General features: G+C 41.4%; 4 protein-coding genes across 11 annotated transcripts; 2 read left to right on the top strand and 2 right to left on the bottom strand.

Moving 5' to 3' along the window:
• Positions 1-1,598: 1,598 nt before the first annotated feature.
• Positions 1,599-22,435, bottom strand: CASP8AP2 (caspase 8 associated protein 2). 2 transcript variants are annotated; one of them, XM_075706642.1, is made up of 10 exons: positions 22,409-22,435; positions 21,947-22,022; positions 21,486-21,566; positions 19,359-19,459; positions 19,080-19,154; positions 17,741-17,856; positions 12,098-14,604; positions 6,548-9,512; positions 4,601-4,700; positions 1,599-2,664 (listed from the first exon to the last, which is right to left on the bottom strand). In XM_075706642.1, the coding sequence occupies exons 2-10, from the start codon at positions 21,993-21,995 to the stop codon at positions 2,608-2,610; spliced, it is 6,051 nt and encodes a 2,016-aa protein (XP_075562757.1). In that variant the 5' UTR covers positions 21,996-22,022; positions 22,409-22,435; the 3' UTR covers positions 1,599-2,607. The 2 variants fall into 2 exon arrangements, with proteins under 2 accessions (XP_075562757.1, XP_075562758.1); XM_075706643.1 differs by lacking the exons at positions 1,599-2,664; positions 4,601-4,700 and adding an exon at positions 5,962-5,996.
• A 2,157-nt stretch (positions 22,436-24,592) lies between these two features.
• Positions 24,593-134,496, top strand: MDN1 (midasin AAA ATPase 1). Of its 4 annotated transcripts, XM_075706638.1 has the most exons (102): positions 24,593-24,691; positions 30,380-30,606; positions 31,225-31,449; positions 33,015-33,122; positions 33,202-33,394; positions 35,402-35,614; positions 36,912-37,043; positions 38,538-38,641; positions 40,339-40,453; positions 42,251-42,444; positions 44,121-44,202; positions 44,902-44,997; positions 46,081-46,193; positions 46,746-46,894; positions 46,995-47,055; positions 47,591-47,802; positions 49,164-49,267; positions 51,017-51,161; positions 52,590-52,686; positions 54,240-54,353; positions 55,004-55,151; positions 55,324-55,434; positions 56,256-56,407; positions 56,905-57,083; positions 57,454-57,662; positions 58,771-58,917; positions 59,680-59,821; positions 59,950-60,084; positions 60,162-60,300; positions 61,249-61,387; positions 61,476-61,606; positions 67,988-68,132; positions 69,253-69,382; positions 69,986-70,219; positions 71,540-71,737; positions 73,171-73,379; positions 73,917-74,039; positions 75,067-75,264; positions 75,356-75,463; positions 76,560-76,748; positions 77,862-77,951; positions 78,061-78,321; positions 78,469-78,739; positions 79,466-79,625; positions 79,928-80,044; positions 81,276-81,484; positions 82,054-82,199; positions 83,093-83,295; positions 84,367-84,587; positions 86,756-86,869; positions 87,627-87,759; positions 88,429-88,538; positions 89,217-89,350; positions 90,055-90,215; positions 90,573-90,693; positions 91,782-91,992; positions 92,135-92,366; positions 94,128-94,254; positions 95,115-95,285; positions 95,432-95,646; positions 95,743-96,124; positions 96,330-96,439; positions 97,566-98,262; positions 99,250-99,411; positions 100,248-100,521; positions 101,544-101,779; positions 102,443-102,538; positions 102,794-102,888; positions 103,534-103,658; positions 104,804-104,950; positions 105,225-105,334; positions 105,781-105,854; positions 106,044-106,239; positions 107,747-107,906; positions 108,078-108,224; positions 110,159-110,285; positions 111,197-111,302; positions 112,401-112,516; positions 113,779-114,258; positions 114,810-115,036; positions 115,392-115,538; positions 115,767-115,939; positions 116,313-116,474; positions 116,609-116,746; positions 116,966-117,107; positions 118,066-118,235; positions 118,468-118,611; positions 119,316-119,451; positions 120,622-120,944; positions 121,216-121,377; positions 121,756-121,857; positions 122,039-122,240; positions 122,917-123,090; positions 124,588-124,745; positions 126,612-126,701; positions 127,650-127,765; positions 128,476-128,650; positions 129,299-129,372; positions 129,468-129,582; positions 130,565-130,628; positions 131,990-132,132; positions 133,480-134,496. In XM_075706638.1, the coding sequence occupies exons 1-102, from the start codon at positions 24,593-24,595 to the stop codon at positions 133,666-133,668; spliced, it is 16,722 nt and encodes a 5,573-aa protein (XP_075562753.1). In that variant the 3' UTR covers positions 133,669-134,496. The 4 variants fall into 4 exon arrangements, with proteins under 4 accessions (XP_075562753.1, XP_075562754.1, XP_075562755.1 ...); XM_075706639.1 differs by lacking the exon at positions 24,593-24,691 and having other exon boundaries at positions 30,528-30,606; positions 116,609-116,750; positions 116,970-117,107; positions 120,622-120,951; positions 121,220-121,377; XM_075706640.1 differs by lacking the exons at positions 24,593-24,691; positions 77,862-77,951 and having other exon boundaries at positions 30,528-30,606; positions 116,609-116,750; positions 116,970-117,107; positions 120,622-120,951; positions 121,220-121,377.
• A 1,611-nt stretch (positions 134,497-136,107) lies between these two features.
• On the top strand, positions 136,108-138,050 carry LYRM2 (LYR motif containing 2). The gene is made up of 3 exons (XM_075707157.1): positions 136,108-136,239; positions 136,574-136,714; positions 137,879-138,050. The coding sequence occupies exons 1-3, from the start codon at positions 136,108-136,110 to the stop codon at positions 137,957-137,959; spliced, it is 354 nt and encodes a 117-aa protein (XP_075563272.1). The 3' UTR covers positions 137,960-138,050.
• Positions 138,051-142,006: 3,956 nt separating this feature from the next.
• ANKRD6 (ankyrin repeat domain 6) lies at positions 142,007-178,156 on the bottom strand. 4 transcript variants are annotated; one of them, XM_075707159.1, is made up of 15 exons: positions 178,037-178,156; positions 167,256-167,354; positions 158,757-158,855; positions 158,100-158,198; positions 154,446-154,544; positions 153,310-153,408; positions 151,475-151,573; positions 150,769-150,846; positions 149,845-149,949; positions 149,458-149,595; positions 148,916-149,092; positions 146,716-146,868; positions 146,031-146,144; positions 144,185-144,296; positions 142,007-142,722 (listed from the first exon to the last, which is right to left on the bottom strand). In XM_075707159.1, the coding sequence occupies exons 1-15, from the start codon at positions 178,154-178,156 to the stop codon at positions 142,151-142,153; spliced, it is 2,163 nt and encodes a 720-aa protein (XP_075563274.1). In that variant the 3' UTR covers positions 142,007-142,150. The 4 variants fall into 4 exon arrangements, with proteins under 4 accessions (XP_075563274.1, XP_075563273.1, XP_075563275.1 ...); XM_075707158.1 differs by having other exon boundaries at positions 142,007-142,730; positions 144,178-144,296; XM_075707160.1 differs by lacking the exon at positions 149,845-149,949 and having other exon boundaries at positions 142,007-142,730; positions 144,178-144,296.
• Positions 178,157-266,082: the final 87,926 nt, after the last annotated feature.

Raw genomic sequence — 266,082 nt, forward strand, 5'->3', positions numbered from 1 at the left:
TTAAAAAAATCATCTTTGGCTAAACAAAGCTCTATTTTTATACATATATTTACATATATACAAACATCAGCTATTTTACATGACCATGTAGGAACCTGTACACCTACTTACAATAGACAGAACATCAAAAAAAGTTTCATAATTTACAAAAAAGGAATCCAAGTCAGAACCAAAACAGTCAAAGCCCGCCCCCCCCACACCTGTACAGATAAGAAAGTAAATAAACACAGACAAGGAATAAACATCTTTGTAATAAAATACTGCCTGCTTTTTTGAGGCAGAGAGGAAGCACTTAAGTGGAGAGAAGCTATGTCCCTCAGTGCCTTCAGTACTGTGCACGTTTTGATCTCAAAGGATATGGTGAGAAGAATACTCTTAGTAGAGTCTGACTTTTCCACAAACATGAACGCTACTCTGCACACTGACTATTCTGAGAACAGATTCAGTTAGATTTAAATCTCCAATAAGTAAACAATTGTCACAAATGTTTGTAAAGAACAAGCATGGGTAGGTATAACCAATCCCCCACTGAAATCACTAGCTGCTGCTGGCACAGCATGGAAGATGACACTTGATCATCAAAAGCAAACATTTTAGAAGCAAGCACGTAAGATGGAAGACTGCCAGAACTGACATCATCACCTACTTCAGTCACTCCTTGTAACGGTTTTCAGAGCACTGCCTAAAATGAGGATGATCTGCTGTTTGGCAGCATGACAATCCATTCCATAGGTCACGGTTACAATACTCCAAAGGTGTCAGTGGCAACTTCACCGACAAATTATCTGGTGGTTTATTAGAATGAGAAGTCTGTCTCCATTGGTTGGGGAGGGAACAAAAAACCATTATGCTGAAATGGAAGAAGCGGTCATCAGATTCTGAAAAAAAGCCAATTTAATCCAATTTGAAAGGCAATGCACTTAGGTGGGGCTCTTAAATGAAGTCTAACTAAACTCAGCAGATGTTCTGACGGAATAAAGACTACAGCAATTCCGATCCTCAATAAAGAATAAAGCTTCAAACATCCATGAATTGATAATACAAAAACCTGTGCAACTTCCAGGAATGCTTCTTAGGGGGAAGAAAAAACACCCCCAAACACCAACTTCTTTGAAATTTGGGATAAAGCAGCAATATACGAGATGTGTGTGTATACATATATACACACACACTTTTAGTATGCACTAGTAAAACTGGAAGCAGTTATAAGAGTTCTTTAAAATAGAACATAATGAATTTCTGATGTACTAAACAATTTGGAAAGAGAGATACAATTGCTGTCAAAACACGCCAAGTTGACAAGCTTTTGAAACTGCTTCTTTTTACAGAAAAGTTCTTCTCCTGGTTAGTAAGTATAAAGTCACATTTTATAAAACTGTAAAGGTCTGTCTCTAAGTTAATTTTAAAAATAAAATAATTTGTCAATTTTTTTTTTTTAACAAAACAGAATGTTCATGATGTTGAAGACCTAACTTAAGTACCTTTCCCAGATGTAATTTTGAGCAGAAAAATGTATTAGCCTTTTCCAAAGGAAATAAAGAAAAAAATTGAAAAAAATTCCAATGTATTTTTCATGGACTGCCCCCCCGCCCCCCCCCACAACTATTCAAAATTCAATACTAAGTCTTTTTAAATAGCATCAGAACAGCAAAACGTTTTTAACTGCAAGACAGTTCTTTGTGAATGAATATTCATTACAGCAGTTCACAATTTAAAAGAAGCTGAAAACCTGGTCATTGCATTAATGACTGGCTTCACTCTCTCAGAGAGCTTGGGACTCATTTTATTTGACTTCAAAGATCAGAAAGTTAGGGGTTTAGACTAGACAATTGGCTTAGATTTTCTCCATTGTCAATGACGATAGATGGGCAGTCTCAAAGATAAATTCATTCATCTCTGTTGAACACTGGAGTCATCAAGAAATGGCTTAGTTAATGTGCTTAAAGTTGAAGACAAACTCCACACTCGGTGCCAGATTCCCTCCTTGAAACCCACTATGAGCAACCGACAAAGAAGCAAGAACCACCTATTTCTTACCATCAGAATCCAATTACTAGATAAGCAGCTTTTGGAATTACTGCTATCATTGCCCTACCTTATTTTAAAAGAAAAAAAGGCCTAACTTCTTAAAATATGTTTCAAGGTAACCAAGATGACGTACCTGTCATTTTCCAGGATTATCTACCAACTGGATTCCAAAGCACTTTTACTTCTTAAAATGATAGTTCAACATCACCATGTGCAGTACTTCCAACAACTTAAGCAAGAGCCACCATTTTCACTTGACTGCATGCCCTTGTCTTTGCTTATAGAATGCATTTAACCAACAGGAGATGTCACCCCCTTGAAATGATACTGCTTCATTTGTACGTGCACATTCTTTCCTAGCCAGTTTGTTTGTAAAGTTCCCTCTGTGTTACTCTGATAAAACACTTCAGAGGAAACATGGACAGGGAAGTAAGCAATTAACAGTGCATCAGATTTACCAAATTTAGTATTCTGACTTGGATACCTCCCACTAATCCCACCATATGAATGCAGTGGTTGTAGTCCATCGTTGCTGGTAACAGCTAAACCCTGTAACCACGAAGCAACTTGGTGGTAAGTTTACTTGCACTTGGATTTCTTGAACAGCTTCATTAACTGCTTGAATCTTTCCGAAACCTAATGGAGGACAAAAAAAAGACACATCATTGAGGCCCCAGATTTCCATACCTACCAACACAGACTGATCTGACAGCATAAAGTTTTTTTAAAAAGACCACTATTTTGGTTTTTTATTTGCTTCCAATAAATTTTAGAAGTAGAATTTTAGGAACACTATTAACATGTTAATTGGATGTAGGAAGTCTTCCTATACCTTTGACATCTGAAATAGCCTCCAGTTAATCACAGAGAGCTAGAGCCAACTACTGGTTTAACACAGGTTTACTTACAACCAGGAGGAAAAAAATGAAGTCTTCAAGTCAATTAGACTTGAATTTTGCCAGGTATAACTGTGAGGAAGATTCAAATGTAAGCACAAAAGCTTATTTTGTACTCCACAAAGAGCACACTGGTCATGGTTTAGCCCCAGCCAGCAACTAAGCACCACGCAACCGCTCGCTCACTCCCCCTACCCCGATGGGATAGGGGAGAGAATCGGAGGAGTAAGAGTGAGAAACACTCCTGGGTTGAGATAAGAACAGTTTAATAATTGAAATAAAGTAAAATAGTAATGATAATAGTAACAGTATAATAATGATAATAATAATAGTGATATACAAAGCAAGTGATGCACAATGCAATTGCTCACCACCCACCGACCGATACCCAGACAGTTCCCGAGCAGCGATCGCTGCTCCCCGGCCAACCCCCCCCCCAGTTTATATACTGAGCATGACGTCATATGGTATGGAATAGCCCTTTGGTCAGTTTGGATCAACTATTTTGGCTGTGCCCCCTCCCAGTTTCTCGTGCACCTGGCAGAGCATGGGAAGCTGAAAAGTCCTTGACTAGCATAAGCAGTACTCAGCAACAACTAAAAACATGAGCGTGTTATCAACGTTCTTCTACTAAATCCCAAACACAGCACTGTGCCTGCTACTAGGAAGAAAATTAACTCTATCCCAGCCGAAACCAGGACAACACTTTATTGCTTATTTTCTAGCCTCTTGTGTAACTGTTGCTTCAGGTATTTATGGCTTACCATAGAATAATCTGCCTACTAGGGATTTTACAAAACTGGTCTGTAGATGGGAGTCAAACATGTTTTTGTTGAACATGGCTACAGCTTACATAGTTACCTCATTGAATTGTAAGTTAGTACTTGTTATCACTATATGCATATTGCTATAGCGTATCTATCATCCACCAAATAGCTCACTGCGAAGAGCAGCATAAATGCACAGATAACACTGTTTTATCCAACCATCCACCCCAACAGCTTCTAAACCCCGCAAAGACTCTGTAACCATACAACACAACATCCTAAAAACCAAATCCTGAGCACGCATGATTTCCTAACTTACTCAAATGGATGCTTCTCCCCAGTTTCGATTTGCAGGATGGAGATTAAGATAGCAATTCAAGACAAGTACAAAGTTATATGCAAACCTCTGGAAATGTTCTACATCAATTTGACATCCATATCTTTTGAAGTTTCTCAATTAAAAAGTGAAAGAAAAAAGGAAACATTTTCATGAAAAACGTCCCTTCTGCAAAATCCTGGTATTTTTTTCCAGCTCTAATTTTAATCCTTTTCTAATTTATTAAATGTGTGCAAAGGCTTTGAGCCTCTCCAAATTACCCGTCTTTAGCTAAGTGCTGATCCAACAATAGAAACAATCCTGTTGTCCCTGGCTTATGCTTGGACGCAGCAGTTTCAAGGTATGATTCAAACAGGTACTGAAGATCCCTGGACCGTAATATCCCTATAATGTATATTTTTAAAAAGTAACAACTGGGATAATCTAAGGTTCTTTTTTCAAGAACTCCCCAACAAAAGACATGAGGAAAAAACAACTCCAAGTTAGCAGAAAATCTCCAAAGGTTTTTGTTCAGCTGCAATCATAAATGTAGCAACATAGTTATTATCAAGTGTAAGAATGATATCACCTACCTGATTTGGGCTTTTGTTCAGCTTAGTGGCTAAGGAAACAAAGGTTTTGCTTGATGGTCCTTTTCTCTGGCATTCCAGTAAAATTTCTCGGTCATCATTTCTATAGCAAAAATGCATTTTAAAAATATTAATACATATATATGTGTACAAGCACACAAAAAAAATACGTACAGGCATATATAAAATTCTGAGTATTTCCAAACTACGGAACATGAGTTCAAACAGCAGCAATGAACTTACGGAGGTTCCTCCCCTCCACCAGCACAGAGTAACAGAATCAGTACAAACAAGTGGTAGTGGAGATTATGCTACCTTATTAGGAAGGGCAGGATTATCACAATAGCGTTAGCCCAAAACCAGAGTCATCAAAAAGAGTTTTAAGCTCCTAAAGCAGACATTTAAACTTGAATTGAAAAGAACTCATAAATTCAACAGGGGCTGGCAGTTCTAGGTGGACTTGCCTCAGTTTGCATGGCTAGGCAGTGGCTTTCACCTCAGGCCCACTGATGTTCAAGGATTAAACAGAGAGGTGTCTGACTTCTGTAAGCAGCCTAACATAACAAACACACTCAGAGCACATCTACTGTTCACATGGGCATAAAGGACCAGGAGTCTATTCTTAAGTGTATCACCGATTTGCTGTTTGTGTCATTAATAAATTTAGGTATATGTAAAATGCATATAGAGACAGTCATTATGTAGTAGCCACTACGTATTTTTGGTTGAAACATGCCATATTCCAATAAATTATGTTTAACTTCCTCCATTTCAAAGAAAAATGTAACGACTAGTTATTTCAATAAACTTCTTTTTTTAGGTATAGTTCAAAGAGGTACAAAGACTGCGACACAAAAAACCTAATTGTATTCATAAGGAAAACTAATAATCTCTTCCTATCTCACTGGCTTGCGTGTTAAAAATCGTATTAGCTTTCACAGACTTTTTTCCATGAAGAAGCTGATTTTCTTTTAAAATGCTACCTAGAAACTTACTTTATATCTGAACAGATAAGAAAAGTCTGTCCTGAAAATTTTAGGAGCCCCTTTATAAAGTGTTGATTGTATCAAGTTGTAGCGAGAACAGCATCACCTGCTAACTATAGTTTCTTAAGGGTAAGAATACACCACAAGAACTTTGCACGTATCTTTGTCACATACAGTCACCTCATTTGTCACTCAAATCCTACTAACTGGAATATATGGGCTGAATGGTTGACTAGTACATTTCTGGAGATTGAGCAGTGTAGACCCCAAAACAGAGAACTGTTTGCTCTCATGCCTTCTCTCAGCAGGGGAAATCTTTAGCTGCTCTCCTTTATCCAGCCACCAATGCTTCCAGGCCTTGTAGAAACATCAAAGACTTCTATCCCCTACCAAGCCTGGCTGGAAATTTTGGACTGGAAAGGAAATGGCAGGGAAAACATAAATTATAGACAGTGCAATATAGTAGGTCTTGTCACCTTAGCATATAAGCTTTAAAAACAAAAGCAGAAGGTACTCTTGTTTTGGGAGATGTGGGTAAGTGATGGAATTAGTTATGACTATAGAAGCCACCTTCTTTAGGGCAAATCTGATTTAAACTACCTAAGAAATGACTAAAAATTGTTCTCATCCAAAGGCTGCTGCTGCTAACAGGATTACATGAAATCAGTTCATCACTTAAATTTGTTTTACCCTGGACAACTGTTATTAAAAAAAAAAAAAAAAAAAAGACTTTGGCACCTTTCAGTGGTACTCTAAGAGAAGACATCTGTCTCGTAAAGTCATCCTGCATAGATAGGAGGGTCCCACTCCACTCTTTACAGAAGGATGTAGAGCCAGCAAATAACTTCAGCCATCAACTAAATATCCTTTTCTTCCCACATTTCAGTGTATCATGTAGTTAAACCTCCCCCCCCCCCCCCCCCCCCCAAACTAAAACAATCAAACAGATCAAATCAGAAATTACCTTGTCCAGGAAACTACTACTTCTCCCTTCTTTTTAATGATGTTTTTGGCATACAGACTAGGTGATGATGCAGACGAAGCCAAAGGAGAAGAGTCTTTGTTCTGTGGCAACTCATTCTTCTTACCAGAACATCGTTTGAGTGCTGAATTTACCTCTTCAGGTTTCACATCACTTGCATCGCCCCCTTCACCCGCTGATTCAGTTTCTTTTCGTTGTCTTTTTGAGTTAGAATTCTCTCTGACAGCGGCCTCCTTTTTCCTTTTTTTACTAGTTTTATCATCTATACTTATCTGACATCCTACAGCAGTGTTCGAAGTGGATTTTGTTTCAAGATTACATTCACGCGCTGCAGTCTCATTGGAAAGCTCTTCCGTCAAGTCTATAAATGCATCAGAGCACTCTTCCAGTTCTTCCTTTTTATCACTGTTTTCCGAGTTAGCTGTAGAAGTTTCACAAGTCCTCTTATCTGCAGTGGATTCCACTGCAAGACATGAAGTTTCACTAACAATATCATCTGTTAAGTCTATGTATGACTCTACACTGCATCCAGCAGGAAAAGAAGCTTGAGATCTAACACCCATTTCATTTACTTTTTCAGATACTTTCAATTTGTGTGTCTGAGATTGCTCAGAGCCTTCATCTGGGCTTTCAATGTCATGGCTCTGTGTGTGTGAAGATTTTCTACAGGGTCCAAGCAACACAGTAGTTTCTTCCTTTCCAATACTATTATGTGACTCCTTTAGAGGCTGAGGTAAGGCAGGATTTTGTCCTTGCTCAGTGCTAACATGAGGCAACTGATCCGTCTTAACCAGCTCTGGTTTGACAGTTTCCTGCACAGTGGCTGCTGGGGCACTCTGACTATCCCTTTCTTTTTCCCCACTTCTCATTTCTTCTTTTTCATTCTTGGTTGAGGATGCCCGTGCTTCCTTCACTGAAGCCATTTGATCAGCTGCTGGTGAGGTAGATGGCACTGCACGCCTAATCTTTACAATAAAATGATCATTGGATTTCTCCATGATTACTGCTTGCATTGGTAGGCTGGGGCGACACTGAAAACCAGGAGCAACAGGACGACTTGTCCATGATGAAGAACAACTTGATTTACTGCTTGAGTTATCAGATTCTAAAGCCAAATGAATGTCTTGTTCAGTGGCATCCTCCTCTTCAAGAAGTGCATCTTCACTGTAATGTGCACTGAGAACACCCTCGGGAGTTGAGCTAGAATTATTCTCAGGTTTTAGGAAGCTGAGGTGAGCATCTGATTTCAAAGGTGATGGAATAGTTAAGGAAACAGCCAAATCTTCAAGGAGGATAGAAGAAACAAATGGCTTATTCTTTTGTAAACTGCATTCATCTTCTTTGCATGAAGCGGCATTTGTAGGAACCTCAAACATACAGCTTTCATCTAGTACGTCTGGGTCAACAGACATCTGAAGCCTAGATGTTAAAGAAGGAGCTCTTACAGGTGAAACAATAGGCCAGTTAATATCCCCTACTGGTCGAGATTCCATGCAAGCCTCCTTTGGAGCAATCTCTTGCACCAGTCCAGCCGTATTACCTCTGCATTTATGACTGTCTAAAAACTGTTTTTCCGGTGTCCTGAATTCCCACTCATGTCTGTCGATATTGCCACCATTTTTTTCCAAGAGATCCGAACCTTGCAATAAACTTTTGAAAATTTCACCCATTTGAGCATCACTTACAAGATTAAACGTAAGACTGGACGCTTGTTGTTCTGTGAGAAGCTCATAACTAAGATCAGACTTGTTAGCATCTCTGGATAGCTGGAATCCTTCCTTTTCGTATTTTACACCCTTCAATGGAGTGAGAGTGCCTTGCAAATTATTGTCTTTGGAGAGGTGCAGTTTGGTTTGGGAATTCCTCGTGTTATCAATGGAGTTAAGACATTTTGTAAAGGCAATTTTTGGTGCATCTGTTTTATTTTTCTCATGGTAACACTTAGGTCGTTGATAATCCACAATTTGCTTCGAAAGGATATATTCTTCAGGCTTTTGAGATCTGGCTTTCAGGGACTTTTTTCTAGATCTTTGCATATCATTTTTATGACTGATTTTGTGTTTTTGCTTTCCTGCTCTTTCAAACTTCCTTTCCTCACTCTCATTTCCCACATTTACTACATCACAGAGTTTTATTATAATTCTCCTTATCTTTTCAAATAAGTAATCAAGCTGTTCATCTACAAATTTCCATAACTGTTTTTTCATATCTGATACCTGTTGCTCAAAAAGACGGTCCACTATTGCATTCTTTTTAACTTGCTTAAGTTTGGACTCTATAATATCACAGATATTCAATTTTAATGTCTCACCTAATGTAGACATCTTAGAAAAGCTCAAGTTTTTTATTAACGATGTAAAATTTATGATACCAGATTCTATAATTCTGTGAAAGTGCTGAACTGGAAAGTGTACCTTGAACTTCATATAATTTTTCCTCATCTGCTTTCGTATAGCTCTTAGCATCTGCATGATTTCTTGTACATTTGAAGGTTCAACAATAACATGAACTATTTTCTCAAGACAAGCAATGCTCACAGTTTTATTTTTCTTCATATCCTTTGAAGATCTGAAAGTCTGATTTTTATGCCTCTCTCTATTCTTCTTTGTACTTACTTTCACAGAAACAAATTTTCCATTATCTTCATTGCAACGCACAGTTTTGCTCTTTTGATTCTGCGGACTGCTGGTCAAATTTCGTGTGTCAGGAGAAACTTTTGGTCTTGACTTTTTTGTCTTTTCAGAGCATCTTTCTGGTTTAGATTTTTCTTCATCTTCATCACTACTTACGATTTCTCCTTCTTCTATTTCATCTGAAGAGATACTCAGCTGGGACTCCATCTCTAAGTGTTCATCAGACATGCTAACTGGCTTTTGATTTTCTTTGTTTACCTCCTTTGACAAATTCTTTGAGGGACAGACGACAACTGTACTTTCAGGAACTAAATCTATAAAAAGAAAACAGTTTGCTAATCACCATAAAAAATGCAATCATAAACAGACATTTGCAGAAAAACCTGGAAGATTCTCTTGTGTAAAGCGACAGTTCAGAACAGTTTGTTTGAAACGGCCAAGGACAACTCAGGAAGTTTCAGCTATAAAAAGTTGGGGCAGTTTGCTTCAGCAGCTGCTAATTTAATGGGATTTTTCTGAGCTTCAAAGGGCAAATAAGACCTCAACATTTCACCAAAAACATGGTGATGTATCTCATGAATATATCCATTGAAAACAGAAAAATCCAACAGTTTGGGTCAGTTTTGAATTTCTTTCCATTCACTTTAACAAGTTTTCTGAACACTGCACAAACTGAATTTTAACTTTAACATCATTATGGACTAACATTTACATACAATAGTTGGGGGTTTTTTAGCAGTTTCACAATGAAAACAAAATGAGCAGTACAAATGACCGATTAATGTTTGCATTCAACTATCTTTTCCAGGGCTGATAAAAAGGTTCTACTTAAATCATCAAGTCTTTCAATAAACTAACTTACTAAACAAAAAGAGGACTAGGCACTGTACAGATGATTATATCCTATTTCAGTTTTTGACGCATTTAAAATTACCAGCAATGTAATTAAGCACCACAGCATAAAAAGGTTTTTTTCCTCAGAAATTTTGGAGAAAGCCTTCAGTTCAGGTTCCTGAATGGTAAGTATATGGACTGAGATATGCGAGAGGAAAGGCTAAAGTTCTGCCAAATGTAGTATGCCTTACTTTGTCTCACAAATAAGTTTATTAAATGTTTTATATTTTTGAGATATCATTAAATATAGATTCAATCATTCTTTAAAATTCAAACCAAATGCTATTTTGTTAAGAAAAATAAGCAATTACAATCAGCTACAAAGCAGTATGTTACAAAAGATGAAAAAGCAAGCCCATTTCCATTGTACAAAAATTCCACTGAAGTGTGTATGTATTGATTAATGAGATTTGCAGTTAATTTTAGGCTTGCTGAGCACCCTAGTTAATAAAACACTCTCATGTTCACTCGCACACGGATTAGACTGCTTAATGACATCTAACAAACATTTAATGTCATAAAAGAACATATCTAAATTGCTCTCCATAGAAAATGAACTTGTGATTAACACTTTAAAGCAACATTTGAAAATGTGTACTCTTTACAGATTCTACAGGAGCACAAACCTACCCCACCACTGCCTCCATCTCAGTTTTTCAAGGATCAATATCTTCTCAAACTAATCACTTCAATATTTTGACAAACCAAAGTATAAAATGAAAGTGGTCAAATTATAGTATTAGCATATGTACCCCTGTCCTGCAGAACAGCACAAAGGCAAGTACTGAATTTCAAAGCCAAGAGAAACCATAGCCTCCTGTCAATTTAACAGATGCAGAACATTTGACACGCGTATCATTAGTCAGATCACAAAGACAACTAGGCATCACTTCAGAGCTGAAAATCACTGCTTTATAATTTAGTAGCAAGTTCTGGACAGGATGGATTCCTCTAATGAGTAACTCAGGGAAACACTACAAAATCAGAAAAATACTTTTATTTGATGTTCATCTACTCTGATCCCAAAGCTCTTGTGTTCCCCCAGATATTTCAAAGAACATAAACTGCTGTAGGAATGAAATATAATCTGCTGAAAGAATTCACACTTAAGAGAGTAGCTGTCTCAAGCAGAAGAGACAGAATTCCAGAGTACACCACACTAAGATTTGCAAAAAGACAGAAGGATTATGCTCCAAAACATAAGAACAGGGATTTAAATGTCACCCTACCATTCCTCTTCTAGCAGAAAAAATAAATTTCAAAAAACACTTTTTGTTAGTTGCAGCATGACATGACAGGAAGAGTCACATTCACACAAGTAAAAGATTTAAACTTTGGGTCACCTATTTTCTCTTCCTGTGAGTGCTGTCACCATGTTTTATCTCCTTGACATCTTATTTAGGAGTTGGACCTTCTTCATTAATGAAAAATCCTAATGTTGTTGTATTTGTTCTACTTTTTTCCCCCACCGACTGACTCACAATTATTTTTTTTATATATATATATATATATATATATACAAAAATAAAAATTCACACTGAAATTAATTCAGAGGGAGAACACAGCTTTCTCTTAGCTGACATTCCTAGAAACTGTCTCGGGTACTCTCTCCAGCTTTCTCACAAATAAATACTTGAAAGAATATGATCCTGAATAACTTTTGCCTCTACAATTTAAGAGAACCACCTAATGAGATCTACTCAGAACTAACCACAATTAAGAAACCTATATGTATTTTTTTTAGAAGTTTTTACATAACTCTTATTTCAACCACTTATCTGTCAGCAATGACAAACTCCAATTTTTATAGCACTAATGTTCAATTGGCTACAATCTTGACTGCACTGTTAAACAGTTCCCCTATAAATAAAAATGACCGCTATGACTCACATAGCTAAAGAAGAAACAATTTGTGCTTTTGAGAAAGCAGTTAAAGGCATTTCTGCTTTCCATGAATGGATCTTCTAAGCCTTTATGTAGAAAAGAAATTTGAATACACAAATACCTTTGCTGTAACTCTTCACAAGACTTTTGCAGGGACTTTCCATCTTAAGTGCTTTAGCCAAAGGGCGCATTGGACTGTTCAGTGGGCTGATTGCCTTTGGAATATACCTCAAGTGATTGAGATCAATGCTCAGTATTGAGCTGTCATCATCAACAGGAACTGGGTTAGTTTCTCTCTCTTTAGTTCTAGGATACATCTCACCACTAAGAGAAGATGCTGCAGTACTGATTTCAGTTAGGTCTGGCTCCAGATCACAAGCATTCTGGTCAACTAATGGTTCATCCTTATCAGTTAACATAGTTCTGCCAGGTGACTGAGATGTACTCGTATTAATTTCACAGATACCCTTTTCCTCAACGGGACACTCAACATTTTCTGCAGCCAAGTGATCATCGTCTTTCACTACTTCCGTGAAAGAGTCTGGTTTTGTTTCACTAATATCATCTGTGACATCACAGGACTCCGGGTCACGAGAACTTTTGGCTTCTGAGTCATCTAAGACAAGGTTTTGAGAGTCACATTGGTCTGTTGCTATGTCAGCAGCTAGACATATTTTATCTTCCTCTTTCTTCTCTGCTGCTGACTCTGGAAGGGCTCCCATACTTTCACCAGCAGGTTCAGATTGTGCCATTTCTGCTGCTGGTACATTACCGTCCTGCATCACACCCACCGTCACAGGCAAGTTTTCACACTCTGCCACACTCTCCGCCACCTCCAGGGGCAAAGGTTCAGGGTGATTCAGATCCGTCACTGACGCTGCTGGTGCTGAGGTTTCCGATTCAACCAGATCACAAGCCTCTGCTAGAGCTGACAAGGTTTCAGCCTGCCTCTCATCAGGAACCAGTACCTCTGCTGCTCCTGGCAAGGCTTGGGGCTGTACCTGACCCACTTCTGCTTCTGGTAAGGTGTCCGAGCTCGGTTCACCGGTTGCCACTGCTGGCAATGCCTCAGATTGTGCTGGATCTGCTGCTGCTACTTTCAAGGCTTCATTTTCAGAATTGACAGAAACAGGCAGTGCTGGTTCCACATCGCTTGGAGCTGCACTGTCCAGAACTTGTAGTGTTGAATTAGCTTGCTCTGCGGGACCAGATTTAACAGGGTGGGCAGAGTCTAACATTTCTGCCTGCAGCGTGAGCTCTGTAATTCCCTCATCAGCGGCCTTTTGGGAAGGTGTTTTAAGTCCATCTGTTGGAGAAAGACATTGTTTCTTAGCAGGAGAAAGAGTTAAATTTAGCTTTTCCATAAAGCTAAGTTTTAAGTCTTTGCTTTTTGTCCCAGTGTGATCATCTTTAGTTTTGGAGATTTTATGGTCTTTTAAGCTTTCTTCTAGCTTATAGGACTTGTTTCTCTCACTTTTTGTAACATCTGTACCTTTCTTGGATTCTTTTCCAGATTGGTGAGAAATCTCTTTTGCAACTTTTCTTTCATTTCTAAAATGTCTATTTTCATCCTGATTCTCTCTTTCTCTTTTCCTTTTTTCTTCAGTTCTGTGTCTTTCTGATTTGGAATGTGCTGTTTCCCATTCATATCTACTACTATTTTCCTTCAAGCGTGCGTATTTATGCTCTCTGCTGTTGGAACTAGAAGGTGAAGTCCTTCCTTCTCGAGAGGTATGATCATTTGTTCCCCTGTCCCTCTTGCAGTCAATGTCTCTTCCTTTTCTAGACTCTTCCACGCGACATTTACGTGATTCATGAAGACTCTTTGAATGTTCATTCTTTGAGTGTGGACTGCTCCCTCTACCAGACCTCCTTGGTTGCTCTTGTAGCTTTTCACTTAGTTTATTTTTTTGGCCAGCGTTTTTTTCATCTTTATCATGTGTTTTAATGTCTTTTTTTAATAAATTTTGTGATCTCTCATCAGCATACAAATCACCTCTTGTTTGAAATCTGTCTTTACTGGTAGTTTGTTTCTCCCAGGAAGAAACACCCCTTTCTACTCTTCTTTCTACACTTGGACTGCATTTGAGTTTTATGCTCTGACTTTTTTGTTGCAACTCATTTCTACTAGCCTTCTCTGAAAGGGTTTTCAGCTTTTGCTGAGGATCTGAATTCCCCTCTTCACTGTCACCATTGTTACAGTTCCCATTGTTTCCAGTGCTCTGATGTACTTCTCTTTTGTATTTGTTGACATTTCCCCTACTATACTGTTCATTACTTTTAATTTCTTTTCTTTCCTTTCTGTTATCCTTGTTGGAACTATGGTCATAGTTCGATGTATGAGTACCATCGTTGCAAAGCTCTTCGGGAGGGTATCTCAGTAAATATGGAGTGTTTCTTTTGTCGGAGCTAGACTTCCCATTGTCCGTATTATGAGATGAGTAACTGTGGTATGTATCTTTTGAACAGTCATTTTTCATTCTATGCTCCATCTTTATACTGTCACCTAAATCAGAAGGTCTGAATTTGGAATCTTTTGTTTTACACATCTCAGAGCACCTTCCATTAGTTGATCCTGGAAGGTATGTTCTGGTGAAGCTACTTCGATGATTGGGAAATTCTGATAGCCTGTTTACAAAAAGAAAAAAAAGCCATGTTAGTTTTGAAATTTATTTAAACATAACTAAAGCCAAATTGCAGTGAATCCATATCTCTCAAAATTGTTCATAGTTTCTTTCAGCTTCAAGTTGAAAAAATGTGGGATAAAAATAGAAGTGAAATAATTTCCATTAGCACATATAATTTGTATACGTACTTTCCAAATCAAATTCGTCTAAAGAAAAAGCAAGATCTGTGGAAAAATACTGTACTGCGTCTAATTAACAAATACAGTAATTCAAATTAGTATTTCATCGTCCAGCAATAAAGAGAGCCTTCCCCTAGGAAAAAAAAAGTTGTTCTTTAAAGCATTAGTGATTTAAGGTGTCATGGTTTAACCCCGGCCAGCAACTAAGCACCACGCAGCTGCCCACTCACTCCCCCTGCCCTGATGGGACAGGGGAGAGAATCGGAAGAGTGAGAAACACTCCTGGGTTGAGATAGAATAGTTTAATAATTGAAATAAAATAAAGTAAAATAGTAGTAGTAATAATAACAATATAAAAACAACAGTAATAATAGTATACAAAGCAAGTGATGCACAATGCAATTGCCACCACCCGCCGACCGATACCCAGACAGTTCCCAAGCAGTGATCCCCGCCCCCCAGCCAACTTCCCGCAGCTTATATACTGAGCATGACGTCATACGGTATGGAACAGCCCCTTGGTCAGTTTGGATCAACTCTTCTGCCTGTGCCCCCTCCCAGTTTCTTGTGCACCTGGCAGAGCATGGGAAGCTGAAAAGTCCTTGACTAGCAGAAGCAGTACTTAGCAACAACTAAAACATCAGTGTGTTATCAGCATTATTCTCATACTAAATCCAAAACACAGCACTATGCCTGCTACTAGGAAGAAAATTAACTCTATCCCAGCTGAAACCAGGACATGATGAAATAACAATAATAGAAAAAGAGCGATTTAGTAGCTCACTATTTGGTAAACTGGCAACCAAAAGAATAGGTATAATGTGATTGTGCTTACTCTACCCAATAAACAAATAAACTACCATGTTTGGAACTTGTTGCAAGCTACAGAAAACAGGCAGTAAATTACAGTAATCAAGCCTCATCAAGGCCACATGCTACTGCTGCAAAGTCATCACAATAAAAAGAAAAAAAAGTAAATTGAAAAGGGCACATGTAGCCTATATAGCCTGAACTCATTACTGATAGAGCTCAAAGTACCTCACCAAAAAAAAAAAAAACCAACCCAACAAAAAAACCCCCGACAGACACTTTTCTGCCATATTCAACAAAACATTTCATTAAAATGACATGGTTAAAGGCAATGGCAACTTTCTTAAATGCTTTCCAGAATCTCAAAAGAATGATTGTGTCTAACCGATGCAGAAGTAAACAGAAGCCAACAAATGATGGAAGCAAACCACCAAATGTATGGCTCCTTCTTAGGGAGAGAAGGATGAAGGGCTGTTACACACAGACATTTGGTTTTGGCCTGAAATTCTATGTTGATTCAGTGTCCGGTTGTAAGGAATCAGTTCGAGTGTAAAATAATTCTGTATTTATCTCCAATACAAAATGGGGTTGGTTTTGCTTTATAAAACTGAACACTTCCCATGGGCTGATACAGTAAATTTAAATATGTAACCATCAGCTTATACAACTGGCTCTGCTCCAAAAAAGTGACATTGTGATGTGAACTGAACATTGAACTACAACAATGCTGCAGCTGCTGTAATCCAAACCCCTTTCCTATATTTCTGTTTAATTTTGAATTATACTGACAAGTTTTCACTGTGCTTTAGGCTGACTATTAAATCTGCATACATGTGTGATAAATGTAATTGTATCCAAGTGGGGTTTTTGTTTGGTTTAGTTTTTGTTTGGGTGTTTTTGGGGTTGTTTTTTTTTTTGAGATAAGCACTAACAATTTCCCACAAAGGTATTAACTTTTAAGTAGTCTTTACAGATAGGTAGATTCCTTAAGATGAGCTTATTTATTATAGACCATGCAGCAGCCAAGGTCTATAGAGGTCTAAGACCTCAAAGTGCCACTTTCCCCACAATTTTCCGTGATGGATGTCTCCAAAATACCTAGATCAAATACGTTGTTCATAAATTTTCATCACCATCAGAAGGTATTGCAACAGAGTTTGTAAACTCTTTAATGAGGGTGAGTATTCAAAACAAGAAAATATTTTTCAAACAATTTAATTTAAAACCCAGAATACTACACTCAAAGGTGTGGAAAATGACAGCTATTGTGTCAAAGCCAATCAACTGAAAGAGTTGCATGTCTTAAAACCTCTCAACCTCCATCAGATAACATCTGGTCACTTTCAGTATTTAGGAAAAAAAAAAAAAATCACATAGTTAATATGCATATAGCCTCTAGCACAGTAACATCAAATGAACCTTCCTTATGTCATCTTTTGGTGCAAGAAAATACCAAATGGTCAAACAGAAACACAAACAAAGCAATAATATGGCTGATGTCACACAAGTGACAAGCAGGTGACCTTGTGATAAACTAGGGGTCCTGAATCTTGGACCCCTGCTCTGGTTTCAAGCAGTTCAGAAACCTTAAACTCAGCTACTCTCCCATCCATACTTTAATATTTTCAACTCCTTGCAGTAAGATTAGTAGTACACAGAAATTACCAAAAATCCTCTAGGTGCTATCCCCCACCACTGGAGACAGGGCTTTCATATCTGGCCGTGAAAACATTATATAGTCTCTTTATTTATTTTGATTTGTCGTCTGAAAAGTTCCATGGAATTCATGCCTGAGACCATAAAATACGACTCATTCTGAAGCTGAACTGTGTAAAGTAATACCTGCTTTGAAACATGCAAGATAGTTAGATAACCCACCAGGAATGGGTGATTAAACAAAACAAACAAAAATGAATTCAGGCAAATGGTCACCCTTTGGATTCCTCCTAGTTTTCTCAATTAGAAACCAAAGACCTCACCAAGCAAAGAAGATACATACCTATTTCCTCTGATTGTACCAGTACACAATTACTTACTAAGTAATGATTTTCTTCATTAGTTTTACTTAAAATACACACAAACTTTCTTACAAGTATATAAACATGATCAGACAAAAAGCATGTTTTCAGTTCCACTGTCTAGCTGTACCTTTGATGGAGATTACTGATTTCTTCATCCTTACGGTTAATTTCCACTCTTGCTGTTTTGATAAGTGCTGAAATATTCTTTTTGAGAGCTTGGTTTTCATTCTGTAGAATGACATTCTATTTTAAACATATACAAAAAAGAGAGCAAGAGAGAAAAGGTGGAGAGAGGGGGGGGAAAAAAAAAAAAGAGTATTAGCTTGTGTATCCAAACAGCTAATGAAAAACAGTGCAAGACAACCATTAGAAAGAGTCCCATCATATGCAAACTGACAGTAGAACATAACAGAAACTGTTTTTGAGAAGTCAGAATTAAGTCAGAATTATTGAGATCCAACGGAGCTTTTTTTTTTTAAAAAGCATCACTCGCGTTTATGCTCCTGTTTGGGTTCCTGGTAATTATTTAAGATGTTTTAAGCATACAATTTATTAGCACTGAAATGTGCCATAACCAAGTAACCATAGAGCTAAAAAATGATAATCTGCCGTTTTGTTTCCTTCTTTTACTCAATTTCCTGGTCACTGTGTCAAATGAGAGACGTAGCTTTTAAGCACTTTCAGAGAAAGAGGGTAACTATTTCTTTCAAGGTATCAAAACTTTGGGTGCTCTATCATTCTAACATTTCTAAATATGTTGTTCTAGAATCCTATCTGTCAATCCTGAGATAGCCTCTTCTCTTAATAATTGTCCTCAGCAAAGTCTGCTCAGAAAGGCAGACAAGTTTTGCAGAAAAACAATACGTAAGTTCACAGGGCAGAAGCTGCTTACCATTTCAAAGCATAGAACCTTTGGGACTTATCTGTAATACACAGTACAGCATGTTGCAGAGTTCCCCAACATAATCTAGCTATTTAGAAGGGCACAGCATGGGGATACTAGCTCAAGTTGAAGAGCAGTTCAGCCTTATCAAAATGGCACTATGCTGGAAGCAACACAGACATCCTCTTCCAGTTCTAATGACAGCTCAGGTACCTTCGCAACCTTCTCCCTAGTGCATTAAAGACCTATTTTTTAAAAAACAAGAGAACTGGATACCTTTCTGATAACTATTCATTTGACACGCTTATTTTCTAATTGAGGAGATAGAAGATAGCTTTTAAGCAACTAAAGTCTTACCGCATGCAACACTGTGAAACAAGTGAATTTACCTACCGTTTTTGTCAGTAGGCTATCCTAGCAACTATCCTAGGCAGAACAAGCTCTGAGCACCTACAGAGGTGCTTTGCAAACCATCCATGCAATGGCTTAATTCTGGAAAGCGCATGAAATTAACTCTCTCTCAAAGCAGTATCTAGTTTGCTTTACATAAGTCTTGACAATGTTGCCCTTTGAACTACAGTACCTGTGCCTGTATTTCCTTAAATTTCTTCATCAACTCTTTAATTTGCTGCTGACATTTTCCGTATTCTGCCTGCAACTGTTGAAGAGAGAAGAATTCACAGCACAGAAGTGGACTTGATTACACAGGAAAGTTACTCCTCTAGATTTATAGTTAGTTAACACAGTAATGTATATTACAAACATTAATTAATATTACAACATTTTTTGCATTTTACACAAGGAAATTTGAAAGAAAAAACCTCCAAAACACCAGAATGATTTTTGTCACATTAATACACACCTCGTTGTAGGATGCTTCCTTTGCAGTCCCTTCTTCAATTAATATCTCATCAAATAAATTTAAGCTGTTTCCAGCTGGTGTAGAATTTGGAGCAGAATTGTCTGTAGAAAGAAAATCAATTACATAAAGAAAAAGGTATTTTTCTAGCCAGGTCGCATTGTGCCACTGAGGAAAACACATGACCTTATCCGGAGAAATTTGTATCCTGAATTTCAACATCTATGTTATTTTTATTGGAAATACTTGATCCAATTTACATCAACATAAAAGATAACAATGACAATTAAAGTTCAACTGGAAACATTGTGTTAGAAAAACTGAGAGACATACAGGACACCTAACAACAAAGATGGGTGCATTTTATGGCTGTCTAATAAGTTGTTTTAAGTCAAAGGAGAGCTAACATGCAATAAATCTACCTAATTTACAAAGCAAGAAGGGCTACACCTTAGCAGTGATCTGAGGTTCTGATATTCCAGAGCCAACAGACAGCAGAAAGCTAGAATAAATATGTGCATCCTACAACTCATTCAGCTTTTGGCCAGACTTCACCTTGGAAACATTTGCAGCTGAAAAAAAATTATTGAGAAAAAGAACACCTACATGTTCACAAACATGGATCAGTTGATCAGAATCAAATGGAGTTACTGTAGAGTTGGTATGGGGTTGAATACCATGCTTCTTGTGTTGAATAAATGTCCTTTGCTGCTTTATATTCCCTCACAAATTTAAACTCCCTAGCTTTAGTTCCAAAGAAATGAAAGGAAAAAAAAAGAAACAAAAAACAACCCAACACCCAAACACCCCCATTATTTAGATAACAGTACTTTTTCCTGAAATCAACCTGTGTGCTCTGTTCATCAAATACGCATTACTGACAGGACCCGACTTATGACACCTCTGAAATACAGATTAATTTGCGGACAAATAAATGAAGTTAGCTATCAAAGCTGCGCTTCAATCCTTTGGACAATACCATAATGCAAAGACTATTATTAACACAACGTAAAGAGTATTATTAACACAATGCAAGATGACATGCAAAAATCTCACCAATCCTCTTTTCAAATTTAAAAAAAAAAAAGATCCCTCAGAACTAGACTATATCAAATGTTTGCACTGTGTTCAATTATTCCTCCTTGCATCTTTTACATTTACTAAACAATGCATCTCAGTATGTGAAATATAGACTTAGAGAATACTCCTATATGCTCTAACAAATACAAAATGGAAAGCGAGAAAAAGATGTATAGATGCTTTTTTGTCTGTAGGATGTAGTAGAGCCCTCCCATAAAAATTCAATGGCCTTACAGTAGTAAGGTCAGTAGAGAAAAACTTGTTAAAAGGATCTACTGAATATGTTGTATACACAGAAGGAATATTTTGGAACTCTCACTGGGGATTTAGTGATCATTGACTGTTGGTTCTGCTCCTGATGCTGCTTAAAAACCACAGAATAAAGGTGCTTTTTCCAAGCTAAAATGTCCTACATCAAGGCACAGATAGAATAGCTAAGGTTTCTCTGCACCGCCTTATATGGCCAAGTCTCTTAAAATAGGCAGTATCACATGAAAACTATCTTATAATCATTCAGCTAATATATTCAAGAATTCTCTGATGTATTTATACAGACTGTAACATATATGGACAAGAAAACAGAATCATACTGGAACTGCACAGAGAAGTGTGACCCAGATGTCTTTATAGGGAAATTCTTACAAACTCTGGAAGAATCAAATACCCAAACATATTCGGTGCTCCTTCCTTCATTTTCTCTTAAATGTCTTTCCAACCTTAATGATTCTTTTCTGTTTTACTTTCATTAAAAAATAATCCAGCCACCAAGCCAGGAAACATGAAATTAATTATTACTCTACCCTTAACTGGTTTAGTGGTGAACTTGGTAGTCTAAGGTTAATGGTTGGACTGGATGATCTTAAAGGTCTTTTCCAACCTAAACAAATCTATGATTCTATGTCTTGAATTTAAACAAGTAGCTCATTGAAGCATATATTACACCAGCTCAACGTAAACTTAAAGGTAACTGTTGTTTTACTTGAAACCAGCCTAAGCAGCACAGAGACTCTATAATGCTCCAAGCCAAGCAGCAAGATACAATCAACCTACCAGGAACTGTCAAGCTGTTGTCCAAGCCATCGTAAATATCCACTGAACTCTCATCACCTTCCTTGAAGGGGGAAGCTTCAGCTTAAGCAAAAAAAAAAAAAAAGCAAAAAAAAAAAAAAAAAAAAAAGACATGACAAAGTAAACATTTAGTAAACTCCAACTTCCACCTTTCCCATAAAGTAAGTATAGCTGTGATCCTAGACCAGTAGAGAGTAGTGAAAGTAGTAGTACAAACTAGTAAAAGACAGGGGAATTTTACGCAGCAAGTTACTGCTACTGTGGAGAAAAGATATGGCTTACAATGATACTGTGCCACAGCCACTTAATTATGGTTGAAGCTCATCAATATTTGTCCCAACTTCAGTTGTTTCCATTTTGTTTTCTAAGTTATTTTTGGACCTATTTTCGTAAGACTGCTTGTTATCTCACTGCAAAACAGAAAGTAACCTAACACAGCTTACCACCATAGCGGATATCAAACAGTCCCAGTCCATCCTCATCTGTTGCCATGATACAAACTCCCTATGGCTTCCCCATCTATGAGCGAAATATCAGAGGGAAGATAACAGATTAATTGACAATTTCAGAACAGCATCATAAAACAGAAGCATCTTGAAATAAGTCAATTACACCTGAGCTACTTTGCTCTTCGACAAAACCCAATACTAGGATGAGAAAACTTTTACAACAAGATAACAAATGTAGAACTCTGTCAAGAAAAGTAAGAAATAATCTGTACTGTAAATAAGCATTCTGAAGATGATCTTCAGCTGTATCTTTTTTTCATATGTATCAAATAAAGATCCTATAAAGAAATTTTGCTACGAAAGCAAGCACTGCATTCTACGAACAGGTTATCTGAACGTGTATCTTAACCAGTTAAAATAATCCGATTTGCTAATTTGGAGTTCTTCTCTGCTGACCATTTAGGAGCAAGTTTCCCCCATCTGCCACCACCAGCCACACCAATAATGAGCGGCAGCAGGCACGGAACGTTTCGCCTGCCAAGGCACAGAGCAGTGCTGGGCCACAGGACACACAGGACCCGCCACAACAGCTACTGCAGAATGCCTTTACAAGCACGCACGTTTGTGGCACTGTCACACAAGCACCTCTGAGGCGAGAGCAGCAGCCTGCAACAGCGAGGAAAAGAAGAGCAGAGGGGAAAAGCTCGGGTGCCGGGGCAAGCGGAGGCGCTGCCCAGCGCCGAGCAGCAGCCTGCCAGTTCAGAGGCAGCGGCCCTCACCCCCTCCCCAGGCCTCGCCCTCCCTACACGGGCGGGAAGGGGCTCCCGCCCGCCCCAATTCCTGTCACGGCGGATGCGCCCAAGACCTCTCGGGGGTCAGGGCGGGAGAGCCGCCGATCGCGGCCCGGGAGCGGCACCCCAGCTGCCGCCGTACGGGTGGCACCCCGCAACCGCCGGGCGGGCGGGCGGGCTGCGCCCGGGGGGAGGCGCCGGCGGGGCGCGGGGAGAACCGGGCCGGACAAGGCCGGGGCGGGGCGGGGCGGGGCGGGGCGGGCGGCGGGGTCCGCACGGGGCTGGTGGGGGAGGGGAGCGGCACCCGTGCGGGGCGAGGCGGCGCCCAGCCTCCCGCCGGGCCGGCGGAGGAGGGGAGGGGAAGGGAGGGAAAGGGAAGGGACGGGAGGGGAAGGAAGGGAGGGAGGCCCCGCTCAGCGGCCCGCCGCGGCCCTCACCCACCGGTCAGCCGCCGCGCCGCGGCCCGCCGCCCCCGGCCCGCGACAGCCCGCAGGTCACCGCCACCGCCGCTGCCGCCGCCGCTGGTCCCGCAGGCCGGGCGCCGAGGAGGCGGGGCTCCCGGTCGCGGCAGCCAACGGCAGCAGACGCACGGCACGTCCCCGGCCGCGACGTCAGCAAAACCCGCCCCCCGGCCTGAAGCAGTTGGCGCCAAAGCGAAGAGCGCGAGGCAGCCGCGCCCCGCCCCCTCGCCATCGCCCCGCCCCCTTAGCCACGCCCCTCCCCGGGTGCGCGCCCCCGGCCCGGCCCGACCCCGGCCCCAGCCGCCTCCGCTCGGCCCCGAGCGCGGGAAGCCGCGCTGCTCCCGGGGCTCTCGGCGGGGGCGGAGGGGCTCCGGCGCAGAAGTGACCGCGCTGGTCACGCCGCCTGGTGCTGCGTCCGCCGGGCCCGCTCCTTGTAAAGCCCGTGGCGGTTGGAGAGGGGCGGCTGCAGGAGGCTGCCTGGGCTGCGCTGACCGGCACAGCGGCGGGAGCGACGCGCTGGCTCACCTGGTGCGAGTTGGGCGCGGAGGGCCGAGCCCTGCGGCTGCCGTGGGGTGGGCGTGAGGCGGCTCCGACGGCTCTCCCGGGAAGCCCGAGGTTTAAGTCCGGCTCCTGCTCTCAGCGGGCCTGCCGTCAAACCCCTCTGGAAACATCGTTAGTGCCTTAGATCCGCACTCGGGCTTCGTGAGCTGGCTGCGGCCGGCGAGGGGAGTCGGGGAGGGTGACGTGGAAATACCAGCGTAATGCCGGCCTTCTTCCTCCCGAGCCTGAACCACCTGTTTGGGCTAGTCACCGCCCGCGCTCGCCCTCGGCCAGGACTCCCTGACTGAGACCGCGACCCAGATGTGAGAGGCTTGGGGGCAAGCACCGCGGCTTGCGGCCCTTGACCAGGCCCGTCGCGGCGGTGGCAGTTAACTCCGTGGGAAGTGGGGAACAGGGCAGGACGAGGACGCAGCAAAAGCGGCCCTGCCCGCGCTGTGAGAGAGCGGCAGAGGCTGGCACCGCTCCCGAGCGCAGCCATCCCCGGCGGGCGGGGCGGCGGCAGCGGGGAGGGGGTGGAACTACACCTCCCGGCATGCAGCGGGCGCCCCCGGTGCGGGCGGCCGTGCGCCGCGCGGAGCGGTGCATGCTGGGAGCTGTAGTTTAGCCCGGGCGCCGTCACGTGAGAGGCGGAGGGGCGCGGCTGCGCTTCCCTTTTGCCTGCGACGTCGCGGGCGGGTGACGTCGCCCGGCGGAGCGGAAGCTGCTGCTGAGCTGCCGCCTGCGCCCCGCGCCCCACGTGCCGCCCGGCCCGCGCTGCTGGGCGCGCGGCCCCTTCCCGCCGCTCTCCTCAGGCGCTGCCCGCGCTCCGGCGGCGGCGGCGGCGGGGGATGGCGGACCTGCGGTTCCGCCTGGCCGAGCCGCTGCAGCTGGTGGCGCGCAGGAACGAGAAGAGCAGCGCGGAGCTGAGCAGGTTCCTGGCGAAGCAGGTGAGCGGGCGGCGCGGGGCTCGGCGGCAGCCCCCGGGCGCCCGCCTCTCCTCCCTCCGGCCGGGCCTCGCCATGGCCCGCCAGGGAGGGAAGGGGACAGGCCGCGCTGCACGCACCCCACCCCCACCCCCTTCCCACCCCCGCCCCGGGCCGCCATCTCCTCCCGGCAGCTTTGTCTGCTGCCCGCGCCGCCCCCACCCCCCCGTCCCGTCCCCGGGCGGCCGGCGGAGCCGCTCTCCCCTCTCCGCTCGCTTTCTGTGGGCGCTTGTTGCGGCTGCCTCCCCTCCCCGCGCCTTTCGGGGTTGTGCGAGTGCACCCCTGTGAGGTCGGTCTTCTCCTGTCCCCCTCCTATATCGCTTCCTCAGGAGGCATTTTGCCACGCAGTTAAAGTCTTCGGTATCTTCCCCGTCCTTTAAGGTGACTCTGAAAGCATGATAGCGAGAGGTGGCACGTTGTTAGCAAGCACCGAGGCAGTATCTAGTCCCTTAGCTGCAGCATGTTACCCTCATGCTATTTGCATGTCTTCTTTAATTGCCTTAAAACACCATGTAGGGTAAAAAGACAGAGGACTGGATTTTCTAGCGTTTGCTTCTTTTTTTTTTAATCGCAGCGATGCTGGAAACGTGTTCATATTTTCACTGGTGCCGTGCTTTGGCGACCTTAACTCTGAAAAGCACACCTGCCTTCTAGGAGAGTTGAGGCCTAGCTCATTTCTGTCTCTGAAATACTTGAAGACATGTAATAGCAGGATATCAACACATCAGATGTCATATTATTACTACTTTTCATGATAGAGCTTTCGAAGCCCCTTATTGTGTACGTACTTTGGGGCTCAGAATCCATAGTTTGAGTGTCTAGGAAATGTCCCAGGTTTTTTTTGAGATGAAAAGTCTAAATCTTTTTTCAGAATATTGGCTTTCAGTCGGAATTACTGTCTCAGTTATGTTTGGGGAAAGCTTTCATACTGGTCGTCAAGGTTCTCTGTTGGTAGACAGATGGCTTTTTCTTCCATCGCTACAAATCATAGGATCAAAGTAAAATTGACATGAATGTATATTCCTGTGTTGGAGAGTTGATGCTAATTGGTGGGAAGCAGTGCTGAAGAGAAAAAGAAACAGCTGGGAAATGGAGATGGGGATGATGCGGATAGGTGATGTAGCAGACAGATGGAGCAGTGAAACAGAAGTGAGTCACCGAGATCTGAAACTGGGAAAAAGACTGTGCCCTTTCCCTTCTGGTGACTGTTTTGAGATATACTTCAGGTTTAAAACCCTTGCCTCGGTGGAAATTATTAAAGGCCGATTACATGCAGAAAGCCTGGAACAGCACATTAATGAAAAATTACACGTTCTTTTGAAAACTGAATTGCTATTTCCAAGCTTGGAAGCTACAGATCTAGGAGTATGTTAGGCTTATCTTGCCACTAAACAACCACTGGCTCCAGTCATCATACCTTATTTCCTACCAGTTGCTTTGTATGTAACTTAGGAAGCATGCATTCTGGAAATCCAGAGCTCTCTTTGCTCTGCAGCTGCACTATATCTTTCTGGTGACTTTTTTCTTCAGTATTCCATAATGGAATGGAACTTGCCCACAACTGCTAAGTGAGGAACAGTCTTATGAGATTCACAGTAAGGCACCATTTATGTGGTGATGGAAGATCTTGTTCCCTGTGCTTCAGTATGTAACAGAAATAGAGCCTTTTCTGTAGAGTATTTGTATACCACTAACTCTGCAAAGGTACAGAAAATTTCTGTGTTCTTAATGAGGAAATTGGGATGAAAAGCTCTCTAAAACAGTCTTTGTTTCCTGCCTTTCTATTTTCTTGGATAATTTAAGCAAACTGTATAAGCAGTAGGGCTCTACAAGCTGCTGGAATGTGCTTTTGGTTCTGTGTGTTACCAAAGGTCTGTTTGAATCGGAACACCTTCCTGTGTAGAATTCCAAATGCAGATTTTGTGCAAATGCATGTATTTTGGCTCCCTGTGATGGTGTAATTTCAGTAGAGAAGTTCATTAATGTGAAGGTTAAAATGCTCGCAGAAATGGAACTTTAGTGCAAAAATAATCCTTATTTGTTTCTCCCCTTCACATCTGCCACTGTGCATATATAGAAAGACATAAATAAAAAAACCTGACTCTTTTGAATATTTCCTCTATGTAGTCTAAGATAGAACCATCTTAAGTGAACTGGAGATCTCTTCTGTATCTCCTATTCTGTTGGTGTTCAGTTTGGCATCCTTCACTTTGCCTTTCATTTTAATATATGGGAATGAAAATTGTTTTAATATAACTCCAGGCTCTTATTTATAGCCCTTCGGTCTTTGTATTTGATGTTGAGAAGCGCCTTTATTCCTTTTTTTCAATAAATGTAGGAAAAAAGAGGTGACCTAGTTGTCCCAAATTCACCCAGCTACTCATTGGCTGTCAGAAAAATGTCCTGACATCCTGGTAACTAAGGCAGATTATTTTTTTCCTAAGAAGTGACTTCAGCTTTTTAATTGAAAGATTAATTAGGCTTTATAGCATGTAGCATTATAAATAAGGGAAGGTATGTTGCACTTTTGCTTCCATTCTGGAATGTATTTTCATCTCCTTCTGCTTCTAGTTTTTGAAGAGCTGTGATTTTTGGGAGACAGTATGTTAATAAATACACTGATACAAAGTCAAAGAGAACATTCTTGCTATCCCTGAAGGAGCAGTCTGTCCAACTCTATCAAATATGACTTGCTGGAGGTGGTGTAGGAAGTTCTAGCTTGTTCTGCAGGTAGTTGAGGTTATCTTGTTCTCCTTGTGAGACTGCGTATCCTCCTGCCTTTTTAAATTTTCTTCTTGAAGCATGTGCATTATTATAAGAAGAGTGCAGGCTCATGTTTTGCTTTGTCTTACTGAACTGGACAGCTACCAAAAAGAGTGGTCCTACTCTGTTTTCTTTTTGCCTATTCCCAAGGCCAAGACACACCTTTCTGTTGCTTCTCTTATCCTGAACCTAGTGAGTGTGCTGATGTGGAAAATCCGTTCAACTTTCCCACACAGAGGAAGACTTTGGAAGAATTAATTTGGTCATCTTGCCAAATTGATTGCTGCACAGTCACACAACGGTAGAGCTGTCGTGTGAGGGAACGGAGCCGAGAACATGTGTTCCTGTGTTGGAGGGGAAGAAGGGTTTCCCATGTGTGGCCCTTATGCCCTCCCACCCTTCAGAAGTATCCAATTGTTAAATCTGTGTGTGGTGTAACATTCTGTGCAAACACCTGTGAGCCACGATCAGAAATTTGCTTTCACGTGGGCCCAGTTGTTCCTTGCTGTGATCCTTTTTCTTAGCAATCTTGGGTTGTGGATTAAGCCGGTTCTTAATAAAGATTTTTGTACTTTGTGAGCACTGAGTAAATGTACTGTGCAAGCTGGGAAGGAGGTGTCCAGCACGCTCCTAAAGGAGCATCTGGGATCATCTTTAACTCCAGGTCTCAATCCTAGCTGTGCTTCTGTTTAATGTCTTTCATTAATAATACACAATAATAATAAAAGGGACAGTCTTTTGTGATACTTTCTTAAAGCTGTGAGTGCAGATTTACTACCCCAGATTTAAACACTGGAATTAAACACTTTTAATCAGCTGTCCTTTGCTCCTGCTTGAGAAAGTTGGGTATTTCACACAGACACCTTTAGTTAAAAACCCCATCTGACAGTATTCTTCTTTTCCGTAACATTTTTAATTTAGATTCTGAAATCAAACAGACGGTCTCTTTGTAGAATGAGAATGTTGCCACTGTGATTTTTGAACAGTTTTATGTGTCCTAAGGGTACTACGCACAGTGATTAAAAAACTGCTTGCTCTCGTGAAATTGCTAATAGAATGGATTTGTTGTACAGTAGTCATGTAACTACAGAATTTTACTGTCAGTCACATTATTTGTTTACTATCTTATTGTTAACTGTTCCTTTTATGTGATATTGAAATCTCTGGTTAATAAATTAAGCACCCTGTTGTGCCTTGTTTGGGTAGCCAAAGATGTAATTGATTTGGAAACTGAAGGTACTTTTTATTTTTTACAGTGGAGTTTGTCTCCAGTTCTTTTGAGTCTGCTGCCTTTGAACAGCTTGTCAATCATTTTGCCACTCAGAATCTGATCCCCTGTAATGAACAGTGTCTTGCTTGCTCTGTGATGGATGGAGACCTTAAGCTCCATTTTTAAAATAATTTTTGATGCTGCTCTCATAGATGAGAGGAAGATAAACTTATAGTATGGTTTGTAAAAACAAACACAAAGCATGTAAGAAACTGCTTGCAATTAACGTGATGGTTTTGATGTTTATAGTGTATATACTGCAGTTTCTCTGATTTCTTACATGCTATTAGGGAATGAATGTCTTTTCAAATTCAGAGGGAGACCTAAGGAACTTGAACAAGTATTCTAGAATGATGTCGACTGTGGTATAACCTTAGGAGGTCACCCTTTCAAAGGCAACATGTTGGACCTCTGCAGTCTATTTATCTTGTAACAATGAAACCACCGCACCTGCAGACCCAGGAGCAGGTTCTACCTGAGTAACAAAAGTCCAGGAGAAGCAGAAATTGGCTGCACATGTTGCTAAAACAAAAGACTACCTGAATCACAGAATATTTCTGTAGGAGTTTAGTAAGTGCTTGTTTTGTTTGGAAAGCTGCCTTTGCCAGCTGTATTTACGACTGTTTGCTAAGAAAGATAAAATTGTTTTGATAGGATAAGGGTTCACTCAGCAAGGGAGGGGAGAGTGGAGCGTCAAAGTTAAGAGCAAAACCGCTATGGTGCAAATTCATAATTGTGATTTTTCATAAATCAAATTTGCTTATACTGCATTATATGCTAAACATCACAGAAGTGGAGAGATGCTTGGATAATAACATGAGCTCAAAGACCAGAGAAATTTAAGCATAAGACACAAGAAATGGGTTGTGGTTCTTCAGTAACAGAGTTGGGAAGGTTGGGGGGATGTGAGGAGGGGTGTGTGGTTTTTTTGTGGTTTTTTTTTCTTTTTTTCCTAGCAGATGTGAACATGTTTTCCATCTATTCTAAAGCCTAATATTTTGTTTTGCACTAAAGGACCATTTTTATATAAAAGTAAGGGAAAAAAAAATCTCAACTTCAAAAAGCGTGCAGATACACACTGCTTCTTGTCTGCAGCATTGCTTGCTATAGTTACTATCAGAAATATAGAATTAAGGCTGTAGTCATGATTGAATACTTCATTTTTGAAAAGAGAGAGTAAACATGATGCAACTCAAACTTTTAAGACCTTGAATTCTTAAATGTTTTGTGGCTCTCTTGAGACTGAGCTGTTGAGATCAGTGGGAATTCTATTAACAAAGATGTATTAGTTGTTGTAACATTTTCCCACTTTTTTTCTTTAAAAAAATATTTAAAATTACTTTATCTTTCAGCTGTAAAATATAATTTAGGATTTTGGGACTTCTTTGTGATTCCTATTTAGTGTGTCATTCTGCATGTCACTCATTCTGTTTCTCAGTTTTTTTTTAAATATGGAGAGCTGTGTCAAGTAAGTACCTCCACTGGGAATTTTGGACTCCCTTCTGTTTTTTGAAAGATTTGTTCCTGTAAAATTCACTATGAATCCTGCATGAATAGTTCTGAGGTTAAAAGTCCAAATCATTTCGCATTTAAACTGTTCTTACTTTCCATTCCTCTAGATTTGGACTCAGCAGGATCGTCAATGCATCCTCGATACTTTAGCGCAGTTATTACTGGATAAAGAATGTACCCTATTGATTGGCCGTCAAGTTCGGCCGATCTTGTTGGATTTGTTGGAAAGAAATGCAGAAGCCATTAAAGCTGGTGGCCAACTCAACCATGACAGGCATGAAAGACTGTGTGTAGCAATGAGCAAGCTGGTTGCTGACCATCCTGATGTTTTGCCGTGAGTAATGTGATGTCTCTTTTTGCAGTGTTTGAACTTAGGGAGTATATGCTTGTCGGTGTTCACTGGTGATGAGAGCTGATGTTACAATTTGGATTGTCTCCCACAATAACAAATGTATTTTGAATTGAAAGGATGATTTAGAAAACATGAGTCTTAAACACAGTTTACTTAAATTGTAGGATCTAATGTGATTTTTATCTTAATGATCAAAAGAAAAGCAAAACAGCTGGCATGAAAATTGCTCACAACCGAAATCTCTGCATTTAAGATTAGACCTGTAGGCTAGTAGAATACAAAGTTACCTAAGTAGGAATCAGTATTGCTTTTTCAGTAAACAAGGGCAATCGAAGAGATTTCATCAAAGGCAGTACTGTTTCCCCTTGATAATTAACTAATGATTTCTAATAAGGTAAAGTATCTGTTGTCAGCTGATTGTTGAAGTGGTTGTTTTTCCCAAGTTTGGACAAAGTTAAATGTAGGCCTTAGTTCTCAGTGTACCGTCAATTACTGTCTCAGGGCCGCTGTCCTGACATTTTTATTAGTGGCTGTTTTCCTTTCCTCTGGCTTAGATGTCTGTGTTACATCTCTTTCTCTCTCTCTCTCTTTCTTCTAAAGATTTGCTTTAAGATATTTTAAAAATACATCGCCAGTTTTCCAGAGGCTTTTTTTGGAGAGCTCAGATGCAAACACAGTCCGGTATGGGCGCAGACGAATGAAGTTACGGGACCTCATGGAGGCAGCCTATAGATTCTTACAAAAGGAGCAATCAGTTTTCCGGGAATTATGGGACTGGAGTGTGTGTATTCCACTCCTAAGGAGTCATGACACTTTAGTCCGTTGGTAAGTTAAACCCCCCAGATCTTCTCCATTGAAAAGATGTATCTGTGTCTTGAATTGTATTTAAAAATGTTCACATGCAAGTAGAAAAGAATCTTCAAATAATACCAGAAAAATCTGTACTGATGGTATCTGTGTCTGTGCGTCTTCCCTGATCTTTTGAAAGCTATAGTGATCTATCACAGAGTGAAACTTAGGCTAGTCCTTAGTCATGCTTGAAGCTATGGTGTGGAGAATCTTTTCAAATAACTTCAGTTTACCCAAGTTGGATTCATGGGAGATGCTGAATTTATCACTTCACCTCTACTGTAGGCCTGTTGGTGTATTGCATGCATTCTAGCATGTTATCCTAGAAAAAAGTAGGGATGGATCTACTCTCACTCCAACTTACATTATGATGATATATTATGCTGTTCTGCATTGCTAGGCTATTAACGAGTTGCGTTTTTTTCTGTTGCGTGTATATAGACATCTGAGTCACTGTAAAGCTTGGCTTATTTAAGCTACACTTCCTAATTGGCCTTGTTGCAGACTTTGCATGTGGTTTTGGTCAGACGTTTCATGTTAGGTGTCTGCCCTGCAGGGCTTCAACCTAGTCACATGATCTACCTTATTTATGTGAGGAATAGGATTGATAGTGCCTTTTATTTATTTAAGAAAAGGTCTTTAACAGTCTTCCATTTCTTTTTTTAAACATAAATTCAGGATTACGTTAGTAACACATAATTTTAAAATAAGGTGTGTAATTTAGGAAGGGCAGGGACAAGAGTGTTGTCAAATCTGTCAGCCATTTATGAAGCTCTTCAGGATGACATACACTTAGATCGTCTTAGAAAAAGAAATAGAATTTCTGATTCATTGACTGGAGTTGGTTACCTGGTGTTCAGCTAATAATCTTAAGTAAGTGAATGAGCTGACTTTTAAATTTTGTCCTGAACCAATCCTCTGGCAACCTTTTTTTTTGTCCGTCTGTTTGTCCCTGCCTGCCCTGCTCATTGAAAGCTTTGTTCTTGGAAGGTAAAAACAGTGGTATAATAAATGAAAAGTGGTTTATGATTTCTGTTAAAGCTGTCCTTTGTTGCGAGACAGCTTTATGCAGTAATGAAGTCAAGACTTGGGAGTTGTTGGCTTCTTTTGGCACTGAGTCTTGAGTTCATTGTGTTAGGGTTATTTTAGAAATAGCATTAAATAGAAGACAATTTTAAAAGGGAAATGGAAAGAGGAGAAGAAAAAATCAGGCAGAGAAAACCTGATTTTCATTGTCTTGTATGTTTGCCTTAATTTATTTGGGAAAGTGCTCTGCTTTATTATATTTCTGTTGATCATCCAGAGAAAGGTTAGCTAGTTGGTGTATGAATGAAAGTATGCCGTGATAGAATTGCTTTTCTCAGTTCTGAGATATTTCTCTAATCTTAAAGAATGTTAAGCATAGTGCTAAAATAATTTCTATGAAGAAAGTTTTCTGCATGTTTTTCCAAACTTGATATTTCGGTTTGCAATCGACAGTTGTCAAACTAAATTTCTTAAGACTATGTTTTGACATGTTTTATTCTAAATATAATTTTTAGGTATACTTCAAACTGTCTTGCTCTGGTTACATGCATGAATGATGAGCATAAATTATCTTTCCTGAAGAAGATATTCAATCCTGAGGAGCTGATACATTTCAGACTGAAGTAAGAACTTTCAAAATCTTGAATGCTATTTGTTTTTGTTGATGGCTTTCAGTTGAGTTAATAAACATGGATTTCACAGGCTACTAGAAGAATCTCAGCTGCAGAATGTGGAACAAGCCCTTGTTTTGGCCAATCCAGACTCCTCATTTTGGCAAAAGGAGAAAGAACTGCAATATACGCAAGGACATATTGTATCGGGCGACCTCTCTGCAAATGTAGTAGCTGTATGTGGTATTGTGCTGCCTAGACTACAGCTTGTTTCTGAAGAGCAGGTATGTAACCCAGGGTTAAGTATGTACCCTTTTTTTGTGGGGGTTTGGTTTTTGTTTTGTTTTTTAAGAATCCCTAAGTGCAGCAAACTGACTTTGTTTCCTGCTTAAATGGTATTGAGATACTGCGGGTAATACGTGTATCTTTAGCTTTCTTGATGTGTGCTGTTAGCTAGTGTTGCATAATACGGACACTGAAAAGAAACTCTGCAGTGGAATGAAGCAATGAAGACATAATAGTGCTGTTCACTTTATCTTTATGTAGCGTTTCTTATGAACATACTAGAAAAGAATATTCAGCCTTACATAGTATCTCCAGCCCAAGTTAGGGTGATATTCTATAGCTGAATAAAGCTAGGGTCTGGCATGGTTATTTTTACTTGCATGAGGTAGTTCTTTGTGCTATACACATATCTTATAAACAGCCTTTCTCCAAACATATTCTTAGTTCTTCTCTTAAAAGAAAATGAAGCTGCTCCTTACTCTTCTAGAAGGCAGAAAAAGGGGAGAGGAAGTGAGCAAGAACTCACTTTCTCTACTTGAGTGAATGCAGAATGTAGTGCCTCATAGTCTTAGGAAGTCCATCGAAGGCATAAACATTTTTGAGCAAGCAGTATTTAACCTTTTTCCTCTTGAGATGCTGTTTATCTTGAACTGTTCAGGTTCTTTTTTATAGCTGCAGCCAATATTCTTGACTGTTTTTCTCATTTACGTACAGTCTTAGCTCTTAGCTGATTGTTTCTATTTAATTTTGTGACACTGGTCTACAAATGAAGGACAAAGAAATGAATGAAGACTACCAATGTCCAGAATTTCTTGAGTAACAGAAGCAAGGAAAGAGGAATTTCCTTCCAAATTCTTCCCCATCCCTGAACTTCTGTAGTTGAATTTGCTGTATTCTAGCTTTTTTTATAGGATCGAGGCTGTGGCTCAAAATTAATTGCAGCAGGGGAAACTGCAGAGCTGTTCAAAGAGATTCTTACTCCTAGGCCAGTGTCATTGCTGCTGCAGCTGTGCTGAAGCTAGGCCATCCTATAAACTGGATTGCTGAAAGGATGCTCTTTGTCTATGAGGGAGGAGAGAACTTCCCCAAAAGGCACGCTTTTATTTTTTAATAGCCACAGGTATTTCACTGATCTGGTATACAGTGTAGTTCCAGTTACGCTGGGGAGGTTCCAGTTAGGGCTGAGGAGGTGTGATGAAGAGGTAGGAGCAAACTGTGAGGGAAAGCAGGTACTCTTTCAAACTGGCACTGTTAGAAGAGAAGTACATGAAACTGTATCTGAAAAGAAGATCAAACTTAAATACAAGACACTTGTTTCGGTGCAGCATGTACTCTGATTTCTTTTCTCTCTACCTTTTGGCAGGAAATCACTAATTTTTGTGCCATATACTGATATATAAATGACTGTAGGAGAGTCAAAATATTTGGAGGGTATCTGTAGCACTGATTAATTACCATTCAATAAACTACATTTTTATTTTACTCCAAATGCAGTAAATGTTAACTGAATTAACTTTTTTTTTTTAATGCACTGAATTTAATGATCTTGTACTTTGGGTGTGCAGAAAGAAATAAATGCAGCTGTTAATATTCATACTTCCATCATCTGAATCTAACTGCTATTTGATTTGTCCTGTGATTTGGATCCATTCTGATGACTTAATTCACTTATATTGCAAATTGTATTTGATTGGCATGTGTTATGATTGAATTTTTACTGTGCCTGTACTGACAACTTAGTGTGAACTCCTTTTGGGAACAAATTGTACGTATACTTTATTAAGTGTTTCACCTGTGATGGGTTTTTGATGAAATCTATTTTAATATCTGTCATTAAATACTGCTTTAGAATCCTTTATTTTATTTGATATGTGTTGACAGATCAGCAGGCCAAAATTTTCTAGTTGTCAGACTCGCTTTCTTAATTGTTCTGTGTTGTACAACCTGTTTAAAAAAAAAAAAAGTAACAATTTCAGTGTAGTAACTCAAATTTTATGTTTAAACAGGAAAATAATACTAGCCATTTTGTTTTGGTTGAATCTGCCTTCACAAATCTTCAAAACCTTGCTATGGCTGTAGCATATCAGAGTCCCGTTTTACTAGAAGGACCAATAGGATGTGGCAAAACTTCTTTAATTGAATATTTAGCAGCTGTTACAGGAAGAGCAAAGCCGCCTCATATTTTGAAAGTCCAACTTGGGGATCAAACTGATAGTAAGGTAACTGATGTTGTTGTTTTATGGTTGGATGATCAGACATAATTTTTACTGAAAGCATGGGCTTAATTTTCTAATAAGATAATGTTTAACTTTTTACCCAAAGACCCCACAACCCCCAACTCTGTAGTATTGGTCTTACTATTGATGAGAATAAACAAATGTGAAGAAAAATCACAGTTAAATTTCAGTAGGTTTAAAATTCTGTGTGTAATTGTGCTGTATCTGTTTCATTCAAATTATGTTTTATTGGGGTTTTTCTATGTGGAAGAGCCCTACTGATTTTTTTAATTAAAAAATTATTTGTATTAGAAAAAAAATATTCTAAAATGACTCAAGCTGGTGCCGAAGGCTGTATGGACACTTTTATTTCAGTTGAAGTAAGCTAATGTCAGTTTAATCTGATTCTGGGGGTTTTTTTGTGGTAAAAGTGAGATGAAGTAAGATCCAGTGATGTTGAGGGTGCTTGCACTTACATAATAGTGATCTAGCTCTACCTGTAGAGATAAAACCAGAGGTGAAGATAATTTCATGTTCTTCTGGTTTTGCATATGTAACTTTTGAGCTTGAATTGATTTATGTTGTTTGGCTCAATTTATATTTAGTTTTCTAAAGTGGTTAGTATATACAGCAGAAGTGCTACCTGCAGGGTTTTATTAGCATGCATAAGCACCTCCTTTACTTGCATAGAACAGCTGATTTCACCATCTCACAACTATTCTCTACAAGAGTATCTTTTCATATATGTGAGTAAGACTACTATATTAAGAAAAAGTGAGAAATTTCAAAGTACAGCTACAAAGTAGTAGTGAAACCATAAACTTATTTATTTAAGGAATGTTTAAATGTAGAAGTTACAGCTTTACGGAGAAGCAATGCTTGACTGGTTTTGTATCTTTGAATAACTTGCTTTACAGTTCCTCTTACTAGGTTAGTCACAGACTTTTCAAAACTGTAAAATAGAGTTCAGTGCAACCCAAGACAGTTTGGTATGTTATACTGTTGATTATTTGTTAATTATAGTGGCACAGCTCTGTAAATTTGCTTCCAATTACCTGGTTCATTTTAATTACTATGTTTCAGTTAGGTTATCATAGATGTGGAGGGGTGAAACTTTTTTTTCTTAATTAAAAAAAGAGTGTAATGCTGGGCACAGATTACCCGATGGATTGTTTAGTAATGTGGAGTCTAAGTAAATGTTACTTATATACCAACTTTGGTCATTTTTGTAAGTTTTTCCTGTGAGTTTTTAAGGGATGTAGCGAACAGGTCTCTAATTTACTGATTGTTTCCGTCATAGACGCTGCTTGGTATGTACCGTTGTACAGATGTACCAGGAGAGTTTGTGTGGCAACCTGGAACCTTGACACAAGCTGTTACCAAAGGTCACTGGATACTTCTGGAGGATATTGATTATGCTCCTCTGGATGTGGTATGTATTAGGTTCATATTTGCTGTAAGGTACTGGTTTTAAGGCCCATGCTAGCAATTTCTGGAGTCTAATCACCATGACTTCTGAAAATGCTGCCCCTTTAAAAGGGGTTAGAAAGAGTTAACCTGTCTGTCTTTGTTCATGTATTAGCACACCGCATTAGTTTTTGTCATTGAGAGTAGTCATGACAGTGCCACTACCAACTTTCAGTCTGAAGATTTGAATTGACACTGATGAGCTATGTGTCTTTTAAATCATGTTTTAATGTTTGAAAACAAATGTGGCCCCAAACACCACAGAATATCATCATTGTGTTAGAGTGATGCTGTTAATAAGTTTGGTTGGGTTTTTTTTAGCGTTGTGTGGGTTTTTTCTGGTTTGGGTTGGTTTTTTTTTTTTCCCCCCTTACAGATTTCTTACCTCTGGCTTGGATATTGAAAATGTGTTGTTACATTAAGCAGTATAGGTTTTAATAGATTTCCTGGTTTTAGCTCCAGAATGACTAGTTAGGCTGTCATCCTTCCCTGTTGAAGTAATGGGGGCTGAAAGCATATCTTCTGCAAGAACAATGTCATAGAGATGTTTTGCTGTGTAGGCCTGCTGGACATTCTGCAGACAGTTCTTTTCTTTCATATATGTTCTGTAAAGCATCCTTTGTGTGACTAAATAACCTGACAGCTTGTTTATTGGGTTCTAGGCTTCTGAAATATAAGGAATTTATAAGAAAGCCAAGAAATACTATTTGTATATACTAGACAGTTTTTCACTGCCAGAGGGTCATGCACTTATTTGCTTCAGTGGACTTGGCTCATTGCACTCATCATAACCATGCCTTGAGTAGTATCCTGCATTCATCTCCCTTTCTTCAGGTCCTCCCTGTGGGCATCCCGTCTCCCTTCTCCATATCAAAGTCTCCATGTTTGCCTCCCTCTGCACTGAGGGATCATTGTGCTCCTACCTCCCTTTTTTCCTTCCACCATTATTGCTGTACTTCTGCATGGAAGGATAGATTCTTTAAATAGGTACCAAATTCTCTTGGGGGTAGCAGGGTATACACTGAATAATGTTGATGTTTGAGAGTGACATCTTTGAGATGCAGGTCATCTTTGTTCAAGCAGATAAAGAAAATAAGGCTTCTGACACGAAAGTGTCTAATAATTCAATTGCCAATTCAAAATAAATAGTTTTGATTTAGACTTGCAGCGTAAAGACTGGCATTTCCGTTCTCTTACCATTAAATCTGGATACAGAAGAAAGAAGATAGGGAAACATTATACCTGTGACTTCCACTGCTGATTAAAATTACCAGGGACTCTGCAATACCTGTTAGTGTCACTTGGAAGTGCAATCTGCAGGAACAGCAGTTGGTGACAATGTAGTGGTGCTCGGTGGAAGTGCTTTAGCATCTCAAGTGTGAAATGAGTATGGATGAGTGTGCTGTCTGTAACAGTTTCACAAAAAAAATTGGTTTATAAATTTTCTTCTCTCCTGCAGATCTCTGTGCTGATTCCTCTTTTGGAAAAAAGAGAGTTGCTAATTCCTGGTCGTGGTGACTGTTTAAAAGTAGCATCGGGATTCCAGTTTTTTGCAACCAGGAGGTAGGCTTGTAAAGTTAAATGAGGTTAAGGGCATGGATATCCTATTTTTGTCAAAGACAGCAAGTGCAAGGTATTTGGTCAGGAGTATTTTAGCAATTCCCATTCACAAGCATTAGAAGCCATAGAAGTTGTGAAAGGAATTTTTTCACTTTAGAGCAGCCTTATATTACTACTGGGTGAATCCAGTCTTTATACAGAAGAGTCACTTCAACAAGGCTGAAGGAATGAAACTTGCTGGGGGGGAAACCCTGCAAAACCAACCCCCCATTAAAACAAAATACCACTCTCAGCAATTACTGTGTGAAAAAGGTTTATGATTGGTATCTGTAAGGTGTCTTGACTTGCTAGTTTTAACAGCACCTGTGTAAAATATTTCTTAGTTTTGCTGATCTTGGGGTAGTTGGTAGTCTGACTACTGAATGTGTCTAGTTTTCTGGGTTTTGTTTTTTATTTCACCTTCTCCTTGAGCAGTTGTATACATGTGTTCCCTGGAAGGTATTTTTTAAGAGTTTCATAAATAATTTTAACTGAACCCTGCATCTATAGTAAGATAAAGTTATTTGGGAATAATAAAAAAAAATAGAAGAAAAAAAATTCAAAAAATCTGATTTCTGAAAGTCTTGTGTCAGTATAGAGGTTTGTAAGTTTTCTAACCAGAAGATTTAGGGTACCCTCCCTCATGGTTTCACTGTAGTAATGGCTCATGCATCAGGTATCAAAGTGTCTTCTTGTATATTAAGATATAATATTGTATAAAGATAAAGGTTAAGATATCTAGAAGGGGAGTGGTTACATGGTTTTCAAATGTTTTGAAGTTTACTTCAAAGTGTTTAACAAATTTTCCTGGTTTGTCTTCCTTCCATAGTCTTTGACTTATCTGATCTATTTTTTTCTGGAATTGAATCTTTTTGATTCAACTCTCTTTTTGGTTGCCTCATCTCCCAAGATTTTCTTCTTTGCTATACTTGGTCAATAGTTTGTGTAGCAGCAAATTATAGTCTCTGTTGGGCTAGTTAGAGCAGATTCAGTAAGTCTGTTACAGTTTCCAGCTATGGAATATTACTAAAAAAAAAAAAAAAACCCACAACAAAAAACCAAAACAAAACAAAACCCTAAAAACCAAACCACAAAACCAATATCTAATGCTTTGCATGTGCAAGGCTACTTCCACAGTGGGTGCATAGTTATATGTGCAGTAAAAAAAAAAGGTGTTGGGAACAAAATATATGATGGAAAGGACTGTGAGCCTGAAGAATGAGGAAAAAAAATCAGGAAAGACTGGAGGGGTCAAGGACTGGAGATGCTTTTCCTGCATCTCTGCAGTAGAGCACAAATCCTTTAGGATCTGTGGAAGATATTTCCCAGGCCACTTCTGTCGGGCTCCTCTCTTTACAAAGGATTCTATATGTTTTTGATAGACTTAACTTATTGTCATTTGTCTTTCTGCAAGTATCTCTAAGGAGATTTTGCACTACAGGGGGGAAAAACGTGATAAAAGAGCAAGTAATTTGGAAAGCAGAGATAGGCAAGGTAGGGTACGTGACAGTACAGTGACAAGCAGTGGGTGATCTAGGCATCCACATTATGCTGTAGCAGCAGTATGTAACATGTTCTTTGGTGCACAGGAATGTAGTGAAAATGTTGACTTCTTCAGCAAGACACAATATACTCTGTTCCTTCATGTTGTTTTGATTTAGGATATTCAGTTGTGGCGGAGGTTGGTACAGACAGCAAAGCAGCCATGCTGCTCTTTTGGACAAATATTGGACCAAAATACATCTGGATAACATGACCAAAGGAGAGCTCAAGGAGGTATGGTGTGTGTTGCTCTATTGTGGCATGTCAATAATTGTTTCAATTAAGGGTAATAAATGTTTTTCAGTAATAAACTTGATCCTTATTTTTATCTCCAAGTTCCACAATACACCCTTATCACTTCAGATCTGTGCTGCTGGATTTGAAGTAAATGGACAGTTTGTCAGGAAAATTTGAAGTGAATTGGACAAAGATTCCTGGGACTTGCCTTGGCAAATACAGTTCCGCTTTGAGTGGGTCTAAGAATCAAATTCCAAATTACTTTGCCATTTTGTAGCCCACAGATTTAAAAACAGGGAGAAAAGGGGGGGGGGGGGGGGGGAGAGGAACCAACTTGGGATTAGAGTAAGGTCAAATCTAAGCTTTGAGATTAAAAGTAGTTGGTCAGTTATCAATGACAAATTAATGTTTCTGTTGATATTTTTTGTTAGTCTCTTTAGGGAATGTTTCCTTCATGTAGTCCTTCAAAAAATTAAAGGAGCCTGGGACCTAAATGAATGTAGAGTTCTCTAGAGATTCTCCTTGTGATACAGAGCTCAGAATAGGTTCTGATTTTAAAAGAGCCTTGCCTAAGGGGAAAAGAGGGTGAATAGTCTCTAGTGGAAGAGTTGAGGAGAAAGTTCTGAATTTTCTAGGATGAAGAAGATAGTTTTTCGGTAGGATTCATTCACTCCTTGGAACTCGTTCAGCAGCCAGTTATGGGTGACTGTAAATATCTGCGTGTTTTTCCATTTTGTCATTTGTCAGCTAATTGTTAGGAATGGGGCAAGAACAGCACTTATTTCAGACTTGCAGATTTTGTTGCGGGGGAAGCAAGTAGATGCACTGGGAGGCCTCTGCAGACAGTTTGCTGGAGATACGCATGCTTGTGTGCTGTAGCTGCTTCTACTACGAATAGATTCATCTGGGCAGGAATTCTAGGAAGCTCACAGCTGCAGTATTAGAAAGGGCTCTCTGGCCAAACTGATGTCAAAGATGACCTCCAGAAAGCACCAATATTCAAGTAAAACTTGGCTGTCAAAACCTTAAGAAAAAAGGAGGCTTTAGTGCTAAATGTGTCACTTACCACTAGGTTCTTTCTGTTCTTTTTTGTAACTTTGTAGCTCAAGTCACAAGAATATTAAATCAAACACTGTGTAAGGTTCTCTAGTAGTAGAAGAAGAGATAGTGTTAGAAAACACCCACTTTCTTGCCTTGAAAATAGACGCATATTCTTCTGGTTAATCTTAAAAGTCAGTTTGGCAGGGTAGGACCAGTGTTCCTGGCCTGTATCTGTGAAAAGTTTATTTTGGGAAGCAATAATTTTGGTTGGCAAGCTTTAGTGGAGAGAACTGAGCTGAAAGGAAATTACAGAAGAAAAATTAGCCCCTTAATGTGTCTTTGTCAGCACAGTGATTAGACAACTTGAATGCTCAAAAAAATGCAGTCATTAACAAAAATTCTTACTCCTGTCCTTCTTTTATCAGTTGTAGTTATACGTTCATGATTTGAGTTCAGATGGGGTTAAATGTACCTTTTGCTCTTCCTCTTGGTATTTGTGCAAATGTATTAAATAAATTGGAATAGAGTTGAGTTGGCAAAATTCACTTCTGGCATCCAAATCGGTTATGATACAAGTCACAATGACTTCTACTTTCTTCAGATGAGAGATTCCACGAGAGCGGTTTTGTGTAGCTTGCTAGCTTGAATATCTATTGAAGTGTATCCTATTAAAATTTGGGGGGCTAGTGGTTTCCTTCCAATGCTAAAGATTTTTTTTTCCTGTTTGGGTGTGTTTTTCCCCCCTTTTTTCAGGTTCTTCAAAAGAGATACCCCAACCTTGCTCTTGTAACTGATCACTTGCTAGACATTTACATTCACCTTACGGGAGACAAGTATCAGGCATCCGAAAACAGTGCTTCTGGCTCCAGGCACATATCAGAAGACTCATCGGAATCCAGATCAGAAAATAAGAAACCAAATCTGGAAGGACGAGAACTATCTCTAAGGTTGTGTTTTCTTATATGTTTATTAGAAGGAAATTTAGTCAGCTAGCTGCAGAGACAGAAGATTTTATCTTTGTTATTTTTCTTAATTTTTAAAAAACAGTGATAAAAGTTTGAATAATTGAACTGGAATTTCATAAAAACTGAAAAAATCCATTTTTAATTTTAAAATAATGATTAATTTATCTTAAAAAAACCCCCCTTAATCTGAATTATTTAGGACTTTTTATTTGATATACTTTTTTTTGTGAGGAAAAACCGTAGGTTTTGTCATATGTGGTGCTGAGTTGGTATCAAGCCATATGGATTACCTCTCAATCCATTTTAACATAAAATATCAGTTCTAGTTAAGAACTGTTGACTGAAATGTACTGTATAATGTTCTCACAATAACTAGTAGATAGTGTTCTCGGCAATTGTGTATATTTGCTTTTCTAGATAATCTCGTATTAGATACTCAGTGTTCTAACTTACAGATGACTGAAAATAACCAGATCTGTAGTGTACTATTAATTCCAGAATTTTTATGATGAAATGCAGTTTGATGTTCAATTATTTCTGCCTCTCATACCAAATGTCAATTCTACTCATGTTGAATTTCTGTAACCAATACTGCTTTGTGAATTAGTCAGTAAATACTAGGTGTGGGTAGTACCTAATGTTTTTGTGAAGCACAAGAATGCCGCTAATTTTAAAACAGCAGTTGTTTTTCTAGAATTAGATGTGTTCCTTTTCTTACCATTCAGAAGATTTTGTTGTTGATAAGGAAGCAGTATCTTGAAAAAATAGGGGTTTTTTTATACCTTTCTGGATAAAAGGCTTGCTGCTTTTCATTTTTTTGATTTTATAATTACTTTATGGTTTAATAGAGTATGTATTACTGTCCTGGTTTCGGCTGGGATAGAGTTAATTTTCTTCCTAGCAGCAGGCATAGTGCTGTGTTTTGGATTTAGTAGGAGAAGAATGTTGATAACATGCTGATGTTTTTAGTTGTTGCTGAGTACTGCTTATGCTAGTCAAGGACTTTTTCAGCTTCCCATGCTCTGCCAGGCGCACAAGAAACTGGGAGGGGGCACAGCCAGAAGAGTTGATCCAAACTGACCAAAGGGCTATTCCATACCATATGACGTCATGCTCAGTATATAAACTGGGGGGGGGTGGCCGGGGAGCAGCGATCGCTGCTCGGGAACTGTCTGGGTATCGGTCGGTGGGTGGTGAGCAATTGCATTGTGCATCACTTGCTTTGTGTATCATTATTATTATTATCATTATTATACTGTTACTATTATCATTACTATTTTGCTTTATTTCAATTATTAAACTGTTCTTATCTCAACCCAGGAGTGTTTCTCACTCTTACTCCTCCGATTCTCTCCCCCATCCCATCGGGGTAGGGGGAGTGAGCGAGCGGCTGCGTGGGGCTTAGTTGCTGGCTGGGGCTAAACCACGACAATTACCTATTTCTAAGCAACGTATCTGAGAGCAACACTGTTGGTCTTTATGTGCTCAGCTACTCTTTAGAATTAGCATCCTATTTATATGTGTCTTCCCGTGTACAGCTTGCACAACAACTAAATGTGCAATTACCAGAAGATGACATAGTGACCTAAGCTGAACACGAAAGAAGGTGCTGTGCGTTTTGGCTTGATTGTACCAAATATTCTAATTTTTCTTTTTAGAGACTTACTGAATTGGTGCAGCAGGATTGCTTACAACTTCGACAGTAATTCTTCAGCCATGGCAGTGAATATTTTTCAGGAGGTGCGGTAAGACTTGATCCAGAAATCACTTACCCAAATTTTAGCATTGTCTCACAAACCTTAAAATACACTATTTGGGAATGTGAGATGAGAATTTACATTTAGTTTTATCTGAAGCAATTGGACTGTAGTTGGAATGTTTGTGATCCATCTATCAGAGGCTTTCCTTAGTACTAGGAAAATTGTTTGTAGTAATGTGCTGAAAGCCAGTCCAGACTTAGTACTGTCATACAAGCAGCATGCTGCAACATAATTTTAACTGATGTGAGCTGGGATTGCACATGACTGAGAGCAAAAGTTTTTAAGATCTTTTCTTTTTCTTGTGATATGAGGCTTCTTCCCTATGCATAATTTACCTTCCAAGTTTGGAATTTTTTGAGTGTGTATCAGTCAGAGGTAGTTTTAAGATGCGAGATCTTACAGTGTTACTTCCTTCTGCATTTTGATCCATTCATCTGAAAATAGCTTCTGTGACTGGGCACTGAAAAGTTTTTACCTTCAGTAGATACCCACTATACTACAGATTTTAGAAGTTCTTATTACAACCTTTTGAACTCAATTGTTTGACTTGATCTGTGGACAATGAAATAATTTTATTTACCATGGCTGGACTGGATTCAGGCTGATGTAAATTGGTGCTTGTCAGATCATATCATACAAAATTTGTATTGAAGAAGTTGGTTTGTTTTCCCCTTGGCAGGCACTGGACTGTTTCACAGCTATGCTGTCCAACCAAGGGAGCAGACAGAAAATGGCAAAAGTTATTGGTAGTAAACTAAACATTTCCAAGAAAAAGGTATGTTAGGCTATAATTAACATGATGTTTATTGGTAATATTCTATAACTTGCAACTTTTCTAGTGATAAATTTAAATGTGTTCTGCTATTTTTCTTAAAAATTATGCCCATCTCTCTGTCCCAAACACTTTTTTTGCTCTCTGTACTATGCCGGGATCTACATTTTTGTCCTGTTTTACTTTCAGCTGTGTTGTGGGGTTTTGGTGGGGTTTTTTTTTCCCTCTGAAAGTTCCAGTGACCCTGTTTCAGAGCAGATTGCAAATGGCCTCATCATGTAAAAGAAGGATCACACAGCTGGAACAGCACAGTTGCCTAAGCACATGATACTGCTAGATGCACAGAGTAGTAAAGAATGTGTTTTTTCTTTGGTGGTTACAGTGAAATTTAATCACGTAAATGAAGAGATCAGAGAGAAACATAATCTTCCTTACTACTTGTTCTGTAATCTTTATTCCATAATCAAGTACCTCTCTAGAGGCTAGTAACTCTCCATATATTAATTGTGTGTTATATAAATGGCTGAGTTAGACAAAATCATTACTTTGTCAGCTATTTCTGACTATAGAGGTTTGATTGCGAAGAAAATTCCCTCCTTTGTTACTTTAAGATGGAAAAACTTGCCAGGTGGGTGGACAGATGGATCCCTGAAACTTCTACTGATTTTTCTGTTTCTCCTTCTTCCTTTGCATTATTTCAATACAGAAATGTATTATTCTCTGCCAATGGCAGAATATCCTTGTTTACACAGAGGTATTCACCAAGGTTTTTTTGAGGGGAGGTTGTTTATTATGAGTTAGGATAACTGTGTCCAGGCTCAAGTTTATGTAGTTGAACTGCCGTGGAAGTAGATGAAGTAGAAATATTGCCAAGTTGTTAAATGGAAAGACGTTGGCTGTAGAGGCAATAACGCTTCTGAGGTCCTTCAGTATTTTAGGTGATGAGTATGTAAAACCTGCAAATTATAAAATACTGTCATGAAAAATTAGCTTGCTGCAAAGTAACACTGGTAGCATAGCATGGGTGTTCTTAGTGTGATGTTGTAGGCAACACTAGTATTGGAAATGTTGTTGCTTTCTTCATAGGTAGAGTTCTTTTGTGAACTCTATAAACCAGAAATTCTAATACGGGAACAAGAAGTCTCTGTTGGAAGAGTGCATCTCGTGAAGAAACAAACCCAGACTCTCACTGTACAAAGGTAGAATATCTTGTAGTTTTCATGTGAATTGAAATATTTGATGGTGGAATAGAATAGGTTGGAAGTCACAGGATTAAAAAAAAATGCAAATTGTATATTCTCATTCTAATGAAAGGAATGTGATGAGTTCTTTGTCTTGTGATCTGAGTTTTACCTTGTGTATCTTTAATGCTGTCTGTATCATACTTCTGGCAGCCAAAGCATCGAGATTTTTCAGCTTCTTTTGAACTAAGTTTCTTCAAAGCAGTGTGGATCCACAGCTGTATAATAAGATTTTGATGAATTTATCTTTGTAAAGGGAGATTTTTGTAGTATGTGGCACTAACTCCACTGGCCAAGAAGTTCTTTGGAAACCCTGAACTTCTAGGTTGTATCTTGAGAAAAATAAGTACATTACAAAGGTATCTTGGAACATTTTTTCCAAACCTAGATTTTTAATTAAAAAAAAAAAAATCCTAAATTCAACCACTCATCTAAAAAAACAATTAAAGTAAAATTTAAATGAATTCCTTGATAAATCTTGGTTTTGAGTTGCTTCCCTTGTTTTTTCAGAGTAAAACAAACCTTTGCTGCCACACGGCCATCTGCAGTATTGATTGAACAGCTTGCAGTTTGTGTTGTCAAAGGAGAGCCTGTGCTTTTGGTTGGCGAAACAGGAACTGGCAAAACCTCAACTGTTCAGTACCTTGCTTATATTACAGGTAAATAAAGTGTGAAGACTAACTTATATGAAGATGATTTTAAAAAACAACAAACAAAAAACCCCTACAAGTTCATGGTGCTTTCTATTTCTGTTTCAAGGACACCATTTGAGGGTTATCAACATGAACCAACAAAGTGACACGGCAGATCTATTAGGGGGGTGAGTCTGTCCTGCATAACAAATCAGCAGTATCAGAACAAGCTTCTAATGCAAGTATAGTTGTGTTGTCAAATAATTGTTTTTAGACACATATCTGTTTCATAGTAGAATAAATATCTTAAGAAACGTGTTTGCATGCAGAAACCTTGTTGTCCTTGCTGAAGAACAGAGGCAGTTTCAATGAATTGTGTGCATATCTGTACGTGATGAAGTCATTTAAAAGCACAACCAAATGTCTCTTTAAAAATGGCCAAGCTGTTCAGTATAAATATGATATAATATTCACTGGACATACTGGTTGGTAGTAGTAAAAATATTTTACTTGTCAGAGTGGTCCTATCTTTATAAAATTGCCTCAAGGTGCATTTAAATATGTGCAATTTTACTTTACTTTTTAGTTGAGTAGAAAAACTATGGAAACCAGGGTTCCTTCATGCACAGTGTTGTTGTTTTAGTAACTGGTTTTGCTAGTTCACAGATGCTGGTTCCTGTTCATGTGTCACAAATAAGTAACTACTCTTTTGATTCTCTTCAGTTACAAGCCTGTGGATAACAAGCTGATCTGGCTACCTCTGCGAGAGTCTTTTGAAGAACTCTTCTCTCAGACATTTTCTAGAAAGAAAAATCAGACATTCTTGGGACACATTCAGACCTGCTACAGGCAGAAACGTTGGCATGATCTTCTAAAACTAATGCAGCATATTCATAAATCTGCTGTTAGTAAGGAAGCAAAAGAAAATGCATCTGGTGAGAATGCAGACTGATCAAACACACATCATTAGCGGTGAACCATTGCAGAGAGTAGATAAATAGTGGTGAAATTTTTGTTTGTTGATTTTTGGGGTTTTTTTGTTCCTTTCATCCCTCTATTACTTTCTTCTGGTTTTGAAAAATGCGATCTCTGGCTATGTCTGACAGAGTGAAGGTTGATTTGTCTGACATATGGTGCCCTTGATATCTGATCTCCACTCAGCACTTACTTGTTTACTGTGTTGGTGAACAATCCTAGTTTTCCCTGTGGCAGTCTTCCATATGAATGCATTCATACTTTTTTTCAGTCCTGGAACCTCATTAGGTCTCACAAATATATCCTATTTTAGAAACAAAGCAAAACAAAACAACAGGGGGAAAAAAAAAACCCAAACCCAAAGTAATAGCTCTCTTAAGGTACTAATGACTTTCTAAGCTTGCTAAGAGCTTGCTGATGACTTTGGTTTCACTGCCAGTGATGCTGACTTGCCTAGTTCTTTATGTTGTTTCATTGTGGTTTTGCCTCCAAATAACAGTTTTTCTTGTTTCATACTTCACAACCCAGTTGGGACAGAGGCAGTATTCATACTTTGCCTTGCATGGAGTGGTTTCTGGTTCTAGATCTGATGGACAAGTGAAGTGGCAGCTTTCACTCAGTATGGGCTGAGTAAACTTAATTATGAACCTTGTCTCCCCTTCTCTCTTAACTAGTTCTTCTGAATATGCAGATATTAAAATAAATACCCACAAATGTGAAAAAAGATGAGTTTTTAAAGACCACTTGTTGCAAGTATTGACAATCCTAAAATAAAGACAAGCTGAAGTCTGTAACTTGCAAAGCTAGCAACTTAAGTCATTATGATGCTGTATATACCTCATGCTGTGACTTTAACTGAAATAAGTGCAATAGTAAATAATGTCGTAACTGATAAGCAACACTGCTTTTACTGATACTGAAGTGTTCATTTTTAATCTGTTCTGTCATAAGGTTTGTAAATTTGGTTTTATTTTTCTGACATGCCCCTCTCTGTCTCTGGGAATTGGAGAGTGGTAACAGTCATATTGGAACCAAGTGAATTGCCAGCATAAGTATTTGTTACTAAGCTAGGACATACTGGAATGAATAGCAAATTATCTGTACCCATATGTCAATAGTGTTCAGCTAAATTAAAAAAAAAATTAGCAAATTTTTTTTTTATAAATTCATGAGATGTCATCTGTAGAACTTGAATGTTTTCGTTGCTTAGCCAAGCTTACTCTTGTATCTGTGCTTGAAACAACTTGATTAAAATACTGTTGTTAAACATGTTTTGTGCTATTGTTCTGATGGTACAAGCTTAAATTTGTTTTGCTTACAGGCTCACTGCTGAAGGAAAAGTGGGAGGCATTTGGTCTTAAACTGAATCACGCTCATCAACAGATGAAGATGACGGAAAATGCTCTTCTCTTTGCATTTGTTGAGGTATTTAGAGATTTACATTTTGATGCTGGGAAGAAAAAGGAGGAGCATTAAAAGACTTTGCAATTAGTATTATATAAATAACTTCCTGGCAAGAATCTTGCTGTGAAGTAAAACTTGTTCCATGATAACTGTGGAATGAAGTGTGCTACTGTCCTGGTTTCGGCAGGGATAGAGTTAATTTTCTTCCTAGTAGCAGGCATAGTGCTGTGTTTCAGATTTAGTAGGAGAAGAATGTTGATAACATGCTGATGTTTTTAGTTGTTGCTGAGTACTGCTTATGCTAGTCAAGGACTTTTCAGCTTCCCATGCTCTGCCAGGTACACGAGAAACTGGGAGGGGGCACAGCCAGAACAGTTGATCCAAACTGACCAAAGGGCTATTCCATACCATATGACGTCATGCTCAGTATATAAATTGGGGGGGGTTGGCCAGGGAGCAGTGATCGCTGCTTGGAAGCTATCTGGGTATCGGTCGGTGGGTGGTAAGCAATTGCATTGTGCATCACTTGCTTTGTTTATTGTTATTATTATTATTATTATCATTATTGACCAGCCGGGTTAGCTCAGTTGGTTAGAGTGTGGTGCTAATAACGCCAAGGTCACGGGTTCAATCCCTGCTCACTGCAGGGGGGGGTTGGGCTAGATGATCTCTCAAGGTCCCTTCCAACCCAAAAGCATTCTGTGATTCTATGATTATTATATTGTTATTATCATCATTACTATTTTACTTTATTTCAGTTATTAAACTGTTCTTATCTCAACCCAGGAGTGTTTCTCACTCTTACTTCTCCCATTCTCTCCCCCATCCCATTGGGGTAGGGGGAGTGAGCGAGCAGCTGCGTAGTGCTTAGTTGCTGGCTGGGGCTAAACCACAACAGCTACTTAAAGGAGGTGGTGGTTAGATGAGGGGTGGGGTCAGAGAATGTTTTGTGGTAACACATTAATTCATTGCTGTATAATAGGAATTAGGACTGGTATGATAAATGACTATCAGCAGTATGTCATATCATCTTTTCAAGTGTATGAGATTATAAAAAACATGTTGACTAGTCTCCAGTAGGACATGCTCCTGCTTAGGAATTCCTGTGAAGGATTTAATACTAAGAATCGGTGCTGTTTATCTAGAAGTGACTTTTTGAAATGTTTCAAACCCATGGTATAATACTCTAATGACATCAAGTGTGATTAGGGGAAACTATGATAGTTTATGCATGTTTGTTCCTTGTCATCCTGTTAGTCTGACTATATGCTCTCAAATTTTATGTAAAGTGCATAAAATGTTGAGCAGTCCTCTTTCTAAAAAATTACTATATAAACAGTTGGAGAACCTTTGACCTCAGTATAATTTTAATTAAGAAGTTATAGTTCCCTGAGGAACATATTATTGCTTGTGTCTTTGGATTTCTTTAGATAAACTGTCTTTATTCTCATAGTGGTGTCTGAAGTTTATGCACCACAGTGATGGATATCACTGACAGGCAGCATTGCACAAATGTGAGAGCTTAATTCTGTTATATATGAGCCAATCTTAATGGTAGCTGATAATGGTGTTGACTGACTGACTTCTGTGACTTGCAAAATAATTGCTGTTACTGAGGGAGAGCAGTAAAACTGCTATTGCTGTAAAAGGTCTGGAATTGCATTTGTCTAATCAACTCGTGGGCTGCAAAACAAGTATTTGCAGTATACGGATGCTTTAGTTGATGTATCACTGCTGGTGACACAATTAACAAATTGATCTCATTTTTAGGGTACTCTGGCACAAGCAGTAAAAAAAGGAGAGTGGATTTTATTGGACGAGATTAACTTGGCTGCAGCAGAGACTTTAGAGTGCCTGAGCGGTTTATTGGAAGGATCATCTGGGTCAGTGGTGTTACTAGACAGAGGAGATACAGGTACTATTTCTGTGCTTGCTTATGCTGTATCTTGCTGTCCAGTTTGTTGAATTCCCTATCCTATATGGCTCAAAATAAACTGAGAACATTTACTGTTAAAATGAATACGTGCAAAAGAGAACAATGTGTTCTTTCTAGACTTCATACTTTTATGCAAGAGGTGGCAGTTATAATTCACTATGGTTCAGGAGATTTCAGCATGCAGAAATTGTTGTAGCTTTTGCCTTTTTGGATTCTACAAGGAGCAGATCTCTCTAGTGGCCTTAGTAAGCATTGCTGTCTCTAAAGACTCTTCAGGGAGTGTCATTTTTTTTTTTTTTATAAAGATGAGATAGTTTGATGGCTAAGGGCATGGCACATGAGGTTTAGTTGCTGCTGTAGTAATTGCCTTTCACTGATCCTGAGAATATATTTGTTCTCCAGCTAGAAATACATGGACAAGGCCTTTGATTTTTCTGAGTCCTTCTTGTGCTTTGACCCTCGCCAGCAGCTAAGCGCCCATACAGTCACTCCTTCCAGGAGTGCTCACTCACTCCTTCCACCCCCCAGCAGGATAGGAGAGAGAATAGGAAGAGCAAAAGCAAAAAAAAATTATGTGAAACAAGTGATGCAAAGGCAGTCAATAACCAGCTCCCAGAAGCAGACCGAAGTCCAGCCAGTCTCTAAGCAACAGCCACATTAGAAGACAAAAATCACCACCCCGTTCTTCCTCTACTCCAATTCTTACTGCTCAGCATGATGTTGTATGGTAGGGAATATCACTTTGGCCAATTTGGGTCAGCTGTCCCAACAGTGTCCCCTCCCAGCTTTTTGCTCACTCCCAGCCTAGTCACTGGGGGAAGGAGGGCAGAGTGGGGAAAAGAGGAAGCCTTGATGTTGTGCCAGCACAGTTCAGCAATAGCCAAAACATTGGTGTGCTCTCAACAGCACCATAGGAGCTGCAGTGAAGAAAGTTAACTCCTTCCCAGCCAGACCCAGTAAAAAGGTAAAAGTAAAAAAAAAAAAATGCAATTGCTGAATATTGTTTTCTGGAGCTACAGATAGAGACAAATGTTGTATGTGCTTCCTAGGCTGGGTTTTCTTCCTGGCTGAGGGAAGCACTGCCCATTGTTCTGAAAGAGACACAAGGAGTGTTCCAAGCTTAGGGCTTATATATCTTTTTTGTTTTAAATATTCAGTGTTGTTAAAACATCCTGCTGCACACAAATAAAAGTCAGTTTCGCTTGCCTGTGGCAGTTGTAAAGATGCAGAGAAACTTCTGATAAAATTACATGGGGTTATTCTCTGAAAACTTTCACCCTGGCATTTTAAGAATACATAGTAGTGCAGTAATAGAAAACTGGCTTAGAAGAAATATACCTCATTTAAAATAATAAGTATCCTGGGTTTAGCATTAACCTTATGTCTCTTATTTCTGTTTTCCTTTAGAGCCTCTTGTCCGTCACCCTGATTTTCGCTTGTTTGCATGCATGAATCCAGCTACAGATGTTGGAAAGAGAAATCTTCCTCCAGGAATAAGAAACAGGTAGGAAATAATGATTCTGTGTCAAAATACTTGTTAAGGTCTTTTTCAGAGTTTAACTAGCTTTCAAAGTTGACCCAGTGAAGAATACCCAAGGATATGAGTCTGAACTCAAGTTCCTGCGAGGGGCGTGTTCCACATCATGGTGAAGGTTTTTCATGAAATAGCATCAGGAAAATACTTCTGTAAAGTAGCTGAGCATGAACAAATGGTATAGAAGTAGTGTAGAGTGGTGTCACTGGGGGCAGGGGAATGATCATTCTTTACAGTTAGCTGTCAGTGCCTGGGAATGCCACTGCAGGGGTTTATGGTCCTGATGGGGATGATAAAGACAAGTGCTTTGTGTCTGTTTAGCAGCCTTTCTCTTGATAGCTCAGAAGTGTTGATGATTGTTGCAAAAAGCTGTATATCCAGCCTTGTTCACTGAGAAGGAAGGTGGTTTGCATGGTGGAGAGGATGTGTGATATTCAAATCCATTCTTCAGCACTACCTGTTCCTGAATGCAAAGATCTTCTGCTTGTGTTTGATGCAGTTTCCCTCATGAGTGCCAAAAGTCGCACATGTAGTCCCTTAGTAGAGTCATAAACACTGTGCAGGACTGTAGAGCTGTGCTTACTATATGTAAATAGTCATGTGCAGTTATTAGTGGCAAAGTAAGGTTTTATAGCTATTAGCTCTCCTGGCTTAGTAGTTGAAAGGAAAGAAAGTGAGTGTAATACAGAAGAAAGGATGCTTCAGCATGGCTTGTTAAGTTTAAATGAATTTATATTTGCATTTGTCAAACATATCCACCCCTCTGAAGTTGATGGTTGTTTTCGGTTTGCTGTGGTGTGTTCTGAGCTATTGTTTGCAGTTTTAATGCATGGTATGGAAGGGCTGTAGACTCACATTCAATACCCAGTGCGAAATATACTGGACTAACTAATGGTTAGAAAATATGTTCATTAGCTAGAGCTGCCAATGTAGTCTACCAAATATAAAACACTGTTGGCATAACTTAAGATACTCAACTTCACTGAGGGCATGTTTTGCTCCTAATTTTCCTTTGCTTATTGTCAAATTTTCTCATTTTATCATTGCTGAGGTGGATATTTGTAAAAGTAGAAAACAACCTGGATATGCTACTCAACACAAAATTAGACTAAGTCATATCTCGTAAGTGTTCACTCTTTAAAACAGACATCATTAGAGAGTCCACTTTGAAAAGTGCTCCTGCTGTGTCAGTGCTCCAGTGTTCAGGTCATAGTGTTTGGATATCTATTGCAAATTGTTTAAAATTTTAATTTTCAAAAATACAGTCCCATAGTTAATTTTCAGTCTACTAAGTTAAAATAATTCAGATAAATTATTTAGAAATGAGGTATTACTAATACTTTCTTTTTAATTACTCTGGTTCTTGAGTCTGTCTGTAGGTAGTTTGATAAGTCAATATTCTGCTGCTTACAAAATGTTAAATGTTATATACGATGAGAATCATATATAACATGATTCTTTTTTTTTTTTTTTTAAATATTGTCAGATGTCTTGAGTGTTATGGATTGATTTGATTCTTGTAGGTTTACTGAACTTTATGTAGAAGAATTGAGAAATGAAGGAGACTTGCAAGTTCTTATCATGGATTATCTGAGAGGCTTGAATGTGAACAAAAATACAGTACAAGGAATTGTGAAGTAAGTCGGTTGTAAACTCTTGAAATCCTTGATGGAATAAGTAACAAAAAGAAAGTATGTGACTCTAGTCTGTGGTTAGACTGGTTTGGGAAACACTATAATGCTCCCTATGCAGCAGTTTGCATAGCCTTAGGAAACAAGAGGGTAGACATCCATCCTCTTCATTCTGAAGGTTTCTGTACTTGTGTGGATGAGATTCACTTTTTCTTATTCAGAAATACTTTGTTGGTGGCACCAGTTAAAGCATTGTTGTTTCTTCCCCATCTGAGAGATTAAAATGTTTTTTTTTTTTTCTGTAGATCATACCAATGAAAGTCTTATGTGTTTATCGTTACCTTTCTTTCCCCTAGTTTAAGGTGTATTTCTCACCTGAAGAACTGTTACATGTTTAGAATACTTTGAGTTTGTAGTCATTCTCTGTATATCAAGCTCACTCAGAAACATGGTTCTAAAATATTCTGTTGCTTTGCTTCACTGACTCTACAGATGGCAGAGTTTGGCATGGCTTTCCTAACCTGGAGCTTTTAGAAAAAGTGACAGTTGGAGATAAGCTGAAATGTTCATACTTTTGGGTTTAATTTCTTAGAGCAATGCTCTGATCAGTAACAGCACTATGTAACTGGAAGTGGTTTCACTCTTTATTTTTGCAGCTTTTATTTATCTGTGAGAAAGGAAGCAGAAGCAAAGCTGGTGGATGGAACTGGCCACAGACCTCACTACAGTCTCCGTACACTTTGCAGGGCATTGAGATTTGCAGCATCTAATCCATGTAGCAGCATACCACGCTCACTGTATGAGGTGATTAGCTATGCTGGGGTTTGTTTCAGTGTGTATTCACTACAAAGACTGTTTGGGTAAAGGAAAATCCTCTCTTCTAAGTGTAGTATTGAACAGAAATGATTGTTTAATCTCTACCTTTTTTTTCATAATGATTTTTCATTTTATCACTGAAAATAACTCTTCTTCTTAGGGCTTCTGTTTGAGTTTCCTGACACAGCTTGACAGAGTGTCTCACCCAGTAGTTCAAAAGCTAATTTGCCAGCATATAGTCTCTGGCAACATCAAAAGCCTTCTCAAGCAGGTAGGTAACTAAGCCTATATAAAACGGTTTAGTATTCAGAGTAGAATTTATTTTGAGTTGCCTTCTCCTGCCTTTTTCTTTCACATTTCCTTCTTGCAGTCTTGTTTTTCATCTTACAAAGAACTAAAGAAAAAAAAATTAATACTGTTTCTTTGTAATTTTTTACTTCTGCTTGAAATGCCCATGTGTTAGCTAGTTTATTTGTTAATTTGAAAAAATGTGAAAGTCTGAATAATTACCGCATTGTGGAGTGTGGGCAGCTTAATACAGTGACTGCAACTGTAAAGCTTTCACAGACTTTTGAGGAGCTTTCACAGGCTTTTTATTTTTAGGCTCTGAATGCAGAAGATATGGATACAAAGCAAACATCTGTGCTTTGTCTCCAGTGGGAAAGGAAGAATCTCACTAGTTCTGGGAGTGCAGCATGAGTTTGCATGGGGGACTAGGCAGGTGGGATGGGGAAGCCAGTTGTAAGAGATATATATTTGTTTCAGAATAAACCCATTCATATTAGGTAAAAAGATAAAAGCCAATTTCCTGCTTGGAAATGTATTTCAAAATTCTGTGCTAGGACTCCTGAGACATTTTTATCTTTATGGCACTGGCAAAGATTCCTGCTTCATGACCTTGAAATAATCTGGTCAGGCATTTCCTGTAATTTGCATTCTGTGACAAGGGGACAGTGCTTACTGCAGGAGTGTTCAGGGATTAATTTAAAATGACTTCTTAAAGATTATGTTGCAGTGGCGTAACAGTAGTTGTCTTCATTAGCAAATTGAAACTCGTATGTATAATCTGTTATTTCTGTCATGTCTCCTTAGCAAATACCAAAACCTCAAGGAGGGAGATTTATTCTTATAGAAGGATACTGGATTTCAGCTGGGGATAAGGAACCCACTGTAGATGAGACTTATGTGCTAACCCCTTCAGTTAAGCTTAATCTGAAAGACATTGCCAGAGTTGTGTCTGCAGGGTATGTCTGTTTCAATTTTTCCATTAAAAAATGAAGTTAAAGATGTTTATTTGGGCCTCAAGTGTTGGTGCCTGTCTAGCCTTTATTGTTGGGCGTAAGTAATGCCCATTTTCCTTCTATGTTATAGTTAACTTTTCATTATACAGAGACTTGAACTTATACATGTATTTCTTGTCTCTTTAAGCCATCTTACTGCCATACCTAGTTTCATTTAAATGACAATCTTGAAAATTTTGGTTAGGATAACCTGCTTATTTCATACTGCCATGTAAAGCCTCATGGGTAGCAGTTAGCATTCAGGGGTAAAGTCACTTATGTTCCCCTGTTAGTGTATGATCTTGGATACTCTGAGTGAGTTAAGTAGTGTAATTTTGGTGCATTTTGGTAATGTAGTTTGCTAATGTAGATATGTGAAAGTTTCAAATAACGTTGCTATCTCATATATGAGAAAGAGATGACTTGTGCTTCTAAACCACTATTTTGATTATCCGTTTTAGGACTCATCCAGTACTGATTCAAGGAGAGACCTCTGTTGGTAAAACCAGTTTAATTCGCTGGTTGGCTGCTGCTACTGGGAACCATTGTGTAAGGATTAACAATCATGAGCATACTGACATCCAGGAATATATTGGCTGTTATACATCAGATGCGTCTGGGAAGTTGGTATTTAAGGAAGGTGGGTGGGCATATTGTATTTACTGCAAATTTCTGTCTCACTTCACTACCTTTCTTTTTTTTCTTTTCTGCCTAACTTGTCTCTTTTATTACCATGGAGAGATGATCTGTCATAAAGTTAGTAGTTGCATATTAATGATAATCACTTCTGTGAATTTCAGTGAATTCTTAAGAGTTTATGTTTGTCTCATCATACTTGTCCTATTGGACATAAAGAAAAGAATTCAACACCTTAGGCAATACTGTTGCTTCCTTCTCTGGATTAGCATTTATACTGAGTGAAAGGTGGTTGCTGAAAGTATCTGAATGCATGCTTCCATTAGATTTAGTTTGTTAGATTTTTGACTAGAACTTTTTCTTTTCCCTCCAAGGCATCCTCATAGATGCAATGAGAAAGGGTTACTGGATTGTTCTAGATGAACTGAATTTGGCTCCCACTGATGTTCTGGAGGCTCTCAACCGTTTGTTGGATGATAACAGGGAGCTGTTCGTTACTGAGACTCAGGAAGTTGTCAAAGCTCACTCTCGCTTCATGCTGTTTGCTACACAGAATCCTCCAGGACTCTATGGTGGCAGAAAGGTCTGTATGATCTCTTCCTTTGAGTAGCTACGACTCTAGGGAATTAATTTCTCTTGTATATAGAAGTGTGATTTGAAAAGTTCCTGATGCGTAACACAGAATTAACATGAAACTCTCAAGAGGTGGAGAGTTGAGGTGGCTGTGGACTAACTTCTGGTACAGCTGGGTTCTGTTTAGGTTGGTTGGTTGTTTTGCAGATAATAAATTTCTAAATCATTTTCAGTAGTTGAGATTTTAAGTGCTTTACTGAACTGGAGTTCATGTGTTATATTTGACTCAGCATTTCTTGTGCAAGAGCACTGGAGAAGAGACTTGACATAGGCTACTGGTGTCCATTTTGTACCGGTTTTGGCTGGAATAGTTAATTTTCTTCATAGTGACTGGTATGGTGCTATGTTTTGGATCTGTGACCAAAACAGTGTTGATAAGCACTGCTCAGCAATGGCTAAAACATCGCTGTGTTATACAGCCTCAAGCCCTTTTCTGTTTCTCACGCTGCACCACCAGCAAGTAGGCTGGAGGTACACAAGAGGTTGGGAGGGGACACAGCTGGGGACAGCTGACCCCAGCTGATCAGATGGATATCCCATACCATATCATGTCATGCTTGGCAATAAAAACTGGGGGGACAGGGAGGAAGAGGGGGATGTTTGGTGTTTGTCTCCCGAAATAACCGTGGTGCATGATGAAGTCCTGATTTCCTGGGAATGGCTGAACACCCGCCTGGCTCATGGGAAGTGGTGAATGAATTCCTAATTTTGCTTTGCTTGTGCACGCACATTTTGCTTTACCTATGAAACGGTCTTTGTCTCAACCCACGAATCTTCTCACTTTTATCCTTCCGATTCTCTCCCCTATCCCATTGTAGGAGGAGTAAGCAAGTGGCTGTTTGGTGCTTAGCTGCCTACCGCAGTTAAAACACAACACGTTTTAAAGCTTTTGTCCTCATCTGGGCTGTCTCTTATGTTTTCTTGCAATGTTTATGAGTATGTGCTAATTTGTATGCTATGACACTATCCATATTTCCTTTGGATGTCTAAGGGAAGATATATAACATGAGGAATACCAAAGGAAAAAATTCAAGCAATAGTATGTTCTCATATTTTAGGTTTTGTCCAGAGCCTTCAGAAACCGTTTTGTGGAACTGCATTTTGATGAACTGCCAAGTGCTGAATTGGAAACCATCCTGCACAAGCGATGCAGTTTGCCGCCTTCTTATTGCAGCAAGCTTGTCAAAGTCATGTTAGACCTGCAAGTATGAGATTCTTTCTTGTTTTTGTAGAAGACATGCAAACATATTTCAGCACAAAGTAATAGAAATTCCTTTGTGGGGGAAATGTTGCTAACTGGCAGATATTTAAAAACCTAAACCATAATTGATGGAAGAGAACCCACCAAAGTACTTGGTTCAGTGGCCAAGATAGAAAATAGGGAAGGTGATGTCAGATTTGAGAGAAAGCTAGCAGCAAAAAAATCAATAACCAAAGCCCTTGGGATTTGATGTGTAGAATAATCCCTTGCCCTGGATCCAAAGTACAGTGTTGGATTTGTAGCTGCCTCCAGGTCATGCTAAATTTGGCATTATTTCGAAGCAATAATTTTGGATGTGTTCTGACACTCTGTGTTTAACAGGCATTTAACACTTAGTGTGTAGTTAAAACTATCTTGTATTTAAAAGCAATTGCAGCAGCAGAAACCAGAGCATGCTTCAAAGTGTTAGCATAGATTTTGCTGTAGAACCTAATCTTTTGCTTGGATCTTGTTTTATTCCAGGTACATATTTTCTTCTTAGTATTTTTATTTTTTATTATCTGTATTATTTTGCTCCTGGTACCTATCAAATACCTGCTTAAAGGTAATTCTAGTTTGGGAGTCGTGACTGTACTAGACTTCCTACCCCCATCCCCCCCATCCAGTTTGTTTGAAGAAATGTCACATCAGAGAGCTCTGATTAGCTTTGCTTTAAGTATTTGGACAGGTTCGTGAAAAAATGGCTCATGTTTTGTTCTTATGACAGTCTTACCGCAGAGGTTCAACGGTGTTTGCTGGGAAGCACGGGTTCATTACCCTGCGGGATCTGTTTCGTTGGGCTGAAAGGTACAGATTGGCAGAACAGCTGGAGAAGGAGTATGACTGGCTCCAGCACTTAGCAAATGATGGTAAGCCCTGCTACCTCAGGTTTTTAGAGTGCCTGTAGAATTACTTTCTAAGTCTAGTTCTTCAGTATAAGTTTTTGTTGCTGATTAACCAGGTAGTAATTGCTTTCTGTATTCCTCTGTTTTTATAGGTTTTATGCTTCTGGCAGGCAGAGTCAGGAAACAGGAGGAGGTGGATGTTATTCAGGGTGTCCTTGAAAAACACTTCAAGAAAAAAATATATCCTGAGTCTCTCTTCTCAGGGGAAAGCGTCAAAAAGCTACTGGGTGAGTTTCCTGGAAGGGACCACACTGGTAGTTCTCTAGATGTGACTGAAGCTGATGGATTGCTTTGTGTTGTGCAGCTAAATCCTCCACGCAGAAGTCAGTCATGGATGGAGATTTTAACCATATTGTCTGGACTCAAGGGATGAGGAGACTTGCCATTTTGGTGGGACGAGCCCTGGAGTTTGGTGAACCAGTACTGCTGGTGGGAGACACTGGGTAACCTTGCTTTTTACGATGCAGTTCTTTGTAGTGCTGCACCAGCCACTGAGTTGGACACAAAATGGTTGTGTGGGCTTCAGTGCTTCTTTGATCTGGGACATTTAATCCTCTGTCATGGCAGACTTGCAACTGCTGTTTTTCACAGTTCTCTCTTGAGGGGAAGCAATTGCATCTCTTTCAGCACAAGTCTTTAATGGGATTATCTGCATTATGTATAACTCCATAGAAATTATATAGAAAGTAGTAAAATTGAGGTGAGCTGACTTGTCCCCACCTTTCACAAGGTGCCCTGTAGAATCTTACTGTGTCTCACTGGAGAGGCTGCTTTTGGGGAATTCTGACGTTTTTCTGTTTGAGAGCACATTCACTTCACGTGTTTTAAAAGCGAGAATATAGCCTTGCTACTGCTTCTCCCCACCACCACTGCCTTGTATGCGGTAAAGGAGGTCATGGAAGGAGATGCTCTCTGCTCCTGTGCTGGTTATAAGTTTGGAGAGTAAACTTTTGTAGGAGAGAAGGGAAGAAAAACGCAAGAAAAGGGAGAAGTAAAATTATTTAGCTAATAAATGAGAACTCTAGGTACTCAGCAGTTTATTCCCTCGTACTTAGGCTTGGTCTGGACACATAGCATCTCCAGTTTAGTGAAATGTTAGGCTAGTTGAGTACCTGTAGGGGCAGGCTGAAATAAGTTGACTTTGAACCTGCAGAAATCCATCAATGCAGATACTGTTTTAAATTTAATTAAAGGCATCTTGTGCAAGTCAGCAACAGTTGTTGTGCCAAATATGGCTTCACTTTGCAAACATTTCTTTCAAGGAAAGGAGCAGAAGGAAATTTGCATGCTGGGCCTTTGCCTCATAGCTCTTCAATGAAAGTATGAATCCTGTCTCAAGTGAGCTGGTTTTTTTTTTTTTCTTCCCTTTCAATTAAATTACTTTGTTGCAGGTGTGGTAAAACTACCATTTGTCAGATCTTTGCAGCATTAACAAATCAGAAGCTATACTCAGTGAATTGCCACTTGCATATGGAGACTTCAGACTTCCTGGGAGGACTGCGACCAGTCAGACAGAGGTCGAAAGACCAGGTTTGTCTTGCATTAGTAGTAGTTTGGATAATGTGACCGTGGAAGCAAAAAGTAGCAATTATTAATTACTTCATTTTCCATTTCTTAGGAGGAATCTGATGGTTCTAGACTCTTTGAGTGGTGTGATGGACCTCTTGTTTTAGCAATGAAAGAGGAGGGGTTTTTTCTCCTTGATGAGATTTCTTTAGCGGATGATTCTGTACTAGAGCGACTTAACAGGTATGTCTTAAATGCATTAGCATTAAGTATCCTGAATGTGTCTATTCATTATACAAATGTGACAGGGTAAATCTAGCTTCTTTTAGGCACGTTTGTTTCTTGGCGTGGGTGAGCTGCTCTCTTAATCATGTAGTTCTTGAGGAAGGAATGAATGACCCAAATAACTCAAGCCTGTACATGTTTCAACTTCTGTGCCGGTTTGCTTTGTTTTTCTAATTGTCATCCATCTGACAGAGGTGCTAGTTTTAATCATAGTAATTCTTAGACAATTTTTGCTGTTTGAAATTCTAATTACAGCTAGGGGAAAGGATAGTAAGGTAAGACCAGATGAAACTGCCTTGTCTTGCCTAAGTCTTGATGTCTTAACTTACCTGGAAAAATAAAAGGTACTTGGATTGGAAAGCAGATATGTATATGCTTGCTTGACATGTGTCGGTACACTGATTATGTTGGGTTTGAATGCTTTGGTTAGTGTCATTACTTTCCATTTGGCTTTATAGAACTGTTACAGACTGATCTGCACTCAAATTGCTTTATTTGTTTCATGGACAAAAATAAGATGATGAAAGGATTTGCTTTATTCAATAGCGTATGTCCCTGGATAAACAAATTAAGAACATAACCCCTAGTTTAGTTGAAACAGTTTATACAGTATCTAAAGACAGTTTACAGCATGAGTCAAGTTGGAAAATAAATCTACAAGTAAAATCATAGAATTGTAGAATAACAGGTTGGAAGGACCTCAAGGATCCAACCTTTCTTGGCAAAAGCATGGTCTAGACAAGATGGCCCAGATCTTTAAAGTGTCCTATGTTGGGGAATCCACCACTTCCCTGGGGAGAGTACTCCAATGGCTGATTGTTCTCATTGTGAAAATTTTTCCTCTTGTGTTCAGTTGGCATCTCCCCAGGAGTAACTTGTACCCATTACCCCTTGTCTTTTCCGTGTGACTCCCTGTAAAAAGGGAGTCTCCATCTTCTTTGTAGCCACCCTTTAAATACTGGAACATGATGATAAGGTCTCTCCTAAGCCTTCATTTCTCAAGGCTGAACAAACTGAATTCTCTCAGCCTTTCCTCATATGGCAGGCTTCCCAGTCCTTTGATCATCTTTGTGGCCCTTCTCTGGACCCTCTCTAGGCTGTCCGCGTCTTTTTTTTGTATCACGGGGACCACAAGTGAGCACAGTATTCCAGGTGTGGCATGACAAGCGCTGAGTAGAGTGGGATAATGACTTTATCTCTGCTGGTGATGCCCTTGTTGATGCAACCCAGCATCCTGTTGGCTTTCTTTGCCACAGCAGCACACTGTTCACTCATATTGAGCTTGTTGTCCACCAGGACCCCAGGTCCCTTTCCACAGAGCTGCTCCCCAGCTGGGTAGATCCCAGCCTGTGCCACACTCCTGGATTATGTTTTTCCAGGTGCAAGAACTTACATCTGTCTTTGTTGAACTTCATAAGGTTCTTGTTAGCCCACTCTTCCAGCCTATGCAGGTTTTCCTGCAGGGTGGCTCTCCCTTCCAAAGTGTCCGCTTCCCCACTCAGTATCATTAGCAAACTTCATCAGGGTACACTTGATCCCATCATCCAGATCACTTATGAAGATATTAAACAGCGTTGGGCCCAATATCGATCCCTGGGGAACTCCACTTGTGACAGGTTGCCAGTTTGAAAAGGAGATATTTACCACCACCATGGGTGTGGCCTGTAGCCAGTTCCCCACCTGCTGCACAGGCCACTTGTCTAGACTGTAATGCATCAGTTTCTCTAGGAGGAGGCTGTGGGAAATGGTATCGAAAGCCTTGGAGAAATTCAGGTAGGCAACATCCACTGCTCACCCCACGTCAACCAAACAGGTTACTTTGGCGTAGAAGGTGATCAGGTTTGTCAAGCATGATTTGCCCTTAGTGAATCTGTGCTGGCTTTTCCCAATCACATGCTTCATTTAACTTGTGATAGCCCCCAGGAGGATTTGCTCCATAACTTTCCCAGGGACTGAAGTAAGACTGATGGGCCTGTAATTTCCTAGCCCTTGTTTAAGCCCTTCTTATAGATGGCGGTGACATTAGCCTTCTTCCAGTCTTCTGGGACATCCCCCGATCTCCACGACTCTCAAAGAGAGCGGCCTTGCAACGATGTGAGCCAGCTCTCTTAACACGCTCGGGTGGATAATGTCAGGGCCCATCGATTTGTAGGGGTCAAGCTCCTGTAATAGTTCGCATACCAACTCTTCCTTCACTGACAGTGGGTCTGTGTTTGCATCAACCTGGATTTTTGTTCCCAAGGCCTGGGGCCCAACAGTGCTGGTAAAGACAAAGCTGAAGAAAGTGTTGAGGACTTCTGCCTTCTCAGCATTGTTGGTGACTAATTTGCCTCTCCTGCTTAACAGTGTGCCAATATTTTCCTTCTGTTTCTGCTTGTTGTTTACGTACCTGAAGAACTCTCTCTTGTAGTTTTTGACATCTCTGGCCAATTTCAATTGGAGCTGAGCTTTTGCTTTTCTAACTGCATCTTTGCAAGCCCTGGCCATGTCCTTGTAGTTCTCAGTGGGTTTTTGTCTGCTTTTCCATCTCTGGTACGCTTTTCTTTTGGTTTTGAGCAGACTCAGAAGCTCACAGTTAAGCCAAGGGGGGTCTCTTGCTCTGCTTACTTCCCTTACCTTTAAAGGGGATGAACTGTTTTTGTGCTTCCAGGGCAGCATTTGTCCCGGTTTCAGCTGGGATAGAGTTAATTTTCTTCCTAGTAGCTGGCATAGTGCTGTATTTTGGATTTAGTAGGAGAAGAATGTTGATAACACACTGATGGTTTAGTTGTTGCTAAGTACTGCTTATGCTAGTCAAGGACTTTTCAGCTTCCCATGCTCTGCCAGGTGTACAAGAAACTGGGAGGGGGCACAGCCAGAAGAGTTGATCCAAACTGACCAAGGGGCTATTCCATACCATATGACGTCATGCTCAGTATATAAACTGGCAGGAGTTGGCTTGGGGGCAGTGATAGCTGCTCGGGAACTGTCTGGGTATCGGTTGGCGGGTGGTGAGCAATTGCATTGTGCATCACTTGCTTTGTATATTATTATTATTACTATTAGAATCATAGAATGCTTTGGGTTGGAAGGGACCTTTAGATATCATCTAGCCCAACCCCCCCTGCAGTGAGCAGGGACAGCTTTAACTACATCAGGTTGCTCAGAGCCCCGTCCAACCTGACCTTGAATGTTGCCAGAGATGGGGCCTCCACTACCTCTCTGGGCAACCCGTTCCAGTGCCTCACCACACTCATTGTAAAAAATTTCTTCTTATATCCAGTCTAAATCTACCCTCTTTTAGTTTAAAACCATTAATCTTTGTCCTGTCACAACAGGCCTTGCTAAAAAGATTGTCTCCATCTTTCCTATAGGCCCCCTTTAAGTACTGAAAGTCCGCAATAAGGTCTCCCCGCAGCCTTCTCTTCTCCAGGCTGAACAACCCCAACTCTCTCAGCCTGGCCTCATAGGAGAGGTGCTCCAGCCCTCGGATCATTTTTGTGGCCTTCCTCTGGACCTGCTCTAACAGGTCCATGTCCTTCTTGTGCTGAGGGCTCCAGAGCTGGACGCAGTACTCCAGGTGAGGTCTCCCCAGAGCAGAGCAGAGGGGCAGAATCACCTCCCTCGACCTGCTGGCCACGCTTCTTTTGATGCAGCCCAGGATACAGTTGGCTTTCTGGGCTGCGAGTGCACATTGCTGGCTCATGTCCAGCTTTTCATCCACCAGTACCCCCAAGACCTTCTCCGCAGGGCTGCTCTCAATCCCTTTATCCCCCAACCTGTACTGATACCGGGGGTTGCCCTGTCCCAGGTGCAGGACCTTGCACTTGGCCTTGCTGAACCTCATGAGGTTCACACAGGCCCACCTCTCCAGCTTGTCCAGGTCCTTTTGGATGACATCTCATCCTTCTGGCATGTCAACCTCACCACTCAGCTTGGTGTCATCTGCAAACTTGCTGAGTGTGCACAATCCCACTGTCTGTCATTGATTAAGATATTAACTGGTCCCGGTACAGACCCCTGAGGGACTCCACTTGTCACCGGTCTCCATGTGGACATTGAGCCGTTGACCGCTACCCTCTGGATGTGACCATCCAACCAATTCCTTATCCACCGAACAGTCCATCCATCAAATCCGTATCTCCCCAATTTAGAGAGAAGGATGTTGTGTGTCGAAGGCTTTACAGAAGTCCAGATAGATGATTGTTTATTATATTGTTATTATTATCATTACTATTTTACTTTATTTCAATTATTAAACTGTTCTTTTCTCAACCCAGGAGTGTTTCTCACTCTTACTCTTCCGATTCTCTCCCCTATCCCACTGGGGCAGGGGGAGTGAGCGAGCAGCTGCCTGGTGCTTAGTTGCTGGCTAGGGTTAAACTACAACAACATTCTTGAAAAACTCCCAGCAGCACTTACTAGCTCCTTTATCCTCCATGGAAGCTTCCCGCAGAATCCCTACCAGTTGAGCTTTGAGTGAGTTGAAGTTTGCTCTTCTAAAATCTAAAACCTTTGTATTAGTACTAACCTTCAGCATGCTCAGCAGGATCCCAAACTCCACAATATTGTGATCACTGCAGCCAAGGCTATCACTAACTGAGATATCACAAAGCAGGTTTTCTTGGTTTGTGAGTAGCAAGTCCAGCAGTGCCTCATTCCTGGTTGGCACATCTAACATTTTTATGAGGAAACAGTCTTCTATGCATTCCACGACTTGATGGGTGACATGAGAGCTGCTGTATTGTTCTTCCAACAAATGTCTGGGTAGTTGAAGTCACACGTAAGAACCAGGTTCTGTTGACCTGAAGCTTGCTTAAGTGACCCAAATACTGCTTCGTTGGCCTTCTCGTCTTGGTTTGGAGGTTAGTAGCAGATGCCTACTGTCTCCCCTTTGGAGATGACCCCTCTGATCTTGACCCAGAGGCATTCGGTAAGGCTTCCACAATCATTGTAGTTGACTTCTATGCATTCAAGGTTCTCCTTGACATAGAGTGAAACTACTCCTCCTCTTCTTCCTTGCACGTCTTTATGAAACAACCTATAGCCATCCATCATGATCCTGCAGTCATGTGAGTTGTCCCACCATGCTTCAGTTATTCCTATGATATCATAACTTTCAAATCTTGTTTACCATCTGCAATATTAGTATTTTCAGCCTGCCAGTGAGCTCTTGAAAATGATGCATCTTACCAAATACCAGAAACAAAATCTAGTTATTTCCCTCTCTCTGCATGTGTAAAAAATCATAAAATACAAAGTTAATTTCATTATTTGCTTGCAGCAGTATCCCTCACTTTAGTCATTCCATTTAGAGCACAAGTCTGCTGAGGAGTGGCTGAGGGAACTGGGGTTGTTTAGCCTGGAGAAGAGGAGGCTGAGGGGAGACATTATCACTCTCTCCAACTACCTGAAAGGAGATTGTAGTGAGGTGGGTGTTGGGCTCTTCTCCCAAGTAACAAGCAATAGCACAAGAGGCAAAGGCCTCAAGTTGCTCCAGGGGATGTTTAGATTGGATATTAGGAAAAATTTCTTCACTGAAAGGGTTGTCAAGCATTGGGAGAGGCTGCCCAGGGAAGTGTTTGAGTCCCCATCCCTGGAGGTATTTAAAGACGTGTAGATGTGGTGCTTAGGGACATAGTTTAGTGGTGGACTTGACAGTGTTACGTTAATGGTTGGACTTGATGGTCTTAAAGCTCTTTTCCAACCTAAACGATTCTGTGATTACCTGTTACATTGAGGTGATTAGCAGCTATTTTTTCCACGATACCCAAACCCTCTCTGTTACAAGCTGGGTTTTTTTTTATTGTATTGGTGCAGCTGTCATTCTTTCGTAAAATTCAGTTAACCTCTTTGCTTTGACAGTGATACTAAGCAGTGTCTTTCTAAAAGGGTCGCAGCTCAAACTTTTACAGCTTTTAGTGTACACTGAAGTACAGCTAATAAAATAAACAAAAATCCCTCAAAAACCCAAAAACCTACTAGAATGCATCTCAGATGTATAGTCTGTCAGTTTGAAGGCTGGTTCATTGTGCAGATTTCTTTATCTAGCTCCCATGAATATAAATTTTGTTATTGCTTTTGTAAGAAGAGCTGTGAGACGTATACTTTTATTAGACAAGTCTTTTGACAGATCATTTGAACTGAACCTTATCAACAAGGTTTGGGTAGAGTTTCCTTCTGCAGAAAATCAGAAGTGTTCTCAATTAGGGAAGATGAACAGATTTTATTTTTTAATACAAATTGTGGGGCAATGAAAGTTTAATCAGACCAATTAATGTGATTTTCATTTTAAGTGACCTTTTGAAATGTGAAATGAAACTTAAATGAAGTGACTTTTTTTTTTTACCTTCTCTTTAGTGTTCTTGAAGCTGAAAAGACATTAGTACTTGCAGAAAAAGGTGGTCAAGATGATGAGGATAATGAGGTAGAACTATTAGTTGCAGGAAAGAAATTTCGTATCCTTGCAACCATGAACCCAGGAGGTGACTTTGGGAAAAAGGAGGTAAATGTCAAAGCAACTGCAAGTCCAACATGCATCTTCTGGTCTTGTTAGCTCGTAATGTGATTGGAAGTCCAATGCAAAAATGCATCATGCCAGTTCTGGCATCCAGTGCTTCCTAGTAGGCATCTGCTTCATTGCTCTAAAGGAGGATTTTGTTTTCCTCCTGTTTTCCATCACTTGTGTGCTATTATTTTGACAATATAGGTCAATACTCGGCAGAATGTCAAAGAAAACTTCAGGCCTCTAAATACTCTAGGTAGGCTTGGTATGTAGAATACTTCAAGTACAGGAAATGTGGCTTGTGAAGCAAGTAAATCCAGCTCTAACATGAGTGTGGAGTAGTGTGAAGTCACGTAATAGATTGTTCTCCCTAACATTGTTCAGAAAGTTAAAGGTCATGTTGTCGTTCTCAGTGAATTTGAACATCCCAAAAGACCATTCTCATTAAATTAAAAAAAAATCTGTTTCTGATGTTTGGCTTTAAGTAATTTAAGACAGGTTTAAAAACAAACAAAAATAAACAAACAAAAACCCCAAACCAAACAACTTTTAAGCAGTGTTGGGAGCTAGGACTGAAAAAAAAGAGCTATAAGCTCTTTTACCCAAAAGAAGATGGGTACTCCATTTAAAGAGGTTTCTACAGTACAGAACAACTCATTGTAAAGCCATGTGTTTAAAGGGGATTTACTTCTGCATTGCATTAGTGCTAATGATTTTTGCTTGACTAATTCAGGCAGAGGAAGAGAGGAATTACAGAAACGATTGGTAGTTTGCTGCTGTAAGCAAAGGGAGATTACATAGCCAGTTTGATACATGATGTCCTAGAATGAAATGGAGCTTTGGTGGTTGCAAACCAGTTCAATTTATTCCCATATTCTTTTGAACTTTCTCATCTATCAGCCATTTCCTGCATTGATGCCACTACTAGAAATGTTAAAATCCACATTCTCTCAAAGATTTTGTTACGAAGTGGCCCTGTCAAAATTAGAAGGAAAGGTCTGTTTGGTCACTTTATTTAGTGTTTGCAAGTACTGTGGCTACAAGGCTATTGGTTAACTGCAACCTTAAGTAATATGTTGTAATGGAAATTGAATTGCTATGTCATTCTGCTTTTTTGCAGCTTTCTCCTGCATTGCGCAACAGGTTTACAGAAATATGGTGTCCACAAAGCAATGGCCGTGATGATTTGATACAGATTGTAAAACACAATCTTCATCCAGGATTGTCTCTGGGTGGAATAAACCATCACAGTGGGTATTTCTCTGTGTATTAGTATTCAAACATTCTGAAGAAAACAATTAGTTTGGAGGCTGGTACACTTTCCTCAGAATTTACACCACTGTGTCCATTTTTCTTGCAAGTGTATCTCTTCTGAGGACAGTTATGAAATATGTTGGACTTTGTTCTTCCCTCTTTGTGTATGGCTAGCCAGAAGTAATATCAAGGCTGTATTTACTTCACCATCCAGGTAGCTGAATTATCCCCAGCCCTTCAGTGCCCAGTCTTAGTTTCAGTATCAGGCATTGTAAGGATTGGCACTTCTTTTTCTGCCAGCAGCTTCACTGTTAGTATTAGTCACTTGATTCTGTCTTGTTACTTGAATTTAAAAGGATCTGTAATGACAGCACAGGCATGGGCTTACTCTTCATCAGTAATGACAGCACAGGCATGGGCTTACTCTTCAGTTACCCTGCTGGTTAGGACATGAAGTACCCATGCACGTTGCTCATGCATTACAGCTGTACCTACTTTAGTGATACTTACTGTACAACAATGTAGTAGATGTGACTAATAAAATTATTTGATAATTGCATCGATTTTTTTTTTTTTTTTTTTTTTTACTCTCTTTTCAGGTGCAGACATGGCAGAGCTCATGATGGACTTTGTTGAATGGCTGACTAATCAAGAGTTTGGTCGCCAGTGTATTCTCAGTGTGCGAGATGTCTTGTCATGGGTTAATTTTATGAATGTCATGGTAGAGGATGAAAAGTCGAATTCTGCCAAGGAATATAGCCTTCTTTACGTTTCTCCAATGATGTCTTTTATCCATGCTGCATGTTTGGTATACATTGATGGAATAGGATCAGGTAAGTCTTCAGTGCTCATTGGTAGCAGAAAATATGAGGTATTAATAATATTTGTATTAATATTTTTCAGTAGAATACAAACAAAATGCTTTGGGGTGGCACAGAACTCTTCTGGTGTTGTCCCACATAGGGCTTGTTTACCCGGTGTGCAATAAGCCAATCTTCACACACTGAGACCAAACATTGTTTTATTCTCACAGTTGCGCAGTTTGGGTGCTAGGTGGTAATTCCACAAAGCTAGCACACCTACCAAAGTTTTCTCTACCTTTTATATGTTACAATTAACACACCACACCTATCCACTACATAATCATTAAATTAGCTAAGCATACTTTTATCTTACTGGTTCATATCTTCTTTGCTTAAATTTAAAGGTACAATATGATTTTACCTTACTACGCATGCTCAAGGAGAGTGGGGGGTGGTAGTCTCTCTAGTTTTTAATTGAGTTGATGGTCACAGTCTCCCCCTGCCAAAATTACCTTTCCCCTACTTTCCTTCTTGGCAGATCCTTAGTAACTCTTTATGGTTTAGTAGTCAAGACAATAATGCATCACCTTGTGTCCTGTTCCTGGACAATTTGTCATTAGCAATCTATTAACCAAACAAAAGCATAGTTAGGGTAGGGTTTTACAATGGACATTCTATAGCAGCATCAGCTTTGGATAACACTGGGGGAAGTTTTCACTTCCATTTAACAATATCCTGTAATTGACATGCCTTTTTTGTGTGTCAGTAGCAAGTTCAAATAATACAGCAAGCTTAAGTAAATTAGGGATAGTAATAATAATATTACAAAGGCTAGCACACAAATTAAGAAAGCCTATGTTTTTTATTGAGTCTTCTGAGATGATATGGTACTGAATTACATGACCACATATTGTTCTCTCTCTCCCACCCCACATGTCAGCATCTGTGCATGCTAGCCTGTATCATCTGTATAGTTCAGAATGCATCTTTGCATGTTTGTCCACTGGCTCAGCTGATAAATAGGAGATATGGGAGTGGGGAAAAAGTGAAAAGCCACAAGAAATGCAGGGGAAGAAGGCCTGGCAGTACTATGGCAAGGGATCAGGATGATAGTGATGGTAGAAGAAAGGGGTTTGGGAATAAGGTGTCCTTAATTCTGTTGCTTGCAGAACAGTTTGTCCATGCTAAATGGTACTGGAAGCACTGGCAAGCAAAAACACTAACATGAAATATAAACCTGAAACAGAATACTGCACAACAATAGCATCTGTGAAGGAATTGAGTTTCTTGGTCACAAGATGAACATGCCTAGTTATGTTTGTGAAGCACGCTTAACTTTTCTAATTACAGGTACAACATCCTGCTCAGCTGATACGGCTTTATTAGCTCGTGAGAAATGCCTGACATTCTTATGTGAGAAAATGAGTCCATTCCTTGAGCTGACTGATTATCAGAAGAATGAACTAAAGATTTATGACAGAACAAAGGAGAAGGAGTTTGTGTGGCTGGACAACTTTATGGGAATCCACCCCTTTTTTATTCCAAGAGGCAAGAGACTTTGTGGGAGTGGATGGGCATTTATTCTGTGGCTTTTATTCCCAATTCTGTTCTGTTATTCACTAAATCTAAGTAGGATACCTGAACCATTACAGAACAATATGGTTTGTTCTCAAGCTTTAGAAAAATGCCTTTTCTGCCTCCAAGTGTGTTGATTGCAACTCTATCACATTTATTAAGAAGATAAATCTGTTAATTGCTCTCTTTGAGTTTTTAAAATTACTGGTTAATGGCCTAATTTTAGTATACTTATTTGGTGTAACAAAGCTTGTTTGAGTTGTAATTTTCTGTCACTTTGCATGGTCAGAATGTCTGCTAACTTCCACTAACTAAAGCTACAGCTCATCCTGGCCCTTGTGTAAAGCATGGGAAGCAGGGGTCCTGGGTACAGTGCTAAACAGAATGAAGACTAATGCCCTGCCTTGCTCTAGCCTCTCAAAGATGTGCTGCAATTCTTGCAGAAGTATTTAGTCCCTGCATTTCAGTTCCTCATGTGACAAATTAATGCAAACAGGACTACCAAAATACTGCTTTCTACCCTTAAAGTACAGTGACGGGACTAAAAAGTGATGACTCTGAGCTTTCTAGTTCAGCTGGTTAGTTTTTAATACATGGAACTGTGTGTTCCTAAAGCTATATTAATCATTCATCTTTAAACATTTTGACATTCATGGATTGTGTTAGTCATGCATAAAATTGTACAAGGTAATGCTTTTTTGTAAATTGCTTAGTTTCCCTCTGCTAATTAGATCACAAAAGGAAGGATCTCCTTCATACTAAACAGGTATCAAGATGTGTAAGATAAATTGGTGATTAATATCTTGTATACCTGAGCAATACTGTATTACAGAATTTGGGGAGTGATGTCCTAGTGAACTATACTGGCTGGAATTTGGCAGACAGAGCTCTGTACTCTTTCCTCGCTGTATGTCATAATAACAGTAAAGAAAATATGTGCCTAGCAGTGCAATTTAATTAAAGCACTCTTCCTTCACAGAACTGGCAGTGTATGGAACAGATTAACATGTTGTTCTATAACATGACCAAATTATATCCTTCAGTGCCAAATCTTCAAAAGCTGCTTTTGAGTTTTAGATCCACATGTCAGAAGCAAGGACAGATTTATGATTTTTCAGTGATGGGTCATGAACCAGGATGTGTCAAAGTTTCATGGCAAATTACATCATATATTCATGTGCTTTTTGCAAAATTCAACATAAATATGCAGAGATGGGCTGAGACACAGCTGTGGGTCAAACGGAAAGTATATGTGCCTGATCTCTGAGAATCAGAGAGCTTGATTTCCATTGCTTGCTGTAATGAGATCAGCAATTAACAGAATGATCATGTTCAGAAGCAGTCAGCAACTCCAGCATAAACGTTTTGGTTTAATTGTTTTCCGGTTTGCCTTTCCTTTGTTTTAGGCCCTGTTCTCCAGAGGAACAGCATTACAGATTATGCTCTAAATGCCGGGACTACAGCAGTGAATGCACAAAGACTGTTAAGAGCCCTACAGCTTAACAAACCTATTTTGTTGGAGGGGTCACCAGGAGTGGGCAAGACCAGTCTAGTTGCTGCCCTAGCAAAAGCCTCGGGAAACTGTCTTGTTCGAATCAACCTTTCTGAGCAAACGGTAGCATAAAATATTATCTTTGTAACTTAGTGTTTATGGCGGGTGGGGGGAGGTTTTGTTTAACTTAAAAAACGTAGTTCTTTTAACTTTCGCACAGAGTCTGAAATGTCAATTTTTCCTTTTTGGTCTCAAGATAAAAACAAACGGGAAGGGGGAACCAGAAAGAGCAGTGATTTTCTGTGAGCGATGCCAATTCCCAGATTTTTCTGTTCTTTTCAAGTGAAGACGTGTATCTTTGTCTACTGTGTTTTTCTTGGCTTCTGCAAAGTTACTTGAAACGAGTTTTAAGGCTTTTTAGCTCCCCTGTTCCAGTTTAATTTTTTGTAGTTTAATATAGTAGGTGGTCACTGAAGTCCTATCATGGAAAAGCTTTTAGCGCCTTGTAATTACTGAAATTTTTTTAATACCTACATTTTAGCCTTGTTTTGAAGGGGAGGGAGAAAATGTGAAGTAAAGTTAACAAAGGCTGTTTATGAACTTTTGTGGAGTTTTATAATTCCGCCCCCCCCCCCCCCCCCCCCTTTTCTTCTCCCACAGGATGTGACAGACTTGTTTGGGACAGACTTGCCTGTTGAAGGTGGAAAGGGAGGAGAATTTGCCTGGCGTGATGGACCACTACTAGCAGCATTAAAGGCTGGACACTGGATTGTATTAGATGAGGTAAATTCAAGTTTGGGGCACAAATAAAGTGGAATGTTCTGGAAGAGCAAAGGTGATGATTTGGCATGTAGGATAAATACCTTTGAGGGTTGATGACTGAAATAAATTTTGCTTACTTTTAGTTATGTGTATCTGGTGCCACATTGAAAGTGATTGTTCCACTGAAGAGAAAATTTATCTCCGTCTTCTAAGTCCCTCTGCCCATTGGCCCTCCATAGATGGAGTGTAAAAGACCAGCTTTGGCTAGACTTCTTTTAGACAAGGGAACAAGGATTGAATCCCAGCTTAAATTACTGCAGAAAAACAAGGATAGATTTGATTTACATTTGAAGGTTTTTGGGAAGAATGTCAACGGAAGTTTTGGTACATATGCTCTTATATGGATATAATTTCACTGAAATGAAGGTGTTTTGCTGGGACTAATACATTGTGTTGGGTACTGACTTAATTGAGATGAAGAAGAGTTCCATTTTGCCAGTATAAGCTATCCTGCCACCACAGGTTTGTTCATATACCATGTAGCAAGTGCTGTCAAGCACATGCATGCACAGAGCTTACTTCTTGGCAATGTTCATTCTAATTATTGCAGAGTGCAAAATCTTAAATTCTTTAGCTGTTTTTATACCTTCTTATTGTGAAGAATACCACTTTAAACAACCACGGTATTTAAATAACCCAGACTGCCTTCATTTAAAAAACAAGCAAACAAACAAAACTCTGAATGTTACAAATGTGTGAACGTAAGTTCAGAAGAAACATCTTGAACATACAGATTTTACAATGGAGAGTTATTTTGTTGTCATGGTGAAACTACAGTACAAATAACAAATGCACATAAGGAAAAGTGTTAGTTACAGTTTTGTTGCTCCAGTGTAATAACAGTCTAGCTGGAGGTAATAACATATGACAGTGCTAGAACAGCAAGGAAATCGAATTTTACCTTCTGTGTATCCCAGACTGTTAAACTACAGATTATGCAAAAGTGTTTTGTGGAGCATTAATATTGTATCCTTATTTCTTTCCTCAGCTGAATCTAGCTTCTCAGTCTGTATTAGAAGGGCTAAACGCATGCTTTGACCACAGAGCAGAGATTTATGTTCCAGAATTGGGAATGAATTTTCAAGTACAGCACAAGAAGACTAAGATTTTTGGATGCCAGAATCCGTACAGACAAGGAGGTGGAAGAAAGGGTCTGCCCAAGTCCTTTCTTAATAGATTTACACAGGCAAGCTTATTTGTTTGGTTTAAACTGTGTCATGATCCTGTCTTGTAGTTTTCTGACTATATCAACACTCAGTATGCTCTTGATTCTACAGGTGTATGTTGATCCACTGTCCGCAGAAGATATGGAGTTTATTGGGAATACGCTGTTTCCTGCTATTGATAAATGTATTATTGCCAAAATGGTTGCTTTCAATAACAAGGTAAATATGTATTTTAATCTATTTGGTAGGCAGAATGCAGTAAGATTAAAAAAATTAAGTCTAATGTTACATTTCCAAGCATTTTTATAGAGAAGTGCATGGGTAAAAAAGCAGAATGGAAGTATATGCAGAAGAATGTAAACACCACTAAAACCCACCTGAGTTTTTGTACCACTACAATCAGATACTTGGTTGATAACTGAAGAAGCATTATTTTTCACAGAAGATAAGAAAAAAAAATATAGAAAAGGCTTTGTTCTACAAAAGGTGGAAACAGTTATAGTTTGGTAGCTTGGTGAAGTGAGTTGTTTGCCACAATAACACATTATTCTTGAAGCACAAGCAAAATGAGCTGTATCTTAACAAGAACTGAAATGTGTATTTCTGTTTGTAGTCTGAATTTTTAATCTGCTCTTTATTATTGGATGTTGTTAGTGAAAGCAGCATCTGACCTTTACAGAAGCAGAAGCTTATAAGGATATGTGGCATTCTTCTGGAACACTGAGAGACCAATGAAAGAAAAATATTTCCTGATAGGATTTGTCTATGGCAAAGGATTCAGAGATGCTTGAATCTAAAATTTTGCTAATATAAAAGGTTTTCAACAAGCATTAATTGCAAGGCATCAACTTAGTAGCTATTTTGTGGCTTAGATGCTGCCATTTTGCACAAAGTGCCGGATATAAAATTCACAGTAAGAATTTTATTTATGGTCATGAATCTGAAATTTTGCTTCATCTTAATGTCATGAAACAAAAAAAGTGCAGTAATATTAAAGTAGTATTCTGTGGCCTTATGTTAAATCTTTTGTGGCAGCATCTTACTGAATACTCATTTATAGAGTGCAAAAGTAAAAAGGAAAATTGAGCTGTTAGAGAATTAGTAGAGGAGAGACAAACTAAATCAAGCTTTAGTTCCTAACGTCTTCAGAAAAGTGAATACAGGTTGCTCTTTCTATTGTCCTCTGTCTTGTAAGCAGTGCCAAAGGCAGAAGTTCAGTTGAAGTTTTTAAAAAATATTTGAAGACCAGCACATGGGTGGAATAAAAGATTTTCTTTTTTTTTTTTTTTTTTTTTTTAATTGCTACTTTTTCCAGATTGACAAAGAAGTAATGGCTGAAAAAAGGTGGGGACAGAAAGGAGGACCTTGGGAGTTCAACTTACGTGATCTTTTCCGCTGGTGCCAGCTTATGCTTGTTGACCAGTCACCAGGATGTTATGATCCAGGCCAGCATGTATTTTTGGTATACGGAGAAAGAATGAGAACCAGGGAAGACAAAGAAAGGGTGAGCCATGTGTTCTCCTTCCTTGCTCTTCAGATTGTCAGGAAGTAGGTCTAGAAATCCAAGTGCAAATTTTAAGATGCCTTGCAATTCATTCACAGACATTACCTCTTGCAAAAGAAAAACAGGTTTGTTTTGGGGTTTTGAGGTTTAACATATGTACCTGCGCCTCTTGTCATTTAAAATATCAATTTAATTACCTCCTAGTATAAAAGCAGAAAGCTGGTGTAAATGAAGGCAAGTAGAATAACAAAGGACTTTAAACAATGCAAAACACAACATATTCTTGTGGGATTATGTATTAAATAATGTTCTTATAGAAGTGGTATGGGTTGCATGCGTGTTTGTGAGGAAAGAGAAGATAGGGAGCAGAGAAGAGAAGAGAAAAAGCACTGAGATATGGAGAGATTTTTAAAGTTATGGTTAAAAAGCATTTGTGTTAGTACAGTAAGTAAAAATAATGGCCTGTAATTCTGCCCTTCCCTGCCAGTGTTTTTAAATTGTTCTGGCTTGGATTTCTTTTAGTGACTTTTATTTATCTGTCACTTCTTTCGTCTGCCTCTCAAATTACTCCCCTCATTCTGTTAAACTCTGCTTAAAGTTCCTCTAATAAAACACGCTCACTGCAGTTGTTATTCCACTGTTGACACCTACTTAACCCCTCTCTTGCCTAGAAATCCTTTGCTTTTGTTTAATTTCACAACATTTAAATGGTATTAAACTAGAAGTCAATCAGATTGTAAGACTAAAGTTACTGACTGTGACTGGATATTTTTCTCATGCGTTTACTTTCCCCTTCCTGTAGTAGTAGTATTTTTATGTGTTATTAAGGAGCTTATTTATGGAGTGACTTCTTTCCCAGTATTTTGTTACAGAGAAACATTGCTTACAGTATTTCAAGTCACAGGAAAGCGTGGTTAATGAAGGGGTTGTTGGGGGTGGCTCACTCACTTTAATTGCTTGCTGCACTTTGAATGAAATTACACCTGTGATTAAACTGTGTTAGTATCACATGGCTGTGGAGCTGAGAGGGAAGACTACTTTAGAAGTAAATCTTTAGAACAATGGGTAACTTAAGACTGCTAAGTCTCTCTTTCGCTCTTTCAACTGTTTTAGGTTATATCTATATTTAGAGACATTTTTGGCCAGGAAGCTAACGTGTATACAGGAACCAGAGAGTTTCACATCACTCCGTATAATGTTCAGGTAAGCTGTTGACAAGAGGTGTTGTGAGTGGAGAGAGAAGGAAGCAACTTGCACAGCTGAGCTCCCATTTGCCTCTGAGTACTCACCCATGTGTCTCTCATCCCTTCAGGTTGGTTATTCAGTTCTTTCTCGTGGCAACTATATTCCTCGTCCTGGCAGAAGTCTCTCACTTCTGCATCATTCACTGCAGTCCCTCGAGTCTATAATGAAATGTGTGCACATGAGCTGGATGGTAATCCTGGTGGGCCCGGCAGCTGTCGGCAAAACCAGCCTTGTTGAGCTGCTGGCCCATCTGACTGGCCATCGACTAAAAATCATGGCAATGAACAGTGCAATGGATACAACTGAACTCCTGGGTGGATTTGAACAGGTAAATACTGTTTTGATAAGATGGCAGTATTTTTCCTTCCTACTTAACAGTGGCCAGTCTACTGTGATCTCAGTGTTTAAGCACCAAATGGAGCCTTAGGCACCACAGTCTTCTGGATGAACTAACTCCATAATGGCATGTTTGCAGGTTGATATCAATAGGCCATGGCAGCGCCTGCTGGAAAAAGTGGAGAATGCTGTGAGCACACTAGTAAGGGACAGTCTTCTCCTGACAGAAATTTGTGCAGATGATGCTGAACTTGTGCTGCGTGCTTGGAGCAATTTCATCCTGAACTACAAACCCAAATCTCTGGGTGAAGGAGGTAGAAGTGTTACAGCTGAATTAGTGAGCAAACTGGAGGGAATACTTGTACTGACCCAACGACTAAACAACAAAATAAATTCTTACTCAAAGGCAGGTATGTATGGTGGGCAATTTGTAGTAAGACTGTATGTTCCTCTGAAGAAAATAGGAGAAATATATAAATCTGCAGTGAAAGCTTGAGAAAACTTGGGGGTGTTTTGTAGGTTTTCTTGTTGTCAATACTGTTGCTTCATACTACTTATGTAACAGCCTAGCTTCTGAAAAAGTTACATTGGTGATGGTTCTTCAGGTTTATTTTTTGTGTAGTTACACCTGGTAGTGATCAGTAGTCCACACTCAAATGCTCCTGTACTGAGCTACTCAACATATGATGCAATACAGTTCTTATCTTGTATTCCTAAGAAAGGGAATGTGGATATTCTATTCTTGTATTTGTTCTCTGAAGCATTAATCAGCTGAGCTTTACAAATGTCAGCTGAATAATGTATGGGTTGGGTTTTTTTCTTATTTTTTTAAAAATCATTGTCTAAAATATGGCTTTAATATCCATCAGACTTCATCTAATGGGGGAGAAAGGATGGAGAAAAGTGTCTGTTTAGGGAGAAAAGTGTCAGTCTAGTTTATATTTCTCTGTGCTTGCAAACCCCCTGTGTTCTCATGGATTTTGCCTGTGGGAGGCTACTTGAAGAGTTGGAGCCTCTGCTGTTATGTTCCTCTAGAAAGTAGGAAGCATATATGTTTATTAACAAAATAATTACTATTTTTCTTGAATGGAACAGGAAGTAATGTAAGTCCTGATGCAAGATATACTTCCTTTCAGAGTTTGCTCACCTGGTAGAGGAGTTCCGGCATTTCAAGCTGCAGCAGGTCCAGGCGGCTGACTGCAACAGCCATGGCACTTTCGAGTGGGTGGATGGGATGTTGGTTCAGGCCTTGCAGTCTGGAGACTGGCTGTTGATGGACAATGTTAACTTCTGCAAGTAAGATATTTTAGTGGCCTTGTTTCACTGAGTAGATCCCCTAACCTCCCTAATTGACTTTCTCTCTTACTGTATAGTTCACAGCTGAACATTCTGCATTTGATAACAATACATGGGAGCAGTAACTTACATTTTCTGGAAGAGTGTCTTCCTTCTTAGACAGCTTAACAGTTGATACTTTTCCTGTTACCTTATAACGTAATTAGCTGTTTGGCTTTTTGCTTGGTACCATTTTGATTTCAGATCAGAAAGGGATGAGATTGTTACCTTTTTATAACCATATAAATTTCTTTTGAATATAGCCCTTCTGTGCTGGACCGCTTGAATGCTTTACTTGAACCAGGAGGTGTTCTTACCATGAGCGAGAGAGGTGTGATAGATGGCACAATTCCTACAATAGCTCCTCATCCAAACTTCAGGTGCTTTGCTTTTCTGCTTTTTTTTTTGGCTTCCCCCCTGCCCCGACCAAATAGCAGGTTTAGAAAAAAAAAAAATGTCAGCAGTGAGCCAGTCTTTTGGTATTTTGAATTCTGTTCAGTTTGCCATGTACTGTAGTGACACTGTGTGGAAAGGAAGAAAACTGCGCTGCGATGAGCATGTGGTAGAGAGCTTAAGAGGCTTGGCTTTATATCCCTGTTGCAGCACAGACTGTTACGCTGGAAAATTCATAGCAGCATACTTCTGCTTTGATTCCCCATTTCTAGTTTAGGATTTCAGCACTTCCCTGTCTCACTGCAATGCAGCTGAGGATACATGTGTTGAAGATGGTGAAGTATTCAGGTATATTGGTAATGAAAGCTGGTATAGGGACATAATTTTCTTCCCAGCTTTTTCCATCCCATCCATAAATCTGAGTTTCTTGCAGTGACAGAACTTAACATCCCCACCCCCCCCACCCCACCCCCCGCAAAAAAACCCCAAACACACACCAAAAAAACAAAACCCAAACAAACCCAAACCAAACAAAAAAACCCCACCAAACAGACAGCCTGTATTCTCTCAGACCTGAAGTAGTCTCTGGGGAAGATGGAAGGAGAACATACAAAGTATTCTGTATAATTCCTACCCTTTATAAATTTATGAAAAGAATATTGGGACTGATATGCTCTGGTTCCTCTGAATTGGAAACAAGATCCTTGACTTTCCAGAAACCTGTTTTGGCTGAATTGTATCTCAAGTTCTTTTTTCTCCTTGCTTTTAAGAGATGTTTACTGATAGTATTAACTACTCGGGTGTTGGATACTTTGGTTTTCAAATAGCACAAATTTATCTGAAGCCATTGCTAAGACTTTTAAAATTCTTCTTTATAGCTCAGAGGCATAGTTTAACTTTTTTTGGTAAGGAGGCAAATGATAAAATAGACACAGCTCAGATATAACAGAGTTAAAAATCATGCAATATATCTGTGGCTAATTTCAAAGTATAATTATTCATACAGGTTTCTCATTTAAATTCAGTAGATGTCTCTGGCTTTCTAGATATCAGTGTCCCCATTTTTATGAAGACGAATTTACTTTATGGAAGAGCACATGTGGTGGTTCTGGAGTGCTAGTCTAAAGCCCTAAAGTTACATCTTAAGAATGTAAGGCAGTTAGACTAGATCATTGTAGGTGCCTTCTAACTGAACCCTTTTATTCTAATATCCATCAGACTTTTCCTTTCCATGGATCCTGTTCATGGGGAAATATCCAGAGCCATGCGGAATCGTGGGATTGAAATTTACATTCCCGGGGAGAACGATGGAAATGTATTGGACAATTTGGATTTGAAGTTACTCCTGCATGGTTTGGGTTTAGTGGGAGATAGCATCTGTGATGCACTTATGGCTGTGCATTCAGAAACCAAGGTGGCAATAGCAGGTAAGAAAAGTCTGTTCAGTGTTAACAACTTGGGCTCACTGCATATATTTGGATTAACTCTTTAATATTAAAGCTTGGTTATTTTATTGTTATGTCCCAATACAAGTAAAAGCATAAAAGTATAATCACGTTGTTTTGGGGGTTTATTTGTGTTCTCAGGAAGCAGGCCCAAATCATAAAAAGATGGGAAGTGGGTGTGCTTTGTAAGGAGACATCAGGTGCTGCCAAGTATCAGTTGCCTATTGCTATAGGGAAGGTAATAAATTCTAAGTGAAAATCAGCAAAACTGAGGGTTGGCACAAGGCCTGTTCAAGTTGGTCTTTGGAGCAAGATGACACTGAGTTTCACTCAGCTGCTTCATGTCTTATTTTGAGTTTGTCACCTGTTATTTACAGTCTTGTCAAATTTTCTTATTAACCTTGGTAAGAACCCATTCAATTTTCAGGATCCAGTAGGATTCATTTGGTTTGGATCTTCCTCAGGGCCTAATGTGTTGTTTGTCCTCAGAGGATTAAAGGGGTGACAATTAATAAACATTCATATCGCCCTAAATGCTGTGTATCTTTCAGGTTCTGTGTTATCTTTGTCACCTTTGCTTCAGGCTGCTGCTTTAATTGTGCAGCAGATACAGAGAGGCTTTGGATTAGTGAAGTCGTTTTACAGAGCCTGTTGGGAAGTTTATGGCCGCTCACAACAACTGCAGATTAACCAAAAGGTAAAAGTCCTGTGTTTGAAAGCTTTTCTTACATCATCTAAATACATGAAAAATACCATTTCATGAGGCTAGTGTTTGGGATCCTCTGTTTCCTAAGTGCTTGAGCAGGGGGCTGATGAAGATGGTGCTCTTGGAGAGATGAACCAAACCATTTTAAACACCCTCTCAGGCATCTGTCAGGTAATGAAGAGGGGGGATTAAGTGGCATTGGGACATTTTCTGTGTCTTTTAGATTCTGAGCCTTTTTTGGTTCCAGTGTAAGAAGTACAGTTCTGCATGTAACTTACTCTAACAGATCAGTTGAAGCTCCAGAAGTTGGGGGGTTTTTTTTGGTGTTGAGTGGTGAAGTACAGTGAATTTCAGCTGTCACCTGTCCTTTCATGACATATTTTCTCAGCCTGGTAACATGCTACTGGAGACAGAGGTCAGATGAGTAAGAGTTGCATAAGGACTGTCAATTTGGGATGTGCTTAACTAAGATATTCCCTGGGGGATAAATATGGTTTGTTGGACATTTTGTAGATAGTGGCTCACTTTTGCAACATAAGGGAGACAGAGAATATTCTAGTTGGACTCTGAGGCTTACTTGTTTTTAAGAGCTTCAGCTGAGACTTTGGGATATTAATACTGATTAATCTATAGCCTGAAACAATGTGCACACTGTCATCTTGAGTAGCAATATTCATTTCCTATTTTAAGCTGTACAGTATGTTATTTCACTTACAGTTGGAATGTTTTGGTACTTTTATCATGTAGGCTATATAGTGTTTGTAGAACATTTGGTTTATAATGATTTCATAAGAAATCCATGTAATTAAAGAGTTCCCTGAGCTATTGTACTTGGATACATGTTTGAATATGATTCTAAACTGCTTTTTGGTTGTTTGTTGTAGCTTGTGTTAGAATTGGTTACGAAGCATGCTTCATCTCTGGCTTCCCATGAAATTTGGGGTGACTCCCTGCTAGCAGTGGGATTGTGGCCAGACTCCCTACCTACAGGTCTGTTTGCAGCAGAAGATTCGCTTCTTTCAACAGTCCGGAGTGATGCACAGGTCCTCATGTATTGTCTGAATAGACTAAACCTTAAAAACTGCAGGTAGGCAAGAAACACTTTTTGTCTAATAAATGAGTAAGAAACCAGATACGTGTGAAATACTGGTGGCATGTCAGTGTGGCCTGCAAAACTTTGTCTTGAGCAAATTGTGTGGGTAGAGACTGTGGCAGTCACACTCCGTAACTGAGGCACCTGTAGTGGTTGCATGGAAAGGTAACAAAGACCAGTTTGATTATTTACTGTTTTATTCTTCAGTCCAAAATACTTGGCATTAGGAGTTAGGAGTAGGCATTTAGCAGAAAATGTGAATGCAAACACTGGGTTTACAAGGTAATAAGAGCCCCGAAAATCTCTCTCTGTTTCCTTCTGCGCTTTAAAAAAATGAGTATTTAATTAGTTTTAAATATACTAATGATCCTCTGTACTTCCTGCTTTCATGTAAACAATTATTCATCAGCTCTTTTAGGTCCAGTAGCTTCAGGTGAAAAAACAAATTGCCTCCTTCAAACAGAGCTGTCTGAAAGAAGTCTCATGTGCAGGGGCCATATGCAAGAACTCTTTTAATGATTTCTTGTGCAATATAACTGTTATTTTCACAACACTGGTGCAAAATCTGTACGTCACAGCCTGCTTTGCTCAGTGACGTACTGTGGACAGGTACTGTGGTTTGCTTCCAAAGAAAGAGCAAGCTGTAGAAGTTAGTACTAAGATATAATGTTGAAATTGTAAAATCTTAGCAATGTGCTGGTTTTGGTTTTGTTTTTTTTTTTTTAATCAAGGACACTTCTCTCCATCTTTGTCTTTTTTAACTTACCTTCACATATCATTCTGGTGCACAAATCAACTATAATTTCTCAACGAAATGCTGTGCATATTCACTTCTGGCACTGCATGAATTTTTGGTAATAGTGAGTTTCTAATAGTAGACACCCCCAACTGATCTGAAGTTGGAAAATGGCTTTAGAGCTAAATAAAAGAGGAGAGATTATTGCATTGCTGCCTTCTTGCCTGAAGATGGCTGCATGCTGAGTAGCTTGATTTGCAGAATACATTCTTTCCTGGAACTGGCAGTTCAAGCACTTGATTACTGGACTGTGCTTCTTTTTGTTTCAGGACACTACCACTGACTCTGCAAGATCTTCAAAAAATTATGCAGTCCACTGATCCTGAGAGTCTCCAATTCAGTGCTGTTGAGATAGATGCAAACTGGATGGATAAAATGGAAGTTCTCCAGGCTTCAGTGAAATTGTTCATAGAAAAGGCAACCAATCAAGATTGGACATTGAGAGTTAAATGGCTTAACTCCTTAGCCAAAAATCTGCCACAGGTGCTTGGTATGTAATTATTTAACTTTCTCTTTTGCCTAAGGGCTGATTTATTATATTTTCACAAATTCTAAGTCTTCTAAGAAAACATTCAGACCATTCAAATGATCTGATATGAAAGTTCTTAACTATCCACATTTATTGGGTTTGTGTGGCCAAGTTTTGCTAGCAGGGGGTACAGGGGTGGCCTCTGTGAGAAGCTTCCCTTATGTCTGATAAGAGCCAATGCCAGCTGGCTCCAGGATGGACCCGCTGCTGGCCAAGGCTGAGTCCATCAGTGGTAGTGGTAGAGCCTCTGTGATAACACATTTACAAAGGGGAAAATGTTGCTGTGCAACAGAGAAAGGAGTGAGAATATGTGAGAGGAACAACTCTGCAGACACTAAGGTCAGTGAAGAAGGAGGGGGAGGAGGTGCTCCAGGCACCGCAGCAGAGATTCCCCTGCAGCCCCTGGTGCAGCCCATGGTGAGGCAGCTGTGCCCCTGCAGCCCAGGGAGGTCCATGGGGGAGCAGATATCCACCTGCAGCCCGGGGAGGACCCCAAGCCGGAGCAGGTGGATGTGCCCAAAGGAGGCTGTGACCCCATGGGAAGCCCACGCTGGAATAGGCTCCTTGCAGGACCTGTGGACCCATGGAGAGAGAGGAGCCCACGCTGGAGCAGGTTTGCTGGCAGGACTTGTGACCCCGTGGGGGACCCACGCTGGAGCAGTCTGCTCCTGAAGGGCTGCACCCCATGGAAGGGACCCACGCTGGAGCAGTTCATGAAGAACTGCAGCCTGTGGGAAGGACTCACGTTGGAGAAGTTCATGGAGGACTGTCTCCCATGGGAGGGTCCCCACACTGGAGCAGGGGAAGAGTGTGAGGAGTGTTTCCCCTGAGGAGAAAGGAGCATCAGAGACAATGTGTGATGAACTGACCACAACCCCCATTGCCTGTCCCCCTGTGCTGCTTGGGGGGGAGGAAGTAGAGAATTTGGGAGTAAAGTTAAGCCTGGGAAGAAGGGAGGGGTGGAGGTAAGGTGTTTTAAGATTTAGTTTTTATTTTCTCATTATCCTACTCTGATTTGATTTGTAATAAATTAAATTAATTTTCCCCAAGTGAGTCTGTTTTGCCTGTGACAGTAACCAGTGAATGATCTCTCCCTGTCCTTATCTGTGAGCCTTCTGATACATTTGCTCTCCCCTGCCCAGCTGAGAAGGGGAGTGATAAGCGGCTTTGGGCACCTGGCATCCAGCCAGGGTCAACCCACCACACCACACTAAATCAAGGGCATTGAGGCTTCAGGGAAAGACAGAAACAGGTTGTGTATACTAGGGACAAGAGGAGGCTTTGGGCTAAACATTGCCTTTTATTGTTCAAGCATGCATGTAACTTGTACTACTTCTGAATTACGGTTATTTTTGGATACATCTTGGCCTATGTAAGCAAATATATCTTTCTCGTCACTATTTTTTTTCTAATAGTGATAGTAAAAATGGTAAAATACCTTCTGTTTATTTGGTGTTAAAATGCAAATACTTAGAAAGCCAGCAAGATGCAGAACTGAGATTTCCTGAAGCTGTGTTGTCTGAACATTCAGGATAGCAGCTGAGATGAGGTATTCACTGCGTAATTACATTAATCACGTTAAACTTCTGGAGAATTTAGACAGGCATTAGTCCAAGTAATTCACACACTTAGCTTCCTTGTGTGGTGTGAAATGTCAGACTGTATTGTCCCTACATGAATGGGATTGCTCCCCCTTGATCTTACTGTCTTTCCAGGTAGATCTGTCTATTAACTAGAAAATATCTGGAAAGATACTTTAATGACAGGTATGGTCTTATGTGATTTCTTTTTTTTTTTTTTCTTAATTGGAAAAAAAAATCAAAACCAGATGTACTGAGAGGAAGACTTGAAGGTATAAACTCACAGATTTTCACAAACCGTATTTTTAATAGCGTACATGAAGTATCATGAGTTTAATTAGAACTCTTTACTGGATTTATCTCTTTAGCCATGATACTCTGACTGCTTTTAAGACCTCTTGGAACTAATACAAAATAAGAGGAACCAGCATGTCCGGAGTGCATGCACAGATGAGATTCAGGCTGCTTGTGCTGGCTCAGTTGAAGTTAGTTTTATTTATTTGTACTAAATGCTCTTCTACACCTACGTTCTCCCCCCTTCACCTACAGATCCAGTGCGGATTCAGCTGGAAGCAGGTGCTGTAGCCCTTGGTAGTTTCTATGCGAGTCCTCTCTCATCTGGAGTCAGTAACATGATCAAGTTGCTGCAGCCAACTATGACAGGTACTTCTGAAAAAAACTGATGTAAGAGATGGGTGCTTCCTTTATTTGTTCTCTGAACACACTGCAACCCTTAAGAAATGTGTGTAACAAAACAAAGGCTTTTTGTTGCTTTTGTTGCAAAAGAAATAACAACAAAGCCATTCTTGCTGTCTAGAACTGCAAATATGGCAATTAAATGCATTCATCCTATGACTATGAATCCTGACTGGGTATCTGTGACCCAGGTGTATTCCTACAGCTCAGAGTTAAGCGATGCTCTTAAGAGTGATGCATATTTCTAATGCCTTTCTGACTATATAGTTTAGGCATCCTGTTTTTTCTCAGCATTTTTCTCAGCATGTTAGCCTATCTGAAACCTACATTGAAGCCTGTAATTTTCCCTCAGTGTTTTACAGGGAGCTCAGGTGTGTGGTTTCCTTTCCAAGCTTTTTAGGTGCATGAAAGCTACATATGGTGACACTGGACCCTTTATGGATGGTCCTAAGTATCTTGCCTGGACTGTGAAGGAAAAGGGAGTTGGACTTGAGTTTCCAGGCTGTCTTTTTGGGTACTCTGACCACTGGCTAATTTACTTTCATGGTTCGAGTTTTTACATTCTGTTTGAATATCTAGAGTGAGGGAGCTTAAGACTCTGCCTTCCTCTTAGGCTTCCTTCTTGCCTTCTCTAATGTGCTTGCATAGGCAGGAGGATTGAGGGAAGTCTTTCACTGAATAATGTTTCTGCTGCTGTCCTGTCTTGTCTTGTCTGCCTTCCCAGATGAACATGTAATGCCTCTGGACCCAAGATGGAATATGCAGTTTTTGGATATCATTAGAAATTCGATGAACTTTGATACAGAAATGGAACACACAGATCAGCTACTAATCCTCTTGAAGTCTGTAGCGAATCGGTAGGTTACAAAAAAAGCTTGTGAAGACTGCCCAATGACTGTAATCAGTGCTATGTCAACACTTTCAGTATCTGCCAAGTATGTCTTTAGGTTTCGATAGATGTGATCCTAAATACCTGTATGAAACCGCTGCCCAGTGTTTACATGCTTTGTTTCTGTTTTCTGAAGATGCAGACTAAACCAAATTGCTTCATATAGGGAGCAGAGCTCCCAGCGTCCCATATAGGCTGGAGTGATTCAAGGGCAAACCAGAACTGTGGGATAAAGCATAAAAGGGGCAGAAGCAGCAGTGTGGAATCTCTGACATAAAACTTAAGTAGTTGCCCTGCTTTTGGATTTGGACTGCTTTTCCTAATACGAGCAAAAAATACACAGATTTTGCAGTTACAGTATAAGGAAGCAGCTACTCACATATCCTACAAATGTGTAATGGTGGTGTTGCATCTGCTTAGTAGCTTACTACTTTTTCCTTCCTGCTAATTGCAGGAATCTGCTTTTTTTGCAGCTTGTTTCTGCAGAAACCATATTCAACCAATTAGTTATGCTGCACTTGATTCTTCTTTCATAATAGAGTGAAATATCAAATGTAACTTTCTGTAGTTCACCGTTCTCATAAGGCAGAGGCTTTAAAATGATACTGAGTTTCTAGCAACTTTACTTTTAATTCAGGGCAGTATTATTTCTTGAACGAGAAAAAAGAAGCTACACTGAGAAGAATTTGATTACCAGCAAGAAGCCAAGAAATAGTGTCTTAAGAATGTCTCTAGATTTCCGCAAAGGTGGGTTGATTTTCGCTGTTCCTTTTGGTTCTATGGTCAATTTGAAATATGGTTAATTTGTGCCGTTATGAAATGTGTACTTTAAACATGTTATGTCCTGAATGTGCGAAGGAAGATCATGTGAATGTAAAGCAGTCACATGAGGACTAATACGATATGTAACTCATTATTCTTAAATTAAATATACCTTATGCTACAGCATTTATGTCCAGCCTCTACTAGGTTATGAGTGCCTGTCATTTCTCTGAATTATCTAAACTTTAGGAAGATGGTGGAGAGAAATTGGAATTGCATTTTGTCTTTGGCTAGCAAGCCATCTTCAGATGTGCTTTTGTTCTAATCCTCTTTCTATTGTTTTATGTAATGAGGATGTTTACTTCCAAAACAAAGGGCAAAAATTTAGTGATGAAGTTAGTATGTTGCATAGAAGCAATTGATCAATGTTTCCTTCATTCTGGATTTTTTTTTTTTTTTTTATATTATACGTGTAGAGGTAATAGAGAATTGTGCAAAAAGTGAAGGAATACTTCTTGTTACTTTGATTCTTAGATCTTTTCAGGGTATTTTTCCTCCTAGCCACAGAGAGGATCTAGTGATCAGAAAGCAACCCATACTTGTCATGTGATGTGTCTGGAATATTCAGTCTGTCCCTTTCTTTTCCTCTTCCCCAAACCTCAGATCCAGGAAGTTACAGCTGCCTTCCTCATGCAATTGTGGTCAACCTTGCTGCTTTCTTTGAACTTTGGGATGCATTTGCATTTCACTGGGTGAAGTCTACTCAGGTGGCCTTAAGTGATGATGACATGCATGATGTGAGTAGACTTTTCATAGCACTCTTAATGGGAGTTATGTGAAATTGGACAGTGTGCAGAACATTATTTTTAGTTTCAGAGACCATGAAATAAACTGCAGTTTATTGGTATTCAGAATATGCCTGACACGAGGCAAATGATGATGTTTGTTGCAGTGGCTGTCTTTCAGTGTGCTCCATCTTCTCATTTCTTCTGTGTGGAATGTAGGTTTTCAGCCTGCAGATACTCAGGGTGGGAATTGTCTTACCTAAATGTGCATGTCTGGGACCTAGATATCCATTGTGCCATAGAAGTGCCTGTCTTTCTCCACTAATGATAAAGGAAGTATCCACATCCATCTCAGATAAAGTTACCTGAACCTGGATAGCTGACATGCAGGTCACAGGGGTGGTTCACTTCTCCCTCTCCCTTTTCAGACCGTGAAGATCATTTTGCTGAAATCTGACAATGACATTGTAGACTTGTGCAGGGATTGCTTGGTTTTGACTTGTGTGGTTCTACCTGCCAGCAGAGTCCTGCGCTATTTTTAGAGAACATATAGTTGAGTGCTAGTTGTGTGCCACTAAGTATTAAAGCATTGCTTGATTCTGAAATTAATGGAAGTGACAATGTTTTTGCATTTTCTCTTGGTTGAAGTAAAAAGTGTTCTGTAACATGCAAGGCTCAGCAGCGCGAAAACTGTAACCTTTTTGGCTTGTTGTTAGATTTTATACTGCTTGCTGTGGCGTGACCGGTTCTGGGCGGTCTCTGACACTCTGACAGTGGATTCACCAGGGTTGTCACTTCTGTCTCTGCACTGGCACTGGGTTATGAAGCATCTAATTGACAGAATTCCTCAGATGCTTATTGGATCAGATCAGCATAAGTGAGTCGCTTTGATTTTGTGTTTCTGTTAAATGGTTGTATAAATTACCCTTTTTGTTAATATTATAGCTAATTCACATTGTTTGCTGGTAGTGTCCAAGCTGTGTTCCATTAGCGATGCAAGTGCAATGTATTAAATAGCTGTTCACTTTTAAAATTCAGATTTTTTACTATTGGACTGCTTCTTGCCCAAACGATCATCTAGAATTTTTACCCATTTCCTGTACTTTAAAGTTAGGTTGCCCCTTTAGTGAAAGGTTAAGAGAAGGGACTTTCCTTTCTCTTGTGTCCTTTTGCCTTTTTCCTCAAATTCTGGGTTAACTGTGTGGGATTTTTTTTTTTTTCCCCCATCTCCAAGGGTTTCCAAGGAAATTCAATCTGTTTCACAGCACATTCAGAGCTGCTTGGCCAATCCTGCTGGTGTTTCTGCCAGTATGAAGATATTACAGAAGTCTCTAGGAAGACCTCTTCCTTTTAAGGTATTGGTTCTCTGTTTGCAAAAGATTTGTGTTTCCAGTGATGTCCAAATATGCTTTAAAATAATCGTGCAGCACTTGCTTTCCAGGCCAGAAAAAATACATTCCTTTTGGACTTGTTAAATTGATTAAAAAGACAGTTTCACCATATGTTAACGTATGGCTTTTTTTGTGAAATATATCAGTTATTCAGAGAGCATTTCTACTATTAATTATGCTTTGTATAGATAGCAGTTAGTTAATACAGGGTGATGTGCAAACATAAAAATGTTCCTATTTACTCTGTTTTGGAGACTTGTGAGTATCAATATGCCACTTGCTTATTTAGTGAACATATGTGTGTATAGAATAGACCATGTACTTCCTTCTATACAGCATAGGATGGGGCTGCCTTGTGACTTACCAAGACATAGCCTTTTAACTCTGACAGGTTTTTTTTTCTTAAGTTATTGGTGTCATTCAATAAAAAAAATCTTAAAATCTTCTAAAGAATATAAGTCCCTTTTAAAAGCAGGGCACAAATAGACATGTAGCTTGCTTATGTTGATTAGTAATTAGACCTAGGTTTTTATGGCCTTATGTCTCAAAGATACTCGGCTGTTCAAAAATGCGCATAGTTGCTGTGTGGAACTTTAAAGAACATTCAGTGGTTACTGAGAATTTCGGGAGATTTTTCTAGGCAAAGGTATTTAAATGGCAGGTGTAAAATGCCAGTTTCTTTTAAGTGACAGTAGCTTCTGGCATTTTTTATTAGTTTGTGTATTTATTACCCTTAGTTTAGGTAAGTTGCCATGTTGAGATACTGTTTGTCTGCATAATCTATGTAGTTTCTTCATGAAGGAAAAAAAAACCTTGACAAGGAGGAATTGAGGCCAACTATTTGAATTTCTGTCTTCCTGCTGTATTGAGTAGGGCTACAAAAGAATTGTTGCTAAGTTGTTGCAGGTTGGTTTATATATACTTGCACTTCAGTCATGTGCATGTGAATTTGAAATCTTAGTTCTGACTGCAGTTACAGATCTTGGTGGTTGTTTTGTTAGCACTGCTGAAACAAATTGCCACTTGTTCAGATGTCCTTTTTGTGTTTCCAGGATAAACTGGGCATGGAATGTTTTTCGCAGTTAAAAATTCTCAGCAAACCACTTAACATCTTGGAGCTAAGATTGGCCTTTGGAGAAAGTAGATTGCAGGAAAAAATGTGCTGTCTGAAAATTGCTGCCACTGGATGGAAGATGAAGAAAGCATTGCTGCAAGCTGATGGCCTGATAATTAGAGCCAATAATTTAGAAGATGTTAGTCTGGGTAGGTAGCACTTTTGAAGAGCTGAACAGGATGATTTCTGCCATCTCCATTCTTTTTGTATACAAATAGGAAGGATGTGAAATGTTCACTGGAAAGAAATATCATACATAAGTTTATGTGCCTCTTACGCTCTGTCAAACAGGTCAACTAAAGATTTTTTTGAAAGCTGTACATTCACAACTGAGAGCAGAAGGAGTTATATGTAGTCATTCAGAAGAAAGGTTTACTGAAGATACCATCTCCAACCAGTTAGACCCTGCCTTGTTAAACCAGCTCTGCAGTCGGGTTCAGCTGTGGCCTGCAATGGAATACATAGGCATACTCTGGCAGTACAAACTGACAGCAGATTATGTGGCCAAGGCTTGTGCAAGAAGGTAAGAAGAAGGTTGGAGAAAGAAATCCTATATTCCTTTAATGAGATTCAGAATCCTTAGCTAGAAGCTGTAACTGCAGTACTTTACATTTGTATGTAAATCTATGGGTGTGTGCATATATATATATATGTATGGGTGTGTGTATTTGCATATATATCTAGTGGTATACACATGCTTTTATAGATTTATCTATATAAATGCATATGCACTCCTTGTCTGCATGCAGAATTGCACTTGGGCAGCTATAAAAAGTATCAGCAAAGGGAGTGGTTTAGTGTCGTATTGAGGAAGTGGTTTTCTTCTTTTCTAACTTACTTTACTGATGGAAATACAGGAATGCTGATGTCCAAGCCCCTTGGAGTAAACCCATAAGACTCCAGAAGTTGCTTTATTAATGGTAGAATGATTTATAGGTGGAGGAAAAATAAAACCTTTTATGTAGTAAATGGTACATAGTATTTTCCTTTTGGAAATACGTAGTATTTGCCTTTTAATGAAGTAGAAGCATCCTTCATATTAGGAATTAACATGAAGATGTTTATCGCCATGTTGCTGGGGGCTACTGCAGAAATACTGAGTTAGACCTGGTGATGGAGCAAGTACACTAGCGTGCTTGCTTCCTGTTGTGTGAACTACACGCATATACTTGCAGTTTAAATGAACATTTTTAATTCAAGAAATGTTAGTGTTTGTCCTGGTTTCGGCTGGAATAGAGTTAATTTTCTTCCTAGTAGCAGGCATAGTGCTGTGTTTTGGATTTAGTAGGAGAAGAATGTTGATAACACACGGATGTTTTTAGTTGTTTTGAGTACTGCTCATGCTAGTCAAGGACTTTTTCAGCTTCCCATGCTCTGCCAGGTGCACAAGAAACTGGGAGGGGGCACAGCCAGAATAGTTGATGCAAACTGGCCAAAGGGCTATTCCATACCATATGATGTCATGCTCAGTATATAAACTGGGAGGGGTTGGCCAGGGAGCAGCAATCGCTGCTCAGGAACTGTCTGGGTGTCGGTCGGCGGGTGGTGAGCAATTGCATTGTGCATCACTTGCTTTATATTATTATTATTATTATTATTATTATCATCATTATTGTATTGTTATTATTATTATTATTACCATTTTACTTTATTTCAATTATTAAACTGTTCTTATCTCAACCCAGGAGTGTTTCTCACTCTTACTCCTCCAATTCTCTCCCCCATCCCATCGGGGTAGGGGGAGTGGGCGAGCGGCTGCGTGGTGCTTAGTTGCTGGCTGGTTCTAAACCACGACAGTGTTGTTTTAAGGGACCAAATGCATTTATTTTTTTGATTGTTTTACCATTCCTTAAAAGAGAGCTCTTCATTTATGGATTTCAGTGAAAGTAATTTTTTGTGCAATGAGACTCCTAGAATCACTGATTCACTCTTGAATTCAGCAAAGTTCTGATTTTTCCCAAGAACTATAAAGCTGGAAGACAGTTTGTCTCCAAATGTTTTGTATGTTTTGCTGGACATGTAGCTTATAGCTACAGAAGATTCTACTTCTTCCCCCTTGTGTTGTATTTAAGATTTTGCCAACTTTGAAGGATGCAAGTGTTTTGAGTATTATTTGAGTGCTTGTTCTTCTCCAATGTTTAAAATGCTGTCATTTTAACCTTTCAGGGAGTCTTCGTTACTGTGACTTCGCCTGCCATGCTCGATTAGTTTTACTATCCAAATTATTTATTTCATGTGCCCTGCTTAAGCATTACTTAGGTTGTATTTCTTTTACCTGCTACAGGGAGAACTGCAGTCAAGAACTGAGCATATGTTCAGATCTAGTTCAGCTTATAGCTTTCTCCCTGAAGTTGACACCAGCTGCATCTCACCAGCTATCTGGACTGTGGCACTTGTTACACCTTAATGAAGTAAGAACATGTTTTCACTATAAGATTTTTGACGTGAGGCTTTTCTACCCATGCCTGACAATAATGGTTCCTTCTTTTGATAAGAAAGGTTATTAACGGTGAGCCTCCAAAAAGCAAAATTAAAACACAATATTAAAACAAATAAAACACAACAAAATCTTAAATAACTTAGTTCTATGTGGTCTAGTTTGGTGCTATTGTTCCATTCATCCATCTGTGACCTAATGGAAAACAGGAAACTGGTTGAATGGCAGGTGCCAGCCTGGTTGTATCTATGTATTCAAAGTAATTTTATGCTGAAAAATACTTGCCTCTGTTCCTGTGCCTCTAATTTTTTTTTAGTTCTGTGTTGCAAATCAAATAGACTGAGACAGTTATTTGATGCATTTTCTGTAGAGCATTTAATGTGTCAGAGAAATTCTGATTGGATACAGTGGTGGTTGTGTTCCCACAAAGCTCAGTAAACCAGCAAGTTCACTTTAAATGCTTCAGAGCAGCATATTGGATAGCTTTATCTGTTTCACGCTTATGCAACCTCATGTATCGTAACAAAAGTTTGCAAAGTCATAGGTTAGAGGCTGTATTCCGAAAACTTGCTCTGTAAACACATTGTATATACCACAGACAGAAGGAGGCAGTGCAGACCTCAGAAAGCATACTCTTTTTGTTGAGAAGAGATGCAAGCAAAGGATATGTGAATTTGAAAAGGATCTTGAGGCATATCTTGTACTACCCCTACTGAAAAAGTGTCATACTCTTGTTTCTTCTTTTTTCCCCCCTCTCCTTTTTCTGTGAGTGTGTGCTTGATTCTCTTGCTCCCTGTAAATTATTCTCAGCTCTAGGTTTTTCTCTCTCCTTAGATATCCCCTGAAGAAATGTCTGCCCTGTCATCTCAACTAGTTAATGCTGCGTTAGCATCCTTTTGGAGCAGCACTTTCACCACTGACCCAGACTACTGGTTGACTTGGAGGCCGCTACCTGCAACAGAGGAAAAGAACTTTTCTAAATCCCATATGAACTGTTCTATGAAGGTTTGTCTCTTCTGACCTAAGCAAATAACTAGGCTGAATACTCTTTTATTAAATAACCCAACAGCTTTCTAAAGCAATACTGTAAGTTCTAGCATAGTCAGTGCAAGTTGCATCTGAACAATCTAACTCTTAATCTCTTAATTTAGGGCCCAGGTATTTTGACCCGAGCCGTTTTCTCAAAGTGCTTCTTTGAAATTCTAACTAGCAGCAGCAAGACAAACCAGTGGGATGTGAGTGGGCTTCCTGTTCTGTCATCATCCCACGTGACACTGGGAGAATGGATGGAGAGAGCACAGCAGCTTCATGAAGTCAGCACAGCACTGTGGACCAACCTGGCTGTCTCTTCAATAGCAGATTTTAGGTATTGGGACCTGTCTTCCACATATGGTATTTCAGTTGAGCATGTTACAGAAGTGTGCTTACAATGTGTAAACTTTTTTCATTCCTTTGCCTCCAGATACACAGATGCTAGACTGCAGGGAATAATGCTAGGTAGACAACTCTCTGCCCTGGTAGATCTGGTTCCAGTGGATCTTCAAGAAGAATTTTTGGAGTGCTGTGAGAAGCTCTACCTCAAGGATCCTGTTGCATACGAGTACCTTCTCAAGATACTTAGAAGCATCACTGATCAGGAGTTACTTCCTAAAGAATTCCTATTTCTCCTGCTCACTTGCTTGCAGCAGTTCTCTGGGGAAGGGCTTAAGGAGTTACCAGAGACAGCTTGGCGAGGAAGCCTCTGGGTGAATATTGGTTTGGTGCAGATCCAGGTGTGGCTTCCGCAGACCAGGTTCGATCCGGCTGTCAAAAGAGAATACAAACTCAAGTACACAAAAGAAGAGGTGAGTGTGGAGCTGAGCTGGCTTTTACCTCTGTAATGTATAAAAATCAACACAAAGGAGTTTGGCTTGGGTGTTCTTGGGCAAATCTTTGGTCACGATTTTTAAACTATACAGTTAGAACATCTTTTAATGTCCAAGAAGATGATGTACCTACTTGGTTGCCAAAATCAGAGCCTCAGAGAATGGTTTATTCTTTCCTTTTTAGTTATACCAGCTGGAGTGTGAATGGAAAACAAATGATTTCTCATCCCAGCTGCATACAGGAAAAAGTATTGAAGATGAAGCAGTCAGCAACTATATTCATCCCCATCTCAGGTAACACCTCAGGCATTTAACTCTTATCTTTTTAGAAACTTAAATCTTCTCTCTTAGATGGGAAATTTAATCTTTGGATGCTTAGGCTCCAAAGCTTTTCTCCACAGCTTTACAATTTTTGTATTCTTCTGTAGAGATAAGGGTTGCTGATTTGAAAGTATCAATTTGCATGTTAAGGTGGTAAAGGGAAAATACAGAAGCTGTTCTGTTTACTTGCAGTGACTGAGGAATTGTCTGTACACACTTTGTACTGCTGTAAATACAACAATTAAAGCAGTGACCTTCATATCTTGACAAAACTGAAGCTATGCCCAGAAGTGAAAATGAAGCCACACATCTAAATTATGGTAGTTTCATTACAGTGTGACAATGTTATCAACAAATTGAAATGAGATAGAATGTGTATCTATCACTGTAACTCTTCAAGGCCTTGATAGATGCCAGTGCTATTTTGCAGAGTTCTTGGACTGATTTGTACTTGGTAGAAATCTCCAGATGTGTATTTTAGCAACAGCCTTTGCCTAGGGTGCTGTGGACGAATTAATTATCTTACCATATAGAGTACACTGTTGACGTTCAAAATTTGTAGCCATTGTTTTGTTGTTGGGTTTTTTTTTAATCTGAGCAACTTGAGGAAATTTTAAGTGAACAGAGATTTCTCTTTTGTGCAGGTTTCCAAGTGTTCCTTGTACATGGAGATAAAAACTGGGTTTTATTCATGGTTTTCCACTATTAATGGAATTTTACAATTTCATTATTATACACACGGAGAATCTGATAGTTCTATGCTATTGCTTAAAGAGAACAACAGTCATTGAAGCAAGTTCTGAATGTCTGAGTCTTACTAATTGCTTCCAGTAATACTGCTTTTTCCTTAATGCACACAGAGGTGTCAGGTAGCAAGCAAAGAAGTAATTGAAGTTTGTTGAAGTGTGGGGGCTAAAAAGAAGTACATATGCATGCTATACAGGTGTCACTTCTTGGGTTTTTTTCATTATTTGCTGTTTGACACAGCAGAATATTTCTGATGAATCTTTTTATATATCTAAATGTTCTGTTATATAAAAAAAATATGTTTGTATGGAACGTTTATATGTCTAAACTGCTCAATGTTGTTTCTTAACAGACTGTTGCATGAAAGAATGCAAAGGTTGAAGGAGCAAATAAGCAGTATTTCCAGAAAAAAGGCCTTCAGGCCTCCAGCTCCAACCTATGATTGCTTATACCAGGAGGCTCACCAGTACATCAACAGCATAGCGCGGGTTTCTTCAGTCCAAGATCTTTTAGCCCGCCTTCTGCAGTTCCTCCGTGGAGAAAGACCTAAATCACTCCAGGCTATACAAACCCTCTTAAATGAAGAAGCATCTTGGCAACAATCACACCACCAGTTTAGAAAACACCTGGCAGAGGACTACGCTGTATTCCCCGATGCCATCATTCCACTGCAAGCCGCCATCTTACAGTTGCAACATGGCATGCGACTAGTGGCTTCTGAAGTTTATACAGCGCTCAAAAGTTTTGTGCGACCAGCTGATCTGACCAACCTCCTCACTTCTTTGTTGACATTTCCTTCTATTAGCCATGCCTTCCCCACTTACTTTGCTCGTGCAGAAATTTTATGCTCAGTGAATTCAGTTGAGGTCCTTCATGGACTTAAAAAGTTTTCACTGAAGCACTCTGAAGGAGAATCTGAGGGCATAGAGCAGCCTTGCCCAACTCTGGAACAGCTCCTAGTGAATGCTTTGTTGCATCTTCGATGCCATGTGCTATCTAGAGGAGAGATGGACTGGAAATCTCTGCAGCTTTTCAGACATCTGTGTCAGGTAACATCTGAATGCCAGTGTCCCCAGTACAAGACAGACATGGATCTGTCAAAGCGTGTCGAGAGGAGGGCCGCAAAAATTATCAGAGGGCTGGAACACAGCTCCTGTGAAGAAAGGCTGACAGAGTTAGGGTTGTTCAGCCTGGAGAAGAGAAGGCTCCATGGAGGCCTTGTTGTAGCTTTTCAGTATATAAAGGCAGCTTATAAGGACAGAAAGAGACTTTTTACCAAGGCTTGTAGTGATAGGACAAGGTGCAACAGTTTTAAACTGAAAGGGGGTAGATTTAGACTGGATATAAAGAAGAATTTTTTTTTATGATGATGGTGGCAAGACGCTGGACCACGTTGCCCGGAGAAGTTGTGGATGCTTCATCCCTGGAAGTGTTGAAGGCCAGGTTGGATGGGGCTTTGAGCAACCTGGTCTAGTGGAAGATGTCCCTGCCCATGGCAGGGAGGTTGAACTAGATGATCTTTGGAGGTCCCTTCCCAAGCCATTCTGTGATTCTAGCTTGATAATTGTCAGTATGATGTTCTTAAACTTTTCTTCTTTTTTTCCATTGAATTGATAAAAGATAATTCTAACATAATCTAAAATATTGGATTAACTTGTTGAGATATATCAAAGCATAAAATCATAGCCTGTAATGGTTACTAAAGATTTTATTTATTTAAAAAACCAACAAAACCCAAAACTACACAAAAAAAGCCCCAGACCAAACTCTGTAGAGAGTTTCTTTATAAAATTGTTAAGAAAGGAGACTAGAACTTGGCCAAGCACTCCATTGCATACTGTTTTCTGTGCTTTTTCCTCATTGGTTTGAGAGGGCAATTTACAAATCTTCCTTCAAATTATGTGGCTTTGATTTATACTGTTACAGACAGTAGAAGAGGAGAGAGCCAAACAAGATAGATGCTGCCACTTTGATGAAATATGAGGTGATTTTAAACATTAACTTGTGCAAAAGCATGCTGCTTTGTGTTTCCATAGGCAATTATAAATGAATGGGATGAACAGGAACGCCGTGCCCAAGAGCGGGAGGCAATGGAACGCAGTCTGTACAGATACAGAAGTAAAAGTCATGGAAAAGGACGGAGTGAGGAAGAAGAGGAAGAAGAAGAATTTAGGAGGAGATTTCCCCTTCACGAAAAGGTAGCAACTGTAACGAAACACAAAAATTATGTCTGAAGTAGCTCCTGAAAATGCATGCTGTAAGTAAAATGAGATGAGGAATGAAGCAGGTTTTTCCTTCAGCCAGAAGAAAAATGTGTGGTAGATTTTGATAGAAAGGTATTAAGTACTGTGCTTTTAGTTTATTTTCCCTTCTGCTTGTAGAAGGCTTTTGGAATTAACTTCTGGACTTGAACTGTACAGTGGTTCAGCTTGAATAATCCCAGGTTACTGAATGACAATACCATTAGTTATTTGTTGTAAAATTCTGGAGTTTGATTCGTTTAGCGAGTAAGGTCTGCTGAGGTTTAATTACCTCTGAAGAAGGCTAATCTCCTTGATTAAATAAAGCTGTGAGATTTTTTCAAATGTAACTGGCCTGCATTACTGAATGATTTTGGAAGTGTGTCTTCAGCGAGCAATGTTGTGCAGTACAGAAATCCACGAGACAATTACATGTGTCAGTGTGGTGTTGGGATGCAATAGTTCAGATCTTCAAGTGACCAAACAGCATTGAGGTGGTTTATCAGCAGATGAGACTGCTGCTGCTTTTTCTGGAAGAGGTTCAGTTGGCAGCAGCTCAGGACTCACTGTACGGTGCTCTTGCCTGCTGTAGTTATGCCCCTTAATTGCTCTATTCACCTGTGTTCTGTTTCAGACTGACATCTGAGCTGTGAGGTAGGCAGTGTATCTATATAGTGCCAGCTCCAAGTCATTAGCACATTGTCACAATGCCAAAAAGTGCAAAAAGGTGGTAGGGAGGGGAGGTGTTAAAGGAAGAAATTATAATTCACCTTTGATTATCATGTAATTTGCAGGACTTTGAAGATATCACAGCTCAGGCAAGCCTAGAAGAAAAAATGGAAACTGAAGATCCATTGGAAGACCAACTGGAAGTTGATAGAGCCCTTTTGTCCAAGAGCTCTATGCAAACAGTAATGATGGTTCATCAACAGTTGTGCTTAAACTTTGCTCGATCCTTGTGGTATCAACAGAGTCTGCCTTCTCATCAGGCCAAACATTATTTCAGTACATTTATTTCCTGCTATCAGACTGGTGCATGCCTGGTGTCACAATTCTATCCTTTGATTGGTAAGATTGCTAGCAATATTTCAGATATTCAGGTTTAGCTTTGTAATGATTTATTTCAAATTAATCGTATTGCAGGTCAAGAAGCAGACCTGTTGTGGGGAAAGTGCATATATACCAATTTTCTTTTTCCAAAGAATTTGACCCATGTTCAGAATTGTCTTGGTGAAATACTTTTATGTTTAATTCTTTTACGGATTTTTTTTTTATTCCTTTTGTTAATATACAAGACCAACACAGTTTAAGAATAAACTGAATCTACTCTAGTAAGTGAAATTTTGATAACTTGCATGTGCGTAATCCTGTGGAAGACAATGCACTTGCAGAAATTTCCCAGAATTAAAATTTGCAATTAAGTTCATAAAAGAATTTGTTTAAATGGAGCTTTAATAATTTAAAAAGAAAAAAGTGTTGGGGTTTTGGGGTTTTTTTTGGTTTTTTGTGGGTTTTTTTTTTTTTTTTTACCCTGAATTTTAGCATGCTTGATGTGTAAATCATTATAACAATGTGTGAGACCTCAGGGTCATCACCTCTCAAAGCAGATCTATACTTCAGTTCTGATCTAATAAATGTATATGTGTGCACTTAAGAAGAAGCAGATAATGCAATAGGGCTGCTGTTTCTACAGTAACTTATTTTTGTGTTCATACCTGAGGGGTAATATATCTGATTTTGGGTTTTTTTGTGTCAGATTATTTTTTCACAGAGCCTTGTTACTAATTTTGTAGAAAATATCTCCCTCATGTACATTTATACACAGAGGAACTGTGGTGTTCTGACAGGATCACAGCCCACCTTTAGGATGCTGATTTTACTTTTATACGAAAACTTGATAAAATAGATGATGTAAACTTTAAATATGTCTCTTTTCTTCCCTACTCTCATCTCATTGCTTATGTATGGCATATTCTTATATCCTTGTAATAATAACATACTAAGGCTTGGGATACAAGAAAAAAAACTTTCTCTTCAACTGAAAAAAGAATTAATAGCATGTGTGATATCTTACTTTTTTTGCTTCCCAGGTGCCGAAATGAATGATAGTCTTCTGGGAAGCCAACTTCTAGTTAGCACTCTTCTTCACAATACTTTTTTTGAGGAATTAACTTCAGATCTTGTGCTGCAGCAAGATGGCCCATATGACTTTTACCAACATCCTAATATTCAGCAAGTCCGACAGTGCCAACCTGTCCTTGATAATTTTGCTAAAGAAGTGAATGGGTTACTGCAGGAATGGCCGGAGCATCCAGTACTTGTGCAGGTAAAGTCACCTCAACAAATGTTTAGGGAAAACTGGAGCATTTCAGAATTGCATTTGTGGGTAAATATGTGTATAGTTATGCATAGACATGTGCACGCATACACTTGCCTAGACGTCTGTATTACTTATGCAGATGTTTTGAAGTCATACCTGTTTCTTAAGAAGTATTAGGTGGTATTAGCTGTTCTATTTTAGTTGCGAAATGTTAAGTTGTATTCACTGCCTACTCTGTCTGATCTTACAGCTTTAAGTAATCTTCAACCTGCCATGCCTCAAAGATTCTTGAGGTCTTTTGCTGTTCGGGCTCATGGTTTTTTCCCAAAATGCTTTCTTTCATAGCGCTTTAAAATGGATATCTTTGGTCCCACTTACAGGGCGCCTGTGTGGCCCTCAGGTTATGTTTCTTAGACTAACACAGAAACTCAGAATTGATTGGAACTCTTTGCATTAGGTCATTTGTGCTCCTCTCCCCAAGTGTGCTGGCCTTCACTGAACTACTAGTGAGCTTATACTAAATAAAAGGAAGCAGTTTAAAATTTAAAAAAAAAAAAAAAATCATCTCTCGCAGAGGAGGGTTATGCTAATACAAATAAGTTAAACTTCATGACTGCTTTTGTTGAAGATCAGTTACTATAGGTTGAATGCTTGGGTTTTTTTCTGCAGCTGTTGGTTGTGATGGACAGAATACGGAGTTTCCCACTCTCTTGTCCTCTCTCGAAGTTCCTGAATGGCTTGGAAATTCTTCTTGCAAAGGCACAGGTAAAAAAAGAGCAAAGGGAAACTTTTATTTTCTTTTACGTTTCCTTATTTGTATTGGTACCATGATAAAAACAACTGAAAACTGTCTGCTTGCTGGGATTTGGGGAAGTGAACTTGCTTCATGCTGTAAGTTTTAACAGTAGGAACATAATCCAGAGTACTGAATGAGGCTTGCCATGCGAAGACTAATTTCTGGCTTTGTATAAAGGGGATTTCTTTTTTTTTTTTCTTTCTTTTTTCTTTTTTTCTCCCCAGGACTGGGAGGAGAATGCTAGTCGAGCTTTGTCCTTGCGAAAACATCTTGATTTGGTCACACAACTGATTATTCAGTGGCGTAGATTGGAGTTGAAGTAAGAACTGTCCTTCCCTACTGCTTTTTCTTAGATACCGTAAGCTTCCATCTCTGTATGGAGACACATTCCAATGCAGAATTGCCTTAATCATGGAACATGCTTCTGTATGTGTGTCTGTCCTAGTAACAGTGTGGGGAAAAAAACCCTAAAGGAGCAGTGTGCTGGCTACAGTACTTCATCCTAGTATTTTCCCAGTGTTCTACTGCTTTCTTCTTAGGGTTTACTGAGCCTGCAATGTTTTCATCTGTTTAATAACCCCCATTAAATTTTCCTTAAAATTACAGTTCAGTCTCTTGTTAAGACCATGTAAAATTCTTATATCCACAGTATGCCATGATCAGGAATTCCACAAGTCTACATCAAGTTTTGGGAAAAGAAACTTCTGAACCTGGCTCTGACTGGTTTTGTTTTACCATCCCTAGTTCCTGCATTTCTTCTCTCATATTTAATAATAGCGGCAAAGCAGTGATCCTCAAGAGCTGATTGTGTATACTAAGCATATGGGCAGATTATTCCATCCTGTAAAATTTTCCTTTAGTGTAATAGAAACAGAGAATAAAGTTTGCGTTGCTTTGGAGCCCAAACTACCCACAATATTTTTGCTTTATTTTTGTCTTCTCTCCCCTTCCTTATTGTTACCAGTTGCTGGTCAGTAAGTTTGGACAACATTATGAAGCAGCATGTAGAGAAATCCACAAAGCACTGGTTCTCAATCTATCAGATGATTGAGAAGTATGTTCAAGAACAGACAGAGGCAAACACAGAAGGTAAGTGCTGCCCTTATATGAATGTGTGATGCAGTTCCAGCAATTACTAAGGATGGGTAATTAAGGTCCTAAATGCCAGGGTCTGACAGTGCACTTTCAGGTGTAGTTCTTGTCCCCTTTGCCCTGCAATAAATTCTGTGACTGTATAGGGTGTTCCATATAGAGTGAACTTTGCTTGGTATTTATTTCTGTGTCTCTCATAGGGCCAACGTTGTAGGTGGTGTAAAGAAAAAAGATGTCTGTAAAAAGCATCTAAAAGAAAGTAGAACTGTGGTAACTGTATGTCATGCACATATAAACATTTCAAGCAGATTTGGAGGGTAGGAGGCCTCCATCTGCAGCTGGAGAAGGCATCTCATTTTTTTAACTGCACAAAGCATAATTTGTATCCCAGCTGAACTGCTTTTAACATTCTGTATAAAGCATAAAGAATTCTTACAGTAAGTGTGTTTTGGTACATACTGTTCTTAGCAAATCTGTCTGCAGGTGTTCACATTACGTAAAATAGGGGACAGAATATAGCTATCAGTCCCTTGCCTCCCCAAAATTTAATGAAATTGTAAAGATGAAAGTAGCATCCTCTGGCATGAGGCAGGGTTCTTTCAATCTCATGACTAATGCACTCACTTGACGAGCTCCAGATCCTGGGGTTATTTTACATCTCCAAGTGGACAGCATATCTTCTTCCACAGGTAATACCCTGAAGACACTGTTTTCTCTACCAAATTCTTGTAAGATCTATTTCTGTCTTCATGATTTTGAGGAGTTAAGGAACTGGCAGTGGCTAATTTGGAGTATGGCTCATCAGAACCGAAAAAGCCATTCATTCATAGAGAATAGCTATTCTTTAAATACTTGATGCACTCTGAAACTGGACATGTAGCTGGCCTCCTCACTTGCTATCTTACTGCTGCCTCTCTTGTTCCCATCTCCTTTCTTCTAGTGTTGAGTTTGTTGGTTTTACTTATTATTAAATTAAATTCTTCCCCTCCACGCCCCTTTCCTGTTTTGTTTTGAACCTTCCCTAATAGTGACCTGATATTTAGTTGGAAGTTTACAAAGAAAAGACAATGATTTTCCTGTAGAGTTTTTTTGTTTGTTTGTTTTCTCCCCCTTTCCTTCTAAATTTCTGGTGTGACGTTCAGAAACTGAGCAAATGGATCTGAAAACGCTGGTCAGCACACTACAAGCTTTCATTGAAGGAGCCACACTGGGAGAGTTTCATGTGCGACTTCAAGCACTACTGGTGTTCCACTGCCATGTCTTGCTGATGCCTCAAGTAGCAGAAAAGGGTAAGTTGTTAGCACTACATGTGTTGAGTCTTCTTTACAACAACCTGACCATCAGGTATTCAAGACTTTCCAAACAGATCACTAAGCTCATAAATACAACACAAGCCTATGCTGCTGTTTTCCCCATTTTCATGAACAATACTGTTGGTCAGTTTATCCCATCTTCTGGTTTTGCTAAGCTTAATGATTACAAAAAAAAAAAATGGTATTTGTTTCTCCTTGATACTGAAGAATATCCTGTTTTAAAAGAAGCTTGTTATTGTCTGTCCCTTAGACGTTCTGTGCAGCATCCTGTGGAACCTATACAATTACTATAAGCAGTTTTCAGAGTGTGTTGAGGCCAGAATCGCTGAACTTCGGCAACCTATAGAAAAGGAACTTAAGGTAAAAGGAAACTTTGCTCAGACAATATACTGATCAAATCAAAGGAACAGTGGATCAGATATTATTTGAGTTTGTATACAACAGCTCTGTTTGCCACTGAAATCCCTACTATACTTCACGTTTTCTGTGGCAAGAATTTATTTTTGAGGTGGGGGATTGGTTGAAGTCTTCAATGTTTGCTTAGTCCCATTTAGCCAAGGCAGTTTCTAGCCAGTAGTGAAGCCCCTTTGGATTTCAAAACATTTGACTATGCAGCAGTTTTAGCATAAACACATATATTAATAGAATAAGATGCCTATGCGATAATTTGCTCACTTACTAAAATGTCTTGCATTTTAAGACCGCCAGATCATCATAGCTGATCAGCTTTAAAGATCATCTTTTATATGCAAATACTTCATTGCATTTATATAAGTAATCCCATTGATAATTTGTTTTCCTAATAGGAATTTGTGAAAATTTCAAAGTGGAATGACGTCAGCTTCTGGGCTATAAAACAATCAGTTGAAAAAATACGCAGGTAATTCAGAGCTTGGAATTAAGCTCCATATTTGGAACCTTTCTTCTAGATGATTTCTCTGTGATGTTAAATTTGAATGCAAGAATGTTTCTTCTGCTCATAACACAGTGGAAACATTTATTTCCAGCAGCTGAGAGATTTCCAGGATTATACAACTCAGTAACATTTTTGCTTTCCTTTGGTAATTAGGACCCTCTTTAAATTCATGAAAAAGTTTGAAGTTGTTCTGGATGAGCCATGTCGGCCTGCCTTGGTGGAAATTGGTAAGGAAGAGCAGTTGGACTGCTTGCAAAAGCAGGAAGAATCTGAGAACAAAGAGACCAAAGTTCAGAGGCTAAACAACGCATTAAGAAAAATTCTGTCTGCTCAAACAGATGTTGCCAAGGTGACTGTATTCTTTATTCTGTGTGGGAAGGATATTTTCTCTATTCTCATCTATATGTTGCTTTTCACTGATTTATGCAGAAAAATCTTATGTAAGTGTTAAATCTGTTGAATATATCATCAACTTTTTGGTCTTACTTGTCTTCACTGTTTCGAAACACTGCAGATGGGTGGGAATGCAGCATGGAAAGACAAGCATGTTCTGTATTGATTTGGCATGTTATCTGTGCTCTAATATAGAGATGATAGCAGTTAAGCATTTCATCTCCAAGTTGCTTGCATATTGTCTGCAGCAATTTGTTAACTTCCCTACTAGTGCAGTAATATGGACTGTGAGTTGAAATTATTATTACCGTTTTTTTTCTAAACAAGGACCCAGACAAATGATCGTGTAGCTGTAGGATTTGTGCATATATAAGCTCTGATTAAATACAAAATTACTTTGAGCTTGAATCCTGATAGGGGAATGCACTGCATTGTCGTATGTTTGCTGTTGGCTGGACAGCTTGTGTGCTGTGAACATTTGCCTTGGACTAGCTGATATGTGGGAAATCCTACTCCACAGTGCCACAGTTTAGTGTGTCCCTAAGTTGTCCAGCTCAGAGAGGAAGTCAACAAATTTTCTTCCTGAAATAGATTCCTATTCACATCCATTAGTTTTTATTAATAGGATGGAAGGAGACAATCATAACTCATCAGAATTTGGGGGTGAGTGGGAAATGCTCATTTACTCTCAGCTTCCAAGGCTTTGTTCAGTTTCTTCAGACCAGGAGGGTGGCTGATCCTGCTCTTGTCCTGTGACAGTCAGGAAGGTAGAGTGAGGAGGCATAAATCTGATGCAAATCTGATGTGTTTGGTTGTGGGTTTGGTTTGTTGGTTGGTGGTTGGTTGGTTTGTTTGCAAGCCTGTTACTGATGGTTAACGGGGTTGTTGGTTTCACTTGTTGTAGTTTCATGTTGTCTTCATTCCTTAAACAAGATGCATGCAAACTTAAATTGAATAAACCCTAGCGATTAGCTTTGGGCATGCTGGGGGATTGCTTCTGTTATTAAATAATTTCTATTTGCGTAGTTTTTTTGTCATTCTTTAGCAGTGCAGTTAAATTTGTGTCTAGTGGAAAGTAAGTGATGGTGTTCTTATCTCATGCCCTGAGGGCATTAGTGATTTAGGTTAATGCGCCTTTGAGCTTGGAAGGCTGAGGAAGCTGACCTGAAGCAGTGATAACCTCTATGAAAGAGGTCATGACAAACACCTAAGAGAGTAGGATCATAGAATCTTCCATTTTTTTGGCTGTTTTCAAAACTAATGTATGCCTGACATGCATACGTTGTGATTTTGTTCAAAGGATCATGTGGGCATGTTTGGGGGTTTCAGATGAATGCAGAATTTAGCCCTTGTTTTTGCAGTGATTTACTCTTAATGGTCAAATAAGACAGCTTTAAGTATGTGTGTGTAATTGGACTGTTTCGGGTTTGTTTTTTTTTTTTTTTTTTTTTTTTTTTCCTCAGAGGGCACTCCCAGAAGAATGTCAGAATGGTATTACATTTCATACAGAATCTCTTCAGTATCGTCTGCCTAAGCTTACTAAAAAAATGAAGAAAATGTGTACAACAGTTACAGAAAATAGTTCATTCTTAAGGCTGGTGGAAAATCTTGACCAGTTCACAGGTTAAGTATTCTTGTGATTTCCACACCATAATTGACCTATGTAACATAAATGGAACAAATCAGGAAAAAGTGTAGATATATATAGTTCCTTTCCCAGACTATGTTCCTATGGCTGCTTTGTGTACGTTAAGTTTTCACATCTCTTATCTTTCCCTGCTGTCTTCTATACAGGTGATATCATTGTTTCTGTAGTTGAACTGCAAAATTTAACATTTGATCAGACAGCAGATAAGGAGAAGCAGAAATCAGAGGCAAAGCATATTCAGATGCAAAAGCAACGGGCTTTGTCAGATCTTTTTAAAAGCCTTGCTAAAACAGGTGAGCTTTGACTAAAAGTGTGCTTGGTTTAAAAGTACAAAGTTCTTAAGCATTTTACTATTTTTGCCAGTACATCTAAACCCACCATAATACTATGTTCTTGAAGTCATTGACCTACTAATACGTAGAAGCATTTAAGTCTCTTTCTCTTCATCTGTTGACTATGAGGCCTGGTGCGTTAGCCCTTTCAAATACCTTCTATTCTTCTTACATTCCATTAGATGTACAACAGTAGCTTTTTTGAAGCAGATATCTACTTTATCTCCAGTCAGAAGTCACTGCCCAGCTTTTAGAAACAAGAGGGAAGCTCATTATCTTGTATCCATTCTCTGATCCAGGACTGAAATTAAGTTAGCCCATTAGAATGAGAGCCCATCTCTTGATTGACAGACTGGCAGAGATCAGACTGACAGAGGTGTGGTTGAGCCATGGAGACTGAATGGTCTGTTGATGGAATATTGATGGTTGCAGGCACCCTGTTCAGCAGCCCAGTCTCCATTGCTCCCCTGGCTAGTTTTAAGGTAAAGGACCTACCCAAACTATTAATTCTTGCCTTTCCTTTGGTGTTACATTAAATTATTCATCAACTGTTCTTAGTCACTGAGCAGTTTAGAAAGCAGCAGACATAAGCAGTCTTGTTAAATAAACAGCTGTCTGACAGCATTTTGCTAAGTTGTAGGCAGAAGTAAAAATTACTGTAACTTTGCCAATTTTTTTCTTCTTTTTTGAAGAGAGTTTAGTGTTTTGGTGCTTCTCTTGGAAGCCATAGCTTCTGGCCTGCAGTGATCCTAAGAACCAACCTCCCTCCCTCCCTCTCTCTCTCAAAAAAGACTTCTGTTCCTCATGGTTGCAGAAGGAAGCTTGGAAACATCAACTTAAGGGTTCCAAGTGGGCATGATTTTGATAACAAACTAACTCAAAGTGTCACAACATTTGGAAAGTAAATGAAAACAAAAACATCCTAAATGCTTTCTAGGGAGGCCGGAGGAGGCTTCAGCTGTAGTTTTGAGTATTTGTAGTTTATGCTACCTAAATGAGTTGATGTGTGTACTGAGTAAATAGTTCCGAGAAGATTAAGGTCTTTTTGTATTTAGATGACTGCAAACACAGGTGAATCTTCAGTGGGTGGTTTCCAGCACATACACATTTCTGGTGTTTGGCATTTTTGGCACCCACTGGTGCCAAAGGAGTATCTGCCATTGCTGCCCTGTGAAGTTCGTGCTGGAGGAGTGACATACTGTAATGATTTAATTAACACGTGGGATTTGAATTCTTTACTGGGCTCTGTCTTTGATTTCAGGTGACACCTTTACCTTCCTCATTCATCAGCCTTTTCATGTCTTACAAATGAGGTGATTATCCCTAACTCAGCTTTCTTAAAGGACCAGGAGCCGTGAAAAGTGTTTGTGCTTAAGACTTGTTCTCCATTTTGTTTGGAAAAATGGCAATATAACCTAAATAGTTAATGAGTATTTCTTACAGGCTCTGCTTACCTTCAGGATACTTTGAAAGTGTTTTAATTGGCTTGAGAGAAATGAACTTGTTTAATGCAGTTTTAAAAATAGCTAAAGTAACTGTCTTAAGACTAAGTTTTAAAAGTACATGGCTGTAACTTTCTCAGGCTGTAGCCTGCCTTACAGGTTCAAGGCTTTTTATTTTTTCTCTTGGCCTCCACCACCAACCCCCTTTATAAACACAGGTCTACGCTTGTCTTATTTCAGCTGTGTTCTTCAGCTATGTTCAGCTGTAGATAGCTAAACGACAATGTGTTCTTACATTACCAAACTTGCAGCATGTTCAAAGACTTGTCAAAATCAGCATCAGGAAAAAAACTACATCAGAAGATTTTATATCTTAATACCAACTGTATGAGTGACATTTTTCATATAAAAGAAAGCAGGCATAAAAGGATGTGTGTTCAAATGTCATTCCAGGTTTGTCATACCGGAAAGGTCTGTCTTGGTCCCGTTCAAAAGACTATCGTGAAATACTCTACTTACGTCCACTGGACTTGCGTACTGCATTAGGTGTAGTAAATTGTACACATGAACTGGATGCCACGTATGTACACAGTATTTCCAACCTTTAGATTGTATGAATTGCAGCTGTAATATATAGAATTTGTTGCATGTGGATTTAGACTGGAATTTCTGGACTGTAATTAATTTAGGATTTTACATATTCCCTTCCCTTCCTCCTATTACTTCTCAGTTTGAAAATCCTGTACGTACTCTACTGGCATGTACAACTGAGCAAGGGTTTTGGTTTTCTTTAATTTGCACTTTTGACAGCTCTACCATCAGTTTCATTGTTTCTGTGAATTAGATTTCAATTATCCCTCCACAGTCCAGCTTTGCCTGGGATACTTTGCTAGCATCATATTAGAATGTAGACAGCGAATGATTTTATTAAAGATGAGTTGTAATTTACAGGGATTACTTAATTGTTTTGCCTTCATTGAATAATGGGTTCAAATACAGACTTCAAAGTGGGCATTTCTGGAAAAAATTACCTAGAGGAAAGATGTTCTTTCAGATGCTTCTCTGTTGTTTTTCTGGCAGCAAGTGATTTTTGTCATTGAGACATGCTGGTTATTGTTCTCCTTAGAAGTAAGGGTCTAGTTTATAATATCATTCATCAAGGCCCAAATAAAGGCTTCCCTATCAAGCTGGATTTAGCTGCATGGGGGGAAGGGAAAAAAAAAAAATCACTATTTAGGTGTTAAATGATATTCAAACATATTTTGCTGCTATTGCTTAGGGTTTCCTTAGAGGTTTTTGTTTTAAATTAAATGTTTTCTTAAGACTAGAATACTTGTGGAGAAAATGAAGAATTACAAGTCCAATGCATTTGCAAAATAACGACTTGTAAGCAAATCTGTTAGGTTGAAGAGCTGACCTGGTGGTTCCAGTGTGCTGAAGTACTGAAATTGTACACCTTTCTAATATCAGACTTTTTTTGTGCTCTGTCAGGTTGCTGACAGAGATTTCTTCTGCCTGGGATGGATGCCAGAAGTACTTCTATCGGTCGCTGGCACGCCACTCTAGACTTCAGACAGCATTGTTAGCACCTGCCAAGGTAAAAACACCAAACTAAAAATAGAAATGCTACTCCTGTTTACTTTACCAGCTTAGACTGAAATTTTGTAGTAGTAAAAAGGTGATGTGAGACAATACTATGTTCTGTAATATGATATGAAATGTGGTATTTTGGGACCAATCATTTAAATGCAGCATTTTAAAAACTGTTGTTTTATGAATGAACAGTATCAGTTTAGTGAACTAAGTTAATGATCTGTTCGATGTACAGTATCTTTCATCCCAACAGATCCCAAATTGCTACTTTTTGTGCATGAAGGAAACTCCCGAAATGCTGAATCAAAACTTTTTAGGAAAACAAAACCAGGATTAGTTGGTGCTCGTGAAAAATATCAGCTGAGATTTATAATTGGGCGTAACTGGATCCTGTGTCTAACACAAAAAGTGCCATTATATTTCTTTGCTTAAAAATTGGTCTAAAATCAGTAGGAGGAACAAATGGGCTCTGCCAAATCAGTACCGCTTCTCCAGTATTCCAGGAAAAAGGGATCTCTTCCAGATGCTGCTCTTCTCACTATGCTTCACCCTTTGTTTTACAACATGATCTTGTCAAATGTCACAGCTAATAATAGCCATAAATAATGGAACCTAGCTGTGATCAGTTTTGCTCTGTTGTGAACATTTATTCTAAGCTTTAAAATGGGATCCCTTTTAATGAAAGGAGTGAAAGTAATTTTTGGTAAATCTGGTAAAATGAATTTTGGAAGTGGTTTTAGCAGTGGTCATGAATATAAAATTTTAGGCTTTAATTTTAGATTTTAGTTATCATTTATGTAAGGTAGCTTTACTATTTGGAACTAAATTCCTGATAAGGATTGCTGCAGTGGAGTGCAATTTAATATGACTGTGGTTGCAGAAGCTACTTGAAAATCAAATTTGTATGCAGGATATATGGAAGATGCAGAAAAATTAATATGCGGAAACTGTAATAACTATAATTTTTGTCTGCATTTTAAGACTTGTTCAATTAAACCATAACCTTTCAGCCTGCTCAGTGAAATGGAGGCACAGAGAATGTTGTTGTCTGCTTATACATCTAACTGTTCCCTCCCACTTTTTCTGTATCTGTTTTCTTTAGGATATTGGACTAGGTAGCGTTGAACGATGCAAAGGGTTCACTGCACACCTCATGCAGATGCTTGTCAGACAGAGACAATCTCTTACTGCATTGACAGAACAATGGATCTTACTGAGGTATTTTGCATTTTCCAACATTTAAATGTTGGCAAGGAGTTAGACAGTAAGCAGTTCAGTTCAGAAAGATGGAAAATATGGTAGAAGAAAATAAAATTCTTCCCCCTACTTCCCCATTTCTCTCATCCTCTCAATTAAGCCTAGATAGAAAAGATTCTGGGGGCACGGGGGGGGGGCAAAACAAGGATGTTAGATGTTGTTTATCCCGTCAGCACAGCCAATATTTTGGAATAAAAATAATTTGGGAAAACAAGTTAGGCATACATGAAGACCATAAAATAATAACTGTAGTTAATTACACAGTTAAACCATTAAACCTATAGATTGTTAAATCTCTCTCTCATTTGGTATTGGCCTAAGTTAATTTTGGCCATGTTCGAGTTGTTGGTTTGATCTGGAGCAAATAAATGATCTGGATGGCACTTTGAGCCAAAATGAAAAAACCTCAACCGCTTACAAAGAAAAATTCTAGAAAGGTGGGAGATACTAGCTCTTGTATCAAAACTGCAAAAAGAAAAGTGTATAGGAAATCTTTCTTACTTGTGATTTTTCACTCTGTTGCTTGACTCATCAGTTTCACTGCAAACTCTACTGTTCTGCATATTTGTGCTCATCACTAATGTAATCCATAAAACTTTTTGAAGTTAGGTCAGGAGCTATTTCCTTTGTACAGGGAAGGAAATCTAGACTGGAGATTACTGGTGCAAAATTTGTATTAACCCTAGGAAACTTGGAAAAACAAACAAAAAAAACCCAACAAAACAAACAAAAGCCCAAAACAGCAACTCCTCAACTTCTGAGTTGCAGGAATATTAAAACTTCCAAGACACTTACCTGCATTGCTGTGACTTTCACTGCAAATCAGGTTAATCATTTGTTATGAGCTGACTGTTACACAGCGCTTCAGAGAATGAAGGTGTGTTAGAATCTAACCTGCTTTTATAATGGAGGAAAATGAACAATATTTGAGTATCAGGCCAGGAGTTTAAGGATTGTTTGAAAAGATGGTATAGGTTCTGAGAAATCTTACAAAGCCCTGTTTTCAGGACAACTCAAACATATGCAATGGAGAGAAAAAAATTAAATAATTAAACAAAACTTTAAAAAAAAAAAAGACTGTCACTGTAGTTTTTCCAGAAAAAGTTTGATTTCCACTGAGTCTGTATTATCTCGATCTTTTATTAATTTAGTCTGAAGGCTGAGCTTTTAAATGGGAAGTATAACATAAAACTCAATGATTGTAACTACTTCTTCTTAACTAGGAACCTCCTGAGTTGTATACAAGAGATGGATTCTAGGTTGACTGCTGACAGAGAATATAATGTAGCATTTCCTCCTCAAGACGGTATTCAACACTGGACTGACAGACTGCAGCAGCTTTCCATGCAGTGCATGATGGTTCTCGAGGAGCTGTCTTGGTTTATACAATGCTGCCCAAAAGAAGAGTTAACAAAGCACAGTGACAGTGAAAGGACAGATGTCAAAACAAACACTTTTCAGGGTTCAGGACCTGAAATGGGAAATGTTTTTACGGGAATACCTGACCTAATTCCCTCAGAGCTAAAATACTTGTCTCCAGTAACAATTGAGCAACTGCCTCCTGGATGCAGGATGCGAAATAAGGATCAGTTATGGCTGCAGCTAGCTACACAATTGACTGTGATGCTGGCAAATGTGAAGACAATGAAAGCAGAAGTGGACAAAGTAAGACAACAGTCATGTGAGACCTTGTTTTATTCCTGGTGAGTTCTACATGTGCATGAAATTGAATCTCTGTATGTTTTATGTTTATATAAGATGTGTGAAGTCATCTTGAAAATGTTTGCCTATGCATATCTTGAAAAATGTGTTCAGGTGCTCTTGAAGCTTGTTTCCATTCATTTTTCTTGCAACATGCGGTGCCTGGCTTTTTAAACAAATGTATGTGTCTTCTCCCACTCCCCTGACAAGTCAGAAAAAAAATTTGGTCCATCTCAGTTTCTCAGTTTGTCTTTGGTCTCCTGGGATTTCATCCCCGTAGCTCCATAGTTAATGAGGTGAATTTCAAATGTCAATTTAATGAAGAAATTTTTATTTTAAAAGAAATCTGTGGCCTATTTAATAATAATCCTTTCATTTTCTGTCCGCTTGAAACAGTGTGAGTATAAGTGGCACATCTACTTGTCAAACATTTTATTAAATAAGTTCAAGATGGAGATCAGCTGCCTCCCCCTCATCTGTGCCCCAAGAAGAGGTTTAATCTTAAATTGAACTGTTTGTTCTTCTTTCAGTATTAAGGTGTTTTTTGTTGCAGGAGAGATTTTGAAGTTTGCACATCAGCTATGAGTTGTTTGCTTGAAGTCTCAGCTCAGTTACAAGGCATAGAGTCCCTGTTTCTTCCAAATGGGGAAGACAGGCAAGCTGCAAATCAGATGGCCCTCATCAAGAGCCTAAAGTATATACAAGAAGTAGTTAATAACACATCTGCAGATTTCACAGCCTGGAGAACACAGCTTCTTGCTTCCATGTCAAATTGCAGTGGTAAGGACAATTCTTCTCTGCCCCTTTTGTAATTTATATAAAGATGTAAGAATTCATTAGTTTGGTTATTGCAGAAGATGGCTCCATGTTATTGGGATATCCAGAAACACTTGATGAGATTCAAACTTGCAAAATTTAGTCCAGACTTAATTTGTGCAGTAATATTTTTCCCCCTTAGTCACTGGTGATGACAGATCTTACACCATAGTTGTAGGTCAGAATTAGCAAGGATATTTTAGTAGAACTATGTAGGAAAAATTGCATAGTGCTTATCATGGTGCTTGCATAGGGGAAACATAGTAACCTGTAATTTAATGTGTTTCTATATAAAACTGCCTGTGTTCTGGTTCAAAAGGAAATCAACGGTCAGATGAAGAGTTTGTGGAGCACTTCTCAGCAAAAGTGGAAACTGTTATCCGTGTTGTTCTGTATGCTATCCAGTGTTTGGTAGAGAGAAAACAGGAAGATGGAAAAGAGGAAGAAGAATCTCCAGAGGAAAATGGTAAGTTTGTTAATTTACTTAAGGGGGAGGAGGAGAGTTTAAACTATGCAAACCTAAAAAAATTCCTTAAACTGTGTGTCTAGCGGAGGTACCAATAAACAAGCAAATTGCTGTTTTAGTAGAAGTTGTCTGTTTAAACACATAGGATGGAAATTTCTAGATTGCTTGCTATAACCTTTTTAGAATATCTAACTTGATTTCTGTATTTTTTATGTATTTCAAACAAAGAGGATGCAGCGTCATTTGACGTGATTAAAGCAGGACATATAACGAAGCTTTTGGATGAAGATCTCTTGGCTGATTTGGATTCTTTGCATGTGCAGAAAGCAATTTTAGCAGTTTCAGAACTACTGGAGAACCTGAAATCTTATGGGGAAGATTACACTTCAGATAAACATACGGTAAAATTGTTCTTCTCAAGAGTTTTTGGCTCAAGGGTCTCAAAAGATTTGGAATTGTGAACTTTGGTGGTTAAATGTGCATTGCTTCTTATTGTCCAACACCTTAGAACTAGAAGCATGTGAGAAATTATGACCAAATGTAGGTACTTTTCTGTACTGCAAAAGCCAGATGTTCATTTAGTAAGAAGGAAAAGTGTTAGTTTTTGTGAAAATCTAGAAAAAGCTCCAGCAACTTCAGAAATTGTATTTAAGCTCGCCTACTGATATTTTTGGTTTGAGCATCTGTTTTCAGTCTCTATCATCACTCTCTCTGAGGTGCGTCTCAGTATGTACATAATCATGTTTGACAGCTGTTCTTTGGTTTTAACTGCAGTTCTTCAACCAGTCCTGCTACTTGCTTCTGCGTCTAAAGCCCATGCTCTGCAAGTATTCAGACCTTATCCTGTTCTACCTCACTGTTTCACTGGCGTCTCACAGGAGTACTGGAAAATTGCTTTCTGTTCTAACTAGCATTTTTACAGAGCTTGCCCAAAAGGTAAGTTATTAGAGATAACAGTGCATATATGGTAAGCATATATTTGATGCATACAAAAGTCTGAAGTAGAAACTAGGTTGAAAGATTTACTTACTAATACAGAAAGTTTTGAGTTTCTGTTTGCCTTTGTGTAGGGGTTTTGTCTGCCAAAAGAATTACTTGAAGATGAAGCTGGAGAGGGAGCAACACAGTTTCATGATTACGAGGACGGTGGTATTGGCGATGGGGAAGGCAAGAAGGATGTGAGCGACAAAATAGAAAGTGAAGATCAGGCAAGTGTTTGTGGTTGTTCTTGGTTTAATTCAAGTAAAACTGAAAAAGCCCTTGAAATCTGTTGTGGGTGTTTCAGGTAAAAGAAATGTGAAGTTACCTTCAGTCTCCTATTTAGGTTGGCTTTTGTCTTTGCATATAAGCTTATAAGTATTGTGGTACTTTAAGCTTTAATATGTAGGCAAGACCCATTATAATTTTTTGCTTTACCAATAATTCAGATAGAAGACAGTTTTCAGAAGGGTGAAGAGAAGGAGAAAGAGGATCAAGATTCTAAACCAGACATTGAAGGAGAAGACAATGCAATTGAAATGTCAGAAGACTTTGAAGGAAAAATGCATGATGGAGAACAGGAGAAAAAAGGTTTGGTCATTCCACTATGACAAACTTACCAGAAATGTTAAACATCAATCCAGTAATGATTGATACTTTTATATAACTAAACATATCAGCAACAGAGTAGTGCCATTTTGTATATGAATACTAAGAAATACTAATATGAACGCTCAGAAGTGTACAAAGAAAACACTGTCTCTCTTCTTTCACTGTGATGGTTTTGGAATGAAGGGAGACGATTCTTTCTTCCTGTTGTGAGCTGACCTATAGATGCAGTTTAAAATTAGTCACTGACTTTGTGGAGCTGTTGAAGATCAACAGAATACTTGGGAATATGGCTGTAGCTAACTTCAAAACCTGACTAATGAAGCTGTTGCTAACTTGTAAGCAATGAAAAGAATTTAACTTTACCTTTTTAAAATGTAAAAAATAGCAATGTTTAGTAGATTCATTCCAGTGGCTACTCCCCCAAAAGGTAGCAGTTCTTCACCTTAAAGGGTAACAGCTTGAACATCTGATGCTGATGTGGCTTATAAATTACGGTAGTGTTAATCTACTTTCAAATCTCTGACAAAATGCTAAGAGTAAGTTCATCTGTGCAAGAAGGGAAATTCCCAAACTAATAAACAGATAAAGTGGAATGGACCTTCCCCCTCCTCCCAGTAATGCCAAAACGTTTTGAAAATGGGGGACGGAATAGGGTTAGGAATAGAGAGTTTAAATCATCCAAGTTTTGCACCAGGGACTTGTTAGCCCAAGGGAGAGAATGCTGTGTGTGTCCATATGTCTGAGAGAACACTGAACCACAATTTAGGAGCCTGCTCTTCTGGGTGTTAATATATGTGTCTTTTTCCACATCTCTCAATTAACTGCATAGGCTGATGAAATTAAGGTGCTAAGTAATGACTGCTTGTTTATTTCTGAAGTTAACAAAAGAGTTATCTTTATCTTTTCTGTACTGAAACACATTCTGAATTATATGCAGAAAATGATGAAAATTCAGATGAAGAGGAGGAGCTGGATAAGCAGATGGGAAATCTTGATAATGCTGAAGCTGATGATAAACTGGATGAGAGGCTCTGGGGGGATGAAGATGAAGATGATGATGAAGATGCCAGTAGTAAAACAGAAGAAACTGGACCAGGAATGGATGAGGTAAAGAGAAAAGGGGTGGGAAGAAGAATATCAAAGGAATTAAACTGTTAACTTGATGTGACCTAGACAGTGAACTCCCTTGCACAGCTCTTGGTCTTGGAAAGGAATAATTTGAGTGTATCACAAGTTATTTAGTGTTGTAATTTTTTCTGTAGGAGATGATGTCTTGTCACTCCAGACTTTGAGAAGCAGGTAGCATAATTGAGTTTCTTCTGAATTTGTTGGTTAATAGGAGGATTCGGAGCTCGTTGCAAAAGATGACAATCTGGGCACAGGAAACAAGGATAATAAAAAACAGCCTCCCAAGGATGAGGAAAACGAGCAGCAAGAAGAGGACAGTGGAAACAAAGAGAAAATCCATGCACAAATTGATGAGGTACAAAGGATTTGGACTACATAGAGTATCTTGCTGTTAAACAATATCCTGTTGCTCACATCATGTGTTTCTGAGAATTTGAAATGCTCTTTATTTAACACTGAAGTGCACTGAAAAATGTTAGTTCATCTCAGAGCTAAAAATAAACCATATTGCATCCTTTATAATATGCATGTTTTCTGATCCATAATCCAGAAAGAATTTTTGTTTGCACTAACCTGAATTTGTCCTGGCTGCCAGAGCAGACTTTACACTGAATTGATGTTTTGATGGACAAAGCTTAAAAGTTCTTGTTCTGTTATGTTTAACAATAGAAACATCTTAAGTCAGTAGGACTCATCCCAAGAATCTGCATACAGTATGCTTGAGGATTCTGCATAGTATGCAAGAATGCTTTTACCATCTGCAAGAGTGCAGATTCTGTTCACAATCTTTCAGCTAGGAAAACTGGATTCTGAACACAAGATGTGCTGTTTTACAGTTTATGTAAATGCATTTGCTGAAATTAATCTTTCTGCTATTTATACATAAGGATGTGTACCACTGTACCCGTTTTTAACTGATCAGAATGTAATATAGTATCCAGTATTTCTGTGTCCTAGAGAATTCAGTAGTATCTTATTTCTTATCTTTGCCTTTCCTCCCACTTATTACATACATGTTTTTGTTTCCCGCCGCCCCCCGCCCCATTATTTTGCTGACAGCGTGAATATGATGAGAATGAAGTAGATCCTTATCATGGCCAGCAAGAAAAGCAGCCTGAAGTTGAACCTTTGGACCTCCCTGATAATTTGAACCTGGAGAATGATGAGAAGAGTGAGGAGGAGGAAGAGGATGAAGGTAGAGCTGAAAATCTCTCTACAGAATCCCGGATGAAAGCCAAATGGAAAGAGGGAGGAACAGTCAGATAGTGAGCTCTCTTTCTCTATAGAAAGAAGAGAGGTGCTGGTAGGATTCTATATAACAAGAAGGTGCAAATTCACTTCTGTGTGTCAAAATCACTTGGTAGTGTTAGGTTAATGGTTGGACTGGATAATCTTAAAGGTCTTTTCCAACGTAAATGATTCTGTGATTCTATGGACCTGTTGGAGCGGGTCCAGAGGAGGGCCACAAAAATGAGCCAAGGGCTGGAGCATCTCTCCTACGAGAACAGGCTGAGAGAGTTGGGGTTGTTCAGTCTGGAGAAGAGAAGGCTGCGGGGAGACCTTAGTGCGGCCTTTCCGTACTTAAAGGGGGCCTATAGGAAAGATGGAGACAATCTTTTTAGCAAGGCCTGTTGTGACAGGACAAGGATTAATGGTTTTAAACTAAAAGAGGGTAGATTCAGACTAGATATAAGGAAGAAATTTTTTACGATGAGGGTGGTGAGGCACTGGCAGAGGTTGCCCAGAGAGGTGGTAGAGGCTCCATCCTTGGAAACATTCAAGGTCAGGTTGGACGGGGCTCTGAGCAACCTGATCTAGTTGAAGATGTCCCTGCTCATTGCAGGGGGGTTGGACTAGATGACCTTTAAAGGTCCCTTCCAACCCAAAGCATTTTATGATTCTATGAAAATACCAAGATACCGAATGCAGGCCAGATAAGAACCTAACATTACAGCATTTTCCTTTACCTCCCTTTCACGCAAACTGTGGAGCAGGCTTTCTCATATTATCCAAGTGATACCCCCTAATTTATACTACAAGCTCCTTACTTCATTGTCCAGTTGCTTTTGTGGTTTCAGGTTTTTTCTATGATACTTACAAGCATTTGCACTCAAAGTCAACTGACTGTCAAGAATATTAGGTTAAAGGAAGTTAACAGGAATTAATCCTGCTGTCTTAGTTACAAACCAGTTGTGACTTAAAGAAATTATCTGCTAGAGAAAATCAGATTCTATGTATAGAATTCTCAGTATTTTCTCTAAGACTTTTTTGATAGGCTGGGCAGTTTTATTCAAAATATCTGTAATATTCACTGTTTCTGTACTTCACTGAAAGTTTTGTATACTTTCTGATACTGTTAATCCAGAAGAAGAGAATGCTTTTGAAGTAGATGAGAAACCTGTTGATTTAAATGAGGCAGAGACGACAGAAGAACAGAACGAAGAGGATACTGGTGAGACAGAAAGAGATGATCAAGATGTAGAACCAGCTGAAGAAGGTGTTTCTGAAGATAAAGAGGAGAATGATGAGGATGAAGGGGACAAAGATGCTGATGATCAAGAAGAAAATGCAGTGAACACTGAGGATGCAGCAGCAGAAGAGGAGGAGTCACAACCACCTGATGAGGAAAAAAAAGAATCTGATGAAGATAAGGGAATCCCTGCTGCTGACCAAGGTCTTCAACCTCAGGTAGACAGTAATAAATAAAAGCTTGATTTTTTTTTTTTTTTTTTTTTATTTACCTTGTACAGGACTTAAGAAATGGATGTGTTCTAAGATACTCTGAAACAAATTTGACATTGAGTAGGTGTAATGTTAGTGAAAATCTTCATTAGCTAACAGAGATGTGCTTACTTATTAAACTGGTGTATTTCTGTCATCTGTATTCCTGTTACCTCCTTGGCCTTCTGTTTCCTGATGGCTTTTTTTGGAATGTTAAAATAAACTGATGTTATTTCAGGAAGAAGAGGGTAAAGATAATTCGGAGATGGATGAAGAGATCCCTGAGCATGAGGAAAGAGTGGAGCATGAGACACAAGGGCAGACTGGGCAAGAAAACCTGCAGAGTGACAGTGCTGTTGAGCTGGCTGGAGAGGCTTCAGAAAGAGACCAGTCTAAAGAGGTAAATTACATGGAAGTGACCTAGTTAAAAATGCTGAACTTGTGAATATGCTTTCAAGTTACAATCAAGGAATTGCAGCTATATTTTTAAGAATTGTCTAAGATTCAATTTTTAGAACACCAATTATAAATTCACTGAAAAAAATTGAAGACCATGTAGATACCATGCAGTTTTCACTGCTGTGCAGGTAAGTTTAGGCTAACTGTTAAGCTGCGGAACTGTCTTGTCTGCTCTCCATAAGAATAATACTTGCAGTTGTGAGCTGTTCATCATTCACAATAGAAAGTAGCAAAGCATTGCAGTTTAACTTCTCAAATTTGTCTACAACAGTTGCTAAATCCCTTTTCAGTTACCGTTGCAATTTTTTTGGTCTCTCAGGAATATGGAAGTGGAGCTTCAAGTGCAAATCAATCTGAAGGCCACGAATCGACGCGCATGGCCCGGATGGCTTCTCAGAAGCAAAGCAGAAAAAATACCCAGGTTCATTTCTTCTTTTTTTTTTATTTTTTTTTTATTTTTTTCTTTCTTTTATTTTATTTGAATGTCTTAATATTAACCAGCAAATAGGCAGGACTCAGTTTCTCCTTGTTAGAACTCTTGTTCTAATTGGTGTTTGGTTGCACCTCACTTGAAGTTCACGGTGTTAATTTGTTTTTTTCAGAGTTTCAAGAGGAAACCAGGTCAGGCAGACAATGAGCGCTCAATGGGAGATCATAATGAACATATCCACAAGCGACTGAGAACCATAGAATCCAGCAGTGAAGCAAAGCAGAATACAACTCAGCCTGAACAAAACGTGGAGGAGGCTGATGCATTTGAACATATCAAACAAGGCTCTGAATGCTATGATGCACAGACATATGGTACGGTGGTACTGCTGGGTGTAAAGGGTTGTCATTGCAGAATCAAATCCTGAAGTGCTCCTATTCACTGTAGTTTTTCCCAGTATGTTTTTTAAAGTTATGTTTAACAATCCTTGCTTTGGTTTAAGAGGTAGCACCATTTCACTACAATACACGATACTCTTTGGCAGTTGGGTTCAAACAAATGATAACACTTTTGAAAATAGTGAATTGACTCATAAAAATGGATTTTAATTTAATAAACAATATTTAAAGCCTATTCTCTCCAAATCTTACTTCAATTATTTTGAAGCCCAAACTGCTACCACACAGGCAAAATATTTAGGATAACACAACAGGTTCTTTATTGAGACAAACTGATCTCTCTCTAAAAATATTCCTCTAATCTAAATTTAATTAAATAAATCGCTTTCTACTAAAGTTTCTAGTCTATTTTATTCATCAGGTTTTCAGGGCAATACCTCATTGACACAACATGGCACAGCACAGTGAAAGATAAAACAGGTTTGAGACAATAGCTCAGATCTCTTCTGAAGGTCACTAAAACTGATGCCGTGGCCTCAGAATGCAGCTTTTTATTTATTTATTTATTTATTTATTTATTTATTTATTATTTTGCAACTTCATTACTTTTCCTTCCTCTTTGCCCTTAATAAGTATTGTTGCCTTTATACAGATGTAGCTAGCAAGGAGCAAGAGAAACCTGTTATGCCTCTTGAAGAAAAGGAAGAGGGAGATTCTGAAGACGCAGCTATGGAAACGGATATGCAGAACAATGAGGATCTCAGAGCAGTAGACACAGAGGAGCTGAAGCCAGAAAAAAAGAAGTGTACTGCCACTAAAACTCCTGGTACATAACTTAAAAATTCTAAACGTACGCTGATGTGCGTCTTTAAATGAATATGTAGGTATTTATATTTGCATGTAATGGTGTGTATACGTTTTATAAGACTGAAACATCTGCTCTTAATTGACTTTTCTGCAGCAGTATTCTTACTCCTGCCTAGTAACCAGCATTAGCCTTTGCTAAAGGGTTTGAGTGACAGAGGGGTTTGCTGCTTTCTTTCAAGTTAATGGTCTCTAATCTTTATCCACTTCTTTGAAGAAGTAAAATGCAAACGCTTTCCCGTTGTTAGATGCAATGCCCATTCACTTAATTAATTGGCATATAACAATGCATTCCAGTGTCACCAGCAACAGCACCACATAATGCAAGTTTTTTTTTATGTGTAACTTCTGACAAAACATCAAGAAGTTGAGAAGCTGGTCTGGACAGTATCCAGTGAGGTAGCACCAAAGTGTCACTGTCTCTCTTGCTGCTTTCTTCCTTAAGTGGGAATGAAACAAAACAAAACTGAGCCGCCTAACAGAAAATGGCTATCAGATGGGAATGGTTGGTAGATGAGAAGATAAGTCTGACTTGTCAGTCACACAGCCCACAAACAAAATAACCTAGATAGAAATAAGTATCTCTTGCCAGTTGCAACAGCAGTATTTAATTTTGATGAATCTAAGGAAATGACACCGTAGCTTGGAATTTGGAATGGTTTTCTTTTCAAACAACAAAAAAGCTGTCTGGAGAGGGGAGACAAGAGTTTTACCAGCCTGAATTAACCTTCTTGCCTCTCACTCCCTTCAGGTTTAATCTCTTCACTTAAATCTCTTGCTAGACTCATTAGCGTTATGGTACAGGCATGCATGTAATCAGTCTATTTGTTTTTCCACATGATTTTCTAACAGTATGTTCTGAAAAACTAGGATCTTTGAAAGATCTCCTACGTCATATTTTTTTCCCTTAGAAAAAAGGAGTTGTTAAACAGTGTAGTAGAAATGATAATAAAAAAATCTGTAGTCAATTCCTTTATTTGTAAATTGACTTCTGATTTATAGGAAACTGTTCCATTACAAAACTAGAGAGTAAAAGATGAGAAAAGAAAAGATTGCCGTTATTTTTTTTAATTATGATTTTCTGAATGGTCTCAAATTGCTTTATACCTCCTGTCACTGCGTCAGAGAGGCTACGAAGCTCAAAAAGTGTACTTTATCAAAGGAATTGTCAGCTGTTAAAAGACCTATTCTCTAATATTTTGTTCATTTGGCAAGAAGGTTATAAGAAAGAAAAACAGTTTGCATAAGGAAATGCATATTTATCTGTTCCAGTAAGTTGCAAGGCGCATTCATCATATTCCTAGAATTCATTGTCTTAAAATTTGTGCGCTTCTCTTAAAAAAAAGTCTGGGTTGTATTGCCAAGTACACTTTTACACTTTGTAAAACTGTCGAGGTACAGTATTGGTTCTTGTATTGTGTGTGATCCACAAAGTTTGTAATTAGTTTTGTGATTGTAGGACCAGGTGAGGCGGAGCCAGAGATCCAGACTTTTGACTCGGAGGATGTCAGTGACTCTACAACAGAAAAGCTGCCAAAGGTGACTGAAGAGAAACCAGAGAGAAGTACAGACTCGACCATACATACAGCCCATCAGTTTTTGATGGACACTCCCCAGGTATGATACCCAATGTGTCGTCTTACAACTACAGTAGTAGAAATGGTCTGTTTTATTTGACCTGTGTTAATGAAACTGTGAATGTAAAAGTTTAGAATTACTTTCATTCAGACAACTCAGTAGCTTGCTGTTCTTTAATAGCAGAATGAAAAGTTACACACAACCAACTGTTGTATATGCAGCTGAATGATAACTTTAAAATGACAAGTCCTCCCCATCATTATGAGGGAAGGTCCCATCCTCACTCTTTCTAAAAAAACTTTTTTTTTAACTGTCAAGAACTGTTTTTCTCAGATGAATCTGCTGATCAAATGCTTGGGTAGAGTGGAAAGTGATGGGCAAGGGTATGTGGCCTGAAGATATAAAAAGGATTCAGAGTGATGACAACGCTAGGCATCAGTGACTTTAAAACACCATTGTAGACAAAGAATTCACCTCAGTTAATTCATCACAATATATTACTTCCTCAAAAAAGCTAATTGCAAATATTATAGAACCTTTGTGAGCCTTTTATGAATGTTGCAATTAAAAAAATATTATCATAGCCTAGAAAATCCTAGAGCTTTGTGTAATACTCATAGTTTCCCAGTGCAAACTGTTAGCTGCGAAAAAACACGTTTTATCATAAAGAGCTATGGCATAGAAGCAGTAGGTGGTGGCTAACCAGCTGATAAAGTAAGAATCTTTTCAGTGTCTGTTTTTTAGAAGTATTTGGCCTTTCATGCTTGTAATATTGTGCCCTCAGTACATACTTGGAGGGTGACGTTTTACTGTTTCTACGCACAACACAGAAAGGATTGTGTGCCAGCTATACCTGGTATTTCCATCTTAATGCCAAATGTTGCAGCTCTTTGGAAAAAGGCTGCTGAATGCAAGAGTGTTCTCCTGTTGTCAGAATAGTTATGTGCCTTTTTTTGTTGTTGGGTTTGGGGTTTGGTTTGGGTTTGTTGGTTTGGGTTTTTTTCCAATTGACATGCAAATCCTAAAACAGGAGGGGGAGCTCTTGCAGCACCAGTTAAAGACGAGGGGAGAAACGATGCTGGGGGAAAATTGCAAGTCCTCACCTTTCAGCAAGAGGAAGAGGGAGGAAGCCCCCCCATGTACCTTCTTCCTCCCTTCCTTAAACCTGCAGTAGGTGCCCAGAAGGACTGCTGCTGCTTCTTGAAGAATGAGAAGTTATTGCTGCTGTTGCGTTTGCATTCACAGGCTTATTTTCCTTAATCCGTAAACCTGCAGGTTATGCAGACCATATACTACTGTTTGGCTAAACTATGGTTTTACAAGTCAGGAACAGAAGTTGTAACTGAAAGCACAATAAAAGTAAAAGAAGTGTAATAAAGCTTGGGTGTCATTACACAGAATGGTTTATCAAATTATATTTGCTGGCAGGTGAAGAGGAAGATGTCATTCAACTCTTAAGTGGTTTGAATGAAGCTTTTTAAAAAACTGTAATGAAGTGAAGCATATTATATTTTGGAAGATACTAGATAGGTAGTATTCAACAGCTTGATCTCCATGATACTGTCATTAAATCTGGCGTTTGTCAAGATCATTTCATTACATTACCTTGAAGTTCTGTATTTGATTATTTTCAGTGTCTGTATCATAGATGTGTTCCTAGCTTTGTCCCTATGTTGATTGTGTCACAGATGCAGGTATTTGTGGGGAGGTATTTATCCTTACTGTACATGGAAGCTATTAAAAAATGGAGATTTAGAATCTTCATTCAAGTTTACTCAGGTATTTTTGTGTCTAAAAGAATAAGAACAATGCATTTTTACTCTTTTATAGTTTGCTGTAGTTTGGGGATCACAAGATATGTGAATGTATGTTTCTGTCTCCTAAATCTCATAACTGCATTTTTAGCACATCGTTAGAGATCCTGAAGAGCTAAGAAAGGAACTTGAAAGGCAATTGGAAGCTTGGCAGACACAGCAGTCTGGAACTCCAGATGAGGTTTGTGACCTCATTTTAGTATAAAACTGTCATAAGGATCATTGCATTGTTTCATCTTGTTTTACTGCTGAAGCATTGAGGAAGCTTGAGGAAGAGCACTGAGGAAGATCCAAGCAGACTGGAATCTAAATATTCAAAATAGCATGATTTAGATGCTGGTTTTGTTGTTATGTTTAACTTATTTTGAAAAAAAATTACATTATTCTTAAAGCAGGATGATGTTTCAGGTCTTGTTTTGAATGTGCTGTGTGCTATTTGGAGAAAGTTACTCTGCTGATAATGACTTCTAAAACTTACATAGTTAGAAACCTTTTTCTCAGTCCTGTCAAGCTCCTTCCATCTTGAGTTGTCATCTGCAGTTAAGTGCTGGCCACGACTTTCACAAAATTATGATGGACAGAAGCTGTCTCTTCCAGTTGCAGTGGTGGAGTCTGAGCTAATCAGCAGCAGAACCAGAATATGATACTTGCTCTGACTGTCTAGTCATGAATTGTAAACTGTACTTGGAAGTAACTCGTGAATGAAATTGCCAGCGTAGAGGCTTAACAATTTTACTGCATTTTAATTAACGTAAATAATACTATTTTTGATGGCCAGTAGAGAAGCTAGCAGACTTCATGGCTTGCCTTGCTGTAATACCAACTATCAGATGCTAGCCATTACAAGATTTTGCTACATCAAAAGCAATACCAAAGTTGTTTTTTGCACTCCTAGAGGAATGGTCATTGCATGTTGCAGCTCTGTAGCAGCAAGGAGCATGCTAAGTTGAATGCAGATTGTCGTCTTTATACAGTGCTCACAAGACACCCTCACAGTTCCAGCTGATAGTTACCTACTACCTCCCCCTTGGTACACTGAGGTTTGTTTTCTTTTTTCAGGCAGTGCTTCCCTGCTTCTTGCTTCTTCATAATTCACGTTTATTTCTTTCTGTGATGTATGATGTTTTAGGAGAGGGAAGCAGCACAGTTGTGGCAGAGGTATTTAGTACTGACAGCTCCTCTATCACAGCAGCTTTGCGAACAGCTACGACTCATATTGGAACCCACTCAGGCAGCAAAACTGAAGTAAGTTGCATCTTTCTGAAGCTTCGAGTTTCTTTAAACAAGTGGTTTTGGAGGGCTTTAACCTCTGCACAACTGCAGCTTGATGTTGTTTTTGCTTTATAGCAATTACTTGTGTTTGCAAATGCATTAATTTTGCTTTTGGATGGGAACAATAGGTTATTTTACGAAATGCAATTGTGATGTAGTAGTAGGTACCCATCCTGACAATAATGCCTCCTATTTTTTCCTTCTGTGCAACAGGTGATCAAACCAACTTAAACCCATGAAGTGCTGTTGAGTCAAAGATGATGTTAAATGTCAAAATGCTCTGGTTTTAACATTAAGTGATTATTTTTTTTTTTTTAAAGAGATCTAGACTTGTTTCAAACTGGAGGAGTCTGAATTCAAGGTCTTCCTTCCATTTTAGAATCGTTTGTAGAATCATTTAGGTTGGAAAAGACCTTTAAGATCATCCAGTCCAACCATGTGCCAACTGTTTTAGGCACCTAGATTTAAGAACTTGTTTTAAAAAACACTGAATATCCATGTTGCATTAAAAATGTGAGATTTTTTTGATCTCTACCTAAATATGAATATTAGAGCTACTAATTTTGGTTTTATTATATTTTCAAAATTTTGTTATTTTGCTGCATATGCTGCATAGGCCAGGATTTCCAGAATGTGATACTTGCTGATAATCCCTGTCATCATGTCTTTTTCTTAACTTTCAGAGGAGACTACAGAACAGGGAAGAGACTGAACATGCGCAAAGTGATTCCATATATTGCCAGTCAGTTCCGAAAAGATAAGATCTGGTTGCGAAGGACCAAGCCCAGTAAACGACAGTACCAGATTTGCTTGGCTATTGACGATTCCTCCAGTATGATAGACAATCATTCTAAACAGGTAAAATAAAAACCTTGGAAGAAGTATGAAGAAGCTGCCCCTTGTTGATGAGCATGTCAGCTGCTGACTTGTTTCACACAGAACTGGTGGCCGTTGGCAAGTCTGACTCTGGTGATTCTAGAGCAGTTATTTTCTTGGTCCATGCGCTTGAACTCTTGTCACTTCATGCTTAAGAAATTTGTTACTAAAAGATCAGTGAAAGTCAGCTGAAAGGAGGAGATGTTAAATTTGTTAGAGGTGTATGTATCCACTGGAAATTTATTTTTTGTAGCCTGTAAAAGCCTGAAATTTGCTTAGCTATGCAGTTCATTGGAGGATTAAATACTAGTTCATCGTAGCTCACTTGTAGGGTTTTTATTTATTAAAAATATGTGTTTCCTTCTAAATAGTTATTTTAGTGTTTATTTAATTAGCCTGCCTGAAGTGGTATCTCTAAACCAATCAGCTGAAGCCTTCAAGTAGAACTAGTGTATCTTTATTGCAATGACTATCTTGTGTAACTAGGACAGGAAAAAAATATAGGAAGTCTCTTCATTTGTTTTACTAGACAATGAAAAATAATTTCAGTAACATTCTTCATATTTAATACTGAGCTGTGAGCAGAGCTTTGAATATCCTGGTTTTGATGTAACTTTTTTTCTTTAATAGCTTGCATATGAATCCCTGGCAGTTATTGGAAATGCACTGACTCTTCTAGAAGTGGGACAGATTGCTGTGTGTAGGTGAGTTTATTTGAAATCTTGACTTTTCTTCAAGACTTCACAGCAGAATGCAAGTACCGGTTTCATGCTGTAATTTTTTTCTTCTTTTCTTAAAGCTTTGGAGAGACTGTTCAGCTGCTGCACCCATTCCATGAACAGTTCAGTGACCAGTCAGGGACACGGATATTGCGTCTTTGCAAATTTCAGCAGAAGAAAACAAAAATAGCCCAGGTACACAAGAATGCCTCTAGGGCAACAGATTTGCAAATCTTTGTTCTAGACATCAGCAGCTTCATGGTTTCATGATTGCTTTGTAATGTTTATTGGCTGGTCGTATTTGAGAGTGTGATAGCTGGTTGGATAACAGAGAGAATGGTCACGATTTTCTAACAGTAAGAATGTTTTCTCACTTTTAGTTCTGATGTATGCCACTTTTAAGCATTCATCTTTCTATGTGTTGGGTTTTAAACAGTATTTTGGGTACAAGCTATTGGGTACCCCAGTGCCAAATCACATCAAAGTTTATGGGAGTTTAGCAGGTTTTCTTGCCATGGATTCCACTGTAGTAGGAGGAAGAGCTTTGTATGTTTGTCAGGCTGTAAGTTTGTCAGACTTCACTGATTCCTGAAGAAAGTAACTTTCTGTAGTAATACTTACTTCCTGGATAGCTGCAAAATTTTCTTTCCTTAAGGAAGTTTTTTGCAGTCTTACCTTTCCAGACTTATGAATAAGATCTTCCATTAATATTAAAAGGAAAAGGAGGAGACCCAAATAGCTCGATGGTAATTTTATAAATGCCAAAATTGGGAGGACTTGACAGCTGATGTCCTTAATTTTAATGGGGAATATGTAACTAGATAGTTCTGTTGCAAGTTGAAGCCAAAGAAGTTCAACCTAGAAATAGGATGTATCTTTTTAATGATGCCATTGATCACTTGAACAATATACTGAGGTGTTCATGGCTTTGTTTGCACTGGAAAAATTTTAAATCCAGATTGAAGGCTTTTCTGAAAGTTGTCTCGTTCAAAAATACGTACTAAATTTGAAGCAGGAGTTAATATAGGAAAATGCCAAGGACTGTATCTGTGTAGCTGGTCAGACTAAAGTATCTTGGCATTTAAAATACAGAAATGTGTTCTTTAAAAATGTTATCATTATTAAGTTATTATTTTATAATGAGATAACTTAATCTTTTTATTTGTTTCCTTTGCAGTTTCTAGAATCATCAGCAAATATGTTTGCTGCAGCACAGCAGTTGTCTCAAAATATTAATCCGGGTGAGCTTTTTTTGTTACTATGCTTGTTGCCGTGGCAGCAGAATGCTCACTACAGTCCCGAAGCAATATCCTGCAAGAAAGACTCCTAGCACAGAGACATCACCTGCATATTAGGGCTTTGGGTTTAGCTCAAAACCCAAAATGAATGTTTGGTTGAAATTTAGTTCAAACACCTACTTCATATTTGTCAATAATTCACTGAAATTTTGTTCAAGGCTTTTTAAAAAGGCACACCTTACCTGCCTCCCTTTACGTCATGTTTCCAGGTTGTGTTTCAGTCCTAGACGCTGCCTGCTTTAGAGCACTGTCCAGCTTGCTAGTGACCTTGACTCCCTAGGCACTTCTGCTCTTGCTTGAGAGCTTGATTTCTGTAGGTATCCAGAAGCACACTGTTCTGGGGGGATAAGTGTTTGCCTCCTGCCTGCCTTTCACTGTGGTGCAAGGTCATGAGCTGCTTGAATTTCCCAGAAAAGCTGGAAGGCTTGTTACCTCACGGCTGACCCACAATTAGCCTAAAAGGCTGCTTTGTGCTAGTTAAAAGCTTGTCATGGTGGCACCCATATTTTAAAAAAAGTTCTTGTTGTTAAAATACTTCAAGAAATGGACAGTCTGGGATTTATAATCCACAGCTGCTTTGCCACAGGGTGGCAAGGCTGTCGGAATATTCAGAGGTGGAGCAGCATCCAGTCCTGTTGGAACTAGGCTGAGATGGAGCAGCAATCAGGGAGCAAGCAAGAGAAAGGGCAGTAGGAAACATCATCACCCCTTTTTGTAAAAAGACCAAGCCCTGACACATTTGGGGCCTGTCTGCAGCAAAGGAGGAAGCGTTCTGCATCCCTCCATAGCTGTTACGCTGCAAGGGGGACAAGAGAGGTGCTTGGTTTCTGACTGATGCAGCCATAGGTACCTGCTTCTGGAGGAATAGATTTGGGCGATCTATTTCATTGCAGCAGCTGCTGCTCTGCTGAGGTAGTGATCTAGTGGCTGGACTCTTATAATTGAGCCAATATTGAACTCCTAGGCACTTATGAGGCATGAAAGACAAGGGCCAGGCATGAAAGACCATGACTCAATTCACTAGGTATTTTCCATGCCTTTCATCATTGATCACGATACTGATGGACTGAGGTTCTTTCCCCCCAGTTATTCTCAATGGTATCGCACGGTGGGAAAAACTGTCTTCCTTGACCCACTTGTAACTTAATGTTAAGTCATTCTATTTGATAAAGACTTACTTCCTTAGGAATACTCTGAGGGTTTTTCCATTATACCCACAGGGCTAACAACAAAATAGTCTGTTTGCCTTTTAAATGGATTACTCTGGATTACTTACTGGAATTTAAAATGTTCTTTGTGCTCAGAAACAGCGCAGCTGCTTTTGATTGTATCTGATGGAAGAGGCCTTTTCTTGGAAGGCAAGGAACGAGTGACGGCAGCAGTTCAAGCAGCTCAGAATGCCAATATCTTTGTTATTTTCGTAGTGTTGGACAATCCGAATTCCCGGGTAAGTGAACAAGAGAGAAGTATTCAAGTGCAGTGAATGAGAAACATACAAATCTTCTTACTTGTCTTTCATAGTGCTTTGCAGCTATCTTGTCTTTTGCAGAGGTCAAAGATATTTAGCCCAGTTTCAGCTTTTCACAATGTCTGTCAGATCTTCTATGATTTCGCCCTACTGTGATGCTTATCCTCTTTTGTATTTTAAAAAAAAAAAATATTGGCTTCCATGCCACAGAAAGTCTAAGTAAGAGCTCCTGTCTTGACGTGTAATGGCTGTAGATTTTGGCCATCAGAGAAGTAGCTGGCAGGCTGACAAATTCAGAGTTTGAGAAATGCTTTGTTCATCTCAATTTTGATTCAAATTGATCATTTCTGACAGCAGTCTCCATTTGATATGGCAGCTGGAGCCAATATGAGATGAAACATTAGACTGAAAGGAGTATATGAGAGTTATTTAGTGCATGAATTGGGAAAGCTGGGTACTGTATTTGGTAGCTGTGAAAGCAAACTGCTAAGATTTCCTTGGCTGGGAAGCTGAAATATCCGGGAGCTTTTCAGGGAGACTCTGTAGTGCAATAAGCAAGCAAACTTAAGCCTTGCTTTGAATTAGGTGAAAACTCTAACTTTGTAGTTCACGTTTTCTTCCTGTACCTTTATTTGTCCATATGAAACTCATCTGCTGTGTTTATTGTTGGAAAATTAACAACTCTCTTGCTGACAAACTATTAAAAGGTTCTGATGAAACCTAGCTATAATCTCAGGCAAAAATTCTGGGCAGTTCAATACATTTTTTTTTTTTTTAATAAGCTTTATTTTCTGAGCTGCTACACTGAGCAACTAAGAAGTTACTTTACAGGAAGCACAGCTGGAATTGTCTTTGTAGTACTTGTTGAAATATTATAAAATAATTTGCTAAAGAATCTTGTTGTATTAAATCACTGCACAAATGCAAGTTGAACTCTTAGCCCTAACAAGCTTACAGATGACAGTGTGCTGGAAAGGCATCAAATGTATAAAAAAACCTAAAGTGATAACAGTAAACTCAAATCATAAAATACTAAGGAAAAACAGGATTTATTTATAGAATTTGGTATTGCAGAAGCTTAAGCTTAGGCCTCTTCTAGCCTATAATTCGTTAATTAGTGCACTTCTATCTAAAAGGGCAAAAGCATTGAACTGCTTTGTGTTCAGCTTTTTATTTGATTTACCATTGAACACTTAATCTTAAAACTCTATTAACTTTTAATTTAACAGAGGAGGAATTACAAGTATGTGAAAAATAGGATAAATAATATCAAAGGCCTGTAAGAGATGCATGTGGTTTCTCAGTCCTGTCAATTCTTTTTTACAGGATTCCATTTTGGACATTAAAGTACCCATATTCAAAGGACCTGGAGAATTGCCTGAAATCAGATCATACATGGAAGAATTCCCATTCCCATTCTACATGATCCTTAGAGATGTGAACGCGCTTCCAGAAACTCTCAGCGATGCACTCAGACAGTGGTTTGAACTGGTGACTGCCTCGGACGCTTTGTAGACAAAGTCAATACCTGATTGCTGCTAAACTGCTGAAAGATATGAAATGGCATTTCATCGGAGAGTTTGTAAGGTCTCTTTCTAACTAGGATTAATCAGACCGCCTAAGAACAAAACGGTTTAGGTTCATTCTTCCACAGTTGTCAGAGGAGAATCACGCAATGGTGAGACTGTCGTCTTCTTTCATTGCCTATTCCCACAAATAATGTAAAACTTTCTTCAACTTCTCTTGTAATAACTTATTACTTTAAAAAAAAAAAAAAGTGTTTGTAATATTCACAAAGCTAAAATTATTCCTACCACTGTCTACTGCAATAAGAAAAATTGTTCTTGCTTCTGGGAAGTCATTTCTGCATTAGGAGAACTTGAGGTGTCTTGCAAAAAAGCGTTTGTTAGCTTCACCAATGTGGCTAGTGCCTCTCTGGGAAGGAGAGGGGGGAGCAGGGGAAGCAGATCATTTTAAACAACCAAAAAAATAAGTACTTGAATACTTAAAACTGTTCTGCAGTTAAACACATCCTATTTAATTACTGCAGAGTTTTGTCTGACAATATCAACAGGGAGTTTTATGAATAATGTCATATGATCATCCCTATATTCTCAGTTTACACTGTGAAGTTTGCCCCTCTGTCCAAGGCAGACATTGAGGGCCTTTCATTAATCTGATGTCTTAGAGCATGGACATGATTTTTCATTGCAAAAGCTATGCATCTTATATTGTCTGTACTAATAAAAAAAGGTACCACTGTTTGTAATTATGACATCAGTTTGTTCTTTCAGTTGATCAAAGCTTGAATAAATTCACCAAATTTGCCACATGAAAATGCTGTGCATTCTCTAGCAGTGCACAAATATGAATTTTCATATGAAAAGGTATTGTGGTTTATGTAACTTCAACACCTGTCCTCCTTTTGTGAGGATATGCCAGCAGAGTGTTGATTAGGGGTCCAGCCTTTTGACTCCTTTCAACAAAAATCTGAAAGACACTTTGTTTAAATGCCCTTGGTCGAAACTCTCTTTGAGGATTTTCTTTGCATACAAAAATTGAAGGTGTCTCATTCTAAGTGTGGTGCAGTTGTTGACAAGAAAATGGCTGGAAACGTGGGTGTATTCCCAAAGATGTGATTGTTCCCTTTGGCTTCTAGATTGAAAAACCTTACTTGAAGTATTGCTGTAGCTGTTCTGAGATGCGGCAGTGGCAAGACCCGGTTGTGTGAAATGGCCTGGCAAGGCTGTTTGTGCAGCAAATTTCAGAACTGAAAACTTAACAGAGAAACTCTATTCCATCAGAATTTAAATGTCAGGGACTATATAATATCCTTCGAGGGCTCTTTAGATGTCATACATGTATACAAATACTTACATGCTTTGGGAAATTTAACTGTGGAAGTAGGTGGGTTTAGTTCATTAGGTCATTCTCCAGAATGTACTTCCATTTCAGACTTGTACTGAATATTTGTAGTAGGAAACTTGGAGAAAATACTTTAGAACCAAAACTTCCCTTACGATTGCAAGGGCACACTTCCAAGGCAAATTATAGTTTGTTGCAGGGATGTTGTTACAGCTCGAGACACAGTTTTATCAGCAGTGCTTACTACACAAATGTTTAAATGCACCAAGTTTTTTCTCTCTCTCTAATTAAGAAAGAGTTTGCACTGTATTGGGTGCAAGCAAACAATTGTAAGTAACACAGAAAGGCAAGGCATCAGGTAACTGTTTTTTCTCTGCAAGCCAGCTCCGTATCTGTATTCATTGATGCATGAGTGCTAAAAAAAACCCATCGGTGCCTTGCACTGTCACCAACAATTACGTGTCTGGGCACAGCTACGACTACCTAAAAAGATGCAAAAGGTAGCTTAGTGCCCTGTAATTGCGCAGATGACTTCAATTTGATCCTACAGTTAAGTATGTTAGTCTTATGCCTACATGGCTGGGGCTCTGAGCAACCTGATCCGGTTAAAGCTGTCCCTGCGCACTGCAGGGGGTTGGGCTAGATGGCCTCTAAAGGTCCCTTCCAACCCAAAGCATTCTGTGATTCTATGACTTCCTCTAAGCCTTCTGTGAAATGCTGGGGTGTTGTTCATTACTTGGGTGTGTGTTTTGCTGCTGGAGCTTGTTTGCCGTTTTGGAAGAAAGAAAACAACCGAGGAACCTGACTGAAGAGCCCCGCGGCCTCTGCTTACTCTGGCGCACCTCCTGGTGTGGTGCCTCTGCACTGAAGCACCCCGGCGTCCCCCGGCAGGGACGGGCCCTCGGCTCTGGCTCTGGGCTTGGCCGCGGGCTGCTGCGGGCCACAAGCACGCACGTCCCTCGCCTTGATGGCGGCGGGGAGGCGCAGGGCCGGGGCCGCCGCCTCGCAGGGCCGGGGCCTCGCAGGGCCGGCGCTGGCTGCTGGGACCGGGGCCGCCTCCGGCGCGGGCTGTGCCGGGAGGCGCAGGAAATGGCGGCCGCTGGGCCCCGCCCGCCCGGGGAGGGCTCGGCGGCGGCGGGGGAGGCGGAGCCGCGCCTCATGGCCGCCCGCCGCGTTATGGCCGCCAGCCGCCTCCCGCCCAGCGCGCTCACCCTGAAGCAGGTACGAGCGGGCGGCTCAGGCCTCCCCTGGCCGCCTGGGGCGGGGGCTCGCCGGGCCGACCCCGGGGGCGGCGGGGGCCGCGCTCTCCTGCGGGCGGCTGCCGCCCCTCGGCCGCCGCCGAAGCGACGGGGCCCGCCGGCGCTGCGGGCGGGTTTGTCGGGGCGGGCTGTGAGGCAGCGCTGCAGCTTTTCGCAGAGGCGATGGGGGAACGCGGCGCCCATTGCGGTGTCCCTCAGAGCAGAGCAGAGCAGAGCAGGCCGCGGAGGCTGCAGCTCTCGGCCGGGTGTCCCGGCAGAGGGGAACAGCCCGCCCTCCCTCCTTCCCTCCTTCCCAGTTCCTGAGGCGGCAGCAGGTGCTGCAGTTATACAGGAAGATCCTGCGGGCTATTCGCGACGTCCCTGCTGAAGCAGATCGCCACTATTTGAAGGAGTGGGCCAGGGAGGAGTTCAGAAGAAATAAAGATGCTACGGAAGAGGTGAGGCTCGGGAAGCTGCCGCCCTGACCGCTGCCCCGTGAGGAGCCACCGGCGTGGGTTTGGTCGGTGTCGCTTCCAGACCGGTGAGGAGGCTCCCGTTATCTTCCCTTAGGGAGTGTTTATGGGAAGAAATCGTAGAATGGCGTAGGTTGGAAAAGACCCTTAAGATCATCCAGTCCAACCATTAACCTAACGCTACCATGTCCACCACTAAACCAGTTAAGGGTAGAATAATAATTTCATGTTTCCTGGCTTGGTGGCTGGATTATTTTTTAATTATTTTTTAATTATTTTTTAATTATTTTAGTGATTTTAATAATTCAGCATCTCTAAATATTATTCCCCCCCCAGTTGGCGGTAGTAATGTTTCTCTGATTTCCAGATAACAATCTGGAATTAAGAAGCTAAAAAGCAAACAAATCCTGCTTATTCAAACCACCAATCAGAAAAATTGTACCGAATAATACAATAACTAACATAAACTTACTAGCTTTCTATAGCTTTTTTTTTTTTCATCTTCTGTGTCAGCTATGTTCAAGCTGAGCACGGTCAAATGGGATGGTTGTGGATATGAAGCACGTATGAAATGCAGAAACCTTTACATTTCTTGTGTGTCTCCTGTCCTTTAAACCTTTACATTTCTTGTGCGTCTCCTGTCCTTTAAACCTTTACATTTCTCGTGTGTCTCCTGTCCTTTGCTTTCTAGTTTGTTCCTTTCTCTAGCCAGCGCTCAAGGACTCGGTGGCTGAATTACAAAGCATTACAGTACTTAGATAAAAATAACGTTCAGAGAAACATCCACTTGCTCTGTAAAACACCTGTGTTCGTAATGCCCATGTGCAGTTGTCACTGCTTACCTGCAAAGGCGGTAGACACAGAGGTGTAAAGAAAACATTGGAAGTTTGAATCCAGTTCAAAACTAAGTTTTAAAAGCAAAGCCATAACCGGCCCCCAGACACATCATTAAGGAGTTGGGAGAACATTAATCCATTTACTCACCTGTTTTTTAACCATTTTAAACCACCATTACTTCACACAAAGAAACAGATCGCAATAGTGCTGGTAAGAATTGTATGGTTTTCAATGTGTTAAAATCTGCGTGCGTGTGTAAAAGCTGTGCTGTGTACAGCCGTTCAGTTCAGTAGATTCCGTTTTGTTTTGCAGGATGCAGTCAGGATGATGATTACTCAAGGCAACATGCAACTTCAGGAACTTCAAAGAACACTTAAGCTGGCAAAATCCTGATCTTAATTTTGTTGACAGCTGGACTTTCATCTGCTGCGAACCAGCATAGTAGTTTTTCCAGAGTGTGGTTATAATAGCAGCCTTTGCTGACAACCTGCAGGTGGTGGTGGTTTGAAGGTGGAATCTGCCACAGTGGGGTTTTTGTTTGGGTTTTTTTCCCCTTCCCCTTCTCAGTTTGGTTACCCTCCCGTGTGGAAATCACTTGGACACAAAGGACTTTAAAGAACTGAATGGATGACATAGCATGTGCTGTGGGAAAAGCAGAAAGCACCAAAAATTACAACAGCAGCGTTATGCCAGGGAAATGGAAAATAAATGTAAGCCAGGTAATTTTGTCCGTTTTCTGTTGTGGCAACTCTTAAGTGGTAACATTCATAGTGGTAACAGCTCTTTCTGTACTGTGCCAAGGATTTTTACCAAAGTTTGGGATTAAAAAAGCATTTGGGATAAATAAACGGGCCCAAAACAAATAAACATGATAAAACATCAAGCAAATGTTTTGTGTGTAGATGTTAATTTTCAGCTATAGCTGAGTAAAACTTAAAAGGGGAGGTTTTTATGTATGAAAATGAGAGATTATAGCCCTAGAAAGGGCCAAGTTAACCAAGTTAACAGGAAGTACCTTCAAGTTAGTATTTAAAAGTCAATATAAAGTAGAATTACAAATAGGAAATACTAACTGCAAATACTGTGGTCTGTTTTTCCAAATGTCGTATTACTCTACTTTTAATTGTTAGCTTGCAGCGGTTCTTACCTTCCTGTGAATTGTGGGGTTTTGTGGTGGGTTTTTTTTTTCCTTTGCCCCATGTAATTTAAAAATGCCAAGGCGTGTGTGGGATTTTCTCAACACTAATAGCCAGACGGCAGTCGGTAGATACCCGACGATCCAGTAGTTGTGGGCAATATGTAGGCTGTGGTTTCAGGAGGTGCAGGAGCCCTTCCCTGTCCCGCTCTGCTATTACACTTCATGTAGGCAGCCACCTCCCCTTGCCCAGCAGGCTTTCTGCCGAGTTAGCGAGCCGGGCTGCCTCGCAGCAAGGCCGGTCCAGGTCTGGGCAGTATTTCCCATCCAGGCTACAGGAGGGAAGGACCCCGCTCGGGCGCAAGAAGCGTGCCCCTTGCTGCAGCCAAACAAAGGGTCTGCAAAGCTAGGTACTTCAGCAAAGCCACTTTGCAAAGCGTTTGCTGGTTAACAGGAAAGAATGCCTTGGTATTTTCCTTTTTTTTTGAAAGTTATTGTAGAATCCTTTCCTGTGATGTTGAGCTTTGCAGTAAAGGATGTGGCTCAGGCAACCAGTGAGGCTGCTAAAGAGTTCAGGTTTGTATAGACAGAAGCCTTTGAGCTTCTAATCAGTCAGTGAAAAATACATATGTCTAAATACTTTGTTTAAAAGCTGAATTTTGTTAACGTTTTCTGGTAGAATAGACTGGCAGAATGTTAGCGTGTTGGGGACTGATTTTTCACGTGACCAGAAAATGCTGTTTAAGAAAGGAATTTTAACTAAACAAAGCTGTAATCCATGTCGGCTTGTTCTCACGTGTAGCCTTCCCTTTCCCTTCAGCCAGTGGTTTCATTTCTGCTCCTTACATAGGAGACTTTCCCCTGCCGCCTCAGCGCAGTGCTTTTTCCCTTCAGACCCCGGAGCCTGCAGCACGCCTTTCACTCCAGTTTATACGTTTCTAGGTTGTGGCCACATAATCCAGGGACAGGGCTTGACAGGCAGCGCCCTGGACAGACGCTGACCTCCTGCCTGCTGCTGCCCGTGGTCTCCGCTGCTTTGTGGGCTCGTCAGGATAAAATTGCCTGCCAGAAGCCTTTAGGAGCCCAAGCATACTTTGCTAGGGTAAGTAAATTTACCTCAAGTGTGTGCTTCAGAGAAAGGTAGATAATATGGGGATTTTGTAAAGAAGTCCTTCAACTCTAGTAGTTCCGAAGGAGGCAGGACCTCAGAGGGGAGTAGAACAGAATTAGCAGAAAATGCCTCCCTTTATTTTACAGTATGCTTGTTGGCTTTGGAAAACCTCTAAAATCAGTACTCTGCAGCTAAGTTACCGTTTTAAATCACCGCTCCCTTAGTTACTGTAAGTTACTGCTCCAAGAGCTGCCTTGGTAGTGCAGTGCGTTTGTGAAGTAGATCAGCGAAAGCTGCAGCCTTGCTCAGGAGCGTGCACGTGATCAGCTGCACGACTCGGCCCCGTGCCAGTAAATTCCGGAACGGTGGGTGCGTGCATCAGCTAACGAAGGGCAGTCCCTCCCCGCAGCCTGCCTCGGGACAGACCCGGTTTCCATGTTTTATGGCCGCAAACACATAAAGCTTAGAAGTTGGAAGTCCAATTTTCTGCTTCCCCCTTCTGAATCAAGTGCGGGGATACTGTCCGTTTTCTCTGGCTAGAAAACATGACACCACAGACTTCCGAGCAACACTTATTTTAATTGCTTGGCAAAACATTCACTTTATCAAGATGATACAAAACTTAAATAGCATGCTTCTGCATTCCTACAGTAGCTTAAACAAAACTGTAAACATATGAAAGTGTCTATGTTAGACTACAGAAGTCAGAGCAATAAAACTAGTATTTCCGTAACTGCAGATACACTTGTCTTGATAGTGTATTAATAGGAACTTTTAAAATATTGTTATAGAATACATTTTTCTTTGCTTTATACATCTGCTAAGACGACAAAAGCTTAATTACTAATTAGTCAGTGGTGTCTTCAATACTGTAAAGTATTTTGTATTGATTTTAGGGCTCCTCAGTACAGAAAAACACTTTCTCTCCGTGGCGTAACAGTACTGTCCTGTGTTTGAATTGCTTTTGAACAATTGTTCTGTCATGACCTGTTAAGCAAACTCACTTTTCTAACAGAATCTGATGGAGCCTTCTGAAGGAGAAGGCCCTAAAGGGATGCAGATGCAATGAGTTACCATGCCTCTAGTTTATTTGGAGTCTGTCAGCCTGGACAACATTGGCCATTGTAGGTTTTGATTTTATGAGAAAGCACATCCATAAAAACTTTTAAAATGTTGTTGAGTTCTATTTTGTGGGACTGTTGGTGAAACCGGTCCTAAGACCTGCTGACTCACCAGGGCGCAGCCTCTCTTTTTAGAGATACAAGGGAATAAAAAGAGGAATCATTCTGAGGAACAAAGGAAGACAGCCTGGACAAGGTGTCTGGGAGAAAATCCTGACTCTGCAGAAAAGGAAACATTTGAGTACAGGGAAGCAAGCTCTCACTTCTTTAGCAAAAGGACTTGTTCAAGCTTCTTCAGTAGTAGAGAATTCAGCCATTTGCCACTTGAAGGAAAAGAGATTTATATAAAAATTACACCTAACAAGTAGAGCATGGTTATGGTAAAATATTTGCCATCCATGCCTCCATCCATGCCTTAAACAAAACTCCTCAGTCGGATTACTTGAGTATGGCCCCACCAACCGTGTAATCGCAAGGAGCTTTGCAACCAGGACACCATTAAAAAAAAAAAAAAAAAAACCAGACAGACAAATCTAATTTAGCGTTTGTTTTGATAGTGTAAAACCAAAAGAAAAGCACAGTGGCAACCGCAGCCTCTGTACCCAGTAGGATGATTCACCTCAGCATCGCACTCAGTGGGAGCCCGGCCTCTCCCAGCTGGAAGCCTGCAGCTGTCACCTACGCGGGCTTGTAGTTCGAGTTGGTTCTGTAGCTTCTCTCCACTGACTAGAGGGAGGCCGTGGGGAGTATCTAAAATAGTAGCAATAGCCCTTCATCACTAAGGAATTTCTGTCAAAAGCTCTCAAACATCCTCGATTTATTTCAGTATTGGCCTCGGCACGTGTTTACATGTAGCATACGGTGGAACCCTCTAGCCACACGTGACCTATGTGGAAATAAGGAAATTCCCTTTTCAGACAGCAATTTTGGTTTCTAATGCAGTTTGTTTTCAAGCAGCACCTGGAAATTGAGAGTGCAATATTTAACGGAGTCTTGGAAATAACAAAGAAGGGATCTAATCTGCAGCATCTCGTTGTCATCAGTACAGTCTGCATATGAATTCTCCTCGGTTCTGGAGTTTCCAAAGTTACTTCTGCTCCTGAGAAAGAGCATTTTGTTTGGATGTAACAGGCACTATTATCTATCAATATTCCAGATTCCCATACAGCAGGTCCCAAAATGAGTCTCTCTGCTTGTCTTTACCTGCTGGGTAGGTGCTAGCTCTCCTTCTGCACCTTAGTCCTTAATTTGCTGAGCTCCTCTTCTAAGCTTTTAATATGTTCCTTGAGCGCAGCTTTGTCTTGCTGCGCTTTCTGATTCGCTTGGCACCGGGCTTCTTCTATCTTCCGTTCGTACCACTTCTCCATCTGCGTGGAAACGGCCTCAAAGAAGTACTGCGTTATCTCCAGGGCCTGGGAGGTGTCTCTGAGCGGAGGGGCCGGCGGCTGTCCCGCAGGCAGGGCCGCGGGCTGCTGCTCCTGGCTCTGGTGTGCCCCGGCCTGGTGCAGAGCTTTGTGCCTCGACTGCCCGCTTTTGCTGGACTTCTTTGTCTGAGTTCCTTTGTCAATGAAGTAGCCACTCTGTGGTTCGGCCTTTGCAGGTTCAGTCAAGGGCTGCAAAGCAGCTTGAACCTTAACGTGTCTTAATTTGGAGCCCAAAAGCTCGGAGGAGGGCAGCTCCTGCTGGAACCTGTGGAACGTGCTGGCACTAACAGCTTTGTCCTTTGGCCTGACATCTTGAGTAGGGGCAGAAGAAACTGGTCCGCCAATGATTAACTGTTGCTCTGTACCTATAGAATAAAATATATATATATTTAGAAAACCTCTGGGCATTTATTTTAGCATTCAGAAATCCTCATTGTTTGATGAATGATGCAGTTTCCCACATACCACGCCGTGTGTACATTGCAGAGGCTTGTGTTTATCACATCTTCGCAGTCAGGTGACTATTATAATAAAGAGTCATTAAGAGAAAAGCTGGCTCAGGCAGAGAGGCACTGCATTGTGGCTGTGGGACTACAGACTGACAATGAAGGACTTCACCAGAAGGACGTGTAGCAAAGATTGGGCTAGATTCCCAAAGTAGTTTATGTCTGCCAGTATTTATGAACCCCCTGCTTCTACAAAACTTGGAAGCCCCACTAACTTTGCAAAGGTAACACATTTGATGGTCCTGACCTGTTTGTTGCAGTAGCTCACGCTCATGCTGCCACAAGATCTCCCATGTGGTCTTCTGCCTTTCTAGTCTGCGGTATCCATCTACACGTCTGTTCTCTTTGCACAGTGTTTTGAGGGGCATATACAATGTACCTTACAGAAGCCCCGGGCTTTGATAGCGCTCTCCTTGGCTGTGGAGACCTGGGCATTCTGCCTGTTTCTTTTTTCCTCGGAAGCTTCCCTGGCCAAGCACAGAGAGGTGGCTTGAACCAAGGCCTTCTGTATCTTCGGGTGGCCATGATCCCTGAATGGGCTTGAATTTTCTCACCTATTTTTGTTCTTGTCAAGTGAACTAATAATTAAACAGACTTTGGTTCAAGGAAAGGAAAAAGTGAGAGGTTTATTCTAGATCCTTGCAGTTTGAATATTAACAAGGGAAACGAGTATTTTAGGTTCGCATCCTTGCACCCTGCCATTACAGGTTCCATACATCTGAAAAGCACTAAATACAATACACTTTCTTCAGTAGACTTTGGATAATCTGCACACCTTCCTGACGGACAATGGGGTGGGAGTAATTCTGACTGGGAAGCTGGAGAAAGTTCAGAAAACACAGTTATTCAGAGCATCAAAGGACTTGGCTTCAAAGACACAGTGACATGGAAGCATCAGGAAGAGCCACTGGAATTCCACCCAACTGTGTCTTAAACTATTCCCAGCAGCTGCCTTGAAGAGTATTCTAATCCCAAGACATTAGGCATATGGATGGGGGAAAGCACACAGCCAGAATTAGTATCTCTGGTACTACTACAAGTATCCCTCAGTTAATTAGGTCGCCTTTGAATGAATATGACATGTAAGTACCTGACAAGGTTGTACCTGACGCACCATCCTGTTGAATGCAAAAATGTTGCCCAGAGCTCTGTTCTGGCATCTGGACTCTGCTCCTTCCCCCATCTTCCGAGAGGCTATTTGGAAGCGTGATACAGGAATGCTGGTGGGAGCCCTCTGGCTGCAGCATGGGCTGGCTGGCTTTACACTCCTTGGCACTGTGGGGGTTGTTCTCAGTATCCAGGGTCTCGGTGAGAGACTCACAAGTGGACAAAGTTGATTTTGGTCTTGATGACCTGGAATCTCCAGAAAGCTTGAGCTCCAGATTCTGAATCTTCAATGTGCACCAAGTCTTCAGCTCATCCACCAAGGAAATCTGTGAGAAAGGGACTGTAAATTAGATGATCCTATGATTAGATCCCAAGGTTCCTGGGCTGCTGAGGATGTGTGGCAGGGACAAAGAGAAGCCAGCCTGGTATCTGTGGGCTTAGACTCCCTGTACAGGTATGCGTGCTGCCACTGGGAACATTTAAAGGACTGCAAATTAGAAAATAATGAAGAACTATGTGTTAGCTAATGAAAGGCACCCTCTATAGTCCACGCTACTGCCTCTTAGATTTGAATGTGCTACTTCAAATGCAGCTCTAAGTCCTCTGATCAAGGCTGACTTGTTTAATCATACAGTCAATGGTACCTGCTGAGTGCAAGGAACATCACGTGGTCAAAGCTGCCGTTTTTTAAGTGAAGCACAGCTTTATACCATTACCAACCTCTGCTCCTCTGTTCATTCGGTGATAAAGATGAGTCCAACACTAAATGATAAATTACTAACAGCTTTCAAATTACAAAGGTGCTTAATAAGTGTCAGCTGCAGAGGCATTTGCCAGTATCATTTAATATACGAGTAGCTCTTTTACCCTCTTGTTCATATGACATCATGAATTTAGGTCAGGCCCTCCTATGCACGTGGACATTTAGTCCATGCATTTAGTAAAGCCCAACTCAGTTTTTCCAGTGGTTTCCATTAGACTCAACAGAAGAGGTACAGCTGATACCGCTTAATGGTAATGTCAATTCACCTGATCCAGTATCTCATTTCTTAAATGGAGATTACAAGGAGATGGAGTGCAAGCCCAGACATTCAGAAGCCAATATAATAACTTATGTCTCTTACTATGAAATAAAAACTAAAGCCTTAGTTTGATAAATACTTTTCTTTGGGGAAAAGTGTTTTGTGGATGTTAGACTGAAGTATCTTTATCAGTAGTTTATGCTGGGATTATCACAGCTGCCCATCTTCTAACACAGATTTGGAATGGTCTTATGAAAAGTCATGACATTTTACTAGCACAAAGTGTATTTCTCAAGTCTTAGAAGAATACTAATCATGAGAAAATTAATTGTATTTTGAATTTACCCGTGCGAGTGGAGAAACACAAATTTCTTAGCATGTTTTAATGATGAGTTTTTGCAGAAGCTAGAAGGGCAAGAGCTGGATCTCTATGGGAACAGTTATTCTTGTCATGCTGGTTAAACAAGCATACAAAAAGAACTTGCCTACTGACAGTAATACACAGCTTGGAGATGGTGCACTGTTGCCAAAGTCAGAGGGAAGAACTGCAGCCGTTTAATACATGGGGAGGAAAAAGATCAGACAGGGAAGAAGGGAGAGATTGCCAGGGCACAGAACCAAATGGATGAGAAGGAAAAGGAACAACACAGATCTTAGCCTTTGCTGCTATTTGCAGATGTTCCTGCAGATGTCCTTTAATGAAGCAAAAGCTGAAAGCACAACTGTTAAAAATTTAGTGGTAGGAATTTTTGCAAAGCACTATGTTAGAAAAAAGATATTTTGTTATAGATCCCAGGCTTCAGACCCACCAAATTAAATTATGACAGTGGGACTGGATTTCACATTCCCCATTGCTAATGCAAAAGCTTTATAAATTTGGTTTAGAGATGAAGGTGGTGGATAGGAATAATTTGGTCTTTGAAGCTCCTTTGCCTGTTTCAACAGATGAGATAAATCTCCAATATTCTCTGCTTGCTGGAACGAAACTCATGAGCTGATCCATCTGAGCTAACAGGGAGTAGCTGTTTCAAGCCCTACCTGCCGTTTCTCCCCCTCACTTTTCTCCAGCTCACTGTGCTGTTGCAGGCGGTGAAGGCACTCTGTTCTCTCTGCAGACAGCCGCTCAGCCATAAGCTTGTCTAAAACACGCAGCTGTGGAAAAAAAACACAACTTAGCTGAGATGATCATGTTAAAAACCAAACAAAACCCCTATCTGTGAACCTTGTAAGTCAAAGTACAGTCTGTCTCTCAGTCTTCATTTCTAGGAATGATGCCAACTACAATTAGGTGTAGCTTGCAAAAAGGCTCAATCACAAAATTATCGGTAAATAACAATTACATTAAAAAATAATTTAGAGGATCTTGAATCTCAGTGCAGACAGAATTCAGCAAGAGGGATTTTTTACAATTATGAACTGACCAGCTGTAGGACTGCCCCTGTTTTTAAGCTTCCCTCTTAGGGCCTCAAGCAGTTTAGATTTATTGTCTAAAGAAGCACCAGAAGCCATTTAACACATTAAATGTGTTTTCCTCAAGACCCTAGTTTGCAACATTAGATCCCTGTGGAATGTCACAGTTCCCTGGTCTTGAGTATGAGCTTTCAGGTTCGTTTTTACAACACAAGAAGCCATAAACAAATCATGACAATGAAAATATTTGTTAAGCTTAGGCTGTGTTTCTAATAGTCATGTGGGCAAGCAGACCTCCGGGTCATATTCTTACTTGATGTTGAGTTTTGCTTTCCATCTGGCCCAGCTTAACATTCATCTTATCTTGTACTGTCCCAAACTCAGCTTTTATCTCTTCCACCGTTGCCTCCAGCTGATTCTCCAGTTTATTTATCAGGGGCTCACAACGACATCCATTTATCGGTGCCTGAAAGGAGTAATACATTCACTTGCTACATCCCGCTGTCCCCTTAGTGCACTTGGAACATTATCACAGCCATCTTGGGCTCTTAGGTACCATGTACTGTATCTCACACTCCTGATAATATCTTACTGTAGCTCAGCCAACGGGCTATTAGTTGGAAAAGCAGACTAGAAAAGGATTGATCTGATTTATATGGACACATCCTAACACACAGCAGCATTGATGTCACTGGGGCTACAAGCAGCAATGAGCTCAGATCACGCATGCCACGGTACTGCGTGCTCCATGAGGGTGTACCACATTACAGGCCTATACCCCGAGTCTCAATGCTGTAATTCTGAATGGTACAAAAAAAAAATCTGATTTTGTGGATGTGTGTGGTTTTGTGTGCATTTGTCTTTTAACCTAATGTCAATAATTTGCCTTTTTTTTGTTGTTGTTGTTGTACGGTATGGCAAGGTCTCACTTGCTCCTGTCTGCCTTCACCCTGCTGACCCTTATCTGCTGTGCACACCGCTGCCTTCATTGACCTGCATGACACCGTCCCAAGGCTCCTCTGCAACGGGAGCTGCACTGACCACATTTAAATCTCTCGGGGAGATTGTCACAAAAGGCTCCCTGAACCTAATCCTCATCAGCTTCCTCTGCAGTCTGCAGGCAGAAATTGGCTCCTTTTGGGGGGGCAGTCAGGAGCCCAGAGCTGCTGCTCTGAATCTGTCTGCAGAAGAGCCTTCCTCTTTCCTTTGGCCCCTGCAGTACAGTTTCAGAAATTGGGGGTTATTCCCTTGGCAGAGTAAGGTGGGTGGTTTGCTGAGCAGTAAAGAAAGCTTCAGAAACACATGCACTCAAGAAATTCTGTTTGCTATTCAGGGCCTGAAGGCATCAAAGCAGACGGATGAGCAAAAAAGAAGCGGGGAGAGGAGTGTCATGTATTTCAGGAAATACTATAAGGGAGTCTAGCTCTGTTAAGCTAATCTTTGTGAATACATTAGATTTGTATACAAATCCTATCTATCTGCTCTCTGCACTTTTCTTCCTGCTTCCCAAGTCCTTCCCACTGGCCCGTCCTCCTACCATCAGATCCTAGGGGCAGGGAGATACTCCTTTTAACATATGAAAGGTCCTCCATCCTTCCTGATGTCTGTTATTAGGATAATCCCATAGTGGCCCTGCCTGGAAATTTCCCATGTGTTGCATAGCAAGATGTTAGAAAATACAGCCAGTAAAACCTCTGAAGTCTACCTTGAGTGGTGATCAGAATATGCTGAATTTCTTAACTACAGCAAGGGACTGAGGAGAGCTGGTGGATAGACGTGAGAAGCTAAGGAAATGATAGGATTGACCTCCCAGAGGTACAGGAGGGCAGTATTAAAAAAACAACAATGTAGCCGTTACAATGTCTACAGGGTAATTTGCTGACTGTTTTCACGCTTGTTTAGAAATGTGTACCGGTAAATACTTGCGTAATAAAGTGAGTAAAATATCAGTCTCCAAACTGGAATAAATGCACATGAGCTGATAACTCCAGGTTTATTTGTGAACCAATTTCTGTACAGCTCCTGCCTCCAGTAACTCTAGAATCCCCAAAGACACGTTGCAATAAACAGAAAGAATCGAAACAAAATGTATCGAGCGTACTCAAGCTCTTGATTTAGGTAGTAAGTAAGCTTCAGTGCTCGCACACTGCTCTCATGTATTTTCCTCGGAAAAGCTCTTTGCGTTTCCTGTTGGAAATCTTACTGTTTCAAAGTGTATCATAAACGTCCCGGTGTCATTGCCAATCACTTTTCACACCTTATCTCCAACAAGGAAATACTCTGTAGATCAAAACTAGTTAACTATGTCTTCTTTAACATACACAAAGCCAGCTTATTGTTTACCAGACTTCAGGCCAAAATGCAGCTGAAGCCCAGACAAGGAAAACAAACCCACAGTCGTGATTTTATACCCTTGAGAGTGCAGTTGATTGAGTGCATTTTCTGTCCATTCGGTAACTGTACCCCAACTCCAAGTGCTGCTCCCTGTGTCTCCCCCGACGCGGCCGGCTCACCTGCATCACCTTCCCATCCCTTCCTCGATAGAGCGTGTACAGCTGGTAGGCTCGGACCTCGTGGGGAGGGGGTGGAGAGGAGCAGCGGTGTTTACTTCTGCGCTTAGGCACGTTTTGCTGGGGCCGAGGGAGTGTCTGCTGATCAGCTGGGGAGATGGGGTCCGAGAGTGCCGAAACCTGCATAAAATACACACAACGTTTTCCTTATTTATGAGCCGCCCAGTAAACTACTCCCGGTGGGAATGGGACAAATCCATTGTGACAATTACAGCAAAAACCTGATTAAAATACCAATCCAGCTGCAGTGGCTGGCCACAACCTTGGTGTCTGTCAGCACAGTAACCAGATTTCTGCACAAATCTGGTTCATGTGACCCTCAACAGCAGGATTTCCCCACCAGAAATTGGTTTTGTCTGAAGGCTGCCCCTGCCCTGCGAGCACAGCGCGGCTGCTGTCCTGACTCACCAACGCGTGGAAGGGACACCTGTACTATTGCTCAACAACTATCCCTTCTCTCTTTACTGTTTTAGATCTACTCATACCTTTTCCTTTGGCTTTTTCTTTTTGCTCTTCTTCCCTTTGGGATCTGGTGAGGTTGACCGGGGCTCGTCCTTCAGATCACTCTTCCTCTGCGGTGCCTGGTCACTGCTCGGTGTGTCATCAGCAGCTGAGACGCTGCCCTGCTTGAAGCAAAGACAGGGATTTCAGAGCAGTTGCAGAGATGGGGAAAAGGTGCCTTTTCTTCAATGTCCCGGTTTTAAGCTGCTCCGCACACGAGTGGGTAACTCTTTAGCAGCAAAGCACGCCAGACTGCCTCAGACAGCTGCCATGGTCATGCGCAAGTGGTGGCTCTGAGCAGATTTAGTCCTGGTGGGTTTTATTTACACTCCCTCCTTGCAGCAGATGTAGATGGTAATGCTGGGCTGTACCTTGCTCTGTACCGCTTCATCCCGTGGTACTGACTGAGCTCGCCTTTCCTCCTTCAGCCTCTCTCTCTTCTTCCTCAGGCTTCTTCCACGGTTAAAGCGCGAGACCTGAAGGCAGACCACACTGTTACTCAGTGATGTCACGCTCTTTCTTACCACAAAAGCCAAGCGATAGAGCAGACCTTTTTCACCTCTACTACAAGGCGATATATAAAAGGAAGTGCACTGCCAGATGGGTACTGATGGGCCACGCAATGTGGGTGTTCATATCTCAGTGGTGGTGTGTTTTCACAGCTAAGTCCATCAGGGCACTTTGCTGTCCCTTGGAGGGGTGAGAGCCTCCTTCTGTGTCCTCCTGTGTCCCCAGGCTGGTTGCCAGGCCAAGCCAAGCCAAGCCAAGCCAGGCCCTTCTCACACAGAGGTGACGAGGAGGAGCAGGGCAGGGATCGCAACTGGTCTGATACCAGAATACAGGGCCCTCCCATGTGCTTTCTGGCCTGAAGAGCATTGTAGCATTTCTCACACAGCAGCAGAGTATAAACAGGACATTTTGTCCCCATTTCAAAGCATCTTCCAGTGCGAGCAACCATCCTGGGAGTGGGAGAAGTCTGAGGCCGGCAGCAGAGGGACACAACCTGGGAGCTTTTGGGTACAGGGCCACCGCAGGGAACAAGTGCCTCTGGCTGCTCCATCCTCTGCCAGTCAGGACAGCCAGGACCTCTGCCAGCACTTAATACTGAGGCTTAATCTGCACACTTTGCTGTGCTTGGTGCCCATGTCAACAGACCTGAGGCTAGCACACAATGCCAGCAGAAACGTAGGCACCTTTCACAGCAGAAGGTTAAGGACCAGGGGATGTGGCCCCTCTAGGTTAACTGGCCTCAGCTCCATGTGTATGTATGTATTGAGGAGAGATTTGTAACGTACCTGTGATGCTTTAGTGAGGAGCAGTGCAACCTCAGGGTTATTGTGCTGTCTGGCAACCTCTAGAGGGGTCTGACCTGCCTGAGAGGAAAAAGAAAATGGCACTTCCTTCCAAACACAAGCTGCTGGAAATGTGGAATTTCTCCACCCAAGGTCAGCACATGCTCCGTGCACAAGAGTATAGTGACTAACTGCTTTCATTTACCCAGATTTAATTCAACTCCAACACCCAATATTTTCTACCAACACTAGAGTGTCGAAGAGAGTCTGCATTAAGAGAGGGACAGTTGGGGTTGTTTAGAGAAGAGAAGGCTCCAAGGAGACCTTATAGCAGCCTTCCAGTACTTAAAGGGGGCCTACAGGAAAGATACGGAGGGACTCTTTATCAGGAGATGTAGTGATAGGACAAGGAGTAACAGTTTTAGACTGAAAGAGGGTAGATTTAGATTAGACATAAGGATGAAATTCTTCACTATGAGGGTGGTGAGGCTCTGGAACTGGTTGCCCAGAGAAGCTGGATGCCCCCTCCCTGGAAGTGTTCAAGGCCAGGCTGGATGGGGCTTTGAGCAACCTGGTCTAGTGGAAGGTGTCCCTGCCCATGGCAGGGGGGCTGGAACTAGATGATCTTTAAGGTCCCTTCCAACCCAAACCATTCTATGATTCTATGATTCTAATACAAAATACCAAAGAAACTCCACATCCTACTTACATTGTTGACAACAGATGCATCAGCCCCTGCCTCCAGCAACAGCTTAACCACCTTCCTGTGATTTAGAGCGGCAGCTACATGGAGTGCAGTATCTCCTGCCTGTAAGTTACAAAGCAGAAAGCAACCGTGTAACACACGTCCTTGGGTCTCACCCTGCAGAAATCATGCCTTCCTAAAAGATGCTCAGAGGTCAAAAGACCTACACTTACTGATGCAACAACTAAGCTTAAATAAGGCCTGGTCAATCAAAAAAGCAGAGTTGGGAGGAAGGGGACAGGAGGGGGCAAGGAACTACTTCAGCCTGGTTTTGAGAAATGCAGCTGGGGCACTGGTGATCTGGTTTAACTAAAGTGAGCGATACACGACGCAGCTTGGAGACAGCCCAGCTCTACCGCCAGCAAATGGATATGACATCTGAGGGCAGAACCGGTTTTCCCACCACAACCTTCTCCTTTTTTTTTTTTTTTTCTCCCCAGGTTTGGTGTGCAGGTGGTCACATATCACATTACTCAAAAATAATCAGATAAGTACCAGCAGCGAGATGGTTGGTGTTTTCTTCATGAGATTCCTCAAGAAAAACCGGTTTTGGACCAAAGCCAGGAGGCGATCCGGGTCCAGCACTAACACGCTGCCCTGCCCTTGTCCCGGTGCAGTGAGGTGAAGACGGCTGTGATCAGATTCAGGCACCGGTAACAAAGGCAGCAGTAACGTGCATATAATGCCCTCCTGTCCCCTTTGCCTTGCATTTTGCCGTCGGAAAATTAGATCTCCTCGAGACTAGTGGAAATCTATTGCTTGTTGCTAACTTGGATGAGGCATGTTCGTGGACAAAATCATTACATGTGCAAATATGGAAAACTTTGGGTAGTGCTGGGGGAATGAAGGAAAGTGGTGTCTCTCTGAGCTAGATTCACACCAGTTAATCTTAATACTCAGTAGCTCATTTTGCAAGTTAAAAAACTAATTTCCAAATAAAATTACATAGTAAATTTAACATGCTGAAACCCATTTTGTTTGCTGTCATGTCTCCTCTCTAAGAAACAAGATTAAATGTACAAATCAGGAAACATCTTTATGATCCTCAACTACACACTGAAAATTTCCCAGGAACATGAGATGATGTGATTAAGCACCACATAATCTGTTTATTTAGCAGATTTAACACATTTTAATGTACTAAATCCATTCCCTCCTACCACCCAGTTATGCCATGCTATAGGTACAGCAATCAGTTACTTCCCTATAAACCAACTATGGATAACTAATCCTAGGTTAGATTGATCATTACTTTGAATTTAAACCATACTTTTTCCTCACTTTCACGTCTTTTCAATTCCCACTACTGCAAAATGCAGTGAAGAAAAGTATTCTAGAGAAATTCAAGCTTTTGTAGCATCTGAACATTAACGAGTTCTGCTTCACAGTGTCTCTGTAATGGCTGTAGGATCATTAAAATCTAGTTATGGAGGAGAGAATGGGACCCCATAAAATGACTGCGTCTCTTGCCCAGTCCTGTTCTGCACAGAACTGGTAAGAACTCAGGAGCGCCAACCCCTACACCTACACTACTACCCCTGTCCCAAACCCCCTTTCTACACCAACATACGACTGCAGAACCTCATAAACAGGCAATGCTTTAAAGAAATGATGCAAATACGATGGCAAAATAATAAACCACTGATATGCCGTTACTCTAAGGCTATTCTTAAAAGCTGAGGCACTTGGTGGTACAGTGAAACACAGAGTGAAGTGGGATTTCTTGGGTAGGAATCCCTCTTTCCAACAACTAGCCGTATGCAAAGGGCGCAGAGTCGCAATGAGGTTCATGCACTGACCTGGTTCTTTTCATGGACAGAACAGAAAGCACTGAGCAGCACCCTAACGATGGGCAAGTGATTATAACGAGCAGCCACATGCAGACAGGTATCTCCTGCCTGCAAACAGAAACAAAGCTCTGAGCATGTAATTGCAGTAAGAAAGCTTGCACTTGTTATGGTGTTCAGGGATGAAAGAATCCTATTAAACCAAAAAGAGCAGTAAATGCCACACACCTCCATGGAACAGCAATGCTGTCTTCTCTGCGGTACAAAATGGGTGAGAATGTTTAGCAAGAGGTCAGGCAAGGTGGGGGTATGAATTCTTTAACCACTGATGGGAAATACTGGCATTATAAAATGCTCATTTACTGCACTACAAAACCGGATTTACATTTTTACATTAAATCTGGTCTTCTGAACTGCAAACCAATGTGATTTGGAAACTCAACTCGGTGTTGCACATAATGAAGAAAACGTGAGGAGTGGGGGCCAGAGCAGCATCCCCACGAGGCAGGCACATGCACAGCTGGGACTGGGAGCAGAGCCCCACAGGTTTCCATTTCTGCGTGCCTCTGCCCACCTTTTTATTGAGCAGGAACAAAAACATCTGGCGTCCTTTTGTAGAGTTTCTCTCATTTGTCATGCCAGAATCATTATAAAATAGGAGGAAAGCTGTCTGAAATTGAAAGTCACCTTGAATCTACCCCATTTGACAGACCAACACACAGTATATAACATCTGTCTCAGAGAGGGCACGTCTGAAGGCTTTCGCTGCTCTGGCACAAAACCCCTTTAAGATTTCCATCTTTTTGAGAGAGGAGCCCTTTTGCAGAACTGCATGACAGTATATGGGTCAGGCCATCAGGACCACAAAAAGCAGCAAAGAACCAGCTGCCTTGGTCTGTGTGACAGCAAAATGCCCTTTGGCTCCTTGCATCCCCACTCAAGAGACAGGTACAAGTAGTGCATCGCTCAGTCTTATCAAAAGCATTCCTGTACGTGATGTACACAATGGTTTGTTAGTGGGTTTTTTTCAATAGCATTTATAATAAAAATTACAGTTTAAAGCACTTTTGAGTATTTCTAGAAGTTAAAGCAATATAGCTAAAAAAAAAAAGGCACACAAAAATGAAGACGTTCTTTTCAAAACTCACATTATTTTTGAGGTCTGCTCGAGATCCTCCAAGTAACAAAACACGAGTACTCTGGGAATGGCTATTCTGGCAAGCCAGGTGAAGAGGTGTGTTACCTGCCTTAGAGAAATACAGGAAAATATAAAAGCCATATTTAGAAATTGGACATAAGCATTAAAAACCAAAACCTCACAGGTCTTCCCACAGGAAGATCCACTGTCACTGTTATTTTCCTGAAGATATGAGCTGAATGAACCTGGAGACTGAAATACACTTTCCATCCTGGAAATAATTTATCTTGGATATAATAAAGGCAGAAATTGGCCAGTCTAACGAGATCTGCATTGCTCAAGTCTGTCTGCAGGAAGCAAAGACTCTAGAAACTGTCTGGTTCATTAATATCAAACAGCACTATCAAATACTTAATTTAAAGAAATATAATTCTTGTGTTTCAGGTTTCCCCCATGCACACACAGAAAGAAACACGCTGCCAAGGCACAGCATCTGTGATCTCAAGCAAAGTCGGCCGTGACTGCTGCAGGGTGTTAGGCAGACGAGGGTCATGAGGGTTTCTTTATGATCATAACACAAACCAGCTCCAAGTCTGGCTGGGTCTGTAGGTGCTCCCACAGGGCAGGATGAAGATTTTAGGCTATCAGGAAGCTTCAATGTTCAGAAAGCATACCAGTCTCCAACTAAGATGAGAAGGGAAAAAAAAAAGCCACCCAAACCCCAGAGAATCACATGCTAAGGTTCCTGAAAGAAGCAAACATGCAGTTTTTATGGACAGAAATCAAAGAAGAGTTTGCTTGTCTTTCTAACCCTGTGAAGTGTTTTATTGGTCTGACAAGTTTTTCTGACAGCATTTGGCTTTTGTTGGCCTGAAAATGTTTGGGATTTTTGGCTCTTGGGAGCTAGAAATGAAATCCGCTCAGGTGAAAAGGTTTCCCATGCTTACTAGGCTGCCTGTTCACCTTGATTATGTCCTTTAATTTGTCCCCTGTGCTTTCAAGACACACATCAAAGCAGCAGGGTTTGAACTGCAAAAGGCCATCTCTTAGGTGTGGTCTTAGGTCTTCAGTTCCACATTACAGACTATTTCAGGTCTGAATGTAGTCTCTAAGCTATGACAGGCATGAACATTTTCTTTCTCAGCTAAATTGCATTTAGGTGTCAATTTTTTCCCTCCTGGGTTCATCTCTGAAAAACCTCTGCAATGTCTTTATCATTTGCTGTTTGGAAGGTCGGCCCTGGTGGGAAGGCAGAGAGGTCCTGCGCAGTAGGTGATGGGCGAGGACCTCGATGCTGGGAGAAGTCACGGTGCCGGTGCCTGGGGTCAGGGCTCACAGAGCAGGCTCATCTGGCTCGTCTCCCACGGGGTGACGAATCTCTCACCAGCTTCTGTGAGAGGGAGACTGGGTCCGAGTTGTACCGATCTGGGGTCTTCACTGGTCTACTGAATCGTCACCAAAATGTAGACTGATGGAGGGTCTAAAAAGAAGGCTACAACTGATCTCACGGGATGATCTATTACCGTGGAAGAGTTTTTATTAAGCCAACTTGACTGAAAATAAACTGCATCTCCAGGGTGACTGCTGCACAGGAGGAATACAGCTACCCAGGTGGTTTACCCTCATGTTGTCCCATTCCTCAAACGCCTGCCTGACTTGCCTTTAAAATCCCAGGTGTCCTGTCTGGCCTCTCCACTTCACTTAATATAGAAACCATCTTCAATCACATTGTTCTTTTATACACTGTGCTCAAGGTGCTGTGCTGCAATAAGTGCATCCATACAAGCGTTCCCCAAGCAGTCCCAGGAGGTATTTAACCAGGAGTTACAGAAAATGCAGAGTCAAATCCCTCCCATCTTCTGCTGCTTAGCAGGGTTTGGCAAACCTAGCAGCCTGTATCTGTCCCATCCAGCCATAATCGCACAATGCCCAGGTGAAGTCAACAGCCCATAGAGTGCTCCTGCACATGGCACTCAGCCCTGGCTGCCAGAAAAGCTGTCAGAAAGATTATGCCTTGTTGTCAGTAACATAAAAAGTTCAGAGACCAGAGAAACCATTTTGGGATTAAGCAGAATTAAGCTCTTCATTTTTCTTGAAAGCAAAAGGGGCAAAAGCACGTGCATGTGTGCAAGCATGCATAATTTCTGCATTTTTCAGTGGCTCCTGAGAAAAGATCCTGTCCATTAAAAACCACCCAAATGGTGAAATGCAAAGGGAGAGGATTGTGTGGGTAAGACATCAAAGACCAGCGCAGGAGCTGCTCACGCAGTATTAAAGTCTGCCAGTCATATTTCAGACATCAACCTTGTTGAGCTACTCCGTGCACATACTTTCCAAGAGAGGCTGTCTCCAAACAGTTGACATACGCTGTATTGTAAGCTAAATCTTCTAATACCGTGAGGCATCCAAGCATGCAGGATAACCAGACTTGCATCTTAAGCCCACACTTTTGTACATAAGTGTGCCCATATATATGGCCATACGGAGCATAATGATTCACAGGACTATGAAGTCAAGCACTATTGCCTGTTATGTGTAAGCATGGGAAGTTGTCTAAAGTACCTCTGATACAAATCTAGGTGAACATTACAGCAAAAAATAATTACAGAAAATAAAAATTGGAAGTTGGAACAATATAAAAGAAGGAATAGATATAAAATAATGTCACAGTAACTACAGACCACAAATTGACCACAATTGTACAAACATATGCATATATACTGGATATATGGACACATGCACATACAGAGACACTACGCCCAGGCAATGTGCCTTTTTAGTCCAAATCTTGGACCTTGGCCACCTGTCTCCCTCCTTCCCTTTCTTTACTAGCCCCTTTCAGTTGTCATTTTAGAGACACGTTTTCCAAAAAAATGCTCAGGGATCCCATAAAGCCATCCCAAAGCTCTCTTGCCTGTAACGAAGGACATGGTGCTAACCGTGTGATCTGACCAAACCATCAGCACAGCGGTCCAAACCCTAACTCAGCTCACACCATAGGCTGCTACTGCCATTTTCTAGACAATTCCATTAACTTTTGAATTAGCGAATTGAAGACAAGTTTCCCACAGGTATTACAATTAGAGTGGAACTAAAACCCCTTGCTTTGTTATTCTTTCCTCTAAACTGCTCTCAAGGTATTATAAATATCAAAAGGAAGAAAATCCAGGTTCATTACAAGATTTGGTAAGAGCCTACACTCATGTATTAGGAAGAACTTTCTAACAAAAGATACACTACATTTTTCCCTCTGTGGCTTACGTGCATTTGGCTATTTAATTTCTGGAAAAAAAAAAATGGATTTTGAATGCCATTTTCCTATTAGTACGATTCGTTCTCATTTTAAATCAAACCAATCACAATGAATCCACTCAGTATAAATTAGGGCACCGTGGAGATTTCACAGGAATTGCAGTGCTTCTCAGCCATAATTAATGTATCACTCAATGCGCTATTGAGTTCCTCCTGCATCAGCTGTCAAAATACGGACTTCCTAATGCCTGTGGAGGAACCATCCAGGCATAATAAGTGCAAAAATAGAAGAAAAAAATCACACCAGGAGCTGGTCCCCCACCCGCTGAGAAATGCCATGGCCAGAAATCTTCAGTGCTGAGAATCAGCCACATTACACCAGAACTGAAAGCTCCTCCTGCATGGGTCTCACCTTGTTCTTGGCAAGAACATTGGCTCCTGCTTTAACCAGCACTTTGGCAGACTGACTGAATCCATGCCAACAAGCTTCATGAAGAGCGGTGTTCCCATCCTGAAGAGCACATACACAAGAGGAGAAGGTTAGGGTGCTGTGTCCACATGCAGGGTAACGTTACATTCAGAACGCAGCAGCTGCATGCCCCACCTGGTCACTTAAAAAATAAACCATTTTCCTTTCCTTATAGCTTATTTTCTATTTTATTTTCAGAAGAGGCTAAAAGTATTGTTATTTCTTTTGTTTGGAACTTGGAATTAGTTATATTTACTCCCAAAATAAATTTACAGCCTGGGATTCTCTATTACTGGGATAATCAACAGAAACGGTGTAGTGTTTTACGTAGGGCATAGTATGGTTGTACATTTCTTTAATTCCTCCCTTAATGAGCTGAGACCAGACTCTTAAATCAAAACCTACCAGCCTGATAGAAAAAAATAACTGAGTAATTTATATTAAAAAGATGGTACAGCTTTTTTTCAATGTACCTGTTGCAATTACTTTCAAAGCATCAGATACTTACTCAGCAGTATAAACCATAACTTTCCCTCTGAGACCTTAATATTACTGGCTGGCAAGGCTGCCATCCCACAGGGCTTTGCTTTTGCCTGTTACCTTGTCTTGTCTGTCCAAAGCACACCCCTCTTGAATCAGAGTTGCTATAACATCGGTGTTCCCTACAACAGCAGCCCGGTGCAATGCTGTCTGATCCCCCTGCAAAAAGAGGCAAATTTGTAGTCGGTACCATTCCCACCTCATTTTGACTCAATGCAAATGCATACCACACACACAGGGGCTACATCTTCAACACACATACTGTTAAATCCAAGCTGCCTTTGAAAACAGTCCCCATGAACAGCTATCATTAAAGTTTCCAAGATTAATGAAGTTACTGAAAGTATCAGAGAGCTACAAACCAACTGTTTACAGAAGTTTGCAAGTCATCACAATCCTATATACAGCGCTGAAGCATTCTAAAAATATGGTAATATTAGAAGGCAGTGAATCTAACACATTTGGCACTACGTGTCTAATAATCAACAGTATCTGTAGGGAACTAAAGGGAATTACAGGCTGTCGTCATTCATCATAATGATCCTCCAGTACTTACACTAACTGGATGAGGCTCTCCTGTTTTGGCTCTGATTGCTCCATCAGCCCTGCTTAGGATAAGGAGCATGAGATGAGATCGGTCTCTTCAGCACCTCTGATGAATTACCAATTAGTGCTAAGAGTGGAGGCAATTTTATGATGAGGACCACAACTGCAAGACCATCAACTTATTTCATTCAAGCAACTGAGCGACCTTGAGGTCCAAACGACTTTCTTTTCTCATTGACCTCCCATGTAGCAGCAACAAGCAAGTTTCTTACATCAGTTTATTTCCTTTACAGCCAAGTTTCCAAAAGAAATTATGCTGATGAGGTCATCTTGTCTGACTGCCCATCTATCTCCCCTCTAACAACTGCTGAACTCATTTGCTGAGCTAGAGAGCCCAAGATTAATTTTCTACAAGCATTCCAGAAACTGAAGACTAGGGAAACACAACTACTGGCCCTGCACATCAGGGGTTATCTGTGTATTTTTATGTGCATGTTGGTGAGACAATGATAAAAGAGGGGGAATAGGAGGATTTATGCAGGAGCGTGCAGAGATGTAAGACATCAGCCGATGGGAAAACGAGCTGCAGTAGCTCCACTGCTGCCACAAAAAACGGTCTTGGCTTTTCTTTGAAGTTGCTTTGAGCCTGCAATGCTGAAGCACAGCCTAAGTCCAGGCACAAAGACTAGCTTCAAAGCTGCACACAGCCTTTTTGGGGGATGAATAAACAGAGTGGGAATCCAATCCACTTCTACTTGTCTAGATAATGGTCACCAGAAACACACACAGGGCAGAGATATGCAGTGTATGCTGAGAAAAAAAGCTTGCAGGAAGCTAGTCCTAAATAAATACAAAATTTCTCTGCTACAAATGTTTATAAGATAATACCTCATTATATTAAATACTAAACCTAAAGGAATTTCTGTATTTTCTGTCCTACAGTCTACAAGTCTTTAGATAACTGGATAATTTGAATAATTTGTCCTCAAAAGCAATTAGCAGCTGACTTAAAAATTGCTCTTGGTGGGGTTCTTCTGTGCTAATGACACCAAAATAGTTATTAATCCATAAGTGAAAAATAAGCACTGACAACCACAACCTGTCAGTAACCCTTGTAATGCCAACTGCCACCACCAGTAAATCATGAAATTGGCTTATAATCATGAAGTTGATTTTTAAAATAATTGTTGAGAACTTCTTATTTTTTTGATTTGCCATCTATGTTTTGTCTCTAGAGGTCACATATTCTTACTTTTGCTCTTGTCCCTATTAAGACTGGAAATGTATTTTAAGAGATTTTGAACAAAGACAATAATGGCTCCAGGAACTGGGACTTGCAGAAAAAACATGAAGTATTGGAAAACTGACAGCACTGCAAGTTCTCTGAACTTGTGTATTTATTCCAAATTTAAAGATAACAAAAATGTTACGGAAAATTTCCAAAATATACCATCTCACAAGTGCCAGTGTCAGATAGTTTCCAGTAACTATTACTGCACAGAAATCTGCTTGCTAACAAGCTGGAGAAGAACTTAACACCCTCCTTCGATAGCGCATGGTACTGATGACTGGCACACCTACTGCTACTGCAGCAATGGGTAGTGTGGACAGTGCAAAGGTTGTTTTTTCTGACTACCATGAAGTGGAAAGTAATCCACCAACCTATCCCTGCCATGTGGTATTGCTGCACCAGCAAAACTACAGAAGATATTATAATAAAGACTAAAACAAGATGACATCTGCCATTGCGATGGATGAAGCCTGAACAATGAATGGTTGGTTCCTACTTCATTACAATCTGCAAAATTGATCATGGAGAAGACCAAATTGGGGGCAGGCATGGATTGTATTGGATTTAGTTTGTAATTAAGAATCTTCTTGCTGGGCCAGTTTAAATCAAGGCTGTTCTTGTTGTTAGCCCAACCCCATCACAGTAATTGCGCTGAGGTCAAAGGCCACTTCAGCTTTTGGGGGTTTGTAGATATGACAACTACTTCTAATGGCATCTCAGTTAAATTAAAAACAAACACATATTTGGAAAGTGGGAAGCACACCTCACTGCTGCAGGAGCAGGTCTCTCTTGGGGAGCCCAGCCCATGTGCTGGGGGGCCATTTGCCAAGGCTGCAGATTAGCACTGGGATGGCTTCAGCCATGCCCCGGCTTTGTCTCATACCATATTCTGGTCCCTGAAATGGAAGTCCGGGTAGGTGAAAGGACACAAGTCCCGCAGATGGCAGGCTCAGATGCCTCCTGCCCAAGGTGTGGGCTTTGGTGCTGACATCTTCCTTACAGAAGCATGGGGAGAGCCAGGCATCTCAGAGTAAGGTCCAACCAGCACGCTGACCAGGTAAAAAAATACCTCATCCAAATAACAGGAAGGATCAAAAGATATCTCAAACCCTGCCTCACCTGGACTGTGCTTCACACTCTGCTGTGGAATCATGACATGATTTTCCTGTACAGACTTCTGTTGCTACAGTGTAGACATCCAATGTCCATGATTTTTTCAGAAAGTCTTGCTGACAGCACAATATCAAACATGGAGGCACCTCCCAGTGAAGAGATGGCAGGTATCAATGTCCTGGTCAAGGTCCCTACCACCCCCAGGCCCTTCAGCCAGCAGGGCAGGACCTGGTCAACCGTTCCCTTGGGCCTCAGCACACACATTAACCTTAAACTGCTTAAGGTGCTGTGGAAGCTGAACCACCAGATTGCAATGGTCTCTGCGTGTAAATCACTGAGTGACCCAGCCACAGATGGCACAGCCCACCTATAAATAACACTGCCTGCACCACTGTGCTTCTAACCTGTCTTGCCTCCCCATTAGCACAGAAGCAAACCCCTATCTTGCCTCTTATGGAGTCAGATTAAATAGACAAGTTACATTTTTTTCACAGTGTGAATTTTCAGACAGTGTAATCACTGACTCGTGTATCTTTTTATTAACTGCTAAAATAACTGCCTCTGAAAGCACTCACCAGTTCTGCTTTTAGCAAGGCATTAGGGGGCTGTTCCAGAAGCTCAGAGATAAATTGCACCGGTAAATGCCTATGAACTGCCCAGACTATTATGTTGGGCACAACTTAAGATCCTATGTGTAAGTGATTTATGCCTTAGGAACAGACTGCAGATCAGTAGCAATGAAGAGAGATAACTCCAGTACTATGTCACCCAAATGTGACCTTGACAGAAACAAGACTCTGCCTAAATGCAGGTGTGGGCCCGAAACCAAAAAGACACTTAGGTGCTTAAGTGAGGCTTGGTAGAAGTAAGGCACTTAAGTCTACAATGGTGCATCTTAAATCCCCATCCTCAGCTGCTGCCTAGCCCTGAAAGCAACTCAAACTCGGCTGCTTCCACTCCAACACCCCGGTCACCTTGGCTTGCACGCTGTCGTGGTTACCACGTGGCTACCGCAGTCGTGGTGGCACCGAGGAGGTCGTCGCATAGCACGCACCCAGCACTGCTGCAGCCCCTAACGAAGCTGTCTCCCCTTCTCTCTCTAACTCTCTGAGTGCCCTCTGCACACTTGCTGGAAGAAACTCCATGCAAGTTGCAGATACGCCCACCACCCTTTGAAACAAGGCCAGCAAAGGAGGTGGCCACCGGCTCTTCTGCAGCAGCCCAGAGATGATGGTACTTGCCAAGCTTGTCTTGCCATGGCAGCGCTGCTGTGTTGAAAGTGCTCCATCTTTAAGAAAAACATCTGTATCCACTGGGCTAGAAAGAGGGAGATGCTGGTGGGAGACCAGGATGGGAGTCTGCATCCCCTGGTGCAGAGGATGAAGGACTGCACACCCTGCGTGCTCTACCTGTAATGGGGCTATTGCACAGCAAGGCCCAGCACCAACAGGTACGTTTCCAAAGGGTGAAATTGTGCTCTTTACAGAGAGCTTAAACGCCTGCCTTCAGGAGAGGGCTACAGGCTCAGAGTCCTGAAGAAAGGCAGATACTTAAATCTTGACCTTTTCTGTGGATTTTGGCATTACCCCTTTCCTTTAGCACGTCTATGTTGGCTAGGCCAGTAGTGCTTGCTCAGTGTCCAGGTGCTTGCAATTACCTCCTGGAGCTTCTTCATTTGCTGACTAACTTAAAGCAGTGGATGCAACCACTGGGACCAGGCACCTAGAAACTGGATAGGCATCTATTTTACATCTGACGTTCACCCCAAGGGACAGGAAGCAACACAAGCAATTTACAAAAGGGTTTCAGGTAGATATTAGTACTTCCGCCAGCTCTCCTGAGTTATTGGAATCTCTATTATAGACTCTACTACCCAAATGTAACGAGATTTTGCTTACCCTAGTTTGTAATACATGTTACTTTTTCCTTTCTCTGATTTAAAAAATACTGTAACCACCATACTTTGTTTTCCTGCACACTCCTATTCTCCAGAGCATCCATCAGTTGTACAATCTCCTTTAAAGCCCCTCTCCAGTGTCACGCTTTGCCTCCTCGCTGTCTTTCCACGTTTGCCGAAATCACCAAACAAACTATCTTGCTACAGGAGAATTGCACCAAAATAACCAGCAAAAACTCATGCCTTCAATCCCTGATATGAAGTGCTGTCCAGCTTGCAAAGTCTTATACTATGGAATCAAACCACTAAATTCACAGTAGAAAGTTCAACATATTTTAAAGTTAAAATACAACCTAGTGTTAAACACTTGCAGGAGCATACAAGCATATGTGCATACCCTGAAGCAGCTGTACACAACGGCAACTGAATGTGCCCAAGTGTTTCTCAATGTCACTGTGCTGCTCTCCTGCTCCTTTGCTAAAGAAAGGCAGTCATCATGATACACAGTAAGAACTTCACTCTGAACGATAAATGATGATGCATGACCAGCAGAAGTGATCAAGAGATGAAAAAATAATCATGAACGAAACAAATTACAGCCTAAATGAGACTGAAATGGGAGTACAGGAATAAGCCACTTCGCATATTTACATTCAGCTAGAAATTATTATGAACCCTGGGTTATTGTTCCATTTGAAAGCAATTTTCTGCTTCTTAAACTGGAGCTTCCAGAAGGGAGGTTTCGGGGCCTTAGGCCCTTTTTTTAAATTAACTTGTTTTCCCCGTTGGACTTTCAGAGAGCGCATACAGGGCAGGAAGCTTGCTGCCGAGCACCCAGCGCAAAGCCCGCCATGCAGTCATGCACCACAGAAGAGCTCGGTCATGCCAGACCGCCAGGCCAAGGTTTCGCAGCATGCAGCCATGGGAGACATCAAGCTCAAGGCAGGGTTGATGCACAAGATTTCTAACCTCCTTCTCTCTTTCTGATCTTCTAGGTTCCTTCCTAGCCTTTCTCTTCTGGTTTCTCTTATCTTTTTCGTCCTTGATTTCCTTCACCGGGACAACTTTCTCCTTGACTATTTCTGAGGTGTGTGCTGTATGGATACTCATTGACCACTCAGAGATGGCATTGGGATCCCAGTAAGAGTTTTCAGTATTGGCAGGGAGAAGGAAAGAGTTAGCTCCCGGGGTGGCGTACTCTACAGAGCTGGACTCCACCGGTTGAAATTCATAATAATCCCACTCCAGGCCACTGGAGGTCATTCTTCAACTAATTCTTACGGCTCTTACCGTGTTTTAAAGAATGTATCTGTAGAACATGAAGTGAGTGTTTTAATCTCTCCACAACATTTAGCAATTTTTAAGTTTCTGCTTATCATGTGGCAGATGAAAAGTTAAGTCTTCCATTCATTCATTAGCTAAAGAGAGTCAACTCCAAAATAAAATGTGTTTAGGTTTCTCTTGTAATTTAGAAAAATAAAATATAGGTCATCTTTTTAGAACCTGGATTTTTTTTTTGTATTATCACAATAATGCCACAGACAAAAATCAACTAAGTAATTTACTTTTCAATTAAATAAGACACTCCCCACTCTCATGAGCGTTTAATCTCTGAACCTAAATCTGTATTCCTGAAAAACAGCAATGAAACATACAGATCTTAATCAACACTTCAAACTAAGATGCCTTCACTGCCAAATAAGCACACAGTACAAGTGACCGAAGGCATAATCAATAGATTGCAGCTAAAAGAGAATAAGAATGTATTCTGTGGGGCATAAATCAAGTATAAAAATGAATTATACGAGGAGAAACCATAAATAGAGAACCTTCTTTGAAGACCTATGTAAAAGGAAAGCAGAAATATTTTAGTTAATACCTTTCACAAGCAAAAATCTTCACTTGGAGTTTTAGCCTTCCTCCTCCTCTGAGACAAATCCAAACACACCCTCTGAGACTCAGCAACTCCTGAGGCTCTCCTCAACCCCAGCAAAATTACTAGTACTAAATACAGAGCTAAAATCAAAATACATTTTAAAGAAACAGCATCTGTGAATCAAGCACACATCTATTCTGTTCAGATTAGTCACCACATTTAGAAGTGGTACCCAGTTGTCGTGAACAAAGCCCCCGAGAAGTTTGCAAGGCACGTGAAATAGGTCTTCCATGAGCTGAATATTCCTACAGTGCAAGACACTTACTCTTTGCTAAGCTGCACTGATGCTAAACACCGATTTACTGTTTTTCCATTATGGCTATCATGTTTACCTATAAACAGCCTAGATTTTATTCCTAGAGGATTAAAAAAAACCCAAACCCCAGACTTATTCAAAAAAACAATTTTCAGAGAAACCCAGTTTGACCAGATCAGTGGAAATTCTTGCATTCTTAGAGCAGCAACTTGCTTTTCTCAGGAAAACTGACTGTACTTGTAACGTACCTGCAATTTTGTCTTAAATACCTGATGAATCATTTTTGCTGGGAGAAGTCGAAAAACATACTCAGGATACATCTGAATAAACTGATACTCCCATTACATTTGCAAATCTGCTCCATTTCACAGATGGGCATAGGGAAAGAATAAAGAGCGCAGGAAGCAAAGTTTCTTCCTAGAAAAACAAGTTTCCCCGTAGAAAGCTGGCTGCACCAGTACCTCAGTCCTAAGCTTGTCCGACAGACTGCGCACGTCTCACAGGGAAGCAGCTACTCATGCAGAGAAGTAAACCAGTTTTCCAATTTCTATAGATCTTTAAGACTCTCTAGATGCAAACAAATGCCTAAGAGGATTTTCAAAAGGCACGTAGGCATTTCCAGTGTCCTTTTAATAGTCATACAGGTGCCTCTACTAACCACCTTTGGACCTCTAGGTCCTTTGAAGAATCTGTACCTTATTTATTAGAGGGGGAACAAAAGCAACCCGTCCTTAAACTAGTTCCAGCATGCTATCAGAAGTTAGCAACGAATCTGAAGAAGTTATGGTTATTCAACTGCTGTTGCACATTTCAGCCTACACCTTTGTTCATCAGAGTGAGGCAACTAAAACCACGTTACCGATCACTCCAATGTGCCTTAAAGCCTGGTCCAAGATTAGAACTATTCTTATGGAAAACCGAGAAATTCCAATAACTACATATTTTACCAAATGAAAACAAACCGTTGCCATTCGCTAAATTCAAAGCTGGTTTCATTGTGCTGATGCTTCACCACACGACAGCCTCACAGATGCAACCACCCCCACATCCAGCGCAGCTGCCAACAGGACGACTTTCCTGCGATGCCACACAGTGCTCTGGGCAGCCACTCAATATTCTGTACACTGAGGCATGCATCTACACAAAAAGCATCTCCCACTTCAGGAACACATCGCAATGGATCGCGTCCCCTACCTGACATCCTCCAGTGGGTTCCCATGTGGTACAACAAGCTCTTACTTCATTTCTGCACCAAAAGGCAGACGATAACTCTCACTGCTACTCACACCAGCCCGGCGCAACCAGAGCTTATAAAGAGCTCTTGAGCACGAGGACCAAGCTATTCATTGAAAACCACTACATTTTACTTTGTCTCCCATGCAGTTTTGCATCTCCAAATTAGAAAATACAGAGACAGATTTTGTTTTAATTTAATCCTACTTCAAAGAAGTGAAGGTCTACTCTTATTTGTAAATTACATTTTCCCCTCCACCCCAAGCAAGAAGGTTGTATCTACTTACATCATCCTGAATATCCAGGTCACAGCCTGCCTTCAACAAAACCTGGACAACATGGAGATGACCCTTGTGGGCAGCAAGATGCAGGGGGGTCCGGCCATGCTATGAATGAGAAGAAAATAATAATACCTTAAGGTGAATTTTTATGCATGGTTGTTGACCAGAATTTTATTCTCTTTTCTTCGTTCTTCTGTTCATACTTCTCTCTCTGAAGCCTGCAATAGCAGCAATTGGCATATATTAGTGTACCAAAGGCTTTACCTTAGTTTTGTGTATGCTGAAAACTCCTCCTCCCCCTTCTACATTTCAGTTTATCCCGATGATACTCGACAAAAGGGATATTATATTATGTGAATATAATAATTATATAATATTATATAATGTGGATATAAGCTATTTCCTTACAAGTTCAGATCTGGCTTTGTGTCCATGCCTAAAGAGAATTCATGACCCTTTTGTTTCTGTCCCTCTGGAACGCAGAATTTTTAACGGCTTTCAACTTCACTCTGTACAACAAAGTTGCAATAGCAGGCTAATCCATATATCATAATGGGTACCATCTTTGCAATAGAAATAAGAATTACTGGACTGTTGTGTATGATGGACGCTCCCCTTAAAAGGAATGGAAGACTTGTAGTCACTCCAAGTGACTTCATGTTTATGACAACCAACCTCATTTTGCCAAAGAACTGTCAGGGTTTTTAGACAATACTTATTTTTAAACATTACCAAGCTCTAATCCACATGAAAGTAAGAGTACAAAATAGTCATGAGTAATTAAATCTATAGCGTAATCAAGGACAGTACCCTAATAAACAGAAGGACAGAAAAGCTTTAATTAGTGAGATGGATACATGATCTATGGTTTTAGGAGGAAAAAAAAAAAGATTGAAATTTGACAGTAAAATCTTTTCTTTTAGAAAATAGCATCTCCCCAACAAACGGGTTCCAAAAATCTAAGTGAAATTGCAAGAGGAGAACAATAGTTACTTGTAACTGAGCCCTGCTTGATCATCTTTTGGCAGAATTTAAAATAACACATTTCAGGAAAAGGTAATAGGCTGCTTCTCCTACAATAGGCATAAGAATCAATGCGAAAAGAGGCTCAAAGAGGGAAGAGATTGTAAGAGGCAGTCTGAACAACAGAGGAGAACTACAACAAGCGATTCCTTAAAAATTTAACCCATACAACCTGAAAAAGCAAACTCATAAGGGAGAATCAAGAATTAACTCCTCCTCTAGAAAGTATTTATGTGTATGTGTGTGTATAAAATCTCAAAGCATTGACATGAAAAGTGAAACACCTTAAGAACTGTTAAACAGCAACACTCTAAAACTGTTCATTGCAAATTTTATTTCATTGCATTTAAGACAACAGGATTCCAGCCATTGGTAAAATCACAGAGCATCTTCATAAAGAATCCCATTTTCTCCACCGGCAATTTTATGAGATAAAGAAGAGTTACATTCCTCTTCACCTGTATCCGTTAGATATATATTTATTCATTACTGCTGCTGTGATTGTCTGTTTTTCCATGCAAAGATCTACCCTGCAAAGGAAGGTAAAGGGCCCTAATACATGACCTACAGAAGGAGCAAACACCTCAAGAGCTGGCTGACAGTAGTAAAGTAAGCAGAAGGCAACAGTCAGCTTTTGAGGTTTTAAGCAACTTCTTCAGTGGGAAAGCAACTTCAAGTAAATAAAAAACCAAGCTCAAGACAGGATTGTTTTCACAAAGCAAATCCCATACCCACACAGCTGATAAAGCCTTGGGAACTCAGCCTCTTCAGAGCAAAAAGGAAAGCCAGCATTGAAATCCACAGAACGGCAGGGGACAAGATGTCCATGTCATTACTGACTAGTCGTGCCATCCTTTTAAAACGTTAGAAGTTGACTAACTATGCTACATGATTGACCTGAAGGGCCAGACCTAAGGGAAAAGTCCTCACCCATGCATGGGTCTCTCAAAACCCAAACGTTGTCTCCTGTTAGGCAGCAGCAGCTTGTTCCCACGTGGGAAACATCACAGAATCACAGAATCGTTCAGGTTGGAAAAGATCTTCAAGATCATCGAGTCCAACTGTTAATGTAACACTGTCCATTCCTGCCCTGCCAAAGGCGTGGGAAGGGCTCGCTGTCACCACTGCCCCTGGGCACCATCCAGCCTGCTGCTTGGGCGCTTCTCACTCGACCTGGCCACAGGTCCCTGTCGTGGTTTAGCCCCAGCCAGCAACCAAGCACCACGCAGCCGCTCGCTCACTCCCCCTACCCGGTGGGATGGGGGAGAGGATCGCAGGAGTAAGAGTGAGAAACACTCCTGGGTTGAGGTAAGAACAGTTTAATAATTGAAATAAAGTAAAATAGTAATGATAATAATAACAATATAATAATGATAATAACAATATAAAAAGCAAGTGATGCACAATGCAATTGCTCACCACCCACCGACCGATACCCAGACAGTTCCGAGCCGCGATTGCTGCTCCCCGGCCAACCCCCCCCAGTTTATATACTGAGCATGACGCCTTGTGGTATGGAATAGCCCTTTGGTCAGTTTGGATCAACTCTTCTGCCTGTGCCCCCTCCCAGTTTCTTGTGCACCTGGCAGAGCATGGGAAGCTGAAAAGTCCTTGACTAGCAGAAGCACTACCTAGCAACAACTAAAAACATCAGTGTGTTATCAACATTATTCTCATACTAAATCCAAAACACAGCACTATGCCTGCTACTAGGAAGAAAATTAACTCTATCCCAGCCGAAACCAGGACAGTCCCTAAACACCCGCCCCTGCAGCAAAGGGCACGGACCTGCACCAAGCACGCTTCCTCCTCCATCAGCCTGGAGGAGAGCCAGGGCTCTGTCGCTGTTCCAGGTAACTCAATAGCAGGAGGCATAAAAGTCTCCAGGCAACACGGGGGGAGTGGGGGTGGGGGGAGAAAAAAAAACAAAGGAAAAAAGAAGAAAAAAAAAAAAAACAGATTGAGAAATAATTCCCGGCTATGAACAATATGTTTGGATTATGAATATGTGCTCTAGCACGTTCAGGTTTATGGGTTCTGACTTTCTACATTACTTAATGGCAATAAGTAAATCACCTAATCCAGGCGTCTCACTTCCCAGCGGGTTACTAATATATCATGGAAAGAATTTATTGCAATCTGTGCATGGAGCAGAAAAAATCCCAAACAAACCCAACTCGAAGCCAGCTCATATACTGTAAAAGGAAAACAGTATTGACTACATTAATATATCCCAGCAGGGAAACTTTCTGATAAGATAACCATCTCTAACCACTGAAAAAAATGCTGAGGTGCAGCCAAAGGTACTGTGTTAAAAATAAACTATGAAAGCAGAGTATGAGTTTGTTTCAATACAAGGGACGTGTTTTCCTCGCCCAACACACCTTCCTAGGCATTCACCACACAGAGCGTGCCCGGTGGCAGGGCACAAGCACAAGAGAAGGTTGCAAAACCGCAGAGGATCCAGATCACACGACCTTCACCTGCCCGTTCAGTGCCTTAAGGCACATTAAAATAAAGCCACCCCAGGGAACTGGCTTATCCGGAGGAGGCTGCCCTCACCCCAGCGAGCACCAAGTTCTCCTGACACTGAGACCAACCCGTCCCCCGTTCCCAAAAGCTGGGCAGCCTCCCCGTGCTCATGGCCAGCCACAGGAGACGGGTGCTGGAGGAGGAGGAGGCCGCAGCGGGGCCAGGGAGAGCTGCGAGCAAGGGTTGCCTGGCTGTTCCCGTCACTCAGCGAACAGAGATTCACGTTAACTGTGCGTTTCCCCTGTCATCGTCCCCAAGCGTTCAAAAACTTCAGCCACGTCCCCAAAACTCAGGTTTTTCATTTAAAAAAAAAAAAAAGTTATTGAAACAGAAGACTAGAGAATTACTTTTATTCCAGAAGGTCTGTGTGTTTCCAGATTCTCTATCCAAAAACATAGGTTCAGAGGCATCCCACCTATTGGAGACCCCTAGAGAGAGACCTTCAGAGACCAGAGCTACTGCATACATGCAGGCATTGAGCTTTTCCCACTATAAAGGGACACTATGACCCTACCTTGGATGGGAGAGTGGAAAGGAGGTTCAATTCCAGCACATCACACTGATTAGAGGCTCAGGCTTTTGAAAGAGCACTGATCATCTCAAGATTAATCATAACCCTGCAAGAACTGGCAATGCCAGATTTTCTTTTTCTTCCCAGTAACATCAAAATGAGAGCCGAGACGGGCGGTACAGCTGGACAGTATTCCAGTACAGGCAACACAAACACTGGAAAAACACTCCCACCTCCCCACGCAAACATACACGTATATGCATCGGTATGCATGTACATATGCACGCACACATCTATTGAGAACAAACTATGAGGGAAAACCAAGGCGATTTGGGTGCCCCTCATGCTGTGATGACAAACTTGGAGCATCACAATCTTTGGAGAGAAACTTTCAACAGGTCCGTGCCATGGTGGGAAGCCCCAGCAGCAACAGGCAGAGCTGCTCTTGCCTGCCTCTGATCTTCTCCTTCATGTCTGCAAGTCAAACCAACAGCCCCTTATATCAGCTGTGAAGGAGACGGCTGACGGGCTAATAGGACTTTTATTTTAAATAAAATTTTTCTCTTACAACAAGGCATCCTATCCAAAATACCTAGGAGGAAGGAGAAGGAAGGCAGACAAATTTTCCTCTGCATGTCTCCTCCATAAAGACATTTCGCACTCACCACTGCAGCACCAAAGAGGGGACTTACCTAAATACACGCATGGGTCCTAGTGGGAGAGCAAACGTATACAAACAAGAGTGTCTCCTATAGATGCTTACTGCAAGGAGACAATGCTAAAACCAGAGACTCCTTAACATGCAGATTACCGACTTAAAAGCTTGTGAGCATTTCCAGATATGAACTGTGATGGTTTGGGGGTTATTACAGAAATACAAATGAGAGACTGCTACAACTTGGAATTAATGAACCAATAATGCAGTCATTCAGATAAAAAAATATGCAATTTGGACTTCTATTCAAATGTAAATAATTGTTTCAGCAGGCAACAAATTGTACAAATCCTCCTGTGTCACAGGCTTATTGACAAAATAAATGGGACTTATTGCACTAAGGCTGCAACTTCCAACAAGCATGACACGCTGCTATAGCTATGGGGCGTATCAGGTTGCAGCCAAGCACAGTAAACAGCCACATGAATTTCAGCAGTAAAAGGCAAGGGCAGGGTTTTTGTTTGTATTTAATCTGTATTCTAACCTCCAGACATCGTAAGGCTGCTGTCAATAGCATATGGCTTAAAAGCAGAATTTTCTTAAGAGCAGCTGCTGGTGTGTGCACTCTGCAACCAAATCCATACAGGGGGGCTCTAGCACCACAAGCCATATGATCTTTCCTTGTGTTTATGTATTTGTAGATACTTTTATGCACGCACATTCAGTTCTCCATCTCGCCCTGCTCTTGTGCTGCGCAAGGCCTGTTATTTATTCATCCATTCTGCACTTACACAAAAACATGCCGATCCATGTTTTATTAGAAAGCTTGAAAACAAAAAACAAGTCTTGTCACATTGTTCACACTGATGATTTGTTAGACTGTTCTCCATGACTAACCTGCTTGCTCAAGTCACAAGGAAATTTCTCATTGACCTCAACAGGCATTCAGCAAGTCCCTAGATGTTTGCTAGTCCCCTTTCATATATTTGTATTTATTGTTTAAAACAGAGACAGGTAGTTTTTCAAACTGAAGGAGCACAAAAATATGAAAGCACCAAAATGTATTTCTTTGATTCTGTCTTAACTTAAAAAGGAAGGAAAAAAAAGATTGTTTTAGAGAGCTCAACACGCTCTGAAGTTGAAATCCTAATGACAAGACTACAAGTACTCCAGCATTACGGAAGTGTTGCCATATGGCTGGTTTGTAATACAACTAGTTCAAAAATTAAATTAAACAAACAAACAGAATTACTGAATCAAAACAGAAGCACTACCTTTTTATTTCTATGTTTTTTTCCGAATTATCATAGCTTCTCCGCAGAATTCAATTTTATAGCTATAATCTTAATGGTACGCTCTGCAGAAAAGCTATTTTCTGCTTCCCTTTGAAAAAATATTCATAAAACGCATGGTGCTATAGATTAAAACTGCCTGTACTACCTTTGTGACTTCCTCTGGCAATCTTTTTCATGTTTAACAGAGAAGTGGCACACTCCTCTGTGTGTGCTTGCTAATACACAGCTTTTTCTGGCTCTATTAATTCTCACTATTGAATGCTACAGCCTGTGCTGCAATGCCCCAGTGAAACCCAACACCCAATAATACTTTGTTTTGGGGAGCCATAATGCAGAGGTTCAGACCTGGAACTTTCATCTCCGGGCACGGAGCAAGCCCACGTTAAGGGCTGCTGTTCCTCCAGAAGTGCCTTGTTTCAGCCAGGTATCCTTGGGATACACCAGAAGTTGATGCCTGGAAGGCGAAATCCCTCTTCTCTCCATCCTCCAGACACTGTTCTGGGAACAAGATCAAGAGAAGAGCCGACCTGATCCGAGATGTCACTACTACCATTCCTCCTGGGCCACTCCTAATGGTTTTCAGCCCTTTCCCTAACCTATCTCAACTCAGAAATTGAAAGAAAAATAATCCAGGAAAAGGAAAACATCATTCTAGGAGGACAGCAAGGCGGAGTAGCTCAGCAAAAGTCCCAGCGCTTTAATGTCAAAGATGCAGCTGTCAATAGCTTTACTGAAAGAAAGCTCTACTACAAAAGGACTGAAAGATGGGACAGCTTTCTTGCTTGACAGAAAAGACTTAATTATACCAGGGTCAGTTAATTTTCCAGCTTTTGCAGCATATTCACCTAAATACTTTACAAAGGCACCTGCTTGTTGGCTCAGCCAATTTGTATGATCAGTTGTTCGGGGTATTTTTTGCCCTTTTCATAAAGAAAACAGGTATAAATTTTACACCTGTGAACGAACAATGTCAGACAGAAAGGCACAAAAATGGAAATCATCTCTTCGTCCTACCAGACAGAGCAGGAACAGAGCACCCTGGTCGAGAAAATGCCCAAAGCAGAGCCATGAAGCCTCACGCACTGAGATCCAGACCGTCTCTTGGCCACCACCCCGCACAGTTGGTGGCAGAGATCCCAGCACCAGGACATGCGCTTAATGTATGTGCAATGCAGGGCCACCAGCCCTCTCCCACTCTGGGCTCCCTGGTGACAGATCATCAACAGAGCTGCGACCTGCTGGCCATCAGCTCTTCTTTACGTACTTTAAAAGGCCCCAAACCTCAGAAAGAACCCCAGTGTCCCTCACTAGAGTCAGGGAAGATCCTGGAGTGTACACTTCCATATTGACTCCACCTGATGCCTTGCTAGTAACACTGTCAAAAGGAAACAAGTGCATCCCTGAGGAAACACTGAAGTGAACACCTGGACACACCAATTCTCCATTGAATTTTGATTCTTTCATACTGTTGCTCTTCTGAAATCATACAGTTAGAGGTGACAAAAATGAAATACTATTTTGCAGCTGAATTGTTGTTTACTGAAGCAGCAATTAACCACATCACACAACCTTCTGTATATATGATAAAAATAGAACTATACAAGCTTGCCATCTATCCAGCATTTAATAGTACTTGGTTTGTTACAGAAAATATGCTTCACTTTTCTTAAGCCATGCTCAATTAATCTGGTTTGGATAAAGAACTCTCAATTAATCTGGTTTGGATAAAGAACTCTCTAGCATTTAGCTCTAGATCTTGGTCACTTCAAGCTGTGGCTCTGCATGGTGTTTTTGCACAAGGATCGGTCTATGCTTACAGATGCGTATCAGAAATAAATTTTAAGCCTAAACTGGTGTGGAAACTTGTTCCCTCCTTCCAAAGAGCTTTGCCTCTGCCTGTCTCCTTCCAATAAAACTCTGATAGAATCCAGCAAGAATTTTGGCCAAGAAGTACAAAGAACTCCCCCTCCTCCCCTTTTTTTTTTCCTTTGGAGCAAATCCCTAGAATTTAAAATTAATTTGACAGAACAAACTGAAGACTTTGAATAAAAGCAGAAGACATACAGTTATAAGAGAACTAAAGCATGCATGTGAATAAATTTATTTTTATGCTTCATTTGCAATGAGTTTTATCTTGGGGAGGGGAGAGCACTCTCGGTTTCAATTTATCTGAAAGCCTGATCAATAATTCTCTGCTACAACAAGCACGCCATCTAATTTTCATCCTAAAATTAACAACCCCTATCCTGAAAGTAGTTCTCATTTTGCGCCTGTTCTGCTTATTGAAAGACTGCACAAGAACCTGGCTCTCTGATGGCTAAAAAATCCCTTCAAATTTCCAGTTTAAATATACTTGAGGCTAATTTATATGTGCTTGCTCCTGTGACAACCTTTTCCATGACTTTACATGGCTCTTTCTCCTTCCAGCCTTTGTGTGTCACCAGATTAGCAAGCCAAGCTCTTCCAGGGTATGTTTAAACAGCCTTTCATAGGCAAATATGCACATGCTCTCCCTATAGAGCTAGCTGGCTGGGTGAGAGCCCGATGCAAACTGGATGCTGTGTAGACCTGGATAGGACATTACTGAGCCTGAACTGATCAGCTTTGATGAGGGCAGCAGCTTGGTCTCATGCCTTGGTTCACATTGAGCTCACCTCTATCTGGCTCACAGCACAGGAGGAATAAGTGTGTTAGCACCTTCAAAAGACTCCACGCACATAGCCTCGGTAGCTCCTCTGAGAGCCTCTCCACTCCTCTGTGTGCTCCTCCACAGCCTTGCTGATCTGACTTCATCTCTTCTGAGCAGGGCTTGTCACCAGGCTACCCAAGTACCTTGTCTGTGCTGTCTGCTGATGTGCCAGGATGCATCCAGAACGACAAGAGGGACAGCTTTTGTCATCCCCCCTCCCTGGGCTCCATGGGGATGACCCTCAACCTCTAGAAAATAACTACAGTCCCATAGCACCAGGTCAGCTACAGGGATGGCCTCAGAGCCCACCAGCAAGCACGGCTTACCAACATCAACACTCTGCACCTGGGTGCAGTTTTGCCACCCAATGAGCTTTGCTTTGATTTTCCACTCAAGGACTGAACAACAAAGCAAGTGCAAGAAGCAGGAAGTCACCTATATCGTATAGGAAAGAAAAACTTGTCAACTCTAGCAAGTCTGCATTTTATCAAATTAACCTGATTTTGTGTTTGAATGTCAGAGCTGCACAATTTGCTTCTTATTGTAGTTAACAGGAGGCATTGATAATTGCATAATAAACAACCTTGACAATGATAAAGTGTCAATTTTGCATTTGAATTGTGGATTATGGCAACTAATTCCATGAAATATTTAAATCAGTGTCATGATTATTCTGGCAACCATTACAAAGGACACCACATTTTATGTTCAAACAGAGCAGAAGCTGGATATGAAATTACATTAATGCACAAATTTATACAAAGCATGGCATGGCATCCTTTCAATCGTTTCTGTATTTTCAGGTAGGTCCCTCAGCAGTCTCAAAGCTCATGATCTAAAAAAAAAAAAAAAAACCCAAAAAAACCAACCACAAAACCCCGAGCTACCATTCAGACATCTGTAAGTCAGTATTTCCTGATCTATTACTGACTGCCTTTAATAGCTGTTCATCAGCTACAGAGCTGCTTGGACAGCAGAGCCAAACAGGCATCTTTATGGGACCATTCACATTTATTACATCTGTGCTTGTTACATCTACCAGCAAGAGGCCACTTAGTTTTGGCAAACAAAATTGCAAACACTGGTTGTCCTTGGATCACTCCAGCTTTCAAAATAAATACTATCTACAACTCAAACATTGCAAAGGGATTGAAAACAACTGTCACTGACAGATAAAAAGAGGAAAAGACAGATCACTTATCAAATGTATTCACATTTGCTTTCTATCTGTAAATATTAGCTCCCATACATACATAATGTTCAAAACCAATATGGAAATACAAATAAAACTAGACACAATGGAGAACAATAGTTCATCAAAACAGGACGTCCCAAATTTCATGTTACAGCTCTGAAGATCTAACTTACCTAATTCCTTTTAAGGGTTTTTGCTGATCAAACCTTCTCTGCAACAGCCACTTCTATGACATCTTTTATATGCTAGTATTATTTATAACATGTTGAGAGTCAGGAATAGGTGAATATCAGTTTGAACTCTATTAATATCTAAGCAGAAACCCTTTGATGCTGACTTTATCTCAAAGGTACAGGGAACACAGTTTGCAACCCCCAAGTTTGGAACTGACTGGGGACTACAAGGCACGAATCAACAAAGATGTTGGGTATAAGCGAGGCCGCTGTATCAAGAGATTTCATCAGCAAGAAACGCTTTCTGCATACCTTTACCCTACCGCAACAGGTGGCTTCCCCCCTCCCCTCACCCAGAAGGATGGGCACTCTGAACCGCCTTCCCTCAACAGTGATGAATCGCTCCATTCATCGGTTCGCACAGTGTTCAAAAGTCAATGCACGCTTTGAAAAACGTCGCTGCCCCTCTGCCGATACGCTACGTTTCTAAGGACTCTGCGTTCACCACAGCTGCCTCCACTGGGAGGTGTATAAATACAAGACCTGCACTATACTGTAAATTCACGTGAGCTATTAAGTATAAACTTTAAGGACATCTAAACACTAACCTCAGTCACATTCCGAATGGTAAAGCTACGAGGGCATTTTCCCAGACAATGGTCTAGGAGTTATGTTAGTTCCCAGGGATTTCGCAAAGCGTTTTTCTCTTGTTACCTTGGTAACCGCTACCCTGGCACCCTTGTTGATAAGCTGCACCACATTCTCCACTTGGCCTTTGTAGGCAGCTACAAGCAGGCGTTCTGAAAGCAAGGCGACCACATCCTGCTGGCTCATGAATTAGAAGAGAAAGGTTTTCAGGTTTCTTCAGTCCAAAAACAAAGGCTTGGGATCGGTTCAAGCAGCATGCAGGCAAGCGAGGAAGGACCCGAGCTCCCCGGACGGTGACGTTATTGCTATGCCATCCTCTGGACCTGTGGATCAGAAAACAACACTGCCGTCAGCAAGGTTTCAGAGACGGAAGCACTGCAGCAGCTCCTCCCCGAGCGTTCGTCTTCGCATCGCTTTGGGAGGGGGTGACAAAAAGCCCTCGGAGCCTCCCGAAGATATCGCACTTCTGTGGCAGTGCGGAGGGATGTAGACAGTAGCACATTTTCAATGTGCTCTCATTCCCCTAGTCTGGGACAAAAATCCTTAAACTTTCTAAGAGCTTAACTCGCTTTTGGCCTAACCTGTATTTGTGTGGCCCCCTTTCACTCTCTCCTTCCCTCCCAGGTTTCCCAGACTTTAATTATCCAAGGACGGGTTAACTACCTCCACTGCTAATAGTAGCTCAGCCTGTGTTGGCCAAGGGAACAAGAATAGGTTATAGTTACTGGCTGCTGATATAAATATACAAACCTCTGCCCTGGAAGGGCTGAGTGCAGTCAGCAATTAAAGGCAGCTGACGGTTCCATCACGAGTATAAAATGCTTCACAGCCTCCCCCGAACCATCCCAAGGACACCTTTGGGAGGGATCACAACCTGCAACTGGGAAACACTCATCTTTGCTGTCAGCAAGAAATGATGTTCGCCCCGCAGTGCTGACATCACGCCACACTGACCCCAGAAACAATTCAGATTTAGCACTCATCATGCAAATTTCTGAGCATGTTCTTCTTCCCAGACTCCACTGACCCATCCAACGAACCATCAGAGCTGAAAAGACATTTCTGACATAATTCCAGAAAATGTATCCGTAGATCACTTTGAGCTGTAGGATCCAGAACCTGCCCAGTTTGGGAGGATTTCAGCTTTACCTGTGCTTTTCACACTTTGGTATTTAATCGTTTCAGTAAAGGAAAAACACCTTCAAGATAGCCACTGGGTATACAGATGATTTATCTTTCTCTCTCTTGAAACATCACCGCATTGCTCCTTATCAGCTACCAGTATTACAGGCTTTGCATAGTCTAAGGGTAGTTGATACAGGGACTAGATGATCCTGGAGATTGATAGTGGAATACAATGTCTTTCCCCCTTATGTTATCCCTTTGAATCTACCTCAAAACAGCAATAACTATAAAAGCTATGACTGCTTAATGGCTTTGCGGCCCCCCTAAATTGATTCGTTTGTCTCAGTTTAGCTGATAGTACAAAACCCTCCCCATCATAATCCCACCACTCAGAGTACTGACATTTTTCCTAATAGCTTTGGCAGGGAGATCATCACCAGAACAGCAGAAAAGATTTAATTTCCATCCTCATGCCAGGAAGGCACTCCCAGCAACCAGGAGAAAATGCATGGGTTGTTGTGGCACATGAACTCCCCGTCTCCTAAATACTAGGGGCAAGACCTTTTAATGAACATCACTCCAATGGTATAAGATCATATCCACCAGTACCCCGCGGCCACAAAAAGGTGCTGTAGCCCTGTTTAATTGAATGGTTAACAGTGTACCATGATCCTCTGCGTCACCAAAGTGGTATCCAAAGTCCTTGGACACTGCACGATCACTGATCTACACTAAATGCTTTTGATCACAAGCTCACATATATTAAAACCATGTTGGTTAATTTGTAGTAGTAGAAGATACTTCAGAATTCAATTTGCACTCCTATAGTAATTTGTATTAATGAATCTTAAAACGCTTTATGAGCTTTAATTCTTAAAACACCCTTTGAGTATTATGCTCAAGAATATTACATGCATTTTAGAAAAGGGCCCTTTAAAGCACAGGAAAGTTCCTGGTTTCTCCAAGGTTAATAGAAAAGTTATGTCAAAGCCAGAAAATAACTCCAGATAATTGACTTTTGGTTTCTAAGTATAAGCATTAGGCAATACTATCTCCAGGTGAAAGATTCAGGATAGCTTTTCTTTACCATCCTCTTGCTTTCTATGTGTGAACATGTTTGGAGCAACATGGAAATAGCTTCACATTTATTCAGAGCAACACGACAAAAACTTTCTGGGTCTCAAAAGCAGCACAAGAAAGGACATCAGAGAAGCAGTGCTGCACCGGGTACTGCTGGACCGGTCCACACCCTCAATGTGACACATACAGTTTGGACACCCTGGCAACATGGAAAAGATGGAAGTAAGAAGAAAAACCCCCTTGTTTTCTTCACCAGCACTGTACACATCATACCCTGCCCCTCCGGCACAGTGATGTGCCTAGTATAGTACAAACCACATAAAAAAGCCAAGAAATACAGACAGCCTACACTTAATAATTTGATCTGTGAAAAGCAACCCAAGTTTCGATCTCACCTCCCTAAGTATTTGCTTTCCAATGACACGTTACCAAAGCAAGCTGAACCCCCGAGCCCAGCCGCCCTGCTCCCAACGCCTCCCTGACCTTCCCATCACATCCCAAAGCAGCATCTCCATAACCCAGGAGCGCTTCCCACTCCTTCCCTCCATGACTGGCAAACAGTGCAGGGCAAGCCTTACAACAGGGATCTTTCTCCGTGAGCTTTTCAGGCAGTGAGGTGGCTTGTTTCTGCGTCAGCCCTTGCCTGTGCAGCAGTGATTTCCAGATGAACTGTAGCATCACTTGTTTGTCCCCATCCTTACACCTAACGTGGCTGCCCATACATTGGATACAGTCATGCACAATAAAGTTACAACTCTGTGCATCTTAAAACATCTTAAAACATCCATGGTCAGACCCCGTTTCGTTTTTTTACCCCTTAAATTCAAAAGAAAGCAGCAATGTCATTGACATGGAGAGATTTTCATATTATGCAAAAAGCTCAATGCAAATATCTTCCTGACACGCTGACATTTCAGAGCAAATTCACAGACACTGTGGACGCTCATTACGTCTTAGCCGCACCACTAGAAACACACACTAACACCTCCAATGATTCGCAACAGTGCAAAGTTTAGTTCTGCCACGTCTGATTAACAGGTATGTACCTACAGAAGGTAAATGCTGGATATCATACTCACTTCCTAGTTTGGTTATCCTCCCTATCCCTTGCTGCCTTCCCATTACTTCAGTACATTCCCCCCGGAGATCACAAGCCTCCCCAGCCTGCCATGCCCTGCCACGCTGGAGTGATGGACTGCAACGGCGCCGCTGTTATCATGCAGTTTGCCTTCTTCCCTCTTCCACTGCTTGGATCACATATAAACGCATAGCAGGGAGTTGATTCAGCTATCGGTCTTTCACGGATGTCTCCCACGTCGTCCAAGCCTCTGGCAGTCGTTGGTCCCCCTTCCCGAAGTGCAGTCATGTCACAAGCCTGGCTCCTGCTCCGGGCTGTTTCACAGGTGGGCACTCACACAACAGGTCACATTCTCCACGCTGGCTGCTTTACATCTCCTCAGCTGGGGTTATTTGCAACTCAGAAAAGTGCATCTGATTATGACAGGAAGCCCAGACAACTGAAAGACCAACTTTCCTTTTCTCCTGAGCTGGTAGGAAAAGGCGATGGGTGACCAGTGGGTGCAGGAGGGGGAACAACCTTCTTATTCCCGTCCCCACGGACCCTTCCCCAGCGGAGCAGCCCAATGGGCAGCGGCATCGCTCCCTGCCAGCTTTAACTCTCCACATGCCTCAGACACACAGAGCATCCTTCCTTGAACACATCTGCACCCACAGCACGAGGAGGAGGGTACCAAATGCCCGAGGACTACAATTAAAAGCTCAACCGCCCCTTTCACACCCAGATGGTGCAAAATGAACCCGACAACACGATTACAGGCGCTGCACTGCATCCCTGCCGCCAGCACCTGCTGCCCAGAATTAAATCCCTCATTATCACTCTCCAAATCTGGGAGCTCGGGGCAAGCACAGAGCACGGAAATATTCAAACCTTCTGCCTTCAAAACAAAAAAAAAAGGATTTTGCTTTAACGTATTTTTAAATAAGAAACAGCCATCTCTGTCTGTCTTTGTTTAAGATCGGATTACTTACCTGGGGCAGGCTGGGAAAGCAACACCTACTTCCCAAGCGAGCCCCTCCAAGGAAGCCGGCCAGGTGTGATGCCCACAGGTTCAGTTGCTCCGCCGCGGGACAATCCCTTCCAAGGATAACCTGCTCACCCCATCGGTGGAGTGTGGAAAAGGACAGGTTGACCATGAATTAGTATTCCCGACCGACAGCAGCAAGGCACCGTCCCCAGGCGCTGAGGTCCAGCCACATCCCCACGGATGATGCCCGCGGCTCGATGAGTCGCACCGCCCCACGGATCCGCTGGGAGATGTTTGGCCGGGAACAGCACAGCACAGCGCGGGTGGGCAGCCGGCTGCTCGGTGGCAGGGTCGTAAAGCTCTCAGCTCCGGCCCCTCTCCTGTGCAACTGGCACAGCGGTTGAAAAACACTCTATGCACCTTCCCCCTCCTCAGCTCCCTCCCTCCAGACTGCTGCCAGGCTGCTTCAGCGGCTGCATCGTCTACACGTCCATAACAAAAAAGTACAGGAATGATGATTTTTTGAAAGCCAAAGGGAAGTCCATGACACACCAAACATCACAAATACCGAAGCGCTAAGCGATGGCCTCTCCTGAATTCACAGAAAGGATTAAAAAAAACCAGCTTCCTCTCTGAGGGAAAAGAAAAAAGCTGAAAACTATGACAGATTTAAGAGATATGAGCGAATGAACTTTATAAAGTTCTCTGCACTAAATGGAAAAGATGCAAAGCCAGAGCACAGGTCACTCTCAGTACAATCACTAAGTTAAATTAGTATCTGAGTAAAAGAATCCTTACACAGCTAACAAAAAGTTTCCGTGTGTACCGAGGTACAAGATGAAAAGAAAAAAAAAAAAAAAAAAGGGACCTGCAAGGGACCTCAAATTCTCTTTTCTAGTTTATCTCCAGAAATCACGAAATTTCAGAAATAGTCCAAGAAAAACTCTCAGCACCTGGCAGCTTCATTTTATGCAAAATACATAATGGAATAAAATTATTCTAAATTATTTTAGAATAGCCCAGTGTTAAGATGTGGAATTGGACCATTTTGTTAGGGGGGGGTACATAATAGCTACTATCTTATAATAATAAAAAAGTCTTTCTAAGAAAACTTCCTATTTCTAAATACTGCTCATCTCTTCTTTGCTCAGCTCTCAGAGCAAAATGGGTTTCTTTGCTTATTAATACATAACAGTATATTAAAATCTATAAAATGCTCTTTTTCTTGTCCAGCCTCTTTGCGAAGCACTTTGTCGTATTTAAAATATGACACAAACACAAAAGTTATACTCACTTTAGAATAACAGCATTTTTCAGCAGAGTGGATTATTGCATTAGAAAGAGTGAGTTTCCTGGAACTCATTTTATCATTTACTGCAGAATGCAGATATATCTGCCATTTCTCTCAACTGACTTTAAGAGTATTTTTCCAAGACCTGCGGCACTGCTTTCCTTTAAGTGATTTTTCTTCAGTTCCCTCATGGATCCAGTGTAAACTACTCAGGAAAAATGTATGTATTTTGCTAAAGGGAGGACTCTGTCTTTCACCTCTTCCTGCCTCAAAAGACAGTTAAAAAACAGTCAAAGGTGTCATTATAAAAACCACACCAGCAGCAGCTGTATCTGGAAAACAGCAAAGCCCCACCAAGTCAAGAACAATATGCTTTTGAGTCAAACTTTTCTTTATAATGGCATCGATACTATTTTTGGAGTCAGATTTCATACCGATCAATATTTTGAACTGGACACCTACATAAAAGTCTGGTAGCTTACATGTTGGTCTCTGCTTTTTTCCCCTATTGTTTTCGTTGCATATTTTATTGTACCAAGTAAAATTATTCCATTTTCATATGGACAGTTGTGTGATTCATCACTGTAAGTATCAGCACTGTCTGGGACACCTGAAAATGTTTTCTGGGCTTTTTTTTTCCCCCTACTGGTTGCTATTAATTACTTCAACAATGACCATTTAGCAGCCTCCCAGGGAGCATCTGCATGACAGCTGCTCATCACACTTCCCACCACAACCAGATCGGACTGATTGATGTCACTGGTCCACCGCAGCTGGTGGCCGCCTGCAGCCAGACCAACAGCCAACCCCACAGGTGACGAACGTGGGGAGACAGCGACCGCAGCTTCCCCGACTGCTTGAGTGCAGCTCTGTTGCCCGACCTCCACTGTCAGCTTCACTAAACGTAAATCCTCAGCTGCCCAGCAGCTCTCAGGCAATGCCTTATTACCACCAAAACCAACCTCCAAAGCTGCACCTGCCAAGCAGAACACTTTTGAAGAGAGACATGGACACATGGAGACCAACGATGAAGATCAGAGGTGGTTTCAAGTCATCGGTTAGACATCACTAACCTCCTTGCATGAAGAAAACTGTTTTTCTTCCCTGCCTACTTATCTCTTTGCCATGTAGCCCTGACCACCCTTATGCAATATGCAGGTTATATACTTACCACTTTCCATATAACGTGATTTGGGGTTTTTTTATTTGTCCTACCTCATCGAAGTTTCGCAACTTCATTACTCTCTCCGCCCTCTCTTTCAACACCTGCATGCACACACACGTCAAAACCATTCAGTACAAGCGAGCTCAACTCTCAGCAAGCCCTCATCAGTTGAGCCCTATTTACATGACAAAACAGTATCTATTGTTTGACAGAGGACAGTGCCTGTGTGCGAACACACATGCATCAGATGTCTCGGTCCCATTTGCATAAAACCAGTTAGGAGGTCTTTCCAGCTCACTGCTGTTTAACAGAAGTGCTGGAGCCCAACCTTGGGAACGAAGGAAGCACACGGCTGTGCTCATGGGAGAGAGGGGTTTTATGTTACGCTCACACACAGTGGGGCTTCTGGATGGGAGAACTGTCCCTCACTATCATCCTCTGCACAGGAGCCACCGGCCAATCAATTAAAAGGCCATACAGATCCCACCAAAGCTGACTGCAGAACCTCACTGGAAGCAGAAGGTGCCAAAATCCTTTCCATAACAAACTGCCTTTCGTCCTCCACTGCTCTCCCCTCCTTTCTTACTCCCAAGGGTACGTCCTCTGCTGCCAGGAAAGGCCTTCCGATCTCCATGCTCCACCTCCATACTGGAAAGATGGTTTTTAGAGACACCACTTTTCAAATTACCTAGAGCACGGGCAGTACCTGCCATTCAGTTTGGGGACCCCGCTGTCCCCATGTCAGTGTGGCAGCACAGAGGTCTCCTCCACCTCCTCCTCGCGTTTGCTCTGAACCTTCCTCCCTGCCAGCACAAGCAACCCCACACTCTCCCAGCCAGCACATAATGGCAACTCAGGTAAACATTGCAAAAGACACACTGGAAAATTTCAAGAAAAAATTAATTCCTACGTTTACAGATTTTTTTCAATGCCAGAAAAAAACACTACGACAATCTAATGCCAGCTGGCACCAAGCCACAAACTTCTATTTGAGCTAGATCCTATCTTTTATAAACACGAGTAAAGATGTGCAGCCAGGCAGCAATCAGAAAATGCTCTGACTGACAGAGCAGGGAAGAAGAAAACACACATTTACCAGCTTTGAAATATTTTCCAGCTGACAAAAGAGCACTGGAGATGTTCTCCCTCTTCAAGAAAAACACAACTTAGGAACTGCCAGCAGCGATGGCACAGTCCCTCCTGTACCGTCACAGCTGACATCTTGGGAGAGCACTGGGAGATGCGGTAAGGTAGCTGGACCGGTGCCCCCCAGTTCAGCACTGAATCACAGAGACACCGCGAGTACCTGAGGTGTTACGGTATTAGCACAATATTCCTCAATATCGCTAGGCTTCTGGCACGAGTGCAAGAGTCTGGCAGGTGGTGTGTCAATTAAAAGCTTAATGAGGCTCAAGCTGACAGTCAGTGGGTGAAATCCTAGGGATGCAGGGGCCAGGGAGGGAAGGAGACATATTCAGACAAGCATGGGTGGAAATGCTGAGTATGTCCACTGTAACCCATGGAGTGGTGTGTGCCCCAGTTATGGTGCACGCTGTTACCATTAAGAGAAGGTCATTTTTCCAGTTGCGTCCCATCACGGGATACTGCAACAGCAAGAGGAAGCACAAGTATCCAGGGATCTGGCACACCCTGGAAAATAAGCAAGCGAGAGAAACAGAGCACAGCAGGGAAGCAAACACTGAGGTCGCACACCACTGCATGGGGCATGGTATTGCCCCGCCAGCCAGCACAGCTGGGACAGCAGTTCTCAACTCCTGAACTCATGCACTGATGCCCCAGCACCGCTGTCAAGAAGCTGGCTGTAACATCCAAGCAAAACCATTATCGATGGGCTAAAACTAGCTGCAACTGATTCTCACAGGGAACTGCTTCAAGGAAGGTCCCAAACGTGCTGAGCCTACCAGAGGGCTCCCTCTGGCCTCAGCAGACTTTGGAAGAGGCCTGAAAATGGTCTCCAAATACTGGGAAGCACCTTAAGCATCTCTGAGGAAATCCTAGTAAGGAGAAAGCCCAGCCTTTATTGACTACAAAACGTGCTGAAAAAGTGTGGGTTTAGGGACTTTATCCTATCCTACCCTATCTGTGAGTTTGGGTCAAAGGTAGCGAAGACTCTCTGATGTTGTGCATGAAGCCTCCACGCTGCACGTTTTTCATGGTGCTCAGTGTTTTGGGTTACATGGCAGCAGGTGAAGTGGACGAAGTTTTTCTCTTCAGACCACAGGCTCAATTCTGCACCAGGTTAGGTCAGCTACCAAAGCTGCTGCTTCATGGCTGCGCATGATCCTACGTGACATGCACGGGAGGTCTCTACTCCGATTCTAGCGCGAAGATGTTTACAAATGACAAAAAAATTGCAACACATTAAACAATACATTTGTCAGCAGTCTCAGCAAACAGACTGGACTTCCACGTCATTTCTTACACGTGGAGGTATATAACAGCACAGAAACAAGGCCAATAAATGGAGACTTCAAGGCTGCAATACTGTCAGTGTTGTGCACCAAATAATTACTACACTGAATTCTTTTCCCCACAAAATAAGCTGTTTTATCAAAATGACTCCTAATCTTTTTCTAACATATTAATTATTACTATTTGTAATTTCCATTATTGAAGCATGGAAGATCACTGCCCCTGGATGGGGATCCTTGTCTCCCTCCCTTCATGTCCTTCATTGCTTTCTACTCTAGATTAAAACACACCAAAGTTCTTTTGCCCCTTCCTCCTAGATAATTTTTTCCAGTTCTCTGCTTGTTCATCCTCTGCTGTATTTCTTTTAAGGCTTGGCACTCAAAACCACACAGAGTATTTGCAGAGGACTCTTGAAGTGAGCAGCCCTAAAGGCGACCTGGTTGCAAGGGGAGAAATACTGAACAGAAGAAGATGTCTGCTGAAATACTGATACAGAAAATGCCTGCCAGCCTGTGAGCCTTTGAACTGCCAGACGGGGAACCAGCAGCATCGCTGAGAAGTGCAGCTGCCATCTTCAAAGTGCAGCTGGGTACCTAGAAACCAGAGGCATCCTGAGATATCATCGATAAGCGCAAAAACAAGGGACTGTAACAGCAACTTATTGTCTGAAAAAGTGAAAAATAGTCTGGAAAAAGGGGAAAACATCCTGAGAAAGTAAGGATCAGTAATCACCATTGGCTGTTCTAACTGCAAGAACAGGAAAACAGTCTGGAAAATAAAAACTGGTCTGAGAGAACACAAATCATCATCATCATCTACTGGCCATGCCAGGTGAAAACCAGAAATTAACAGCACCTATTGGCTGCTTGAAGGGGTGGTGTCCTATGCTCTCTTACGTCTCTGTGATACAGAAAAGGACTTAATTTTTACCCAAAATTGAGCTTTTCCCTCCGAGAACTGCCTGTGCTGCATGTAGTTTTCCTAAACAGGCTGAGCTCCCTGCATGAACATTGTACAAGATCTCCTAGACAAGCTCTTGGACCCTCGCCAGGGATGCCTGGCTGACTCCCAACTCCGTGACAAGGATCATCTTTGAAGTGATACTCTGCCTGTTACTTCATTGGTACCTCCCTGGGCCCATTTCTGAGGTCAGTTCGGTTTGTCCTCCCACTTCTGGGATGGTTTGGCTCTCTTCTGGGACTCGTTTGATGCACTTGGTATTGGTAACACGATGAACACGGTAGTATGACAAACATACATATATATGCATATAAGTAATATACTGTAAGTATATCTCCTGTTATATTATCAGTAAGTTTACTAGGGCTAAGTTTGTCGTAACCTGTAATATTACATATACCCTTGCTGCTGCTACTATTGATTGCTGCTATTATTGATTGCTGCTAATAATTTGTAATAGCTTGAGATATATATATAATTCGCTGTATTTATCACAGGTATACTTGCTAGTGGTGAATTTTGTGTTATTTTTGGTAACAATAAAGCAGAGAAGCTCAGAGGATGAAGCCTCCTTGTGTATTACAGAATCCCTGCAAACCCATAGTCGCTATCTCCTTACTCCCCCAGGCCAGGTAACCTTTCAGGTCGTGACAACTCCCCAGCTAATAATTCCCTTTGGCCTCCTCCACAGCTCCATCTCCGCATCCCAGAGCCCCGGAGCCAGGCTTGCCTTTCCTTACAACTGCATCAGACAGATCAAATTCACTTCCCAGCCCACTCCAAACTCTCAGACCTGTTTCTGCAGCCTAATCAGTCATTCTCTGCCTTGTAGGAAGCAGAGATCAGTTTTTACAGCCAACAGTTCTTGGCACTCACCTCTGCAGTTTCACCCTCTTGATTTTGGACCCCATGGAGCCAAATCCCTGTGGATTTCCTCTCCTTCTGAAGTTCCTGCACCTCCTCCCCACTTCACCCTTCTGCAGAGCTTACGGGTCCTTTCTGTCCCACCAACCCATCTGTGAACTAAGGGTTAAACGCTGTTTCTATTTTTCAGAAACAGGGGTCACCAAGAAAAACACATTTAAGTGAGCATCAGGAGCCCGATGGGCCTATTTTAATGCCCATTTCTGTGTTATTACACAAGCGGGAGGGACAGAAGCAGTAAAAACTTGCAAAGCCAAAACCCACAAACATTTCAAGCAGCAACAGAAAGAGAGTATGTACTTGGAAACCCTTTTTTATTGTGTTGAAGGAGTGTTACATCATATTTTACAACATGCTGCAGTCCTCTCAGGACTAAAGTAATTACTTTCATTAGTAGCACCCCACAGCTGCTAATCAGTCCAAAATGTCTAGATAACTTAAGTCAAATCCTTGCAATAAATAAGTCTGGGTGCTAAAAATCTTTTTTTTTTTTAAAAAAAGCGCCTTTTGGAAAGGGTTAAATGCATCAGATTTTTTTTTTTTTTCCCCCCCCGCTTTACTGTATGATGCTATTAACCCTAAGATCTTCTAATGCTGATGGCATGGCTGATCTTGTTTCCATCTTGGCTTGCAAGGGCGACTGGAGACAGCTGTGTAGGGATTATCTCCAGGAAAATCTCTGGCAAGACCAGAAGTTGCACTGTCGGGAGGATGTTAATGAGGGAGGCTTTACAGGGAAAAAGACCCTCCTTAGACACTGCCAGTTAATATTTGTTCCCTGATAACTCACACATAGGCCTTGTATCAGAGGTCTCCATCATGGAAGCTGAGGACAGTGAGACCAAAGTGCTGCAAATGAATGATGCCTACTGAGCTTTCAGACTACTCCCTCCTCCTCCCAAAATTAACTTGTAGTACAAACAGTTTAATTTTTTCTCCTGTTAAGACAACCTCAAGGGATGCTTTCTTATAACTTACAAAGGTGCATCTTCCATAGGTAAAACACGTATTGACCGGCTTCCACAACCCCTTTGAATCTGCACCTTCCCAAATCATGGCTTCCCATCCACCTCTGTAGCTCACAAGGCACCCGAGTGTAAGTAGGAGGTCTGCTCCCCATATTGCAGTGACCCCCTGAGATGCAAGGCTTCCAGTCTGGGTCGCTGGGCAGGTAATTCTCAGTGTCAGGTACCACCCTCTCCCAAGTTACCATTAGAAGCAAGCTCTCTAACTTACCAAGAGAAAATCTTCCTCTGCCAGAGAAGGTGACCGAGTTACTTTGTGTATTTTCAGACATCAATAAATGTATTTGTGTTGTGGGAGAACAGAGAATTTTCTCTCCGTGTAGATGTCATCCTGCCTATCACTACGTACAGTGTTCCTAGTTTCAATGTTTGCATTAGCAGGCAGTAAAATGAGCACCGAATATCTTCAGGGTTTGGCCCCTTCATGTACAACATCCATCAAGGACAATATATACAGAACAAATGGTAAAGCATATGCAAGTATTACTTGCTTCATAAATCTATTTGCGATTTGCGAAAAATCAATCACTCTAAATGTATTTTCCTCAAAAAGGATCATAAATCAATTCAGAAGCTTTCTGCAGATGTCTTGATTTCTCATCTACTTGCTACACCTGAAGGGGCTGCACTGGAGATGGCTGACATTACTGCTTCAAATGGTTGGGGACTCTCTTGAATGGGTCCAGAAAACTGCGTAACTATCAGTATCTTTTAAAAATACCACGACTACCACACTATGAACCACCTTCTGAATCTCTAGGTCTGTCTAGTAGCAGAATTTCAGTATTACACAGATGAAGACACCACCGAGAGAAAACCCATTTTAAAACAACAGCGTAACTGCACAATTAATTCTTCATGTACAATGCTGATGCCAGTGAGTACTGTACTACTCCTCTTGCAGTAAATGTAATAGATCTAATGTATCTGCTCTGCTTCACTGATAATTAGTCTAAGTAGGGCCATTACAAATTTATGAAACAGGTGCCCTGACTGCATAGATATGATCTATCAGAGGCAGTTTTAACTGTCTTCACCATCTGACCCAACATTGTAACATGAAAGTGTCACCAGGATAATACTTCCTAAGTACCCAGCCACATTTTCAGTGTTTTCTGGGGGCCTGCTATTGAGCACGTTTAGTATGCTTGCCAGGAGCCCTGCACGACCTTGTGATAATTCCCAAGAAGGCTGGCAACAGTTTGTGAGGAACAAACAGCCAGTTCTACCTAACCCACAGAATCACAGACTGGCTGAGGTTGGCAGGGATCTCTGGAGGTCATCTGGTCCAACCCCCCTGCTCAAGCAGGGCCACCTACAGCCAGCTGCCCAGGACCATGCCCAGATGGCTTTTGAATATCTCCAAGGATGGAGATTCCACAACCTCCCTGGGCAACCTGTGCCAGTGCTCGGTCACCCTCATAGTAAAAAGGTGCTTCCTGATGTTCAGAGAGAACCTCCTGTGTTTCAGTTTGTGCCCATTGCCTCTGGTCCTGGCTCTGGGCACCACTGAAAAAAGCCTGGCTCCATCCTCTTTGCACCCTCCCTTCAGGTGTTTCAGTACATAAGTAAGATCGCCCTGAACCTTCTCGTCTGCAGGCTGAACAGTCCTAGCTCTCTCAGCCTTTCCTCATAGGAAAGGTGCTCCAGTCCCTTCATCATCTTCGTGGCCCTTCATTGGAAAATTAATTACTCTATAGTCACTTAAAGCCATTGAAATAAACCATGTTCTTAAAATTGCACACATGCTTATTGGGTTAAGAGGAAATTATTTCTTCACCCAGAGAACAGGAAAGTATATAAAACAGCAGGGTATGCACTACTCACAGAATAGTTTGCACAGCAGACAGACTAAATCGTTACACTTTCACTCTAAATGGTTTTCTCTTGGAATGAGATTTTCACCAGTGGGACTCAAACAGCATCCCTAGTGCAAGCAGCTCCTACAGTACACCACCCTGGAGCACACTCATGCTTTTTCTCAGCACTACTGGTATTCTTGCCTACTGTCTCCGTGCTACCTGCTTTGCCATCTTCTGCTTCTTTTCACATGTACAGAACTCCAAAACCAATATCCAGAGCATGCCCACCACCCACGTGGCCAGTCTGTGCTCATCCCTGTGTGCTGCACATTTGGATCGCTCTCCTATGTTCCTTCCCCCACCTCTCTGACACAGGAACGTTTTTCCAAATAAATGTAAGAAATAATGTTTCACTCCAGCTTCAGTGAAATTTGAAATATCTTCACAAAAAGATTAAAAGCCAGAAACATCTAGATTCCTCTGTCATCCGTCCGAAAACCAGAGCTGTATTTTCATAAATTCTTAATTTAGAGGCTGTATAGCATGGACTACACTTTTAAGTCATGAGCTCACATGTAAGTTTTACTATAGAGCTAACACTTGTGGTAACAGAAAATTATCACTTGCACTATATTACATAATTTTCCTCTGAAGACAGCCATTGATGACTGAAGCTAAATCTCAGATTCACGAGAGCAAAAGAAAAAAAAAAAGCAATTGGCAGGAAGTGTTTTGCACCACCTCTACTCTGACCACAGACGGATGGATGCAAATTTTCAGGGCTCTCCAAAACTCAGGGTCTCTCTGGACAGCACTGTGACACCAGGTGTAAAGAAAATGGTTCACTGGGCAGTGCAGACATCTACCACCAATTTACTGAACTCAGCTAGGCTCCCTTTACGGTCAACAAAGGACACGATCCATGTCACCCTAAAGTATATTTCAACTGTCAGATGAATCACACTCTAAAATTACTTACCTCATTAAGCATCATCTCGGGTACTGCACTATAAACATCCAAAGTTAGATTAAATGAATCCTACCCACAGTATCTGTGAGAAACACTCAGCTTTCAGCAATTTGCTAGAGGATTTTTATCTGCCTGACTTCACCATGACATCTCCTGTCAATGGTAAATCACTGTGATTTATTTAGAATTAAAACACTCAGACTGGAAATGAAATGCAAAAAACAACTGGTGCAGAAAGCATCAGCAAATCTCAGTAATGACTTGTCTTCTGCACAGACTTTAGAAACCACGCCACACTCTCAGCTTTTATTTTCTAAGCCCTAAGCTGCTTCTGGTGATGATCCCACAAGCCCAGCTCATCCTCCAGCATTGACACTGCCTTATTTCCCAGAAACAATAAAACACCTTAGCACATGGAAAGGCTCTCCTTGAGCAGAGGATGGGGCTTTCTAGGGGGACAGTCTCTGACTTTCTCTTGAGAAACCCCATCATCGTCACAAACCTTATTCCAGCAGGTGCACAGTGCACTACTGCCACATGCTCTACACAACCAGCTTGGGAACAAATGCACTGTATCACATCAAACACGTACCTTACTCAAAATCCTCACGAAGTCCCCTAGAGGCAACTCCCCCTCACATGAAGGAGGCTAACTGGAGCAGGGTTAAGTTATTTCTTCTCTCTGTGTATATCATGTTTACATATATGCACACACATGTATATATATGTGACAGACCTGCAGCTCGTTTCTATATCCATCAGCAATTTAACAGTTAAAGAGTATTACAGAACTGCATCCTTCAGTCATTCTGACTCCAGTAAAACACTTTTCCACTTCCCTATCCACTCACATATATCTTCTACATGTAGCTGAGAGGATGCAAATAGTATTTTACACATGCATACCTACATATGGACGCACATACATACAAGCATGTAAAAATACAGTTTAAGGAATTATGTGCATTCTTACAAAGCGTTTGGGCTTTTAACATTGAGAACTTGAGTCTCAAGATTTTAAGGAACTATGTCTCCAAATTTTGGTCCTTCATCTTCCTCTTCATCCACCACTGCAGTCCTGGTTTGCATACCAGGGAAGTGACAAGCACTGTATGCACACCCATTTAAGTCATCAAAAACAGTCTTCCCCAGAAAGCGTTACAGGCTCCACCTATCTGAAAATCCAGTATCTCACAATGCTTTCCCATACCTGAGCATTCATCCTGCTTAAGTATTCATATAGCTGTGATTTCTTTTTAAGTAGAAAATGGAATAAACAGAACAAGTAATTGCAATCTATGTTTCTAACAACATATTGCTCAGTCTGCCATTGCTTGAATTATGGGACTTCTAGCAAAACTTGGTTTGGGCCTTTTTCTTTCAGGTATATCAAAATTGTAGGTGCCTTGATATGTCAAGCAAGACTATTTCATTTTAATATATTTGCTGTTAAGATAGCCTCAGAAGACATGCAGCTTGCTTTCACTCAAGGTTCGGGAAACGGCATTGCTGTGTCATGCATAACAAGTTAATAACATGTAATGTATATACCTTTGACAAATATCCCAGCTGGTCAAGCACTCCACAAAAGGAAACTCCCTGGGCTGCTGTGAAGGAAACCAATCACTCAATCTCATGCATTTTCTACCAGCTAGGGCTGGGCAGAGCACAGGTGATGTGTCTCAAGGGATGGGCTCCACAGGCAGACCTCTTTCAGCTGTAGAAAGGCAGGAGTGGTACCCAGGTTCAAACACCTAGGCAAGGCCTGGGCATTGGAGTCACCTCCCTCCAACCTCCCCAGCTGCCCCCTCATACTCTGTAGCATCCCCCTGCCTATGCAATCCTTTGGGTCTACAAATTCATCTCTTAACGGCCAGATCTACAACCTAGAAAACACTTAAAGATTGCTTTGCAAAGGGTTTCTGAACACAGTCATTCACTATTCGAAATTAAAAGGCAATTGAAAATCACTAACAAAACTGAAAGCATCCTGAAGATGTTCTCTGTCTTCTCTGCCTTTGGAAACTGTGGTTGTCCACCTGTGTCCTGGAGAAGGCAGGTCAGGACACTGTCCTCTTCATTCCTGCGTAGCTTCCCTGCTTTGGTGGGTGAAGGTGGCTCACAAAACAGGACATCTTTCTTGATACAGCTGTCCAGGTATTTTCCTGTGCAGCCCTCATATCAGCCCCAGGAGCTGGTCCCTCCCAGGTGATCTTTTCTCTGCCAAAGCAGTTGTTCTTCCTAGGAGCCAGCCTCTTGCTTAAAGAAATCCCATTTCCATAGGCTGCTTGACACTTGTCTTCACTAGCCTTGAGCCACTTGGTCCTTAGAAATGCAGTTCCAACAGCAGTGCAAATGGATAGCAGAGGAGGCGAGGAACTATATACTCCAAAGGACACAGCAGTGTGACATAAATACCATAATCTGGTACCACAGGTAAAACTCCGAGCGCCTCTCACTCTGTATTTACCCAGGAACTTTAATGCATTTCCATATAAATTTCTGCATGGCATTATTTTAAAGCATTTTAGGGAAAAAAAAAATATAAAAAGTCAGATTAGCTTTCTACTCACTCTTAAGGATCTACCGTTCAGTTTTTTCTGATGAACATTTCACAGCTGTGTCTTGCCGGGCAGCCTCTGGCTGGGGACAATGGGGATGCCAGCTTCAGTCTTTTCCAGTGCTGACGGCAACAGCGAGTTTCTGTACCACGGTACAGTACACTGCTCCTGTGTAAGGACAAACACATCATAAATGGAATGCCAGAGCAGATGGAGGAGTACAGAAATTTAACACCGCTGCTTTCTGCAGCTTTTGGCTGCCTGAATACACCTGGGCAAACCCAGCCATTTCCTCCTGAGGTTTTCACAGCCGCTTCCTGCTATAAACAAAACAAGTTCAAACCATGGCCCTCCAGTTTGGTTCCCACTAGCTGATCTCTGAAAATGCAAAGCAGTGAGAGCTGCACAATTATACGAACAAGGAAAATGAGACAGAGACCTTCATATCTTCCCAGAAATCACAGGACAAATCAATAAAATCAGGAAAAGGACTTGTTCTGCTTCTTTCTCTAGTACCTTCCCCATCTCACCTCACTGTCACCCCAGCCCAGGTATCCTGTTTCAGCCATGGCACTAGGTGGACGTGAGTGAGTAGATTTTTTCTCTGGCTATGGGAACTTACTAGGCGTATCCACTAAGGTTTCCAATCTCAGCCTGTGATCCCTCTCTTGTTCTCCTTACACAAATACTCCTACTAGCTCCTCTTTCTTCCTGCTTTTCCAGGTTTATTTGTTGCCATAACTGTCACTACATCCTTCGTGAAGCCAGCATATCCCCTCTAAACTCCAGTCTACCACATTAGCAGTACTCATGAGTAGATGAGAAAACTTACAGGCCTGCGCTGCCAAACCAAGCAGGTCTCTACTATTGCTGGGTCATAAATTCAACCCTTGAGGCATGCAGGGGTGGAGGGCCAGGGGCTCACGGTCATTTTTTTTTCCAAAGGTAAAATGGCAGCTCTGTACATCTGTAGAGAAGCAAGTTGCAGAAGCTTCCCCAGGGCGCAGAGGCAGAGTGAGCAGCTGCCACTTTAACAAGGAGGAAATGGACTTTTACTCTTCTAAAATCCCTTCTGTAGAGGCAAAGGATTTGCCAGAGACTGGGCTGCTGGTAAAACAGAGCAAGCCATAAAAGTAAACGATGTGCTCAATTACTGCCTCTAAACAGCAATGACCACACTGGGGAGAAAGGTGACTCCTTTCTCTTTCTGAAGCCCACTGACACTACAGAAACATAGTTTGACAAGGACAAGCTTTCCTGCCCCACCTCTTACACCCAGCAAAGATAAGAAATATTTCATATTAAAACTGCCAGCAAATGGGGGAAGTATTGTAGCGAAGCATTACTCTACGCTTGCCTGCTTCTTGCACGCTTCACTACATATCTGCTTCAGGCCACTGCTGGGAGACGGACTTCTGGACTAGCCATATTTCACCATTCTCATGTACAGGTGAAAGAAAAGCTGCAAAACAGCATACGATCCCAATGCCAAGCATGTGCTTCAGTAAACTCACATGCATCTTATAAGAGTTAATACCTGTGTAGGATGGTCTTTTTTTTTTTAATCTTTTTTTGAAAGAGTGATGCCTTTTCAAATGAACCTTTTTGTTAAACAAAACTGGAGCAGTGGTCATCTCCTCGGTCATCTCCTCCCCTTATGGTTAAAGAGCAGACCAAATAGTCTGCCTGGAAGTGCCTGGCTTCACAGGCTAGAAATGAACTCTCCGGTCTTGGTGCAATGTCACTGCTTCTTGTTGTGACCACCGCTGACAGTGTTCACAAATGATGGAAGTCATTTGGCCTGCCTGAACTTTTGAGAACTGCAGACAGAAAACTGCTAAGAATAGATAATCTCTCTTGATCTCTGAAGCAGAAATCATTGCTGAAATGCCAGTTCAGTGACTTCAGTTAGAATATGCTGTTGGAAGACCTTACCATCCCTCTTTCCTACTAATTAACAGCTCTGCAGAATTCTGCTGCTTTTCATATCCTTTTTCCTAATGAATGCACTTAGATCAGAAGATGTGCTTATGTGCAAAAAAGTGAAAATACAGAAAGGCATTGGAAAACTAATGCCCAGTTATGTCTGTGACTTGACCTTTCTGTACTGTTTTGCTGACTATGTTGTCAATGACAATATCATTGTCTTGCACATACACCTTTCTGTTCCATTTTAATTAGAAACATCAATTGAAATATACAGAAGGAAATAAATAAGCTGTATCTAAACTACAGGTAGACTGTTAATAGCCATGCTCAAGATGACGTGCAAAGAGACATAGCCTAAAGTTAGAATCACAGAAATGGAAATCAGAGAGAGATCTCCAGAGCTCATCTAATCCCTTCTTACAGCTTTTACCATAGCTATACTTACCACAACTTCTGTGGTTTTTTTTTTTTTCCCAGTCTCACAGCATCAAACACAAAATTTTAAACTGCCTTGTTTGGAAACCAGTCTTCTTTCTCAAAATCCTTATCATTCCCATAGGATATTAACACCCTTTCCCTTAAGTTTGTTGAAATTAATCTCCTTGCCTTTATTCCACTGCTCCCACTCCTTCCTTCTCTAAAAATCATAAATGCTCTTTTTTTAAAAGGAAAAATTAGGAAAAAAACCCTTACCACTATTACTTAAAGTAGAATAAAATAGCTACACCTGTCTCCTGCCCTTCCTCACATCCCTCTCTTGGATGAAAATTTTTTTCCAGTACACCTCAAGATGCACGTTGGGCATTTACTTTCTTATAAGGAAATGAGAAAGTCCTCTGTGACTATCAAGAACCTTTATCATCATTAACAAACTCAGGTAGAAGCCTTCCTGATTTTTCTTCTCTCTCCCTTTTTTTTTTTTTAAGGTGAAGACCCAGCAGCTCCCAGCTCCTTAAAATATCAATAGGTAGTTTAGACGCTATGCTTCGAACTCTTTGTTCAAGTTTCTTCTTCAATTTCTATTTCTACAAGCAAGTCAGAATGTGGAATCTGATCCACTAGCAATCACATAAATAAGCACAGCTACTGACAGCAAGTATAAGTCAGACAACAGCAGAAGAATCAGACATGAAACCATCTCCATGTCCTAAAGGACTAATGCAAACATTAAGGGTGGTTGTATCAATATGCAGGGCAGTCCTAACCCAAGTAAAGCAGCCACAGATGGGTTTGCTGGGCCCAAGCATGTGCTTGCAGCAAATTCCAACCTCTCCAACTTTAATGCTTTGATGCATCAAGTCTCGACACCAGAAAACACTTGGTGTGAGAGGCTGTGTGGCAGGGTGTGGTGGTACATCTCCCCCTGCCCCTGTTCTTCTGTTTTTCCCCTTCACTTTGGCCGCTTTACAATCTCAGGAATTCCAGGCCGCAGCTTTTGTGTAGCGAGTTGGTCAGTTAAGCATCCCTTAATTGTACCAGAAACTCCTACATGGCTGGAGCGGAGAGCGGCTCCGTTCTTATAAACATTCATATTATGGCTAACGAGGGGAACGAGAACAAACAGCTACCCCTGACAGGGTGGTATCATCACTGCTGGAATTCCAACAAGCTGACCCGAATTGTGGCTCGGATGAAAATTTACTGGTGATTAAAGTCAATCATCTCACAATCCTATAAACGGCAGTCCTAAGTGAGGCCCTTTGAGCTCTCCTGGACCGCCGCAGGCCGCACCAGCATCTCCCTCTGATCGAAACGTCTCTCAGAGTCAGCGAAAACTAGCAGATTCCAAAAGTCTGCTGCCACCAGAACTCCATTGCCGGAGATCGACAACAGAGCCTGGGCTGCTGATATTCTTCACTCCTCAAGACTCTACTCTCGCCCGTTGAGAAATGCCAAGGCATTAGACGTGAATATTTCACTAAACTCAAGGGGAATTTTTAACAGGTATACTATTTTCATATACGCATTTATAGTTGTAAGTGTGCATGCATGAATCAATTTAAGTAGTTTGTAGATGTATGATTTAATTTTAAAAGGAGTTTTATATTGCTGTATCATTCTTATAGCATTACTCTCCTAGACCGTTGACCAAGCCTTAGACTAAGAGTGGGCCCAGCCGCACCTCGCCTCCTCTCTGAGGAGGAGTCTAGAAAGCAAGGGGGTCTAGTCTGAACCTCGTGACTCAACGGGAGGGCCTCCGTACCCCCTACATATGATTTCTTTCTCTCTCATATAATCCAATTTCCTTTATATATTTTTCCTATGTACTAGATATACATACATGCATATATATACATTATCCTTATCCATATAAACCGTTGACCAAGTCTGAGACTAGGACTAGACCTAGCCGCACCTCAGCTCCTCTCTGAGAAGGAGTTTAGAAAGCAAGGGGGTCTAGTCTGAACCTCGTGACTCAACGGGAGGGCCCCCCCCTTCCTCCCCCTTCCCCCCCGCTTTGCCTTAATTCCATATATACGCAATGCTTTTATGAATCATTTTAACTTGTTGTGATTTAATTCTCTTTTATGTGCTTCTATGTAGTAATAGAGTGAACCTTGCCATCTTCGAATCTGTAACTAAGTCACTGTTTTGATCAATTTTGTCTAATCACTTTATTAATCATTGATGATTGAGTGCTATTAAAAATACTATAATCAAATTCTGCAATTCGCTACAAGTAAATTCTAACTTTTACTAAATCAAACCGTGTGAAGTTACTCATTCATAGTGAATCGACATAATCAGCAGGATTCACAAACCTGCATTCGTGACACAGGGAGACCCCAACTCCACCGCACCTGAAGAGGGACCTGAGTCCTGGGCTGCACCTGGGCAGTAAGGCTCCCAGGCAGGACCTTGCTCGGCGGTATTCTACGCATAGTCGTGCAACACCATGACCTCTCCAGGAAGGAGCTCAGGAAGGGAACCAAGAGATGTGAGCTTCACTTCCAGTGTACAATGCTTGACAGGGCAAAACCCAAACTTTTGCTCTTGTGCAGCCTCCCGTTACCCAGACAGGCTGCTGGGTGCACGGAGCTGTGCTGTGTGACGGCTCGGGGCAGATGGGCAGCACACCTGAGGACAAGCAAGTTCAGCTGAACAAAACAAAATGGGGGAGTTTGATTTTGGCTTTCAGCCCAACCACTGTACTGATCCCATTCAGACCACTAGTCCAAGCTGGCTTTCTTCTCTTTTCTTTTACAGTGTGGTGCACTGAAACACAAGCTGCTGACAATACAAAATGCAGTAACACTGAACCTAACCTGTAACTCAATTCACAGACTGCAAAAGAAGATTAACTTAACAAGACCTAAGTTCAACTCCTTTTATCCTTTGCTGTATAACTTCAGTCATTACTAATTAGCCACACTTTTAAGAAGTTCTTGCAACTAATATGAATGTTGGTTGTTAAGTTCCTGTTTATAGGATGCTTCAAGGTTTAAATCATGTTTCAGTTCCTTTACTACACTGTAAGTACCTGTGGACTAACTTAATGCCATTGGACTAAGCGATGGAAAGCAAAATATAGGCCATTTTCACAAATCATGTAAAAAGAATTATTTCTTGTTATTCATTTATTCCAGCTGCTTTATACTAGAGCACGTGTCTCTAGGGCTCCATATTTTAGCGTAACAGGAGCTGATGATGGTACTTAGCAAGTTGGAAACACAATCTAACCTCTCAAGTCCCTGAATTACAAACTTGGGTATCTGAGTTTTGGTAACCAGCTTCGAAAACTGACTTCTACTCTGAGAGAGCCTGCTTATAAGCCTTGCTGAACTGCAGCTCCTCTCAAAACTGCAGTTTATTAATGAATGGAGAAGACAACCTACTGAAAGATAATTCAGCCTATGGCCAAATACTGACACAGCCTGAGGTATCCAACCCCTTTTTCCCTTCAGTCTTCATAGCCAAAGCCTGCTGCCAGACCCATGTGTGTACCAGTGCAGTTTGTGAAGGACAGCAGCAACCAACAGTAGGGGAGCAACAGAGAGAGGACTACTTACAGAAGCTGAATTATTCAGATCCATGGTGTTGGATGGGAATCACCTGCGCTGAAAGAGCTGGCTAATCATTTTGCTATCATCACAGAAAATCATGGTGCAGTGGAAGAAGTCCCTTATAACTGGAAAAGGCTAACATTATACCCATCTTCAGGTAGGATAGATGGGAAAGAGGACCCAGGGAAATATAGCCCGGTTAGGTTACCTCAGTCCCTGGAAAGATCATGGAGCACATCCTCGTGGAACACACGTCCCAGCATGTGCAGGATGAGAAGGTAAATTATGAACAGCCAGCCCACCAATGCTCGACTAATCAATGAGCTACTGTTTAGTAACAGTGACCCCAATGATGGCACTAAATGCACCTTTGGCAATCTGCAAATGACACTAAATTGGGGGGAATGGTTGACATGCTAAAAAGTTGCATTGATCCATTGAGCTTAACAAACTTCAGGACTGAGCCAATGGAAATCTCCAAAGTGAAGTTCTGTACCAGGGCAGAATAGCCCATGGACCAGTACAGGCTGGGAACTGACCAGATGAGCCCCAGCGTTACAGCGGCCCCTGCGCTTAATATAAACCAACAGCGTGCTTTCACTGTGAATAAGGCATACTCCATACCACACTACTAGCAGCGAACATGACCAGCAGATCAAGGGGAGCTATTTATCCATCACTTCTGAGGCCAAACCTGGGACACTGTGCCCCATTTTGCACCCCCTGAGTTCAAGAAGGGTGTTGAGAAACTGGAAGGGATCCAGGATAGGGCTACCAATATGGTCATGAACCTAGAGTATGACCTGCAAGGAGAGACTGAGAGAGCTCAGCTCATTTAATCTGGCAAAGAGGAGGCTACATTTGATCTAACAGCAGCCTACAACTCCTTGAGCTGATTGCAACAGACGAGCATATATACTTCCCAGCGGGCAGGCAGGCAGCAGTGGGCAGGCACGCAGCAGCATGGTGACCACCCAGCAAAAAGCAGTGTCCTCTGCTTCTCCTGAGCTTTTAGCACCGGGTAGAACCAATGCAGCCACACAGACAGAGCTGTTCAAGCATGCAACCACCCACGTTTCCGGCTGTGGGATGTGTAAAGGGATATTCCTGGAGGTGGAAAGTAACTGCAAGCAAGGCTGTGGGAGGTGTGACCAGATTGATGAACTGCTCTGCTTGGTGGCTGAGCTGCAGGAGGAGTTGGGCAGACTGAGGAGTATACAAGGCTCTGAGAGGCAGACTGATCAATGGAGCCATACCCTGCCATCTGTGATGCGCGGAAGCCACCTCAGCATGGCCACTACGGAGGCAGGTCCTGGATCTGCTTTGTGCCAGAAGGAAGGCAGTGTCACAGGGGATAGGAGGGGTGGAAATAGGTTACAGCATGGAGCGGTAAGAGAAACTCCTCCTTACCCTCTAAGATACTCTTACAGAATAGTTACGAGGCCCTGGGTATAGATGAAGTGCATAACGACTGCACAAGCAGTCTTGCCAAGGTCAGAGAGACCAACCCCTCACAACAAAACCTGCATTAAGACCAGCACCAAGAAGAAACAATGGCAAGTTACAGTCATTGGTGATTCCCTCCCGTGCAGAACAGAAGCACCCGCTTGCAGACTGGACCCTTTTTTCAGAGAAGTTCGCTGCCTCCCTGGGGCCCAAATTAGGGATGTCACTACAAGACTGAAAAGCCTAGTTCAACCTTCAGACTACTATCCATTCCTGCTCTTCCACGTGGGTACAAATGATGTCGCAACAAAAGTCTGAGGTCAATCAAAAGAGATTTCAGAGCCCTGGGAAGAATGCTAAAAAATTCAGGGCCAAAGGTAGTGTTTTCCTCAATCCTTCCAGTAATGGGGGAAGATTTTGGAAGAAACAGGTGAGCCCAGGATATCAATACCTGGCTCCGGACTGGTGCCTCCACCAGTACTTTGGGTTTTTAAACCATGAAAGAGCCTTCAAGACACAAGTTATGCTGAGGTCTGACGGGATCCACCTGTCCTAATGGGGAAAATGTGTCTTTGGGCGTAAGCTGGCAGGACTGATCAAGAGAGCTTTAAACTAGAATTGATGAGGGAAGGGAATACCAACAGGATTCCAGCAGGTAAGCCAAGGGCTGACATGGCATCACTGGAATGTGGCAATACAAGTGGGAACATTTACGCTGCTCCTGGGAGCACAGAGAGCTCAGGAGTGTATCTGAAATGCTTGTACACTAACGCATGCAGTATGAGAAATAAACAGGATGAACTGGAAGTGTCAGTCAGCTCCCAGAGCTACGATATCACTGGTATTAGTGAGACTTGGTGGAATGAGTCCCACGACTGGAGTGCTGAGATGGAGGGCTACAGGCTGTGCACGAGGGATACGCAGGCAGGTGAGGTGGAGGTGTCGCACTATACGTAAGGGAGAGGTTTGGTTGTACAGCCCTCACAGCTAGTGATGATGTGGTTGAGAGCCTCTGGGTGAGGATTAGGGAGATGGAAAACAAAGGAGATGTTGTAGTTGGTGTCTACCACTGATTGACCAGCCAGGATGTAAGCACTGATGAGTTATTCTATAGGCAATTAAGAGAAATTTCTGGATCAGCAGCCCTTGTCCTTACGGGAGATTTCAACTTCCCAGACATCAACTGGTAATACCATACTGCTGTGATGAGCAAGTCTTGGAAATTCTTGACATTTGTAGGAGATAAATTCTTGTCACAAGTACTCAACTGAGCCAATTAGGAAAGACGCTCTCCTAGACTTGCTATTTGTGAATAGAGAAGGACTTGTGGGATATGAGATAGTAGGTGGCCGTCTTGGCCACAGTGATCATGAAATAGTTGAGTTTAAAATTTTCAGTGTAATGAGAAAAAAGGACAGCAGAGTTGCTACCCTGGACTGCAGGAAAGCAAACTTCAACATATTCAGGGGAGCTTTTTAGCAGAGTACCCTGGGAATCTGCTTTTGTGGGCTTAGGAGTCCATGAGTGCTGGTCGGTCTTTAAGAACTACCTTTCAGAAGCACAGAAGCAGGCAATTCCACTGTGTCATAAGTCAAGCAAGCGGGGCAGAAGGCCAGCTTGGCTGAACAGGGAACTCCTCGTGGAGCTCAAGAGGAAAAAGAAATTGTATGATCTCTGGAAGCAAGGTCAGGCTTCGCAGAAGGATGAGAGAGCTGTGGTTCATATATGCAGGGAGAAGACATGAAAGGCCAAAGCTCAATCACAGTTGAAGCTGGCCAGTGTTGTTTCAGATAACAAGAACGGCTTTTTAAAGTACATTAATAGCAAGAGGAGGTCTAAAAAAAACATTGGAGTGATACTTGTTGAAGATGGTCATCTGACTAATAGGGATGAAGAAAAAGCAGAGGCATTCAACGCTTTTTTTGCCTCAGTCTTTAATAATACAGATAGACCTTGGGCTGCCCAGTCCCCTGAGCTGGACATCCATGAGTGTGGGAACAGTGACTTTCCATTTGTGGACGTTGAAATTTTAAGTGACCAGCTATATCAGCTGAATGTTCACAAGTCCATGGGGCCTGATGGGATTCACCCCAGAGTACTGAAGGAGCTAGCAGACGTTATGGCAGGACCCCTCTCAATCATCTACGAAAAGGTCTTGGGAGTCTGGGGAGGTCCCTGCTGACTGGAAGCTAGCCAATGTTACTCCAATTTACAAGAAGGGTGTGAGGGAAGACCTATGAAACTACAGACCTGTTAGTCTAACTTCACTTCCTGGAAAAATTATGGAGAAGATTATACTGGGTCTCCCCTCAGCCTCCTTTTCTCCAGCCTAAACAACCCCAGTTCCCTCAGCTGCTCCTCAGCAGACTCATGCTCTAGACCTTTCACCAGCTTCGTTGCCCTTCTCTGGACACGCTCCAGCACCTCAGTGTCTTTCTTGTAGTGAGGGGCCCAAAACTGGACACAGTGTTCCAGGTGTGGCCTCACCAGTGCTGAGTACAGGGGGACAATCACTTCCCTAGTCCTGCTGGCCACACTGTTTCTGATACAAGCCATACTTACGTATGCAGAAAGAAACATTGCAAAATACAGTCACAAGTACTCTGCCTGTTAAATTCAAATACATTTTCATTTTTAAAAGGTACCAAATATAATCGACATCCCATATCTACGTGCAGTATTTATTTTGACTTCTATTTCCTACAATTTTTGACCATTCTGCTACGACTTGGTGGACTTGGTAGTGTTAGGTTAATGGTTGGACTGGATGATCTTAAAGGTCTTTTCCAACCTGAACGATTCTATGATTCTATGACTTGGTATTTTGCAAGGCTAGTGTATTAAGAAATGTCACACCACAGAGAATGTAACTGTGATCACGCAGGCTCATGCTATTACTGAATTCATGCAATTCTCCCTCCTCACCCTACTTTTCCAAGTGCAAAGATATGCTGACAGCAGCTGTTTTGATTAAAATGTCCAGAATATGTTTATATTATAGCTCCCTCCACCACCACCCACACATTTCAAATGAGGCAGGTATCTCCATTTGGTAACCCCCAACTTTGAACACCAGCAGAAGGTACTACTGTTCAATTAATTTCCATTTTTTGTGGTTACTTCTTGGATGAACTTATACACTACTTCTACTTAGGAACAAATGGTGTACCCTGAAAACAGGTTCCCAAAATGACTCAGAAGGTGTACAAGGAGCACAGGTTATGTGCTGTTACAATTGCATTTGGGAACTGGAAAAATAGCATTTCCTTTTTTTTAAAAAAAAAACACAATCAAGACAGAAACATTAGTGCTGGAAACCTAATTAAGCCTAGTTCAATTTAATTTTGATTAGCTATATAGCATTCTGTTCACCTCACCAGGTTCAGCAGGAACTCAGCTGGTGTGATTTCACTTGGGTATCTTATCTCTTATCTGTACTCCTTGGAAACTGTATACTAACAGAAGTAACTTTACATCTACACAAATAGTTCATCTGGCAATTAGTATGTAGAACGCAGACAGAAATTTGTGAAATTACCACAACGGGCTGCTAATTTACACATTATTTGTTAAAGACTACTTACAATCTGAAACTTGGTTCAAAGAAAAGGGTCCAGATGGTGAAATAGGTCTCAGTGAATCTATTTTAAATCTGCTCAATTTAGAAACAAAGTAACAGTTTTTCTAATAGCTTTTTGAACAGTAAATACACCTTCAATGCAAAGGTCAAATTTCCCCCTCTATTCTACCACTACAATCTCTGTTTTTTCAGCACCTTTACTGAGAACAAATCTTTTCCTCACAATTGCAGCTCCACTAATAACACTATAGATACATACACCAGGGCAGTCTCTACAGTATTTTGCCATAGTTAGAAAGAGTTAGGAGTTAATTAATTTATGCCAGTAAAGTATGACTCTCACACCAGAAAGACATCAACTCTGCAAGATAAAAAGGATGGTACTTTTGCATTGTTTACAGGGCATAGCTGCGTGTTAAAATAAGGCCAACTCTCTTTTTAGCAGAAAACTTCTATCTTTTCAGTTCTTCGGTGATAACTACTGAACAAAGTGTTGGAAAGAGACGCAAGAATTAAAAGCAAATAATCCGTGATACTAATAAAATGTGAGCTCTTAACTGTGTATAATGGTCCCTCCGCATTATCAGCTCTCAAGGTAGTCTTAAAATAACTCTGTATTTCTATCGCAGCATTTACCAATGACCACCAGCAACTGAAAAAATAAGTATTTTCTCAGCACAGTAAACAAAGCCAAAATGCTGAACAAACCCACCTGCTCAGCCCCGCCCAGTACCAGGAAAAACCCCGCTATTAAAAGCAGGTCTAATACCATCACTTTTTCCAGGTAAAAAAAGCAGTTTACTGTAAACTTCCTCCTCTGAAGTCCAAGCAAAGTGGCTACAAAAACTTTCCAAATTATATTAAATCCACACTAGGAGCTTACACTGATACACAGAAAATTAAAACATGGAGTTGGCAATTAATATTTTAATGTCTTCTACGGGATAATTTAATAAACATAGAATATATGTTATCTTGCAGATCACCTTTGAGCCTGACCCCTACATGGACAGGTATCTAGTTTCTTCAAGCACTTCAGTAGTTTGCTCAGAGAAGTTCTGGACCTAAAATCACTGACAACAATTTGGAGATATGCCCTTTTTGTTAGATAAATCTAACAGAGAAATAATGGAAGTAGTATCGGTAAGGACTGTTAACACCTTTTCCAAGGATGAGCAAAATGCCAGCAACTTGTAAGTTATGGGTAGGTCCCTGGCTCAGTAAATCATTTCTTCATGTTGATAGCCTCAGCAACTCTGGCTGAAGGAAGCTTACTGTGTAGGTGAGGCTGGAGCAATTGGGCATCACCTGGCAGCCTCAGGTTTCCTTCAACACCTACACGATTGAGACGCAGCAGCTGGACTGAAAAGGCACAGACAGCCAGGTGGCTTTGCTTGCCGTCTTTTTTTTATTATCATTTTTCACTTTTCCTAATGGAAAAAGGAAAAAGCTGCACTTGTTTAACATTTGAAACGAGATGGGTTGCAACAGTGAGTAATTCTCCACCTCCCAGACACTTGCACTCAGAGGAGATGGGGGAAGGACAGACACTATTCATGTGCTGGGGTTCCAGTTGCATCACTTCCCACACCAGTCATCACACAAAAAGTGAAGACTTCAAAATTCAGGCAGCCAGGTCAATGTTTTCAAGCTTCCTCAGTGTCTAGCAAAACTGTAATTCTTCCTTGACCCACTGTTAAGAATCCCAAACTGGAAGTTTGAGCAAACCAGCCCTGCTATGTTTATTAAAGTAAATTAGATGGTTGAAGGATGGCAGAATAATACTGTAGTACTTCACACTGCAAGAATGGCACTGGGAGAAAACTTGTTTTTCTTGAACAGACCTTTCTTTTCCAAATCCACTTATTTGAACTATTTATCTTCAGAAACGTATTTTATAACTGCTTGCCGGTTTCCATCCTTGCAGGCTGCCTGAAAACAGAATTCCCCTGAGAAGAAATCAGATTCAGCCTCCTCTTCCATGCTTACAAATTTCCATTAGGAGCTCATGAGTTGAATTCCTTTTTATTCATACCTCATCTTCCACTGTGACAGAGTTCTGGACAATGACAGTAAGACTGATTTTCTTACTGTAACGTACATCCTTTACATTTGAATATAGTTTGATCTTTATACGTGAGGGAGTTTTCAGCATGAATTTTATAAAACATCTGAAGAGGCAGAGATAGTATATACTGTTTTTCTCTCCCATTACAAACTGAGGTATTAAGAATAAAAGCAAAGATTAAACAATAATTAAAAACATTAAAAAAACCCCCTCTTAACAGAAAAGGATCTCTCTTGCTGGTTTTATGTCTCTCTGGGACGTTCTTTTTCTCTCTGTTCTGCTTCCATCTTTTCATGCCTCCATCTCAAAGCCCGGCTCCTGTCAGTCATCTGCACTCAATCTGCTTGCTAATACAATACTTTTCCTTCCTTCGTGTCAGAGCCCCTGCGCTCCTCACAGTCTCCACTCCATTGTAGAGATTCAGATCAGCACTTTTTATGGAGCCTCAGTTCAATTTAGGGGAGCAAACAAGACATTTTCCTCTTTTATCACTGCATTTACACATTGCAAAAAAACTTCTGAAATGTACAACCAGTTTACAATGCACCTACAATATGTTTATCAATGATCTGGATGAGGGGATTGAGTGCACCTTCAGTAAGTTTGCAGATGACACCAAACTGGGTGGGAGTGTCGATCTGCTGGAGGGTAGGATGGCCCTGCAGAGGGACCTGGACAGGCTGGACCGATGGGCCGAGGCCAACTGTATGAGATTCAACAAGGCCAAGTGCCGGGTCCTGCACTTCGGGCACAACAACCCCATGCAACGCTACAGGCTTGGGGAGGAGTGGCTGGAAAGCTGCCTGGCCGAAAAGGACCTGGGGGTGTTGGTCAACAGCCAGCTGAACATGAGCCAGCAGTGGGCCCAGGTGGCCAAGAAGGCCAACAGCATCCTGGCTTGTATCAGGAATAGTGTGGCCAGCAGGAGCAGGGAGGTGATTGTCCCCCTGTACTCAGCACGGGTGAGGCCGCACCTGGAATACTGTGTCCAGTTTTGGGCCTCTCACTACAAGAAAGACCTTGAGGTGCTGGAGCGTGTCCAGAGAAGGGCAACGAGGCTGGTGAATGGTCTGGAGCACAGGCCTTATGAGGAGCGGCTGAGGGAACTGGGGTTGTTTAGTGTGGAGAAGAGGAGGCTGAGGGGAGACCTTATCGCTCTGTCCAACTACCTGAAAGGAGGTTGTAGTGAGGTGGGTGTTGGTCTCTTCTCCCATGTAGCTAGCGATAGGACGAGAGGAAATGGCCTCAAGTTGTGCCAGGGGAGGTTTAGATTGGATATTAGGAAGAATTTCTTCACGGAAAGGCTCATCAAGCATTGGGACAGGCTGCCTAGGGAAGTGGTTGAGTCCCCATCCCTGAAGGTCTCTAAAAGACGTGTAGATGTGGTGCTTAGGGATATGGTTTAGTGGGACTTGGCAGTGTTAGGATAACAGTTCGACTCAATGACCTTAAGGGACTTTTCCAACCTGGAAACTACTGGTGTAAATGCATTAACTTTGGATGTATTAGTGGAAACATGTTTGGAAACTGTGTGCTGCCCAAGGGCAAAACACCAATACCCTACCTACTGCCCATGGAAAGCAGTTTGAAAAATAAACAAAAAATACACAAAAATAGCAGAAAAAACTGTAAGGAGGATATATTTTAAAGAAACAATGTAAAATATTTTATCTTTGGCCCGGAGTCTTAGCAGTGTTTTAAAAAAAAATTTTCTGGTACCATCAGACAGAGTCATCTCTATTATTTTTCATAATTATTATCAAAACATTTATTTTCCTGAAAAAATCAGTCTGAATCAGGCTGCCATTCAATCTTGAAAAATTGTAACTGTCCTGAAATAAAAAGATCCCAAGTATTAACAGATTCAGTCTTGTCTTCAGGTGCCTTTACCACAGCACACCCAGAATCTTCCCCTGAAATATTTAATCTTTCTGCTCTTTTCCCACTGTGCCATTGCTTTTCCCCTTGTTTTCTGTTTTGACATAATCTCCAAGTCAACAGCAACCAAGCAGAACTTAGGGCATATCTGAGAACAAATACAGATAGCTCCCAGGTGAAACCAGGTGATGGACTTAAAAGCTCATTTGTATCAGGGAAATGGGAGAGGACAGAAGTCTCACGGGATGCATGACTGCAGTCAGCAGAGCAGGCTTACTGACCACCAAAGGCAAACTTACATCCTCAGATTTTATACAGAAATCACTAAAACCAGTAATAGCAAACTGCAAGGAAGGCATCTGGAAGGCAAAAAAATAAAAACTGGGGGGGGGGAAATTCAAGGTTTAATTATCCCTACTCCCCCAGCCCAGCATACAGCTGTTGAGGTTGATGTTATTAACATGAGAGCCCAACTTTTAATATAACCAGCTCTGAGCCACAGTTGCACGGCATTACACACCTGCCCAGAAACAGCTATACAAACACAGAAGAGAAGATGATACCTGCCCTAAATCTGAGAGGAAAACCAAGAGGCAGCTACTGGACAGACAGGCGCATGGTGTAGGAGGGATTCAGAAATCCTAACATTACCAACATCACTGAAGCACATATAGTAACAGATGCACAAATTACGAGACATAAATTCTGGACACAGTTTTAACAGTACAGAAATATACAAAAGAGATGGCTGCAGAAGAATTTGGCAAGTTTTAGGTACAGTGTGGTCACAGTCACCTAGAGGAACCCTGAATTAAACATATGCTTATTAGGAATCTGAGTGGCAAGAAGGATGATGGTGTCGTCCAAATGATCAAAAATACAGAACTGCTGGTGATGGTTTGGAAAAGGGGAAAAAAATCTGAGGTTATGGACAGAAAAATGTCAGTTGACATCTCCATAACCACAAGACTATGCTGGACAGACAGATATTTCTGGCCCATACAGAAGATAAATTAGGTGCATAGCAACAAAGAGAAGTCTTCAGCATAGAGGCAGAAGTTGAGCTGATGTTTATCTCAAGGTAGTCTCATCCACAAGGCCAGAAAAGAAGACAAACGACCAAGGGCACAACCACAGAGAACAATTACCAGAAAGCTGGATGGGGAGAATTCTCTAAGCAAATCGCTGAGATGGCAGAAGAACCTGAAGAGGACACGATCAAAAAGAACAAAAGCATGGGCAGGATTTCAAGAACAACATCAGGGACTGCAGACAGCTGACAGCTCAAGAGAGGCTGAGGAGGCAGTGCACGTTGTAGACTTTGATGAGGAAGAGGTCAGTAAAGATGCTGCCCAGAATGAAATATGCAAAGCCAGACTGGAAAAGGCATGGGTCTGTTTTGCCCATGACGGTAACTGGTGAATGATCTCTCCCTGTCCTTATCTCAACCCACGAGCCTTTCATTATATTTTCTCTCCCCTGTCCAGCTGAGGAGGGGAGTGATAGAGCGGCTTTGGAGGGCACCTGGCATCCAGCCAGGGTCAACCCACCACAGGCACTACACCAACAGCATGTTGAGTAACGAGAGGGAGAAGAGAGTTGCAGAAGGTACCTAGAGGTGCAAATCTAACTGGTGATGGCCTGGCCTTTTTTTCAAGCTGGAAGAGATTCAAATGAGCTTACGTTGCTAGCAAAACCAGAGGAACAAGAGGTGAGGGTGGAGAAGAGATGAAAAAGCAGTGAAATGATTGAGATGGTACGTGATCGGCAGGGCAAGTGGAGGGGTTAGCAGAAGAGGGCAGGTGAAGAAATTCTGCCTTTACTGAAGAACGCAAGGCTTGTAAGGGAGGAGAGAGCACAAGCAATGAAAAAATATCTTTTGCCAGTCTTCTCTTCAAAGCAATTGCTGAGTTCCTACACAGAGAGGGAACTGGAGGGACAAAAAAAGGGAACCCCCCAGGGACAAAAAGCCCAACCTGTCAAAAACCTCACTGGGGTTGTGGAGAGGGACTGCCATTAAGCTGAAGGGACTGCATGGCTACCAGCCTACCAGCACCATGGGAAACCAGCCTGGCATTGAGCTCTGCATCAGCACAAAGCCAGCCCAGGAGCACCTCACAGAGATGTCAGCGCAGATTCTCATATTATTCCAACAATGAGACAGAAGACACATCAGAAGAAAATACATACCCTTAAATGAATGCTGGAATGATGCTTGGTATGCAATAAAGAAGCAAACATAGCCCCAAAGTGTCAATTGTATAAATTATGTTATTCTGACGTGCGCACAGCCTTGCTCACAAGTTGTTAAGAAATTTCAGTTTTTAAGTTCCTGCCCTGTTAAGGCCTTCTGGGAAACCTGAATGTTTCACTTGACAAAGATCTACCCGACATAATGAGAGCTAAAAGATCCAGGAATCATTTGGCAGACTGTCCTATTAGACGTACTGTTCAGATGCTTCCAATTTTTCCTGTGTTCACTGCTTTAAAGACTAGAGTATCTGTGAGAATTAATAAGAGATAGATGCACCAGAAAAGTTTGTAAATCAGTGATTAGTGAGATTTCCAGATATTAAAATTGAATAGAATTAAGTTTAGTTCAGAGAAAAATATCTAGCCAGTCTACCATGTTCTTTCCTTGGAAAGAAAGAATTCCTTCTTTATACAGTGACCAAATTACTTTTCTGCTTCATCAAAGTTCTGCTTATATTTACATTACTTTTTCTTCCTTGTAAAGTTAGACAAGGCGGTAGTCAGCCAGACAAGACAAGATACAGTGGCATGGTTCCTGGAAGCATAACATAAAATTGTTTCAGTCTCATGATCATCGCATTTGCCTTCTGAAAACAAGGCAGGCCATACTTAAGTAAATATTTAGAATAAATTACTATATCCTTATAAGCTGTCAGATTTGCTTAGTGCACATGATTCAGGAAACACATAGGTATTTCCCAAATTTGAAAAATGCATGGCAGTCCATTTAGGAGGAGGTATTTCTAATTTTCTTTAGGAGGGAAAAGAAGATTCACATCCTCTTGGTTTTTGTATCAGTCATGCAAGTCTTCATTAAAGAAGTTTAATAACACTTTTTTCTTTTTTTCCCCCCCCACATTTTGATGCATGCACTAATCCACTAAAAAAACAACACTGTAACCGTGATACATAAGGGAACAAATTCTCATCGCTGGAGATCAACAACAAAACTTTAATTTACCACAGTAAGACAAGAATTTGAATTTAAGTAAGAATGACTCTACAACACTAATAAAGCTATCCTCACCTTTGAACTGCTACGAATGTCAAACATTTCACTTGACATTAAACATCGCATGCATCTGGAGAGAAAATATATAGCACATGCAGCAGTAATTTTTTTTTTAACTGAACTTTGGGTTGATGGTACAAACCTGTCCTATAGAAGAGAGGCAAAAGACAGCTGGCACTGTACTTTGTAATATATTCAAAGAACAGCACTCAGAAAGGGAAGTGTTTAGCCATTCATAGACAGTACTTGTATTATTAACTAAGCTCCTGATGAAAGTAGAAACAGATGCTCTATTTTCTTTGACACATTTTTGCAAGTTCTATCCAACACACTCAGGACACATCCATCTCTGGGTGCACACCCCGCAGAGCTGCGCTGTTACACCTCAGTGAGAGTTTTAGCCAAGGAAAGATGATTTGCCTCCGCAAAACTGGGTAGAAAAAATGGTAGACCTAGCTGGGCTAGTTTTAACACAGTGTATCGGACGGTTAGTGTCCAAAGAACATTCAATAATATGCATTATCAGGGCATGATATACTGAATTTCTTTCAAGGTGACTGGACTTGACTATTTGTGTAAAAAAGCTGGACTGGGTGAGGCTGCAGCAGCCCTCAGTAGCGGCGCTAAACTGAGAGCACAGGCAAAATCCCCTCTCGCACCCAGCGTGGCAGAGAGCCAGAGTCTGCCCCAAGACCCACTGTCATGGCTCATACCTGTTTTCACGCAGCAACACCCAGAGGGGGAAGATGGTAATTTGGTCTCTTTGTTCATTCAGTTCTTAATCTCTCTGTTGAGACTGACAACAGGGGAGACCATTAGTGTCAGCTCTGCTGGGACTTTCTGTTATTAAGGCTACTTAAGCTTTTCCAAGTAAATTGCATGTGTCAAACTAACATCACACAGTGATGGGCAAAAAAGCCATTACACAACTGCTCTCCCTTTCTACTGATCCACCCAGGAGCAAGGGGGAAGGGAAAAGACACAACCCTGGAGACTCTGGCCAATTCTTTGCAGTTCCCTGTTCCTCCCACTCATCATATTCCTATTTTACACTATTTATAGGCGATACATTAGTGATTTCTCTGAAATTCATTCACTTAACTGGAGGTTAATGACTGGGCATACACGTCCCTCTCAAAGCCTTGCAATAGTCACCATGCTGGATACACCTTGCCTAACTTAAACCTTAGAGAAGATTTGGTTTAGACTAGTTTAATTTCCTTCCACAGTCAATGGAGAAAGAGAAGTGGCTGTAATGCAGTCACAGGATGAGTGTCCCAGGTTCTTCCTGGTCGCCTCCTCTGATCACAAAGGGAGCTCACCTCTAATTTTCACACACCTCTACTTAGATGGTGTGAACCCCATACTAACAACAAACTGTCCATGCATTAACGAAAGTACTTTGCTATGTCAAGGCTTCCATCTTCTTACAGAACAAGCTAGAAATTGTTTGTAGACTGTCTTCTGAACTGTAATTGTAGCCCTGAGATCCCATCTGAGGGCTATGGGATTCCCAGCACCTTTTAACCACTGTTCATTCATCTGTCATTTAGCATCTTTAAGCAGCAAAGGCATTCCTTGTGCCACTTTGAGTATATCTAATCTTACAAGTGCAAAACCTTAAGCAGAAAGTTAAGTATAATTCTTGACCCTATTAAGTCACAGGGAATTTGTTGTTAACTTTGATGGGGTCTGGATTTCACTCCAGCTCCTGATACACAGAGCGTTGTAAGCTCGTTATTGTTCATATTTGCAAATGGATTTACATCTTTTGGATATTTTTTAGATCTCTGAATATAGGATCTTTTTTCAATCTTGGAACATTTAATCTGTGGATCTTCTCCACCTGTAACACAGCACACTGAAGAATTCTTTCTGCTGGGTGTAATGCCTGCTGTTTAAAATCCATGCATGTTCTTGAAGCAAACAGGATTGCCAGCCTGCAATACAACTCCAAAACATGAATTTTAAAAAGAATGGTTCTTCTCAATTCAAATATGCATTCAACTGAATTATAGCATTTCTCTATGATGTCTTACTTCCCTCTCTTTTGCTAGTTTCTGCACTGCTTTTCAGAAGGAAATCAAATGAGAAAAGGGAGAAATACTAGCAGGGAAGTTTAAGCACAAAACAGTTAGTCAATTCAAAGTCATGGCTGCCAAAGGAATGTTAATTCAGCTAACTGCACATTCACTGTAAGGCACACACATTAAAACCAGATACTGTAACCATCTACGATGCAGAGACACCGGAGAACTGTTACAGTTCTTGCAGGAAAACATACCTTTATAGCTATGAAGTTGCTGGCTTAGTTTATTCTTCTCTGTTTAAATGCTTCACTATGAATGTAACTAGCTGCATCACTGTTTCATTAAGTATCCTGACATTTTAGCTAGATCAAAGAGATTTATGCCCCTCTATCCAAAAGGGGCAAAAAGAGAGGCAAAGAACAAAGGGCTGCGGAGCAGGATGACTGTGGGAATGAGGTGCCCTCCACATGAAAACAGAAGAGCTCTTTAGATAACAACAGAATGGCTAGCCTACGAAGTGTCACTTATTCATCTTCCTCTAAAATATGGGGAGTTTTAGGAGCACCATGTATAGGAGTTAATTCAAACAAATGAACAAGTTGTCAGATTTCCCCCCTAAAGTACATCCTGCAACTGAAGAATCTGATGTCCACACTGCCCCACCTCTCTCCCTCACCACCATACTGGAACCCAAACCACCAGCCCGCAGGACAGACAAGGGACGGGGGAAGCATATCCACAGGTGCCCCAGCCCCATCCTCTTTGCTGACTGCAGAGCATGCTTACGGAGACAGAGACAGAAGGTAATCCAGACTAGGCACTTAATTTGGAGATTTTGAACATCCCTCTGGAGGAAATACCTCTCTTTCCATTCACTAGAAGAGAGTCCAAGGGAGACAGGTTAGCTTAAGAGTCAAGTTTTCAAATTTGAATAGCCTGATGTTTCAGTAACACCCAAAAGACTTCACAAAATGACCTGCTTATCTTTCTCACGTTCATTCTAAATCATCATGTTTAAAATACATTAGCAAATACAGGAACTATTTTTCCTCACCTAATATAAACTAAAATACATACTTTTCATATATGTATGTGAGGGCACTAGATTAGTCCCATTTCTGTTTTGGATATTGAGACCCAAATACGGGACGCAGCCTCGGTGGCGGTTCCCACTGTACTGCCACTACTGACTCATTTCCAGTCTTCGCATAAGAGATCCAGCTCGGAGAAGATGCACAGATCCATGTGGACAGGCAGGCAGGTCGGTCTGAAAGTACACTCGCTGTGCTTGCGAGAGCATACCTGCTCAGTGCACTGCCTGCTTCCCATCCATGGCAGGAATAAAAAGGCAAAAAGGTTCAAAATCAGGTAACACAACTGGATAGCTACAACTGGGATATTTGCAAAACAAAACCAAAAATATCTCAAAGATTTTCTGCTTTATTTGTTCTCTGGAGAGTAATCAATAAGCACACTATTTTGAGGTTAGCCCATCAGATCTCACTAAAAAGAAGAGAGGTGATGATGAGTGAAGTAAAAGTGAGTAAAAAGGTTTGCTTTTTAAAACAATATTGTTGTCAGCTCCAATAAAAACACTAAAAGAAGGAAAAAAGAAAAAGTCAGGAGTTGAACACTTTCAAAAGAAAAAAGCATACGTAATTTCAAGTCTTTTTGTGGGTTTTTATACACACCGATTACAAGGTCTTATTAATTATGTATGCTCTGAACATATATTTCTATAATATAGTCAACAGTCATTATTGTTAAGTCATTTGTGCACATGAAAGAAGATCAGGAAACCCATACCACTATTTGACATGAAGGTCTTCAACCACAAAATTTGTCAAAGGTTTTACTCTTAAAAATGTTAAGGAAGCTTAACGGAGATATTGACTGATTTCTGTACTCCTTCATCTGCACGGCAGGGCAATTTTCCCTTTGGCATGCAGACAAGGATCAAGCCTCTATTGACTTAGATGGTGTAATAGATAGTGATAGATACATGTTTTTGCAGAATGAAAGAGAAAGAAGGAAATTAAGTAGCTCTGAAGTCCTTTGCAAGACTTTTCAGTTTACTGATAGCAATCAAAATAAGCACAATGATTTTAGATGCATACAAAAATAAACCACAGAAAAAAACTATGTGGAATAAAGAAGGCAGGTACTGAGAAGTACTCTAGTTCTCTCGCTTCCACTCAGGTCCTAAGGTTTTCCAATTGCTGCACGGGCACGTAGTAGTTAATGAAGAAATTTGATTCTTTATTCAGCTGTAACATAAAACAATGCATAACATATCGAATAATAACTAAAATTTCCTTGACAAAAGGTAACTGTAGGGAATTTCTGGAAGTGACTCCATAAACCAAAACCAGTGACTCAGCTTTACACCTTCTGAAGACAACCCAACACGCCCTGGGCTTCTATGTCCAAAAAGAGGATTCCTTAGAGTGTTTTTGAGCAGCAGACTCAACTGGCATAGAAGTTAGGCATTGGGAGGCACTGATTTAATTTAAATAACTAATTTTATATGTGAATTAAGAAAGATGAAAGCTCAGCATCTCTGGTGATGATAAAGGCAGAACAATTGGCAACAAAATATAAACTTTAAAGTTTGACAATCCTATTTTTTAACCAAGAAGATACTGTATTTTCTTAAATGTCTGTTCAGTATAAAGTATGAGAAAACAGTGAATTGTTGGGTATATTTTTGATACAGCACGATTACTACTTCTCAATATTGTGCAAAGCTGCTTTTAGAGGGAAACGACATTTCAATTACAATGATGAAAAACAGTGTTTTTAAACAGTCTTATTATTTCAAGACCACGTTAAAGGTTGGTCACAACAGAAAAAAGGCATATAGCTTTTTTCTTTTTTGATAGCTTACTGACTGTTCATTTGGGTTTTGCTGTATTTGGGAGGGCTGTTCTTTTGTTTTTAACTGTAAGTACCCCACTGTATGTCAAAGTATACTTTGAAGAAACCCAGTACCAGCTCCATTTTGCCACACAATCTTAGAAACACAAGACTAGCTAATAAGGTTTTGAAACCTTTCACATAGTACATATCAAGTAAATTTCAACACACTCATATAATAAAATTCTTATTAAATGGAGCACACACATACTTCTAACATCTGATACGAAACAGTTAAATGAACAACATTCATTAAATGGATATTTCCAAATCAGTTAAAAGGCCTTCAAAAGAATAAAGACCAAAACAGGAGCAGAAAGTATTTCTCAAATGAAGCTGCACATTGCACAGCAAACACCTGCACCATTGCCACAGTTACACACCTGCAAGCTCCAAAGCCAAAGTCCAACCAAGACAGAAGAAAGCAGAGATCACAGGGCAGGTATCATGTCCTCTACTAATCACCTACTATGGAGAAAAAACACCTTCTCACCAGAAAAAAAAAAGGAAAAAAGAAAATAGATGTGTGTGTATATATGCCTATGTATCTATCTCTGATTAGACACTCGCATCAAAATACACAAGATACTGTAATTGCTACCTGCCAGGGTTTACAAGTGAATTACAGAAGGGACCATTCATTACAATGAGCAGGAGGGAAATTATTTCCAAAAGCCAAAGAGACTTTACTTCATTGTGTTGCCTCAGAGCTGACAGTTCATCGGGGATGTCTCAGCAGAGAGCGGGCTCCCCTGACCCTGCAGGGTCCTGACAGCAGTTGCTCCTGTCCCTGCCTCTTCTCAACATCTGGGATGTTTCATGTCTTATGACCTTCAGCTTGGTTTCCAAACAGGCCCACAATGCAAACAGGCCCCACCCTGCAACGCAGGATTGGGGAGGGGGAGAAGGAACCCTCTGTGCAGGACTGTAGAAGATTGTATTCAGACAAGTTTGATGCCATTCTCAGTATTCTGGGCAACAAAAAGCTCCAGCTCCGCTGGGGGTGGGGAAGAAGGGCGCATCTCCCGGTGTGCCTGACCCTGCCATAAGTAAACCAACTAATGCCCTTCTGAACTACTTGAGCCCTCCAAAGCAATTATTTTAGAAGACTGGCAAAGACATCAGCCAGTCTGTATTATCCATATCTGGACATATCCAAAAGGCTCTTGGATAAACTCAGATATTTCTTTCATGCCCTCGCTGATAACCACCTAATGCACAGACAGAGTCACGTCGCAGGGGGTGCAGGGTTGCACGCAGGTTTGGACAACCCCAGCAGCAAGAGCCAGCAGTCCCTGGCTGCATCAGGCAGTCAGCAGATGGAGCCAGGATTCGGCGCAAAAAGCAACAGAGAGAAGGAGAATTATAGGGAAACACCACAAAAATAAGGAGCATTAGAGGTTCCTGATAAACCTACAGCATCTTAAGGAGCTGCACAGGCAAGTGACGTACACTGCCCCGCTTGTCAAAACCTTCAGTAGGGACAGGCTTTTAAAAAGGCAGACAAGAAATTTGGTTATAGCTGCTATTCACCGAGCCCCAGCACCACCAATGCAGAGTGCAGGAGGGTAAAGACAAAGTTCAGACCCCAACTTAAATTATGTTTTCGAACTTCAGTCCTTTCATGTAACATAAAATCATAAGAAAAGGGAGCAAACAACTCAGCTGCCAAAAGCTTGACTAATTAGTGGGAATTTGTTTGCTTCACATTTCTTGAATTCCTTTCTCTTTGCAAGACAATTGACTAAGAAATACTCCTTTCCTCAGAAAAAGCACCCAAGCAGAATAAATAGCACAACTAATATAAACTGGCAGCTGTGAATTAATCTATATAGTAGGCAATCTGGAAGGCTTTGTGCATCCCGACAGCTTTGTTGGCTACAAACCAGAGGAAACAAAAACAACCCCAAATATTCATTCACATCCACAAGCTGTTCATTAAACAGCAGCACTAATACTTAATCTCACCAGATGCTGGGATGAAACAAGCATCACAGTCTCAGCGCACTGAAGTGTTGTCTTGCCAAACAAGAACTGTTCTCGCGCTTGTCTGAAAAACAAGCAGACATGCACGCATGCGTGCACAAGCTAGCAAGCGAGCAAGTCAAGTTCTTCAATTGACACCTAAATTCCTTCCAAGGTTCTCATACTTTTACAAACGGTATCATCTGAGCCTGTTACACACAGATTACAGACTAAGTTTATGTTCTGTTTCTCCAAATGGACCTCTGTGCCCCCAATTCACACCCATGCACTCTTAATGCAGAATTTTGAGTGATTATACCTATTTTTGTCATATTTATTTTCATATTCTTGTCAATTTAAATGAAGCTGAACAGAAGAAAAAGGACTGAGTTTGCACAGTAAAACACCATAATTTATAACCTCCTCGGCAAGAAGAAAAATACAGCTGTTCTGTAATAGCTAGTATAGCGCTATGTTATTAAACGCTTTTTTCTCAAGTCTATCTCAAACAAGTTACTACATCTTAATCACTCTGACAACTATAGAAAAATGTCTATCAAAACCTCTGATGAATAGTTTTATAACTATTTCTTTAACACTGAACTGGGAATGAGAACAAAACAAAAAAGGCTGATTCTAAATGTTTATCATATTCAGGTGGTGAGACTTGCCTCACAGACACATTACCCAACACAAAAATGTATTGTTATATTCAACACAAATGTAACAGTATGTTCATTTGAAGCACCCAGCTCTAAGTGCCTCCTGGGCTCTTGAAAGGAAAGGGCAATGTCACTGAAAGCAATTTATTTTTTTAACGTCTCTCTTGATTTATGGTGTCATATGGAGAAAAAAATTAATTATATATAGCTGCTCATATTACAAACTGCAGTATGCAAATATGATGGGGAAAAACAATCAAAATAAATCACAGTCCTCTACTTCAATGCTGTTTAAATGTACTTCATCCAGAAAAGTAACCTCTAGCTGATTACTTGCAGCAGCACCACCAGTAAGAGCACGTCACAGCTCATTTGCCAGAGCTGCAAGAATGAAGCTCATCCTGTGCTGGAGGCTCCATAAACAAACTGAACAGGTGCTTGTGGAAATACCCTCTTTATGAGGTCTGACTTCTGGTTTCTTGATCCATAGCACTGCCGCCAAAGAAAGCTGCCAGTTTCAGGCACCCACAGAACTTAATGCATAGAAAAAAAAAAAAATTGAAATGGAGTTATTAACCAGGTCAGTTCATACAGCAGTAGATTAAATTTCTCAGGGAGGTGCTGGGATGATAAAAGCTTTATTATGCTAAAACATTAAAAACAGAAGTAAAACCAACAGAAAGATAAAGGAAGGCACTTATGGCCACTGCCACCTTATGATTTGGGGTGAATCCAGGATATTTTGGAGGCAGTACACTGTCAAGGCAGTGGACAGACAAGCATCTTCCAGTGAGAAAGCACTCACATAGCACCTGTTCTTCAAGTACATTTGCACCCATCCACATTCTTCATTCCACCTAAACTCATCTTGAGCCAAAGTATTTTTTGTTTGATCCTTACTTCTGTCAGATACTTGATTCACAAAAGCACAAGACCATCAAGGTTGAACACAAGGGAAATGCAGAATGGCAGTGAGCAGAGTGCGTTGTTTACACTCAGAACAGACATTAAATATCAGCTGTCTCCCAACCACATTACACAGGACTCTCAACAGTTAAGTCTCTGACATCTATACAGATGCATGAGGTACATGTAAACCTACAATATTTCTCTATGTTTCTTAAGAATACTTTGGTTTACATTTCTCAGGAACAGACTCAAAGAAGAAAAACTTGTGTATTTCCACAGTGCAACTACATGGTCAGAAAAAGTCCCTTGGTATCATCACTCGACACTACATGAAGCTAGGGTTTATTTTCCCCATGGAACATCAAGATAGGTTCTCACAACTGGCGCAAGATTACTAAGACCCAGACTTGAGTCACTTTATTTCAAATACATTAAAGTTCTAGACCCCACATGCCTCCTCTCAACTAGTTCCTTTTCTGACCCACAGACATTTGAGTTTATTTAGTACTTACAGAGGGAAAACTCTGTCCCTTTCCTGCCAGCCTTACTCCCTTGCTGACAGCTCCCTCCTTCCTGCTGCCTCCTGTGCTGCCCAGAGCTAGGAAGTTTTTCCCAATTCACTGCCACCTCAGTGTAACATTCAAATCTTTCCTAAAGTGGAATTTACTCAGAAAGAAGAATATATATATTTATTTGCATTCCTTTTTCCCCTCTACATTATGGTTTACAAACACCTAAGGTGAGCTTTCCCTTCTTCTGTTCTGTAACACCACCTACCATGCTGGACCGGCAAACCCTGCTGCTGGCACCTTTGGCACGTACCGCTATAGCCAGGCTCTCGCCAGCTGCAAACCCTGCAGCCCCAAGCTCCAGTGGCTCTGCGTCCTCTGCCCTGGGGTAAAGCAAGCCCTGGCCACCAACACAGCGTATAACCATCTCGCCATTGCAGAAGAAAGCTTCTGCTCCCCATCAAATCCCCTTCAGTAACAGCTGGACCTGAGATGTCACTCCTCTGAGCTACTCCCACCTCTCTTTGCATCAGCAGTCCATCCACGCTGCCCGTGCGCAGGATCAGCACATGTCCAAGAGAGCTTGCTGGCTTGGGCTTTGCACCACACCTCTCACGGCTGTGCTCCCACCCAAGCTGAAGGGAACTGCGGCAAGCCCCAAATGCCAGCCCCGGCACGGCCACCGGGAGCTCAACTGGGAGGCAGCAGGGAAAGGACAGCAGAACTGCACTCGTCGAACCCTAACCCCAGGTGCACTGCTGCACATATTCATGCCATCTGTGTCTGGAAGGACTGCATCACTAAAAAGTGGCGAAAACCCTGGATATAAGTGCTAAAAGGGTTACAGCAAACTATCAACGTACCCATTCCTAACTCAGTAAATTGTGCAATTCATTACCAGAAGGATTATGTCCCCAGGGTACTGTGCTCTGGCCAAAACACACCCACGCACCCCTCCTTGCAGTTCCTCCCTGGACAAACCCCAGCAAATAAATATTCTTCCTGCTGACACGGTGCCGTCAAGTGCTAGCGGAAACACGCAGTAGCTCGCAGGAACAAAACCATTTCCAACCTTCAGTGGGAAAAAAAAAACCCAACTGCAGGCCACTACGTCTCTTCACCGAAACATAAACACAGACCAAGATTATATATGAATTGCAACTGTGCTCATATGTGTACATACACGCATGCATCTATACTGCACTGCTGTCTGTCAGAGGCTTCTACTAGCAGCTGCAGGAGGCAAATGCACCCCCTGCTTAATCCCCTCTCCACGTGGGAAAATAGCTCATTTTACTAGCTGAATGCATGCTGTATATTTTCTTTATCTATGAGTATCATTAGGCATTCTTTTCTCTGTGCCATGAATGAATTGGGGAAGAGTCACTGATTTCTAATGAGAAAGAGCAGAAAGGCAGGGTGACAATAAAGGCACCCTGTATAAATCAAATGTCCAGCCCAGACAGCAATACCAAGGCCTTAATCTCTGTCTGGGAGAAGTGTTAGTTAAAGCTTTCACTCAAGAGAGAAAGAGAGATTCACATGGCAGGTGCTGCACTTGCTGTAGAAGGGAAAAACTCCATTATCCCAGACGTCTGGTGAGTATTAGAAGAGAAGGAGGGAAAAGAAGAAAGGAAATAATACAGACAGCAATCTCAATGCAGAGGGAAGTGAGAAGAAACAGGATTTCTTGCTAAATTCTCACATTATTATGCATTAACAAATTTAAAGAGACTAAACAACGCACTTGTTCCTCATCTGTAAGCAACTCAGATGAGGCCACGTTTCATTCCGGCACTGCTCCCTGCGTGACCAGCGTTACCCTTTCTTGCAAGAGCTTCTTAATTTCTCTCTGTGTTACTGATTGTTTTGTCATAAAAATTGTGAGAAGGACTCTTAAAAAAACGACCTGCCACAGAAAACCTACCCTCTGTCTCTGTAGTTTTAAAATATACATTTAGTTGAGGAGAAGGAAAGCTCCTGTTTATTACTTACATTAGAAATTCGGTCTTGCCTCTGGCACTCCTTGGGATGTCGTTTATTACTTGTATGAGAAATTTGGGTCTTGCCTCTGGCACTCTCTCGGGATGTCTCATGAATGACTGGAAAAGCCATGTCAGAGTAATAAGCATCACTGCAGAAGTGCCAAAGGAAAGGAAAAATCCTTCCTGTTACTTTGTTTGGCTTTGGATAATGCTCAGAAAGACACATCACTTGGGTACAATTGCCAAAGTATTTCCTGCATCTTCTCAGTTTGCAGCCTAGAGCTGGGTAAACTCCTATCCTAACCACGCTAGTCCTCCATGGAGACCTCCAATGCAGTCAGAGAAGACTTCAGTGTTTGAAACACCGCTACGGTGAAAAGCAAAGCAGTCAGGAAAAACAGTAGAGCTTTTCAGGCTCACTGCATGCATCACTGAAATAAATAAATATATAGTTTTCTTTCTTCCTCCCTTCCTTCACAGATGAACTATAAGCAAATAAAGTGGCATAATTCCTAGACCTGGTGAGCACTTTGCAGAGGCTAACCTTCCTAATCATCATACACCTGGTTTGTAAAAACATAAAAGCAACACTGACATTTACTTCTCATGGGCTAAACTCTAAGACCTATACAAATTTACAGCTCTCTCCTCAGCTCAAAGCTCCATGACTTCAGTATGTTCACTCAGCTGTCCTTAACATGTATCCCGCACCTTGTATTTCTTCTGCTGTTCCACCTGACTCTGCGTCATCCTTCCTTCATCACCCTTCCCTAAAAGCAGCCTACTGTTTTCATTTAAAATATAAACAATGCTTCTTAACCATTTTAGATACACCTTCTATCAGTCATGTTCATATCCCCAAAATAATGTTGCGGTCATTCAATTCTCATACAATATATAAATATTTGCCTCAACTCTCAAGGCCAGATACCCTTCCAAAGTCATGCCACAGTTTATGATAAAAAACACTATCTGCAGCTACAGCAGTGGCAGGCTAATAACAGGAAAAATTACAGGAAAGTTCTGCTGAAGACATAAAAAATTATTATGTGAATATAGTCTGATTAAATACTCAGCAACAACTACACCGCAGCAGAAGAACCATTTCACCTTCAGAAATTAACATAAACATTCATTTATGAAATTTAGGAAATCAAGATTAGGCCACTGTTACCCAATCCCATGTTACCCAGAGAAAGTCTGTAACTAACATATTACAGACAACAGCTTTGAGAGTAAAAAAGCCCCAGTTGTGAACTTTTCAGTGGTTCTTCCCAAAGCAAAAAAAAAGGAAAAAATACTGCACACCCCTGAATACATGTGCTGCAGCCACAGCTGCCAGATAGAGAAAACCAGCAGTACTACGTTACCTTGCACAGACAAAACCCAGCATCACCAATACTACTCGCAGACGCACACTGAAGCCCTCACAACGAGACGTATTTGCAAGACAACTGCTGCTGGAGATCCTCTTTCCTTGTTCCTTCTTTTGAGGGCTGCTGGTCTATACAAGTATCTGCCTTAAACATAAATACATTGAGATGTCAATATACATAGAGAGATTTAGAAACTGAAGGATAGTATTTTCTTCTTCAGTACGGTCTCAGGACTAAAAAGAGAAAAGAAAAGAAAAGGCATAAATTCAGAGGAGTGGCAGTGAGGTATGAAGGTCCTGTGTCCCGGGAGGACTGGTGTGATGCGAGGCTGTGCCTAAAGAGGAGCTGCGAATGGGGAGGGAGGAAGGCATGGAGAGGATGGGAGGGTGTCTCCCCGGGCTTTGTTTGGAAGACAGAAGAGTTATATCTAATGATGTAATGCCTCATGTCCTCATCAGCTGGTCGTGGTCCTTGAGGTGCAAATGTGTTCAGCCAGCCAGCCATCAACTTCAACTGCCAAGTGTTTTTTTTCAGTCTCCAGACCCCAAAGAGCTCAAGAAAACCGTGCAAAAGGCACTGAGGGCAGGCTGCAGGCAGCCCACCGAGGCAGCACGCTGGGAACAGCCTTCCCTGCCCGGGGCTGCGTAAAAGTCACTGTTTCAGACTTCGTTCTGGTGAGCAGGGTAGGTTGGTAAGGCTTTCAGGAAATCTGAAGTGGAGTAAAAGCCAAACCCAGCACTTGGATCCCAGGTGTGCAAGGGACTGGCACGGCTAAGATGACTCAACAGCACGCTCCTGAGGAAATGAGAGCACTAACGCTCTCCACCGTGTGCTTGGCCACCTACTCCTGATGCTCCTCTTGCTGGACCCCACGGGTGAGCTGGTTCAACTCACTGAGCAGGCACAAAGCCAAGGTGAGATGTGAATGCTCTTCTGATGGAGCGACGGAGGGACCCTTCTCTTACAGGACTGGTGAGCTGGATATAACGTATCAAATGATTCTGAGTTGATTGCTGACATTTACGGATCTTGGGATTGTGACAATAAGGTCAGTGAAACATTGGCTCAATAACCAGCCATGGTCAAAGCCTTGGGAATTAACAAGCATTAGAAACTGCTAGGGAAAAATACAAGAGGTCCTCAAAATGCCACTGAATAAACACATGATCTGTTAAACCGAAGTCCGTATCTCAAATCTTGCATGAGATTCTGGCCTCCCCACCCAAAAAGGAGACACCAGCTCCCATACAAGGATTGTCAAGATGAGCCAGAACTCCTCAGAAAGAAACAGAGGAAACTTTGTAGGGAGGTGACGTGGGTCAGCACAACATAGGTGGCACATGGATCAGCTGTTCATTTCCCTTTCTAACGAAAAGAGAAAAAAAAAAAAAAATCAGAGGAAGCTGGGAGGAGCCAGTTTAAGAACAAGCAAAAGGAGAGCAAGACCCCTGTAACTCCTTGTCAAAGGATGCTGTAGATGATGAAGGATCATACGGGGTTAAGGGAGAGCAGACAAGTACATGGAATTAAATCTACTGAGGGACAACAAATACACAAAACCACACTTGGCTCTGAAAGTCCCAGAGCTGATAGTATCCTAGAGAGCCTTAGGAGGAAATAACATACATGCTGGTTTTCTCTTCCCTAGCCACCCACTTCTGGCCACTGTCTGAGGCAAAGTGGGAGAGAAGCTTTTGGTCCAGCAGAGCTAGGACAGCCACTCACCTTCCTGCCTTGTCTTGTTGTACCAAAGAAAGCGCACATGAGAAAATTTGGGGGAGGTCAGGACATTTTGGAAAATAATCTTTCTTAAAACACTCCACCAATGGCCCTAAACCTGCTTAGGCTCACATTTGGGAACTCACTGAGAAGAAGGAAGACACAAAGTCTACAAAGAAGGGTTAAGACTGTCACTGAAAAAGTGAAAAAAGAAAAACTAAAAGAATTACAAACTGCTATCCTGCCTTTACTGCCCAGAAACAAATTGCTAAGCAGCCACGAGGGGAATACAGGAACAGCAATGAGGTAACAAAAAACAAACAGCGCAAAAGTCATAAAAAATTACATCTGATCTAATGTTCCCCTTTGACAGGGTAACCTGCCAGTAAGCAGAAAGAAAAGCAATATATACATCTTGACTTCAGTAAAGCTTTTGACACTGACACACAAACTGAGGAAATACAACCTATGGGCACAAGTGGTTTAGAAAATCAGCAACTCAGTAGTTACCAATGTTTCCTCATCTAACTGTCCAGCCATTTCTAACAGGGTCCCATATGTGTCTATTCCGGGTCCAGTTTTGTTCAATGGTCCCATTTGGGACCAAGAGAACAGAGATGACACTTGTGAAATCTGTGCCTGACAACGGAATGGGTAAAGTTTCAAGTCCTTTAGAGAGAGACAGGATCCACATTTCAAAGTCATTTCAAATTTCAGAAGTGGTTTGGAATAAAGAGGATGCAATCAACAAAGTGCAAAGTTCCACATTTAGATAGGAATAATCAACTCTACACATGTAAAAATAGGAACAAACTGACTAAGCAGCAGTACTGGAGGAAACCACCTGTTTGACAGAGCAAATAAAAAACTAAATGCAAATAAAGAATATCATGCTGAAGGATAAAAGATACCTCTCACACTGGGACATGTTAGCAGAGGCTAGAGAACTGTGGATTTTAGTAGGCAAAGGGGAAAAAATGCAGAAGATCATTTGTGTGCATAAGATATGCCAGCATATGCCAGTGTGACTTAGACTGTGATTTAAAAGCAGCTTAATTAAATGGATGCAAAAAATAAAATGATGCTGTGGTAAAGTAACCCATGTTTAATTCATTTAGCATAGCTTGATAAAGAAACCTTAGGCTGCTTATACAAGTTACTCATGTTCCTCCAGATCTCTCCACCTCAACAAGGGGCAAAGTGAAGTATGAATACTGATACATATATTTTTAATTTAAAACATTTTGCATGTGACCACTAGAGAGTATTAAATTATGGTAAACCTCACCAGTGCATTTCCTCTCTGAGAGAAGTAATTTCTACATTATCCCATTTTTGCTAACCAAATTACTTTAAAAATGCACATGAAAACCTGCGCATTTGCAGCTGCTCATTGGAAATGGAGTGAAGAAAAACAGTACGAGGCAAGCACTGAACCTCTCCTGTGTCTACTCCAAACCGGCACAGGTGTCACCACTTTCTACAGAGCTGAACAGCTTCTTCATTTTGGAGAGAAATTTTGACCATCTTTACATGAGAAAACTGGTTTTAGTGCACACTTTATTTCACAATTGAAAGCATTCATCATACAGGATTACTGTATTTATTACTATTAAAATCTTAAAATACAAAAAAATCCCTTTAGCAAACTGTCAGCTGCCATCCCTTATTACATTGCTCTTGCACTTTGACTATTAAAGCAAAACGTGTCCTTCCCATTTAACATACCCTCCTGCTCACCACACCACTGTATTTGTACAATACAGTCAGTGACATGAGGGAATTTTCAACAAACTGCCAAAACCACTTTTTCTGCTTCAGGAAACATTCAGTCTCTAAATAGAATGGTGCGCACAATTATATAAACCAGAAATAATCCTGAAGCCCCTATTCTCCATGGATAACAATAGATATATGTTCTGTAGTCTTTCTTAGTAAGTATTTTGTCCATATCCCACCATACTATTATTGAGCATATTTATGCTATCAGAAGAAACAGTATCCTACCTACGTTACTACCATGATGGAAAGCGTTATGGAGAGCCAAGTGAACATGTGTCCCAAAGCAGTTCTAGAGCGGCCAGGCCTGAAGCAACCTAGACCAGAAGAGAAGGGCTCAAATTAGGAAAACAATGGGAACAAAAAGCTGAAAAGGTCAGACAGACAAACAAAGCAGCAATTAGACACAGAGGTAGCTGGGTCCAGTGATGTGACCAGAACACCTATATTCCAGTCCCAGGTTTGATAGCGGCTTTCTCTGTGCTGTTGAGAGAGTCATTTAATTTCTCTATCATTATGGTTTACAAGCTATAAAGATGTTGATCCCAGATTTACTGTGACATACAGTGGTACTTTGAAAATGCACTACTGTTTGCACCAAGCTATGGTTCTTAGAAGCAACATAAAAGATGAAAATAGAGAGTAGGAGAAAATAAGTGCAAAAGAGGAAAAGGACAAACCAAAAAGGAACACAAGAAAACACGGAAACAAGGAGTTAAAAACAAAAGTTTGAAACTAACTCTTTAATTCAAGATAAAAAGTGTGAAAAATCATTAATGTTTCTGAAATGCAGTTTTCTATTTGGTACAAGCCATGTTACAGCCTAAGGCAAAAACTTTGAAACCCAGCACAAAGTAAGCTAACCTCTTCACACAGGCTATACAAACAAACATGTGAAAATAAGGAGTGTGTTTAAGTTATATTCTCTGGGATGCTTGTATTGACCGATCACAATGAATCAGGACACATGTTCTAGGAAAACAGCATACTGAAAAAATAATCAAATAAATTAAGGGCAGTATAAAAATTGCCAAGTTGCTTTTTGAAGATTTATTTAGGATACATTATCAAATTGTCCTTGTGGCAAAGATTTCTGCTGGCCAAAAGGCACCTCCAATTTCCCCAAGCTTCAGCCACTTACTTTCAGGAAGAAAGGAACACTGTGTGAATGTCCTGAAAATTGGCTTTGTTGACTCAGTCTTGTGCTTTGAATGGAGAAGAGGTTCATAGGCAACGTAATATCAGAAATGACTAATGCTACTCATACTAACATACGCCTCTATTTTTACACTGTCCTCCGTTCTTCTGCCAGATGCCTCTCTCTGTTCACTTCATCTCCTTAATGAAGCTTGGCTATTTAGGCCTCAGTGCTTTGATTTTAGAAAATTACATAAGATACTTTACAAAAATACATTATCATTATTATTAGGAAGATGACTGACTGCCTCAGATTTAAAAAAAAAAAAAAACATTTAGTTTATCTGTTCAAAGAGAGATTCAGTAGTGCCAAGAAACCAGCCGCCAATCTCCAGCCAGCAAACCAACCACCTGAATTAAAACACGCACAGGCTACTTACTGCAGATACGGTCATACACATGGAAGCGTACACAACATTTTATCCCTATTCAGGTGCGGGGTTTTTTTGCACTGGCAAAGAAATGGCAATGTAATATGATGATCAAACTGTCCGTGCACACTGGGATCCCAGATAAACATCCAGACCTGCGGACAGTTAGATCATCGCGGGATCCCACTGAGCCTAGCAAATCTCAGTCTGTTATTTTGCTCACCACTAATGAATTAGTATCATAAGACCCCCTGAAACCTCCCATTTTGTTTTTATGCTCCCATCATACCCAATGAATTTATACTGCTAACTTGCATGACCTTATCATATACCTGTTATGTGATTAATTTTTAATTTGCCTTAATTGAAACACTGAGGAAGGAATATAAAAGTTAAAAAGCAATATAAAGTCAGCATTTCAAACTTGTATTTATTACTACTCTCAAGGGTGTAATTCATCTATCTTGAGGAAGCCAGAAAAGGGTGGAAGGTCTCATTTGGATATTTTCTGGCAGAGCAAGGACCACTGTGATAAAAGCAGAGCACAGCAGTCACAAAAAGTTGTGCTGCTCTGGGTGCAGAAGGAGTTACAGAGCAGATGGAACCTCCATAAGGAATCCTCCCAACCCACCATTTCTCCCATAGGTAAGATGCTACCACCACTTCCAAACAGGAGGGAAGAGGCAAGGCTGGAAGTAACTCACAGCTCTAAGTGCTCAGGATCCAGCACCAGAAGCTGCTGTTACCCCCATGGTGTGGGTAAAAGGAGTCCTAAAACCGTAGAACAGCTCCCACCACATCCACAAAAGTGGCTGCGCTGCCTGGGACCACACAGCATCTCAGGTCTGATGCTGTCCTTTAATGCACTGGGCAGTTCGCAAACTGTCTGTAGGACATGCTAGGAGATGAGAAAAGCCATTAAGTGTCAGTAAACGACATCTATTAGTGTTTCAGAGTTGACCTACTCATTTCTGTTAGGCAGATGGGTTGCACTTCTATATTGTCCAGTTATCTTCTGCGTAATAGGGTAAAAGAGTATTTTTCTTTACCAGGGGAGATGGGCTTTCATATTTCATATCACAGCTGTTTTTACTGACAAGTGAGATTATAAAGACAAGTTAAGCTTCTTGTATACAAAACCACTGGTAAGAGGAAAGAGGTCAGTTCACCCTGTGTGGCAGGAAGCAGAATGTTAGCACAGCTTTAGACTGTCCATTCAGCGCTAGCTTGTCTGCTTTACTTTTAGTAAACCGTGAACTAGCTAGCAACTTTGACTAACACTTAATACTTTGACCCAGCACATACATAAAAACAGACATAGCCCCAGGGAACAGGTTTACTCCCAAGGTCAGTCTAACCAGAGAACAATCTTACATATGGGTTTGGGTTGATCTAATTCAGCTGCAGCACAAACTGGGGCCAATGCAGTGCACAAATGATCCTTGGGCAACATGCCACAAGGGGCAGCTGCAGGTGTTAGGCCAGAAAAAAAGGAGCCCGTTAATGCAGAGCTGGAGGAGAGGTTTCATAGCAGGCAGTGACCCTCCTTCCTCCCCTGCCTTCCGGGCCAGCAGAATGACTATGCAGGACAAAGCACTGTGCAGGATACTGGAGCAAAAGCTGTAGAAGAGAGTAACACCTTTCTGATTCACTGGCTAAATACGGATATTCAGCAATTTGTTTTCAAGAGGTATCTTTTCTAAATAGCTCGTGACATTTATGCTGCAGATAAAGGGTGCTGCAAGAAATTCCTTTAGCACACAGGAATCTACCAGGGCTTTTTTTCCCTCTGACACAAGGCCAATGCAATGGTTCCCAAAACCTAACACACATATTGTTTCTGATTTGTATCTAACAGCAAATAATCACAAGCACTTGCCTTCAGGGGCTGTAAAAGAAACAAGACTATTACAATTATTATTTCAATTCTCGCACACCCGCAGTAATGACTACCATGGGACCAAACAGCTCTCCTAATGTGTCCAACAGATTCAAAGTATTTCTCTATTTCTTCTCTACTCATGGTAGCTTTTTACTCAGGTGAACACAGACGGCAAAATAGCCTTTTATTTCAGCAACAGCCGGATCCAAATGAACTCGGCGTACAGGAGGTAAAAAGATACTAAGGACAGGCTGTAAAACCAATAACAAATCATAGAATCATAGAATCGTTTAGGTTGGAAAAGACATTTAAGATCATCCAGTCCAACCATTAACCTAACATTACCAAGTCCACCCTAAACCAATCAAGGGTAGACTAGACTAAACCATGTCCCAAAGTGCCACATCTTCCCATTTTTTGAACACCTCCAGGGATGGTGACTCCACCACCCCTCTGGGCAGCCTGTTCCAATGCTTGACCACCCTTTCCGTAAAGAAATTTTTCCTAATATCCAATCTAAACCTCCCCTGGTGCCTCTTGAGGCCATTTCCTCTTGTCCTATTGCTAACTATTTGGGAGAGGAGACCAACACCCACCTCACTACAACCTCCTTTCAGGTAGCTGTAGAGAGCGATAAGGTCTCCCCTCAGCCTCCTCTTCTCCACACTAAACAACCCCAGCTCCCTCAGCCGCTCCTCATGAGGCCTGTGCTCCAGACCCTTCACCAGCTTCGTTGCCCGTCTCTGGACATGCTCCAGCACCTCAAGGTCTTTCTTGTAGTGAGGGGCTCAAAACTGGACACAGTATTCCAGGTGCGGCCTCACCAGTGCCGAGTACAGGGGGACAATCACTTCCCTGCTCCTGCTGGCCACACTATTCCTGATACAAGCCAGGATGCTGTTGGCCTTCTTGGCCACCTGGGCACACTGCTGGCTCATGTTCAGCCGGCTGTCAACCAACACCCCCAGATCCTTTTCGGCCAGGCAGCTTTCCAGCCACTCTTCCCCAAGCCTATAGCATTGCATGGGGTTGTTGTGCCCGAAGTGCAGGACCCGACACTTGGCCTTGTTGAACCTCATACAGTTGGCCTCGGCCCATCGGTCCAGCCTGTCCAGGTCCCTCTGCAGGGCCATCCTACCCTCCAGCAGATCCACACTCCCACCCAGTTTGGTGTCATCTGCAAACTTACTGAAGGTGCACTCAATCCCCTCATCCAGATCATTGATAAAGATATTAAACAAGGCTGGCCCCAAAACGGAGCCCTGGGGAATACCGCTCATGACCGGCCGCCAGCTGGATTTAACTCCATTCACCACAACTCTGTGGGCTCGGCCACCCAGCCAGTTTTTTACCCAGTGAAGAGTACGCCCGTCCAAGCCATGAGCTGCCAGCTTCCCAAGGAGAATGCTATGAGAAAGTAACAACCCTCATGAGTAGGTACCACCCTCTCCTTGTCCATTTTGGAAAGCCACAAATACATCAACTGTTTCCTGTAAGGGGCAAGTAAGGAGAACAGAAATCTGAAGTTTAACCCCATTCCAGCTTGAGGGAGTTGAAGCATGCATTTTATACTTATGCCCAAGCCTTCAGGATGCTAACAGTGAAAACTCATGAAATAAAACATATGAGCACAGTCAAAAAGCACTTCTGTGAAAAGGCTGAGTATCTAGACGTGGCTGACACCCCTTGGCCACCCTACTCCTCTCCCCAAATTTCCATGAGTGACTAAGTGGCCCACTTCACTATCCCACTTATTTTTTCCCTAAAAATATTAGGAAATGAAATCTTGCCTTCCTTCCAATGTAAGAATGGAAAGTGAGAAACTGAGTACACTTACATAAAATAAATCTCTTCTCCATAAACGGTAAAGACAAAGGTCATCCATTACAGCTGCCAACTGCCTGGGAGCAGAACCTATCTCCGACACCAGGGAAACACCTGCCTCCAACACCACCACCCATACCTTCCAAAATCAGAATAATCAGGTCCCAACTGACAAGCCACGTCAACAGAGCCATAAGCATGGGGCTAGTATTGCCTTATGTAGTATTCCCATGCCAAGGACAGAACCGGCACAGAGGGGGAGCAGAGGTGGGATATGGTCATTAGTTAACAAGTCCAGGCACTGCTTCTGCAGCTCAGCAGTAAAGAAGGACTGCCCGATCAGGGAATTCAGCAATCCTCAAGCCCCTCAGCTGGTCCAAGTCGCTCCTCACCCAAAGAGCCATGCCTGGCTTCCTCCTGTCCTGCTTGGTCACCATGGTCATGTAAGTCTTGGCGCACCTGGATATTAAGCTTAGCCCAGTATAGGTGAATTACTGGATGAGCTGTCGTTTCAACCTGGATGGTTGTGTTTGTTACTGTGCTGTTACTTACAAATCAGCTGATCAAGGACCCATTCCTTAAACATATGATCATTAGTGATTTGACAGGTAGCAAAGCAACTAAGGTAAGAGAGGAGGGAATGCCTGCAGAGACCTGAGACCTACACACATTTTCAGGTACACACAGGCTGTAGGTTTGCCACAGAGAAAAGAGAGGCAAGAGCAGGATCATCAGGGTAGTCCACTGCCATCTCAACATCTAGTTATGAGACAAAAGGTAGAGGAGAGGCTGGCTTTTTGGAGGCTAGCTTTGCGGCAGCAGGAGATGCTAACCCCTTTTGAAAATAAAAATTAAGAGTTGACTACTTATTAGCTTGAAATTTTAACCAGCATGACCTCTCCTCATAACGTGAGATCAAATCTTGCAATGCCCTGGTGACTTTGTCCAATCACTCTCGGAACAACTGACCTTCTGACAAGACCTCACCTGCTTTGCCTTTCACCTATGAAGCCAAATGCTCAGCATAAACCTTTTGGTGCAAACATCCTTGCTGCCTCTTTCTGAATAATTATACTTTCATCACTGCCATCACCTTCACCAGATGCTTTCCGCTCAAAAGCTCAGTCAAGGGTGAAGGACAAAAACATGGCAATGATGTAAGGGTAACTCTGAAATGATTACTAGAGATGAAATCAATAGTGGTATGCTGCTGTTGAGAGATCAGCAATACATTTGAAAGCTTCTGAGCCAAAAGCGGTTTCATCTTCAATCAGAATAGCACAGTATATGAGGATTTAGTTCTTGTCAGGTATTTAAAGCACTGTTCTAATATCCAAAGTGTGCAGCTTCCACAGATCTCCAAAGGTCCCTTTCAAACTCAACTAGTCTGTGATACGAATGAGGTTAGAGAATATTAAGAAGCATATATACTGGTAGAATATGAAAAACATTGTCACTTTTAAAATAAATGAATTTGTACAATGATTGTAGTAAGAATTCAGTTCCAAGGCTTACGTTGCATGTAATCTACTTGCCAGAAGAAATACAAGATACTAATGGGCCAAAGGATTTTTTCATATGGGAATGCAATTGCATTCAATGTTGGTTGAATTCTCCTTCAGCAAGGGAATATTTGCAACAAGCCTTTTTTAAATATCTATGTAAAATTTGGTAGAAGAAAAAAAACCCACAGATGTCTTTCTCTGAGAGACTTGCAGGCTGCTACTGATGTTAACTCATTTTGAGAAAGCCTTCCAAATCCTAACTGCCTTAATGGCTCAACTGTCCAAGACAACCACTGGCACTGTCTTATTTTAATCATATTGTTGGGAGAGAAGCTCCAAAATGAAATTAATCTTTAACGACAAGAGAATTAAGCTACTTTTCCCTGTAGGCTATGCATGTTCTCTTTGTCAGAGACTTTTACGGTGCATTAAAATGCACTTTACTTCTAAAGAACAACATGTGTTTCATGAGCCACATTTTCAAAAATGAAGAAAACAGATTCTGGTTATTAACTTGTCCACAAATTGACGGATGTGTCTTCCAAGAAGCAGTTATGAAACAACAATTGGATCAGTCCTGCTTTATTTGTCTGCCCGCCAGAAAAGACAACACTGTAATCAGTGCAGGCTCACTTGGAGTAAAACAGAAGGTGAAACAGAAACGGCAGAAATACCTACATCACATGATCTGACCAGCAAACTAAAAGCACATCCTATAGTAAAACCTTAGCTTCTTCCTTCCTGAGGGGCCAGAGACAAAGCAATCCTGAAGCCTTTATATGACAACAGTTCTGCCTCATGAAAAAATGTGGTCTAAAATCCGATCTTTCTGAGATTCTGTATGAGATTTCACATCCATTTGGTTCACCAGCTCAGAGGTTTCCACGTGTTGTGACACCCAGCTCTACATTCACCTCTGTTTGAGCAGTAGGTGTCATTCCTCCCCAGGAGGTTGAGGGACCTAACTCACAGCACCATCCCCATTCACTTGCAGCCCCTGGGAAGGCCTCTGGCTGCACAGATGGTGCCACACAACAAGGCATCCCCAACCTGCCTTCCCTTCCTGCATGGGGACTGCAACAGAAGCCATTCTTACAGCTACAGATCTCCCTGAAATAGAAAATGCCAAACACCTGGTAATGACCACTCCACTAGCTCTTCTGCAACACTATCATACTACATTTTGAGTATCAGGTAATGACCACTCCACTAGCTCTTCTGCAACACTGTCATACTACATTTTGAGTATCAGACAATAAAGAGCTTCATTAAATGGATGAGGAAGTGGCAAGCTGGGGTTAGGGAGAGGAGGGCAGTGATGAGAGAGTAGAGAAGTCTGCAAAACGTGTACAGGTCTGGACATTAGTCCTGGAGATCTGTAGCAATAACACCAGGCAACAGCCCAATCCTTAAAAAAAACCAAAAAAAACCCCACACACCAAACCTTTAGATCGGGCAGAAAATTCCTCCCCTCCACACTATTCTGCAGGAGGTGCAATACACAGCTGTAACTTTTCCTGGGCAGATGTACACTGCAATTTTCACAATATTCAGTATTTTCTGACTTGAAGCAATACCTTCTGTGACCCCATAACAAAACAGGGCAAGCTCTGAAGAGAACTGAGGATACTGCTCCTCCATCTTGCCTTAAGAACAGAGATTCACTTTTACAGTAATGTTATCTGTTTGATTAAGACTGAAGGAGTCCCTTTGTTGGGAGGGGAGTTTGTCACCTCCTGGCACAAGAGAATAGGGTATCTAAGCACACCTGCAGAGGACCACATGTGTCTACAGGTCTGTTTTCTGCAATGATCTGCTATCTGCGTCCCAAGAAGCCAGTGCTACACTCCCCAGCCAGAAGAACAGACATCGTAATGAATTCTCTCAAGTAGGCAAAAGCAGCAATGCTGGCCTCTGACAGGTTATTCATTCCCTTCAAAATATTTTATCCCTGTATATCAGCTTTTGCAGAGCAGAGGACAAAACTGGTCATGAAAAGCATTCCAAAAAGAGCAGTGTGCTTGTCTTCTCCTCCCCACATCAGTCTGCAAGGTTTCACACAGAAAACCATCAGACTAGAAACCAGGAGCGTATCACCATATCCACTACTTACTCATCCATGGTATGTGAGCCTGGCAGACCTGCACTACCCTGGTAAATGTGCACAGGACACGAGGAGGGCTCTTCAGAGGGACTATGTTCCTGGGATGCCCTGTCACAAGAAAACCATCAGAGAGAGCAGAGAGTGCATCTGACACCTTCGGTCTGCAGGGAGAAGGAAAAGGGGCATCAGTGGACCTCTGCCTCAGGTGCAGCTGGTGGCATGGGCTACTGGGGTGCTACCCTCACAGGCAGCAGGAGAAGAGGCTGTGAATCCTTTTGCACCCACTTCTGGTTTCTGTTTTGCTGGGGGGAGGAAGGAGAAAGGAAGGAGGTCCAACATAGCCACAGTCCTTGCTACACACCCCAACAAGCCCTCTGCTAGGGCAGGTTCCCCCTAGCACTGAAACGATTTAAATGTTTGCTACTGTGCTACAAGGTCACCCCCTGAGATCTGAAGGGATGCCAGCTGCCGCAACGGTTCAGAAGGACAAGCAGCACGGACGGGCAGCACAGTCTTCCCAGCCAAACCCCTCGTTATAAAGAAGTCAAACACAGAACTTGGTCGCAGCATGGAAAGCAGCAGCCTGATTCCTGAGTTAGACATTTTGTCCAGAAGATTTTTATATGACATAAGGATTGGAGTCTTCTAAAAAGCTCTCCCAGGTGAGCGCGACTGCCAAGCCAACACACCAGCAGCCAACACAAAAAAATGGAAGCAATCCGTGGAGACAGGGCAGGTCCCTTGAAGCTAGAGACTGGTGGCACTGGCGGCAACACTGAAAGGATGCTGCAGCGTTTGCTGCAACAGAGCTGCACGCTTCAACTTGGAGAGAAGGAAACATCACAAATGGACACAATAGGAGCTCCTGCAATAACTGAAGGGGCACTTCTCTCTGGAGGTGTTTAAATTAACAAACACCACAGGAGTTTCAAATAATGGATTCATTCCAAAGACGTTTACATGATGCCCTGTCATACCTAACGAAGAACTAAAGTTTAAAGACAAGTTTATGAGACTCAATTCTGCTAACTCCAAGCCTTCACAAGCAAGGGCTCCTAAAAAACCTGGCAAACTACAGGCAGCTCCTTCACACAGTTCCTCCACTGCATCAAGTGCCCCTTCTTGAAGTGACAGCTCACACGTCTATGTTTACATATTAATTATTACCTATTAGTAATCAGATACTATCATCTGAGGTGTGATGGATAATTTTACCAAGGTGTATGCCTGGGACACAGCTGCTGCAGCCCTGACCACACACTACATGTCACCTAGTTAAGTTAGAAACTGCCACAGTTGTTCTCCAGCTGTTATTACCAGGAAAACTGTAAGAAATATGGTATGTTCAGCAGGGAAAATTTGTATGTTTGGGATTCTGATATAGCCTCGATAAAATATACATGCAATCCAAATTCACCTTGTAGGAAGCTCCAAGTTGATGTATTAACAAAACAAATCTTAGAATAATAACACTGTTGCAAAATAGTTTAAAACTTAAAAAAGCACTCAAGAGACATTTATTCCAAGGGACTGGGAGTCAACAAGATTTGAATGTCTATTTAAGAAATAGTGATTTTAAACATGAAAGTTTTAATTATCATCACTCAGCCCAGATCAATATAGTTCAAAATCAAACTTTCAATGTGAATTCAAATTTCCCAAAACTGGGTAGGTTTTAGAAGTGAGGTAATACCATTGCTACATCTTCAGATTTAACAGAGTGAATCAAGTTACATTTTCCTCCATCCCCCCCCAGTCAAAGCAATTTATCCCCCTGGTAATTCAGGTAGGCTAGAGGGAAGTGTGGCAGGACAACGTTTAACATCTCCTCCTCTCCCCTCCAATTCAAAAGAAGGCAACAAAAGACTCAGTAATGGAGAACCATTGTCTGAATGAAAAGGTCCAATTTTACAAGATTCATCACAAAGTCTCTTATTCATCAGCAGCCTTGGCACTCTTACTCTTCACCCTCACACAGACATTTCTGGAATGTGTTTCAGGCTACTGGAAAAAAAAAAAAAAAGGTAGTTCAGCAGGAAGCAGCAAAGGCTAAAGAAATGAAGACGCTGAAATCAATCCTGCTCCTGTCCTACGAAACACAATTTCTGCCAGAACTGTCAAGCAGAGCAGGATTGTCCCCTTGGTGAGCACAGAGTTTTCTTTCTACTTTTTCTACTTTGGTACCTCCAGTAATATTGACAAACAATTTACACAAGAGAACAATACTTGCAATTTTACATCAACAGATTTGTACCTGTTCTCTTATAAGGCATTTGAGATTTTATATTAACCAGATTTGGAAACTAAGACCTACAGATCTGTATTTTCATCTGCTTAGGAAAAGTTCTACTTGAAAAGTTTCCTCCTTGCTAGACTGCATGTTGATTTACTAACAGACCCGCTAGGATGAGGATACACAGGAATTTGCTTCAGAAGTTTCAGGAGGTTTTACCATCATTATTACGGGAAGAATATTGCTCTTGCTTGCTGTGATGTAAAGCTTACAAAAACCAATTAAGAGATTGAAACAAAGTCTGCAGAACCAACAGGAGTGAGAAATTTCTTAATCAAATACTGGACCTGGCATCTGGGCAACCTTTGCAACAAAGTGCCAGTCTCCTCCCAAAGAACACCTTCTCTGCACTTCCAGGGGCAGTTCTGCTCAGGATCAGAGGAGGGATGAAATCTCCTTATTATTCCACTCCCTGGATTTAAACTATCGTGAATTGACCATCATTAGTATAGTGGAAAGAAATTTCCCCAGAGATCTAACCCCTTCGTATAGCACTACAGTGATAGGTATTAAAATGAGGAAACAAAAATCCTGAAACACAGTTTTTTCTGGATTTATGCACAGTGTAAACTCATGCAACAGAATACAGTAAAAGAAATGGACATACAGAAAATGATCCTGGTTTTGATGAATGTGTTGCTTTGGGAGTACAACAAGAAACCTAAGGAACATGTTTGCCCTGAAGAAATTAATATAATACTAAAGCTGTAAAGCAAATCAGAGAGAGAGCAGGAACTGCCAGAATTAGTCAACCGTTGTTCCCGATGGTGTGAGCCTGCTCTTGGGTTCCAGGTCACAGCTTCCACACAAAAGCACACTCTTACCTCTTCCAAGCCCTGCCCAGTCACTGCTTGTCCTGTGCACCACACAAGGCACGTCTCCCACAGAGTAACACATACACCATGATGTCTTTAAGGTTTACACTGCAGCATTCTTTTCTTACGGTTTTTCATCTTTAATTTTCTTTTTAAATAAAAAGCTATGGAAAACCAAATATCCAGCAGCACCCCATACCTCTACATTCTCTCATACTACTTGCCTACGCTAATGATCCACAGAACTTGTATTTGGGGTGTTTAAAACCACAGTACACACCTCCTCCGGTACTTGAACTACAGGAATAAGTGCTGAAAGAAATAGGCATACAAGGCAGCAGAAGCAGACTGGCTAGTGGTAAGGAACAGAGTCAGCTTCTTGCCAAGGACTTACACAAATATTTCTAAGACATGAGAGGAATGTTGGGAGTCAAGCTTTTTTTTTTTTTTTTGGAGGGGGGAAGGAGAAGGAGGTGTTACTGAACAGTGAGAAATTATGTCTACTGCCTGGGTGCAGCACAAATGAGAACAGGTTTGGCACTTTCTGAAAGGCAATGTAGATGCAGATAAGACTTAGGGCACCTGGTGTAACTGGTGTCCTCAGCATGGGCTGGAGTGGTTTTCTATACCTGTAAACATGACTATGAATATGAATTATGATTATGAATGTATGAATATAAATAATCCAGAATGACTGTACTTTGCCTTATTTCTGTGGCTGTAATGTAAAGCCTTGCTCAAAAACAAACAACAAAAAAAAATGAAATACATGCAATAACAGAGCTGGGTTGATGAATGGGAGCTAAAAGCAAAGACCTGTTGCCTTGTTCATCTCACTTACAGGTTACAAAACCCTCCTTAGAACAGTACAGCAAACTGCTAAAAATATTTTCAGCTTTATTTCTCACAGACAAGTTACAGGAAAATTTTGCAGGAAACATCCAGTGCTGAAGTCCTGAATGTTTATTGCTTCAATAATTTAGAACAAAGACCTCTAGTCCTTTACCTTTCTGCTTTCCTCTCTCTGGAATTGTATTGCATTTAGGCAGAGAAAAGAGTCTATACTTCTAAGTGGAAAACAGGTAAACATTTGGTTATTCAACTTGCATCTGCAAAAGTTAAGCTGATATCACCATTAAGTAGAAAGGCAAACATTTTAACAGGTAAGAGGATACTGCCTCCGTGATTTTTTTTTTTTCTTTTCTTCATAAATCAAGCCAGGAATTCTAAAGCTATTCTCATTAAAAATGCCCCTCCGGTTCTCTGAAGACGTGTGCTGACATGCCAGTAGGATCTTTACAATTGCAGATTTTGGGGGGAGAAGAGGGGGCTATGCTTGAGAAAAGGCATGTGCTGGGACAGACTGCACAAGAACGACAACAGCAGGGTTTTGGTACAAGATCTTTGCTTCATCAAAACGTACTAGGCTGAATATATTAGTAGGACACATTTGCTGACTCAGATGTTACAACCTGAGAGTCCAGGAATAAGTTTAGTTTATGGAATACACACTTATTTCTGAAGACAGTCCCAGCATCGGGTGAATAACCGTGCCAACAGAGGTTTGAAGAATTAGCTGCAAAAGGCCTTCGGCTGCACTGACCCATCTCATGCCATGTCTGCTCTTGTTACACCTTCTGCATGGCGTCAGCAAAGCTGAAATTGTTCACCAAGGTCTCAGCCCTTTCCAACTCCTTCACACTCAAATACTTCAGATACCAAGTATTAAGTAACATGCTAAGCCACAAAAAACATACATTGCCTGCAGAATTACTTCTGGAGACAAATCTCTCCCCAACCCCCCTCCAGCTCCTCCATCCTTCTCAGCCATGCTTATGAACCAGTCTGTTAAATCAAGCCATCTGTGTACCCATTATCTGCAGTTTTATGGACTGTACAGCACCAAAATTGGCACATGATCTTGCCTAATGAAGCACTGTTTATTGCAAAACTTGCAATGATTTTTCAACCAAAAACAGGTTAAAATATCCTTCTTAAGCACTACAGAGCCTTATGATACGGGTGCATGAATTCCTTTTAAGATACAGAACATTCAAACATTTAGATATATAACACCAATACAAAACACTGCAAAGAAAACAAGTAACCTGGGCAACTGGCTCCAGGTGGCCCTGCCCGAGCAGGGGGTTGGACCAGATGACCTCCAGAGGTCCCTTCCAACCTCAACCACTCTGGAATTCTGTGATCCATCTAAAATATATTCAGTGACTTACAATACAGATTTATGATTTTTAGTTAAGCATATCAAGATGAATAAACTGAGTAGCTATGTTAGAAATCGGAAATTTGTAAACATGTATTCAAGCATTTATCCTCATCACAAAAAGAAGGCACAACCACCAGATAAACAAGGACCAGACCAGAGTGTTCCACACAGGTAGCCTGAACCACTCCACCCCCTCAATTTGTCCTGAGCTGTTTAACTATTGAAGGAGAAGTGGTCCAGCAGCAACGCTCCTCCACGCACATCTGAGGGTATCTGACCCAACCCAAAGTAAGGCCATTTCTCTGCAGCAAGCACAACTAAATCAGTAATTGTAGTAGGCATATCAAAGTTCATTTTCCTCATCAACTGTTCATATCCAAGGATGCAATGCTGCGATGCTCAAATCTGTCATCACAATGTTCTTGTTGGTACAAGATGTAAAATAAACACAGGTAGTCAAGAACAGGGGCACTAGTCTAAAACTCCATGATTCTGCTCCTCTTATACATACATTTTGTCAATGAGGTTTTTAATGCATCAGCCTAAAGGACCTAACAGTGAGTGCCATGACCGTAAGTACAATAGGGTTACATTTGGATTTGTAATTCCTGAAGGTTTTGTTACGGAAACAAAAAAGATAATACAGTTATTGCAAAGAAGAAGAATAATTGAAACTGAAACAGGGTTTATTGCTAAAGCTCCAAAGACAGAATACCACCATGGAAATTATCCTACACAGAGAGATAAACTTGGCAATTACTACCGGAAAAATCAGTTAACTCTTATTTTTTAAGTCAGTGAATAACCTGCTTTGGTGTAGCAAATGACCCAACAGGGTGGTTGTCATGAACCAGGAGAAACATATCCTTTCAAAAAGTCTGACAAAACACATGGATGAGACTTGCAAATTACAGAGAGGGAACATATGCGTGCTTTATGTTCTACATCAGTCTGAAGGTTTTCTGAAGCCTTTCCCACTGGATGCTTCAAAGAACAGAAAGGAACAGCTTAACTTTACCCCTAGGTAATTACAGAGTATCAGTGCAAGGCAGATGTCTAAAATAATTAAAAAATGGGAAAAAGGTCGACAAGGTTGACAAGTTCTGGACTTAGAGGACTGAACTGGGGATTTGATTCCCCAGAGAAACAAAACTTTGGTGCTTAATGCACTCACCATTCTCAACAAATGATCAGGGACAGGAAGAGTGAGATGCCATGCAGATACCGACATGCTCCAAGTTCTTCCAGAAGGAAGACTATCATAAGAAATCTCTCTAAATTGGAGAGATATGGGTTTGATGGGTGGACTGTTCAGTGGATAAGGAATTGGCAGGATGGTCGCTTCCAGAGGGTCGTGGTCAATGGCTCGATGTCCACATGGAGACCAGTGACAAGTGGGGTCCCTCAGGGGTCCGTACTGGGACCGGTGCTATTTAACATCTTCATCAATGACATAGACAGTGGGATCGAGTGCACACTCAGCAAGTTTGCAGATGACACCAAGCCAAGTGGTGCCGTTGACACACCAGGAGGACGAGATGTCATCCAGAGGGACCTGGACAAGCTGGAGAGATTGGCCTCTGTGAACCTCATGAGGTTCAAGAAGGCCAAGTGCAAGGTCCTGCACCTGGGATGGGGCAACCCCCGGTATCAGTACAGGCTGGGGGATGAAGAGGTTGAGAGCAGCCCTGCGGAGAAGGACTTGGGGGTACTGGTGGATGAAAAGCTGGACATGAGCCAGCAATGTGCGCTTGCAGCCCAGAAAGCCAACCGCATCCTGGGCCGCATCAAAAGAAGCGTGGCCAGCAGGTCGAGGGAGGGGATTCTGCCCCTCTGCTCTGCTCTGGGGAGACCTCACCTGGAGTACTGCGTCCAGCTCTGGAGCCCTCAGCACAAGAAGGACATGGACCTGCTGGAGCAGGTCCAGAAGAGGGCCACAAAAATGATCCGAGGGCTGGAACACCTCTCCTATGAGGCCAGGCTGAGAGAGTTGGGGTTGTTCAGCCTAGAGAAGAGAAGGCTGCAGGGAGACCTTATTGCGACCTTCCAATACTTAAAGGGGGCCTACAGGAAAGATGGGGACAATCTTTTTAGCAAGGCCTGTTGTGACAGGACAAGGAATAACAGATTTAAACTAAAGAAGAATAGATTTAGACTAGACATTAGAAAGAAGTTTTTTACCATGAGGGTGATCAAGCACTGAAACAGGTTGCCCAGAGAGGTAATGGAGGCCCCATCCCTGGCAACATTCAAGGTCAGGTTGGATGGGGCTGTGAGCACCCTGATCTGGTTAAAGCTGTCCCTGCTCACTGCAGGGGGGTTGGGCTAGATGACCCCTAAAGGTCCCTTCCAACCCAAAGCATTCTATAATTCTATGATTCTATGAAACAGTATCTGCAAAAAGTAGTCTTAATCCCTCTATGAAGCTGTAATGCTATACAACAGATGATGCTTAGCAATAGAGCTCTTTTTTTCCAATCTTTTCTGACTGATGGATTGTCAAGCTGTCCTTCACAGCAGTATCTCTAGAAGTGATGTTTGTGAGTAATCTCCAAACAGGTCATGACAGACCATACTTTGGAAATCCTGATCCCCCTGCCTGATCCCATGGCAGACATGGAGCTCAAGGAGCTCTCAGTGGATTGTGGGCACCCTCTACGCTTTCTTTAATACTTGCTAAATTCTCTGGATGTTCTGCAGAAGACTCTTCCCCACACCATGCAGGAGTCCAGTGGTGGGAATCTCAGTCAGGTAACAAAAGTATGACTTATGGTTCCCTAACCCAGGGCTCTTTTGTTCCAACCCATCAAATAGCCGAGTTCCCAAAATGTCCTTCCTCATTTGTTCTGGCAGGGTAAGGCCATGCAGAGCAACACTCTGCTACCTTCAGCTCAGCATCTGACTCATGAGGAATGCCTCCACATCAAGCTCAAGATAAACAAAATCTTATGTTCCTGTCCTGTTCTACTTATATTGCAAACTAGGATCTCAATTAATTAATTTTAAAAAGCTATGCATTGACACAAAGTACTTGCAGGCCACGTAACTGAAGTTAATCCTATGTAACCTCTCTCAGTGCAGGCTTGATTAAACACAACTCACCTTGAATATCACATTGCTCTTCCATGTATCTCTTGAGAATCTTGCAGCTGTACAAGCATAGGAACAACAGAAGAAAATAGGTATCACAAAACCTTGGATCTTGCATCAGGTGACTATAATGAGCATTGCACAAGGGTGCTTTGATGTTACAAAAGACCTAAGAAAATATCGATGGGTTAGGGTGTATTCTTGCTACGTTTACTCTCTTACCAAAGAACACTTATCAGACCTATGCCATCTGCTGCATCAAAATGCGATACCCAGTCAAGTAAAATAAAAATCTCCCATACTAGCAGGCTCTTCACACTGATAAAAAGGAACACCGCTAACAATTTTAGGTGATTAAAGAGAGTCTTTGCTACAGCGAGTGCTTTTCTTGAAAGCTGCCCCTCTAGCAGGATACAATCTCAGCTTCTGGTGAAGACTCTGCCTTGATGGCTATGCACAAGAAGTCACAGATTCATCATCCAGAAATATTTGTACTTGCATCAAGTACAGTGAGCTGAAAGTGCAAAGGGAACACAAATGCCCCCACTCCCCCTCACTGCTCCCTGTTCCCCCACCTTTTCCCGCATGCTCGCCAGGCCTGCAGGAACCTAAAGGAGCAACCCTACACTGGAAACTACCTCTTTGAGAACTGAAGCCGTGTTTAAAGCTACTCAGCCTCTTAATGCTTGTGGAGGTTTCCCACAGCTTGGAAGAAAGGAAAACCTGGAAAAGCCTTACTACACAGTTCAGGCTACCGCACCTTCGTAACATCAGGATCCCTTAATGCAAGCACCTCCTTGGTCAGCCACTGGTAGGAACTGTGGAGGACAATGCTATTTGTTGCACCTATTTCAGTCTCCTTACGTTTTTAATTTGTCTACAACCAAAAATAGATGCTTTGGCATTATTTTGAGTACTGAAAAAGATCATGCAGTTCAGTGTACCTGTTTTACAGCCAATAAATATTTTGAAATTGCAGCGTATCTGAGTCTCCTTCATACTTTACAATGAGCTAGCTCGTGCAAGACAGTATTACCACATGGAGAATATCCACATTATCTGCCCGCAAAGACTGCCCAGGTCCTGAATGGAAATATGAAGCAAAAAACCAACACCAATGATGGAATAATAGAGAAGGGCAGGCCCATGTTACAGAGACATCATGTTCCTGGACCATGTTCCTAGAACCAGGCAGGATTTTCCTCCTGGCCTTCTACTTCCCTACCCTAATGAAGCTTAGCACCCCTGTGCCCCCTATATTCCAGGGCACTCTTTCCAGACAAATCCCATTTTCACTTTTACAACATACAGAAAAAAAAACCCCAAAATCTCAAAGAAGCAGCAGTTCCTGTCCAACAGGATAGAAATAGATATTCCTTCACCCATCACTCCTACCCAGAACACAGTAGACCAGTGTTATCAAAAGAACACTGAACTGCTAAGGACTGGAAGCCTAAGCAAGCTGGAAGAGCATCCAGAAAAGCCCATGAGCTGCTGATGTTGGAGTAGACAGAGTTAAAAGAAGTCTGAGATGGAAAAATATGCCCCAAGACCCAAACATTACTAAGGTTGAAGTGAAAGCAGACAAGAAGAGATTGCAAAGTGAGACAGAGCCTAGAAAAGATGATGAGGAAGAAAATCCTGAACATAGAGCTTTTAAAAAGCTTTAGAAGACATGTTACAACAACCAATCTGGTAAAGAGCACCTGGAGGAGCATGGGAGAGGGACAGGGATCCTTTTCCACTCTCTCGCTAATTCTTTTTTAAAGGTTTGTTAAACTGCCTTTTGCTCTATTCATGGTTTGTCTGGGTTCAAAGTGGTGACTCAGCACTCATTAACCACTGTCAGGAACACAACTAGCAAAACAGGGGATTTGTAAGGGATGAGGAACAGATCAAAGAAAACCAGATGATTCACAGATCAAGGATGAGACATTACATCTAGGACAAAAGAGGGGAGAAGACAAAGGTGAGGAACAATGCAGAGAAACTTTTGTAAGTGGCACAAGATAAAGAGGAATTTTGCTTGGGAAAATGAAACAGACAGCACCACAGAAAAGGGGGAGGGCACCTTCATTACCTTAAAACCACAACAGTGGCCTAATATGGCCAAAATAAGCGTTGGCATTTCAATGCCGACAAGATAAAACTTCACTCCTGAACTATGCAGATCCATCCTTGGACTCGCGGCTACTGCAACGTGATTAAGGAATAGAGTTACAGCACGGTTTTGCTCTGTTGGCGCTACAGGACTGAATCATACCCTATCACAGGAGCTGCGTTGCCATACGACCGCCAGCTCTTAATAGTGTATGAAGCAGAGAGAGAGAAAACTAAGGAAAAGGAGGACTTACTCTGGTGCCATTTTCTTTTGCATACAGTTCGTCTGCCCATTTATCTTTGGCTGAATACAGGGAGGCAGAAAGGAGGGGAAAAAAGAGAAGGCAAGCATATTATGTATTTGTATTCTTGTTTTCCAATCCCTCCACAAGGCCAGTTTTGTAAACAGAAAGCAAGCTGAGATTTTCTTTATCTTGTTTACTGCTCCCGTGATTGTAACATACCACGCAGAGCTGACAAGTATCTCTCTAACAAACATTCTCCATTGAGAATGCACCGCAACTTCTTTTGCAACACATGTTATTTTAGTCAGGCTATCTGCACCTTAAAACACTCAGCCTATTGTTTCAACAGCACAGACCTGCATGCTGAATTACAAAAATTGTCCAATATCATATCATCTTGGCTACAGATTTAATTTCATGGAATATGAAACTTTACTGAAAATCATTTTACAATGAGACAAGGAAACACAAATGTTGGTTTCCTCCCCCCCCCCCCCCCCCCCAAATATTAAGTGTAAGCCTACTACAACTCCCTCTGGGAGGATGTTTTCCATACAAACCCAAATTCTTTTGAGTCTTATTCAAGTAAACAGATTCACTGAACTAAATGAGATCAGTCACACAAGCAGGGAAATCAGGTTTTGATCCAGCACTACTGTTACAAAATATGGCATAAAAATTCATTTTTAAAAAGCCCAGGATAATAAGCATCGCATCCATCTTTAAACTATCTAATAATGCAAAGACTAGTTGAAGGTTTTGTTTTCCAGGTCTACCTTTCTGAGATTTAATACAGTAAACTAATTATAATTTTACTACACACAAGTTGGTGATAATTACCTCTTTATACGCAATAGTTATTCAAGTACAAACCAAGAGAATTTTGTTAAAAGAAGTGTAATTATTTTAGTATCATTTTATTCTTGATCTTTAATTAAGCAAGGCCTGAAAATCCCATTTACAGAGCATGAGAAATTATTTTTTAATGGTACTTGGTAAAATCTGCTAACTTTTGCATTACAGACACTTTTGTCCTATCCTGTTTTTCTTGAAAGGCAGTGTATATATGGAGAACTAGTAAGTTTAAGATACACAAACCATGAGAAACTTCTCTGTTAGCAGAAGAGTGAATACTCATACTCAAAATCTGAAGCATGAGAACTAATCAACTGAGGGTCAGTTTGTTTGGTTTTTACAAGTAAATAGCACAGACATGCAACAGATGCTTGCCTACTATATTAAAATTTAAAATGTGAATTTATTAATAACAATCAGACTGAGACACTGCTTGTATGGTTAACACATTTGAAAATCTTAGTATTTTGGGGAGGATGGCAGTATACAGCTCCCTGGAATGATAGGAAAATCCATCATCTTAATGTAAAACACCGTAGCGCACATTTTAATCATGTGCTGAGAAATTCCATCATAGTTTCACTCTGCTCTGCTAACCCTCCCTGGCTTAGCTTACTTGAAAAGTGCATTTAATGTGTTTTCCACCAAGGCAGAGTAATTGCATGTTTCATGAGAGCTACAGAGCAAGGTCTCCATTTCACTGACACTCTTTGTTGCATCTCTGGGAAACACAGAGGCCAGGTCCCAGATAATACTGGCTTTACACAGCAGCCTAATGATTTGCTCAACACTTGCTTCAGCTCAGTCAAGGAGAGATTCTTCATTTCAAACTATGAGAAGGAGAACAAATAAACTTCTAATTTTTTTTTTTTTTTTTTTAAGTGCTGTGCACAGTTCTACTGAATGTGCCACTACCTGTTTTCTTGGTTTGCCTATGTGCTACCAAAACCAGCTCATCCCATGTAATTATATTCAGACACTTGCCGGAGGTACAAAACCACATACAATATATAAGCAAATTCATATTAACACAGTATTTCAAAAATAATTATTCTTAAAAGCTGGAAATATGTGCATCCAAATTCGGGATGCTAGATTTTGAATAAAATATGCTTCTAGCTTCCATGCCAAGTATTCCACTTTGAGGATTAAAAACAAAAAGAAGAAAAAAACCTGACATAATTCTAGTCACTGAGGCAGCAACAACCTCATTTATATGTCTGCACAGTTACAGACATGAAAGGCTAGATTTGCTGAAAGAGTAATGGAGTGTGGAAGCCAGAAGTTTGATTTTAAACTTCTCAAACACATGTGTTGGTGGGCAGGGAGGGAACTGAGAGGAGGCAGAAAAAAGTTGGGGTTTGGTTTTTTTTGACTTAAGTTAGTCCTGTAGGCACACAATGAATCTGGGAATCTTTTTTAAAAATAGGTTTTTTTCAGTTAAGAAACTCTGCCAAGGACCAGAGCTTATAGCTATGAATTCTGCTTTGACTTGGTGTGGCATGCTACTTGGTGCAAGTATTCACACCAATCTTTTAATTCTGCTGTTCACTTTTCACGTTGGGTCCCATCTTGCTTCCAGATAAACAAAGTGTAAAATTCTCATTGAGAAAGGACTGGATACTTTCTGAATAAGCAAGGGAGGCCTAAATGTAGAAATAGTCAACTTGGTCTGACAAGTAGGAAGAACAGGGAGAGTTCTGTTACTCTGAACTGAGTTACTCTAAAGATTTTGTATGTCAGACCTGTCAAACAAATTTGCCCAGGGCACTCTTTGACCAAAACTAAATCCCAAACAGCACACTGAAACTTAAAATTTTATGAAGCAAGCTGGGATGTGATTGTAATGTAGACTAGTTAGAGCTGAATGCTGATTGTTTGGACACAAGAAAGATGTTTCAATTAAGCTACTTCACATTTGTGATGAGTTTGCACATAGTCTGCTACCACAGCTTCGCTGATGTAAAGTTATTCCTCAAACCACAGTAACTTGCATCTAATCCCCAAGGATTTCCCTCAAAGGAAGAAAGGCTACTTAAAAAAAAATTAAAAATCAATATTAGAAAAACTAGGCAGCTATGGGATAACAGGAGAAGTCCTCATCCATATAGACAACCAGCTAGACAGGAAATAAATGGTACAAGGAAAAAGCAGTCCATCTTCATAGTGGAGGGACACTAACCCTGCAGCCCCATGGCCATCTGCATTAAGAATATATTTTGTTCAATATACCCACTAATGAATCACAGGGGGACAGGGAAAGATTACAACAGTTAAATGACAAAACTCACTGATACTACTAAGTTATTCAGGGTAAAGGCAAGTGCTGACTGCAAAGAGATACCGAAGGACTTAATGACACCAAATAACCAGCCAGTAAAATGGCTGGCAGAATTCAGTACCATTTAAACACAGACTGATATTCATGGCGGGGAAAAAACACTTCAACTTCATATGCATAATGATGGGCTCTGAATGATTCAGGAATGAGATCTTGGATTTATAATGGACTCTTCTTATGAAAGCATCAGCACAGTCACAAAGCAGGGAGAGCACTAGCAATTACTACTGCAGAGAATAAAACCAAAAGCACCTTTACTCAACTGTCTGAAAAGTTCAACTGCATCCTGAAAGTTGTAACTCTGGCCCATTCTTCTCAGAAAAGGTTTAACAAAACTAAAAGGGTTTCAAGAAAGGAGAACGTAAAAAAAAAAAAAAAATCAAAGGCATGACACAATTAAGTAGGGGAAAATTAGCTTGGAGAAATACTAGATCAGCATCAGATGGAACCAGCGGATGTCAGGCTCAAAACAAGTGAGAAGAAACAGCTCTTCCTCTCATAAAGCAGTTTTCAAGCTGTGGTTCTCCTAGCCTTCTCCTCTGGTTTTCTCAGCCTGTTTCCCACTCACTCACATTCCCTCCTCAGCTTGAGAGAATCACTAATATGAATGTCTTAAAAAAGGACAAGGAATTAAGGTGAATATATGCCACCCTTCCCTGCACATGAAATGCAGCCACGTAAGAGGTGAGAATTAGCCATACCGACCACGAAAGCGTCCACCTAAACCTCCAAACCTCATTTGGTGCCTGCTCAGCCCCTGGCCACTGCACAGGAAAAACTGAACAGAATCTCCCCAGATGGACAATCCTGTCCTAGTCAGTGAGGTATACCCCTCCCTCCCTCCCTGCCTTCAGGTTGACTGAAATAATGCGATTCGTGAAGATGGCCACACAGAGAAGCAGCTAACATCAGGCACTCTGTTTTTTCAAGCTATGTCAAAAGCATCTATATCGCTCGGCAAGTTTTTGAAGGCTCTTCATCTGATTAGAATTTAAGTAAATTAGATTTGTTCTTGCTTACTTTGAGGTTAGTAGCAACTAAGACAGCTAACATCAACCCCCTCTCTTGACTGAGCTGGCCTCACTTGCCCCAAATCCAGTCCTGCTTTATCAGGCATACTGGTAACTAAGCTGTCCATCTGCACAGGCATCTCCACTTGCCCGTCAAGACATCAGAGAAAGTGAAATGGATGATAACCTCACCCAGTGCATGCCAGGTCAGGATTTCTTAAATCTGAGCTTCTCCAAACTGATTAAGTGTAATCTTATGGTGGAACAAAAGGATCCAACTTGGTAACTGATTATTCATTAATAAAATACTGTACTTTAAATTCACGCTTCAGCTTACTCCACACTAGAGTCTCCCATCCATATCAACAGACTTAAACTATAGCTGCACTATTGCAGGGCATCCAAGCATACTGAACAGCCGTTCCTGGAGGAAATTAGCACACCTCTGGAAGAAATCATCACACGTGAAAACTGGGGTATCATCTCCTGTGCTGAAGCAAATTTATATCTGTCCAAGGGCTGGAACGTGATCCTCCACAATCTCTTTTCTGGGGGTGCATCTGACATAACCCTGACAAGTCCAGAAACCAGATTTCAGCACATCTAAGAGAACGTAAACCCATGAAAGAAGCAGATATTGCAGGCAGCGTAACACAGGGGCGGGAGGAAAAACAATTTCCAACTACACCTTGCCTCTTAGCTTTTTCCATGCTACCAAGCTTTTTGGCCAGAGACTCATATTTACCTGTAGGGCACCATATGACAGCACACAAAAATGATAACATGACACAAATTAAAGCATAACATTTATTCTTACTGTAACTACCTTCAGACTCTAAAATGAAAAAACAAGCTGGTTGACAACAGCTGCAGTGACATCCACCTGCAACTCCATCATCCAGCACTGTTCAATGAAAAAATGTACCATTGAAGATAGATACTTCAGCAGTTTTGTTGCCAACAGAAATCTATTCGAACTTCTTGTGTTTCCATGCATGCAATTTTTAGATTTTGAGGGCTAGTCAGAGGCTGAACTTATATCACAGTGTAACGAAAGAGGAAGAATGTAAAGATCTGAGACTAATACCACTTAGTGAAAAAAAAAAAAGGGCACATGAAAAGAACATGGTCTGATTTTATACACGGGCTCTGAAAAGCTATCAAAAAAACATACTTGCAAGAATTCAGAAGCTGCTGTAAAGTCTGGAAAAGACAAAATGATAAGAAAGCACTGTACTTTCAAAATCTGGATTTAAACCAGAACAATAATGTCAATGAAAGACTGCAGATGGCAGGCAGATAATTCCACAGCCAGAAGAAAGACCAGCCCTGGCCTCCCATCCCTAAATCCTCTCAAAAGATTTCAGCCAGACACAGTCTAATCACAAAAGTGGTCACAAAGAAAATGAAGGAAAATTACTCATATGTAAGCTTTACAACATACTAATGAACTGACTTAAGCAATGGGTATGCCTTGCAGATATTAGTGCAATTATTTGAGACAGTAGTGATATGGTGAAAAGATCGTGTCCTGCCCAAGACTCTGAACCAGCTGCAATTTCTGCAACTGTAGCACACATGTAGACAATGAACTCAAACATACCTAAAATGATTCACTGTGTTCACTACTAAAAAGTTACTCAAATATTGAGCTGACATATCATTACCATACATTCATGCTGCTTTTTTATTTTATAAAGCTAGCACTTTCCTCAGTGACTGATCCATCTGAGACAATTTAGGGAATTTTCACTCAGAAGTCTATCAGCACAATATAAGCAGACTAGCAACAGGTCTTGCTAAGATGTCACATTGCAGGTGCTGATAAAACCAACAGAAAATAGTTTTTACTGGCTTAAAGCAATCGGTATCTTAAACTGGAAAAGAAAACGATCGCACTGAATGTGGACACAATGATGCACACCCTTATGGAATTCATTCCCATCAAATCCAAATGCATTTTCCATAATGCAGAAGAAAATGCTTTCATCCAACACCATGCCAGGTCATGCACCTGAAAACTTTATCTTCAGTGGCTCACTTCACAAAAACAGATGGTGAGGAAGAAGGCAAGTCACAAGAGAGAAAGGAAAAGTAAGGGACAGACTGTTAGAAGAAGCTTCTTTTAAACCAGGATTTGAAGAAGGTAAGATTTCATGATTTGAAGAGTACTCCAAATATGCTTTTGATCAGAACATAAGATTAAAAAAAAAAACAAAATGCTGGCTTTTTTGGCATAGGGCCAAATAAAATTTTTTTCAGGATTAGGGCAGACCCGCTAGGGCACCCATGCTCAGCGCATCACACCCCAGCTATCCCACAACCCCCGAACCCTATACCTGGCATCCACACCAGATGCTTCCATCCACCACTTCCCACAGATGTGCCCAAATCCCATCCCCAATTGCAGCCAGCTTCCCCCATGGCCATGGCTTGGCTGAGACACAGCTAGGGTTTGGAGGACCAGCAAAAGGCCTGGGGAGTAGGATGGAAGGGGGCATAGAGGAGCAGCCAGGAAGACACGAATGCTGGCAGTAAGACAGAGTCCTCCTGTTGATTGCAAGGACCTTGAATTTCATGCCACACACAGCAGGATCACTGGCAAAGAATCAAAAGTAAAATGGTGCAGGAACAAGCCAGCAATCTACAGCCCTGCACCATATCGTGAGCCAGCTATGCACTCAATATCACATCAGAAGTACATCACTGAGGCTACCAAGACAACCCTTCCACAACTGGATAATGCAAGAATTCAATTGTTGTACTGTATTGGTTGGGCCACCCAACGTGGATTCATTTATCACAACAGGACTGTTTTCACAGGACATCATCTTCTTTCAATACACCAGATTAACTACTAGTAGTAACGTTCTAGATTTCTTTTAACCTCAAAGTCCTGTGCAGCCTTAATGCTTCGTTTATCACACGCTTCTCAAAAATGTGTCCTGAATTGACACTTATTCATTTCATCACTGTTTTTCAGTATCATTCTTCGCTTTGGTATCAAACTACTGCACACCAACAGTATCCTTCCCTGCTTCACTATCAAGACCTGCACATCTGCAATCGGACCTCAAGGGTTTTCCAGAAAACAAGAAGAATACCTGTATGGCCAGACTAGCACCACCGTGGATACAGAGCATCACTGTGTCATGTACGACCACATCCTCCAGGAAAGCAATACAAAAAGAACATCCCAACATGCATGCATTTGAAAGCTATGCAACAAATAAGCCAGGAATTCACGCATTTATTCCAGCTCTTCCTAACTTTCAAGCGCCTGCCTTTCACAAGCCCAATAGTCTTTCGAATAGTAGCATGAGATAAACCAAATAAAGAGGAGAAGAAAAAGTTTAGGAAGAAGCCATTACACATAATTCAGTGAAAGGTCACAGCAAAACACAGGGGAGGCTTCCCCCCTCACACTGTTGCTAATAAGAAAATTATCTGGAAAATGTATTTTTAAATTTAATACCAGTTAAAGAATCAATCTTTAAATGGAAATATTAATAGGCTATACTCATAATACAATTCATGGTTGGGTAAGCACAGATGACAATAATGCCATCATTTAAATAGCCCTTTTCATCAATCTAGCTCAAAACATACAAAACAGACAAGCAATTTAAGTGCAAGAATCCAGAATCAGAAACAGAGGCTGTCCCATGGGACTACCAGAGCTAGAAGCTCCCAGACTAAAAAAATGCTTTAGGATTAATTAAATTGCACAAATTGCAATTTGAATCAAAAATCGTATCTTCTTGTATTCCTCCTAACTAATAACATGTGTACCAAGAAACACACTGTTACCTATCAAACACTGGCTTGCTTACAATATGTAGAAAAGAAAGCTAAATTTGAAGTTCATGCTTATTTTAATTCCCACTACTTATCACTGTATAATACATAAAATTTTAATTCCTGTAATAAATACATTTGAACTTGAACCGGAATTTTTAAGAAGTTTTTCATTACTCTAAGGCCTACGGCAACTGGCCCACACATAATATTTGTTTGAACTCGAATAGGCAGAAATTAAGGTATTTTTCTGCTTGAAGTGTTGGGATGAAAAGAGCCTTTGGTTCAGTTTCAGCCAGATTAAATTTCTCAGCAAGATGCTAAAGTCATAGTTGCTTTAAATAATATGTATTTCTCCTTTAAATAATGGCTGAAAAAAAAATTTTTCCCCCAAAGTGTTATACTTTTGGAAGGTAAACCGTGAAGGCAACCAGAATCTAACGCTCTATAATGTGCTGACAAAGGTTTTTCACTATTCATAATTTTTGCCTCTGCCAATCCTTCGAAATATTAAGCCTCTGAGCACCAAGGCAGTAAAAACAAGTTCAGCAAACACCTCTTTTGTCTGGTATCACTAAAACCTAAGATAGAATCATAGAATTGTTTAGGTTGGAAAAGACCTTTAAGATCATCCAGTCCAACCATTAACCTAACATTACCAAGTCCACCACTAAACCATGTCCCTAAGCACCACATCTACACATCTTTTAAATACCTCCAGGGATGGGGACTCAACCACTTCCCTGGGCAGCCTGTTCCAATGCTTGACTACCCTTTCCGTGAAGAAATTTTGCCTAATATCCAACGTAAACCTCCCCTGATGCAACTTGAGGCCATTTCCTCTCGTTGCTAGCTACTTGGGAGAAGAGACCAACACCCACCTCACTACAACCTCCTTTCAGGTAGTTGGACAGAGCGATAAGGTCTCCCCTCAGCCTCCTCTTCTCCACACTAAACAACCCCAGTTCCCTCAGCCGCTCCTCATAAGGCCTGTGCTCCAGACCCTTCACCAGCCTTGTTGCCCTTCTCTGAACACGCTCCAGCACCTCAATGTCTTTCTTGTAGTGAGGGGCCCAAAACTGGACACAGTATTCCAGGTGCAGCCTCACCAGCGCCGACTACAGGGGGACAATCACCTCCCTGCTCCTGCTGGCCTCACTATTCCTGATACAAGCCAGGATGCTGTTGGCCTTCTTGGCCACCTGGGCCCACTGCTGGCTCATGTTCAGCCGGCTGTCCACCAACACCCCCAGATCCTTTTCGGCCAGGCAGCTTTCCAGCCACTCCTCCCCAAGCCTGTAGCGTTGCATGGGGTTGTTGTGACCCAAGTGCAGGACCCAGCACTTGGCCTTGTTGAATCTCATACAGTTGGCCTCGGCCCATTGATCCAGCCTGTCCAGGTCCCTCTGCAGGGCCATCCTACCCTCCAGCAGATCAACACTCCCGCCCAACTTGGTGTCATCTGCAAACTTACTGAAGGTGCACTCAATCCCCTCATCCAGATCATTGATAAAGATATTGAACAGAACTGGCCCCAATACTCAGCCTTGGGGAACACCACTTGTGACTGGCCACCAACTGGATTTAACTCCATTCACCACAACTCTTTGGGCTGAAATGTCATAAACTCTCCTTTTTTTCCTGTGTTCCAGGCAAAGCTCTCTGTTCAGCCAGGCCAGTCTTCCTTCCCACCAGCTTGTCTTTTGGCACATGGGGATGGACTGCTCCTGCACCTTTAGGATTTCCTTCTCAAGGAAGTTGAGAAAACTCTAAAGAATTGAACAGACACTAGAAGCAACTGCAGCTGTCAGAGATACTGAAATTGGTGTGTCTGCTTTGCCTCATGTAATTATTCATCCAGACTGTAATCTTAGTTTTGATTAGAAGGGTGGGTGTTTTTCCTCGAGTAGCAAAAAAAATTAATTTAGACACAAATTTAATCTCATAAAATCCTGGTACAAAATTTAAATAACCTGTATTTACATAGCAAGTAAGGCTGCACTTCAGTCCATCACATTTCTCCCCAGGAGAAATGAAGGACTGTATGTGTTCAGCAGATGAAACTATGTACAGGCTTTCATAAACCTGTCAATAATTCTCCTCAGCATACACACCATATTCTCCAGCAGTATGTCCACCTTACATGGCACTCTGTCGAAAAAAATGTCCAGAATAATTTCTGAGTAAAATAATAGCAAATATTCTTGCATACCATCACTAGCTTGTGGACCTTTTAGGAAGAGCTTAGTTACTCCTCTCTTGACTACTCCCTGTTAGCAGGTGCTGCTGAAGAATAGTTTGTTACAGCATGTTAATAGCAGTGGTGAGAGAGAAAAGTGAAATCCTGAAATGCATTGAAGTCGGGTCCTCATAGCTGGACCGGAGGCAGAGAAGAAAATTAGCCCCTTGCTATACTGTTACAGACCGAGGTCTGTCCAAAGTGGAGCTCTATACCTTCTATTTTTGGTTGGATCATTTTTGAAGAAGTCACATATTTCATTCCTTAATAAACAAAATGAACAAAAATGACTTGTTTCAATTTTTTATTTGCCCAAAGCAATGGCAATTCATTTATGTCTTTGACAAATACCTCCCTAGGCTAATCTTGCCAGTGAAATATGGTACCTCATTTGTGTTTTTAAATAAAATACTTCCGCTAGTGACATGTTGCACTGATGTATCTCTAAGAAAAGATATGCCTATGAGTTCTCTGGAAGTTCATCCAAAGTCCTAACTGTTGAGGAAAAAGACACATTGCAAATCTGAAACGAATGAGAATAAATAAACAAACATAGCTGTCAAATGGTATAATTATTTTAAGAACCTAAAAGTGCTTTACAAACATTCATTGTTACGCCACCCATCCAAACAGATAAATGTTGTTAGTCCCATTATACAGATTTAGAGAGTAAGGGACAGCAAGGTTCTTTTCTTACACCACAAAAAGACTCACTGGCAAAGTCAAGCAGAGGCGAAGCTGAAGATAAATGGAGAAATACAGCTCGAGGCTCAATTGCTCATTACCATGCCCTACAAGTACCTGATTTATTAGGATCTAATCAAGTCCAAGAACATCATAAGTTTGACAGTGTAAACTCCAGAACATGCCACCTGTGACAGAGCACGATGCTAAGCCTGGTGCTGCAACTACATTATATCAGCAAACACTGGAGTCCTATTTGTGGAGCCTGCTTCCCACAGTTTCTGTTCCCCAAAAAAGAAAAGAGCTCTGCAAAAGAGCCTGAAGAAAAGTACCTGGATGATCAGGCGGTTGATCACTTTATTTTTACCCATCATTTACTTATCATTTAATTTCTAGTGTTCAAAGCCAGTCTCCTACATGAGGTTGATAGCACTGTCTGGGTAAATATCAAGAAGTAGGGGAAAGTGAAAACTTTCCCAGCTGAGTACTATCACAAAGTGACTTTTGAATTTTATTACAGTTTCTTTTCAAACAAACAACAAGGAGAGAAGCAATGAGATTACTACTGTTACAGAATTCCCATCCACTCCCGCAGATGAACACGTCCTCACTAACACAAACAGGCTTATACCATCTACATACCAGGCTTCTAAAAAAGGATCTCTATAGACCTTAAGCACTCACTGAAATCTAAAGGCAGGTGCCTAATAGTTTATGGAGCCAGCCAACTGTAGTTTTGGTACATGCAGTGGATGTAACTAGTATTTTCTCCTCAGAAATTACTATTAAGTTCTGAATTAGTATCATTAGGCTATGTCTTGTGGTCTGCAGCGCAACTTTGTTTTCCAAGTATCTAGAGAACGAAAATTACACAATACTTGGAACTTGAACCTGCCAAAATAAGTTGTTATAAAACTAGCTGCACACCCAGACATATCACACTGAAAGCAAGCAAGTTAAGCAAATAACATTCTCCTCAGAATAAGCCATGTACTTAAACAGTCCTACTAGAGGATCTGGATCATGCCTAACTAATGCTGCGTAAGAATTTAGTTTTTGTTACATTTTTTTTCCCCCTTTGAACAGAGATGGATTTGCTGATCTGCCCAGCAGACTGCTCCTTTAACACTGGTAGGACATTTTAAGCTCATTTAAACAACTAATGGAGGGAAGATGCCCCTGCCAGTAAGACACTTCCTACCCCTCTCAGTTTTTTCCCTGTGAATGAAAGGTAGACAACAGCAAACGACATGTCTTTTTGCTCATGTGTATTGAAGAAATACCAAACAGAAACCCAAACAATCACTTCACACATAATTATAAAAATATGAAGATAGTGCTTATGCCTTTTAAAAACCTAGAATGCTGTCTACAGGCTATGCTACAATGCACACAACACCCCAGGGCACGGTAAGCCCTTCATTAATGCTGGCAATGAAACGAACGCTGCAGAACAATTACACGCCGTAGCCATGGATTTCTAAAATCAGAGAGCTCTACCAGCAGCGCGCGTATACTCACAAGGTGTTGAGTCCGCCGGGGAAGCTGCTGTTTGCGGTAAACTAGTGGAAATATGTTCAGCGGAGTTTTCAGGTGATGTCAACAACAGGAAGGATGACTTTGAGCCAGATTTCCATTTCTCATCAGACGCGGCCTTAAAAGTTGCAACAAGAGCGTTAAAGGCTCCTCGTTTATACCCCCAAACCTGCAATTAAACCCCTATGTAGATACAGGCTCCTGTATCTGCGCGGCGGCCCGGAGAGTTCGCCTGTGCGTGAAGGGGGGGGGGCGGGGAGCGCCCCTCCCCGGACCCTACTCCGGGGCCCGTCATAAGGGAACACTTTAATTACTCGGGCACTGAGCACCGATTTTGCAGGGCCCGTACCCAGCTGCAGCCCCGCCACAGCCCCGCCACCACCTGTCCGCTCCCCGCGGCCCCTCCGCCCCCGGCCCCGGCCCGCCCCTCACCACAGCCACACGCAGCCCCGCCGGCCGGGCGCAGCTCTGCGCCCGGGGGCCCAGGCGTGCCGGTGGCTCCCCGCTCACCTGCGCTTCCCCCCGCGGCACAGGCTCCCGTCGGGCGCGGGGCCGGGCACAGCCCCGCCGCCTCCGACGGCGCCTCCGCCGCCGGGCTGGGCCGGGCCGGGTTGGGCCGGGCCGGGCTGGCTGCTCCGGAGGTGGCGCCGCCGCCGCCGTGCCCGCTGCGAGGGCGACACCCAGCGGCCGCGGCGGGCGGGCAGCGCCCCGCCATCCCGGGCCGCCTCCGCCCCGCCGAGGGGCCGGGGCAGCGCAGGCCTCCCGCCCCGGCCCGGGTGGAGCCCCCGGCCCCCCCCGGCAGCCATTTCCCGCTGAGGACACGGGAAGGTCGCGCGTGGAGGCGTGGGGCCACGGCCCCTCCCTTACCTGGCACCGGCGCGGGCAGCGGAGCCAGCGGCGGGCAGGGGTGGGCGGATGCGAGCGTGGAGCCGGGCCGCCAGCGGCAGCAGGGCCTCCAGCGGCAGCAGGGCCGCCAGCGGCAGCAGGGCCGCCAGCGGCAGCCGGGCCTCGAGTGGGGCGAATCACCCGCCGCTGGCCAGGAACGCTGGGCGCTGGCCGGAGCGATGCTCCTGAAGAGCTGGACGCTCTCCTCACCCCAAGCTCCTTCGCAACTTCATTGTGGAAGCTCGTCATAATTTGCGTAGGCGCAGAAGTGCTCCAAAACCAATTTCGGGGAGGCCAGATGCCATTCCCTCCAGCAGGGAGCCAGCCAGCGGGCTTTGAAGTCTGGGCTGAAGGTCAGAGAGGGCTGACTTGAAAGCTCACTGTGCCTCGCCTGCCCCTCTGGCTATTACAACGTCCCCGGGGGCCTTCGGGTCACCCAAGTCATGCGTACGTGTGGGCAACTACGTGTGTGCACACCGGTAATTCACAAACTGGTAGGGAGGCAAGTTAGACGGGACCGTCTGCCGACACCAGTACAGGAGAAAGGAGTCTGTGTGAGTAGGCTGAGGAAAATGATAAAAGCGGGATCTGAAGAAGGAGGAGAAAACAGCAGCTGTAACCAACGCAATGCCTGATCCCGCGGGCACATCACTTTCAAAGGCCATTCCTCTGGCTCGAAGGCATTCTCAGAATGATGCCCTAAATGAACTAAGCATTGAAGTATCACAGGCACTATCTAGTTATGTGATGAATATATTCTTCTGAACATTTTTGCAGATGATTCTACTTACGCATTTTTCACTAAACAGTTACGGTGGTATTTATCGTTCTGTGGCAACAGTCACACCATAGGTTCACAGGAAACCCCTTGGTGCTCCGCAGGAAAGATTTACTGACTGAATTTTGTGTTCTGACGCCTCTCTGATCTCGGCAAAGTTTTGTAGCTTTGTCAAAACTACAGCGCTAGTCTGAAGTCTGGTGTCATTACTGAAATTAGAATGTAATTGCTAAAATACATAAAAATATGTTGTGATTCCTCACACTACAATTTTGTTTGCTCGTTTCCATATTCAGGATAGGCCTACATCATGGGAATTTTATTTTACTTGATACTGTGTAAAAGTCTGATGGAGGAACGGAAGCATTCGTGTGAGTAACAGTAAAGCTATATGTTAAATAAGTTCCATATATGTAAATGTTTGCAGGACTACTTTGGCTATGTTTGATCATTATGATTGAGAAACAAGACATTAACACATTGCAGAAAAAGGCTTTCTTGGCACTGATCTGCCACCAGTCTATTTAATGGGAGTTTTCCCCCTTTAACAGAAGCAGGATGAGACGCCATCATGATCCTGCAAACCTAGATGCAGACGGGCTCCCTTGATTGTGTGGCTGTCAGTGGGACCATTCCCTGTGCTTAATTATCGTTCACCTTTTTTAATCCAGACAGCCAATTTTGTATTCTTCTGGATTTTTTTTTTTTTCTGTTGGGAAGAGAAATTCATGAGGGATTCCCTCAGTTGCCTGAAACAGAAAGTATGTCATGCCCATGAACTGCAGCTCCCTGCTGACAAAGTCCAGTCGTGTCTAATATTGTACAGGTCATAAATTCAAAGACTCAACCCCATGTCTACCTGCCCTTACTACAAGTCCTGCGACGGAAGGCTTGGGTGCTGTTTCATTATGTGCAACGGGCTTCAAAGTTAAATGACGTGACAAAAGAAAAAAGAAGGAAAGAAAATGGCCAGGTGTAGAGGGGACAGAGAACAACGTGGTGGCAAAGGGACAGAGGAGGAACAAGTCCTGAAGCCTATATGGAGTCCAGGACAGATCATATTGCCAAGGGGTTGGCAGAAGTGCTTCAGGCCTACTCTAAAAAACTATCTGGTGACAGGCCTGGAGTCTACGTGGCTTTGAACCCAAAGCTGTGGTCAAGCAGGAGGTCACCAGCATCAGTGTTGTGGGAAGAGCTGCACTGTAACCTGTCCCGTCATTCCTGAGCTTCTACACCCTGATTTACTATTTTAATATCTCCAAATCATTCTCTCTCTCTCACTGCTGATGTTTCATAGCTCCTTGTATAAAAGAAACCTAATACAGACAGTCAGATTTCTGGGCAAGACCCACTGCCCATAGCCAGCCTTGAAAGCTAGTAGCCCTTTCTGTGCAGATGTGGTTAGCCGATGGTCCTTCATTACAGACCTGGAAACTTTCCTCCTCTTTCCATCAGGAGTTTTCAGCAGATTAATGCCTCCTCAGGCTGTCCTAAGACACAATGCTGAAAACATGACTGGTAAAAATTCCTGCTCCAAACTCATGTCCCAATTCCTTGTAAGGGATTTAACTTGGAAATGTTTCCCATAATCTTTTGGTACATTCTTAATGTTCAAGCAAAACTTCCAAGCAAGTTGATAAGTTGAGAATTAAGAAAGGCATTTCAATAAATTTGTGTATTGGTAGACTTGTCATGATGTGGAACATAACAGGATTTCTCTCCCTCCCCAGACAAAAGTGTGCCTCTTATCTCAAGTGGGTTAATACAGCGGGAAGGCCTTGTGATGAGAAGACTGTCATGCAGCGTAGAGGTGGGAAAATAATCAGCTGCAAGAAACACGTGGAGACTCCAAACATAAGTCCAACCATTACACTGAATGCAAGGAGGGAGAATGAGACAGGAAGAAGTAGTCAGAGAGAAACAGAAACAGAGGAAAATGCGCTACTGGAGAATTAGGAACGCAGCTGCCAGTCACCACAGCGGGCGGCGTGGGACGACAGCCAGGGGCTAACACACACGCTCCGGTGCTTGGACTGCTCCAAGACAGGAGGAGCAGCACCGCGAACTCCTGAGCAGGGGCCTGGCTGAGGGGCAGAAGGTCTGCCTTCACGGAGCAGGTCCGGAGGAAGCAACGGCAGGCAGCTGAGCGCACCTCAGCCTGTCAGGGGCTTCAACATCCCATCCTCTTCCAAGGAAGTTTCACTCCTATGGCTTTCTTTAGTCTTCCTTATTCATCCAGAGTGTTATTTCTAACATAGTCTCACCCGTGCTGCAAATGTGTTACCATCCACCATCAGTGCCTGGCTTAACATTTTGGGCCTGGCCATACGACGACACGGTCGGCACGGAGGGAGCGCCGGGCAGGCCGCGGGCAACGCCACCGGCACCGTTCGTGCCCCGAGCGGGCACGGCGGATCCGCGAGCTGAGCGGCGTGGGGCAGACATGGGCCCTGCCCAGGTCCCACGTTTTGAAGGCCGAGGCGCACATGGGGCGACGCAGGAGGGCCCCGAGAGCCCGCTTTTGGGCTTCGTGCGGGGTGAGGCGGCAGGATTCGACGGGCTTCGCAGCCCCCCGGGAGGGCTAACTGTAATAAAGATGCCTGCGATGATTTTGGGGCCGCGGAGCGGTACACCCGGCCGCCGCCGCCACGCCGCCCACCCACCCCGGTTCCCCGCACGCCGGAGGCAGCGCCCCGTCCGTGCCCCGGTGCCCCGGGCGGCTCCAGGCCTGCGTCGGGCGCCGCGGGACGGCAGGGCCGGGGTCGGGCGTGGGCGGCGGCGCCCGGCAGGCCCCGGAGCCCGCCTGTGAGCAGGGCAGCGCCCGGCAGCGCCGGGTGCCGGCGGCGGCGGCGCCGGGCCTGGCTGGGCGGCGGGGCGGGCGCGGAGGCCCCGCCGGCCCGTGACCGGCCGCGTCAGGTGACGCGGGTGACGC

The sequence above is a fragment of the Pelecanus crispus genome, chromosome 3, assembly GCF_030463565.1.
Source record: "Pelecanus crispus isolate bPelCri1 chromosome 3, bPelCri1.pri, whole genome shotgun sequence".
Taxonomy (NCBI): domain Eukaryota; kingdom Metazoa; phylum Chordata; class Aves; order Pelecaniformes; family Pelecanidae; genus Pelecanus; species Pelecanus crispus.

Coding starts and splice junctions, on each gene's coding strand:
- CASP8AP2 (XM_075706642.1), bottom strand. CDS start 21,995: ATGGCAACAGATGAGGATGGACTGGGACTGTTTGATATCCGCTATGGT. Junction 14,605..17,740: donor ATCAGTAATCTCCATCAAAG/GTACAGCTAGAC, acceptor TTTTGTAAACAG/GCTATCAGAATTTCCCAATC. Junction 9,513..12,097: donor TGTGAAGAGTTACAGCAAAG/GTATTTGTGTAT, acceptor TTCTTTTTATAG/ATTTAGTTCCTGAAAGTACA.
- MDN1 (XM_075706638.1), top strand. CDS start 24,593: ATGGCGGACCTGCGGTTCCGCCTGGCCGAGCCGCTGCAGCTGGTGGCG. Junction 61,388..61,475: donor GACAGAGGTCGAAAGACCAG/GTTTGTCTTGCA, acceptor TCCATTTCTTAG/GAGGAATCTGATGGTTCTAG. Junction 77,952..78,060: donor TCACTCCGTATAATGTTCAG/GTAAGCTGTTGA, acceptor TCATCCCTTCAG/GTTGGTTATTCAGTTCTTTC.
- LYRM2 (XM_075707157.1), top strand. CDS start 136,108: ATGGCGGCCGCTGGGCCCCGCCCGCCCGGGGAGGGCTCGGCGGCGGCG. Junction 136,240..136,573: donor GCGCGCTCACCCTGAAGCAG/GTACGAGCGGGC, acceptor CCTCCTTCCCAG/TTCCTGAGGCGGCAGCAGGT. Junction 136,715..137,878: donor ATAAAGATGCTACGGAAGAG/GTGAGGCTCGGG, acceptor TTTGTTTTGCAG/GATGCAGTCAGGATGATGAT.
- ANKRD6 (XM_075707158.1), bottom strand. CDS start 178,156: ATGAGCCAGCAGGATGTGGTCGCCTTGCTTTCAGAACGCCTGCTTGTA. Junction 154,545..158,099: donor ATGTTCTTGCCAAGAACAAG/GTGAGACCCATG, acceptor TATTTCTCTAAG/GCAGGTAACACACCTCTTCA. Junction 146,145..146,715: donor AAAGCAAAACTCAACATCAA/GTAAGAATATGA, acceptor TTTTTTCCACAG/CTGCGTGTTTTAGACAAGCT.